This window comes from Artemia franciscana, chromosome 12, assembly GCF_032884065.1.
Source record: "Artemia franciscana chromosome 12, ASM3288406v1, whole genome shotgun sequence".
Taxonomy (NCBI): domain Eukaryota; kingdom Metazoa; phylum Arthropoda; class Branchiopoda; order Anostraca; family Artemiidae; genus Artemia; species Artemia franciscana.
The window spans coordinates 19,964,346-20,244,640 of NC_088874.1; the positions used below are offsets into that span (position 1 = coordinate 19,964,346).

The following is a 280,295-nucleotide window of genomic DNA, read 5'->3' on the forward strand; positions in this document are numbered from 1 at the left end:
AGAGCGAGGTATTAACGAGGGTACAAACCCCCTCGTACACATAATAAAAATATAAGAATATAAAAGTTTGTTACGTAAGTTAATTCTTAAGTTACGTATATTTTTTACTAATAAAAACGTTCGTTGAATATTAAAAGTTCTAGTAGCCTTTTTAAGTAACCGAAAAATTGGAGGGCAGCTAGGCCTCCTTCCCCACCCCGTATTTCTCAAAATCGTCTGATCAAAACTAAGAGAAAGCCATTTAGCCAAAAAAAAAAATTAATATACTAATTTCATTTCAATAATTTATGTGCGAAATCAAACATGCATTAATTCAAAAACGTTCAGAAATTAAATAAAAAAAACTAGTTTTTTTAACTGAAAGTAAGGAGCGACATTAAAACTTAAAACGAACAGAAATTACTCCGTATATGAAATGGGTTGTCTCCTCCGCAGTCCCACGCTCTTTACGCTAAAGTTTTTAGTTGCTTTAAAAAGTAGAATTGTGGCAAAGAGTCAAACTTTAGCGTAAAGAGCGAGGGATTGCGGAGGGAACAATCCATTTCATATACGGAGTAATTTCTGTTCGTTTTAAGTTTTAATGTCGCTCCTTACTTTCAGTTAAAAAAACTAGTTGTTTTTATTTAATTTTCAGCAAAAAGCGGGAAACACCCTCTAAAAGTCAATAAATCTTAATGAAAAGCACACCATGAGATTCAGCGTATTAGAGGCCTCTATTTTATAGGTTGAGGAAGGAAGTTTAACTCGGAGTGAGGAAGGAAAACTTGTTGCCCTCCAATTTTTTTTCGCTGAAATATAGGAATAAAACTTTTGATTTCTGTTTGAATGAAGCCTGAAACGATATTCTAGGACCACTAGAATTAGTACCAGAGTTCACCCCTTTATCACCAGTCGAATCACAGAGTTTTCAAACTTCGGAATAGGCTAACTTCTAGACAAAAAAAAGCCGTAGGGTAGTTCTCTGGGGAAGTCTCTTTGATATTTGCAATTCGTAAACCAAATTTCAGCTAAAATTTAAACAGATAATTCGTATAGAAAATAGGTATGCTCTAAATCTTCCAAAAATCCCTCCTTTTAGTTTTCTTGGTCCAAGTTGGAGAAGGGGTGCACGACTCTGAAAATAAATATCCTTCTTTTCCATAGATCCAACTCAATTGACCCATAAATTCCATGCTTGTAGTAACAAAAAAAAAACAGGTATATCTTTCATATGAAATTTTGATGGTGTAGGTGGTGTTGGAGACCCCATAAAACCCACTTTGCTCTGGCAAAGAAGTCACCTTGTACTTACTATTGCACTAAAAGTTGGCACTGGCGGGGGGGGGGGGAGGTTTTTGAGAGATTATGGGTGAGGTTTAGAAGTGTGATCTCATAGATTTCAAGTCAAAGTATGATTCCAGTTCAAACGAGGCACAATTTGACTTCCTCTCCGCTAAAATATTGGAAGTGGAATAGAAGCCTAGGGTTCTACTTTTGTTCTCAAATCATACATTAAAATTCAAAATCAAAATTTATTAAATATATTAAAATATATCAAAATATATTAAAAGTAAAATCAAAGTATTAGAGAACTCTGTTCCACAGGTTGAGGAAGGAAGGACAACTAGGGATTCTCTAATTACTAATATAGCTTGAATTATCATAATTTCGAATATTGTTCTCTAATTATTATATAGCTTGAATTATTATAATTTCGAAAATATATGGGCTTGTAAAACAAGGAAAGTTACTATTTTAGCATGGGGGACACTTTGTTTCTCACTCCCAAATATTACTTTTGGCAATGCTTCTGCCCCCAGAGACAGGTGTACTCCCAGTTAGAAGCCGCTTGTGATAATGAAATGGAAAATAATGAATAATAAAATATTAAGTAGTAAATGATAAAACAATAAAAAGGTAATTCATAGTGAAAAAATAATACGATCATGGAAGAAAAGACAAAAGATTGAAAAAAAGATTATGATGGGAAAATAATGAAAAGAAAATTTAATATAAAAGAAAATTGAAAAGTAAAGAAAGAATAGACAAAAGTTTAAATGAAGATAAAAGGAAAATAATCAATAGGAAATTTACCCTCAGAGCATCAGGATCTCTTCTCAATAGCTCGTGGATGAAAATACGAAGGGCATTATTCCTGGCTCCAAAAGAAGAGGGTTGTACAAAGTGACCAGCACCGTTAGAGGTATTAGTCTGAAATGCAAATAAATCATACAATGGAACCTAATAACTTTCTTAAAGAACTAACTCCATAACATAGTAACCGAAAATTTCAAAACAAGTTTTGAAAAAAAAACTACCAAGGGAGGAAGAATCACCATTTGAAGCCGATTGAGTAAAGGGTAACTGCTATTAATATTTATTGCATAAGTAAATATATAGAGTGTCGAATTGTAGCCCAAAAATCGTCAAAAATAGACGAGGTGAGCCAAATTCAAACTTGCATTAGTTAAACTTAAAACTCGTTTTTTTTTATTTAATTTTAAATTGAGACATAGAGATTGGCATATCTTACAATATAATTCGGTCCATTAAATTCAATTTACCGATACAGCAATAATTTGACCGTTCTGCTTCTCTTAGAGCCATCCAATGATGTATAGAAAGGTAAGGCTAGATTAGGTTATCTTATGTACCTGTAATTCAATTGATGACTGAGTCTTATAATCCACCAGGTTTCGACAAAAACCCTGAATATTTGATCAGATCAATGGTTTTAATTTTGACATTACTTACTTTCATACGACTATACATGAATACCAGCCAAAGTGTGCCCAATAAAATTTGAGGGAATTCCTCCCAAAAAGTTATTTCCACAGTCTAATATTAACCCTCCTCCATCAAAAGCATAAGGATAACATCACTTCAAAGCAAGCTCTCACAAAAGACTGCAAATTACTAAAAGTGAAAAGAAGATGTTTAAATTTGTTTCTTATTTGGGACATGACTTACAGCCCTTTCCCTCGTGACTGTGGGTGGAGGTTGTCATCCTCATACATATTTTCTCGACCTTTCGACTACCCTTAATAAAATAACTATCTCAGAATTTTGATTGGAAGTGTTTAGAAAATGATGGACGTGGAGAGAGGGATGGCTGCTCTCCGATCACTCCTGAAATCTGAAAATGGACTAGAACTTTCAATTTTAATTTCCAACCGAATGAGCCCATTTCAAAGTTTCCACTAAAATTCCTTGTTTACAAAGTTCCCTGGTCTAAAAAATAAGAAATAAATGCAAAAAAAAACATTTTGCCCTCATCCCTCTTGGCTGAGACAGTGTTATTGTCCTATCTATGATACTGGTGAAACTTATCTATGCTACGTTTATATTGAACTCATTAATTTGAATCGTTTTTATTTTTGTTCGCCAAATCATATTTTGAAACCTAATAGGATTATTGATAATAATAAAACTTTTTATGGGGGATGTTTTCCTGATACATCATCGGGGAAGGGTAAGGGGGGGAGGGGTAATTACTAGTAGGACTAGAAAAATAATCTGAAAACAAAAACATAACGTTTTTTCAACTGAAAATAAGGAGCAGCATTAAAACTAGCAACGAACAAAAATTATTTCTTATAAGAGGTGGGCTTTCCCCATGTCTATCCCTCACTCATTTCAGTAGTCTTTTGTGCTTGAAGTAAGGTTCTCATTCCAATTCAAAGGATTTTGCGTTTCAGTATTCGTTCTTAAAACTTTTTAGAAAGCTAAACTTTAGCAGAACGAGCGAGGTGTAGAGACGAATAAATCCTCCTTTCTTATACAGATTATTTTCTGTTTGTCTTAAGTTTTAAAATTGTCCCTAACTCTCATTTTAGATTTTCACCGGCTGGCAGCTTTCAAATGGTATAGTTAGAGACTTAATACATCCATTTAGAATCCGTGAAAAAAGGTAATATTTTTACCATATTTATAGTTATCCTAATTCTGTTTTTTAGAATATCGATTAACATTTGGCAGTCTTTATTTAGTTACATTTCGTAAATTCTTTGCAATAAAACACAGTAAATGTTGATTAAAAATTTTTTTCTCCAACTCGGTGAGTTTTGAGGATTGTTGCAGCACTAGGAAAGGGATTGACTAATTTATTCAAGTGTGGCACCAAGCTATGCTTTATATACATCAGTATTTCTTTTCTTCCAGTAACATTTGAATTCCCACTCTCGTTGCTTTTCATCTTTTTTAAAGAGAACACTATCAATAACAAAAGAGTTGGGGATTGTTAAATGATCTGATACCAAAATTCTAAAGTCAAAATGACTTGAGCCATTCGCATTCACTCCATTCGGGCAGAGCATGAAATTAAGCAAATTCGTCGCTCCAGAGTTATGGATATATGACCATACAACCTAAATGATCATACGAATAGTCATTTAGGACAACATACAGATTGGATAGGGCAGACAGAAGTATTTAAAATCTTGACTGATCTGACACTGAGAGGTGGCAGTTCACGTCCCCGGCAAGGATAACACGATGAAATGCATAGGCACACTGATGCAAAGATTTAGAATGCTTTATTTTGCACGGGAGAACTTTTCTTCGTAAGCCAAGTTCTTGTAATCAGTTGGTAAGTAAGCGGCAAAATACTATCAGATTTACAACTTCTATGTCAAGGAAACACTCGTTCTTGACAAATGCTGATGCAGAAAGGTGAGAGCTGATTATTATTACCAATCCACCGGAAGGTCTTTTTATGCCCGAATTCTTAGCTGGCAACGCGAAAAAGCAAATTTTGCCATTCCATTCTAACAGGGAAAGCAAGTCAGCTGAAGGAAAAATTCTTGTAGACACAAAACGTCGTTGCAAGACATCAAGCTTTCAATCAGTGGGAGTTTATTGACTACACCACCATTCAGATCCCACGAAGACACTCTTAGTTAAAAGTTGGTCATGGCTTCATCATGAGCTTTCTTACTACGGGACACTTAACACTGTAGCACGGATGGTATGTTTGATTACAGAGAGCACACTTCAGTGCAGCATTGCAGGGTTTATTTTTATTGTTCGCATGATTACCACTGCAACGAGAACAGCGAGTAGGGTTTTTACAGTCCTTAGAAGCCTAACCATCCTCTTGGAACTGAAAAAACCTCATCGGCAAAAACCAATACATGTTTATTATAAAGTGCTCAAAGCCCAGAGTTATAGGGTTGTTCATTGCTACTTTTAAATTGTCCTTTATTTCAAAGACAGGATTGGTTGAATGAATTTTTCGAATTATCTCGTCTTTAATGCAATTCCTAATTATTGAAGATATATCGTTCGGCGAGACTTCATCAGAAACATGTCTTATAATATCACAATGAGAGGGGTATTTTAGCCGAGCATCAGTGTCAGTGATCAATCAGTGTCAAATTTTGTTCAATATATGTTGACCGAAATTTCACTAATTTTTAATAATAAAGGAAATTATTCACTTATGCTATGATATTTGTAGCCTACATGCACATTATGTTTTGATTTAGGCCAACTTCACCGTCAATATTCCTGGATATTTTCATATTTGGTATCCCAAGTTTTAATTGTAGTAGTCGTTGCAGTAGCAGTAAGAGTTGCAATACTTGTAGCAGCAGTAGTACTAGAAGTAGTAGTAGCAGTAGTACTAGTAATAGTAGTGGTAGTATTACTAGTAGCAGAAGCATTATGGAAATATTGCCTTTTTGTCACTTGAATATCTCCCTCATCATGCCCTGAAAGTTTTAATTTAATGCTCTAAGCAGTTCTTAAATTATTGCTCGTATGCCCTTTTGTTAACCTGTATGCATATTTTGTGTAGATCTAGTTCAACTTTCCTCTCAACACTCCTGAAAGTTTCACCTTAATACCCTTAGGCTTAGTAGCAGTCCCATTACAATTATTAATTGTAGTAGTAATAGTATTAGTAGTAGTAGTCGTAGTATTAAGAGTAGTAGTAGTAGTAGTAGTAGTAGTAGTAGCAGAGTGTGCGTATTGCCTTTTGATCAACCGATCACCCTTACATTCTTCCCTGAAAGTTTCGACTTAACACCCTAAGCCACTTCTGACATAAGCTCTTTTTACAACCTGCTTCCACTTATTGGGGTTTGATTTATTTTCCTCTTCTCAACAGTCTCTGAAAGCTCCACCTTAGTACCCTTGGCCGTTTTACATACCAAGGATAAAAAAAAACCATGCCCCCAGTAACAAAGCTATACGAAAAGGACAGACCAATTGTACAACTTAGAACCCTCGGCCAAGGGCTGTGTGAGGAGCTTGTCATCCCCGGGGGCACAGCAATCAGACCTTTCAAATATCCTGACCATAATGCTTATCTCAAAATTTTTATTGGCTGCCTTTAAAGGAATAAGACACGTAGAAGGGGGACTTCTTGTCCTTCAATCACTTATAATTCTTAAAAAGCCACCAGAACTTAAAAATTTCAATTGCCTAAAACCCTAAGAAGTTTTCACGACAACTCCTCCAGTGCAAAGTGCCTTGGATAAAGAATTTTAAAAATCTAAGTTTCAAAGACATTACATCAACTTGGCTCTTTGCTTGGACAGTACTATTGTATTGCCAGTAATGATTCCTTATAGGCTGTCCAATGTAACCTTGTATTTGGTATTATCTCTTGAAATGAGTAAATTTTCTAAAAAAATATCTAAATTTCTATAAAATGTCACACACACGTGCATCCTCTGAGAGGGGGATATTTAACGGGTAGAGAGGAAAACATTAATTTACAAGCTCTATTTTTAACTACGAATTGAATTTCTGGCTTTGAGATCCATTTGGGTTTGTCTTTGATATCTATTGAAATTTAACTTACCTTGGAGATGAAGACTCCGACTGATTGTTCATCAAAGTTGAAGATGTTTTGGCTTTTTTGAAGCATGAAAAATATACTATCACTGCAATAATGATAAGAGATGCAATAGGTACAACTATTACTATAGGTAGAAACCACAGCTCACACGTTACCTCGTTACAGGAAGGCTCAGGGGGTACGTCTGTAGTGAAACCACTGGTGGGTTCTTGAGTTGAGGTTATCGTAGTCTCTTCTGTGGGAATAGCTGACGCTGATGATTCATCGCCTGGTGATGATGTTATTTCTGTTTTCGACTCTTCGGTAGTTCCCTGTAAAATGAAAAGCATAAATAATATCACAAAGAGCTAAAAAACACACATAAAGAGCCATGACCACTCGTATGAGACCATTATGTATAACTGTTTATCAGTATTTATGAAATGTAACTGGAGAAGGAAAGTAATTTACTTATATCATAGTAATTATTATAAAAAGTAATTATTATCCTGATTTGTGTCCGGGTGTCCCAGTCTGTAATTTCTCTTTAAAAGTAATTTACTTATATTATAGTAATTATTATAAAAAGTAATTATTATATATATATATACATATATGTATATATATATATATATATATATATATATATATATATATATATATATATATATATATATATATATATATATGTATATATATGCCTACCGTCACCGGTACCAGGAACCAAGCGAAGGTCAGTCCCATGATAAGAAATTAATAAAACATTTACAATAAATTAATCTATAAAATTAATCTAAGCATCAGTATATATATTCGTTCTGTATATAAGTTTCTCTCATATTATCTTTAAATAATGGTGATTTCGAAGTCTGCACAATTGCAAGAATATTACTAACCCTAAAAACAATTACAAGCCAAACTCTAAGCAGCAGGCAGTTTTTTTTTTACAGATGATAGATGTTTTGATGTGTGGGGTAATTGTATAAGCAGGTAGAAAAAAACGACAGTGGAAGGTTTTTTTTATCTCCAGTCCCTTTTCTCAGCATTCTTTAAAAATTTCATTTTAACATCTTATCTTTATCCTGGGGGTATCTTTAGCCAACACCCTTTTCATTACTTTAGCATACAACATAATTTTTTTTGTTGGTTTTAAGTTTAAAATGCTATCGTTATTTTATAGTAGGGTGAAATTTTTCCCGAAAGATTGTCGGAAGATCGGGAAGTTCCTTTGGGGGGTTTCCACCTATCAAAATAAATTTTTTTTGAACCTATTATTCCGGCATATGCAATCACAATGAATTTATTGATTAATTAAAATAAAATGCAGATCAATACATTTTACTCAGTGTGGGATTAACTCTATTGTGTAAAGCGCATACCGTTTAAATGAAAAAAACAACAACTGATGTTCGTGTTTATTGATTTAGCGCATTATTGAGTGTTTGATGTATGGACCTGGTTCTCCGATGCTGGTAAATTGTTGCCAGAAAAAGAGTTACCGATGTAGAGGAGTTTACCGAAGGGTAGTTTCTCTTGAATTTCCCTTATTTTTAGATTGCAGCAGCAAATTATAGGCAAACTAGTAATAAACAAAAAATACATTAAATTGATTGTCATTGTGTTCATTGCTCATTTGCTCACTGTCTTCTATTCGTTGGATTTGCCTTTCATTTTTTAAATTAAATTTGGATAATTTTGACTTTTTATTGATTTTTTTAAAGTATTTTTAAATTCAATTCTAAATTTACGTATTTTTTTATACCCGTAAAGTAAAAACTAGTTTTTTTTTTTAGGTTAAGGTTGATTCTAAGAAAGTGAAATCCGTGATTCCGTAAAAAGGAGCACAAGAACACAATTATCCACTCTCCACTCTATTCGTTTTTTACTACGCGTAATACTAGAGCGTTGTCACTGAAAAGTGTTATATGCCTAAAATATACATGCTTCCTGAATATCCATTTTAAAAGTTTACTATTTGCAAAAATAGTTTTTTATTCATTTAATAGTAATTTTCTATTTAATTGTCTAGAATAATAAAGATTATATATAATTTTTTTCCAGCAATAAGCTTAATAGTTATGATTTACAACTGCAGTGAATAATTTGAACTAATACTAGAGAAGGATATTGTCTTGGGTATGTGACTCCCCTCATTTGCTCCCTGCTTAACATTACATTTTTTAGAAATTTCTTTTATAATAAAAATCAAACAAGTTTTTTCAACTGAAACATAAAACGAACAGAAATTATTGCGTATATGAGGGGGATCGCGCCCTCGTCAAAACCTCGGTCTATACGCTAAAGTTCAACTTAGTTCTAACTATTTAAGAATAACTGCTGAATTATAAAGGCCGTTAAATTAGAATTAATAATTTATTTGAAAGTAATAAAAACAAACGTCAGTGCAAAGAATGAGGTAATGACAAGGGGGCAAACCCCTCATATACGCAATAATTTCAGTTCATTTTAATTTTCAATAGAAAAACTTTTTTTTTTCAATTTAATTTCTGATAGTTTTTCAAGTAATGCTTGGAAATCCAGCTCCCCTTTTATGAAAAATTCCCTTCACCCATGACAGTTTTCTCCACGGAAAGATTGTCCCACTTAACAACCTCCCCACACCAGAAAAAAATCGCCTCTGAAAACGTATGTATACTTCCCAGTAACCAATACTGTATGTAAATAATGGGCAAAGTTCATAACTTGTAGTCCTTCCCCCAGGGACTGAGGGGTTAAGCCATCCTCAAAGACATAGTTATCAGATTTTTCGACTATGCTGAACAAAATGCCCTCCTCAAAATTTTGACCGGATGATTTCGGGAAAAACTGAGCGTGGGAGGGGGCCTAGTTGCCCTTCAATTTTTGTTCACTTAAAAGGACATAAGAACTTTTAATTTCCTTTTGAATGAGCCCCCTCCTGATGCTTTAGGACCACTGGGTCGATAAGATCACCCCTGGAAATAAAAAAAAACAAACAAATAAACATGTATCAGTGATCTTTCTTCTGGAAGAAAAGTGCAAAATTCCACATTTTTTCAGATAGGAGCATTAAACCTCTACGGTGGAATTCTTAGATAAGCTGAATCTGATGGTGTGATTTTCATTAAAGTTCTATGACAATTAGTCATCTTTAGGCATTAGAATCCAATTATTTTTATATATATATTAAATAAAATAAAACAAGTTTTTTTTAACTGAAAGTAAGGAGCGACATTAAAACTTAAAACGAACAGCAATTACTTCGTATATGAAAGGGGCTACTTCCTCACCAACGCCCCGCTCTTTTCGCTAAAGTTTGACTCTTCCTCTCAACTCTTCTTTTTAAAACATTAAAAAACTTTAGCGTACGTTATTTGTCATTGCTCCCACCCGAAAATATATGCATGCATCCCAATAACAAATACTATGCCTAAACAATGGACAAATTTTATAGCTTAACGACCTTTTGCCTGGGGCTTTGACGGGTTCGTATTATATCCAAAGGTATAGTTATTGGGCCGTTCAGCTACTATGAACAAAATGGTTGTCTTGAAATTTCGATCAGACTATTTTGGGAAAAAAGGGGCGAATGAGGGGCCTTATTGCCCTCCCATTGTTTGCTCACTTTCAAAGGGTACTATAACTTTTAGTGTCCGTTCGAATGAGCACTTAAAAAAACAAATAATTAAACACCCGTGTTGGTTCAATCTTCTGGCAAAAAATACAAAATTCCACATTTTTGCAGATATGAGCTGGAAACCTATACAGTAGGATTCTCTGATAAGGTGATTGATCTGATCTGATGGTATGAAAATCACCTGAATTTTAGGGGTTGGTTCCTTCTTTTTTTTAAAATCAGGAAACTTTTCTTAGGCTCGCAACCTTTAATGGATAAAGCTACATTTAATTAAACTATATGTTAGATATCAACATAAAAATCCAATTCTTTTGAAATGTCTATTGGTATCAAAGTTCTGTTTTTTTTAGAGTTTTGGTTACTATTGAACTGGGTCGTTTCATACTTACAGTTCAGTATTACGAACCTTTGGATATAACACGAACCCGTCAAAGCCACAGGCAAAAGGTCGTTAAGCTATAAAATGTGTCCATTGTTTAGGCATAGTATTTGTTATTTGGATGCATGCATATATTTTCGGGTGGGAGCAATGACAAATTTTCTACTATTTTAGGGGAAAACTCGTTAGGGGAAATTATACACTGCTGGAATTTGCCAGAATTCTTATACACAATTCTTTTATATGTCTTGCTTTTTCTTTTCCGTTTCAATTTTACGCACGGAGATGTTCAAAGTAATTGTCTGGCGTAAATTTTCACAGGGATTGAATTGTCAAGAGGATATTTTCATAGGGAGGGGGTTTTTCCGTGCACATGGGGCCAGATTTCCTGGAATTATTTCAAAAACAGTCATAAATTAAGAGCAACATTTAAATTGAAAGTAAGAAGTAACATTAAAACTTAAAACAAACAAAAATTATTATATATATGCAGGGGGTTCCTCCTCAACATCTCATTCTTTACACTAAAGTTTGAATTTTTCCCAACTCTTTAAAAATTACTTCTGAAACACAAGAGCCATTCAATTAGAGAAATAAGGCGCTTTTTTGAAAGTACTACAATGTTTAGCGAAAAGATTGAGGTGTTGAGGAGGGGGTACACCAACCACAAGACATGGAGGGATAGAAGAAGCTAGAAAAGAATATTATAGGACAGAACTGATCACTTGCCAAGTCTTTCGAGCTTCCTTCCCACAATCCAAGAACCTTTTGGAATAATACAGGACTTGGGCCTTCCGGCACAAGGAGTAGAAAAGATTCCTGTAGAGTTTGAATTGCTGAAGACGTGCAGAATCAAAGATGGCTTTGCTCACTTAGAATTTTTCCAAAGGGAGTTTTTTCTACTCCAACTCTTTAAAGACCAAGGGTCATCCATGGGGTAAGAAGAATAGATCTTTTTGATCTTGAAGTAGAGGGGGACAGAGCGCACACGTCAAAAATAGACTCTTTCACTGACTCATAAAAGGAATCAAACTTTGAACCAGAACCATTGTTCTAACCAAATTTCCCATGTCTTTTCAGCTAAATGGGATCTGAGGCGGATCAATTCAATCAGACCAAACCTAAAAGAAGCTGAAGCAGATGCTGGAGTACTCCTACACAACGTTTTTTCATTGCTAAAGCTGGAGAGTACAGGAAAATAGTCTGAATTATCACTCACTATAACAGGGTTGCAAACCAAATTAAGAGATTGGATGCAAACCAAAAAATATTATTAATTAAAGACGCTGAAGTATCAGTTAACGTGTCGGAATTTCTCAAGGAACCTTTTCGGGACCACTCTTATTTCTAGTTATGATTACCGATATTGATCAGTAATTCCTCTAAAGGTGAATGTATGTAGATAAGTTGTGATTAAGGTCAATTACTGCTCTCTAGCAGTATTTTGGCATTGTCCCGGCTCGGTGTCATCTCAGCGTATCAATTCTTTAAAGTAAAGTAATACTTTCAGGAAAAAGAGTTAAAGGAGATTTTAATATAGATAAATAAATAGCCAAAAATACTTACCCGGTAGTCTATACAGCTATCGCATCCACACCAAGGCGTACCCAATCCGCACCAGCCATAGGAGGAACAGCATGGGGCGCTGCCGGCAGGATTACATTGTGCAATCACAGTAGGATCATCAATTAGGTAAAAGTAAATGATTTTCTCATCCCTTTTGTCACTTCCACAGCGCTCGTCGTCTCTCCACATCTTTGAGGGACTTAGAGCGAAGCTATCTAAAAAGTAAAAAGAAAAACAATGGCGCTAAGAAAACGTGCTTGGCCTATTCACCATCTCCACGTGGCAAAAGATTAAAGGGTTTCTTAGCGTTTAATCTGATAAAAACACTTTAATTTTGTAAGCAAAGTTTTTTCAACTGAAAATAAAGAGTAGCATTAAAACTAGCAACGAACAAAATCATTTCGTATAAGAGATGGGCTGCCCCCATCTTTATCCCTCAATCATTACAGTAAAGTCTTTTGTGCTTGAAATAAGGTTCTCATTCCAATTCAAAGGATTTTGCGTTTCAGGATTCGTTCTTAAAACTTTTTAGAAAGCTAAACTTTAGCAGAAAGAGCGAGGTGTAGAGACAAATAAAGCCTCTTTTACTGTACACATTATTTTCTGTTTTGATAACCATTTGATAACCATATTTATAGTTATCCTAATTCTGTTTTTTAGAATATCGAATAACATTTGGCAGTCTTTCTTTAGTTACATTTCGTAACTGTTCTTTGCAATAAAAGAACAAACAATACGATTTTGGAAAAAACATGGTTCTAATATAAATATTTTAGGTATTCGTCACCTAGTTTCCATTTAAAACCTTTGAGGTCCAAAATGTTTTCATTTAAATTTCGTTCTTATAAGTACCATATTTCATAAACATTCTGAAATGATAAAAGGAAACTTGAGTAATAGCACATTTAATCACTGTTACTGACCGTAAAATTTTAGCAACGGAATTAAAATGAACAATTTTTTCCAAATAGAAGAGAATGAAATTTGGGTAATATCGGGGCAAGCGTAATCTATAAATTTGAGAAGAATAATCTTATCTTGTCCTTACTCCGTGACTGAGGAAGGAGTTTGTCGGTATTTTAATGATAGAAATGATTCTAAGAGTTAACTCCTCCCCAAAAAATAATCCCCAGAAAACAGGCTCCGCTGAAAATACCCCCCACCCCTCTCTACAAAAAACAACAACAAACTGTTAAAGAAACTTTAAAACGTTTCAAAACTGTCCAATTATTTTCTAATTGCTAATGCTTTACGGGAAAGCAGTTATTTCGGGTTTAAGCAGTTATTATGACAGTAAAAAGTAACAATAAACCCCAAAATGATCAGAATTTATTCCATAGAAGAGGGGAGCTGCCCTTTCTCCATCCACCCCATCTCCTCATGGTTGCAGAAACTTTGGAGGGTGCTTATTACATCAAAAACCAAGAGTTCAAGCCGTTTTTTATAAGTTAAAAGGGATTGTAGACGAACCAATCTTTTCATTAAACAGGTGATATGAGTGAGTGTGGTAATTACAGAGGCATTAGCTTGGTTTCTGTAGGGAGCAAACTATTAAGTATGATGACACTTTATGCTTGAGGAACGGTTGAAGGTATTAAGTTGAAACTTTCATCGTGTATTATGGGGACGTTAAAAACAACCCAAAGATGTTATTTGCAAACTGCTACTAATGCTACTACTGCTAATACAACTATTGTTACTATACAAATTACTCAAGGATGACTGTGTTTATTAATCTTAACTTTCGGGAAATACCTTTATGATAATTGTTACCATACAAGCTAAGGGTATTAAGGTGAAGCTTTAGAGGGATATTTATGCTGATGTTGAACTTGCTGAACAAAATAAAAGCAAACTATATCATGTAGATTGTCAAAAGGGTTGCAAAACAATATCACTGTAACAGCTTACATTATAAAGTTAGACCTTTCTGGGTAAGTTGTGGCGAAATTTGAAATAGCCAGAAGACACTATTTGTATACTTTTAATAATGTCTCTACGTTTACTGTAACTAATGCAATTAAAAACATTAAAATGAAACTTTTAGGGAACGTTTAGGGGAAGTTTCAGTTGAACGAAAAAAATTATATGCATGCAAGTATTAAAAGGGCATATAAGCAATATCATAGGCAGAACTGCTCTATCATAGCTAGTAATATCATTGATATTTTATAGGAGCTAATTGGATCAGAAATTAAAAGTTCTAGTGCACATTTTAAGAGTCAAAAGTTATTGGAGGACAAACAGCTCTCCTGTTTAGCCCATAATTTTCCAAACACTTTCAATCAAAATTTTAAGACAGGCATTTTGTTCAACTTGACTGAACAGTCTATTATACATACATCTCTAGGGTTATTGGGTAGGTCGACTCCCTAAAAATTTACCCATTATGCTTAAAAACTAAATATGATTTTAAAATTAAATCAAAACCCACAGTTTTTATGCTAGTTGCCAATAAGACATCTCAGCAATATCCCAAGAACGACTGAGGGCATTAAGTTAAATTTTTTGGAGCTACTTCTATTACTACTTTTGCTCATTAAATTTGATTAAATCAAAAGAGTGTAACTGTAGGGTTGTCAAAGAGCATAGATAGAATTTTTAGGGGATGCTATTAAATTTTATTTTCAGATCAACTAGAAGAGGTACAAAACTAACTTAAGGGTGAATGCTGTTAAAAAATTTTGAAAAAGTTTTGTGGTAGATAAAAGCTAAAAATGTGACACGTTTTTTTGTACAATGCTTTGTTCTTAGAATTTGGTAATTCAAACAGTTCGTGGTAATAAACTTTAAGTAAGCAGTGGCGTGGGCTAGCAGTAACCGAAACTCGAAAGATAAAAGATCAAATGGTAAGCTTTAATCAAGTTTAATGTTAACGAACAAAAGCTTCAAGCCTGAGAAAAGTTGCCGGGTATTTTAAAAAGCAAAATAATACCCCTCAAGGGGGCAGTGGCATGAAAATTAGACCGTCAAATTTGGCATATCAGAGAGCGCTATTGTAGAGGTTTCAGTCTTACATCTACGAAAATGTGAAATTTTGCATTTTTTTTCAAGGAGGAAGGTCACGGATATGTGTTTTTTTCAGGGTTTATAGTATCGAACATAAGCCCTCCCCCCACTTAACGTTAAAAAGTCCCCCTGAAAACATCTGTACAATTCTCAATAACCTTTACTATATGTAAACAATGGTCAAAGTTCGTAACTTGCAGTCCCTCCCCCGGGGACTGTAGGGAATTAAGTCGTTTCAAAAGACATAATTATTATGTTTTCGAACTATGCTGAACAAAATGACTATTTTAAAACTTTTATCCAGTGACATTGGGAATAAAATGAGCGTGAGAAAGGGCCTTTGTGCCCTCCAATTGTTCTTGTCACTTAAAAAGGGCACTAGAACTTATAATTTACGTTAAAATGAGCCCTCTCGCGACATTCTAGGACCACTGGGTCGATACGATCATCTCTGGGAAAAAAATTAATAAACACGCATCCGTGATCTGTCTTCAGGCAAACAAAATGCCAAATTCCACGTTTTTGTAGACAGGAGGTTGAAACTTCTATGGTAAGGTTCTTTGATACGGTCAATCTGATGGTGTGATTTTCGTTAATATTCTATGACTTTTAGGGGCTGTTTCCCCCTATTTTATAAAATAAGGTAAATTTTGATAGGCTCGTAACCTTTGATGGGAACAAAACTTTAGGAAACCTATATATTTAGAATCAGCATTAAAATGGGACTAAATTTGAACAAACCAATATATTTAGAATCAGCATAAAAAAGCGATTCTTTTAATGTAACTATTGGTATCAAAATTCCATTTTTTAGAGTCTTGGTTACTATTGAGCCGAGTTGCTCCTTACTGCACTTCGTTACCACGAACTGTTTGACAAAAAAAATGTATAACAAAGGAAGCAAATATGATAGTTTGATTAATGGAAACATTCTGCATATTACAAAGTAGCTTAAGAATTTTATTAAATAATTATTTTAACAGAATAACCAGATAGCAAAGAAACACAATTACCCCTAGAATTATATTTTCCTCTTGAATCCAAATATGGCATTCACTTCCGTTGTAAATTCAATTTTAACATAATCTATCTTTTCTAACCTTACCCAAATATAGGCTCTAGCCTATATTATATATTTCCTATTTATTTATTGATTCTCAATTTTGCCAGAGTCAATTTCTATGGTTAAACCTGTTTTAACAAGATTTACACTAACACAGTTTATATGCCATATCTAAAATAAGAGAAAATAGTATTATATTTGAGGGTCTGTAAAGAGCTTAAAATTGAATTTTTAATGCTAACAAATATCATATTGAATTTAGGAGGAAATTCTGTTTCTAGAGGCCTGAGCGTATGTGTCTGCCTTTGACTAAACCTTTTAGTTGAAACTTGAAGTTTCTGATCACTTTAACTATAAAGTCAAAATTTTCGAACTTCACGATCTCCACTTTTTTTAGCTTATTCCCTCCTCTCCCTGTAAAAAAGGATACGTGTATTTCCACGGTGAGTAAAAACCTTTATTTTTAATGATCCTTAAGCTCGATAGATTCGCAGGTTAAGATTCCAAGAATAATCTGTTCATGTTTTTATTGGACGACTCAATTTAATGCTTAAAACAGTTGTTCCTGTTACTGTTATCAAACGTGTTTTTGTTTAAAAGCTGCAAGAAGCTGTTGCTTTGGGTGTCTTAGATAAAAAAGTATTGTATTTCTTATGAGAAAGAAAATTTTACTTTTAAGTATCATAAAAATCATACTTGATGCTGCTTAATAAATCCACAAGGTCAAGTATCTTTTTTACCGCAGTTATAATTCACCTGTGAGGGCTTCAAATATTTAAATATACCTACGCAGAAGGTCGTATCAAAACAAAAACAAAACCAGGTTTTTTGTCTTTTTTGTGCCAATTTTCAGCTATTTTTATGGCCTTTTTCAGGGTCCTTTTTCCATCAAAAATAATTTTGAAACAACACTAGAGAGATTATAGAAAATTGCGTTTTTCAGATATGAATCGACGTAAAATGATTTCAAGGTGGGGGGCAAATGTTTTTATTTTGTTGTTCTTGACATTTCTAGGTTTGTGTTTCATGTACAAGTTCAAATATTACTTTTCTGCCGTCCTACCTTTTTGATGTTTTAACGTGAGACAATATTTTTGCATTCATTTAATAGCAGAAATTTAGTTTTTTTCCATCTACCGAATCGGTTATTTGAAATTTGTTTTTATTTCGTTTTAGATTCAACAATACCTGAAAAAGACTACAAATTATGTGAGAATAGAAAAAAAAAATCCTACTTTCCATGCAAACTTAGATCGTTTTCTAAGATTAAGTCTAAGTAAAATCGTAATTCTGGCTCAAAGTGTCTATTTATCTGGAACTAGTAAGTCTTATAAAATATAAGTGTTTTTTCCTACCATTGCAAGTTACAGACGTAGGCTTGCAGCAAAATTGCATATTCTAAGAAGAACATCAGCCCTTAAATATTTGAACTGTTGAACTGTTGAACTGTCCCAAATGTATTCCCCATTTACAACAAGAGCTCCATACTTGTGTAAGAAACTAATAAAAGGGGACTTTGATTTAGATAATGATATCTGAATATGGCACTTAAGCGGTATAGTGACCACAACCAAGAAGTGAAGTTAGGTTAATCCTAATGAAATATACCAAAATATGATAAAATATAATATTTTAGTAGAATGGTTGTGTAAAATACAACAGAGGAATAGGGAAAGCACGCCGCCCAGAACAAACTATGTTAAATACCAAACCTAACCACGTCTATATATCAAATATAACCACGTCTATATAACCACGTCTATGTATAGAAAAGCGGCGAGAAGATTAACTATAAGCTGTGACTATAACTAAAATACTATTTGACGAAAATTTTCTTAAACTAAATTTTAGCGATACGAGACGAGTGTGACAGCGAAACATCCTCCCAAAACCTCATTTACGATAAATTAAATCATTGATTAATAAAGCTGATCGCCACAATACTTTTGCCAACAAGAATTCGCACGACATAAGTCACGAAGGTATTTTTCGTTAGTCAGTTTTATAGTTTCGTCTTCTTTTAACAGAAAGTGACGCTAAATGCTATTTGACAAGAATTCTCTTACCAAAAGACGGTCAGAAATGGATACAGAAATGGAAGGGTCACTTTTAGTGCTTTTTTGACAATATTTAACTCTGGGTGACCTCGCGCCACTATTGGGTAAAAAAGGCAGCTTTTTGAAAAATGGACACTTTTCGGCATTTTTTCAAAATCAGTACCATACTTTTTTATTTTCAGTATTTTTTAACTGCGACTGCTTTGTGCTTTACGTTTTCTGCTTCGTTTTCGGGTTAGGTATTTTTTCCCGTATCCACACTACTTTCTTTTCAAAACCACGACAAACATGTGGTTTCCGAGTGGTTTCTTGTTTGAAATTAAATATATAAAAAACAAGTTTTTTTTTAACTGAAAGTAAGAAGCAACATTAAAACTTAAAACGAATAGAAATTACTTCGTATACGAAAGGGGCTGCTTCCTCATCAACGCCCCGCTCTTTACGCAAAAGTTTGACTCTTTCTCTCAACTCTCCTTTTTAAAACAGTAAAAAACTTTAGCGTAAAGAGCAAATTTATCTGGATGAAGCAGCAAATTTATCTGGATGAAGCAGTTGATGAAGAAGCAACCCCTTTCAAATACGAAGTAATTTCTGTTCGTTTTAAGTTTTAATGTCGCTTCTTACTTTCGGTTAAAAAAAACTAGTTTTTTTCTCTAAAAAGAATTCAAAACCATTTTTCGGGTTCCTTCGAAATTTTGGTTGTATTAGTTAGTCTTCTTCCGAAAACTCCGTAAAACCCTATCTTTATTATGGAGTTTTCCGACAATTGAGCTGGCTTAGCCTTTTTTTCGACGACAGTAACTTTTCATTTTCTGAATTATTTGTGCCGCGTTTGCGGTGTTTCAGGAAGGTGAAGAAAAGTTTTAGTACAAATATAAATGAATGAAAAAATGTGTTGTTTTCTGCCAAAATGTCTACTCTGAAACGGCGGGAAAACGGAAACGGCGATAAAACCCTTCTTCACTATGAGCCGCCTCAGCTGTCTCTGCCGGAAAACGCCATAATGATGACAGTGCTTACAAGTTTCGCGCCAAAGATCACCTCTTGCCAGAGAAATTTCTAGTGGGTTAGAGTGTTCAAGGCACGGCTAATGTATGACGCATGTGGACCTAAACTGTATTTACCAAAAGCCGAATGTCTTAATTCGGGAAATCAACCAACTTCCAAAAATGATAAAGCAGCAGCAAACCAGATCAGGATCAGATAGGCCTAACCTCTGCATACTTATGTAGGCTATAAGTCATAAAACACCTTAAGCTTCTACTTAACAGCTGTTAGTTATATACCTACTTAGTTTTTTTCAAACAGTTCGTGATAACGAACTGTAGTAAGGAGCGATCCGGCTCAATAGTAACCAAAACTCCAAAAAATGGAATTTTGATACGAATAGCTACTTCAATAGAATCACATTTTAATGCTGATTTTAAATATAAGTTTTTTTATCAAGTCTAGTCTTACCCATCAAAAGTTACGAGCCTGAGGAAATTTGCCTTATTTTAGAAAATAGGGGGAAACGCCCCCTAAACGTCATAGAATCTTAACAAAAATCACACCATCAGATTCAGCGTATAAGAGAACACTATTGTAGAAGTTTCAATCTCTTATCTACAAAAATGTGGAATTTTGATCCTAGAATGTTGCAAGAGGGCTCATTCTAACGGAAATAAAAATTTCTAGTGCCCTTTTTAAATGACCTCTTTAAGTGAATTCTTTGCGTTTTAGGATATTTGAGGTTTTACATGTGATTTTCCTTATTTGAAGTCTCAAAAAGTTTTGGCATCCCTGGATTAATAGTAAGTCGATGTTTCGGTTACTTACTATTAATAGTAAGTGTTTAAGTTTCGGTTACTATTGAGCCGGGTCGCTCCTTACTACAGTTCGTTACCACGAAGTTTCTGCTGTGTTAATCATTACCCAGTAACTGCAATAGTTCACGGGGCCATGACACGGCAAGTCCAGTGATTGCTTTTGTAGAATCAGTGTTTTTCCCACTTCTAGAAGAAGTGGGAAAATACGATAATTCGTTTGTTTCTATACGATAATTCGTATAGAAAATAGGTGTGCTCCTAATGTCAGACTCGGAAATTTCCGTCTTTCTCATCATCTGAAACCATAGAGTGTTCTTAATAGCTTGGAAAATTATTTTGATTTATTTACTGATAAGTGGTGTAAGAAAGAGAATAAAAATAAAGAGAATTTTCAAAGTTGGAAGAATTTAATTATTAGTAGAATACGAAATAAAATGTATTCTAACTTAAAAAATAATAACACTAAATCATTATTTCATAATGATTTTTTATATAAAACAAGCAATTGCTAATCTACAGAATGAATTTGTAATTGTGCCGGTGGATAAAGCTAATAATAATTTTGCCATAATTTGTCAGAAGCTGTATTGTGATGTTTTAAAAAGGGATTTATGCACAACTAATGTTTACGAAAAGGTAAATTTAGAGGATGAGAATTTAATTGAAAAGACTGAAGAAATACTTTTTAAAAATTTTTATATGAAAATAAATGACAATGATAAAAAGTTCCCTTTCCTATATTGGACTGTAAAATTTCATAAGAATCCCCCTAAACCAGGGTTTATTGCTGGAGCAGCTAAATTTCCAACCCGCATTGCTGCTACTGACCTCTCTTTAATTTTAAAGGAAATTATAAATAAACTTAAAACCTATTGTTCTGGTATTAAAAAAATTTCGAATTTTAATCCATATTTGAGTGTTAATAATTTACTGCAGGTGATAGATTCTTTAACAATGGTTTCAGCTAAAAGAATTGAGTCTTTCGAATTTGCGACAATGTATACTAATTTATCACTTAATGTAGTGTTAGATAATTTAAAAACGGTTATCAAGAAATCTTTCCTCTTATCTAATAAGAGGTTCCTAAAAATAGACACTTATAATAAAAAAAGCTATATGGACAAATTACTTTAAGACTACAGTTAACTTGAGATGTTACAGCTTGGATATGATTTTTGATTTATTAGAATTTGTTTTATATAATACTTATATAAGATTTAATGGTAATTTGTACAAGAAAATTGTGGGAATTCCCATGGGGGGGAATGCCAGCTCATTTATAGCTGACTTGTTTTTAAGTCAACTAGACTATAAATATATGATGGATAAGAATAATCCAAATAATTTAAAACATGTTTTGTCAAATAATAAAAGATATTTAGATGATATTTTGGTCTGAAATTGTAAGGATTTTATTGATAATTCTAAAAACATATATCCATCAGAGCTTATTCTTGAACCTAGTCATGGCGCTGGTCTTGAAGATCATTTCTTAGATTTAAATATTAATATTTCTGATAATAATAAATTAAGTTTTAAAATGTATAATAAAACGGATGATGTCGATTTTGAAGTGATCAATTTCCCATTCCCTGAAAGTAATAGACACTCAAATATCACATATTCGGCGTTTTTCTCACAGTTACTTCGATATGCAAGGATCTGTAGTAATTATATTGATTTTAAAAACAGATGTAAAATCTTGAGCAGAAAATTGATATTAAGAGGTTTTTCTGCATATAAATTAACTTGGCAATTTAAAAAATTTAGTTTTCATTATAACAAACTTTTAAATAAATACCAAAAGAATTATCTGGAAATACTTAGGGAAATTTTTGGTTAATTTGGTAGGTTCGCGAAAAGTTAATGTAGCGCCATCTATTTTGTGAATTGTTTATCTAAATGAGCGAATTTTTCAAAAATAGCTACATGGTACTGGTGAAATCTGTAATTTTTTTAGTTCATTCAGGTTTTTCGCAAAGAGTTAGTATTTGTGATTTGGTAAAATTTATCACATTTAGTTTACCTACTGCTGCTAAACAGAGGAATATATTAACAGGATGAGCTTGTTTTGGTGTTACTTGGTTGTTCTACATTTACTGGTTTTTTTTTTTGTTTTTTTTTCATAGGCATATATTTTGGGGGTGATACCTGACACGGGGATACCATGGGTATTCTGTGGGAGGCACAACACTTGACTGGGTAGAGAATTTAAAGTGCCGAAACCCTATAGGCAAGTGTATTCTCCTGATGAGCCCTTGTGTTGGGTTATTGCCTCTGAATTATTTGTCTTTATTGTTTTTATTGTTTGGTAAATGACGACTTATGCTTATTGACGACATGACTGCCTGTCCATGGATTATTCTTTATGGTTGATTGTGTATGGCTATGCTGTTTGACCTATGTGATTGTATGAATGAGTAGGGTTAAGGCCTCATTCATGTGCTGGTCTATATTAATCACTAATTTAGGAAATCAGTCTTCCTTTTCTCCTTCTGTCTCCCTTTTTTTCTTTTTCTTTTTTTTTAATGTGTTTGTGCTGTTGCATTGGTGATTTCTCTTTTCGTTATAACTATAATCTAGATCTTAATTTTTTTTAATTAGACGCTGCTACCCTAACCGATTTACTAGGTTGCAGATACCAACCACTACAATAACAATCCATCAGAGGAGAACGACTTGTGAAACGCTATGTTTGTTTAATTGGACCAAAAAGAAGTTTTTTTTAAAGTACCAAATAGGATACACTAAAAATATTTCTACAGCCATGAATTTCCAAAGCATATGTTTTTATTTAGACAGAGGGCGTATTTGTATAGACTTGTGTGGATATACTAGAGCATATGTTAAAGAAAATCTATCGTTCAACTGTCAAACAGTTCGTGGTAACCAACTGTGTGTAAGGAGCGACGCGGTTCAATAGTAACCGAAACTGTAAAAAACAGATTTTTGAAGGTATCAGTAGATATGTAAAAAGAATTGGCTTGTTATGATGATTCTAATTATATGAGATTCATCAAGTTTAGTGTCACCCATTTCAAGCTATAAGCCAGAGAAAATTTGCCTGATTTTAGAAAAAGAAGAACACCCATAAGGAAAATAATATCATCAGATTCAGCGTATCTGAGAACCCTATTGTAGCAGTTTCAATCTCCTATCCGCAAAAAAGTCAAAATTTGTATTTTGCCCGAAGAAAGATCACGGATGTGTGTTCACTTATTTGAGAATATCTGGAGAGGCCTTATTTGAACGGAATTAAAGTTCTAGTGCCCTTTTTAAGTGACCAAAATTATTGGATGGCAAACTAGCCCCCCTTCTACTGCCCATTTTTCCTCAAAGTCACTCAATCAAAATTTTGAGACAACCATTTTGTGTAGCATAGTTGAAAGGGCCGATGAAAATGGAAGATAAAGCAAATGGCTTTGGCATTAAATTCACAGTGGGTGAAAATCAACAGCCTGGACCATCAAATGAGACAAGACCCAAAAAACAAAACTTACAAGTAATAAAAATGATAATTTGTTGGAAGAAAAAGTACTTTTTGTTGCACAGCCTGAACAATTAACAAATCTACAACCCATACCATCAAGTCAGACTAGACCAGTAAAGCCAGCTAAACCAAAGGGCTTTGGCAAATTGTTACAAGTAAAGAAAATCCAAAATGAAGAAGAAAGAAAAATGGGATTAGAAGATATTCGACAGATAGAATCAAAACTTATCAAAATTGAAAATGACAGCTATGAGAAGAAAAATGATGATTCCTGGGAGCAACTTGAACCATCAAACGTGATAAAACCGAGAAAACATCCCATAATTAACAACCTGGACTATCAGATGAAACAAGACCCAAAAAACAAAATTTACTAATGTTAAAAATGATAATTTGTTGGAAGAAAAAGAAGTTTTTGTCCCACCACCTGAACAACTAACAAATCTACAACCCGGACCATCATATAAGACCAGACCAATAAGGGCAGCTAAAGAAAACGGCATTGACAAATTGTCTGAAGTAACAAAATTCAAAATGAAGAAGAAAGATAGATTGTGTAAGAATATAAGCAACCGCAAGAATCAAAACTTGTCAAAATTGGAAATGATAGTTATGAAAATTGGGTTTGATATTTTGAAATGGATAAGGTCATCAATGCTCGCCATGTCTTTGTAAAAAAAAAAGATTTGGAGATCTCAGAGATTTTGAAATTCAGCACTTTTACATTACTTACTTTCTTACGACCTTATATGAATACCATCCAAACCGTTCCAAGTGAAATTTCAGGGAATTCCCCCAAAATTTTTTATTTCACAGAGCTAGTCTAAAATCAAGCCTCCTCCATCAGAGGCACAAGCATAATCAAACAGTTCATGGTAACGAACTGTAGTAAGGAGCGACCCAGTTCAATAGTAACCAAAGCTCTAAAAAATGGAATTTTGATACCAATAGTTGAAACAAAAGAATTGCGCTTCGATGCTGATTTTAAATATATAAGTTTCATCAAGTCTAGTCTTACCCACCAAAAGCAATGAGCCTGAGAACATTTGCCTTATTATATAGATGAACATCTAAAATCAAGCCTCCTCCATCAGAGGCACAAGCATAATCAAACAGTTCATGGTAACGAACTGTAGTAAGGAGCGACCCAGTTCAATAGTAGCCAAAGCTCTAAAGAATAGAATTTTGATACTAATAGTTGAAACAAAAGAATTGCGCTTCAATGCTGATTTGAAATATATAAGTGTCATCAAGTCTAGTCTTACCCGCCAAAAGTAATGAGCCTGAGAACATTTGCCTTATTTTAGAAAATAGGGAGAAACAACCCCTAAAAGACATTGAATATTAGCGAAAATCAAACCATCGGATGCAGCGTCTGAGAAAACCCTAATGTAGAAGTTTCAAGCTCCTATCTACAAAAACGTGGAATTTCGCAATTTCCGCCAGAAGACGGATCATGGATGCGTGTTTTTTTTTTGTTTTGTTTTTTCCAGGGGTGATCGTATCGACTCAGTGGTCCTAGAATGTCAATAGGGTCAAAATGCTCATTCTAACGGAAATTAAAAGTTCTAGTACCCTTTTTAAGCGAACAAAAATTGGAGGGCACCTAGGTGCCCTATATTACGCCCTTATATTGCCCTTATATTACGCATATAAGAGTTCATCGCCTCGTAATACCTCGCTCTTTACGCTAAAGTGTTTTTAGTAATTTCAGCTTTTTATTTTACGAACTTTGTGATTCAGGGGTCATACTTAGGGAAAAGGGACAAAATTTAAGCTTTAGTGTAAAGAGCGAGGTATTGACGAGGGGGTGAACCCCCTCATATACGCAATAAAAATATACGAATATAGAAGTTCGTTACGTAAGTTAATTCGTAAGTTACGTATACTTTTTACGAATGAAAACGTTCATAAGAAATTAAAAGTTCTAGCTACCTTTTTAAGTAATCGAAAAATTGGAGGACAACTAGGCCTCCTCCCCCGCTTTTTTCTCAAAATCTTCCAATTGGGATTTTTATGCTTATGTTAAAGGGGGGCACATTTAACACTGGACGAGATTTCCACAGAGGAGTTTTTTGTGAAGAGGAGGGGAATTTTTCATATAGGATGAGCAAGGTATTATTTGAAAAATAAACAGATATTATTCCATATGGGAAGGGTTCCCCCCTCCTCAATACTTCCTTCTTTATGCTACAATTTGACAATTTATTAGAATTTAAACTTTGTAACTAGAATAGTAACCTTTTTTAAAAGTCCTAACAGATTTAGCATAAAAAGTAAGGTAATGGGGAAGGGGTCACCCTTCATATATTTCAATTTTCTTGTAAGGTGAGCCGAATTCAAACCAGCATTAGTTGAAAAACGTTCAGAAATTAGATAAGAAAAATAACTGAAAGTAAGGAGCGAACTTAAAGCCTAAAACGAACAGAAATCATTCCGAATATGAAAGTGACTATCCTCTCCTCATCGCCTCATCGCCATCTAATGATACATACAAAGGTCAAGCTAGATTGGGTTTTGCTGTGTACCTGTAGTTCATTTGATGACTGAATTTTGTAATCCATAAGGTTTTGATGAAAACCCTAGATATTTTATCAGATCAATGGTTTTACTTTTGACATAGCGTACTTTCTTTCGACAATATATGAATACCAGGCAAACCGTGCCCTATAAAATTTAAGGGAATCCCCCCAAAAGTTAATTCTACAGAGCTAGTCTAAAAACTAAAATGAAAGTCAAAAATGAAAGGTAAGCTCTCATAAAAGACTGTAAATTACTTAAAACAAAAAGCCGAGTATTTAAATTTGTTTTCACAATTAAAATATTTACCTTGTGAGCGTAGTTTAAGTGGTTTGAGCCTACCCTTTCCACAATTCAGCAAGAAAATTTAGATTTAGTTACTTCTTTCGTATTGTTAAGGATGCTGATAATTTATCCTTGAAAAAATTTATAAACTACCACGAAAATACCGAGTTTAGATTCTATACGAAAAAAAAGAAGAAAAAATAATGCTAGACCTAGCGCTGTTTTTTAATTATCAAACATTAAATTATAAAACCGATTTTTTATTCTAAATCAAAATATATTTAATAGAAGTAGTTTACAAAATAATTTTGGAGCTTAGCACACGATCATTAGTTCTATTTTGACGTTGCTTCACAGTAAAATATAGATATATGTGGATCTCTTTAGCATTGTGAAGCAGTGCTAAGGGGGGGGGGCTGGAGATCCCAGCTTAGACATAGTTAATATCAGACTAAAAATGATCCAGCTCTGCTTTCTAGACAGTCTTACAAATCCACACGACTCCTCAAAATCTAACATCAATGCCTGTTCTGACATAAAATTTTAGAATTAATACAAGGATAAGACCTAATAGAAATAAAAAATTAGGTAAAAGCTTGGGAATATTGAAATATTCCCTCACACGCCTACCGATTTCCATCATCCTAGCACGTCCAGAAGCACCGATCTCGCTAAAGCACTGGAAATCCCCCCAACTCACCCGAAGAGAGCGGATCCGTTCCAAATATGTCAATCACATATCTAGAATTTGTGCTTATTCTTCCCATCGAGTCTCATCCCGATCTCTCCACTCTAATCGTTTTCCAAGATTTCCGGTCCCCCTAAACTCCCCCCAATGACACTGAATCCGATCGGGATTTAAAATAAGATATCTGAGTTACGAGGTCCTTCATCACTCCTTCGTAAGTTAAAAATAACTCATTTTTTCTAGTTTTTCAGAATTAACCCTTCCCCCAACTTCCTCAAAGACAGTGCATCTGTTCCGGTTATGTCAATCACGTATCTAGGATTTGTGCTTCTTTTTCCCACCAAGTTTCATCCCGATCTCTCCACTCTAATTGTTTTCCAAGATTTTAGGTTTCCCCCTTCAGCTCCCCTCCAATGTCACCAGATCCTGTCGGGGTTTAGCTCTGAGATATAATATCCTTCTAAATGTCAAATTTTTTAAAGATCCGATTACCCGTTCGTAAGTTAAAAATACCTCATTTTTTCTAATTTTTCCGAGTTAACCGTCCCCCCACTCTCCCCCCCTCCCCCCCAGATGATCGAATCGGGAAAACGACGAATTCTAACATAATCTGGTTTAGTCGCTGATACGCCTGCCAGATTTTATCGTTCTAGTTTATCTGGAAGTGCCTGAACTAGCAAAACCGGGACAGACCGACAGACCGACATAATTTGCGATCGCTATATGTCACTTGGCAAATACCAAGTGCCATAAAAAGCAATTCAGACGACCGTGCTCAACTAAAAATACCCTAATTTTTTTCCCATCACAGACATATAATTGATGGCTGTTTACAGGATGGCTGTAGGTTGTCCAAACACTAAGCGACAAAGGACTTAGATATTTCAAACTTATTTATCCCCCCCCCAATCCCCTCCCTATTTGTAAGTAAACCCACGGGTACACAGACAATTCTCAGGGGAGAGAGACACAAATACTATTCACGACATATATGTGACTTAAAAGGAAAGCTTTACCTGTAACCTCCTCATTTTATCCATCTCTTGATCCAAAAATACTAACTCTTGCTTATATTGGACACTCATTTTCGTTAATTTACTCTCACAATAATCATGATCATCATCATGGCTCTGAATTCGTGTGGAATTAAAAGGCTTTGAATTAAAATAGAATAGTTGTGGGCATCAAGCCATGGCTAATTGTAGAAAAAGCCATGGAATCAATGTAATCAAATCCTCTAGACAATTCAATCTTGGTGATAATTATAATAATAACGTTGTATAATAACCTTGGCAAATTCCTGCAGTGTATTATTTCCTCTCATAAGAAAGACCTTTCCCCTGGGGATTTGGGCGGGGGGTGTCATGTTATACCTAAAGGCATAGTTATTGGGGCTTTCAATAATAATAAAAAAATGGCTATCTAAAAATTTTGGTAGAACAATTGTGGGAAAAAGTGACGGGGGAGGTGGCTTAGTTGCCCTCCTATTTTTTCGGTCACTTAATAAGGGCACTATAACTTTTAATTTCCGTTCAAATAAGCCTACTTCTGATATTCTAGGGCTACTGGCTTGATTCAATTACCCTTTGGGAAAAAACACAAAAAAAAGATGCATGGATGACATGGATGCGTGACCTATCTCCTGGCTAAAAATATAAAATTCTACATTTTTGCAGACAAGAGCTTGAAACCTATGCAGTAGGATTCTCTTACACACTGAATCTGATGGTGTGATTTTCATTAAGATCTCTTGACTTTTAGGGGGGTTTTCCCCATAGTTTCAAAAATCAGGAACATTATCTCAGGTTCGTAACCTTTGATGGGTAAGAATAAACCTAAAGAAATGTATATATTTGAAATCAGCATAAAAGCCAATTCTTATAATATATCTATTGGTATCAGAATCTTTTTTTTAAAACAGTTTCTTAGAGTTTCAGTTACTATTGAGCCGGGTCGCTCCTTATTTACAGTTTGTTACCACGAGCTGTTTGAACCAGAATTTTCTCAGATTTTTCTTTTAGTTGATATTACGTATATGAGGGAGTTGCCTCCTCCTCAATACCTCGCTCATTACGCTAAAATGTTCGTGAATTTGTGAAAAGCATATTGTTCTAATTAAACGGTCCTTGTGTGTCAGGAGTCATTCTTAAATAACTGGAACAAAAAGTCAGACATTAGCGTAAAGAGTAAGGTACTGGGAAGGGGGCAACCCCCTCGTGAACGTAATAATTTACGTAGGTTTTAAGTTTAAATATTGTTCCTTACTTTCAGTTGGAAAAAACTTGTTTTCTTATTTAATACTCACCACAAGTGAAAATATACAATATCTATGGTTTGTTATCATATAAAAATCATAGTACTAAATTTATTTTAAATTTAATTGAACTTTTAAACGGTAAAAACCACCTGCTTTGCAAATAAAAGCAAACCCAAATTTTATGAAAGCGAAAAAAGTAATGATATCAGTTTTCGTTTTTCTTTGAAAATAGTGAGTTTCAATCTAATGAAGTTCCAACTGGAAGTGGTATATTATTTTGAATAAAATTTGGTTCGGTAGGTAAATTTGGTTCGGTAGGTAAACTCTATTCTCACACACTGGCTCCCTTTCAATTATATATTGTGAGGCCACAGGAAATTTCTTCGATATTGGGCCACTATCAAGTTGTCATGGCATCAGTAAGGGAATCAGTTCTTTCCCTGAATCAGATAAGACATGAGAATACAGAACTAGCCAACTAAATACAGCATATATAGTTTGAGAAGAGGAGCTTTAAATCTAAGTTTAACCCAAAAAATATAACATTAGGTCCTTTGAAGTAACTCTGCAAATATTTACCTGTGCTGGAGGGTAGCCTTGTGGTGGAACTGGGCCAGCCTGAGGATATCCTGATAACCAAAAATTGATAGCCACTGGTGGATAGCTTGGATATGCGGCTGCGTATGGCGCCCACTCTGGGCACCTGTCGGGGCTAAAATATGAAAAAGTGAAAAATAACATTAGGTGTACTAAATTTATTTTAAATTTGATTGAACTTTTAAACGGTAAATAATTGACATACTGTATATTTTTATTCTTTGAGCAATACATTTTACATAACTTAAAAGGGAGATTAATACAACTAGAAGAACCAAAACCCAGTGAAAATGAGTGAAAGAGAGACGAAGCGAAAGAGAGAGAGAGAGAGGAAAGAAAGAGAGCGAGCAAAGACAGACAAATCTGCCAAAAACAACGATGTTGTAAAAACCACCCTGCTTTGCAAATAAAAGCAAACCCAAAGTTTATGAAAGCGAAAAAAGTAATGATATCAGTTTTTTCGCCTCTGTGCCATAGCAAGACTCGAAAATAAATCTTTCACAATTAAACAAAAATATAATATTAAGTTTTTCCGAACCGTTGTGACAGAAAAATCCTGAAATACCATTTCGTCAGCCTAAGGAAGTAAATAATAAATCTATATTTAATTAAATCCATTTAGGCGGTATGCGTCAGCAGTAAAATCTAACAGAAACTACACAAAGTAACTGCAATTTCATTTCGAACTTTTTTGGAAAAAGAAACGCTCTTAACAATTAATGACCAATTTATAGCTCAACTAACAAAAGCCAGTTACAAGAAATTACTTTAAAGTGATACATCGTCCCATTCTCAACCAGATCAAGCAGTCCCAACCCCAACCCCAAATCGGCCACTACTTTAAGGGGCCCCCCCCAACCAGATCCATCGCAGCCTATTTTGAGTCATCATCAGTTTTAGTATGCCTCAACAACTAGAAGACCACAAAACTAACTACTCTCTCAAATAATTACTCCCTTTGCTTGAGTAGGCACAAAGAAACGTGAATAACTAATTGCCTGATATGATTTAAAAACGTAGATAATAATATTAATTAGTTTGAGTAAGCCTCAAATGCTACAAGATCACAAAACTAACTTGAATCAAATAATTATTCCCTCGCTTTAGTAGGCACAAAGAAATGTGAATAATTAATTACTTGATATGATTTAGAAACGTAAATAATAATAAAAGGTAGAATATGTGTAAGAAAATGAGATACCAGTCTTTTGTGTTAATTTTGAAGTAACTTTGTACTTTTTTTGTGACAGTATGGCATGACTGGAATGTACTACGTGAACCCAAATTTTACATCTTTTGATATTTATTCGCCACCTTCTTTTTATCTTTCGTTGAATGTCACTATTTATAAGCAATACAAATAATTTTTCAGAATGTTTAATTTCCTAATTAAATAGCAAACACCAAAAACAAGAAGAACAATAGGGAAATTCTCAAGACAGTGGGACTGTCTTTTCACACTGTCTTGAGAAATTCCCTATTGTTCATGTTGTTTTTGGTGTTTGTGATGGAAAGGCAGTGTGGTCTTCGTCGCTATTTAATTAAATAGAGCCAAAAGGAACGCGTGCCTGGGACCAAACAGTTACCAGCTTATTCAAATTCTGATAAAAAAAAACATAAAACAATTTGTTCCATACAAGCCAATCAGATTATCAAATTGTGAAGATTAGAATATCAGACTATGTTCATCATATTGGAACGATCCAGTGTTTATTTCTTTGAGGTTGGCGATCCCCCCCCCATAGGCCCCAGGGCTGAAACGGTGGGAAAACGGAAACGCCAATAAATGTTTTCTTCACTATGAGCCGCCTCAGCTGTATTGGCCGGAAAACGCCATAATGATGACAGGACTTAAAAGTTTTGTGCCAGAGGATCACCTCTTACCGGAGAAATTTCTAGTGGGTTAGAGTGTTCAAGGCACAGCTAATGTATGACGCATGTGGACCTAAACTGTATTAACCAAAAGTCTAATGTCTTAATTTGGGAAATCAACTGAATTAGGCTCACCAACTTCCAAAAATGATAAGAAGCAGCAAACCAGATCAGGATCAGATAGGTCTAACCTCTGAATACTCATGTAGGCCGTAAGTCATAAAACACCTTAAGCTTCTACTTAACAGCTGTTAGTTATATACCTACTTAGTTTTTTTCAAACAGTTCGTGGTTACGAACTGTAGTAAGGAGCGACCCAGCTCAATAGTAACCAAAATTCCAAAAAATGGAATTTTGATAGCAATAACTACATCAAAAGAATCGCATTTTAATGCTGATTTTAAATATACAAGTTTTTTTATCAAGTCTAGTCTTACCCATCAAAAGTTACGAGCCTGAGAAAATTTAGAAAAATAGGTCTGAGCCTTATTTTAGAAAATAGGCAGAAACGCCCCCTAAAAGTCATAGAATCTTAACAAAAATCACACCATCAGATTCAGCGTATAAGCGAACCCTATTGTAGAAGTTTCAAGCTCTTATCTACAAAATTGTGGAATTTTGTATTTTTTACCAGAAGGCACATCAAGGATGCGTGTTTATTTGTTTGTTTTTTGTTTTGTTTTTTCCAGAGGTGATCGTATCGACTCAGTGGTCCTAGAATGTTGCAACAGGGCTCATTCTAACGGAAATGAAAATTTCTAGTGCCCTTTTTAAGTGACCATTTTAATTGAATTTTTCGTGTTTAGGATATTTGAGGTTTTACATTTGATTTTCCTTATTTGAACTCTCAGAAAGTTTTGGCAGCCCTGGATAAATAGTAAGTCGATGAAGTAAATTCAATTTTTTAAATATAATTATTGCTATCAAAATTCCCTTTTTAAAGTTTCGGTTACTATTGAGCCGCGTCACTCCTAACGAAAGTTCGATACCACGAATTGTTTGATAGCCTATCCATGCTAGGGTCCTTGGCCAGAGTTCCAGTTTCTGCTGTGTTAACTATTACCCAGCAACTGCAATAGTTCACGGGGCCGTGACACGGCAAGTCTAGTTATTTCTTTCGTAGAATCAGTGTTTTTCCAACTTATAGAAGAAATTAATCATTTTCCATGTCTGATTTCTACCTTCGTTTGTTTTTCTATCGTCACATGAATGTCACATTAATACAAATTCTCGTATATGCTCTTTTTTCAAATCCTTAAAAAATGCTTTGATTTCCACAAGAAAAAAGCTATTCTTTCCATGTAAAAATTTCGGTTTAATTACCATATGACATCATGCAACGGGCGCCTTTATCAAATTTTTCTTCCTTCCAAGACGAAATATGAAACTTAACTTCCAAGGTAATTCCAAACAATGTGCATTTTATTACTGGCTATTCTGTCACTTCTAAGAAATTTGTTTTGCTCAAATGATTTATTCTAGAACTCATTTTAACTAGAATTGCTTAGGCTATTGTCATAGTTAGAAATGTGAAAATGTGAAATGTGAGGTCGGAAGAGCCAAGAGCTCATGTGGCATGAGCTCTAGCCAAATTCTAAGCATCAATGGATTGATTTAAAAGGAAAATCAGAGCCTTAATGCAGGTCGAGATTTAAAATAAAAAACTTTGAGACACGAAGTCCTTCTAAATATCAAAATTCAAGATCCGAAATAACAAAATTAACACAATAAAATAACAAAATTGAAGATCCAAGTTAAAAATACCTGATATTTTCTAATTTTTCCTCTCCCTTCAGTCCCCCAGATGGTCGAACCAGGGAAAACAACTTAATCAAGTCAATTTCTGCAGGCTCCTGACACGCCAACCAATTTTTATCATCCTAGCAGGTCCAGAAGCACCGAACACGCCAAAGCATTGGAACTCCCCTAACTCCTCCAAAGAGAGTAGATCCAGTCCGGTTACGTCAATAACTTATCTACGACATTTGCTTATTCTACCCACCAGGTTTCATCCTGATCTCTCCGCTTTAAGCATTTTTCAAGATTTTCGGTTTCCCCCTAGCTCCCCCCAATGTCACCAGATCTTGTCGGGATTTAAAATAAGAGCTCTAAGACACGAGTTTCTTCTAAATATCAAATTTCATTAAGATCCGGTAACCCGTTCGTAAGTTCAATTACCTCAATTTTTCTAATTTTCCCCTAACTCTCCCAAAGACAGTTGATGCAGTCCAGTTATGTCAATAACGTATCTAGGACTTCTGCTTATTTTGCCCACCAAGTTTCATTCTGATCTCTCCCCTCTAAGCAGTTTCCATGATTTCAAGTTTCCCTCTCCAACCCCCCCCCCCCCCAATATCAACGGATGCATTCGGGATCAAAAATAAGAGCTTTGAGACAGGAGGTCCTTCTAAATGTCAAATTTCGGTAAGATCTGATCACCTGTTCGTAAATTAAAAATGCCTCATTTTTTCAGATTGTTTCGAATTATCCCCCCTCCCAACTCCTCCAAAGAGAGCCAATCCATCTGGTTGTGTCAATCCCGTATCTAGGACTTTTGCTTATTCTTCCCACGAAGTTTCATCCCGATCTCTGCCATCTAAGCGTTTTCCATGGTTTCCTGATTCCATCTCCAACTTTCTCAATATGACCAGATACGGTCGGGATTCAAAATAAAAGCTTTGAGACACGAGGTCCTTCTAAATATCAAATTTCATTAAGATCCTATCACCCATTCGTAAGTTAATAATACCTCTTTTTTCAATTTTTCTCTCTATCCAGCATCCCAGAAGGTCGAATCGAAGAAACGACTGATATCAAGTTAATTTGTGCGGGTCCCTGACACGCCCAACAATTGTCATTGTCCTAGCATGTTCAGAAGCACCATTCGCCAAACCACTGGAAATCGGCCCTCCAACCCCCCAAAGAGAGTGGTTCCAGTCTAATTATTCCAATCAAGTATCTAGAACTTGTGCTTCTTCTTCCCATCAAGGTTCCTCCCGATTCTCCACTCTATGCGTTTTCCAAGATTATCGGTTTCCAGAATTTTTGTTTCCCCCCTCCAACCCCCTGTGCTCTGGATCCGATTCGAGTTGAAAATAGAGAATCTGAGACATCAGATCTTTCTATATATACAGTTTTATTAAGGTCCGATCACTTAATCGTAAGAGAAAGATACCTCATTTTTCACTTTTTCCAAGATTTCTAGTTTCCCCGTCAAATTCCCCCTAATTTCAGGGGATCTAGTAGGGATTTAAAATGAAATCTTTGAAGCACAAGATCCTGTTAAATATCAAATTTCATTAAGATCTCATAACCCATTTGTAAATTACAAATACCTCATTTTTTCAGATTTTCTCGAACTATACCCTCCCCCCTCCAACTCCCCCAAAGAGAGCTAATCCAGTCTGGTTATGTCATTGACGTATCTGGAATATGTGCTTATTTTTCCACCAAATATCATCACGATCTCTCCACTCTAATCGCTGTCCAAGATTTCCGGTTTTCTCTTCCAACTTCCTCAAGTGTCGCCAGATCCAATCAGAATTTAAAACAAGAGCTCTGAGACACGAGGTCCTTCTAAGTGTTAAATTTCATTAGGATTCAATCACCCATTGGTAAGTTAAAAATCCCTAATTTTTTCTAATTTTTATGAATTACCGAAATAAGCCCCCCCCCTACTCTCCCAAAGAGAGCGAATCCGCTCTGATTATGTCAATCACGTATTTAGGACTTGTGCTTATTCTTCCCACCAAGTTTCATCCTGATCACTCCATTCTAAGCGTTTTCCAAGATTTTTGACTCCCCCCAACTCCTTCCAATGACACTGTATCCGGTCAGAATTTAAAATGAGACATCTGAGTTACGAGGTCCTTCTAAAGATCAAATTTCATTAAGATTCGATCACTCCTTCATAAGCTAAAAATCCCTCATTTTTTCTAATTTTTCAGACTAATTTTCCCCCAACTCCCCCAATGAGAGTAGATCCTTTCCGGTTATGTCAGTCACGTATCTAAGACTTTTGCTTATTCTATCCATCAAGTTTCATCCCGATTCCTCCACTCTAAGTGTTTTCCAAGATTTCCGGTTTCCCTCCAGCTCCCCCCAATGTCACCAGATCCAGTCGGGATTTAAAATAAGAGCTCTGAGAAACAATATTCTTCTAAATATTGAATTTCATTAATATCCGATTGTCCGTTCGCAAGTTAAAAATACCTGTTTTTTGTACTTTTTCCGAATTAACCGCCCCCACCCCTCCCCAAATGGTCAAATTGGGGAAAACAATCCTTCTAATTTAATCTGGCTTGGTCCCTGATAAACTTGCCAAGTTTCATCGTCCTAGCTTACCTGGAAAAGCCCAAACTAGCAAAACCGAGACAGACCGAAAGACCGACAGAATTTTTGACCACTATATATCACTTGGTAATACTAAGTTCCATAAAACACACAAAAAATAAAGAAAATGCATAAGAACTTAGGACAGTATTGATGGCGCAACGTTGCAATCTCCTAAAGAAATATTCAGTTTACCTGTTCATTAGGAATCATATTACCTGTTCATTATGAATCTGATGGAAATCTTCTTAAAAATACATACTAAAAAAACTATTGTTCTCCCAATAAAAGGAATGCATCTAATTATGATATAGTATAAATTGTACCAGCCATTAGGTTTATTAATAGAAATTACAATTGCTTTTTGTGAAGCATCTGATTATGAAGCACAGCTCATTTTAAAAACCAGTTTTTTTTTAACCCTGTGAACTGAAGCAAGTGGCTTGAATTATATTGTTTCTAAAAGAACGAAAACAAATCTGAAATAAACTATGAAAATTGGCTTAAACTTATTAAAAACATAGATAATACCAAGAGCAGAATCTTGGAGAATGGGTCACAAAAAAGCACGCGCGAAAAAAAAGAAAGAAAATGCACAAGAAAGTTGGATTATCTAAATTGAGAGAATAATTTTGCATCCACCCGATAAAAACTCCAAATTTAATGGATTACCTATCCATGAGAAATCTGATAAATATCTTCTAACATAATTTAAAAAAAAGTGGCACTGTGAAAAATAAGATTAAAAAAAATGAGAACTCTATAAATTTTGTTATAAAACAATTTTACCTAATTATGAAATACGATACATTACACATACACATCAGATTCACTTATACAAATAACAACAGTTTTTCATGAGGCATTCCATTATTAAGCTGTTATTCAACTAACACAAATGATGAAGAAACGCTAATTGTTCAAGGCTCGTGAACCAAAAAAGTCATTTAAAAAGTTCTTACGGATCTTCTACGAACGCAAACAAGGAGCTTGCACTCGTTGTAAAAATAGAGATAAAAGGAAGTGTACAAACTTGAACAATTTGTCTATATTACAAAAAAATTCAATGGCCCTAAAAAATAAAATGCATAAGAAAGATGCAACTTAGTTAATATTCAGTCTAGCTTCCATCCAACAAAATTTAGTTTCAATAAATCAACGATCAAATCGGAACTCAAAGAAGATACTTTTGAAATTTTCTTTATAATGTCATGAAAAAGGGTTAAAACACCATGAATTCCACCACAGATTAATTACGTAAACTTATTTTGTAATCTTCGAATATTAAATACAAATTGCATGGCTTATTCATAAAATTGTGTCTAATTTAAACTTGAATCAAATAATTCGCGGTAACGACCTGTATATAAGGAGCGACGCGACTTAATACTAACCGAAACCCTAAACAAGAGCTCATATGGCCCTTGTGACGAGGTCGGAAGAGTTAAGAGCCAAGAGCTCATATGGAATGAGCTCTAGTAAAATTCTATGAAACAATAGAATGATTTAACCTCAAAACCAGAGACTTAATGCAGGTCGGGATTTTAAATAAGAGCTCTGAGACACGAGGTCCTTCTAAATATCAAAATTCATTAAGATCCGATCACCCACTCGTAAGTTAAAAATACCTCATTTTTGTATTTCTTCTATCTCTTCAGCCCCCTAGATGGTCGAATCAGGGAAAACGACTTTATTAAGTCAATTTGTGCAGGTCACTGACACACCTACCAATTTTTATCGTCGTAGCACTTCTAGAAGCACCAAATTTGCCAAAGCACTGGACCTCCCTCCCCTAACTCCCCCAAGAGAGCATATCCAGCCCGTTTACGTCAATCACGTATCTACGACATTTGCTTTTTCTACCCACCAAGTTTTATCCCGATCTCTCCCCTTTAAACGTTTTCCAAGATTTCCGGTTTCTCCCTCCAACTCCCCCAATCTCACCAGATCTGGTCGGGATTTAAAATGAGAGTTTTGAGACATGAGGTCCTTCTAAATATCTAATTTCATTAAGATCCGGTCACCCGTTCTTACGTTAAAAATACCTCAATTTTTGTAATGTTTTCGAATTAATACCGCTAAAGTTTTTTTAGTTAAAGTTTGGTAGCGTAAAGAGCGGGGCGTTGAGGAGGGAACAGCCCCTTTCATATACAGATTAGTTTCTATTCGTTTCAAGTTTAAATGTCGCTCCTTACTTTCAGTTAAAAAAAAAACTTTTTTTCATTTAATCAAACAAGTAATTATAAAAAAAAATATTTTTCAAGAGCTTACCCGAGGCCACGAGCATAAGAAGCAGAAGGCAAAACCAGGCAAATATTCTCTTTGTCAACTTTATTCAAACTGAGAATTATCTTGCAATAATACTACACTTTTTCGAATAAAGCTCTTTTTGGCACCTTGTCTTGCATTCTTAGAAAGTCTTTTACCATGCGTAACTCGTCAAATTTCCACAAACAGAAGAACTTAGTAACTAAAACATAACTTGTACTCTTGTTAATCATTTTAGTATGTAAATTTATTTTTATTGAGTTTTTACATGCTTTCATACTGAACACAAATTTACAGATTTTTTTTCCACGTAAAAAAGTGACATATCCACAGAACCAGGTGAGATTTAGTACCTATTTTTAGTAACGACCTGACTGACAAACAACCAGTCATCCATATTGTTCCCTCTGGCGACCGCTAAGGCCCAAGCCCAAGGGCACCATTTCGTAACGATCAAAGAGGGAAAGAATTTTCTTTCAAATTATTTTATTTAAAAACAAGAATATGTTCTCAGAAATGTACTGGAGGGGAGTTGGTCAAATTAGTTGTTCCTTTGATTATTTTAAATAAAAGTTTTCTTTTCAAAGCCTAGCTAGGGAAAAAAAATCAAGGATGGTGGGGAGAGGCAAAACAAATTTATGAGGAATGGTTGCTACCTTTCCTTGCTGCATACAACGGCATTCCTGAAATTTCGATCCTTGGTTCCTGATTTTAAATAACCTAAAACAAGCAAAATTAAACATGAATAGGGTTAACAGCCCCTATGTCTTCTCAATCTTAAATAAAAAAAATATATTTTTTTAAACTGCAAGTAATTAGCGATACCAAACTTAAAACGAACAGAAATTACTCGGTATATGAAAGGGGATGTCTCCTCCGTAACACCTCGCCCTTTGCACTAAAGTTTGACTCTGTCACAACTCTACTTTTTTAAAGAACAAAAAAACTTTGGCGTAAAAAGCGAGGCGTTGCGGAGGGGACAACCCCTTTCATATATCGAGTAATTTCTGTTCTTTTTAAGTTTTAATGTCGTTCCTTACTTGCAGTTTAAAAAAAAACTTGTTTTTTCTATTTAATTTCAGAGCGTTTTTGAATTAATGCATATTTTAATTTTTAATTTTGGCTCACGAAACATGACTAATTAAAACAAAATTTGCATTTTTTTTTTTTTGCTAAATGGTTTTTTTATAGTTTTGATCGGATAATTTTGATAAAAAAAGATGGGGGAGGAGGCCTAGTTGACCTCCAATTTTCGGTTACGTAAAAATGCAACTATTTTTTTTTTTTTTTTGTACGAACGTTTTTGTTAGTAATAACATACTTACCTTGCGAATTAGCTTACGTAACGAACTTATATATTCAGTCTGTCTATATTCTGTATTCTGTCTGTCTATTTTCACAAATTGAATTAGGGTGCATGAATATGTTACTAGTCTGTCTATTTTCACAGATTAAATTAGGATACATGAATATGCTACTAGCCATGCTGTCTGTCTATTTTCACAGATTAAATTAGGATGCATGAATATGTTACTAGCCATGCTGTCTGTCTATTTTCACAGATTCAATTAAGGTGCATGAATATGTTACTAGCCATGCTGTGTGTCTATTCTTTAAGATTGAATTAGGTTGCACGAATATGTTATTAGCCATGCTGTATTGATGGAAGGATTCTGTCAGGGCCATACAAAGCCTCTGTTTTTATTTCTTGAGTTCAAAACTCTGGATGCATTATCTTTTCCTTAAAACAGACTTATTTCATCCCTGTAATGTGGGAGTTTCTTGAGTCTGGAGAGCTTATAGTTAAACAAATTTTGACAAATAATATGAAACTAAATACCAGGTGAAGTCGAAAACTCCTGGTCCTGGTGTAAGTGCAAAAACAAGTAAGTACTACAATGAGAATAGTTAACTAAACCATAAGGAAAGAAATTTGCATTTTAGTCGGGAAGTGGGTACTATTAATCTCTTTTAGATTTAATGCTGCTTGTTTCTGTCTTATAGAATTAGTCAGAATTAAAACTCTTACAAAAGACTGTTACAAAACAAAACTCTTAACTTTTCTACTGTCCCACACTGCATTCTTTTGCATTCACTAAATTCTTTTCATCATAAGGTCAGTTCCAGTTTTTTTAAATTGAAAACTGACGGTAAAACTAAACTGATGGTAAAACTTGAAGGTAGGACTCGAAGTTTCACGATTGTAAAGGGAGGAAGGAAAATCTACGAATTTTCACGGGAAATTTATAACGAATTTGGTAAAATGCTACTGCAGGTTTTCAACTGCCATAACTCCATATTTTCCTGAACATGAAGTTGTAATATGGTATGACATTTATTAATATCTAAAGCTTTTACCGGGCCATGGTTAATACAAAAATATAACACTGTACAAATCGTAGACAAATACACGCCAATCAAGAACAAAAATAGCAGACCAGTTATTACTTCACAAAAACCCAAAAATTATTTAAGTCATCCTACTCATCCCGAAACATCGGGTAAGAGTAAGGGCCTAACTCTTAACTCGCCCTTTCCAGATACTTTCTCCTATCACCAAACTGTAAAATGTCCCTATTACTGACATTATCCACTTTATTTCTTCCATATTAAGCCCAACCTCAAAGTTCCTTTTCCCCACACTTCCTTAATCCTAGCTTTAAGAGAGAGATGAGGACGCTAATATATAACATTAGCATTTTTGGATTTCATAGTTCTCTAAAATAAATGCTTACCTGTTTGGAGATCACCCCCCTTTCTAGCCCTAATCCTTACCCGTTATTCCATTGCCTAGCTACTCTACAACTTCCTAAAATATATCTTACTTGGCTAGCTCAAGTACCTTTTACTTCTGTAACTCAAACATTCTTGGTATGTTGCCTTTAATAGCCTATTATCACGTAAAGATCCCCGTTTCTCCAATACCTAACCATACTAACTAATCGTTTTACTCGTACATTAGTCAGTCCCATATCACCTTTTAAAGTAATCCATTAAACTTATCACTTAGACTTAACAATTTTTTAAAGAAACTTAACTGAATCCTCTCTAACTTATTCCTATTCTGGAATCCCTAAATTTCATAACAATAACTAAATACTTGCAATTGAAAATCCTCTTTACTAACTTATTGTCAGTTAGGTCTATATTTTTTAAACTACTTCTTAATACACTTCACATCACCATAACTTCGCTTTACATTGTAATATAGTTATCAGCTAAATTGTCTACATAAATAAGTTTAACGCTCCCAGAAAACTGAAAATAAACCTATGTAGACGATGATCTTTCTAACGACGAATTCTGGCGTAGCCTTGTATCTTTCCAAATAAGTAGCTTCAATTTAACATCAAGTAAAAATTATCCACTAAAATTGTGTCAAAGAAATGTTTAGAAAACTACACTTTAATGTAATTTATGATTTTGAACAAAAATAAATATATAATAAGTGTAAAATTTTAGAGCGCTTAAGAAAAAATAAGTTAGACTTTGAAGTGAAAAAATAAGTTAAAGCAAATTTAAACCAAATCTCCAACAAATTCAGTTCCAACATGCACTGGTAGTCCATAAAGTTTAAAGTTATTACCAACTTTCGTGAAGTCAGCTGTTGATAAAGTTTTCCATGACAGTTCAAGTTTCCCTTTTGCGAAGGACGTTATGCATCCACTGTCTTCAGAGTTTAAGGGGGAATTGCTCATAGGTCTGGAGTCATCAAGTATATTGCCACTATCAATAGACGATTCGTCAAGTTGAAGTCCGTCAATGCTGTCACGTTCATTTGAACTGTCAGGGGATATAAGCTGTTGTTTTTCAATTCCACTTAAATTGAGACGAAGAGCCTGACGAATATCTTGGACAATATAACTGTCTGGACTCTCAGCGTGGAAGCGCAGTTGTGATTGATGAGAGGATTCTGATTCCTCGTCAACTTGTTCAACGTCAAACATTGGTTGATTTACAGAATCCGATTGATATTGAAAATCAGGAATGATGCCAGAGTCTTCCGTAGATATTCTTGAAGGGGCAATTGACATTTCAGTTTTTTGTGGCAGCAAATCGGAGTCATAAAGCTCAGGAGGAGGTGGAGGGAGAAACAGTTCAGTTGTTTTATCTTTGGTAGACGATGCCTCGTCAGAACTTGTCACAATTGTAGGTTCTGATGAATTCAATTCTTCCAAGTAGTCTTCGAGGTTTTCTCTGCTTCCAGATTGATCATTCCGAAATCCGACAGCGGAATTCTAAAAAGAAGGAAAAACTAGCCAAAAACCCGTTAGATCAGTTTAATCCTTCAGCAAAAGAAATTAAAAATTAAACTAGGTTTTTTCTTACAGAAGATAAGATATCAAACACAAAATACCAAGAGACATGGTACTTGGCAAAAAAATACTGACCAAATTTACCACACAGTTTGCAGAAGGACTTGTTGAATGAAAATTTCGTAAATAATTGCAAGCAGTGTTAGTAAGTAGGGTATTAAATATTACAGCTTAGGGATATAAGAAGAGTAGTTCTTCTTCAAAAAACAAATTTCAAGTATCTTTGAAATGTGCACCCATAATTCCTATTTGATAGTCAAAAGAAATTATTGATATTATCATTCATAATTTGTCAAAAGATTAGGTTTCTAAAAATTATAAGGGTTGCATTTATATCCTCATGCTTTGCTCTTTATTTTGTCACCACTGTAAATACACCAGGTTTTTATCTTTAAACTTTAAAACTAACCAAACGGTTTAAAAGTTTAAGTCTCTCGTAAATTTCAAACTTATTCCCAAGTGCTCAATCTCTATTTAATTTATCAATGGTAGTGGTGGGTTGCAAAATAGCATTGCTATAAGAAAAACAATAATACCAACTTGAATTCAGAAATTCATCTTACCCGTCTAACTTTCAAATTCAGACGAAACTACGCATTAAAATATAGCTACAGACTTTGTCCTTAAGGTCTTAAGTTTACCTAAAAATATCAATATATCTATATGATTAGTTTGATAGCGTGATATATGAGAACAACATTTTAATTTTTTCTTGTTCTTTTGCCCTCAAATATTGTTTCCAAAAAACTGATATGAAAAAACAAAATAATTGATATCCAGACGTCGTGTACTATCATAAAAATACCAAAAAAATACCGTAACTTTAGATCTGGGAGTGGATAAAATTCAGTTATTATTTTTATGTTGCATTGTTCAACGTTGTTAGCCCATGTCAGATCCAAGATTTTGACCAATTACTTTGAAGATTCAGAGACTTTGGTACTCGGTCCAGGGCTGAGTCCAGCATCTGATCGTAGCTTTAGGCAACTTAACCAATAGATTTTCTCTAGATTCTGGTCTTCCACTTTTAAGGAGGCTGTCTTATTTCTGACAAAATCGCTTCTTTCAAGGACACTTATTCTAAACCTAAGGACTCGGGGGAATCTGGGATAAAATAATAATCTTTAGGGAAATTTGGATATTATTTTCAAACGAAGGTTGGAAACTCATGGACTGCATATTTTCAGTTGCCTTGAAAAAACTTATGTCACACCAAGAACTTACTTTGTGAAGATAAGCAAAAATAAAAAAAAAAGCTAAAGCATGGAATATTATAACGTTTATTATCTATTTGGTAATTTAGGTAGACGAGTATTTAGTTTATTTTTAAGCATTGCCTTTTAATGGAGTATAATGCCAAAACAGTGGGGAATTGGCTAGGCTATATAGCAGTTGTAGATTAAAAACCTTTAACCTATATACTTAGAGATTCTTTCAATCGGCTTGTGACCTTGTTTCTCTTAGTCACCCGCAAATCCAAAGGAGAATATTTAAATAGACCGTCAACTGCCTTTGTAGATCACGGCTGCCGTAACCCATTTACTGATGATCTGAGTGGGGTTTTGTGTTGACCTGAGACATTTTGGCTGTAACTGAATGAGCAAACTCTACAATGTCACTTGTCTTATCAAGTTACATTTTTGGACAGGGTTGTAAAGCAAAATAATACGCACTCGACTCGGAAAAATATCTCTAGTTAATAAGAGGATACGAGCCAGAAAAGCTTGAATTCATTTTTTTTTTTTTTGAAAAAAAATGCATAACTGGTGAGGGTTTGATCTGAACAGAAAGAATATGTGAAAGTGTTCAAGAAGGCAAAAAGTGGTCTTTTTAGTAAAATTTTTCGGTTTCACCTAAGGTGCAAGAAAAAAAAAATCCGAACATAACTGGAAATCCTGGGAAACACTTAAAGTGAGGAGATCGGTTTGAAACTTGGTGGGAAAAATAAGCATATGTCCTAGATACATTATTAACATAACTGGATCGGAACCGCTCTCTTTGGGTGAGTTAGGGGGCACCTAATTCGGTAATCCGGAAAAATTAGAAAGATTGAGGTATTTTTAACTTACGAACGGGTGATTGGATCTTAATGAAGCTTAATATTTAGAAATACCTTGTGTCTCAGAGCTCTCATTTTAATTCAGAAAAATTTGAAAAAATCATATATTTCTAACTTACGAACGGGTGATCAAATCTTAATTATATTCGAAATTTAGAAGGCTCTTGCGTCTCAAAGCTCTTATTTTAAGTCTCGACCGGATCCGCTGACATTTAGGGGAGTTGGAGGAGGGGGGAAACCGGAAATCTTGGAAAACGTTTAGAGAGTAGAGATCGGGATGATGCCTAGTGGGAAGAATAAGCACATGTCCTAAATACGTTATTGACATAACTGGACCGAATCCGCTCTCTTTGGGAGAGCTGGGGCGGAGTGTGTACTAGTTTAGACACTTCCAAATAAGCTAGGACGACGAAATTTGGCAGGCGTATCAGGGACCAGACTAGATTAAATAAGAAATAGTCACTTCATCGATTCGACCTTCTGGGGGGGGGGAGGAGCGTGCGAACAAGATGGCGGAGAAGAATTTTATTCGTCGATAAAACAAATGATTATTCTTCTTAAGTATGGCTTGTGGTCTTGGGGTATGATTGTGGCTTAGGGTACGAAAAGTCTCAGGTTTGAATCTCGGATCACCCCAAGTGCTACTAAAGTGTTGCATCGTCCCTTTCCTAACCAGATCAACCGTAGCATAAAATAATGTTATGATCTGTGGCAGAGAGTCAGAATGAACTAACGCCAAAGTGGAATTGGCAACCAAAGTAGGTTTTCGAATAAAAAAATGAATAATTTCTACGAATAGACCTTGACTAACGTACCCCTAGCTAATGAGGGGGCGAGAGAGTTTGGAGATATTTTTAATATTCATACTGTAAGACCGTAATATTCCTATCGTAAGACTTGATGCTAGTAGATGAAAGCTCGTCTATGACGATTCTTCATTAGCTTTTATGAGTTTGAGCTCAGTAATGGAAACTAAAGAGATTCAGAGGGAAATAAAATGTTAGAAACGATGCCATTCTTTTGTCTTAAGAGCAGGGCTGTTGAGGCCAAAAATGTGATACATCATTCATACTAGCTGCTGTATGAGCAGCCACATTGTCCGTCTTTCTGTTTTAGTAATGGAAGTCCACTTTACAGAACATGAGTTCGAAATTACAGCCAATTATAAATGTTTCCACACAAATAAATTTTGATATATTTTTTTAAACGGCTGTAACTGAAATGACAAACAAAACACAACAGTGATAGACACACGAAAAACCAAGAAGTCAAGCATGCAATGCCAAATTGCTTGAAATTGAGGCTCATTTGCTAGCAACGTTTAGCAATTTTAGAGGCACCATTCCACAAAAACTAAAGGTGGAAAACAAGAATGAATCTTTTTTTTTCAAAAAAAAGAGCGGGGGTGGGGGTCATGTTTTGTTTTATGAAAATAATAAAAAAGCAGTTTTCCAATGAAAAGGCCAATAATATGTATTTCTGAAAATTTAGCCCCAGTCCCCAACTGACGCAACTAAGCAAGATTTGTAGTAAAATTTTGTTATTAAAGATTGTTTCTGTAAGTAGGATTGTTTCGTATATAACTGTTCTGCCGTTTTAATGTGGTTGTTTTCTCGTTCCCAAGGAAAAATCTCATACTCTTGTAAAATTTTCGCAGTACAGTATTTAGAATATCATTACTGATCGGTGAAAATAAAAACCGAAACTTTTCATAACATATACTGAAAAAAAGGCAAATCCTAGTCCATTCTCACAGCACATTTGTCTTCTCGTATTTAATAGGAGAAATATTTTGACAGAAAAAAAGTAAGGGAATATTGTCAGAAATGCTCAGGAAAAACCAAGGAACGTCTGAGAACTTTAATAGGTCTTTTCTTCATAGAAACTGTGATAAAACAGAAAACTTCACAACTTACCAACAGGAGCAGGATAGCCTCTAGCCCAGGAGTCCAGTCCAGGATACTGAGGCACGCTAGCCCCGTATGGCGCAGGATTAGATGCGTGACCCGTAGTGGCTGTGGGCCCCGTTCCTGGTGCAGAGGCTGCTGGTGGGTAACCCTGCAAAGAAAAGAGTAATATTCACTTCAAAAGATTGCAACAATAGCATGTTGCCATCATAAAACCTCAATTGAAAAACATATCATCATTACATTCTAGTTCTTTTTAACTAGCAATTTTGTTTCGCTTCAATGGATCATAATCGCATCAAAGAGCTACTTAGACAGATTTTACAGAAGTTAAACCTGGATAAATCTATGAAAAATAATAATCTAGACTTTTTTTCAATTTTAGTAAGACAGAAAAGATTGCATTCTTAACAATAGTGATTAAACTATAGAATTACATTAAAAGGTCAACAAATGCAGAACTGTTTCTAGGGATGGTAGTGCACGGGGCAAAAATAATTATTTCATCCTCTCCCGGCTGAAAAAAAAAATAATTTCCAGACACGACGCCTCTCATCCGAAGCCCTCCTTAGTCACGGCACCAAGGGAAACTTGTCCCGGTCTCCCCTTAAAAGATCCGCGATATGTTACACATTCGAAAAAAATTTGCGCTGTTCTGTCAAAATATTGTTATATATTCCAAAAGTATTGCATAGAAATAGAGTTTCTAACATGGCAACCATCAGACACAAAGAAATGTTTTAATTTTCAGAGAAATATTGGTTCACATTGCAATATTCGTTTCGAATGAAAACGTATAAGTAGGAGCTTAAAAAGTGAAAGATAAAAATAAATTGGCGATCCAAGCAGAATTACAATCAACACAAATTCACAAATTACCACGTGGAGTCATAGGGTTATAATGGTGCATGCCGAAAAATGCAGGGTTATGTTTGCTACTTGAAGGAATATAAAAAATTCGTTGATTTTTACGAATAAATTCACCTCTGTGACAATTTGTCTATGACAATAAACCGCTTTCTTTAAAACTATATGCGACCTCTGAAGCAACCAAATTTGGTTTTTGGTTTTGTCAATAAGCCTTTTACAAATTATAACAGATATATGCAACACTAAGTAGTATAAATGCATGAAAAATGATACAGCAGTATTAAGTATCATGTGTGAAAGAGAATGGTTCTCTGTATAAATTAAGTATACGCTGATTGATGAGAATATTGTAAAAATCAGATTACCAGCTATATCGTATACCTTAATTTTAATGCTATTACCAAAAATTCTACGCCAAGTATCATTGCTTCTTCGGATTACAAACAAAGCAGAAATTACAGATGTTGCAATAAACATGGTTGAAACGATATACCTTAACAAATTTAAAGCATCAGTAACGTAATAGACATAAAAGTTTTCGGCCCAATAAAAAAAAAGGACAATAAAAACAAAATAGAACGAACGAATAGATCTTATAAATCCACGCGGTTACTTTCACTAACAGATAAAACCCGAATATTTTAAGTACAAATAATGAAAGTAGTTTTGCCATTAGGTTCAAGTACTAATTTTTCACCAGGGAAAGAGTCCATAAAAAGGAATATTTATTTCGAAAAATTCGCCAGATTCCTTGAAATCATGTTCCTTAGCTGAAATAAAACTAAAATAGTCACAGATTTAACACCAAACTTTTAAAAATTCAACTTCCGTTTAGCCAAAATCCACTGAAAATGAGATTTCCCACTTAACTGTAAACTTTTTCTTAATAACAAGCGGTAATATGTCAGTAGCTCTCTCAAAATATGAACACAATTGTCTAGCCAATTAGAAGTAATTTTCACGTGAAAATGTTTATCTTTATTCAAAAAAGCTTGTTTCCAGATCAGAAAATTGACTTGAGCAGGATTTATCCAAATGTCGTTTCTTCCTTAGACTTATGTTGCAAACTTGAAATTGGATCACCTTGAACATTTATTTAGCTCTGGTAAATCGAAAAAAAAATTGTTATTTTTTTTACAAATTTGAAACCTACCTTCTTTAACGGTGCAAAATTTAGACATGTAAGTGTCTAAAGGATTAAACATTAATCTTTTATATTTATTTGCTTTATTCGGTTCGGAATGGAATTTTGACGAAAGAGGAGAACACGCTATGTTTAGTGCATGCATATGGGTTTTATATAATGGGTTTTTTCATTTACAAGAGCTGTATTCTTAAACTATGTTTAATAGCCAGTTAGTTTTGTCGTTTCTTTTACTTTAGTCAAGGGTATTTACTTACGACAGGAGTTGCACTCTTGCTGTGCACAATAAATCCAAGAAAAGAAGAATTATGTAAAGCTAAAGGCACCGTTAAACACCCAAAATTTCTTTTATTGCCATTTGTTGCTTCGCTTATCCCTTTCTTATTTCTTAATTAGCTTTGCTTCACAATAGCCTTATTATCACTTTCACTTAATTACTTTTATAAATAAATAGTGAAACGCTCCAACGGTGGTAAAATTTAGACCTTTCAACACGGTTATGAAGGCGTCTGAGCTACTAAGCTAAGTCTAATATGGTGAAACTTTTAAGACCTGCTGAGTCTAATGACTATTCCCTTGTCTAAATTAAAATTCCATTTTTGGAAGTGTTTACTAAGGGAACAAGTCCACACAGAGAAGATCATTATATAAAGTAATTTGTTATGTGTTATCTTTTGTAAATGGAGTATGGGAGGATTATTTGCTTCACGAATTGAAACAACTTTTACTGATTAGTCAAGCAATTTGTAAAAATAATTAAAAACGGAAAAGACAAGGAAATAGGAACAAAACATACACATTTTTTTGTACATATGATTTTTTTCAGATGAAATAATTTTTTCTCATATAAAGTAATTTGCTAAATATTATCATTTGTTAATAGAACTTGGGTAAAATATTTGCTTCATACAATACAGATTTCTATTATTGAATACTTGATTAAGATAAAATGACAGAGAAAATGGAAAAGAACTGCAACCTGTTGTCCTTTTTTTCTTTTTTTTTTTTGTTAGTTTTTTTCTTTTTTAGCTTTTATTACTTTTTTTTAGTTTTTTTTTATTTTTCATTTTTTCTATTTAACTTTTTTTCTTATTATTATAGTAACTCTCATTTCTCTAGCATAAACTTATAGAAAATAAAAGAAAATATCTTTTTAAAAACAGCTCAGAAAATTGCTTGGTTATCACTTTGATTTTCCACTGTTTCTTGCAAGGCAGTGTTATTCCTTTGGCAAATAGTAACTGAAAGTTCTTGCGATCCTTCACATTATGCCCAATAATTTATACGAATATCAAATAGACTGGCGTTTCTTACCAAGAAGGATCATATCCTAAGAAATTGTCAGAAGGAGCAAGATATACCCTGACTCCATTATAATGGAATGTGACTACTCCATTATAAGCTGTGCGAGGAACTCCACTCTTAAAATCTCTCATTAATTCAAATAATCTGGCAATCCTAATAAAGTCAGCTTTTGAGCGATAAAGCAGACGAAGAGATATTTTATTCTTTGAATATTTATTGGCGCGTAAATGCTCTGGTGCAACAACCGGTGCACTATCAACTTTATCTTGAAAATCCCTGTCATAGGTCTCCTTCAACAAGTAAGAGAGATCTAAGGAGCCGAACGCAACAGCCTTTTCGTTCAACTTGATATGCTTCAAATAATCCTCGAAAAAGAGACCGTTACTGACACCTACTTTTCCGAATGTCTTTGTTCTGGATATTTCTGGCCTTAAACAAGCACGTTCTTTACGTTGATTTGGTAGTCTCATCCAGTCATCCCAGAAAGTATTAGGCCATTTGCTATCAAGTTCATTCCAGATGGCTTGTGTCATCATCCATCCTAAACCAGGGAAAAAATCACTTCTATAGAGTGCATCTTGATTCGTCTCGTCAATCAATCCAGGCTTGCCGTTGTCATTCCATGCAGAAACACACCACAGTATCGGGTCTTCGACCAATATTGGATAGGTAGATGAAAAATAACTAAAGAAATCTGGAGACACTTCAAGGTCATCTTCAACAACTATAACAGCTTTGTATTTTTCTTCATTAAAAATGTAGCTTAAGCCGAATTTGTAGTGACGAGAAATTTTGTAGTATCCTTCAAAACCCTTTCCTGACATTGGAACTTGGACATCACTTAAATCAGGATGCTTGATATATATAATTTCATCTTTATACCGCTGTAAAACTTCGGCGGTTTTAGCATGCCAACAATCTTGACTAACAATTATGGGATGCTTTTCCTTATCTGGTCGATACTTCAACAGCAAATCAATAGCTCTTTGAACAGACGGACGATTGCAGGAAAACAACAGAACAGGCAGCACAACATCCTGTAACGTGCTTTCTCCTTTTTCTAAAAATACATCTTCACCTACCAAGGTATTTCCAACTAGCTTTTCGTTCTCATTCCATACAAGATAAGAAGAGATCATCCAAACACAAATACACAGAAATACTAAACTAATGATTACATTCCTTCTCATGCTTTCATTAAGACAAAATATGAAAACTTCAAAAGACTTCAAAAGACAAAGACTTCTCTATTTTACGACAAGGACGTTCATATTCTTGACGGGCTTGCTGTTCCTTGATGAGCCTGAAAATAAATAAATTTTAACAACATCATCGTTTTCGATAGCAGCAACTGCCAATTGCCAACTGCAGATAGCAGAAGCACTGTCAATTTTCTGCTTGACCTACTCCCCACACTACTCTTTTGGCAATACCCCGCCCAAGTTATTTCAAGAAGCGAGTAATGAACCTCTTACACTTTATTAAACATTCTCCAAAAACTTTCCTGCAATTAAAAAGATAAAAATCTGTTGAGTAAACTTACTATTTATTTACATGTTATGGGAATAAAACCAATTGAAAGCACAATTTTCATTAACAAATCTTCCTGTCTAGTTTTGTCCTACTTATTTAGCAAATTTTGGGCTAGCATAGGGTGACTTTTAGACAAAAGGCTTTTCCAAGATTTGAATCACTACCATAGGGTGACACTACTTCCTGGTCTTTAAAGTTCTCAAGTTGAGTTTAATACTTTTTTTGCAAAATAATTAGAAAGTGAATAATATTTCGAGGAGAAGATAAAAATGTGATATAAGCTGAATTATAAATATAATTCCGCACATAATTATACCTATAGAATAAAAGATAAAATCTGACAATAGAGATTTTCAGAAAAAAAAACCATCCGTTAGCAAGGGAAATACAAATTTAGAAGAAGAAGAACGCAAAAAAATTCATATTAAATATGTGACAGGTTTATATTAGGAGTCATGTCAACTCTCCAACATTCCAGTTACGTGAATTCAGGAACATTTGGTGGTGGGGGGGGGACAAAACACATTTTTATGTTTCTACAAGGAGGAGATATGTGTCTTTTCTGTCATTTTTTTAAAATAAGATACCAAAAATGGCATTTTTTCGATGAAAATACCCAAAAAGTTTCCTTTTAATCTGTTTGTGTACGTATGGAGGGGGGGGGAGAAAAAAACTAGAGCTTTCCCTCCCCAAATGGACACCACTATAATGTTAATAGTTACTGCGTACACCACTTTGTCATTTTTGACCTATGGACCGACACAAGCCACCACTATGAATGTTATTGTTTATAATAACATTATTATTGGTGTTTATTATTGCTATTATAAACAGTCAGTCTTGCTAGTATAAACAAAATATCATTACAAAAACAGATAAAAAAACAAGTAAATTAGATACTGTACAAATACAACAAAAGGGTATGAAAACCTGGCAAAACCGGAAAATAAAGTTCATGGACAAAATTTGACAAATTCATGTAAATAATAGCCATTTGATGTCAACCGGCAAAATATTAAGGGTATTGATAATAACAACAAGAGCCAAGAGCTCGTATGGTACTTATGACGAGGTCGGAAGAGCCAAGAGCTTCTTCCCACAAAGTTTCATTACGATGCTTATTTTTCTCAGTAAGTTTCATTCCGATCACTCCATTCTAAGCGTTTTCCAAGATTTCAGTTTCCCCCTCCAACTCTCCCCTCCCCATGTCACCGGATCCGATTGGAATTTAAATAAGAGCTCTGAGATACAAGGTCCTTCTAAATATCCAATTTCATTAATATCCGATAACCCGTTCGTAAGTTTAAAATGCCTCATTTTTTTCTAATTTTTCTTAATTAATCGTCCTTCCACTCCCCCCCCCCAGATGGTCGAATCGGGGAAGCGATTATTTCTAATTTAATCTGGCTGGGTCTCTGATACGCCTGCCAACTTTCAGCAATCGCTATCTTGATCACGTATCTAGTCTTCTTCATGTAAAAATTGGGGTGGTCCAGATTCGAGCCTGAGACCTCTCGCACCGCAAGCAAGAATTATACCCGTAAACCATAAGTCATACTTAAGAAGAAAAATCATTTATTACATTGGCAAATAAAATTCTCCTGAACTATCTTGTTCACTCGCTTCCCCATATGTTCGAATCGAAAAAGAAAGTGTTTCTAATTTAATTTCGTCTGGTTCCTGATACGCCTGCCAATTTTCATCATCCTAGCTTATCTGGAAGTGCCCAAACTAGCAAAAGCGGGAATACTTTTTTTATTTCTTGCAAAATAGTTAGAAAGCAAACAATATTTTGATCAGAATACAAAAAAGTAATATATGAAGTGAAAAAAAGTGATCTAAGACTGATGTGATTACCAATTCTATAGGTTTTTCTTTCAAAAGATTGAATCCTCAGAGGACCTTGCTCTATTGACTCCCGCACATTATTATGCCTCAAGAACAATAGAATTGAAATTTTCAGAAAAAGAAACTATCCACTAGGTTAGCAAGGGAAACATAAAGAAAAAGAAAAAAGAAAAAAAAAAGATCAATGTTCAAAAACAGTCAAAGTAGACGGGATTCCTATACCCCAAAAAAAGATGTTCTTGTCCTAATACAAAAAAAAAGAAAAAAAAAATACAGAAAAGTGGATTCCAGGTTTCCCAAACTATAATCAGTAAAACCTTGCTGGTGATGCGGTTCAATCACCTTCAGTATGTGTGCAACGATTGAGGATCGTTGTTCCCCTGGATGACTCGATTGAAATTCTAGGTGGGTGGAAAAATCAGAAGCTTAAAACAGAGCGGTGAGAATATGTTAGACAGTGTCTCGGTCTCAGACACATTAAATTAGCGACAAGTTTATATTAGCAGTCCAGACAATTTTCAAAAATTACAGTTCGGTGAATTTGCAATACATTTAGGGTGGGGGGGGGGACAAAATGTATTTTTCAGTATCTAGTGGGAGGAGATAGGTGTCGTTTTTGTCATTGTTCCAATGCTAAATACCAAATTGGCATTTTTTCGGTGAAAGTGCCCCTAAAAAGTAACTGCCAATTCATTCGAACATAGTGTTTAAATGATGGAAAAACTATAGAACACTGATTAAAAAAAAAAAACAAGTCTTTTTAACTGAAAGTAAGGAGCGACATTAAAACTTAAACTAACAGAGATTACTTTGTATATGAAAGAGGCTGCTTCTTCATTAACGTCACGCTCTTTATGCTAAAGTTTGACTCTTTCTCTCAACTCTTCTTTTTAAAACAGTAAAAAACTTTAGCGTAAAGAGCGGTACGTTGATTAGGATACGTTCCCCCATAACATATTCCTCCAAGGGAAGATCCTCCAACATAGCTCCCTCCCCTCAACCCCACCCCCAAACCAAAAAAATCCCACTGAAAACGTCTGTACACTTCCCAATAGTCATTACTGTATGTAAACACTGGTCAAAGTTTGTAACTTGCAGCTTCTCCCCCAGGGATTGTGGGGGAGTAACTCATTCCCAAAGACATAGTTACTATGGGTTTCGACTATGCGGAACAAAATGGCTATCTCAAAATTTTGATTCGTTGACTTTGGGGAAAAAATGAGCGTGGGAAGGGGACTAGTATCCCTCCAATTTTTATGGTCACTTGATAAGGGCATTAGAACTTTTCATTTCCGTTAGAACGAGCCCTCTTGCGATATTCTAGGACCCCTTGGTCAATACGATGACCCCTGGAAAAAAAACAAAAAAAACAACAAATAATCACGCACCCGTGATTCGTCTTTAATAAAATTAAATAAAGTGGATTTACGTAAAGCGACATTAAAACTTAAAACGAACAGGAATTACTTCGTATATGAAAGGGGCTGCTTCCTCATCATCGTCCTACTCTTTACGCTAAAGTTTGGCTCTTACTCTCAACTCTACTTTTTAAAACAGTAAAAAACTTTAGTGTAAAGAGCGGTACGTTGATGAGCATACGTTCCCCCATAACATATTCCTCCAAGGGAAGATCCTCCAACATAGCCCCCTCCCCTCAACCCCACCCCCCAAACCAAAAAATCCCCCTGATAAACGTCTGTACACTTCCCAATAGCCATTACTGTATGTAAATACTGGTCAAAGTTTGTAACTTGCAGCACCTCCCCCAAGGATTGTGGGGGAATTACTCATTCCCAAAGACATAGTTACTATGGGTTTCGACTATGCGGAACAAAATGGCTATCTCAAAATTTTGATCCGTTGACTTTGGGGAAAAAATAAGCGTGGGAGGGGGACTAGTTGCCCTCCAATTTTATGGTCACTTGATAAGGGCACTAGAACTTTTCATTTCCGTTAGAAAGAGCCCTCTAGTGATATTCTAGGGCCCCTTGGTCAATACGATGACCCCTGGAAAAAAAAAACAAAAAAACGACAAACAAACACGCACCCGTGATTCGTCTTTAATAAAATTAAATAAAGTGGATTTACGTAAAGCGACATTAAAACTTAAAACGAACAGAAATTACTTCGTATATGAAAGGGGCTGCTTCCTCATCATCGTCCTATTCTTTACGCTAAAGTTTGGCTCTTTCTCTCAACTCTACTTTTTAAAACAGCAAAAAACTTTAGCGTAAAGAGCAGGACGTTGATGAGGAAGCAGCCCCTTTCATATACGAATTGATTTCCGTTCGTTTTAAGTTTTAATGTCGCTCCTTACTTGAAGTTAAAAAAACTTGTTTTTTTTTATTTAATTTCTGAACGTTTTTGAATCACTGCATGTTTTGATTTTGGCTCTCAGCAGAGGAATAATCAAAACCAAATTTGTATTTTTTTTTTTTTTTTTGCTAAATTGCTTTCTCATAGTTTTGATCGAATGATTTTAAGAAAAAAAGAGTGGGGGGAGGAAGCTTAGTTGCTCTCCGATTTTTTAACTTAAAAAGCAAACTAGAACTTTTATTTTTTTGCGAATGTTTTTGTTAGTAAAAGATATAGGTAACTTATAAATTAGCTTACGTAACGAACTTTTGTATTCTCATGTTTTATTACATATATGAGGGGGTTCACCCCCTCGTCAGTACCTCGCTCTTTACACTAAAGCTCAATTTTTGTCCCAATTCAGTAAGAATGACCCCTGAATCACAAAAGCCGTAGAATAAATAGTTGAAATTGCTAGAAATACTTTAGCGTAAAAAGCGAAGTATTAGGAGGAGGTGTTCTGTTCGTTTTAAGTTTTAAAGCTGCTCCTTACTTCCAGTTGAAAAGACTTTTTCGTAATTATTTTTTCATTGTGTGTTTTTTTTAAATAATACTAGAAAGTCCTTTGCTCCCTTCATGGAAATTTTCTTCCCCATGACAAATTCCTCGATGAAAAGTTCCCCAAACATATCCCTCTCTTCTCAACCCCTTCCCCCAAACAAAAAAAAGACCTGAAAACGTCTGTACACTGCCCAATAACCATTACTATATGTAAGCACTGGTCAAAGTCTTGTAACTTGTAGCCCCTCCCAAGGGGACTGTGGGGGAGTAAGTGGTCCCCAAAGACACAGTTATAAGGTTTTTTGACTACGTTGAATAAAATGGCTATCTCAGAATTTTGATCCGTTGACTTTGGAAAAAAAATTGCGTGGGAGGGGGCCTAGCTACCCTCCAATTTTTTTGGTCACTTAAAAAGGACACTAGAATTTTCCATTTTCGTTAGAATGAGCCCTGTCGCAACATTCTAGGACCACTGGATCGATACGATCACCCCTTGGAAAAAAAAACAAAAACAAACAAACAAACAATCGAATAAATACACATCCGTGATCTGCTTTCTGGCAAAAAAATACAAAATTCCACATTTTTGTAAATAGGAGCTTAAAACTTCTACTAAAGGGTTTTCTGATACGCTGAATCTGATGGTTTGATTTTCGTTAAGTTTCTATTACTTTTAGGGGGTGTTTAGCCCTATTTTCTAAAATAAGGCAAATTTTCTCAGGCTCGTAACTTTTGATGGGTGAGACTAAACTTGATGAATCTTATATATTTAAAATCAGCATTAAAATATGATTCTTTTGATATAGCTATTGGTATCAAAATTCCATGTTTTAGAGTTTTCGTTACTATTGAGCCGGGTCGCTCCGGGTAGCAACCCGGCTATAGCTGTTTTAAAAAGTTGAGTGGAGAGAAAGAGCCAAACTTTAGCGTAAAGAATCCGGTCAACCGTTCTTATGTTAAAAATACCTCAATTTTTGTAATGTTTTCGAATTAACACCTCCCCCCAACTCCCTCAAAGAGAGCAGATCCTTCTCAATTATGTCAGTCACGTATCTACAACTTGTAGTTATTCTTCCCATCAAGTTTCATCCCGATCTCTACACTCTAAGCGTTTTCCAAAATTTCCGGTTTCCAAGATTTCTGTTTCCCCTTTCAACCCTTTATATCCCTAGATCCAATTCGAATGGAAAATGGAGTATCTGAGACATAAGATCTGTCTATATATCAAGTTTCATTAAGATTTGATCACCCAATCGTAAGATAAGAATACCTCAATTTTCACGTTTTCCAAGATTTCTGGTTTCCCCTCCAGCTCCCCCAAATATCTCCGGATCTGGTCAGAATTCAATATAAGAGCTTTGAAGCACAAGATCCTTATAAACATCAAATTTAATTGAGATTTGATCACCGTCACAAATACCTCATTTTTATAATTTTTTCAAATTACTGCATACAATTAAATGGTTAATTCTACTGTCAGTTTTGATCCTTATTTTGGTAGAATGGAAATGGGAAGATCGGGAAATGTTATGCATGGTGTTAAATATTTATTAACTTATTTGCCAGAAGATATTCTGATTATAGGTATTGAAGTGAGGTATGGCGATTCACAGAAGAGGAACCTGAGAGACGAGTTGACCCAATGGCCAAAGTATTCCCAAAGATCACCAAGTGCACTTTCCATAAGTATGGTGCGTCAGGAACTGTCCAGCGCTTCCACGGTCTCTGCGTTCTTCCTTTGAATATAGTCAATGAGAAGATCTACGTGTTTCTTTGGTTTTGGCTTATTATCACTGCTACTATGTCCGGGCTGGCATTAGTTTACATAATTGGTGTTGCCTGTAGCGGGGACGTTCGGCGTCATTTACTCAGAGCCCAAGCGAGATTAGCAAATACAGCAGATGTAGACGTGATTAATGAACAATGTATGATTGGGGATTGTTTTGTTTTGGTGTTGCTAGGGAAAAATATGGAGTTATTGGAGACTTAGCTGAAAGACTCCAACAGAAAACTCCCGTGTAAACAGAAAATTATAACATTTTGTAGATCTTAAAACGAAGTGCACATTTCTTTATTCTATTCACCTTTTTCTTATTGGAAAAAAGTTCCCGAAGGAAATCATTTTTTCAGTTTTTTCTGTATTTTGAACCCATTGGTTAAAAATTAGTTTTGATATTGTGTTGACCAATAAGTCTTTTGCTTTTTAAACTGCAATTGTATTCTAAAGTGTACGATGAATTGATTACGAAGACATTGTCAAACCCATTGTTTGTAGTGTATTCACTTTTATTTGTAGATGTTGAGAACGCCCAACCATAGCATATAGAAGTAACTTATGAGATATGAGGTTATGAGTACGAGGCTGCTTCTGAGGAAGATTTTCCCTATTTTGAAAAATGCCCCATTTTTCATCCAAGTTGTATTGATTTATCAAATTTATTGAACAAGTTAAAATTATTATGAGAGTTGAGTGTGTCCAGACTGCACCCTCCTTTCTCAGTTATCCTCGGATTCTCCGGTCTTACGCTTTTAGAAAAAGTGTCTTTTATCTCTAGTACCCAGTACCTACTCTAGTACCTACTAGGTATTTGGTACCTAGTAGATACTAGACTACCTAGTAGGTACTGTCATATCTTTTCTAAATCCAATATACTCATCCATTTTCCTCGCTCTCGAAATGATGGCCTGACAGGCTTTCATATTTATTTGTGATTTTCTATTTTTCTGAAGTTTTGTCTCTTGGCCAAACGCTCTTATCCTTCATATCCTCTTGTTGTTAATATTTCACTTCTTCTTCTGAAGTTGATAAAATTGATCTTTCTTGAGGTAAAATTGTCTTGGTGAGGGTAACCGTATTACTTTTGATATCTCCTTTTCCATTCAAATTGGAAGACACTCCATCTTTGACAGGGTGCAAACGAGAAATTTCAAAATAAAATAAATATTATTATGAAAAGGATGTTAGAGCTTCATGCTTTGAAGCAAGGATCGTTTTACAAATGTAAGTGAATGTAAATATACAAACTAAACATTAAATATTTAAATTAAATCTCATCCTGCATTTTAACGCCAAGTTTCCTTATACATATCCAAGTGCACATACATGAATACACAATTTGAACATTTAATATAAATATATACTGTGTATATAAAATTAAATATATGAGTTACTACTGAATGTATAAAATGAATTTCATTCCTCTTCTACATGTAAGGATCGATACAGGCACACCCTTTACAGGCGCACTAACATAAAAATGTATAAACTAAACATTGAATATGATTATGTAATATAATACACATTGAATGATACATATATAACAATTGATTTTCATGACACTTTTGAACTTCATGCTACAATACATGACAATTGAACTTTATGCTACCATCCTAGACATTTATTACATAAAAAAAAAACTACTTTTTTTAACTGAAAGTAAGGAGCGACATTAAAACTTAAAACGAACAGAAATTACTCTGTATATGAAATGGGTTGTCCCCTCCGCAATCCCTCGCTCTTTACGCTAAAGCTTTTAATTGTTTTAAAAAGCAGAATTATGGCAAAGAGTCAAACTTTAGCGTAAAGAGCGAGGGATTGCGGAGGGGACAACCCATTTCATATACAGAGTAATTTCTGTTCGTTTTAAGTTTTAATGTCGCTCCTTACTTTCAGTTAAAAAAAAGTAGTTTTTTATGTATTTTCTGAACGTTTTTGATTTAATGCATGTTTGATTTTGGCTCTCCACAAATAAATTATTAAAATCAAATTTGCATATTAATTCCTTTTTTGGCTAAATGACTTTCTCTTAGTTTAGATCACACAATTTTGAGAAATAAGGGATGGGGAAGGAGGCCTAGTTGCCATGCAATTTTTCGGTTACAGAAAAAGGCAGCTATAAATTTTAATTTTTAACGAATTTTTTTATTAGTAAAAAATATACGTAACTTAGGAATTAACTTACGTAACAAACTTTTATATTCTTTAATTTTTATTATGTATATGAGGGGGTTTATACCGTCGATAATACCTCGTTCTTTACACTAAATCGTAAATTTTGTCCCAATTCTTTAAGAATGACCCCTGAATCAGAAAGGCCGTTGAATAAATAGTTGAAATTACTAAAAATACTATAGCATAAAGAACGAGGTATTTATCTCCTCCTAAATACCTCGCTCTTTATGCTAAAGTATTTTTAGAACCCCTCATATGCGTAATAATCTCTGGTTTTTTTTAAGTTTCAATGCTACTCTTTACTTTCAATTGAAAAGACTTTTCCATGTTTATTTTTTCATGTTTTTTTATAGTAATTTTTGAAAATCCTGCACCCTTTTCATTGAATTTCTGTTCCCCCTTGAAATATTACTCCAAGGAAATATCTTCTCACATAGCCCCCTCCCCTCAACCCCACCCCCAAAACCAAAAAAAAATCCCCTGAAAACGACTGTACACTTCCCAATAACCATTATTATATATAAAACACTGGTCGAAGTTTGTAACTTGCAGCCCCTCCCCCAAGGACTTTGGGGGAGTAAGTCATTCCCAAAGACATAAATATTATGGTTTTTGACAATGCGGAACAAAATGGCTATCTCAAAATTTTGATCTGTTGACTTTGGAGAAAAAATGAGTGTGGGAGGGGGCCTAGATACCCTCCAATTTTTTGGGTTACTTAAAAAGGGCACTATAACTTTTCATTTCCGTTCGAATGATCCCTCTTGCAACATTCTAGGACCACTTGGTCGATACGATGACCCCTGGGGAAAAGAAAAAAATAAAATAAACACGCACTCGTGATTTGTCTTCTGACAAAAAATACGAAATTCCAAATTTTTGTAGATAGGAGCTTGAAAATTTTGCTATAGAGTTTTCTGATACGCCAAATGCGATGGTGTGATTTTCGTTAAGATTCTGTGACTTTTAGGGTGTGTTTTCCCCTATTTTCTAAAATAAGGCAAATTTTTTCAGGCTCGTAACTTTTGATGACAAAGACTAACTTCGATGAAACTTATATATTTAAAATCAGCATGAAAATTTGATTCTTTTGATGTATACTTTAGCATCAAAATTCCGTTTTTTAGAGTTTCGTTTACTATTGAGCCGGGTTGCTCCTTACTACAGTTCGTTACAACGGAATAGCAGTCGATTACTCAGAAGTTTGAGTTCTTGGACCCGGAATAACTTCTATTATAGAAAAAATAAAATGGGCGAAAAACATAATATTGGGGCGTAAAATGTTCATTGGAATTAAATCTGTGACTAAATAAAAAAAAAATACAGTGATTCCTGGCTGTCAAGTTGCTGAAACTAGTACTTGTGATTCTGTTGCATGTTCAATAGAAATCCATTTTTTTATTGATTGGTGTTAAGGTATATTGATGCTAACACTTAATTGATGAGTAAACCTCCCAATATTAAAAGTTTCTTTAAAAAATTATAGAAAGGTGATCCTTTTTGAAAAAACTAAATAAAAAAAGTAAGTTTTTTAACAGAAAGCAAGGAGCAACATTAAAGCTTAAAACTAACTGAAATTAATCCGTATATGAAAGGGGCTACTCGCTCCTCAACGCTCCACTCTTTTCACTAGAGTTTTTTGAGTTAAAGTTTGATAGCGTAAAGAGCGTGGCGTTGAGGAGAGAACAGCCCCTTTCATATACGGATTAATTTCTGTTCGTTTCAAGTTTTAATGTCGTTCCTTACTTTCAGTTTAAAAAAAAAACTTTTTTTATTTAATCAAACAAGTAATTACAAAAAAAATATTTTTCAAGAGCTTACCCAAAGCCATGAGCATAAGAAGCAGAAGGCAAAACCAGGCAAACATTTCCATTGTCAACTTAATTCAAACTGAGAAATATCTTGCAATAATACGACACGTTTTCGAATAAAGCTCCTTTTGGCACCTTGTCCTGCATTCTTAGAAATCAAGGGTATATAAGCGTTTAAGAAATATGATAAGTCTTTAACCAAGCGTAACTCGTCAAATTTCTACAAACAGAAGCACTTAGTAACTAAAACATAACTTGTACTCTTGTTAATCATTTTAGTGTGTAAATTTATTTTTATTGAGTTGTTACATGCTTTCATACTAAACACAAATTTACAGATTTTTTTTTCCACGTAAAAAAGTGACATGTCCACAGAACCAGGTGAGGGTACATTGGATCACAAACTCGTAGATTTAGTACCTATTTTTAGTAACGACCTGACTGAAAAACAACCAGTCATCCATATTGTTCCCTCTTGCGACCGCTAAGGCCCAAGCCCAAGGGCACCATTTCATAACGATCAAAGAGGGAAAGAATTTTCTTTCAAATTTTTTTATTTAAAAACAAGAATATGTTCTCGGAGATGTACTGGAGGGGAGTTGGTCAAATTAGTTGTTCCTTTGATTATTTTAAATAAAAGTTTTCTTTTCAAAGCCTAGATAGGGGAAAAAAAAATCAAGGATGGTGGGGAGAGGCGAAACAAATTTATGATGAATGGTTGCTACCTATCCTTGCTGCATACTACGGCATTCCTGAAATTTCGATCCTTGATTCCTGATTTTAAATGTCAAAATTGGCATTTTTATCTGATTGACTAAGAACGGTAGCGTTCTAAACTAAATTCATCCTATATTTATTGATCCAAGAAAAGTGTTAGTTCACATCATGGGATACATAAAAGGGTGGGAAACTAATGTTTTAAACAATGGTTGCCTTCTTAGGGGTAACCTAGTGAAGAATAAAGTCTAGCCCTTAGTAACCAAATTAAAAAATTGTGTTGAAGGAAAAAGTTAATAGTTTGTTGCAGGAACAAATTTCTGTAGACTTTGAAAGTGCTCTCAAACGCCATAAAATGTTTTCAAATCCAAATCTAAGTGCACCACTGAAATACTGAAATTACCGTTGCAGAAAATCTCAATTACGAGAATTACTATCCCCAATCTTAGCCAACAAGTAAATTCACTTTTCCAGATGGGAAGCAGTGCCTCCTCGTCTCCATTTTATTCCTTTTTTTATCCTCATTATTTGGGTTTTAAACGTCACAGAGAAACGTTTAACGACTCATTTAAGGGATATGCAATTCCCTCTGTCCTTTTGTATGATTGTTTTTTGTTTTGTTTTTTTTGGTGGGATTAAGTTTTTTAACGAAAAGTAAGAGCTCAATTAAACCAAAAATGAGCGAAAATAGATTCAAATAATCTTTCAAGCTTAAAACTATCAAAATCAACATCAATAAATAAATAAAACCAAAAACGACAAAAATCACAATAAATAACTGATTCGAAGTCTGTCTATATTCTGTCTGTCTTTTTTTACAAATTGAATTAGGATGCATGTTACTAGCCATGCTGTCTGTCTATTTTCACAGATTAAATTAGGGTGCATTAGTATGTTACTAGCCATGCTGTCTGTCTATTCTTTAAGATTGAATTAGGATGCACGAATATGTTATTAGCCATGCTGTATTGATGGATGGATTCCGTCAGGGCCATACAAAGCCTCCGTTTTCATTTCTTGAGTTCAAAACTCTGGATGCATTACCTTTCCCTTAAAACCGACTTATTTCATCCCTGTAATGTGGGAGTTTCTTGAGTCTGGAGAGCTTATAGTTAAACAAATTTCTACAAATAATGTGAGACTAAATACCAGGTGAAGAGGAAAACTCCCGGTCCTGGTGTAAATACAAAAACAAGTAAGTACTGCAATGAGAATAGTTAACTAAAGCATAAGGAAAAAAATTTGCATTTTAGTCGGGAAGTGGGTACTATTAATCTCTTTTAGATTTAATGCTGCTTGTTTCTGTCTTATAGAATTAGTCAGAATTAAAACTCTTACAAAAGACTCTTACAAAACAAAACTCTTAACTTTTCTTCTGTCCCACACTGCATTCTTTTGCATTCACTAAATTCTTTTCATCATAAGGTCAGTTCCAGTTTTTTTAAATTGAAAACTGACGGTAAAACTAAACTGATGGTAAAACTTGAAGGTAGGACTCGAAGTTTCACGATTGTAAAGGGAGGAAGGAAAATCTACGAATTTTCACGGGAAATTTATAACGAATTTGGTAAAATGCTACTGCAGGTTTTCAACTGCCATAACTCCATATTTTCCTGAACATGAAGTTGTAATATGGTATGACATTTATTAATTTCAAAGCTTTTACCGGGCCATGGTTAATACAAAAATATAACACTGTACAAATCGGTTAGGTTATTTATTAATACCTAAAGCTTTTACCGCGCCATGGTTAATTAAATAAAAAAAAAACAAGTTTTTTGAAATGAAAGTAAGGAGCGACATTAAAACTTAAAACGAACAGAAATTACTCCGTATATGAAAGGGGCTTTTCCTCCTCGACACCCCGCTCCTTACGCTAAAGTTTTTTATTGTTTTAAAAAGTAGAGTTGCGAGAAAGAATCAAACTTTAGCGCAAGGAGCGGGGTGTCGAGGAGGAATAGCCCCTCTCATATACGGAGTAATTTCTGTTCGTTTTAAGTTTTAATGTCGCTCCTTACTTTCATTTCAAAAAACTTGTTTTTTTATTTAATTTCTGAAAGTTTTTGAATCAATGCATGTCTGATTTTGGCTCTCCGAACATAAATTATTAAAATGAAATTTGCATATTAATTCTTTTTTTGGCTAAATGGCTTTCTCTTAGTTTTAATCAGACGATATTGAGAAATAAGGGGTGGGGAAGGAGGCCTAGTTGCCCTCCAAATTTTCGGTTACTTAAAAAGGCAACTAGATCTTTTAATTTTTAACGAACGTTTTTATTGGTAAAAAAAAATACATAACTAAAGAATTAACTTACGTAACAAACTTTATATTCTTATATTTTTGATTATATATATGAGAGGGTTGGTCCCCTCGTTAAAACCTTGCTCTTCACACTAAATCTTGTTTTATCCCAATCCTTTAAGAATGACCCCTGAATCAGAAAGGCCGTAGAATAAATAGTTGAAATTACTTTAAAAATTTTTAGCATAAAGAGGGATGTATTTATCTCCTCCTAAATACCTCGCTCTTTATGCTAAAGTATTTTTAGAACCCCTCATATGCGTAATAATCTCTGTTCGTTTTAAGTTTTAATGCTTCTCCTTACTTTCAATTGAAAAAACTTTTTCATGTTTATATTTTCATTGTTTTTTTTTATAGTAATGCTAGAAAGTCTTGCGCCCTTTTCATTGAATTTCTCTTCCCCCATTAAATATTCCTCCAAGGAAAGATCCTCCCACATAGTGCCCTCCCCTGAACCCCACACTCAAACCAAAAAAATCCCCCTGATAACGTCGGTACACTTCCCAGTAACTATTACTGTATGTAAACATTGGTCAAAGTTTGTAACTTGCAGCCCCTCCCCCAGGGACTGTGGGGGGTAAGTCATCCCCAAAGACATAATGGCTATCTCAAAATTTTGATCCGTTGACTTTGGGAAAAAATGAGCGTGGGAGGGGGCCTAGGTGCCCTCCAATTTTTTTTGGTCACTTAAAAAGGGCACTAGAACTTTTTATTTCCGTTAGAATGAGCCCTCTTGCAACACTCTAGGACCACTTGGTCGATACGATAACCCCTGGGGAAAAAAAACCAAACAAACAAATAAACACGCACCCGTGATTTGTCTTCTGGCAAAAAATACAAAATTCCTCATTTTCGTAGATTGGACCTTGAAATTTTTTCTATAGGGTTCTCTGATACGCTGAATGCGATGGTGCGATTTTCGTTAAGATCCTATGACTTTAAGGGGGTGTTACCTCCTATTTTCCAATATAAGGCAAATTTTCTCAGGCTCGTAACTTTTGATGACAAAGACTAAATTTGATGAAACTTATATATAAATAATCAGCATAAAAATTCGATTCTTTTGATATATCTTTTAGCATCGAAGTTCCGTTTTTAAGCGTTTCGTTTACTATTGAGTCGGGTCGCTCCTCACTACAGTTCGTTACCACGAACTGTTTGATACAAAAATATAACACTGTACAAATCGTAGACAAATACACGCCAATCAAGAACAAAAATAGCAGACCAGTTATTACTTCACAAAAACCCAAAAATTATTTATGTCATCCTCTTCATCCCCAAATATCGGGCAAGAGTAAGGGCCTAACTCTTAACTCGCCCTTTCCAGATATTTTCTCCTATCACCAAACTGTACAATGTCCCTATTACTGACATTATCCACTTTATTTCTTCCATATTAAGGAGAACCTCAAAGTTCCTTTTCCCCACACTTCCTTAATCCTAGCTTTAAGAGAGAGATGAGGACGCTAATATATAATATTAGCATTTTTGGATTTCATAGTTCTCTAAAATAAATGCTTACCTGTTTGGAAATCACCCCCCTTTCTAGCCCTAATCCGTATCCGTTATTCCATTGCCTAGCTACTCTACAACTTCCTAGAATATACCTTACTTGGCTAGCTCAAGTACCATTTTCTTCCGTAACTCAAACATTCTTGGTATGTTGCCTTTAATAGCCTATTATCATGTAAAGATCCCCGTTTCTCCAATACCTAACCATACTAACTAATCGTTTTACTCGTACATTAGTCAGCCCCAAATCACCTTTTAAAGTAGTCCATTAAACTTATCAATTAGACTTAACAATTTTTTAAAGAAACTCAACTGAATCCTCTCTAACTTATTCCTATTCTGGAATCCCTAAATTTCATAACAATACCTAAACACTAGCAATTGAAAATCCTCTTTACTAACTTATTGTCAGTTAGGTCTATATTTCTTAAACTACTTCTTAATACACTTCACATCACCACAACTTCGCTTTACATTGTAATATAGTTATCAGCTAAATTGTCTGCATAAATAAGTTTAACGCTCCCAGAAAACTGAAAATAAACCTATTTAGACTATGATCTTTCTAACGACGAATTCTGGAGTATCCTTGTGTCTTTCCGAATAAGTAGATTCAATTTAAGATCAAGTAGAAATTATCCACTAAAATTGTGTCAAAGAAATGTTTAGAAAACTACACTTTAATGTAATTTATGATTTTGAACAAAAATAAATATATAATCAGTATAAAATTTTAGAGCACTTAAGAAAAAATAAGTTAGACTTTGAAGTGAAAAAATAAGTTAAAGCAAATTTAAACCAAATCTCCAACAAATTCAGTTCCAACATGCACTGGCAGTCCATAAAGTTTAAAGTTATTACCAACTTTCGTGAAGTCAGCTGTTGATAAAGTTTTCCATGACAGTTCAAGTTTCCCTTTTGCGAAGGACGTTATGCATCCACTGTCTTCAGAGTTTAAGGGGGAATTACTCATAGGTCTGGAGTCATCAAGTATATTGCCACTATCAATAGACGATTCATCAAGTTGAAGTCCATCAATGCTGTCACGTTCATTTGAACTGTCAGGGGATGTAAGCTGTTGTTTTTCAATTCCACTTAAATTGAGACGAAGAGCCTGACGAATATCTGGCACAATATAACTGTCTGGACTCTCAGCGTGGAAGCTCAGTTGTGATCGATGAGAGGATTCTGATTCCTCGTCAACTTGTTCAACGTCAAACTTTGGTTGATTTACAGAATCCGATTGATACTCAAAATCAGGAATGATGCCAGAGTCTTCCGTAGATATTCTTGAAGGGGCAATGGATATTTCAGTTTCTTGTGGCAGCGAATCGGAGTCATAAAGCTCAGGAGGAGGTGGAGGGAGAAACAGTTCAGTTGTTTCATTTTTGGTAGACGATGACTCGTCAGAACTTGTCACAATTGCAGGTTCTGATGAATTTGAATCTTCCAAGTAGTCTTCGAGGTTTTCTCTGCTTCCAGATTGATCATTCAGAAATCCGACAGCGGAATTCTAAAAAGAAGGAAAAATTAGCCAAAAGCCCGTTAGATCAGTTTAATCCTTCAGCAAAAGAAATCAAAAATTAAACTAGGTTTTTTCTTACAGAAGATAAGATATCAAACACAAAATACCAAAGAGACATGGTACTTGGCAAAAAAATACTGACCAAATTCACCACAGAGTTTGCAGTAGGGCTTGTTGAATGAAAATTTCGTAAATAATTGCAAGCAGTGTTAGTAAGTAGGGTAGTAAATATTACAACTTAGGGATATAAGAAGAGTAGTTTTTCTTCAAAAAACAACTTTCAAGTATCTTTGAAATGTGAACCCATAATTCCTATTTGATAGTCAAAAGAAATTATTCATATTATTATTCATAACTTGTCAAAAGATTAGGTCTCTAAAAATTATTAGGGTTGCATTTATTTCCTCATGCTTTGCTCTTTATTTTGTCACCACTGTAAATACACCAGGTTTTTATCTTTAAACTTTAAAACTAACCAAATGGTTTAAAAGTTTAAGCCTTTCTTGTAAATTTCAAACTTATTCCCAAGCGCTCAATCTCTATTTAACTTATCAATGGTAGTGGCAAGACACAATAGCATTGCTATAAGAAAAACAATAATACCAACTTGAATTCAGAAATTCATCGTACCCGTCTAGCTTGCAAATTCAGACAAAACTACGCATTAAAACATAGCTACAGACTTTGTCCTTAAGGTCTTAAGGAAACCTAAAAATATCAGCATATCTATATGATTAGTTTGAAAGCGTGATATATGAGAACAACCCCTTGGAGGGAGTTTATCACACACCTCCCTTGTACGCTTACAGCACCAGGCTTTAAATACATCACATTGGGTGACAGAGCTATAATATAAAAAAAATTAACATTTGGATATTTGTTTCCCTCCCTGTGTAAGCTCATGCAGTGAACTAAGATGTATAATTTTGTTTTGTAAATTATTTTTTTGGGCATCCTAAGCAGCCAGAATAGTGTGTTTTTTCTTGGTTTTATCTAAATGTAGCCATTTTGATTTTTCTTGTTCTTTTACCCTCAAATATTGTTTCCAAAAACTGATATGAAAAAACAAAATAATTGATATCCAGACGTCGTGCACTATCATCAAAAAACTACAATAAAATGCTGTAACGTAACTTTAGATCTAGGAGTGGATAAAATTCAGTTATTATTTTTATCTTGGTCACTGAGCTATTTCAAAGTTAAAAATTTACATTTTTTTTTTTAATTATAACTGATGACGTACAGTATTAACTAGGTAAAAAATATTCGTGACTGATTTACCTTTGGACCACGAAGAGCTTCAATTGACTTTTTGAACTTGTCAGTACCTCTCGAATTTTCTAAAAACTGAAGAATCGCGGCATCCAGCTCCTGAGCTTGATCTGATAAAAGCTGAATTCGAAATGTTATTGCTTCAGCAGCTGGGCGATTTTCCGGATAGGGATTCTCTCTGGAAAAAAATGTAGCTCATTATGCATAGTAATTCCTTCTAAACACGGTTTGAAAAAGCAAAGCTAAGAGTTTTCCACATATGCACTTTGGAGAAGTGGGCATCAAATCCAAAGTGATTCCCCTCTAAGAACTGTCTAAGCCAAATTATTCTTGATTGCAAAAATTTTAAAACAAGCAAAGTGAATAGGAAAAACTAATCAAACTCCCATCCAAATGACATTATCTGCTTTCGATGTATGGCATGATCATTTCTTTAGGACTGAAAGTCTGAGCTTTTCACAGAGTAAAGAGGCACATTTACAAGGACCGAAGCCCAGACCTACTTGCGATCAGTTTTTCAATATCTTTTGCAAAACAACTTCAATTTCATTCTATTTTATTCCGGGAACCTTTTTACGTAGTTGTATCGACAAACTAAATCAAATCAAATCGCCGAAGCTGTGATCTGTGTAGAATCACAAACAAATTATAGTGCCATTTTTGAGAAAAGTATTTAGAGATAAATAAATAAATATGTATATATACAATGATTGTTCGTTTAATTGTTCGTTTAATAAGGTAATATATAAATATACATCTACTCGCTTTAGGTGAATAACAACTATATTATATATATTTTATATATATATATATATATATATATATATATATATATATATATATATATATATATATATATATATATATATATATATGTATATATATATATATATATATATATATATATATATATATATATATATATATATATATATATATATATATATATATATATATATATATATATATATATATATATATATATATATATATATATATATGGTTGATTGTGTGTGGCTATGCTGTTTGACCTATGTGATTGTATGGATGAGTAGGGCTAAAGGCCTCATTCAAGTGCTGGTCTATATTAATCACTAATTTAGGAAAACAGTCTTTCTTTTCTCCTTCTGTCAATCTTTTTTTTTTTGTGTTTGTGCTGTTGCATTGGTGATTTCTCTTTCCATGATATACTAGCTGTTGGGGTGGTGCTTCGCACCACCCCAACACCTAGTTGGTGGGGGTGCTTCGTGCCCCCCCCCCCCAAGCCCCCCCGCGCGCGTAAGTCGTTACGCGCCATATTAGCTACGCGCCATTGTAGTCGTGTCCCTGTGTCCCACCTGTGAATATAGATAAAAGAGAAAAGATTTCTCTTTTCGTTATAGATATATATATATATATGATTTTAACTACGTAAAACTTGCGAATATACAACATTCTTCGATGTCCCATTGTCTGTGCATATAAATAGATTGGCAGGTTTACCGACTCTTGAACATGCAACATAAAATTGTCCATAGGAAAAACAATCCGTATTCAGATCTATACCTCATTATTCTAATGATTGCCCTTGAGCTTTGTTGATGGTGATTGCTAATCGAACATTCCCTGTGTCCCGGTCGTCATTTATATTCCCGGTATCCCGGTATCCCGGTCGTCATTTGTCCTAGTGTCCCAGTCTGTAATTTCTCTTTGAGCGTCCCGTTCGTCATTTATATTCCCTGTGTCCCGGTCGTCATTTGTGTCCCGGTGTCCAGGTCTGTAATTTATCTTTGAGTGTCCCGGTCGTCATTTATATCTCCCGGCCGTTATTTGTGTCCCAGTGTCCCAGTCTGTAATTTCTCTTTGAGTGTCCCGGTCATCATTTATATTCCCTGTGTCCCGTCTTTTAGTTTTCTTTTTCTCCTTTATTTTTCAGTTTTTTTCCTTTTTTTAGTTTTTCTTTCTTTTACAGTTTTTATTTTTTTTTTAGTATTTTTATTAGTTTTTAGGTTTTTTCTTTTTAGTTTTTTTGGGAGTTTTTACCTTTTTTTTAAGTTTTTTTAGTTTTTTTCTTTTTTAGTTTTTTACTTTTTTTGTTTTTTTTTTTTGTTTTTTAGCTTTTATAGTTTTTTTAGTATTTTCCTTTTAGTTTTTTTTTGTAGTTTTTACCTTTTTTAGTTTTTTTCTTCTTTTGTGTTAATGCTAAAGCCAAGGATCAAACCTGGAGCCTCTCGGACCTAGAACCTGAAAAATAACGCTTTACCAACTCAGCTACTTAGGCTTGAATACATTCGTTTTGAGCAGCTTCCTCGGGTGTTGCCATTGTAGGTTCTTCAGTCATTTTACAATTAGAAATTTCTCTTTCAACTATCTTCTTACAATTAAAAATTTGTCTTTGAACGATATTCTTAAATACCTGTGTCCTGGTCGTCATTTATATTACCTGTGCCCCGGTCGTCATTTGTGTCCCGGTATCCCAGTCTGTAATTCCTCTTTGAGTGTCCCGGTCGTCATTTATATTCCCTCTGTCCCGGTCGTCATTTGTGTCCCGGTCTGTAATTTCTCTTTGAGTGTTTTTTCTTTTTAGTTTTTTTTTTAGTTTTTTACCTTTTTTCTTTTTTCAGTTTTCTTTTTCTTCTTTATTTTTCAGCGTCACTATGAAATACATATTACCGAACCTTTGTTTTTTTTTAACTAAAATCCGGTAGGCATTGGTGACCTTATCCAAGTCAAAATCCCAAACCCAATCATCATCGCTATCATTTTCAGTTTTGATATGTTTTGACTCTCGCTGTCCAGGTGGATTTTCATCTAACTGCGCGGTTTTGCGTTCTTTAGCCGCAAGCCTGTTTTCTTGCTGTTCTTGTGATTCCTCGGCACACTTTCTTTTCTTACTTTCTCTATCAGCCGCAAGTTTTTTGGCATAGACTCTTTGAGCAGCTTCCTCGGCTGTTGCCATTGTAGGTTCTTCAGTCATTTTACAATTAAATATTTTTCCGTCCACGATCTTCTTACAATTAAAAATTTGTCTTTGAACGATTTTCTTAAATACTTTTAATGGCGTCATCGTCATAACAAACATGACGACAACTAACTTCATGACGACATGACGTCCCTCGAAAGACCCACAGACAAACAACTTATTTTCATATATATATATATATATATATATATATATATATATATATATATATATATATATATATATATATATATGTATATATATATATATATATATATATATATAACCGCAAATCAGCGATTATTCACGTTGCAAGCTTGTATGAATTTTATTCTCTAATTGTTATTAGTATAACTTAAGAAATGCTCGCGTGAATTCCATTCTTCCTTCCGTTAATGCATCAAGGAATCATCCATTTTATAAGATTTGTGTCCTTTGACTCGCTGTGATCCTCACAGTTGCTTCTCTTCTAACTAAAGATTTCATTTACGATTTGATGATCATCTCTGTCGCTTTATAGCCGCAGATTTTGTTTTCCATTATTTTCATTTGAGACTCGTAGTGATGCTTGATGTTTGCCTGTTTTCTAGCCGCAGATCTCGTTTGCGCTTCATTTTCGTGTATCACTACATCAAATACTGTCTTTTGCTTTGGATGTTTGTGTTCCTTCTAAACCGCCTTGAAGAAAAAAATATGCATACATACATACATAAATAAATACATAGTTTTTCGTTTAAAGGGAATATCTATATATATAAAAATAATTTGTTTGTCTGTCTGTTGACTGACGTCATGTTTGTGTCTCGACTGACGGCATGTTTGTCGACTGATTATAAGGATTGAGCTGTATGTCGTCATGAAGTTGTTTGTCGACTGAAGAAAGTAGAGACCGGGACACCAGGACACAAATGACGACCGGGACACTCAAAGAGAAATTACAGACTGGGACACCGGGACACAAATAACGACCGGGACACAGGGAATATAAAGGACGACCGGGACACAGGGACACAACTACAACGGGGACGCCGGGGGGCACAGGGGGGATCTATAAATGACGACCGGGACACAAGGATTGTTCGATTAGCAATCACCATCAACAAAGCTCAAGGGCAATCATTAGAATAATGAGGTATAGATCTGAATACGGATTGTTTTTCCCATGGACAATTATATGTTTCATGTTCAAGAGGTGGTAAACCTGACAATCTATTTATATGCACAGACAATGGGACAGCGAAGAATGTTGTATACTCGCAAGTTTTACGTAGTTAAAAACATATATATATCTATCTATATTCACAGGTGGGACACAGGGACACAACTACAATGGCGCGTAACTAACATGGCACGTAACAACTTACGCGAGCAGGGGAGATTGGTGGGGCGCGCAAAGCCCCGCCCCCGCGAAGCTAGTATATATATATATATATATATATATATATATATATATATATATATATATATATATATATATATATATATATATATATATATATATATATATATAATTCCCCTTCCTTTTAATACAGCAACGACTTATCCATTTTGTAGGATGTATTTTCTTTGGGGACTCGTTGTAATTCTAACTGTTGCTTCTCTTCTAACCGCAGATTCCTTTTACGATTCGACAAATTCGTTTCAATGCTGGTTTTCACATATCTTCTAGCCGTCTATCTTGTTTACACTTGGTTTTCCTGCATTACCTCCTACTTTTTCCATACCTTTTCCTTTATCTGCTCATTCAAAATAATGATTCATTCAAAATAATGTGTAAATTCGCAGTATGTCATAAATACAAAAGAAACCTCTTCCCAGCTTTTCCCCGGTCGTCATCTTCTTTTTATAACTGTTTTCATTGCAATTCAATGTGATTTTTACTGTTCCTTGTTCCCTTCTTTTTATTTAGCTGTTCGGATGTATCTGTTACCTTTTTTAATTTTGCAATCGTCATAGATGCTAAAAACGATACGACCGCTCCTGAGAGAAAAATGATGTAATCTATTGTCTTGATATTTATGTAAATATGACTTCGATCTCATGATTGTTTTTCCAAAATTAAGGCTCTAAATGATTTTTCTCAGACTCGCGACCTACCTAGATCATTTTTTCAGGCCAAAATATCACATTACGCATAATATCACAATACACAATATTACTAGCATGTATAAAAGAAAAACTAAAAAAAAGGATGCACGCAGCTTACCCATCTCCCGTCAGTAGGGACTCTAATATTCTCATTCTCAGCAACTTTCCCAGTCTGATCGTTCTTCCTAAGGACTTTAGAAGAGCTTCTCTCATTTCAACACATCTGTTCATTCGCTCTTCCATTTCTTTTTTAAATTGTTCATTATCAATATTTGAGGGTCGATCCAAATTCATTATTTCATTATCAAGAAGATCATAACTGTTATGACGACGTAGAATAGGATGTAACTTCTTTTCATAACATAAGACATCATAGCCTTTCTGGTCTTGGGCTGATTCCCGCTTCGCAGCATTTCCCAAACGTCTCTCGACGTTACTTCTTCTTTTCTCGAATATTTCGCGCCGCCGTTCGAAAATATCATCATTATCACTTCGACGTGAAAAGCAGTTTTGAGTATTTGGCCGACGTTCTATTACATCCACTGTGTTTTCTCGACGAAGTTTCCCTATCGCTGGCTTTGTGTAGCCCCATGATTGTTCCACTGCATCTTTTGGGACTTGCGAGTCAGGTGAATCTCTGAAATTTGTAAGTTTATTTTCCTCATTCTTTGCTTTAGAATCATGAACGTCAACGCTTTCTGCAAAAGTTACACGACGTTCGAAAATTTCCGCATTACTTTTTCGTCGATCTGCTCTTTCCAGAACCTTTTCAACAACTGAATGTGAACACAACCGCATCACTGATCGCCTTACAGTTTCAAGTAATTCTTTAAGGGTGCGCTCGTGCTAAAAAAGAAGAAACTAAGGTGTAAAACATGAAAAAAGGTGGGAAGTTTCAAAGCTAAGGTTCAACATGCAAAGCAAAAAAAAATGTTTGAAGCATCGTGTGTTAAGTATAAAAGAAGGAGCAAAGTGAAGATATATTGGCAAAATCAAATCAATATTATTCGTTGCATACTAAATAAACCAACAAATAAATTTGAAGCAGGACAGAAATAAAACTTGTCCAAGCTGTCATCAATACTTTAAAATTAGAATAAGGAGGTTTTTACCAAGTTTTAGTAAATAAATGACGGAAGAGGGGTCTCATACAGAATAGACAATAGCCTTACGCTGAAGACTATCAAGACTTAGAATTTTAAAATGGCTGGAACAAAATATGCAAGGTTGATGGTAAATTAACTGGCACTAACACTCTAGAAAGGTCATACTTACTATCAATCGAAAAATGTTTTTAGTTTTTCTGTTCAGCAATAATAGTTTGATAAATTTGATCCTAAGATATAAAAAACTTTATTATTTACACTTATACCCTAGTAGCTCAGCCAGGGGCTGGCTCTAGTTCTGACCCTCCCCCCTCCTCCATTGAAGTCTGAGAATCAAAATTAGAAAACACAGGAAATTTAGATGTCATTAAGCCGCAACATGCAAAAATTAGTATACATTTCTAATGTCCAAACGCTTGAATATTTTTAAGTTCGTAAGAGATAAAATTTTTTATATTCCTAACTAATATTTATTCTCAAACTGATTAATTAAGTGAGTCACTTAGAGCAGTTATTAAAGCTTCAGAAATGGTTTGGTAATACCTGAGACATGTCTCTGTGGAAAATTCCAGCAACACGGAGTCTTGTCAGCTGTTCTCGACTTGCCGCTAAGAGATGTGTCCATATTCGTCCCATTTGTGCAGCCATTTGCCTGTTGCTTTCTGTTGGAAGACGAGCAGAACGTCTTAAAAACAAAGCGGCCGCAAGGAGTCCTGCTCCATATTCATAGGTACTCTAGAAAAGAACAATTTTTTCAGTCCTAAATTTCAAGTCGTCAGTGTTCTTATACAAAAAGGACCACAAAAAAATTGTTGAACAATATTTTATTTCAGTATTGAAGGAGATGTATGACGTTAAATCTTTTTAAAACAATTTTTATTTGAAACTTTTATGTCTCTAGAGTGGATCATACGTAACTGGTCAAAGATAATCAATATTGTTTGTTTCGGCATACATTTAAGACCACTCGTCGTTTCGTCTTGTTTTTTACTTTATTTAGAGAGTCTATTTATAAGAACAAAATGTTATTAAAAGTTCAGCTTGCCTTTGACTTCTTATCAGATTGTAAGAAAGGACCTAGCAACTAGAAGAAAAGACTATAAGAACCTTCAGAGACAACTGGAGCCATTGAAGGCTTCTCTAATTAGGGCAACTTTGGGACAAAGTCTCACAAACAATGTTTGGAAAAGCCTTCTATCGATTATTACCCGTAGAGGGATATTCGAGCAAATTCTGTTCTCAGATTACTTTTTCATACAACTAATTATTACACCTTCTCAAGTATTGCAGGAAATGAGTTTATTATTGAATTCTTACTAAATTTATTTCGGATCCAACAGGTTCTTCAAGGCCAAACAAACGAGCAATTTAATCCTTCCTTCTTAGAGGCCTTATCGAGCACAGCCACAAGAGACAATAATATTATCTAATAAACAGGTTTTATAACACCTGTTATACCTAGTAATTGGGCTGATGAAAATAGATTTCGATACTTCTATCACCCCTTCACCAACAGAGATCAGACCTAAAACAGGCCACCAAAAGGCATAACTATGAGGCTAGTGCTTACTCGTCACTAAACGTGATTGCTATATAACGTCTCTTTCTAGTAGATGTACTGATAGTAAGAATTTAGGTACTTTTCCTTCCTTCTCTTCCACAAAAGTTGATGCTAATCCAGTCTCTAAAAGGTCATAATATGAACATGGAACTGGGGCTTTCGACTTATCTCGATTGAGATCCAGCAACTCTTTTGAATAGATACCCTAATGACAAGAATAAGGTTTCTCCTTGTCTACCCCCCCCCACCCACACTTGTAACGCTGATACTTAGCGTCTGAAAAGCAAAACTAGGACACTGGTTGTTAGCTTTCATTAATTTGGTTGAGAATAAACCACGTTTTCTGGTGGATATCCTAATTACTATACTTTAGGGAGTTGCTACAAATGCTGGATGTTATTTAAACACCCAAAAAGCAAAAGGAAACTAGCTCTGATTTTCCACCGCCAAAGTTTGTTGAAAGAGAAAACCCAGTCTAGTAAATGTCCAAATTACAACTAGCCCCTTCCCTTCTTTATTACCCAGTGAGGTAGGATCCTTCTGAAGGCCCAAAAACGAGAAAGTAGGATCTGGCTCTTACTTTCCGTCAAGATATATTTACATGCGGCTTTACGTCATGTTACTTGTAATGAAAGTACCAACAGAGGGATCCTCTACTCTCCATGAATATGAGGTAATTTACAGTTCCTCAAGCAGTGATACTAGGCCAATTTTCCAACTCTTACCTTCCACGAGGTTTTATTGGTATCTGATAGCCAATTCGGGTACAATTCCTGATGACATAGATTTCCCTCCGCATTGCCTCCAGAGACCAAAAGGCGCTGCTAGAACGCTAAATCATACCTTCCGCAAAGTTTGTTTGTGATCGAGTATCCTCCGCTCGTAAATGTGCAGCTACTAAGAATTTAGGAGCCCTTGCTCTTCCTACCCCAGTGGTAGGCACAGGCCTAAGCTCTCAGAAGGCTTAGTTAAGATTGTAATCTTTATTTTCTCCCCCTTTTAATTGTGGCTGAGATCTGTCGATCCGTTTTTAAATTTATCTTGACAACAAGACATTAAGATTTCCCTTCACCTTCTCTTTGAGATATTTTTTTTTGGTTCATAAATTCAAAAAATCTTGAAAGAGCACATCAAGCGTTACTTCTGACTAAGTTTGGTTGACATCTGACAAACTCTTCCGGCTATTGGTATGATGAAATGAACTTAAGGACCCCTCTTTTCCTCCGACGTACACTTCCAAAGAGTTGTTGGCCCCCAAAAAGCATAACTCCGACATTCGCTCTTACTTCTCACCAATGTGCTAAAATCCAAAAACCCCTTTTAGTAAGTCTGTTGATGAATAAAATTTGGGGTCCGTTTCCCTACATAGCTGGGATCCGGTATGAATTCATAAAAAGTGGAACTTGAGCCATTACTCTTACTTCCCACTAAGTGGTTGGAAGTAAGTGGCAAGTAAATGTATCAGAAAAAGACCTCCAAATATTGCTACTAGGACACTTACTCATATATTTTGCAAGTTTGGTTGAGATCTGAGAACATCTTCTATAAGAGAACATCTTCAATTGGAAATTGGAAAGCTGCCTTACGCTTCAAAATCAAAGCTAATACACCCATTTCTTCTTCACATTAAGTGCTATTGCGGTCTAAAAACTCCTTTGGTTAGATGTTAGAATTATAAAATTTTCGAAAAACTTTGTTGTTCCCTTCGATTAATGAGTCTAGGGTTTGTTAGCTGTTTTGTGCGTTTAAACTTTATTCTGCATGCCACATTTCAAGAAATTCGATGAAAATCGAACATATCAGTTAAAAAATTAGGAATCGAGATTTCCTGATCGATCTGTCAAGAATTACGTCTTGGAAATCTAGATGAAATGTTGAATTCCAATTCTAAGCATCAGCGAGAAAATTCTACGAATACACAAGTTCAAAATTTGAAGGGTGAGGCTGCCTCCTCTTGAACACCCTAACTAGGAGGTTTGCAATCAAAGCTAGGACACTTACGTATTTCTTCTTATTTACATCATTTAGTTAGCTAGAACCAAATTTCCATTCTCCATCCAAAACTACTGAAAATCTGCCAGTCTTAGAAAGGATTCCTTCTCTATTTGACAGTTCCTATACCAGAAATTTTCTATCTTATACTATTACCGAGCTCCAGACCGCTCATCAAAAAAAATCTGTATCAGTGCTCAGCAACACAGCAAAAAAAGTAAAAGCATAAATTGAAATTAGACATTGCGGGCTCATAAAATAAAACTGAAATCATCATTTTCTGAAAAGATAAGAGCTTAAATCAATATAATTGTAATTAGGTGCAATTACTTCATATGGCAATTAGACTAAATATAGAAAAATAAAAACTAAAAATTAAAGGTGAAAGAAGATGAGTCATACTTTGGCAGTGTCATGAAGTTTTTGTTGTTGATCCTTGAGGTTTTGCACTTCAATCAAAGAAGATCCGACTTTGCAGTTTGAAGTACGAAGAACAGTTTCCAACTCCTTTAGCCAATCCAAAGCCTGAAATTAAAAATTTATAATATATTACAAATGTGTGGCAAGTCAAATTCAACAGTTAGCCTGATGAAAAGAAAAAAAGATTATAAGAAATTTGTATCTTTGGCTCTTGAATAATTTAACATTTTTTCTAGGCACTAGAACTACTAGTTCTACACGGAGTACAGCTGTACAAAATAAAATTAGAAAATCATAGGTAACTTTGAGAATCTTACTATGAAATTTTAGATGGCGTTAACGCTTTATTACAGCAACGAAACTGAGCTTACAGCCTAAATAAGACTTTCAAATTTAACAATATCCTTGAAAAGAACATGAAGTTGCATTTGAACGACAAAAGACACAACATTAAAGGATTTTTTATGAAGTCTAGACTTCATAATGTATGCTACTGTTTTTTGTTTAAACCGGTTGCTTGATTTTCATTATTTTAAATTCTCTAAACACAAATCAAAAAGAAATTGGTTGTTCTACATCAAAATACCGATTCCAGTTGCCAGCCCTAATTCCACTAAGTTTTGATTTTTTCTGAGAACACAAAAAAAAGAGAAAATAAAAATTTCCGTAAAATTTAGATTACTTCAAAATTTGATAATTTTTGATAACTTCAGTTCATGTACTCATTGCCTCCTTTTGTATTCTGAATTTGAAGGTTAAATCGTTTAGACGCTTCAAATTCGGAATACAAAAAGACACAATGAGTACATGAACTCAAGTTATCAAAAATTGTCAAATTTTAAAGTTATCAAAAATTCAGAAATTATCACTTTTCTCTTTTTCTCAGAAAATGAAAAAGTGAAAATTTCGGAATTCGAAACTTGATAATTTTTGATAATTTAAGTTCATATACTCATTGTCTCCCTTCGTATTCTGAATTTGAAATTAAATCGTTTAGAGGCTGCAACTCTTTAGTTTTAAAGACTATGAAGTTAATGTTGTTTAAATTTGAACAGCCAAAGTAGCCAAAAGACGAAATTCGGTAAGAGTTAATAAAAAAAAAAGGTTAAAATGAATTCCCACGACGAATAGAAGCACTTTGAGATGTCTAGTCACTTTTTCTTTATTTTTTTTTATAATAATCCAAATATGTATTGCACGATCTTAATGACATTAAAGAATGTAGCTTTTTTAAAGAGCAGCTTGGCATAAACCGAAGACAATAACGTTTATCAAATGATAGATTATCCTGAATTTCTGAATTTGAAGCCAGCCAATTGCCAGAGAAAGGAAAAAGTAAAAGTTTCTGAATTTTTGATAACTTCAATATTGGAAAATGTTTATAACTTAAGTTCATGTACTCGTTTTCTCCTATCGTATTCTGAATTATAATATGTTTAATTTGAATTTCTAAATCCTCAATATTTCAGAAATATTGGAAAAAATACAACTGACTCATAAAACTTCCAATTTAATATAAGTAAGCGGACGTTATAGATGGGGGACATTTTTGTTGTTTATTTATCTTTATATTACGCATGGTTCTATCATTCATTGAAATTTCATCACTTAGGTTAGAATTACAGTCCTATTTTTGGCCCATTACACGCATAGCTTCTTGGGCCTATTAACTGATTTACTTTTGTAATAGTTTACTTTAGTATTAATAAATTGATTGATTGATTGATTGATTTAGATGTCACTGCAACACATAAAATTTGGTATAATATGAAACATCCTGATAAAAAAAAATTTCATGTTTCTTCTTGGTTTCTGTGTGAACCATCTTTAAAACTGGTATTCCATAGAATCATTTGATCTGTATTTCTCTGTTTACATTAGCCTAAATGTCTCTCAAAACCATTGTTGAATTTAGTTTTCCATAGCTCAGATAGCAGTTAAAACGAACATTGGATCAAATAAATGAAACCGAAATTCGCCCGACACGTATGAATTTGTAGATACAAAGTCAATTTTATGCGGCTTTTGTTGTTTTTTTTCTGTCTTTTTTATATTTTTATCTTTCTTTAAAATATATAATACCAATTTCAATTCTCTTTACTGCTTATATATTTGCATTTGCCTTTTTAAAGCCTTTTTTTAAATTCTATTTGCATAGTTTAGAAACTACTCAATATTGATATTAAAGCAAGACATCAATAAAAAGAGGCATAGCATTCGTCAATTACTGACTAAAAAGTCATATCATCTTTTAAGAGTAGAGCAGTTTGGCCATATTTGAAAATATTTAGCAAAACTCTCATCTTACCTGATTAGCATCTTTTTCACATGAAAAAATCTGCACAATGCGTTGCAAGCGAAGCCTCTCAAGTGAAATTGCTTGAAGAGCAGCCTGATGACTGCTTTTACAATTCTCAAGAAGCTGCAGAGCGAATTGAGACTCCCTTGCAGAACTCGAGTCATTTAACTGCCGTCCAACTTGGTCCATCTGAATAGGGGATAGCAGCTCAATGAGACGCTTACACTCAATTTCAACTTCAATGAAAAGGGGATCTAGAAGATTTATTTTATTCATTGTCATTATTTATGCAAAATTAAAAATGGATAAAATGAAATGGCCTTCAGATTATCTAAAAATAATTTAATAACTTATGAAATGCAGTGGAGTAACAAGAACTTTACAGTGAGCAACGCTTGTGTCGTCCACATTTAGTTTATTTAGGAAATGAAATATACCCAATAAAACAGATTTTATTCTTACTTTCAGCTTAAATTTTGAAATATTAGGGAACTATCTAGGTCAAAGCAGGTATATTTATAGGAATATTTCTTATTGTTGGAAAGGATTAAAACTTATTAAAGCAGCCCACCAACAATAGGAGAATTTTATGAAAACATGTGATATTATATAATGATAAAATCTTGAGATTGTTTCGGTGGAGGGTGCTTCACAGCTTTTTTTCCATGTATACCACTCATGGAATTTTACTTTATTCTTTTAAAAGGTTAATTTTAACATTAAAATAACTATTTATTAGAAATTTAATGATTTAGTATCAAAAAGTGGTTCCAACCAATTTTTTGTACAGTATTTCCAAAGTGCTAATAAAATAGCTGAAAGTTATTTTACTTTCAGCTATATTATAGCTGATTTGCTATATTATATGCATCCATTGGAACATTTCAGCAGTTGATGGAAAGAAATGAAAATATATAATTATATCTTATATCGAAAACTAGTAAAATTTGCCTGAGTTTCTATTAGTTTTATCTTCTTTTCTTTAACAGAAAAGCCAACATACTTATACTAGCACATTGGCCTTTTATTTTTTTTTATAGTTCTAAGCAATTACAACAAAATGTAAGAGCTTCATTTGTAGTTATTTAACCATGTTAACCATACAACTAAAAGTTATTTTGTGAACTTGATCCAAATCAAACCTTCCATTTATGCTTCATTTTCTTCCCAGAGAAATTCAAAACCTTGCGCAATCAGTAGGAATCAATATCTTCGTTTTACCTTGAACGATGTTCGTGAGTTCCTAATTCAGTAGTTCTTGGCAAAGGAGCTACAACAAAGGTTATGATTGTTTATTTGAGACATTAAAAACTTTCGTAACAATGACTGAATTTATTTGGCATAAAAAAAAATTAGCCAATTGAAGCAAACTGGAGGGGAAACCGCCCAAGACAAACCTAGTTTTACTTGTCTTTTGTGTCTTAAAGAAGAATTTTTATTCCCTTAATGACGAATAATACCTCTGAAAAATTTTGAAAAGTCATTTACATATAATTATATTTGTATTCGAAGAAAATTCATCAATTATTAGTGAAAATCTGCTAGCTCTTTAAAAGATTGCTTGTAATAGCAACATGTCAATAGCTCTGAAAGTATTTCTAAATGTAATTTTCACTGAATCTGCATATTCTTAGAGTTAATTCAGTAAAAACGATTCCTCGTCAATTATCCTTTAGTTGAGTGTATTTTAATAATTTAGTAAAAATTACACAAACGAACAAAACTTTTTTCTTTTAGCCACATAGTACATTCATAAGGAGATATTTTCTTGACAAGACAACTACATTTCTTTCAAATTTGGGATAAAACCTAATGAAATTTTAATGTTGCATTTAATTTGTGTACGCATCATATATTTGATTTCTACCATGCATGGTACACCCAATGTCGTCTTTCTATAGCGTTTCTTCCGATTAAAAAAAAGACTCCCCAAAAACAACAATTCAGATTTAATGACCTTAATATTTGTATTTTTTCAGGGTGTGAGTTGGCGTCAAATTTATGCAATACATACCAATTAGCGACTGCCTGTCATCAAGATCTTGAAGAGCAGATTCTGCTTTACTGAGATCTTCTTCAGCAGCTGAAGATCCAACACCTTCAATTACTTCCTCTGCTTTTCCAAGACACTATAAAATAAAACAGTGTATTCATAATGAAAAATGAAGTTGCATAGATTAGGGTACAAACTTGCTTTAAGAAGAAACTTCCGTCAGGTAAATGACACCCGCCAGCATTTTTAGGAATATATATCCGAGTGAATTCCTTAAATATCAGTCCCCTGGATCGATTAGTCTCTTTAAAATGTCAAAGAAAGTCTACCTGGAAAGTTATTACTTACTCTATCATTTATTATGGAAAAAAAAGCAGAGAACGTGAATACCCGGTTATAATGAATGTTCTCTAGGAAAATCCTGATATATGCCTAGTGGACGCGTTCTCGATCGCAAGGGATGAACTGATATTATGTACTATAAGTATCGGTGCCAAACCACGCCCACGGGAATTACTTTCTTGTGCATCTCAGTCTCAGCCTGTTCTTTGTACATTTCCATGATATGACAACCCTTCTACAGTTGCCACTTATTTCATATTTTCAAATCTTTTTCTTTCACCTTTATATTACCCTATAGTAAGATATGGTAACTCGTGGTATGGTAACGGTAACGCTACGGTAACATTATCCCCAAAACACAAATGAAACAATTAAAAGAAATAACAGTATACCAAGAAATTCTTAAAAAGAAAGCAAAACAAATGCTAAAAAGAAAGCATTAAAATATGAATTAAAAAGCTGTGAAGTGCAGGTCATCGATAAAATTGTTAAAGATCTGGGAGATGCAGCCAGAAGGCATAGTAGTAAAATATTGTACTGTTATGTTGAAAAATTGAAAGGGAATAGTCAATCTTGACTCATCCCAGTTAAAGGTAAGATTGGGGCCACAATTAGTGATAAAGAAACTGTTTAAGAAATTTGAGCGTTTGAAAGTGATAAAGGAATTCTCAAAACATTTTGAGAATGACCTAAACCGCAAAAGAGATACAGGAAAATATAAAGAAAAGAATGGAAAAGACTGTGACTTTTTGGAAGAGAAGGTAGGTTTATTTTGTGAGGAAGAATTAGTGACAGTACTCGTAGGATTAAGAAATAGTAAGGCACCAGGCTCTGATACTGTGGCAAATGATTTTTTATGGCACTTGGTATTAACCAAGTGACATATAGCAATTGCAAATTCTGTCGGTCTGTCGGTCTGTCGGTCCCAGTTTTGCTACTTTAGGCACTTCCAGGTAAGCTAGGACGATGAAATTTGGCAGGAGTATGAGGGATCAGACCAAATTAAATTAGAAATAGTCGTTTATCCGATTTGACCATCTGGGGGGGGGGGGAGTGGGAAGCCCGTTAATTCGGAAAAAATAGAAACAATGAAGTATTTTTAACTTACGAAAAGTTGATCAGATCTTAATGAAACTTGATGTTTGGAAGGACATCGTGTCTCAGAGCTGTTATTTCAAATCCCGGCGGGATCTGGTGAAATTGGGGGGGAGTTGGGAGGGGGAAACCTAAAATCTTGGAAAACACTTAGAGTGGAGGGATCGGGATGAAACTTGGTGGAAAAATAAGCACAAGTCGTAGATACACAATTGACATAACCGGAACGGATCTGCTCTCTTTGGGGTAGTTGGGGGGGGGGGGTTGATTCTGAAAAATTAGAAAAAATGACGTATTTTTGACTTACGAAGGAGTGATCGGATCTTCATGAAACTTCAAATTTAGAAGAACCTCGTAACTCAGATCTCTTATTTTAAACCTCAACCGGATCCAGCGTCATTGGGGGGGGGGGGGCAGTGGGGGGGAATCTTAGAAAATATTTAAGGCGGTGAGATCAGGATTCAACTGGATGGGAAGAATAAAAACCTGTCTAAGATACGTGACTGACATAACCAGACCGGATCTGCTCTCTTTGGTGGATTTGGGAGGGGGGCGATAATTTGGAAAAATGAGGTACTTGTAACTTATGAAAGGGTGACCAGATCTTAATGAAATTTGATATTTAGAAGGATCTTGTGCTTTAAAGCTCCAATTTTAAATTCCGATCAGATCCTGTGACATTGGGGGAAGTTGGAGGGGGAAACCAGAATTCTTGGAAAACGTGAAAATTGGGGTATTTTTATCTTACGAAAAGGTGATCAGATCTTAATGAAATTTAATATTTAGAAGGAATTCATATCTCAAAGCTCTTATTTCAAATCCCGACCAGATCTTTTGACGTTGAGGGGAGTTGGAGGGTGAAATCTTTTAAAAACGCGAATCGGAATGAAGCTTGGTGGATAGAATAAGCAAATGTCCTTGATACGTGATTGACATAACTGTACTGGACTCGCTCTCTTTGGGGGAGTTGGAAGGAGGTGTTCAGTGATTTGGCCAGTTTGGTGCTTCTGGACGTGCTAGGACGATGAAAATTGGTAGGCATGTCACGGACCTGCACTAATTGACTTGATAAAGTCGTTTTCCCAGATTCGACCATCTGGGGGGCTAAAGGGTGGGTGATCGGATCTTAATGAATTTTGATATTTAGAAGGACATCGTAACTCAGAGCTCTTATTTCAAATCCTGACCGGCATTAAGCCTCTGATTTTCCTTTTAAATCAATCTATTGATTCTTAGAATTTTGTTAGAGCTCATACCATATGAGCTCTTGGCTCTTAGCTCTTCTTGCCTCGTCACAAGTGCCATATGAGCTCTTAGCTCTTGTTTTATATGGTGGTTAATAAAGTTAGAGATAAATTACTGAAGCTTATCAATATTTTTTCTTTAAAAGGGAAGTGCCTAGCCATTTTAGGAGAACTTTGAGCAAACCCTTCTATAAGAAAGTTGATAGTGTAGAAATTACAGAGACATTAGCTTGGTTTCGGTAGGAGGCAAATAAATTAGTATGATGATACTTTATAGACTTAGAGTTGCCTTAGATAAAGTTTTAAAAGAAGAACAGTGTGGTTTCAGGAAGGGGAGGGAATGTGTTGATCAAATTCTTAATCTTAGATCAATAGTTGAGAAGTGTCTGAGATATTAAACCCCTTCATTCATCGGTTTTATACAAAATGAGCAAGTGATTTATTCAACTCATGGAAGAGCTTTAGCGAAGGCCCTGTCATTGTATGGTACACTAGATAAATACATAGAAATGATTAGTGCAAAGGGTATACCAGGGTGCTCTTATGGCTCTTTTTGCATTAACATCCCATGATTCCTTCCTATGTTAAAAATAAACTTGTTTAGAGGAATATTACCCCCTCCTAGAATTAAGTTCAAGTGAGTTTGCTCAAATGTAGGCAAAAAGTCGCAACGGAAATATAAAGTAAATAACTGTCAGAAAAAAAAATATCCTGATATATCAGTAGATTACTTCAATCCAGATATTCTAATTCAGGTAAATAATTTATAGGAGATTCAATTAAATTTATTTCAGAAAACTTTTTACTTTGGCTGCAAAAATATTCCCACGTACAATACCTGTTAATATCAGCTAAGTAAGAACAATTTTCATCTAAATAAAGAGTGGTTTAAGGCACCGAAGTCAACAGTACACTGAGCCTCACGCCTAGTGCATAAAGCTTTGTTTAAAAGGATGTAAAAACATTTGATCTCTGACATAAGGATTTGCAACTACCCATTTTCTAATTTGGTAGGTTCTCGTTAAGGTTAATGAACTAAGACAGAATGAATTTTCAAACCATAATATGGGACATAAAATCTGTCACAACTGAGACTATACTGAAGTTCTCGAGAGGGGCGGGTCCAGGATTTTCTTTAGGGGGGGGCGCATAATAGGTTACTTGGATAAACTTGCGAATAAAGCAATACCCGCAATTTAAAGGAAACCTCAACAATTATGTGTTGTAGGTAGGTAGTGGAAATGGTCTAAAATCTGGTGAGGGTTAAAGTTCTACTAAATCTGTTAAAATTAAAATGGTATAAAATATTTATACAAAAAATAGCAGGTTATAAAAACCACCCCGCCATAAAAAAAATAAATAAAAATCTGTTCACCATATATAAAAAAAAATTATATTTTATATTTTGTGCATAATTTTTTACCTTTGCACTTCTGACCACTATAGCAAGTGATTTAACTTTTTACTGTCAAAAAAAGGTCTTGAACCATCTTTTGGGGTCATGCACTCATTGTGACAATTTATATAGGTTAAATCATTTAGCATGTCACCTAACTTTATGGCCTCGCCTAGTAACTATAATAGTGATAAAAAGTAGGAAATGAGGATGAAGATACAACTTGTATATTCGAAAAGATATATTATATATTAAATACTAGTTCTTTCAGGGGTGTAACAAGAAAAACAGAACAAAGAGATAGAAATGCATAGAAGACATTTAAAACAAGGGTCTTAAGTATAGGCAATAAAGCATTTAATAATCACTGTTTCTTTTTTTTAAATAGTGTATTAATAAACAGTGTCAACTTCGATGAAATCTCAAAAAATTTACTCATTAAAATTTTACTTTTCATAACAACGTTGTGTATCTTTCCACTTTTTAAAGTTCGATATATTTCGTTTAAATTACAGAACTCACAATTTTATAAGAAAAAGTCCAATTCTCTATTTCAACGCCCACCATATTTATCGTCGGTCGATGTCTACCTCAATATTTTGGTGAAGGTTTATAACGACTAGTCTTGTCAGTCTAGAGTCATGTCAGTTTAGAGTTCTTCATTAGTATTTTCCTTTCTATTCATCCTAAAATATTCGAATAAAGACCAAAATCGTCAGAAAAATAGGAACTCAAATAAAGATTAAATAAAAAAAACAAGTTTTTTTTAACTGAAAGTAAGGAACGACATTAAAACTTAAAACGAACAGAAATTGCTCTGTATATGAAAGGGGCTATTACCTCCTCAACGCCCCACTCTTTACGCTAAGGTTCGACTCTTTCTTTCAGCTCTACTTTTTAAAACAGTAAAAAACTTTGTCATGGGGGCAAAAAAAAAAATTATTTAATTTTTGAACGTTTTTGAATTAATGCATTTTTTTACTTTAGCTCTCTGCACATGAATAATTAAAAGGAAATTTGCAGATTAATTTATTTTTTTGGCTAAATGGCTTTCTCATACTTTTGATTTGACGATGTTGAGAAAAAAAGGAGCGGGGGAGTAGGCCTAGTTACCCTCCAATTTTTTGGTTGGTTACTTAAAAAGGAAACTATAACTTTTAATTTTACGAACGTTTTTATTAGTAAAAATACACGTAACTTACGAACTACCTTACGTAACGAACTTCTAAATTCGTATGTTTTTATTACGTATATGAGGGGGTTCGCCCCCTCGTCAATACCTCGCTCTTTACACTAAAGCTTAAATTTTGTCCCAATTCGTTAAGAATGACCCCTGAATCACAAAGGCCGTAGAATATATAGTTGAAATCAATAAAATTACTTTAGCGTAAAGAGTGAAGTATTAGGAGGAGGTGAACCCCATAATGTGCGTAATAATTTCTGTTCGTTTCAGATTTTAATGCTGCTCCTTACTTTCAGTTGAAGAAACTTTTTTATATTTATTTTTTCATTGCTCTTTAAAAAAATGCTAAAAAAAAATCCTGTGCCCCCTTCACGGAAATTTTCTTCCCCCATGACAAATTTTTCCATGGAAAATTCCCCCCGTATAACCCCCTCAACCCATCGCCTCCAACCAAAAAAATCTCCCTGAAAGTGTCTGTACACTTCCCAATAACCATTGCTCTGTGTAAACACTGGTCAAAGTTTGTAACTTGCAGCCGCTCTCACGGGGACTGTGTGGGAGTAGGTCGTCCCCAAAGACAAAGTTATCAGGTTTTTCGACTATGCTGAATAAAATGGCTATCTCAGAATTTTGATCCGGTGACTTTTGGAAAAAAATGAGCGTGGGAAGGGGCCTAGGTGCCCTCCAATTTTTTTGGTCACTTAAAAGGGCACTAGAACTTTAAATTTCCGTTAGAATGACCCCTCACACGACATTCTAGGACCACTGAGTCGATACGATCACCCCTGGAAAAAAAAAAAAATAAACACGCATCCGTGATCTGTCTTGTGGCAAAAAATGTAAAATTCCCATTTTTGTAGATAGGAGCTTGAAACTTCTACTGTATGGTTTTCTGATACGCTGAATCTGATGGTGTGGTTTTCGTTAAGATTCTGTGACTTTTAAGGGGTGTTTTCCCCTATTTTCGAAAATAAGGCAAATTTTCTCAGGCTCGTAACTTTTGATGGGTAAGTCTAAACTTAATGAGACTTATATATTTAAAATCAGCATGAAAATGCAATTCTTTTGATGTAACTATTGTTATAAAAATTCCGTTTTTTAGAGTTTTGGTTACTATTGAACCGGGTCGGTCCTTCCTACAATTCGTTACCACGAACTGTTTGATACCTACAGGTATGTACTTCAAACTAAGTATATGAGTCGAAATACTCCTCAAAAATCAAATAATTATGTTTTCTTATTTTTTTATTTGATATGACTAGTTGGCATTGAGAAGGTACGAAATTCTGTAGTAATATTGTAGTTGCATTCTGTTTCCGTGGTTAGTTAATCCAAGTTGTTTGAATCCTCACTTTTTATCAATATTTTATTAGTAAATGTTTGACGGAGATACTAGTGACTCAGATTAATTTTACTTACAGTTGCAGGAGCAAATAGACTAGGTACCAGGTCGAAATAAGGGGTTTTTACAAGATTTTAATGTCCAGGTTGGTAGAAATAGGGATAGATGGTATCCTAGCCTAGGTAAATTTAGTGTAAGAAAAGAACACAGTCATTAGAGAACACAGTCTGTAATGGCTACATACTATTGTAATTTTGTAGGCATAACAACCTAGTTATAACCAATACGGTGTGTGGTCCTAAAATGGCCCCTAAGTTGGCATGATATTCTTGTGATGGTAAGACAGCAAACCTTATTGATTATGTTATTATACACCGAAGACTAACAGGAACAATACAAGATACTACGGTATATAGGAGTGCTGTTATTGATGTTAAAAGTAAATATCACCATCAAGTAGTGTCCAAGTCTAATTTAAAACTGAAATTTTGGAAGGGTAACTACCTCCTAGGAATTTATGATATTGGTAGACTCCAGGATCGAAATTTGAGAGAAACTTTCCAGGAACAGGTGAATACTAAACTTGAGAGTTTAAAATTTGACAATGTGGAAGATTGATGGAATAATTTTAGAAAAAGAGCTTGTGGAGCTGCCGATGGTATCTTAGGGAAGAAAGCTAAGACTGCAGCTACGAATACTAGTGAAAAAGCTTTATGTTTAATATAGAGTAGAAGGGGTTTGTGCAAAAATTATCTGAGTGATAGATCAGACCATAACAAAAGGAATGTAAAGAAAGTGGAGAAAGCAATAAAATATGAACTAAGGAGGTGTGAAGTGGAGGCCATGGAAAAAATTACTGAGGATCTGGAAGATGCAGCTAGACGGCATAATAATAAAATATTATACTGGCACGTTTATGAATTCAAAGGGAGTAGTCAATTCAAGATAGGAATGCGGCCACAATTAGTGATAAAGAAAGAGTTAAAGAGAGATGGTGCTAAAGCGAGATACAGTTGCAGGAAAAGATACAGATGAAAATGAAAAAGTATGTGATACTTTGGATGTGAAGGAACATTTGTTTAGTGAGGAAGAATTAGCGACAGTACTAAAAGGATTATAAAATAATAAGGCTCCAGGTGCTGATAGTTTGATAAATGAGTTTCTTAAATATGGTGGCTCTGAGGTTAGAAATAAGTTACTGAAAATTTTGAATATGATTCTTGAAAAGGGGGATTACCTATTGATTTTAATAAAACCTTAATTGAACCACTGCATAAGAAAGGTGACAAGAGTGAGTATCATAATTATCGAGGCATTAGCCTGATCTCTGTAGGTAGCAAATTACTTAGTAATATGATACTTTTTTGACTGAGAGATGCCGTAGACAAGGTCTTAAGAGAAGAACGGCGCGGTTTAGAAAAGGTAGAGGATGTGCCGACCAAATTTTCACTTAGCTTAACAATTGAGAAATGTCTTCGTTGTCAAACACCTTTGGTCCTCAGTTTTATAGATTATAAGCAAGCGTTCGATTATATTATCCTTATATGGTATACCAGATAAATACATTAAGGTGATTTTTGCTATGTACGAGAATAATACTGCTGCGGTTAAGGTAGGAAATGAGGTTAGCAGCTGGTCTTGTATTAAATCAGGAGTTAAGCAGGGTTGTGTTCTATCCCCCTTTATATGGATCATTTTGATGGACTTTGTCTTAAGGAGCACATGAGAGGCAATTGGAGATCACGGAATCAAATGGGGAGTAAAGATTCTCCTGGACTTAGATTATGCTCATGATTTCAGAATATTAGATGAAAGTGTGAGCAAAATCAAAGATTTTTAGGGGGTTTTGCGAGTTCCGGGTGCTAGAAAAGGTTTGAGAATTAATTTTAAGAAGACAAAGTCACTAAGGCTAAGAATAAGTGAAGACGAAAAGATTTCGTTGGGTGACGAAACGATTGACCAGGTGGGTAGCTTCACTTACCTTGGTAGTATTATTAGTAAAGACGGTGGGAGCAGTGAAGATGTTAAAGGTAGAATAGTCAAGGCTCAGGTTGTTTTTTTCACAGTTAAAAAAAAATTTTGGAAGAATAGAAAGATAAATCTAAAAACCAAGATTAGAATTTTGGAATCTATGGTGATGATATGTGGCCAAATGGGCTCTGAAGCATGGGCACTCCGAAAAGCGGATGACAATTTACTAGATGTTTTTCAGAGACTTTGCCTACGGATTGTTCTGGGTGCCCAGCTGAGTGACCGTATCTCAAACAGTAGGTTGTACGAAGAATGAGTTTCATTCCCACTTTCTAGGGCTATAATGAAGGAAAGGTTGAGATGGATACGCCACGTTCTGCGGATAAAGGATGACAGATTTCCAAAGATTGCCCTTTTTGGCCAACCGTCTGGGCTAAACAGAAAGCAGGTCGTCCTCGTCTAGGGTAAGAGGATGTCATAAACAAGGATTTAAGGGAAATGGGAACTTCATGGGAGGAGGTAAAGAGGGGGGGCCTTGAATATATTGGGTTGGAGGATGAGCGTTTTTAGCTGTGTTGGCCTCAGGCGGCTTGGTGCTGCAGTGAATTATTATTATTAGTAGTAGTAGTAGTATACTTAGTTTTAAGTATATATTTATACGAACCTTTTTTAAAGTTCTACATAATTTGGCATTTATTTTAATGTTTTAGGATGAACAGAGGAAGTGTTCATCCTAAAATGCGTTCATAAAATGTGGAGCTTTAATTAGATGAAAATAGGTATTAAAGTGGCCACCATTTCCTCACCAAAATCCAAAACTTATCTTAATAATTTTTGCACTTCTCATACATTTACTTTCTATTATACAAATCCCCTAAAAAACAGCAATGTTGCAAAAAAAAGCAAACCCAAAAAACCAAAACAGACAGCCAAAAAAAGTAATGATATCAATTTCTTCGCCTCAGTGCCATAGCAACACTCGAAAACAAATTTTTGACAGTAAAATTAAGTAGACATTTTGCTTTTCATTTCCGTTGTGACAGCACAATCTTGAAATATCATTTCGACAGCCTAAAGAGGTTAGGATTTTAAATTTCCTCTCCTTGTTATTACGAAAAGAAGATTTTTGCCTCCCACTTTTATGGTATTACGGACGAATTCCCTTGATAAACCTAAATTTAATTACATACTTTTCGGAGGTATGTGTCACTAGTAAAATCTAACAGAGACCGCACCAAGTAACTGAAATCTTATTTCAAACTTGTTTGCAAAAAGAAACAGTCTTAATAATCAAAAACTTATTAAAAACTAAACTATTAAAAACCAATGAATGAAAAAAAAACTTTCATCACAACCCAAATAAGAGCCAGCTGTCCCAGCCACAAATCCACCACTACGTCAGGGGGGTGGCACGTCCCTTAGTTCCGCCACTGGTTCTCGATATTAAAAAGGTGAAAAGGTCTGACTACATTTGCTGCAAGACATATGAGACCTCAAAGGCTGATGGAAGAGTTATGTTTGTAGATAATCTACTACAAATTTAAGATTGTGGTGAAAAGAAAAATGGGAAACACAAAAAAGATAAACAAAAAGAGAAAATCACATAAAATATGTTAACATTTCCAGTAATGCTCTGTTTTTGCAAGTAAAGTAATATTACCAAGCTTAGTGAAAAAGACTAATCTCAATGCGCGTTTCTTTTTCTCCTTTAAATTGAAAAGGCACATACGTTTGGATCGAAGGGGGATAGGACTCACACCTTCCCCTAAGTCTGAAGATGTTGATGGTTCCTCCTATACTTTGTCTACTTTTCCGTATAATTTACGGATTTTATTTTCCAAATTATACCCTCCCCCCCAGAAAAATGTGTGACTCTAGCTGCGAAAATGAAAGATTTGTCAATATAAAAGAGCAAATTTTCTTGTTCCTGCATGGAAAAACCTACCGTCGGCAGAATCAATCAAAATGCTAATAGAATAAACAAGATTAATAAACAGCTAACAAGATATATCATAGGTAGCTACATTGGTAATTTGGTATATTAGCCTTACAATAAAAAAAACAAACTTTCTAACCAAAATGGGATGTAATAAAATTCACAATTAATCAGGGGTTTGTCAAGTTGTCCTTTGATAACGTTGCATCGTGTAAGAAACTATAAAAAGGTGCATTGAATTGCTCTGTGAAACCTCTCTGAGCAATTAAGAATTTAAGAAACTTTCACTTTTGCTTCATCTTTGCATATGAGATGGCCAATAAATATCTTCAAAATGAAATGCACACTTTTTTGAAAGTTGAAGTAACATCTTGCCGCTAGTCAAGCCTTGAATGTGTTCAAGCCCACGTACACCTCTAACTCAACTATTGATTTAGTATCCATGTCTCCAGACCTGCCCTCGTGCTCTTGATGTACACTGGCAACTTAGTGAATAGCCCCTTGGATTCCTCACAACTTGATAATAGGCTATTTATAGTTTGAAATGATGAAAAGGCTCAACGTTTTGACTGTCAAAATTTTGAATAGCTTTTGCGCTCTAAGATTTTCAACATTCAATATATGATAAATGATGAATAGCATAAACGCCAGAGCCATCTAAAGTATTGTGTGCATGGTTTCCCCGTTGACGATTTACTATTTACGAGACTTTGGCAAGAAAATTGCAAGACAGAGTTTCGTTTCACTAGATCTTGCTAAATGCCGCGAAAAACAAGAGGCAGTCAGAAAAGAAATAAGCTATCTTCGTATGTATAGACTGATTTTCACTTTTCTAGAGTACAATGCTGAAACATGAGATTTATGTCCTATATATTGATGTATATTGACGAATATGACTTGAATGAGGCAGCGGGTAACGGGAGGGAGGATAGGTATTTTGATATTAACAATTGCCCATTTAACCAAATAATCGTCTGAAAAAAAAGCCACCAAATACTAGGTAAAAAAAATGTTAAGTATGGCAAATCACGACAAGGCAAGATTTCTGTTTGTTTGTTTTTTAAATCGTTTTTTCTGTGCAGATTGATTTCCATTAAAAGCGGCTGATTTATTAAAAAAAATTAACGAATATGTCGGACCCTTGTTCCTTTTTTTTCCTCACTCTTCCTATGAGTCAAGTTTCAGCATTTTATTTTCTAACTTGGATACAATACAAATAACAAAATTAAAAATAATAACTCTGAAAATCTACAACTTGATACACAAAGTGAGTAGCGGGCAAAAAGTATCACTGAAGCTGAAAACTTCTAGCCTTTTAACAGTCCATTATCAATTACACGCACGTTTCCATCTTCCAATTCACGCTAAGTCAAACCCTTCTATTTCCTAGACATATCAACGGGAGTTGGGCGGACAGACAATTCCAAAGCCCACTTAGAGTCTTAAAGGTGAAATTGTTTTCAACGCAATAGACTGAAACCTAATGTTCTGCGCTAGCTGAAGCATAGATCAAAGCATAGAGAGTCACCACGAATCTAGATTGAACCGAATTCTGTCTGACTTCCTCTTCACAGTATCTGTTAAGTATAATTTTGTATTTCCCTTATCTCCCGTGTTAGAGCTCAATAAAATTGTCAAGAATGCCAACAATAAGGGCAATAAAGTTGCCTTTCTTTTTTTTCCGGACGAAAGCATGGAAGATTAACACAGTAAAGTTCGTAGGTCCATTTCAAAAGACAGTAAATCCTTATCTCATTTACTGGACATCAAAGATGAACTTTTTTACCTTTACAAATACATATGAAAGAAAATATAAAAAATCGTTTCAATGAAAGAAAGTACAAGAAATCGTTTTTATGAAATAAAGTAACAGAAATCGTTATTAACACCCACATCCAGGGCACTTGAAAGTTTCTAAGCCTGGTCCCTGGATGAACTTTGGGAAGATCCCACAGAAAGGTTGGTGAATACAAACGCCAGGCTTGCCTCTGCCCTAGCAGATGAGTTCCAGCGATGTGACAACTATTGAGTACAGCTAATTTGGAGGAGTCTATCGCTAAAAATTTCACAGAATCCTTGGAAAGCTGATATAAATGACTTGACAGCTATTTATCGTTGTGCCTTGTTTTCATTCTCCAGAGACCGAGTTTTATAAATGCACTTAAAACAGGGGCCAATAGCAGTCTACCTTTTGGGTTTTCTAATGCAGATAAGGGATAGGCTAAAGGAAACTTGATGTCATCATGTGACATAGATAACTTCTTCTGTAAAAAATATGGTACAATACATTGCGTTGGTTATGGTAGAGCAGCTTGATGATAGCTAGTGAATAAGGTTGAAGTAAAAATTGAGCAGGCAATCAAATTAGTCTTTACAAACTCGAAAACAAATCGACTTCAATAAGGTTACTATTCCTTCATAAAATTTTATAGCTTTTAATTGGTTTTAGCATATTAGACATTTTTAGAAGATTTACAAATTATACTGGCTTTTCACTGGATATAGCAAAATTTTATAAGGGATGGCAACCATGATTGTAGGCTAGTCAAAGTAAGTAAGTAAGCAAGTAAGTCGGCATTAAACCCTTAAGGTCCAAACCGGCGGTGCTGATCTCCGTTTCATGGCCCTTCAGCCAGGAAAGTCAAAGCCATCCTAATTAAAAAAAAATACTAAAATAACATGGTGAGGGGGCCTGTCAATCATATAACAAAATTCCAATCAATGCATGCAGTGGTAAACATCTCAAGTCTTCGTTTGAATTTTACCCTGATAGCATGGATGTTGAAATCTGGATGATTTCTAAAATATTTGAAATTGCGAAGCAAAGAGTAGTAGAGCCGTAACTTTGATGAACTGAAAGTACCAGCTGTTATGATCAAAATTCCACTGTAATTTATCTGACAGTGTTATTTTGATAAAGCACATCTTTGGAAAAAAAACTACAAACAGTAAAGTAAATTTTGACCCATAAGAGTTGTAAAGGATCAAATGAATATTACTTTAATATAAGCAAAATATAGGCAAAACCAAAGTTTTTGGTTCTGCTTATATTGCATTTTTTTGTATCCCCCTTGTATTCCTGGTCATGGAGTCTTTTGAGGGGAACAAGAGAATTATGATCTTAAAATATATTTATTGGTAGTGAATAATAAATAAACCCTCTCTCCCTCTTTCTCTAATAAACTCTCCAATAAATAAACATTCCACCATGGTGGAAAGGGAGGAATATAGATATGAAATTAATTGGGAATGAAGTGAACAATATGTTTGAACAATCAAACAGTCTCAATCTACAGGGAAATTGCAGGAAAACCCATTAAAAACTTAAGATTTCACATGACACATATCCAAAGTCTTCCTAGTGTACGTGTCTCACAAGAAAATCGTCCATATTCAAATAGATCCAACACACTTCTTAAATTTTTCAGCTACTAATTGAGACCGGTAGAAACCTTAAAGAAAAAAAGAAACTGGGGTAATTGTTTCAAATTTGAAAAAAAAATGATGGACAATGCCACTAAATGTAATGTTCGATTTTCAAAAACTTCAGAAACATTAATCTTACAAGAAAGGATAAATGATTCTTTTCTAGAGTTAAATTGGAATGCGTTCAAACGGTACTCCATTTTCCTAAAAAAAAAAGCAAGGGGAGAGTTTGTTTAATAGGTTATTACTTACTATCCTATAACAAGCTTTAAGAGCAACTTTGATTAAACTCACCTCTTGTCGAAGTTGGTGGAAACGAAAAGCAACAAACAAGGCTCTCCTTCTTCGCTCTAGCAATCCAGCAAAAGTCCGACATACAGAATCCATCAAGTCCCGTTTTGACTTTAAATCTGGGGGCAAAAGAGCGTTACTCCTCAAGATTATACTTAGACGATGACGAACTTCTGCGTAGCGTCCATAATATTCCTAAGAAATACATGTTAAATCAAGTCTCATATTTTGTTGAAAGTGTAGTTTTGTGAGACCAGTCTCGTAAATTCGAAAGTGATTTAAATATTTGAAATGAGAATACAACATTTGGATGCAACTAACATGAAAGTTACAAAATAATATCTGTGTTCATGAGGTTTATTTTCATTTTTGCTTTTTACGGCATAGAAGGCGCAAATAAAAAATAAAAATAGTATCCAAAAACAATTAAAAAAAAAATTCTTATCTCTTAGTAATTTTGTATCAGAAACCTAGCACACCCAATAGAAATGAAAGCTAAAAAACAATTTTTTCGCTGAAGAAAAGAGCGACGCTTAAACAATAACAAACCAAAATTAGTCCATATATTAGAAGAAAAATTAGTCCGAATAAGAGAAGCTGGTTACCTCTGTTTTTACATTCTGGTTTCATATTTGTATAAAGATTTATCAAAAATAATTTGAATCCATCAAAAGCACACCCCTACAATAATTTCTCAAGAGGTCGAAATACCACATTTGGATTTAATTTAATTATTTTCATGGTTTTCAAGGACTTATTCCAAGTAGTAATTTTATAGAGATCTCCCCGTGGACCCTAGCAAGGGGTGAGGATTACGGGGTCAATGACAAGCCTCCCACTTAGAAACAAGAAAACATTACAAATGAATAAAAATAGTAAATAAGAAACATTTCCATTTTAATCCTGGTAAAAAAAAACTCTTCGTTGCACTTGGCCTTTCCACTCTCCGATATTCCCTGATGGCGTTCAGGATGCATCTATGCCTCCCTTTTTCCTGGTTAGCATATGAGTGCAATATTACAGTTAGAACATTTTTGACATATAAGGGCAACTGTTCTCCCACATTCCATTATTAAGACTCAGTCAAAAGCATTCCCCAAAATGTTTGACCAGATGCTTCTGAAGGATCTGGTCAAATGCTTTTGGAAGACCGGACTACATTTTGCACTTACTAAAAATAATCTTTATTTCGAGCTGAATTCTCCTATTTCTCATAATATCCAAGAAACAAAAATCATAACTAAGATTACCTGAACAAGAAAAAAAAACAAGTAAATGTGCATTGACATTTCAATATATATATACTGATATTTATTCCTCAATGTCTTAATAATTTTGTATTTGTTAAAATTAAAAAAGTAAAAACATTTAAAATATATTTTGTTTTCTGAAAAGTGCAAATTATGTTCTGATCTTCAGAAGGCGTGGGGAATGTAAGCCCCACTAATCTTAGTTTCTGCTCGTTTTGAGTTTGATTTTGTTATTTATATTAATTTTTGTTCGTTTTGGATTTCATTTATTTATTGATACTTATGTTTTGGTAGTTTTACACTTAGACAGTTATTTGACTTTATTTTTACTAATATATGGTTTAATATAGGTCTTTACTTTTCTTTGAAAAACTTATTACGTGGAAAAGTTTTTAAAAAAATAATATCTGTTGGTTTTTTATTGACAGTCTTTACATTGAAAAAAAAAAATCTGATTTTTTCAGTTTTTTTTTTCTTTTTGAATCCCTAGTTTGGCTTACTATGTATACGCTGGAGAAAATTTTTCGACAATTTTGAATAGCATACGTCCTTTTGAAAATCAAGAGATACATAGTACTGTTCAATTTAGTTTTACACATCTTCATACTTTCCTGAAAAATAAAACTTGGCATTCTTAGCAGAAAGTTATGTCAACAGCAGTCTTAGCAAAAACTAGTGTCTACACTATTTTGCCAACCCGGATGCACTTACACTATGTTTTGATTTAGCATCCCCCATACATCCCCCACAACTTTTCCTAGAAATTCCACATCAATGCCATAATCCTAGGTAATATTGGCGCCAACATCAGTAGTAGTACTATTGCTAGTAGTAGTAGTATTATGCACTTATACATACCCCTCACCATTCCCTGGCAGTTTTAATCTAATACTCTTAGCTGTTCTTGACATACTGATGATACGGCCATTTGACAGCCTATTATTTGAAAATGTCTCCTAAATACCTTTAGCCTTAATAGTAATAATATTAGTAGTAGTAGAAGTAGTAAAGGCGGTATGCATATAGTACCTTTTGGTTGGCTCAACATCTCCCACTGTTAAGACATTCCCGAAAGCTTCACCGTAATATCTTAGCTTCAGAAGTACCAGTAAAAGTAGTCGCAGTAGTAGTTGTAGCAGTAGCAGTCGTAGTAGTAGTAGCAGTTGTAGCATTAGTTGTAATAATAATAGTAGTAGTATTGTTAGTAGTTGTAGTAGTATGAACATTTTGCATTTTGCCTAGTTCAACAACCCCCTTTAACATGTCCTGAGAGTTTAAACTTAATATCCTTGACAATTCCTGGGATACTGTTGATACCCCCTTTTGAAGAGCAATATCTAAGAAACTGCAAAGGGCATGAAGTTGAAATCTTTTAGGGTATGTTTAGGGGGCCTTTCAATCATTCATGTGCAGATTCACTAAACGTCAAATAAAGGCCAAACTGGGCTACGCAACGTGGATCTGAAAGTTAATTCACGTAAATCGTTATAACCTATGTTCATATAAAGCTCTATAAGCCTATAAAAATTTATATGCAACTACAATATTACTTCAGAATTTCTCACCTGCTTAATGCCAACCAGTTACAAAATATAGTTGTGTTTATGTATAGGGGCTTCATGTATTTGTCCAAAAAATGGTATAAACTGCTATCTGAGAATTTTATGCTTATTTTGGTACCGTATATAACATTCTATTATATTTCCACGATTAGTTGTCTGTAAATCAAAATTTTACTCGACTATTCCCTTGCTTAATCCTAAATCTGAGCCAAATTTCAAATTTAGTTTTTGTGAAATATTGAGGTAGACATCGACCGTATAATAAATCGATGTTGCAGGAGTAGAAAGAAAAAAATAGAATTTTTCTTATAGAATTGTGAATTGTGTAATTTAAGCAAAATACATCAAACTTTAAACATTGGAAGGATAAGCTATATTGCTATGAAAAGTGAAACTTTGATTAGTAAATTTTTGAGATTTCGTCAAAGTTAACACTCCTTACTAAACACTATTTTTAAAAAGAAATAGTGACTAGTTAACGTTTTATTGCTTATGCTTCAAACCCTCGTTTTAAATGTTTTCTATGTATTTCTATATCTTTGTTCTATAATTCTTGTTAAATCCCTAAAAGAACTAGTATTTAATGTTTAATATATCTTTTAAGCATATACGATTGTATCTTAATCTTCATTTTCTACTCTTCATTACCATCATAATTACTAAACGATGCCATAAAGTTAGGTGACATGCTAAATGGTTAATACAAATAGTTACAAAGAATGCTTGACTCCAAAACATGGTTCAAGACATTTTTTTTTACAATACCAAGCTTAACTCACTCTCTATAATAGTCAATAGTGGAAAGGTTAAAAATCATGCAAAAAATATTAAATATAATTTTTTTGTAGATGGGAACAGCTCTTTATTCTTTTCACGGCAGGGTGGTTTTTATAACTTACTATTTTTGTATCAATATTTTTACATCATTTTGATTTCAAAAGATTTATTAGAACTTTAACCCTCACCAGATTTTAGATTAAATTTACGACCATTCTCATTACCAGCCTATGACGTATACTTGTTGAGGCTGCCTTTAAATTGCTGGTATTTCTTTGTTTGCAAGTTTATCAGAGCAACCTATTATACACTCTCCGCTAAAAAAAAAAAATCCTAGATCCTCCCCTGGTAGTGGTAATAGCAGTGTGCAAAGAGTGCCTTTTGGTTTATACAACGTCCCTCTCAACAGGCACAGAAAGTTTCCACTTAATACTCTAAGCTATTCCTGAGAAATTGCTCTTACATCCTTTGGAAACCTTATTGCCCACTGTTTGTTTTGATTTGCTTAAACACCCCTCCTCCCCTAAATCTTCCCTGGAGTTTCACCTTGGTATCCTTAACCTTAGTAAAAGTAGTAATTTTATTAGTCGTAAAAGTAGCAAAAGTGGCAACATCCATATATGCCTTTTGGTTGGTTCAACATCCCCCTCAACATTCCTTTGGTCAATTGATCAGCCCCCTCACCATTCCCTCAAAGTGCCAGCCAAATACCTTCAGTCATTCTTGAGCTTCCCCCTTTTGACAGTCAGTATGCCCTTAAAATATTTTGATTTAGTTTATCTTTCCCCTGAAAATACACTGACTTTTTGGATGTTTGGGATTTCAACCCCCCCCCCTCAAAGCCCAGCGAGTAAGGACTGCAAGTTATGCAATTTTTCTAATGTTTTTACATAGTGTTTGTTATTGGAAAAGAGAGCATATTTGACCTTTTGTGTCCAAAAGACCAAAAAAACCCTCTTTCCTAATAATAAATACTATTTAAGCAATGGTCAAGTTGCATAGTTTACAGACCTTACTCTGAGGACTGTTGGGGGATGACTGTCCCCGACATTCCAAGAGATATAGTTACTAAACATTTCAACTATGTGGAAAAAATGGCTATTCAAAATTTATCATTCTAAGTTTAGAGAAATTGAACGTTCCCCTAAGAAGATGTGGCAAATTATTAAAATCGTAGTTGGCGACTTCCAGGACAGTAAGTCTTGCGTTATTACAGATCGAAAAAATAATCTTTTGGTTGACCCGAAGCGGGTTTTTTTTTTCGAAAACTTTTCAAAATATTTCCGAAGTGTTTTGTGAGTATTTTCAAATATTGAGCCGAACCGCCGAACCTATCATCGAATATTCAGCCACCGGAGGATATGAATTTGGAGGGGTTTTTACCAGTAGGTTTTGGTGTTCCGCTTTATTTAAGGCCGACGAATTGTACTGAGGTGGATAACATTATTCGTAGCATGAAGTCAAGCTCAGCAGGAGGTAATTTTGAAGATCCAATACTTTTCAATTGTACAACAATCAACAATTTTGAAGATTTTGTTGGATTGGCTCTTTAAGTTCCCTTAAGTTCCAGCTTAATTCCCTAATCTATTCTAGAGATGCACCATTTCAACAATTTGCCTACACACCGTGTGTTTTGATTTAGTTCAATTCTTTCCCGTCGATTAAGCAATTTTTCTTCGTTTCGATTTCGATTTCTCCTGGGCAGCCACATCTTTTAAAATCGAAGCTACTCGGTGCCTTTTTAGGAAACAATTCTAATTAATGAGTACACGGAAACTAAAAGTATTTTTCCCGAAGTTGTTGAAATAAAAAAAGAGGTTAAACAATAATATATTCTTAATAAAGTATATGGTAATTACACATTTAATACTATGAGCACGATTTTAATAAAAAATGACTTCATGTAATATAAAATAAAATAAAAAAATAACTAATCAAAGTGAGCCTATATCCAAAAGACATACAAGTCTAGCTGCTAAGAAAGTGACCATTTCAATTAGAAATTGCTTTGCTTTTTAATAGAAAATGATATGCAATCTAAAATAATGATAAAACCCATAAAACAAGCCCTTGAACTTAAATGTAGAAGCAACACTAGGTTAGATGCCAAGAAACTTCCATTTTGATGAGATATTACATGAATGAGCAACAAACTTTTTTTTTAGTTTCGGCTGAACTTCCGTAGCTCGATGAAGCTATGACAATTTAATTTTTTGTTTTTAGTTTGTTTCTTTTTTTGACGAGTTTTCTGACCGTCGGTTGCATTTATTATTGGTTTCTTTTTGAGACGTTCTGCTATTTCGCCGAGGGTTTGTTGGTCATAAGGCCAAAATATTTGCTTGGGTTTTATTTTTTTTATTTCCTTCAAAAAAGATCCCCATAAATCAAATACCTTCTGGTATTAAGTGGTTAACAAACTTCTATTTTATTGTGTAAAGAGGAAATATAGTAATGAGCTCTTAGGCTTTATGCATTACTTTTCAAAATTAATCTTTAGCATTAACGTTAGGGATAAAGTGGGGCCTCCAGTTCCTCTAAATTTAGATTACACTTTTACGATATTTAACAAAACAGAAATCAAAAACTAAAAAGTAATATTTCAAATGAAAGTAAAGACCAACCATAAAACTCAAAATGTGCAGAAATTATATTACATATGAGGAAACTGTCTCCCCTAAATCTGCCCCCTTTATATACTAAAGCATTACTTATTTTCTTCTATGCTTCGAGAACTCCATCGAGAATGATATAGTTTATTTGTTCCCATTTACTTTAGATGTTGTGATTTTCAGTTAAAATATCTTAAAACGTAATCGGTATGTAAAACACTCGAAGTCACTAATTTGTTTGCCTTCTAAAAAGATTTTTTTGTTTTTTTTTAAGTTGCCTTCTAATATGTTTTCCGTTGCACTAGTCAAACAAAGTTGTGAGAAGTAACGGGGTTGCCTCACAACAACAAACTAATCCATAACGCTTTTCATAGTCTTACACGAGCTGTGATATCAGTAACCTCCAGTATACAATAAAACTTATTTTTAAAATTTAGGCATAAGAATACTAAGTTTAAAGTCGTTAAACAGCATAAAAGATAATGGATTGATTTATCACGTAATATCTTGATCTCACCTAGTATTACTCGAAATGAAAAACATATCCATAATATGCACCCTGGAAATCCAGTTACTTCTCTCTACAAAACGGAGAATTTCAATTCTTGATACAAATTTTAAAGCGAGTCTGTAGTATTAATACCAATAAGATTCCTTCACTTCGAACTTCTCCACAAAATAATCCCGAAATGCCCTTTTCATATCCAAAACGACAGCCAATCATTTAACTGAGCTCACTGTGCAGAAGTGATGCCAAATTAAACAAAAAATAATAATTAAAGCAACAATCTAAGAATACTTTACTTTTATTCTGTTAAAAGTGTCCTTAAATGGTTTACTTTTGCCGTACCGAAACTCCTTATTGTTCTGTGTTTTCTGTAAAGGGCTAGTTTTCTGTATTCCTACAAACAGGAAAATATCACCAGTTGATTTATTTGCATTAGTTTCATTGATATATATTAGATACTCTGTGAACTACTAATTGTTGTTCGTTTTAAGTTTAAACTTCGCTCTTTACTTCCCTCGGAAAAGCTTTGTATTTTTAAATTAATCATAAATCATAGATGATCTTGAAATGCGTTCCAGCAATTTCTTTAAGTGAAAGTAAAGAAAGAGTACTCTGGCACTGACCACTTTTATCCGATTTCTGGTTACAAAGCTTTTTAAAAAATAATTTTTGGCTAATTGTCAGTAACCGGTTTTAAGGATGGGTAAAAATTTGCATATGAATAAAATAATAGCGGTTTTGCAATGGCTGAAATTGCTTAAGTGTGTCAGTATTCTTACGCTCACTTATTACAATATTTAATGAGAAAATTATCTCTCAGTTATTGTAGCTTGGCTTGAATTCTTTAAGAAATCCAGGATTGTGTCTTGATACATGTAAATAAAATTTAAATAATGAAATATTACGAAGGGTAAGACTTTTAGCTAAGAGAAAGAATAAATCGTTTAATTCGAAATTCTTTCGCTTCACATCCGGAAACTCGTCTACAAAGAAGAAACAAAATTGGAAGAAAGAACGTTGAAAAATTCTAAATCTAAGGGGAAAAAACGATAAAACTCACAGGTCAAAAAGTAACCTTTCTTGACTGTTTGTACAATATTTTATCCAAACCTAAGCATTATAATTATTTGTAAGTTGATTGAAATGTCATTTTGAGCTTTAATTGTACACAGTGAATTATTATTAAGAGAAAAGCGGTGTTTAGCAGTTTAAAAAAAAAATAAAGATTATTTCACATATGGATAATCACATTTTTTTTTCATTGTTTGAAAGGTTTTCTTATATCTTTTGGCTTTTTATAAGTGCTGTTTTTTTTGTTTTTTTTTTCTAATAAAAGCTTTTGGGTTTTAAATGTACGGATTTTAATCTTCTTATTTTATATTTTTAGTCGAAAAAAATTCGTTACCAATAAGAAGGCTCACTGGCATTTTTATCGCTTCCTTAACTCGCTCGGCCCTTGTTCTCCAAAAAACGGACTCATGTCTTCGTCTTGCAAATGCAGCTTCGGTACACCCAATCCCTTGGTCCTATGACGTTCTTCATTGTGTTTAGGCATTACTTTTAGCTTTTAGCCTTGTTGTATGTGGCTTTTTTCAACTCTAGAGGGTTTATACAAATCTCCCAAAAAATCTCCGCAAAAATAGGCTTTTTAAATTGTGTGAATTAATTTTAATGGAACCTACTGTATAATGAGACAAACAGACTCACTTAGTGGGATATATTAAGGCACCCGGCGTTTGATGTAAAGATAAATATACAGATATAGACGATTATTATACAATTAACGAAGTATTATATTAATTTATAGGTGGTTAAGTGCGCAGAAGAATAGCTTAGTAATCAGGTTTCAGGCTATTGAACATGTTAAGGTAATAGGAAAATTGTATAGCCCATTCATATTAATGTCTTCAATGAAAAATTCGAGGCCCTGTGTCCCCTGCCACTCCTCCTGCGTTTCAAAAAAGTACCTAAGAATTTTCACTCCATCCCCTCATCCGCTACCGAGGTATTACACATAGAATCATTTCGAATCGACACAGGCATCATTTGATTTACTTAGGTACGCGTTAAAAAAAATACCCTTGGGAGACGATCCAAACAAACGATCCCTAAGAGTTCCTAGCTAGCTGATCGGACAACCAAGTCCAAGCGTGACCACCTTTACACTAAAGTCTATTTGTGAAGAACGTATACTTTAGATAATCTAGGGCTATTAACCCCTAGGCTTTGAGGGTAATTTAAACCCAAGGATAATATATATTAGACCTTTCGACATTTTTGAACAAACCGGTTGTCTTTAAATTTTGTTCTCAGAATACGAAAGGCTAGAGGCCAAGCAGGACTGCTACGTCCTAGAGGCTAGCAGAACATAGGACTTAATGGTGGCTAGTGGTTCTCTCATCACCTTCGCCCCTTACATATTGTTTTGAAACCCTAGATTTCCTTCTGAACGAGCCTCTTCCCAAATTTCTGCAAATCTCAATTCTATATAAATTGGCGGAAAAAACATATTTTTGACCCTTTGTCAGGCCCTGTTTCCTATGGCTCGATTTTTTCTCTATTTTTCCTTATGCTTTTGGGTCCCTTTATTTCAAGAACTTAAGGATTTAGGCTTCAAGCTGATCGAAAAAATTTGGCCCTTCATTAGGCCTCATCCTGTGGGGGCTCATGTTATCAAACAATTTATGTGTGTGTGCGTGCACTATGTTCTTTTTTGCCAAAGGGCTCACATCTGTAAGTTTCGGACTAGAAGGTATGAACAGTTTCTTGCACATTTCCGGGCACCCTAATGTGCTTCCACATTGCACGACAAGATCCTCAATCCACTTGACCCTGATAGCTGTTTTTTGACAGTTTTCAGCTGATCACACAGACAAAATGAAAAAACAAGAGCTAAAAGCTCATATGGCACTTCTGACGAGGCCAGAGGAGCTAAGAGCCAAGAGCTCATATGGTATGAGCTCTAAAAAAATTCTAAGAATCAATACATTGATTTAAAAGGAAAATCAGAGGCTTAATGCCGGTCGGGATTTGAAAAAAGAGCTGTGAGTCACGATGTCCTTCTAAATATTAAGATTCATTAAGATCTGATCACCCATTCGTAAGTTATATATACCTCATTTTTTCTAATTTTTCCTCTCCCTTTAACCCCCCGGATGGTTGAATCTGGGAAAACGACTTTATCAAGTCAATTTTTGCAGCTCCCTGACACGCCTACAGATTTTCATCGTCCTAGCACGTCCAGAAGCACCAAACTCGCCAAAGCACTGAACCCCTCCCCCCAGCTCCCCCAAAGAGAGCGAATCCAGTACGGTTACGTCAATCACGTATCTACGACATTTACTTATTCTTCCCATCAAGTTTCATCGCGACCTCTCCACTCTAAGCGTTTTCCAAGATTTCTGTTTCCCTCCTCAAACCCCTTATGTCCCCAGATCCAAGTCGAGCCGAACATGAAGCATCTGAGACATAAGATCCTTCTATATATCAAGTTTCATTAAGATCCGATCATTTATTCGTAAGATACGAAAAAAAATAATTGAAGAAAAAACGGGTTTAATTTCTTATAAAACAGTGACAACAAAATAAAATAAAAACTACACTTTAGCTAACCAAAAAATAAAAATACTCCGAATATTTCGGCCCCACGTCCGGGAGCCTTTCTCAACGGAAAAAAAAAACAACAAAAAAGAAGAAAATTACAAGAATTTAAGACTATTTTTAAGACATTATAAAAATGCCACGACAACTAAACCAACATAAAAAATATAAACAATCAAATATATAAGAAACAAAAACTCACATTTTAAAACAAACACTCCCGCAACTGACTGTAACTTTAGAAAAACTGAAGTAATTGTTTATATTGGCACTTTCCTCTGCCACAATCGATGTATAAATGGGAATATTTTAAAACAAACACTCCTGCAACTGACTGTAACTTTAGAAAAACTGAAGTAATTGTTTATATTGGCACTTTCCTCTGCCACAATCGATGTATAAATGGGAATATTTTAAAACAAACACTCCCGCAACTGACTGTAACTTTAGAAAAACTGAAGTAATTGTTTATATTGGCACTTTCCTCTGCCACAATCGATGTATAAAATCTATGTATATAAGATTTTATACATTAGATTTTATACATCGATTGTGGCAGAGGAAATCTAATTATACATTAGATTTTATACATCGATTGTGGCAGAGGAAAGTGCCAATATAAACAATTACTTCAGTTTTTCTAAAGTTACAGTCAGTTGCGGGAGTGTTTGTTTTAAAATGAGAGTTTTTGTTTCTTATATATTTGATTGTTTATATTTTTTATGTTGGTTTAGTTGTCGTGGCATTTTTATAATGTCTTAAAAATAGTCTTAAATTGTTGTAATTTTCTCCTTTTTTGTTTTTTTTTCGTTGAGAAAGGCTCCTGGACGTGGGGCCGAAATATTCAGAGTATTTTTATTTTTTGGTTAGCTAAAGTGTAGTTTTTATTTTATTTTGTTGTCACTGCTTTATAAGAAATTAAACCCGTTTTTTCTTCAATTATTTATTTTTTTCGTAAATGGAAAAGCAGTGTGGTCTAAGAAATTATTTATTCGTAAGATAAAAATACCCCAATTTTCACGTTTTCCAAGAATTCCAGTTTCCCCTCAAAATTCCCCCAATGTCACAAGATCTGGTTGGAATTTAGAATAAGAGCATTAAAGCACAAGATCCTTCTAAATATCAAATTTCATTAAGATCTGATCACCCGTTCGTAAGTTACAAATACCTCATTTTTCCGAATTACCCCCCCCCCCCCCCAACTCCACCAAAGAGAGTGGATTTGGTCCGGTTTTGTCAGTCACGTATCTTAGACTTGTTTTTATTCTTCCCATCCAGTTTCATCCTGACCTCTCCGCTTTAAGTATTGTCTAAGATTTCCAGTCCCTCCCCCAACTGCCTCCCCCCTAATGACGCTGGATCCGGTTGAGATTTAAAATATGAGACCTGTTTTACGAGGTCCTTCTAAATAGGAAGTTTCATGAAAATCTTATCACTCTTTCGTAAGTTAATACGTTATTTTTTCTAATTTTTCAGAATTAGCCCTCCCTCCCCACCAAATTCCCCCAAATAGAGCGGATCCGTTACACATATGTCAATCACGTATCTAAGACTTCTGCTTATTTTTCCCACAAAGTTTCATCCCGATTCCTCCACTCTAAGCGTTTTCCATGATTTTAGGTGCCCCCCAAACTCCCCCCAATGTCCCCAGATCCGGTCGAGATTTAAATTAAGAGCGTTGAGACACGATATCCTTCTAAATATCAAATTTCAATGAGATCTGATCACCTGTTCGTAAGTTAAAAATACCTCATTTTTTTCTAATTTTTCAGAATTAACCCTCCCCCTCCCAACTACCCCAAAGAGATCGGATCTGTTCCGGTTATTTCAATCATGTATCTAGGACTTATGCTTATTTTTCCCACCAAATTTCATCCCGATCCATCCACTCTAAGTGTTTTCCAAGATTTTAGGTTTCCCCCTCCCAACTTCCCCCCCCCCCCAATGTCATCAGATCCGGTCAACATTTAAAATACGAGCTCTGAGATACGATATCCTTCCAAACATCGAATTTCATTAAGATCTGATCAACCGTTCGTAGGCTAAAAATACTTCATTTTTCTATTTTTTCCGAATTAACCGAAATGGCGTCAGATCAAAATGAATAGTGCATCATCGGAGTCAGCATGGTCAAAACCCTTATATAGGAGAAGCACTGTATGCATACTTTTACATGTGTTTTTACATGGGTAGCACTGATGTGTCTCCTCTTTTATGGCACTTGGTACCTACCAAGTGACATATATCGATCACAAATTCTGTTGGTCGGTCTGTCGGTCTGTCTGTCCCAGTTTTGCTACTTTAGGCACTTCAAGTTAACCTAGGACGATGAAATTTGGCACGCGTATCAGGAACCAGACCAGATTAAATTAGAATTTGTCATTTCCCCGATTCGACCATCTGGGGGGGGGAGGTGTGGGGGGACGGTTAAATCGGAAAAATTAGAAAAAAGGAGGTATTTTTAACTTACGAACGAGTTATTGGATCTTAATGAAATTCGATTTTTGAAAGGATATCGTGTCTCAGAAATTTTATTTTAAATCCTGACCGGATCAGGTGATATCGGGGCGAGTTGGGGTGGGAAAACCTAAAATCTTGAAAACGCTTAGAGTAAAGGGATCGGGATGAAACTTGGTGAGAAAAACAAGCACAAGTCCTAGATACGTGATTGAAATAACCAGAACGGATTCGCTCTCTTTGGGGGAGTTGGGGAGAGGGTTAATTATGAAAAATTAGAAAAAATGAGGTATTTTTAACTTATGAAGAAGGGATCGGATCTTATTGAAATTTCATGTTTCGAAAAATATCGTGTCTCAGAGCTCTTATTTTAAATCCTGACCAGATCCGGTGACACTGGGGGGAACTGGGGCGAGGAGCCTAAGATTTGGAAAACGCTTAGAGCGGGGGGATCGGGATAAAACTTGGTGAGAAAAATAATCACAAGTCCTAAATACGTGATTGACATAACTAGAATGGATCCACTCTTTTTTGGGGGGATTGGGGTGTAGGGGGGGTTAATTCTGAAAAATTAGAAAAAAATGAGGTATTTTTAACTTACGAAGGAGTGATCGGATCTTAATGAAATTTGATGTTGGGAAGGATATCGTGTCTCAAAGCTATAATTTTAAATCACGACCAGATCCGATGATATTGGGGGGAGTTGGAGAGGGAAACCTAAAATCTTGGAAAACGCTTAGAGTGAGGGGATCGGGATAAAACTTGGTGGAAAAACTAAGCACAAGTCCTAGATACGTAATTGACAAAACTAGAACGGATGCGCTCTCTTTGGGGGAGTTGGGGGGAAGGGTTAATTCTAAAAAAATCAAAAAATGAGGTATTTTTAACTTACAAAGAAGTGATCAGACCTTAATGAAATTTCATATTTTGAAGGACATCGTAACTCAGATCTCTTATTTTAAATCCTGACTGGATACACTGTCAAGGGGGGGGGGGAAATCTTGGAAAACGCTTAAAGAGGAGAGATCAGGATGAAACTTGGTGGGAAGAATAAACACAAGTCCAAGATAAGTGACTGACATAACTGGACCGGCTCCGCTCCCTTTGGTGGTGTTAGGGAAGGAGAATTATTCGAAAAAAATAGAAAAAATGAGGTATTTGTAACTTACGAATGCGAGATCAGATCTTAATGAAATTTTATATTTAGAAGGATCTTGTGCTTTAGAACCCTCATTTTAAATCCCGACCAGATCCAGAGACAATGGGGGGAGTTAGAGGAGGAAACCAGAAATCTTCGAAACCGGAAATCTTGGAAAACACTTAAGAGTGGAGAGATCGGGATGAAACTTGGTGGAAAGAATAAGCACAAGTGTAAGATACGTGATTGACATAATTAGAACGTATCCGTTTTCTTTGGGGGAGCTGGGGGTTGTTAATTTGGAAAAATTAGAAAAATTAAGGTATTTTTAACTCAACAACGGGTAACCGGATCTTAATGAAATTTAATATTTAGAAGGAACTCATGTCTCTGAGCTCTTATTTCAAATTCCGCCCAGATCTGTTGACATTGGGGGGAGTTGGAGGGGAAAACGGAAAATCTTGGAAAACGCTTTATAAATGTCGTAGATACGTGATTGACGTAACCGGACTGGATCCGCTCTCTTTGGGGGAGTTAGGGGAGTGGGATTCAGTGCTTTGAGGAGTTTGGCGCTTCTGGACGTGCTAAGACGATGAAAATTGGTAGGTGTGTCAAGGAGTTGCACAAATTGACTTGATAAAGTCATGTTCCCCGATTCGACCATCTGGGGGGCTGAAGGAAGAGGGAAAATTAGAAAAATTGAGGTATTTTTAACTTACGAGTGGGTAATCGGATCTTAATGAATTTTGATATTTAAATCCCGACCGGCATTAAGCCTCTGATTTTCTTTTTAAATCAATCTATTGATTTTTAGAATTTTGCTAGAGCTCATACCATATGAGCTCTTGGCTCTTCCGACCTCGTCACAAGTGCCATAAAAGCTCTTAGCTCTTGTTTCTAAAAGGACTAGCTGGTTACCAAAAGATCCTAGAGAGATATTTAATCACTCATTTAAAACGTGTTGCTTATATCTAAGTGACTTTTATAAGTTCCACCATCTGCAACCACCTTATGTCTCTAAGAATGACACTTTTGGTGCTGGTAGCGCTATTGTTTTTTTCTACCAGACCCAGCGGGTTACCATAACATCATAGAGAAATGTTTAATGGCCCAGTTAGAGCTATTGCTTATATCTACGTACTTTTTTTAAATTAAATAAAAAAAAAAGTTTTTTCAACTGAAAGTAAGGAGCAGCCACGAAACTTAAAACGAACAGAAATTATTACATATACGAGGGTGGTTTCTCCCCCTCAACACCTCACTCTCTATGCTAAAGTTCTTAGTACTTTTGAAAAAAAGCTTCTTATTGAGAGAGAGAGAGACACACTTTTTATTATACATATCATCAATAAACCACATCAGCCACTTTAGAAAGTCAAAGACTTGTTAGTAGTGGCTGATAAACATTAATGAGCACCAATACCAACAACATTAACAAAAAAAATGAAACGAAATGAAACAAAAAAGTGGGAAAAAGAAAACAACAGGAAAATAAAGAATAAGAAAAAAACAAATCAATAAACCATCCCATTTAAATTATTTACTTATTTTCTACCCAAATACTTATTGGTAAAGAATTCCACACTACTGGTCCAGCAAACTCGGGACCAAAACTTCCCCTCTGAGAGCTACGACACTCATATACCAAATCATCCATATTTTTAGTCTCATAACTGTGGTATGAAGAATTCCTTATAAACATTTGACGAAAAATTTCAGGGGACAAACCATAAATACTCTGAAATACAAATATAGCAAGTTGATAATCATGAAGTTGGCTAAGATTAAAGATCATGAGTTTCCTATAACAATTAACTGTATCATTTTCACCATGGACATAATTTCCTAGTAGTCTAATAACTTTATTTTGTAAAACCTGAACACGTTTAAAATTTGTATAAAATCCACCAGCCCATATCACACAACCATAAGAAATATAAGGCATGACAATCGAATGATAAAGAGTTAAAAGGGCAGAACGAGGTAACTGATTTCTCAGACGCCGAATCAGTCCAAGCCCTCTAGATACCCTAGCTGCCACTTGATCACCATGTGCTTTCCACTTGAGATACCAAGGTATCTCACCACGGCTAATTGTTTCAATGGCCTATTACAAAGAAATATTTTTTCAATTTAAATCAACTGGACTTCCTTTCCTACTAAACAATATAAAATGAGTTTTTATTCATTGATAAATGGCTAATCTTTGTTAGAATTAAAAGATGACTTAAAGCTTGAAATTATTGTTCTAATTAAAAGAACATAGTGTTTCAGGAGTCATTTTCTGCAGTATATTTTCAGCTAGAATTGTCTGGAGGGAATGTTATTGGTAGTGGGGGGAGTATTTCACGGGGGAAGAACTTGCCATTAAGGAATTTTCCTTGAAGGGGGAGTCGGATATCCCAGCATTATTTAAAATGATTAGAAATTAAAAAAAAGAAGTCTTTCAATTAAAAGTAAAGAGCAATATCAAAATTTAAAATTAAAATAAATTATTACGCTTATGAGAGGGGGTTGCCCCCTCCTCAATGCCTCGCTCTTAAGCTAAAGTTTTGAATTTTTGTTCCTATTTTAAGAACAACTCCTGAAACACAAGGGCTGTTTAATTAGTATAAGCTTTTTTAAAAGTTCAAAAAAAACTTCAAAGTAGAGGAAGGGGTGACCCCCTATATATGTAATAAATCTTTGGTCGTTTTAAGTTTTGAAGTTGATCCTTACTTTCAGTAGAAAAAAACTTTCCTTTTTTTATTTAATCTCATGGCGAATCAGGGATTATGCGAAGTGTATATGACATTCTAGCCTTTCAGGGCTCCCGGCGAAAGTAAAACTACAATTGTTTGTAGTAAATATTTCAACATAAACATTCCAGAGAGTTGATTTATTTTTATTGTTTCAAGAAGGTTACTTTGCTTTGTCACAGGTTGTGTTAAAATCTATCATACATCCATCAAATCCTTCCATCACTTTCTTTCATGTCCATCCCTTTCTAACTTATAAAAAAGTCTAATTCATATCTTGACTTTCAATTTAACTAATATTAGGCAGGAAATATATGTTGCCTATTTTTTGTGCGTATATTGCATCTGCTTTGTTCACGGATGTTGACATAAAGCTATTAATTTATATTCCAGAATTATCATATTCATATTAATAATTTATATTCCTATAGCATTTATATTTCAGAAACTTCCACCAAAATATCCTCCAATAGTGTCACTTCTTCCTCCTAAAAATAAGACAATTGGCCTCGTAATGACAATTCAGTTAATATTAAATAAATTTGATCATCTTACCCTACATCGTAATTCTAAAGCCTCCAGTTGTCTTTGCAGCTCCTCTGTCTCAGTTTCATCGAGCCCAACCCCTCGCGCTGCCAACTGCCTATACAAGTCAGCACCATGTCCCAAAACCCAATTGACTACAACATCTATACCATTTTCTAAAAATTTGAGTTCACGAACGTGGTCCGTCAGGTATATTAACTCTGCATAAGACTGCTCGAGTGTTACCAATTTCGTGTGAATTAAGTCCAAAAGCTCTCGTATCTGAAAAATAATAAATTTTGTCACAATTTTAAGGGTGCACACTTCCCTACAAACCTGTACGAAAGGAACTGGGGGAAATAAAACGTTTTTACTATAGTTTTCAGCAAGAGATCAGCAAATTTTTCTATAATTAGCAAAGAAAAAGTCTAATAACAAACTGAATTTGAAACAAAATCTATTTTATGGTCTTTAGTTTACGATTTTAAATTTGGAGTCTGAAAAAAATTAAAATTATTTTAGGCCAGATATATCTTAGGCTCAGAATTTTCATAAAAACAATAACATTCAGGTTAAAATGCAGAACTAAAATTGGGAAAGAATTAGGTCATTTGATCTATTAACAACAATATCACTTAAGCCGCGTTTTATTTGAGACAAGATAGTTTCAGTTTGGGCTACCGTTTCCAGTCTTATTTTGCATAATTCCGTTTTATTTGAGCCTTTGTTTCGTTTTTTTGTTTTTTTGCTGTTTTTTTGTACTGCCTTTGACAAATAAAACACTGGAAAAGAAATAGGCAGCCTACTGGCAGAGGTTTGAAAATCGGCGAATGCTTATTGATTGTTACTAGCTTTTTTTGGCTAGATTAGGTCAAAAAGTGCTTAAATTTGAATTTGCAATAGAAGCAATTATTATATTCGTAAAGAGCATAAAAAAGGCATCGTTTGGCATAGGCTATTCACTTTATTGGTAAGTCAATAATATGAACTGCCATACGTTTACCCATCTGGGAATGTTGAAAGTGAAGTCTGTCCTTTTTTTAGGATTAAAAATGACACTAAGTAATGTAATTTGCTAGAGCCAAGGGTATACCTTACAGTAGGCCCAGAAAAACAGTGCCATACACATATCTGGAGAGATACTAACCTGGTTGGTCAACAAAATAAAAAAAAGTCTTCATCCACATCCACCAGGTAAATATTTTCTAACGCCGTTTTTATGAAACAAGGTGTGAAACTACCTGGACGGGATCGACGATTTTCGGGATCTAGTTACGGAAAATGGTACGGTCCCTTACGGGATATCGCAAATAAAACGGCTTTGAGCTTACTAAATACGTAAAAAAACGCTTTTAAGGAAACAGGTCCAAAGCTAGACTGAAACAAGAGCAAATAAGCATTAAACACAGCAAATACAATATTTATTATGGTCTATCAGACCAAATATCTACAAGAGTATTTAACAGAATCAACTATTCTCTTTTTCATTTACACTTTAGGAAGACACATCCTTCACTGATGTAACCACCGATCCTAGAAATTAATATTTAAAGCGGGCGTTCAAAACTAAACGTTTCTCTTGATGCAATGGAGATGCAAATGTAGGATAGACAATGTGCATGGTGTTTTCGTAGTTGAAAAAAGTTGGGAAGAATAAGAAAATAAAGAACAGAACTGCGGTTTTGATACTAGAAGCCAAACCAATGGTACTCGCCTTAGTAACAGCATATTAAACAATAGGTTCTACAAAAATTGTTTTGATCTTACTATCAAGGTTATTAATCGAAGAATGGTTAAGATATTGAGGTTAGAGTCTATGGATGACAGATCATAAGCTGCTTCAAATCATGCTTCTTGGTAATCTAATTGTGGCAGAAAAAAAGGACCGTCTGAAATAAGAGGTGATAAGGAGACATGATAAGGAAAGATTTAAATGAAGTAGGAAAGTGTAAATAGTAATGGGTACTTATCGGTTATATAAAAAACATTATACAATTTCGATCGCGAATGATGCGAGCATGACAAAAGAAACTGGTCAAGCAACTTCTTTATACCACACAATTAGCTTTGGTTTGGTTGCAAAATAAATTAAAGCTATATTTTATTTAAGTATTTAGTTTGTATTTTGGTTTGGTTTATGCAAACAAATTTAGGCTATAAATTTGCATATTAGGGGGTGGGGGTAAAGCATAGCATAAATTAAATACGGCAAGGGTTAGTTTACGTATTTAATATATGCTATGCTTTACCCCCACTCCCACCCCTAATGTGCAAATATATAGCCCAAATTTGTTTCTAAACAATTATATATTCATCATATTTTGTTTCATTTCATTAGCATCAATCGAACTTCCCTTCCTGAGTGTCCATTATATAACCGATAAGTAAACAGTAGAGTTCTGAGCAGAGATTCCCGCTACAAGGATGAATACAAATTTCAATCCCTCGGACAGTGACTAAACGACGTCCTCTAGGGAGAACCCATATCCGATGGACCGGTGTAATAAACCAGCATATCCTCAGCCGCAATATTAACTCAAACAACATCCCGTCTATATCCCAGAACAGTTACACTAGAGGAGAATGACGGCTCTGTCAACAAATTCCCTCTACGCTAGTGGCTCTGCTAACAAACACCATTAAGTCAAGCAAGTCATGGCAAGCCTGAGCAGAGTAGAATAGTTGAGGAGCATTCATACCTGTGTGGGCCTTGGGTGGAATGACGCTCTATTCTTGGCGTCCACTGAAGTTTATACCGAAAAAACAGCCTACATTTTTGGTTTCTCAAAGTCATTATCCTGCTATACCCTAGGTCCAAGAGAGTATTTTTTTCCAACCATAAATTTTTTGACATTTTCAGCTAAAGGAGAGAGTAATTGATAAAATCTTGAGAAGATAATGTCCCATACCCTCCCACCTGTATGAAGGTTTGTGTGTTCCAAAAGGTAGCACCTCTAACTCAGCTATTGATAAATAAGTTAAATGTGAACATACCTTTTTCTGCGACTGAATAACATAGTCTGTCTGTATGCCCATCTTGAAACCAGACTCGTCGTCCGTTTCCAAACGAGCGATAAGTTCACGTCCTTAAACAAAAACATACTAGATTTATATACATGCATAAAAATTCCAGTAGAAGCTACAGTAACAAGCATAGTTTTGAAAATCCAAGAAAGTCACACCTGGAAAATAACAGTTGAAGAAATTTTAGTGCTTCTAGTGCAACCTTCGTTCTGCGCTCGAAAATACAGTCAAATTGTATTCCAGCCTCAAAACATTTTGCATAGTAAGTTTTGAGTAATTTGGTGAGACACTAACCATGGTACAACTTAAACAAAGACTTTAAGCTTTAGACTAGAACTGGCCGTGTTTTAAAATTTTATGTGAAAAGCTGCGCAGCGCAAGATTCCTACATTTCAAAGTCAAAACACAATTTTCAAGAAAATATAATAAAAAAAAAATCGAAAAATTCATGAACAATAAAAAAAAACTATGTTAAGAGTTTTGCATAGTTTACCATAAGAACTTAAAAAAAAATTCCCAGAAGTAATCTCAAAAACAGTTACTCCTTCTCCATAATGAAAAATCAAAGACTAGAACAGGGATTTTTCAGAGAGGAGTTCAATCTCTTCTAGCAGTCTTCTTGCAAAAAAAGAAATTATTTTTCAAATGTTCTTTGAACATTTTCCCTTTTATTATATACTGAACGTAGCCTATACTTTAATTTTTCGCTGATGGCTGCCGTAAAATCAAAACATAAAAAATATAGGTTACTTTGCTATCGCTTGTTCGATTATATGTTATTTTTCAAAAATGTGGATTTTTACCCATTCTAAGTGAATGAGATTGAGCGGCCTAAACATAACTACTAATACTACTAACAACTCACTCAAGCACTAAGCCGCCTATGGTCAACACAGCTACATATGCTCCTCTTGACTCCCAATCAATTCAAACTCCTCTTTCTTCGCACACTCTCAAGAGGTTCCAATTTTCCCCAAATCTTTCATTACGACATCTCTCACCCCATTCAGGAGCGACCTGTTTTTCGCCCGGTTCCTAAATGTTTGCCTGGCAAGGACAATCTTGGGCATTCCATCATCCTCCATCCACAGAACGTGTCCTAGACATCTCAACGTTTTTCTCATTATAGCCCTTGAATGTGGGATTGCCCCACGTTTTTGGCAAAATCTACTGTTTTAGTTACGGCCAGACAGTCGGGTACCCAAAACGACCCGTAGTCAATTTTATTGGAAAATATTTAGCAAATCCTCCTCCGCTGTTTGGAGCACCCTCGCCTCAGAACCATACCTGACCACTTTCATCACTATAGCTTCCAATATTCTAATCTTGGTCCGTAGATTCATCTTCCTATTCTTCCTAAATTCTTTAAATTTAAAAAGCACCCTGGACCTTGGCTATTTTACTTTTAACATAATAGTAAGTGAAGCTGTCCACTTGATCGATAGTCTCGTTACCCAAAATAACCTCTTCACCTTCACCTAGTCCTAGTATTAGCAACTTAGTCTTCTTAACATTAATTTTCAAAATCTATTCTTGCACCCTAAACTCGTGTTCTCCTTCTGCCTTTGCTCTGCTCCTTAGGACAAAGTCCATCAAAATGGTTCATATAAATAGGGATAGAACGCAAACCTGCTTAACTCCTCACATAACGGGAAACCAGGTGCTAACCTTATATTCCACTTTAACCGCAGCAATGTTACTCTCGTATATGGCACTAATCATTTTAATGTATTTATCTTTTATACCATACATGAATAGTAAAGTTCTACAAAACTGAGTATCTGATGAATCAGACACTTCTTAATAATTAATCTAAGAATGAAAATTTGGCCGACACATCCTTTCCCCGTCCTAAAACCACACTGTTCTTCTGTTATAACTTTATCTACAGCATCTCTAAGTGTAAAAAGTATCATCATACTAAGTAATTTGCTTCCTACAGAAACCAAGCTAATACCTCTATAATCATAGAGGGGTATTAAGTAGAGTTTTCCTAAAATCACTAGGTACTTTCTCGTTTTAAAAAATCTTATTTTTAATGTTAGGTAACTTATCTCTAACTTAATAACCACCAAACTTAAAAAAAACCTTAACCCCAATATCAGCACATGGGGCATTACTATCTTTTTAGAACTATCATTAAATCTTCCTCTTATCTTTAACCAGGACAAGGCCAGATTGACAATTCCTTCTCAATTTATTAACATACCAGTACAATAATTTTACTATTATGCCGTATAGCTGCATTTTCCGGATCTTCAGCGATTTTATCTAAAAAATTAGAATTCCGTTTTAGTTTAGCATTCAAGCATGCACTAGAAAATCCCCCAAAACAATTAAATTCTACCTTTTCCTCTTTTCGTCCGTGTGTGTGCGTCTTAAACGCAAGTAAGCAGAAATTTACACATAGTATAAAGTTGGCTGAGGACAAAAGTCCTAATTTTTGGCTCAAAAACTGAAATAAATCATTTAAATAGGAACTTGACACTAAATTCAAAAATTTAGTCGTAACTAACTATTACAGAGATATATTTTGTCGAAGTTTTTCAAAAGCATTACAAGGAATTATCTCAAATTATTACAAGAAAAATATGGGGACTAGGGAAATCCCTATTACATTTTTAATGTAGGAAATTATATTTTTCTGAAGAATCAAATCACACTGATTTCTTAAACAAAATTAATAAATGTTACTGAAAATCATAGACGCTAATATAAATATCGTATTGAATATTGGAATCCAGTGTTGAAAGATAAATCAGGAACCGTCTTGATTGAATTCAGTGTTCCCCAGTGTGTTGATACCACTGTATACAAATCTAAATTTATATACAGTTAGATTTATATAAACTTGTGTACAGTGGTTAATACATAGTAAATGTCATTTAGAACCCGGTATTGGCAATTCAACTAATGAGCAAGTTTCCATTAAAAAACAATAAGAGCTTTAGTAAATAATCGATTAATATTTATTCCAAATTTCCTATCTGACAATAAGTAGCGTTCCTCGGATTCAGGCTGGAAATATTTTTCGAACTAAAATTATTATTCAAGTTTATGGTATGCTGATTTGTGACTGCTGTTTTAAGAAATCTGAGATTGCGTCTTGATACATGTAAATAAAACTTAAATAGTGAAATATTACAAAGGGTAAACAGTCAGTTGTTATTAAGAGGAAGGAAGCGTTTAGTAATTTTAACCAAAAAAAATTTCACATATGAATATTCACTTCTTTTTTTTGTCATTGTTTAAAAGGCTTTTTTGTTTGTTCTCTGATAAAATTTTCTGGGTTATAATTGTACAGATTTTAATCTTCTTATTTTGTTACATTAGTAGAAAAAAGCCCGCATTCCAATTCTTCTCGTTACCTAAAAAAGATTCACGGGCATTTTCATCGCTCGGCCCTTAACTCGTTCGGCCCCTTATTGTCTTTAGGCATTACTTTTCTGCTTTTATCTTTGTTGTTGTGGTCTTTTTCAACTCTAGAGGGTTTATACAAATCTCCCAAAATACTTGACATAAAATGGGTTTTTTAGATTGTATAAATTAATTTTAATGGAACTCACTGTATAATAAGACAAAAAGAATCACTTAGTAGGATACATTCAGGTACCCAGCGTCTGATGTAAAGCAAAATATACAGATATAGACGATTATTATAAATTAACGAAGTATTATTCTAACTTGTAGGGGGTTAAGTGTGCCGATAAATAGTTTAGTAATCAAGTGTCAAGCTTTTGAACATAGTGAGGTACTAGGAAAATTGTTTAGCCCCTTAATATTCACGTCTTGAAAGCAAAATTTGAGGCCTTGTGTCCCCGACCAATCCCTTTTCGTTTCAACAAAGCACCTGAGAATTTTCACTCCATCCCATCATCCGCTACCCAGTTATTACACATAGACTTTTATCACATTAACAAACTAATATCTACATAAGCATTATACGAGTTGGTGCCATTATAATAACGACCCAAAATTAGTATATGTCTTTGCATTAAGTCTTTATCTGATTTTGTTTTCCCTCTCCTTTATTCTCCATTGGAATTATAGTTCCCTGTTGTCTCTTTTACAAATGTTGTTTTACTCATTTTATATTTGACTGGTATCTGAACAGTGAATAGATGGTTTTATATATTGTGAACCAAAAAAATTTCGAAAGTCCAGGAAGTATAAGGAAAACAAAATGTATAAGGATATTTGTTCATGACTAAGCAATTACCTTACAAGTTTCACTTAGTGGTTTCATGGAACATGTGTACATTTAGACTTTTGATATGTTTGCTTCGTTTTCATACTTTCAAATTGAGCTTTAAAATGACATCTTTTGACAGTATTCAAATATAGGGAAGCAGCTTTAACAGTAAAGGCCGAGACACACTTTTGGCGTATTTTACCTTTTACCGTACGTTTTTATGGCACTTGGTATTAACCAAGTGACATATAGCAGTCGCCAATTCTGTCGGTCTGTCGGTCTGTCGGTCTGTCTGTCTGTCGGTCCCGGTTTTGCTACTTTAGGCACTTCCAGGTAAGCTAGGACGATGAAATTTGGCAAGCGTATCAGGGACCGGACCAGATTAAATTGGAAATAGTCGTTTTCCCGATTTGACCACCTGGGGGGGAGTGGGGGCCCGGTTAATTCGCAAAAAATAGAAAAAATGAAGTATTTTTAACTTATCAGCGGGTGATTGAATCTAAATGAAATTTGATGTTTGGAATGATATTGTGTCTCAGAGCTTTTAATTTAAATTCCGACTGGATCTGATGACATTGGGGGGAGTTGGAGGGGGAAAACCTAAAGTCCCGGTTTTGCTACTTTAGGCACTTCCAGGTAAGCTAGGACGATGAAATTTGGCAAGCGTATCAGGGACCAGACCAGATTAAATTAGAAATAGTCGTTTTCCCGATTTGACCATCTGGGGGGGGGGGCAGTAGGGGCCGGTTAATTCGGAAAATATAGAAAAAATGAAGTATTTTTAACTTATGAGCGGGTGATTGGATCTTAATGAAATTTGATGTTTGGAATGATATTGTGTCTCAGAGCTCTTATTTTAAATCCCGACTGGGTCTGATGACATTGGGGGGAGTTGGAGGGGGGAAACCTAAAATCTTGGAAAACACTTAGAGTGGAGGGATCGGGATGAAACTTGATGGGAAAAATAAGCGCAAGTCCCAGATACATGATTGACATAATCGGAACTGATTTGCTCTCTTTGGGGTAGTTGGGGGGGGGGGGGTAATTCTTAAAAATAAGAAAAATGAGGTATTTTCAACTTACGAACGGGTGATCGGATCTCAATGAAATTTGATGTTTAGAAGGATATCGTGTCTTAGAGCTCTTATTTTAAATCCCGACCAGATCTGGTGAGGGGGGCGGGGAGTTGGGAGGGGGAAACCTAAAACTTGGAAAACACTTAGAGCGGAGGGATCGGGATGAAACATGGTGGGAAAAATAAACACAAGTCCTAGATAGATGATTGACATAAACGGAACGGATCCGCTCTCTTTTGGGTAGTTGGGGGGGGGGGGGTATTTCTGAAAAAAAGAGGTATTTTTAACTTACGAACGGGTGATCGGATCTCAATGAAATTTGATATTTAGAAGGATATCGTGGCTCAGAGCTCTTATTTTAAACCCGACCGGATCTGGTGACATTGGGGGGGGGGGGGGGTTGTTGGGAGGGAGAAACCTAAAAATTGGAAAACACTTAGAGTGGAGGGATCGGGATGAAACTTGGTGAAAAAAACACGAGTCCTAGATACATGATTGACATAACCAGAACGCATCCGCTCTCTTTGGGGTAGTTGGGGGGGGGGGGTTAATTCTGAAAAATTAGAAAAAATGAGGTATTTTTAACTTATGAACGGGTGATTGGATCTCCATGAAATTTGATTTTTAGAAGGATATCGTGTCTCAAAGTTCTTATTTTAAATCCTGACCGGATCTGGTGACATTGGGGGAAGTTTGGGGTGGAGAAACCTAAAATGATGGGAAACGCATAGTTTGGAGGGATTGGGATGAAACTTGGTTGGAAAAATAAGCAGAAGTCTTGCATACGTGATTTACATAATTGGAACGGATCCGCTCAATTGCGGGGGGGGGGGGTAATTCTGAAAAATAAGAAAAATGACGTATTTTTAACTTACGAAGGATTGATCGGATCTTCATGAAACTTCATATTTAGAAGGACCTCGTAACTCCGATATCTTATTTTAAATCTCAACCGGATCAAGCGTAATTAGGGGGGGGGGCAGTTGGGGGGACCGGAAATCCTAGAAAATACTTAAAGCGGTGAGATCAGGATGAAACTGGATGGGAAGAATAGAAAGCTGTCTAAGATACGTGACTGACATAACTGGACCGGATCTGCTCTCTTTGGAGGAATTGCGGGGGGGGGGTAATTTTGAAAATTGAGGTATTTGTAACTTACGAAAGGGTGACCAGATCTTAATGAAATTTGATATTTAGAAGGATCTTGTGCTTTAAAGTTCTAATTTCAAATTCCGACCAGTTCCTGTGACATTCGGGGGAGTTGGAGGGGGGAACCGGAATTCTTGGAAAACATGAAAATTGGAGTATTTATATCTTACGAATAGATGATCGGATCGTAAAGAAATTTGATGTTTAGAAGGAATTCCTGTCTCAGATCTCTTATTTCAAATCCCGACCAGATCTTTTGACATTGTGGGGGATTTGGAGGGGGAAATCTTGGAAAAACACTTGGAGTGTAGGAATCGGGATGAAGCTTGGTGGATAGAATAAACAAATGTCCTTGATACGTGATTGACAGAATCGTACTGGATTCGCTCTCTTTGGGGGAGATGGGGGGAGGGGTTCAGTGATTTGGCGAGTTCGGTGCTTCTGGACATGCTAGGGCGATGAAAATTGGTAGGCGTGTCACGGAGCTGCACAATTTGACTTGATAAAGTCGTTTTCCCAGATTCGACCATCTGGGGGCAAAAGGGCGAGGGAAAATTAGAAAAAATTAGGTATTTATGACTTGCGAGTGGGTGATCGGATCTTAATGAATTTTGATATTTAGAAGGACTTTGTGACTCAGAGCTCTTATTTTAACGTTGGAGGGGGAAACCGGAATTCTTGGAAAACGTGAAAATTGGGGTATTTTTATCTTACGAATAGATGATCGGATCTTAATGAAATTTGATTTTTAGAAAGAATTCGTGTCTCAGAGCTCTCATTTCAAACCCCGACCAGAGCGTTTGACACTGGGGGGAGTTGGAGGGGGAAATCTTGGAAAAACACTTGGAGTGTAGGAATCGGGATGAAGCTTGGTGGATAGAATAAACAAATGTCCTTGATACGTGATTGACAGAATCGTACTGGATTCGCTCTCTTTGGGGGAGTTGGGGGGAGGAGTTCAGTAATTTGGCGAGTCTGGTGCTTCTGGACGTGCTAAGACGATTAAAATTGACAGGCGTGTCAGGGAGCTGCACAATTTAACTTGATAAAGTCGTTTTCCCAGATTCGACCATCTGGGGTATATATATATATATATATATATATATATATATATATATATATATATATATATATATATATATATATATATATATATATATATATATATATATATATATATATATATATATATATATATATATATATATATATATGTATATATACATATATATATATATATATATATATATATATATATATATATATATATATATATATATATATATATATATATATATATATAAAAATAAGTTGTCTGTGTGTGGATCTGTGGATCAGGTGACGTCATGCTTGTCCGCATATGACTTCTGAATTATTTCACACTAATACAAAATAAGAAAAAAAACTAAAAAAGGTAAAAACTACAAAAAAAACTAAAAAGAAAAAAAAAACTAAAAAAGCTAAAAAACTAAAAAAAACTAAAAAAAGGTAAAAAACTAAAAACTAAAAAAAAATGAAAAAACTAAAAAAAAGCAAAAACTACAAAAAAAACTAAAAACTAATAAAAAAACTAAAAAATCTAAAAAACTAAAAAAACTAAAAAAACTAAAAAAAGGTAAAAAACTAAAAAAAAACTAAAAAAGAAAAAAACTAAAAAAAGGAAAAGACTGAAAAATAAAAGAGAAAAAGAAAACTAAAAAAATATGAATAAAAATACAAAAAAATAAAAAAGATAAAAACTACAAAAAAACTAAAAAGAAAAAACGAAAAAAAACTAAAAAAGCTAAAAAAATAAAAGAAGCAAAAATCTAAAGAAGGTAAAAACTACAAAAAAAAAAGAAAACAAAATAAAAAAATCTAAAAAAGCTTAAAAACTAAAAAAAAACTAAAAAAAGATAAAAAACTAAAAAAAAACTAAAAAAAGGAAAAAACCATAAAATAAACTAAAAACTAATAAAAAAAAATAAAAAAAGCTAAAAAACTAAAAAAACTAAAAAAAAACTAAAAAAGGTAAAAACTAAAAGAACTAAAAAAGAAAAAAAACTAAAAAAAGGAAAAAACTGAAAAATAAAGGAGAAAAAGAAAACTAAAAAAATATAAATAAAAATAAAAAAACTAAAAAGATAAAAACTTCAAAAAAAACTAAAAAGAAAAAAGAAAAAAACTAAAAAACCTAAAAAAAGGTAAAAACCAATAAAAAAAAACTAAAAACAAAAAAAGGGAAAAAATTAAAAATTTATTTCATCATAAGTTTTCAACTGACGAAATTACAGACCGGGACATCGGGACACAAATGACGACCGGGACACCGGCACATAGGGAATATGAATGACGACACTCAAAGAGAAAGCGACCGGGACAAAAGGAATGTTCGATTAGCAATCAACAAAGCACCGGGACACAAATGACGACCGGGACACAGGGAGTATAAATGACGACCAGGATATAAGTAAAAAAAACTAAAAAAACTAAAAAAAGGTAAAAACTACAAAAAAACTAAAAAGAAAAAAAAAGAAAAACTAATAAAAAAACTAAAAAATCTAAAAATCTAAATAAACTAAAAAAGAAAAAAAATAAAAAAGGAAAAAAATAAAGGAGAAAAACAAAACTAAAAAACGAATGTATATACAGACCGGGACACCGGGATACAAATGACGACCGGGACACAGGGAATATAAATGACGACCGGGACACAGGGACACAACTACAACGGGGACGCCGGGGGGCAAAGGGGGATATAAATGACGACCGAGACACCGGGACACATGGAATATAAATGACGCCCGGGACACTCAAAGAGAAATCACAGACTGGGACACCGGGACACAAATGACGACCTGGACACAGGGACAAAACTACAAAGGGGATGCCGGGGGGCACAAGGGGATATATAAATGACGATGGCGACACAGGGAATGGTAGATTAGCAATCACCATCAACAAAGCTCAAGGGCAATCATTAGAATCATGAGGTATAGATCTGAATACGGATTGTTTTCCCATGGACCATTATATGTTGCATTTTCAAGAGTCGGTAAACAATCTATTTATATGCACAGACAATGGGACAGCAAAGAAAGTTGTATATTCGCAAGTTTTACGTAGTTAAAAACATATATATATATATCTATCTATATTCACAGGTGGGACATAGGGACACAACTACAATGGCGCGTAACTAATATGGCGCGTAACGACTTACGCGCGCGGGGGGGCTTGGGGGGGGCGCGAAGCGCCCCCACCAACTAGGTGTTGGGGTGGCGCGAAGCGCCACCCCAACAGCTAGTATGTATATATATATACATATATATATATATATATATATATATATATATATATATATATATATATATATATATATATATATATATATATATATATATATATATATATATATATATATATATATATATATATATATATATATATATATATATATATATATATATCTATATATATATATATATATCTATATATATAAAAATAAGTTGTCTGTCTGTCTGTGGATGGATCAGGTGACGTCACCTGAAAAAACTGGATCAGGTGACGTCAAAACTGAAAAAACTAAAAAAAGGCAAAAACTACAAAAAAATCTAAAAACTAATAAAAAAAAATAAAAAAGCTAAAAAACTAAAAAAACTAAAAAAGGCAAAAACTACAAAAAAAAACTAAAAACTAATAAAAAAGCTAAAAAACTAAAAAAACTAAAAAAAGGCAAAAACTACAAAAAAAAACTAAAAACTAATAAAAAAATAAAAAAGCTAAAAAACTAAAAAAACTAAAAAAACTAAAAAAACTAAAAACTAAAAAAGAAAAAAACTAAAAAAAAGGAAAAAACTGAAAAATAAAAGAGAAAAAGAAAACTAAAAAAATATGAATTTAATATATATAAAAATAAGTTGTTTGTGGGTTATATCTGTCTGTCTGTCTGTCGAGTGACGTCGTGTTTGTCCGCATATGACGTCTGAATTATTTCACACTAATACAAAAGAAGAAAAAAAACTAAAAAAGGTAAAAACTACAAAAAAAAACTAAAAAGAAAAAAAAACTAAAAAAGCTGAAAAACTAAAAAAAAACTAAAAAAAGGTAAAAAACTAAAAACTAAAAAAAACTGAAAAAACTAAAAAAAAGGCAAAAACTAAAAAAAAACTAAAAACTAATAAAAAAACTAAAAAAGCTAAAAAACTAAAAAAAAAAACTAAAAAAAGGTAAAAAACAAAAAAAAACTAAAAACTAAAAAAGAAAAAACTAAAAAAAAGGAAAAAACTGAAAAATAAGAGAAAAAGAAAACTAAAAAAATATTAATAAATATAAAAAATATAAATATAAATATAATATAAATTAGCAATCAACAAAGCACCGAGACACAAATGACGACCGGGACACAGGGAGTATAAATGACGACCAGGACATAAGTAAAAAAAAAAACTAAAAAAACTAAAAAAATGGTAAAAACTACAAAAAAACAAAAAACTAATAAAAAAACTAAAAAATCTAAAAATCTAAATAAACTAAAAAAGAAAAAAGGAAAAAAATAAAGGAGAAAAACAAAACTAAAAAACGAATGTATATACAGACCGGGACACCGGGATACAAATGACGACCGGGACACAGGGAATATAAATGACGACCGGGACACAGGGACACAACTACAATGGGGACGCCGGGGGGCACAGGGGGATATAAATGACGACCGGGACACCGGGACACAAGGAATATAAATGACGCCCGGGACACTCAAAGAGAAATCACAGACTGGAACACCGGGACACAAATGACGACCGGGACACAGGGAATATAAATGACGACCGGGACACAGGGACATAACTACAAAGGGGACGCCGGGGTGCACAGGGGGATATATAAATGACGATGGCGACTCAGGGAATGGTCGATTAGCAATCACCATCAACAAAGCTCAAGGGCAATCATTAGAATCATGAGGTATAGATCTGAATACGGATTGTTTTCCCATGGACCATTATATGTTGCATGTTCAAGAGTCGGTAAACCTGACAATCTATTTATATGCACAGACAATGGGACAGCAAAGAATGTTGTATATTCGCAAGTTTTACGTAGTTAAAAACATATATATATATATATATATATATATATATATATATATATATATATATATATATATATATATATATATCTATCTATATTCACAGGTGGGACATAGGGACACAACTACAATGGCGCGTAACTAATATGGCGCGTAACGACTTACGCGCGCGGGGGGGCTTGGGGGGGGGCGCGAAGCGCCCCCACCAACTAGGTGTTGGGGTGGCGCGAAGCGCCACCCCAACAGCTTGTATATATATATATATATATATATATATATATATATATATATATATATATATATATATATATGTATATATATATATATATATATATATATATATATATATATATATATATATATATATATATATATATATATATATATATATATATATATATATATATATAAATGTACTGTCCCTCTGTCCATTACACTATCTTCTATAAAAAAAGGGGAAAAAACTAAAAAAGAAAAAAGAAAAAGGAAACTAAAGAAAAAAAATACAAAGGTAAAAAAACTAAAAAACTCTAAAAAGAAAAAAAAACTGAAAAAAAAATCAAAACAAAACTAAAAAAAAATCTAAAAAAGAAAAAAAAAGAAAAAAACGAAAAAAAACTAAAAAATAAAAAAAAGAAAAACACTGAAAAATAAAAAACTAAAAAAATTAAAAACTAAAAAAATAAAGTAAAAAAAAAATTAAATTAAAAAACAAGGGATTACAAGAATTCAAAAACCTTTAAAAAAGAAAACTTTGAAGCTTAGTAGATATCATTGTTAGAAATTGGACTTGCTTTAATCATCAAATATCTTTGAAAAAACTGCAATATGAAAAGACAGCAAATTGTCTGAGGTTAGAACACAATGGACAATGAGAATCCATATATAGAAGCCTGCCGCGTACCGAGTGCTGGGGCCCCAGCTAGTAGATTATATTAATATAATAGATATACCATAGAGATCACAATAAATCAATTACAGACCATAACACTTTTTGATTTTTCATTGAAAATAATCATAAAACAACAAAAAACTCCCCTCCCCCCCACCATACACCGAAAAACACATTGATACTTACCTCTATATTCCCATGAATTTATTTCACGAACAAGTATTGTGAGGAGGAATCAAGTAAAAATTTTCTTTTTGTAAATAAATTACAATTTTGTTAAAACACAGTTTAGCTTGTTCGGGGGGGGGGGGGGTGAGGCATAACTTACAAGTCTACAAAGTTCGATGAAGAGTTTTTAACCTGTTTTTACGACAATTTAATTAATTTAGCACTGGCCCCAATTAATGCTAATCTTGAACTAAGGTGGAAAATTACAAATTTCGAAAAAAGCCTAGAAAAACAAGAAATCTAATATTACCCCGTTTGAGTATGGTCTTTGGTACATCTATTGATTTCCTGTAAAAATCGATTGTTGCATCAATGTTTTCGTCGGATTTCCTCATGCCTTCTAAAGTACTTAAGCCAGTGATAGCATTATCAAGATGAACTCTTAATTTATCCATATCTGCCAAGGATTCCTCACCTTCTCTAAAGAGAGCTTCGAACTCCTGCAAGAGGTAAAACTATTATTTCCACCAAGATGCCAAAATTTGTACCAAAACACAATTTTTAACATTCTAAGATAGAAATCTAAAATCATCAAAATGATTCAGCTATACATAGTAGAACTCGACGCGACGCCTTTTTATGGCACTTGGTATTAACCAAGTGACATTTAGCAATCGCCAATTCTGTCGGTCTGTCTGTCTGTTGGTCCCGGTTTTGCTACTTTAGGCACTTCCAGGTAAGCTAGGACGATGAAATTTAGCAGGCGTATCAGGGACGGGACCAGCTTAAATTAGAAATAGTCGTTTTCCCAATTTGAACATCTGGGGGGAGGAGTGGGGGGCCGGTTAATTCAGAAAAAATAGAAAAAATGAAGTATTTTTAACTTATGAATGGGTGATGGGATCTTAATGAAATTTGATGTTTGGAATGATATTGTGTCTCAGAAATCTTATTTTAAATCCCGACAGGATTTGATGACATTGGGGGAGTTGGAGGGGGGGAACCTAAAATCATGGAAAACACTTAGAGTGGAGGGATCGGGATGAAACTTGATGGGAAAAATATTCACAAGTCCCAGATACATGATTGACATAATCGGAACGGATCCGCTCTCTTTGGGGTAGTTGGGGGGGGGGGGTAATTCTGAAAAATTAGGAAAAAAGAGGTATTTTTAACTTACGAACGGGTGATCGGATCTCAATGAAATTTGATGTTTAGAAGGATATCGTGTCTTAGAGCTCTTATTTTATATCCCGACTGGATCTGGTGAGATTAGGGGTGAGTTGGGAGGGGGAAACCTAAAACTTGGAAAACACTTAGAGTGGAGGGATTGGGATGAAACTTGGTGGGAAAAATAAACACAAGTGGTAGATACATGGTTGACATAAACGGAACGGATCCGCTCTCTTTGGGATAGTTGGGGGGGGGGGGGTATTTCTGAAAATTAGAAAAATGAGGTATTTTTAACTTACGAACAGGTGATCGGATCTCAATGAAATATGATATTTAGAAGGATATCGTGGCTCAGAGCTCTTATTTTAAACCCGACCAGATCTGGTGACATTGGGGGGGGGGGACCTAAAACTTGAGAAATACTTAGAGTGGAGGGATCGGGATGAAACTTGGTGGAAAAAATAATCACGAGTCCTAGATACATGATTGGCATAACCGGAACGGATCCGCTCTCTTTGGGGTAGTTGGAGGAGGGGTTAATTCTGAAAAATTAGAAAAAAGAGGTATTTTTGACTTACGAACGGGAGATCGGATCTCAATGAAATTTGATATTTAGAAGGATATCGTGACTCAAAGCTCTTATTTTAAATCCTGACTGGATCTGGTGACGTTGGGGGAAGTTTGGGGTGTGGGAACCTAAAATCATGGAAAACGCTTAGATTGGAGGGATCGGGATGAAACTTGGTGGGAAAAATAAGCAGAAGTCTTACATACGTGATTAACATAATTGGAATGGATCCGATCTATTGGGGGGGGGGGGTAGTTCTGAAAAATAAGTAAAAATGACGTATTTTTAACTTACGAAGGAGTGATCGGATCTTCATGAAACTTCATATTTAGAAGGACCTCGTAACTCAGATCTCTTATTTTAAATCTTAACCGGATCAAGCGTAATTGGGGGGGGGGGCAGTTTTGGGGGAGCGGAAATCTTAGAAAATACTTAAAGCGGTGAGATCAGGATGAAACTGGATGGGAAGATTAAAAACCTGTCTAAGATACGTGACTGACATAACCGGACCGGATCTGCTCTCTTTGGTGGAATTGGAAGGGGGGGGGGGTAATTTTGAAAATTGAGGTATTTGTAACTTACGAAAGGATGACCAGATCTTAATGAAATTTGATATTTAGAAGGATCTTGTGCTTTAAAGTTCTTATTTTAAATTCCGACCAGATCCTGTGACGTTGGGAGGAGTTGGAGGGGGAAACCGGAATTCTTGGAAAACGTGAAAATTGGGGTATTTTTATCTTACGAATAGATGATCGGATCTTAATGAAATTTGATTTTTAGAAGGAATTCATGTCTCAGAGCTCTTATTTCAAATCCCGACCAGATCTTTTGACATTGTGGGGGATTTGGAGGGGGAAATCTTGGAAAAACACTTGGAGTGTAGGAATCGGGATGAAGCTTGGTGGATAGAATAAACAAATGTCCTTGATACGTGATTGACAGAATCGTACTGGATTCGCTCTCTTTGGGGGAGATGGGGGGAGGGGTTCAGTGATTTGGCGAGTTCGGTGCTTCTGGACATGCTAGGGCGATGAAAATTGGTAGGCGTGTCACGGAGCTGCACAATTTGACTTGATAAAGTCGTTTTCCCAGATTCGACCATCTGGGGGCAAAAGGGCGAGGGAAAATTAGAAAAAATTAGGTATTTATGACTTGCGAGTGGGTGATCGGATCTTAATGAATTTTGATATTTAGAAGGACTTTGTGACTCAGAGCTCTTATTTTAACGTTGGAGGGGGAAACCGGAATTCTTGGAAAACGTGAAAATTGGGGTATTTTTATCTTACGAATAGATGATCGGATCTTAATGAAATTTGATTTTTAGAAAGAATTCGTGTCTCAGAGCTCTCATTTCAAACCCCGACCAGAGCGTTTGACACTGGGGGGAGTTGGAGGGGGAAATCTTGGAAAAACACTTGGAGTGTAGGAATCGGGATGAAGCTTGGTGGATAGAATAAACAAATGTCCTTGATACGTGATTGACAGAATCGTACTGGATTCGCTCTCTTTGGGGGAGTTGGGGGGAGGAGTTCAGTAATTTGGCGAGTCTGGTGCTTCTGGACGTGCTTGGACGATTAAAATTGACAGGCGTGTCAGGGAGCTGCACAATTTAACTTGATAAAGTCGTTTTCCCAGATTCGACCATCTGGGGGGCTAAAGGGAGAGGAAAAATTAGAAAAAATTTAGGTATTTATAACTTACGAGTGGGTGATCAGATCTTAATGAATTTTGATATTTAGAAGGACATCGTGACTCAGAGCTCTTATTTTAAATCCTGACCGGCATTAAGCCTCTTATTGTCCTTTTTAAATCAATCTATTGATTCATAGAATTTTGTTAGAGCTCATACCATATGATCTCTTGGCTCTTAGCTCTTCTCGCCTCGTCACAAGTTCCATATGAGCTCTTAGCTCTTGTTATTAACGGAGCGCCGCCAATGAAAGACGCAAAAGCGTGGAGAAAATTTTGATGACGCTATAGCATGCCAGCAATACTATCAACACGGTGTTGAACCACCGGTCTGTCTATATTTAGCCTTATGTTTTTGTAGTGATTTGTTGATTTCGAAGTGGTAAGTAAGCTAGCGTGCTAAATAACTTTGCAAAAGTTTATCGATAATGATTTCTAACCAGGAAATGGTAATAAGAGCTTACAAAGAGTAGGCAATGGCAAATTCAAGGGGCGGGGGTTTAGGCCGGTCAGGAATTCCATAAGATTTTCTTAAAGAGCTTATTCTCTTACTTGTGACATTCCTCTTAATCTCTTGCAACATAATTTGATAATTTATTTAAAATGGCTCGAAGCAATACAAATTCGCGTGGACCTAGGAAAGAAGAGAGGAACAAGAGTTAAATCTTATGCGAAATTCAACCAAGTCCTCAAATTTTTTTTTCAAGTTTGTGGAACGATTTTGGATTTTGATTTGGCTTTAACTATATCTAATAATTAGACATATCACTCGTAGACTTCCTTTGCAGAATTTGTAAATTTTACTACATAATTTTTGGAATCATTACTCTCTGAGATTCTACTGTAACTACACCGTTTATTCGCAGATTCAGTATAATTTCAGACTTTTGGTCCAAATTTTACCGAATCTCAAGAATTTTGGAGTGCTGCCCCCTACCATTGCAACGGCTTTGCTTTCTAGAATTGAAATAGAAAGCAGCAACCATTTGCTTTTATATGCGGCATCCATTGTTCAAATTTTGTCGCAGTTAAGGACTCTGAACTGGGTCTTATTTAAATGCTATAACGTTTGCAAGACGTTGTTGCTTGCTATTTTTCTTTCTCTTCCCTAAACGAACTGATTCCTTAGCTTGTTCTGTTTTCTGCTTCACACGAAGAACAAAAGCTGCTTCACTACTGTAGCACACGCTTTGTTGAAAGATATGATAGTACGAAGCTGGGTTTCATTGAATACAGCAGCTGGCACCATCAAAACACACAGACAGGGAGAAGTGAGCTTTATTTGGGGTGTATTCACTCAGTGAATTTGAGTGTATAGTGAAATCAGGAAAATGAAGACAGACGTACGTCCTTTCCCAGGCGAAATCCCTGCAAAGCTCATACGTGAATTTGCTTTATTCCTATCCCTGCCACTCTCGATTCTTATAAACCAGTGCTTTGCATCCAGGACCCTCCCTAGATTGTGGAAAAAGGTCCATATGCGTGCAATTCTCAGTGAACCCACCCAGGTCGTGTGATGATTTAATACCAATCTCCCTAACGCCACGCCTAACAAAAGTGACAGAATCGTTCATCTTCCGACGGCTACTAGAGCAAGTAAGTGAGACTATCGACAAATACCAATATGGCGGACTACCAAAATTTGGGACGTCTATATAACTAATCAGAATGTACGATCAGATCCTGAAGTGGCTTAAATACCAAGGCTGTTTTGTCGACCTGGCAGCCATCGACTTTCGCAAAGCTTTTAATCTCCAGTCACCCCTAGTTGCCTACCAAAACCTGAGACGAATGGGTGCCAAACGCCAAACGCTAGCCATTGTGCTTGATTTTCTGTCTGAAAGACGGCAAAGAGTATTTGCTTTACACGAAGAGGACTGTGAGTCAGAGTGGACTAAAATAACATACGCTGCCCCACAAGGGATGAAACTGGCAGGAATAACGTTTCTTGCCATCATCAACTACATAATACAAATTTGTCGATGATTTGTCGCTCTTATTCGCATGTCTTCTTCACGGCAATGTCCCCACCAAGCAATTCCCCGAAATCCCTTTCGATCTACTAAGTTCATAGTGCTCTGATACAAAATTGACTATTAACTCTGTTGAGTCACATACTTAGACTGAACCCTCGTTCCCTCTGGAGTTACTTTCCCTGTTGTGAGTGAGGTGAAAATACTAGGTGTCATTTTCTCACATGATTGCACCTTTAATATCCATATTAATAGTGTGACCCGTAAAGCTAACGCAGATCTGCAAACCCTTTCAAAATGTGTCACTTCGGGTGCAACACTCAAAGTCTTCTTCTGGCATACCTGTGCTACGTAAGCCCCACACTCGAATGCGCCTGTCCCGTCTGGGACCCGTAAGTATTAAGAACCGCCTATCTAATGCAGGAACTAGAGTCAGTCCAAAAACGGGAAACCAGGATCATCCTAAGTAATAGAGACATTCCTACCACGATGATCAAACAACCCTTGAACTTCAAAGTTTAGAACTCCTTTTGGGTGACCTTATCCTGAGGTTTGGCAAAATGCTGCTGTCTAACCCTGCTGACCGTGACACCCCCAAAAGCCCCGACAGTCAGTCGTACGAGACAGAAGCTAAAACTTGTGCTTGTGCGTGCTCTGACAAACTGCTACCAAAACTATTTCTTCCCTTTTTTTACGTCATTATATAATAGTGCATAATAACATGTTTTGTAGATCAACATCAAATTAGCCATTTTAGCTACAATTGTTGTTTAAATAAACATTTCGACAATACTTCTTTTTCTGAATAATCCCCTGGGTGAACTTATGAAAGAAGTCCAATTATTACCAAGGTGAAGACTGTGTGAAACGATCTTCTACTCTTTTTTCTTTTTTTTATTTCTAAATTATAACTTTGAGTTTTGACTTTCTGGCTATGTTAAACATTAGATCTGATTAATTTGGGGTAAAGAGCAGGTAGATAGTTCCCCTCCGGTCCCTTTTGACCGAGGAATTTTCTTTTAGGAAAAGAAATTAGCAATGGCTATAGACTGTCACAATTTTGTAGCTAGTTATAGCCAATACGGTGTTTGGTCATAAAATGGCCCATAAGTTAACATGGTGTTCACGTGATAGTAAGACAGCAAACCTCACTGATTATGTTATTGTAAACCGAAGACCAGCAGGATCAATAAAAGATACTAGGGTATATAAAGGTGATGCTACTGATGTTAAAAGTAAAGATTACCATGCTCTGGTGTCTAGGGTTAATGTGAAGCTGAAATTTTGGAAGGGTAACTACCTTCCGAGAAGCTGTGATGTTGGATGACACCAGGATGAGAATTTGACAGAAATATTCCAGGAACTATCAAATACTAAACTGGAAAGTTCCAAGTTTGACAACGTGAAAGATGCATTAAAATATCTTTAGCAAAAACAATTTGTGAAGTTGCTGATGGTCTTAGGGAAGAAATTTAGGACCACAGCAAGGAATATTAGTAAAAAGCTTTATGTTTATCAGAGAGGAGAAGGGGCTTGTAAACGAATTACCTGAGTGGTTGATCATACGAAAACAAAAGGAATGTAAAGAAAGCGGAGAAAGCATTAAAATATGAGCTAAGAGGTGTGAGGTGGAGGCCATGGATAAAATTGCCGAGTATCCGGAAGATGCAGCTAGACAGTATAATAGTAGAATATTGTACTACAATGTTAATAAATTGAGAGGGAGTAGTCAATCTAGACTTGTCCCAGTTACAGATAGGAATGGGGCCACAATTAGTGATAAGGATGAAATGAAAGAGATGCGGGCAAAACATTTTGAGAATGCGCTAAATCGAAATAGAGTTGCAGGAAAAGATATAGTGGAAAATGAAAAAGTTTGTGATGCCTTGGATGTGAAGGAAGATTTGTTTTGCGAGGAAGAATTAGCGATGGTACTTAAAGGATTAAAAAATAATTAGGCTTCAGGTGCTGATAGTGAAGTAAATGAGATTCTTATATATGGCGGCTATAAGGTTAAAAATAAGTTGCTAAAGATTATGAATATGATTTTTGAAAAGGGGAAAGCATCTAATGATTTTAGGAGAACCTTAATTAAACCACTGTATAACAAAATGTGATAATAGTGATTGTGGTAATTATCAAGGCATTAGAGTGGCGTCTGTAGGTAGCAAATTACTTAGTAATATGAAACTTTATAGACTGAGAGTTGCTGTGGACAAAGTTTTAAGAGAAGAACAGTGTTGTTTTAAAAAAAGGCAGAGGATGTGTCGACAAAATTTTCACTCTTAGATCAATGATTGAAAAGTGCCTGAGTTATCAAATAACTTTGGTCCTCAGTTTTGTATATTATGAGCAAGCGGTCAATTCTTGTTGATAGAAGAGCTTTAGCAAAGGTTTTATCCTTGTATGGCATTCCAGACAAATACATTAAAGTGAATAGTGCTATATATGAGAATAAAACTATTGTGGTTAAGGTAAAAAATAGGGTTAACAGCTGTTTTCGTTTTAAGTCAGGATTTAAGCAGGATTGTGTTCTATCCCCCTTTATACGGATCATTTTGAAGGACTTAGTTTTAAAAAACACAGGAAAGACAATGGGAGACCACGGAATCAAATAGAGAGGAAAAACTCTCCTGGACTTAGATTATGCTGATGTTTTAAGCATGCTAGATGAAAGTGTGAGCAAAATTAATGAGCTTTTAGAGCTTTTGCCTGTTCAGGGGGATAGAATAGGTAACGAACAGATTGATCAGGTGGGATCACTGAAGATGTTAAAAGTAGAATAGCCAAGGCTAAGGTGTTTTAACAAAGTTAATAAAAGTTTGAAATAATAGGAAGATAAGTGTGCGAACCAAGATTAGAATATTAGAAGCCATGACAGTGATGACAGTAGTCAAATATGGCTCTGAAGCATGGGTGCTCTGAAAAGTGAATGAAGATTTGCAATATGTTTTCCAGAGAAATTGCCAACGGATTGTTCTAGGTACCTGGCCCTACTGACCGTATTGGAAAAAGTAGGCTGTAAAGTTTGGTTCAATCTCGCTTACTAGGGCTATAATGAGAGAAATGTTGAGAAGGCTAGGGCACGTTCTGCGGATGAAGGATGGCAGATTGCCAGAGATTGACCTTTTCTGCCAACCGTTTTGGGCTAAACAGAAAGCACGTTGTCCACGGATAGGGTGGGAGGATGTCATAAAGAAAGATTTAAAGGAAACAGGAACTTCCTGAGAAGGTGTAAAGAGGGAGGCTTTCAATAGAATACCATCGAGGAGCGTGTGTAGCTGTGTTTGCCTCAAGCGGTTTGGTGCTCCGATGAATTGTTGTTACTAAGTTAATTAATGATCTCTACAGCTTCTGGGGCAAACTTAGAAAAACTCCAAAAAACGAATTATATGATATATGAAAAATACAAAGATACAAAAAAAAACATTTATATACAAAAAGATATTTTTTAGGGGAAGGGGACAGATCTCCTAATTTACTGTCACAAAGTAGAAGAACAGGCAGCTTTTCCGAACTTTAAACAACTAATTATGATAAAATGATAGTAAGACACAAAGAGCAGAAAAGATAGAAGAGAGAGGGGAAGATAGACGAAAAATATAAGCATATTATTTTTTATTTTGCCCCACTATTTACACACTTCGTCTTTGGTGAGTCTATCCCTTGATAATAGATGAATTTGGTGAATTTAGCTACTATTTATCACTTTGGTAAATTCCACTTTCTTTGATGACTATATGTGGTACGTCAGTCAGAGGAGAGCTAGGAAAACATGTTTTCCTTAAGATTGTAATATCATAATACGTGATAAGAAAAAGTATAATTGTTCCTGCTAATGGATGGATAGAAATTTATTTTCTACACAGAGAAAGGTTATTTCCTTTTAAACCCTGCCCTCCACCCAAAAAAAATCTAGGACGCAGGGAGCCTCCAAACTCTGACTCGCACTTCATTGTGCGGTCTTTAATTTCACAAAAATTGCATGAGTAAAAATAAAGGTACGTAAAGACTACACCCCACTTCTACTGATATTGAAAAAAAAGGCATATTCTTTAATGAAACACAGAGGATGTAAGAAAACTTTTAGCGAAAACGAGAACTTCGCTGAAGTTCTTTTTCTTGTTTACAACAAAATATTACAATCCTAAAATACGTGGTTTTCGATTCGTCATATAGAAAAATGCTGATATTTATTATGCATATGAAAGAAGAGAGTAAATGCAAAATGTGGCACATTAGAAAAACAAAACGCTTACCAGTTGGTTTCGGACCCACTGATCATGTTTATATATCATGTTTCCACCAAGTTCTACAACTAGCTGATCCTGATCTATAATTCTGCTCAATTTACCAACAGTCGAATATGTCACTTTCAAATCTCTTTTTCCTTTCATGCAATCAACATTCTGAGAGTCCCATGCACTTTCGGGTCTAATTGCAACTAGGGTATGTATCAAGGGCCCCAGACTTGCTTGCACTTGGTCTACTGTACTATGAATCTGCTTCCATGTAGCCTTTCGTCCATCCAATATAACCATAGCCCCTTGCGCACTTATTGTCGAGCTAAAATATGTACGTACAAATATTAACATATATATATATATATATATATATATATATATATATATATATATATATATATATATATATATTTATACATACATATATATATATATATATATATATATATATATATATATATATATATATATATATATATATATATATATATATATATATATATATATATATATATATTCATATTGTGAATAAAATCACGTTGTGAATGAATGCTAAGAGACACTATAGAAGGTGTTGTTTTTCTTCCTTTGAAGGGAGGGGGGATAATATCGAGTTTTTGTCCTCGTTAGTTTTCCACACTCTCTAACCAAAATATTGCTCACAAACAATGTTCAAGTTCAATTATTTGTTTATGTAACGCTGGTGTAAACTTATTGCAGGAATTTGAAACCGAAATAACATATTTTATTAAATGCTGTATCTATGAAAAAATACCTATATGTACGTGCAATTCGTTATAAAAATACCACTATGATAACATAAATTATCTGAGTTATGTCTATTCCAAATCTAACAGACAAATCAGTTTTTTGAAGGAAATTAAATGAAAATACAAGTTTTTTAACAGAAAGTAAGGAGTGACATTAAAACTTAAAACGAACAGAAATTAATCCGTATATTAAAAGGGCTATTCCCTCCTCAACACCCCGCTCTTTACGCTAAACTTTGACTCTTTCCCTCAACTTTACTTTCTGAAACAGTTAAAAAAAAACTTTACCGTAAAGAGCGGGGCATTGAAGGGGGAAAAGCCTCTTTGATATACGGAGTAATTTCTGTTAGTTTTGAGTTTTAATGCCGCTCCTTATTTTCAGTTAAAAAACTTATCTTTTTCATTTAATTTCTGAACGTTTTTGAATTAATACAGTTTTCGATTTTGGCTGTCCGCACAAGAATAACTAAAACGCAATTTGCATTTTTTTTTTTTTTTTGCTAAATGGTTTTCTCTTAGTTTTGATCGGGAGAATTTGAGAAAAAAGGGATGGGGGAGGAGCCCTAGTTGCCCTCCAATTTTTTGGTTAGTTAAAAAGGCATCTAGAACATTTATTTTTTTATGAACGTTTTTATTAGTAGAAAATATACGCAACTTACGAGTTAACTTACATAACGAAATTCTATATTTGTATATTTTTATTACGTATGTGAGGGGTTTGGCCCTTCGTCAATACCCCACTCTTTACACTAAAGCTTAATTTTCGCCCCAATTCTTTAAGAATGACCTTTGAATCACAAAGGCCGTAGAATAAATAGTTGAAATTACTAAAAATACTTTAGCGTAAATAGCGAGGTATTTAGGAGAGATGAACCCCACATATGCGGAATAATTTCTGTTCGCTTTAAGTCTAATGCTGCTCCTTACTTCCAGTTGAAAAACTTTTCCATATTTATTTTTTCATTGTTTTTTTTAATAGTGCTAGAATATTATGCGATCCCTCCATGGAAATTATCTTCCCTCCTGACAAATTCCTCCATGGAAAGATCCCCCCGCTTACCCATCCCCTCAACCCCCCTTCCAACCAAAAAAAATCCCTTAAAAAGGTCTGTACACTTTCTTATAACCATTTCTATAGTTAAACACTGATCAAATTTTGTAACTTGCAGCCCCTCCCCCTTGGACTGTGGGGGAATAATTCGTCCCCAAAGACATTATTATTAGGTTTTTGGACTATGCTAAACAAAATGGCTATCGCAAAATTTTTATCCGATGACTTTGGGAAAAATTAAGCGTGGGAGGGGCCCCAGGTGCCTTCCAATTTTTTTGGTCACTTATCAGAATTTCATCTAGAGTGGGGTGGGCTCCTTACTTCCAGTTGAAAAACTTCTCCATATTTATTTTTTCATTGTTTTTTTTAATAGTGCTAGAATATTATGCGATCCCTCCATGGAAATTATCTTCCCTCCTGACAAATTCCTCCATGGAAAGATCCCCCCAGCTTACCCATCCCCTCAACCCCCCTTCCAACCAAAAAAAAATCCCTTAAAAAGGTCTGTACACTTTCTTATAACCATTTCTATAGTTAAACACTGATCAAATTTTGTAACTTGCGGCCCTTCCCCCTTGGACTGTGGGGGAATAATTCGTCCCCAAAGACATTATTATTAGGTTTTTGGACTATGCTAAACAAAATGGCTATCGCAAAATTTTTATCCGATGACTTTGGGAAAAATTAAGCGTGGGAGGGGCCCCAGGTGCCTTCCAATTTTTTTGGTCACTTAAAAATCACACTAAAACTTTTAGTTTCCGTTAGAATGAGTCCTCTCACGACATACTAGCACCACTGAGTCGATATGATCACCCCTGGAAAAAAAAACAAACAAACAAAAAAAAAAAAAAAACACAAATAAACACGCACCTGTGATCGTTCTTCTGGCAAAAAATACGAAATTCCACATTTTTGGAGATAGGAGCTTGAAACTTCTACAGTAGGGTTCTCTCATACACTGAATACAATGGTTTGATTTTCGTTAAGATACTATGACTTTCCTGGTGTTTTTCCCCCTTTTTTCCAAAATAAGGCAAATTTTCTCAGGCTCGTAACTTCTTATAGGTAAGAATAAATTTGATTAAACTTATATATCTAAAATCATCATAAAAATAATTTTTTTTTATGTATCTATTAGTATCAAAATTCCATTTTTTAGAGTTTTGTTTACTATTGGGCCGGGCCGCTCCTTACTACAGTTTGTTACCACGAACTGTTTGATTAAAGAGTGAATGAATTTTTAATTCACCAATTGCCTTAAAAAATAGGAAATCATCAGATTACTCTTCTATTAGAGCATTCGTTCAGAAATTCTAAATTGCAGGAAAAAAGTCCAATGTCAGCTAAGATTCAGGGGATGGTAGACCTCTTCATAATACATGACCACGGACCACATGAAAATTCTGAACGCAAAGGTTATCTTTTAGTTCAATATACCAAAGAAGACAACCAGACAAAAATATGCTACTATTACTTCGTCTAAACAACTACTTCTACTGAGGCTAAGGGTATTAAGGCAAAATTTTCAGGGGATATTTTGGGAATGATGAACTAAGTCAAAATCCATAATGTGCATTGAGGTTGCAAAAAGGATGTATTAGCATTTTCTCATGAGCAGCTTAGAGTACTAAGTGGAAACTTTCTGGGCGTGTTATGGGGGATGATAAATTAACCAAAAGACGCTCTGTGCATGGTAATGCAACTAGCAAGAAGTTCTGAATGAGATGTTAACTTAATTTTGAAACACGCTTTGTGTATGCAGACTGTCACAAGGACGAATCAGCAGCATATCAGAGCATGAGGAGGAAGCCTTGAACTAGACCAAAAAGGAAGAATGTGAATACTATTACTGCAGTACTAATGCCACACCTAACGCATCTATAACTACGTCTGCTGCTATGACTACTGCTATTACAAATACTAAGGGTATTAGTAAGACTTTCAGGGAATGGTGAGGGCAGTGTTGAACTAAATCAAAACACACTATCTATAATTGGGTTATGAAAGGCGTGTATTAGCGATATCTCAGCAACACCTTAGGGTATTAAGCTAAAACCTTAAGAGCTACCAATATTACTACCACTTTTACTGCTAATTCTGCTACTACTACTACTGTCAAAATTACCGGTACTATTGCATTAAATCAAAACAGTTTAAGTACATCCAGGTTGTCAAAATAGACCAGATTGGCAAGATATCTAGGTATTATATCCTATGGGATAGGGCATTAAGTAAAAAGTTTCATAGAAAGTTTGTGTTGCTTTAAAACTATATCAAAAGGCACTATGTACATGCTGGTTGTCAAAAAACCTTCTCAGCAGAACTCAAGAACGACTGTGGGTATCAAGTTGAAACTTTCAGGGCTACTAGGCTAATATTACTACTTCTACTCTCACTATAGAACTAAATTTAAAAGGGTGTAAGTACATCCAGGTTTTCAAATAGCTTAGATGCAATGTATTTAGGAACAGAATACAGTGTTAAAGTTTTATTTTTCACTAGAAGTTGAGGAGTGAAACTAAATCAATTCTATTTATTTATTTATTTATTGATAGTGATTCATGGTACTTTTAAGCTTGACAAATTACTTGACTTTATTTCTGCTCGTCTTTGGCTCAATGAAGTTCTTTACTTTTCTTTGAAAAACTTCTTTTGAAGAAAAAATATCTTTTTTTAATTAAACATTATTGGTAAATAGTCACCTGGCAAATAATGTGTCATCTGGTAAATAATGTGTCATTCATTTTTACTATATATAAAAAAAAACTGATGAGTAGGAGCAAAGATTATCAAACAGTTCGTGGTAACGAACTGTAGTAAGGAGCGACCCGACTCAATAGTAACCAAAACTCTAAAAAATGGAATTTAAAAATGGGAATTTTGATACCAATAGCTACATCAAAAGAATTGCATTTTATACTGATTTTAAATATATAAGTTTCATCAAGTTCAGTCTTACCCATCAAAAGTTACGAGCCTGAGAAAATTTGTGTTATTTTAGAAAATAGGGGGAAACACCCCCTAAAAGTCATAGAATCGTAATGAAAATCACATCATCAGATTCAGCGTATCAGAGAACCCTACTGTAGAAGTTTCAAGCTCCTATCTACAAAAACGTGGAATTTTGTATTTTTTGCCAGAAGGCAGATCACGGATGCGTGTTTATTTGTTTGTTTGTTTTTTTCCAGGGGTGATCGTATCAACCCAGTTGTCCTAGAATTTTGCGAGAGGGCTCATTCTAACGGAAATGAAAAGTTCTAGTGACCTTTTTAAGTGACCGAAAAAATTGGAGGGCACCTAGGCCCCAACCCACGCTAATGAGTTTCCCAAAGTCAACGGATCAAAATTCTGAGATAGCCATTTTATTCAGCGTAGTCGTAAAATCTTATAATTATTTCTTTGGGGACGACTTACTCCCCCAAAGTCTCCGTGGGAGGGGCTACAAGTTACAAACTTTGACCAGTGCTTACATATAGTAATGGTTATTGGGAAGTTTACAGGCGTTTTCAGGGGGATTGTTTGGTTGGGGGAGGGGTTGAGAAGAGGGGGATATTCTGGGGGAGCTTTCCATCGAGGAATTTGTCATGGAAGAAGAATATTTCCATGAAGGGAGCGCAGGATTTACTAGCATTATTTAAAAAAAAAAAAACAATGAAAAAATAATATGATTTTTTTTTCAGCTGGAAGTAAGGAGGAGCATTAAAACTTAAAACGAACAGAAACTATTACCCATATGAGGGGCTCACCTCCTCGAAATACCTCACTCTTTACGCTAAATTACTTTTTAAGAATTTCAATTATTTATTCTACAGCTTTTTTGATTCAGGGGTCATTCTTAATGAATTGGGACAAAATTTAAGCTTTAGTGTAAAGAGCGAGGTACTGTAGAGGGGGCGAACCCCCTCATATATGTAATAAAAACATAAAAATACAGAAGTTCTTTACGTAAGATAATTTATAAGTTACGTATATCTTTTACTAATAAAAAGATTCGTAAAAGATTAAAAAGTTCTAGTTGCCTTTTTAATTAGCCAAAAAATCGGAGATCAACTAGACTTCCTCCCTCGCACTTTTTTCTCAAAATTATTCGATCAAAATTATGAGAAAGCCATTTAGCAAAAATAAAATAAATATGCAAATTTCGTTTTAATTATTCCTCTGCGGAGAGCCAAAATCAAAACATGCATTGATTCAAAAACGTTCAGAAATTAAATAAAAAAAAACAAGTTTTTTTTAACTGAAAGTAAGGAGCGACATTAAAACTTAAAACGAACAGAAATTACTTCGTATATGAAAGGGGCTGCTTCCTCATCAACGCCCCACTCTTTACGCTAAAGTTTTGTACTGTTTAATAAAGTAGAATTGAGAGAAAGAGTCAAACTTTAGCGTAAAGAGCGGGGTGTTGATGAGGAAGCAGCCCCTTTCATATACGAAGTAATTTCTGTTCGTTTTAAGTTTTAATGTCGCTCCTTACTTTCAGTTAAAAAAACTTGTTTTTTTTTTATTTAATTGCGCACAAGAAGCTGGAGTGTAAAATTTCGGTAAATCTTTCAGTACGAATGCACTGAAATTACTCAAAAGGGTTCAAGGCTGAAAACAGGAATCCACATAATAAGGTAATATGACTGAATTTAGATGAGTTTTTAGTATGCCTATATAATTACCGCAGACTTGCCGTAAGGAAAGTCCTATAATTGATGTCTTTGCGTCTGCATACGTAAAATCAAAACACCTTGTTTGGGAAGCAATACCGTAGATAGGGTATATTTTAGATTTTGGTATTACTAAATTGGACTTTAATTTCTGAAGATAATAGTAATCCATGAAATGAAGATGAACAGAGTTTTAGGAAAGAACCTGCGAGAAATTATTATCTAATTTATTTCTTACAATAGACAGTGAAAATAGAATTTAACATTTTGATTGATGAATGCAGACAGAGGGATGAAATTTATCAAAAGAAATTTATCATGGAAAGATGAAAATATAGGTCATAAAATGCACGTAGTGACACTCGAGCGCCACCTTCCGTAAAAAAAAATATGAACTGACAGCCGCCTAATAATCTGTGCACAAGTGAAATGCTCTTGCCCTAGACCAAATGGTTATCCAAGGTTTTACCTTCGATAGCAATCTGACCTTGTCGGGGCAAAAGTGTTTTCTGAAGCCAAAAATGACGGAAATTGATACTCTGTTGTGTCACAGCCTCTTTTGCTACCTTAAAAAAGCTGGAAACTCTCTCTATTTTGACTGAGCCTTCTATGGACATTTATGACCACCGGCTCGACATGATGATGCAAAAAAGGAAAAAAAAAAAAAACATTTATCCGTCTCCATTCATCATAGGCAATTCTTGGTATGGGTGCAATGTATAATTGTTTTGTCGTTTTTTTTTATCGTGTCGCCTCCTATGGAAGGAATTGTCAAAGAAACGTCGGAAATATCGACGTTTTGATTAGAAATTGAAAGTATCGGGACCCTCTTTTACAATCTAAAGAGATTGGAAGGTAACCAGCTTCCCTCCCCCGCTCTCTTTAGGTACCCTCCCCCAAAGACAGCTGATCAAAATTCAAAAAGGATATTTTGTTCAAAATAGTCAGAAGCTCCAATTACTATGCCACCGGGGATGGCTTTGTTCCCATAGCCTCTGGAGTGAAGGTTGCAAGTGATACAAACTGCCACAGCTTATATTGTTTGCAAGTTTGATCCTGGGTCAAAGGCAACGCTCCAGCGTTGAGAACTTCCAATTTCCGTAGAGAAGTAACGAAGTAGCAAGTAGCGAAGAGAACTTCCAATTTCCAATTAGATGAGCTCCATCCGATGTTTATACGACCACCCATTCTGTAAAAACCTTATGTACCTCCTGGGCCTAACTTGCAACCCTTGCCCTAGGGCTCTGGTGGGTTGTGTCAACCTTGGAGGGATTTATTCGTTCTTTGGACTGTTTTGAACAAAATAGCTATCACCTAATTTCAATCAGATGCGTTTAAGGAAAAGGGCGTTGGGGGAGGGCTAGTAGACCTCCATGACTTTTGACTCTTAAAAGTGAATTAGAACTTTTGATTTCCAATTAAATGAGCTGTCTCTAAAGTTTATATGACCAGTCCTTCAATAAAAACCTTATATGCTCCCGGGGCATAACTTACAACCATTACCCCCAGGTTCCGAGGGGTTTTTCAACCAAGAAGGCCTTGGTATACGATCTTTGCACTATTTTGAACAAAATGGCTATCTCGAAATTACTATCGGATGCACGTGGGTAAAAGAGGTCGTGGGCGGGGTAGTTGTCCTTCGATCACTTTTGACTCTTGCAAAGGGCACTAAAACTTCTGGTTTCCAATTCAATGAGCCCCTCCAAAGTTTAAACGACCGCAATTTCCATAAACCCCTTCTATGGTAATACTGGGCAACTATTATAACTTACAGCCCTTGCCCTGAGAACTGTGGGGGAGGTTGTCACCCTCAAATACATAATTACTCTTTATTTCAACTACAATGAACAAAATGGCTCTCTCAAAATTTTGATTGGATGTGTTTGAGGACATGATGGGTGACGGTGGGCTAGTTGCCCTTCAACCACTCTTGACCATTAAAAAGGACAAGGGAACTTTCAATTTCCAATCGAATGAGTCCCTTTCGAAATTTCCATGACAATTTCTTAAATAAGAAGTGCTCTGGTCTGAAAAAAATTACACATTGTGCCCAAATCGCTCTTTACTTGGGCACTGCTATTGCGCTGCCTTTGATAAATTTTTTTCTTATTCCGTTTTAGGTCGCATGTAATCTTTTGAACATCTTCCCAGGAGGTTTTCTTCGAGTATATTATCTAAAATCACTATTGAATCAATATTTTAGTTCAAGAACTATCTTTAACCTTGATTTCAAACGGCGTATGTCAAATATCTCAAGAATGGCCTGGCCATTGAGTTTGGACTTTCGAGAATGCTCAGAGGAATGTTGAATTCAATCAAAAGACATGTTGTGTATCCAAGTTGACAAAAAAGGCATATTTTTAATATATCACCATCAGGAACTTCTAAGGGTATTAAGTTGAAACTTCAAGGGAAAGATGAGCCCAATATTGAATTAAATCATACGACAATAAGTACACCCAGGTTGCCTAAAGGGCATAACAACGATACTTCAGAAACTTCCAAAGGTATGAAGTTGAAATTTTCTCTTAATGGTGAGCAAATTGAACAAAATCAAAAGACACTATATGCATTCAAGTAGTCAAACGGGCGCATCTACAAAATAATAGGAATAGCTAAGGATGTTTAGTTAAAAATTTCATGGACTGCTTAGGGGGATATGGAACTAAATCAAAAGACACAAGGTTGTCAAAATGGTGTACCTACAATATTTCGATATTGGCTAAAGATAATAAGTTGAAACTTTCAGTATAATTCAAACTTTCAGGATAATTGAAAACACGCTATATACTTTCAGGTGTATCTCAAAATGGCATATTTGCAACATCTCAGGGACAGCTAAGTTAAGTAAATCTTTATTAATACAAACACTTAGCCAATGACGGAATTTCCACTCTAGCCAACAGAGAGCAGAACCTGATACTAAGTTGAAACTTTCAGGGAATGTCGAGGGGAATATTGAAATAAACAATATCACACTATGTGCAACAATGTTGTAAAAAGAGCAGATCTGCAACATCTTGGGAGCTTCTAAGGGTATTAAGATCAAGCTGTCAGGTAATGATTAAGAGAGTGCTAAAAAAAAAAATCAAGAGAAATTATGTGCACCAAGATTGCAAAAAAGGCACAATTACAATATCTCAGGAACTAAGAAGTTTATTAATTTGGAGTCTTCAAAGAATATAAGGAGGAATGTTGAACTAAATCAAAAGACAGTAAGTGCATCATGATTTTTGAAATAGCACATATACAATAACTGATGAGCAGGTAATGGTATTAAATTGAAACATTCAGTGAAACTTGAGGCAGCTATTGAACTAAATCATAGGACGCTATATTTATCCAGGTTGTCAAGAGAGCATATCTGCAATAAGTCATGGTTTTCTATGGTAATCAAGCTAAAACTTTTCGGGAATGGTCAAAAGGCTAGTGAAAAAATAAATGAAATATTAAATGCACCATGGTTGTCGAAATGGTATACATGCAGCAGCTCAGTAATATTTAAGGAAATTAAGATAAAACTTTCAAGGTAATGCTGGACTAAATCAAAAACACTCTCTGAATCAGGACATTTCAAAAGGACGTTTCTGCAATACCATAGTAACGCCTAAGATATTAAATGGAAACTTCCTGAAAATGTTGAATATGATGTTCAACTATATCAAACCACATTGTGTATCCAGAATGTCAAAAGAGCGTATGTGTAATGTCTTAGGTGAGGCTAAGGGTATAAATTAACAGCTTAGACGATCCAATTGAAGCTGTGAAGGAATATTCGAAGAGGAGCAATACAGTAGATTCTAAATTTTGCATTGGAGGGACCTCGTCAAGGACGAAAAATACGTTTTTTTTGCGCTGATCTGTTTAAAATGAAAGGTTATGAAGACACCAATAAAAGCTTGGCAACCAAGGAAACCTAACCTGGAAACAAATCTGGTTGCATTGTTTTTTTAACAATAAATCAGAACTTTTTCAAAAAATGAGCAAAATGCATTATTTTAAACAAACAAGCAGTTAAAACAAAATATAGTATATTAAAATCTTTGTAGTGAAATTATCAATCGGTGTTTGTCAATACACACGGTTGTAATTAAGTGGCCATCAGAATGGCTCCAGCCCTATGGAAGTCCAAAAATTATGCAGATTTTCAATCCATTTATTTGAACAGTATATCCCATATCCATCATCCAAAGTTCTACTGTAACACTATTATTAAACAAGGTTTCACAAATTTTGTGCAAAATATAAATAGCAAGCCAAAATCTTCTTCAAGGAGAGAAACCGAAAAAAGCTTTACAAATATTCCTCTTGATTTCTCCAGGTATCCATTTAGAGCTGGGTCGACTCTGGCTAAGTTTAAAAAGTCACGCCACTGACCCCCGTCCCAAACTGAACTGGGTACACTGGGATTCGAACCCGCGTCCTCTCAGACAAAGGATCCTGAATCCGGCGCACCAATCCACCCGGCCAGGACGGCCATAACGGGTTTAATATCTGTGCTCGATCAAAAACGGCACTTATTTTGGAGGAAAGACGTTTTTTGCATTATCTGAAGTTTCAGGAATAGTTTTTAAGTCGAAGATTTTGTTCTTGGAAAAATTCAAACAATGTCTAATTTATTCTTCACGCTGGGAGCCGAAAAATTTGAGGCTCTTATCGGGCTTGATACTCGTTGAAACTTAAATCGTATAAAAGCATCTTAGCATCCTACTTGGGATTATCCCAAATGTATTTAGCGAACTCCTATTGCTACTGAATGATGTAACAAATCTTTGATGATGATGACGGTGCTATTTTAATATTAATGAAGGTGTGAAAGCAGTCTTCCGACAACAATGAAAAACACCTAAGATAGAAACTTCTTGCTAGTCATTCTATCTTTTCCTTCGAAGAATTCTCATTTATCTTTTTAATAGCTTTGGACAAAATATCTGCAAAGGTTATTTCAAGAATGCATGTCTCTGAAAGATTTTTCAGAAAGATTTGACAATTGGAAAGAGAAAGTTAAGGAGGATAAGATTTTGACGTAACAATGCCTATTATTATGAACTAACTATACACAGCCATGGATCACAAGTAGCCTCATTACTGTCGTAAATATCCACTTTGTGTCAATGTCTATGCCTGACGTCATTGTTATTTGTTCTTGATTGCATACTGTCTTATGTACAGGGCTTTCTGACGGAAGCTTTGTTATTGGTTTTAGACTGTAAATTGTTTGCATATCCTTAGATAAAATAAATAAATACTCCCAGACTGACTTCTAGAGTCGATCTAGCTTCTGAATAAGGTCGAATGAGACTCCAAGAAGTCTAGGCACCTAACTCCAGCTCCTTCTTTTCAAGTACAGTTTGGTTTTACAACCACTGTGTTTTTTATTTATGTCATTTAAGGCAGATGGATGCCAACACTGATTTTGCGTGAAATCACAGGTGCTACTTTTTTCTAATTTATTTAATTTCATCTCAAATTTATTTCTAACTTTTCCGAAGTAGGCTTTTAGAAATTTTGCTTTTTTCTCACGGAACAGAACAAGCTTCGAAACGATATTATACAAAAAATTAGGGCACCAGAATAAGTTCGATAATACGTTTGGGTTGAAGTACAGAGCCGCGTCGCCAACGCTTTGAACTAAACTGAAATTGTACCGACTAAAATTGTACCGCAAGAGACTAATTTGTTATATCTGAACACCAGGTTAAAAATTCACTATAACAAGAATATTTTTGGGATAAACTAAAACTTGGTACAGATATCTGAGTCAAAAATTACCAACTAAAACCAAAATATACCGGAAAATTTGATGGTACGAAAAAATTTCCAAATATACCGCATTACACCTCTAAATGGGGCCAAAAAGTACATTTGTACCATGTTGGCAACGCTGGTACAGATTAGTGAAGAGTTAACAACTTATTAATGTCATCTTCATGAATGGACCAACAGTCCAAATTAAAGGCTCTGAGGAAAAGTTTCTAAGCTCCTATCCACACCTAACCTCTCCAGTAAAGCAACTTCTCATAACGCCTACTTTTATTCGGCTAGGTGAATCATTGGCAGTCTTTTTAGTTCAAAGAGCCAACGAGTCTAAAAACCAAACCAAGAGCAGGAATTAGGAAGTAAGATATTATCCATAAAATTTTAGGTATTGTCCAATTTGTCTATTGTAAACCGACAATATATCTTAAAGTTCTCTTTTACTGGCCTAATCGGGTTGAGGGTTAGTGGTAAAAACTCATGAAGATCATACACCGATAGAATTGAAATTTCATTAAGACGTCGAATATGGAACTCATTTCGCATTCGTTTATCTAGATTTCTAGATGAGTGGCCAATTGTTTCTCTTGATATAGAGAAGGCGCTGGACTCACTTCTCACCTACCTAACATCCTAAAACATACGATAGTCAATTCACATTATGAGTACACATACATAAGATAAAACAACGCAACATACCCACTTACAAGGCTTCCTCAGCCTCACAAGCAGAAATATGCTTTGGGTGTAAATATATTTTGGGTAGAGGGTGTAACACATTTAAAAACAAATAAATTAAATTGAAATCATATAATATTTTGAATATCTATAGGAATGCTTATGAAATCAGTGATTATTTAGGGCTGGTGATTACACCACGTACTCCTCACCTTGATGCATACCTGTGAGTAGTCAGGGATGTCATCCATAATAAAAAGTGGTCATCCATAGGATGATAACCTCTTGGAAAAGCGTTGTCAATGTCATGACGACGGAAAGGAAGAAGAAATAACCAGAAAACTTAAAGATCTTTGGCTAAATGAGCTAATATAATAATGGAATCATCATTTACCCATGAAATGTGATCTTTGTGTTTTTCCTTGATTTATTTCCTCCATTCAGGAACAAAAACAACGCTTAGCTGCGTTTAACATGTTCAGATTTGTAATACCGATGCCATGGCCAGGTTCATATTCCAGAAGAACTCTCGATTTATCAACACGACATAACTTGGTAAAGAGGGTTAGATGAGGGGTGAGGCAAGTATTTTTCATTTTTTTTCTTAACGAAGATAAAAAAGGTATTTTTCAAAATCTAGGGAGGGCGGCATCTTTTTTTTAGTTTTTTTTTTAGTTTTTCAGAGAAAATACAAAGAAATATATACTTAAGAATATACAAAAAGAACAAAATAATTTAAGTGGGCAGTTAAGCCCTTCGCCCTAGTCCCCACAAATCAGTACTTCTGTTTGCACATCCTTAAAATAAACATGTTTCTCTTCCGTGGTATTCTGGAGGGGTCCACAGTCATACCTTCCACATTTTAAAGCAGGTATATGATCGGGTTCTGGAGTTTAAGACTATTTAGCCTGAATTGACATGGCAGCACGTGCAAAGCCCAAACAAACACACTTACAACAAAATCTATGTAATTTGAAAGTATATTACCTTATTAAATGTCCAAAATAATGTAACAATCTGTCTAGATCTTGATATTTTTTACCACTACTTTCTGGTAGCCCGTCTGGGTTTGCAGGAACGATAATGATAGGCTGACCACTCCGGTCTTTACCACCAGGAAGATAAGCCACTTGCCGCGTAAGTTCACAAATCACCTGCCTTCCCTCGTGAACTTGGGAATTCATATCCTCGATTAACGCATTAGGGTTCTTTATTCAATAACAAATGTCTGTAAAATACAGGTTAAAACATGTTACCTTTGGAAAATGCTCTTCATTTCTATTTATTTCTAGTTCAAGCGATTTTGTCTAATTAACACTAATTTTCACAAAATTAATCAAACTAACTTATCCAAAAGTAAAAAAGTGCTGTTTTTACCTAGATCCATTACTGTCCATACTTACCGCTGCAATATATATTTCATACATAATAACAAGAGGTAAGAGCTCATATGGCATGTGTGACGAGGTCGGAAGAGCCAAGAGCTCATATGGCATGAGTTCTAGCAAAATTATAAGAATCAATCGAATGATTTAAAGGAAAATCAGAGGCTTAATACCGGTCGGGACTTAAAATAAGAGCTCTGAGACACGAGGTCCTTCTAAATATCAAAACTCATTAAGATCCGATCACCCCTTCGTAAGTTAAAAATACCTCATTTTTTTAATGATTCCTCTCCCCTGAGCCTCTAAGATGGCCGAATCGGGGAAAACGACTTTATCAAGTCAATTTGTGCAGGTCCCTAACATGCCTACCAATTTTCATCGTCCTAACACGTCCAGAAGCACTGAACTCATCAAAGCACTGGACCCCCCTAACTCCCCCAAAGATAGCGGATCCAGTCCGGTTACGTCAATCACGTATCTACGACATTTGCTTGTTCTACCCACAAAGTTTCATCCCGATCTCTCTACTCCAAGTTTTTTCCAAAATTTCCCATTTCCCCCTTCCAACTCCCCCAAATATCACCGGATACGGTCGGGATTTAGAATAAGAGCTCTGAGACGCGAGGTCTTTTTAATGTCAAATTTCATTAAGATCCGATCAACCATTTGTAAGTTAAAAATATCTCATTTTTTCAGTTTTTTTCTCTCCCTCCAGCCCCCCAGATGGTCGAATTGGAGAAACAACTGTTATCAAGGCAATTTTTGCATGTCCCTGACACGCCTACCAATATTCATCGTCCTAGCACGTCCAGAAGCACCAAACTCGCCAAAGCACTGGACCCCCCTAAACTCCGGTTGTGTCGGATCCGGTCCAGTTGTGTCAATCACGTATCTGGATCTTGTACTTATTCTTCCCATCGAGTTTCATCCTGAAACCTCCACTCTAAGCGTTTTCCAATATTTTTGGTTTCCAAGATTTCTGTTTTACCCTCCACCCGCCTATGTCCCTGGATCCGATTCGAATTAAAAATAGAGCACCTGAGACATAAGATAACCCACACCCTAAGCGTTTTCCAATATTTCCGGTTCCCTTATTTATGTTTCCCCCTCCACCCCCCCCCCTATGTCCCTGGATCCGATTCGAATTTAAAATAGAGCATCTGGAACCATTCAAGGGGATGATTCGCATCCTAGTGTGCCCAATTATTTAGTTTGGGACGGGGGTCAGTGGTGTGACTCTGTAAGCGCAGCCAGAGTCAACCCAGTTCTAAATGGGTACCTGGAGAAACCTGGGGAAGGTAAACACAAAGGGTGTGCGAAAGCATAGGATGGCTGGCCCCCAACCCCCCATTGCACTTCCTGGCTGAAGGGCCAAGAAACGGAGATCGGCACCGCCGGTAGGGACTGTAAAGTCTAATGCCGTATTCTTTACCTTTTACCATCTGAGACATAAGATCTTTCTATATATCAATTTTCATTAAGATCCAATCACCCAATCGTAAGATAAAGATACCTCAATTTTTAAGTTTTCCAAGATTTCCTATTTCCCCCTTCAACACCCCCAGTGTCACCGGATCTGGTCGGGATTTAAAATAAGAGCTCTGAAGCACAAGATCCTTCTAAATATCAATTTTCATTAAGATCTGATAACCCGTTCGTAAGTTAGAAAACCTCATTTTTCTAGTTTTTCGAATAAACCCCCCTCCCCAACTCCCCCAAAGAGAGCCAATCCGATCTGGATATGTCAATCAGGTATCTAGGACTTGTGCTTATTCTTCCCATCAGGTATCATCACGATCTCTCCACTCTAAGCGTTTCCAAGATTTCTGGTTACCTCTACAAACTCTCCCCAATGTGACCCGATCTGATCAGGATTTAAAATAAGAGCTCTGAGACACGTGGTCTTTCTAAGTATGAAATTTCATTAGGATCCAATCACCCCTTCGTAAGTTAAAAACACCTCATTTTTCTAATTTTTCTGAATTACCAAATTAGCCCCCCCCCCCCAACTCCCCCGAAGAGAGCGGATCCGGTCTGGTTATGTCAGTCACATACCTATGACTTGTGCTTATTCTTTCCACCAAGTTTCATCCTGATCTCTCCACTCTAAGCGTTTTCCAAGATATCCGGTCACTCCCCCAAATGACACTGGATCCGGTCGGGATTTAGAATAAGAGCTCCGAAGCATAAGATCCTTCTAAATATCAAATTTCATTAAGATCTGATCATCCGTTCGTAAGTTACAAATACCTCATTTTTTCAAATTTTTTCGAATTACCCCCACCCCCAGCTCCCCCATAGAAAGCTGATCCGTTCCGGTTATGTCAATCACGTATCTAGGACTTGTGCTTTCCCACCAAGTTTCATCCCGATCCCTCCACTCTAAACGTTTTCCAAGATTTCTGGTTTCCCCATCCAACATCCCCCCCAATAACACCGGATCCGGTTGGTATTTAACATAAGGGCTGTAAGACACGATATACTTCTAAATATCAAATTTCATTAAGATCCAATCACCCGTTCGTAAGTTAACATACCTCATTTTTTCTAACTTTTCCGAATTAACCGTCCCCCACTCCCCCCGCAGATGGTCGAATCGGGGAAACAACTATTTCTAATTTAATCTGGTCTAGTCCCTGATACGCCTGCCAAATTCCATCGTCCTAGCTTATCTGGAAGTGCCCAAACTAGCAAAACCAGGACAGGCTGACAGACAGACAGAAATTGCGATCCTTATGTGTCACTTGGTATATGCCAAGTGCCATAAAAACTAAAAATACCAATCTGGCATCAAACAGTTAGAAGAAACGCGTATCTATAGTAACAAGAATCTTAAAAAAAATCTACTTTTCATGACGATTCCTAATGCATTAAGGTTAAAGTTACCCATCACGATTTCCGAGCAAAAGCAAATTTACAGAATTCCAGAAAAAGCCGAACTTCCCTCTCATAATGGTGACAATACAATGAAACCAGTAAGTTCAGAAACTTGTGACTGGTGTTTCCGACACCTTTGCACAAAAACACAATTCCAAATTTTTCTACGAGGATTGTCATGGACCCTTTTTTTTAGGGTGATCCTATCGACACAGTGGCCATAAAATACCGGAAGAGGGCTCATTTGAACGAAAATTACAAATTTTATTTTTCATTTCACGTAAAAAAAGAGATCGCACTTCGACGAAGTAGCAATTGCTACTCTTGCAACATCTTGTAAGGATATGACTTTACCTAAAGTCTATGTGAATCCTATTTTATTACAATATGAGCTCAATTTGACAAAACGCGAAAGCAGGGGATGAGTCTAATTTAATTATAGATTCTAACCAAAATAATAGTAAGAATTTGGAATGAGTTGCTGACAAAATATCCAGTCACGACTGACATTCACTATTCATAAGGTATATGACGGACAATTCCGGTGACAGATAATCGAGTAACAGATAATAGTGAAAGTTGAATAAACCGCTTCGGGCCCAAGTACCCTTCTTCACAAGTATATAATTAAAGTAACATTTCTATGTTTACAATGGCGAAAAGTGTGCTTATAAAGAAGCAATAACCTACATACAATAAGCTGTTGGAAAGTTACAGTACAACATTCCACAAGCTAAAAACCACCATACACTGCTTGCAGCGGGATTATTAATGTATTATTATGGACACAACTATCCGTAGAGCATTTTTTTTCTCATTACATCTAGCAAGTAATTAAAGACTAGGGTAATTAGGCGTATAGGTGGACCTCGATTCTGAAGTGGTTTCAGGTGGGAACAGCATTACTATATGTCTTAAATCAAAACAGACTAAAGAGTAGAAAGTGATTCAATACAATGGTGGTAAGCTGGGTACTTGTCTATTATATAAAACACACTCGAAGTGAAGTGAAGTTTGGTGACAATAAAATATGATGATAATAGAATACTTTATTAGCAAAATTGTGAAGGTCATTTGTGAATTATTGAATTGGGAGCTTTGGTGTCGGCTGACCGTCTCAAAGACAAAGAAAAAGTTCATTATCAACGCAATTGTTGACCTAGTTCATTTAGTTCATTATTAACGCAAATCTTGAGGACACCAGCTAGTTTGCTTTTACTAGTGATAATATATAGTGTCTCACCATGGACGTTCAAATTAAGATTTAAGATTCGCCAAGGACCGAGAAACAGGCAATTATATTTTTCCAGGATAAGGGGTTGTTACCCCCAACAAAACAATGCGTCAATGGACACACCATGACTTTGTACTCTTACGAGAAGCAACATTTTTGGAAGTGTGACACTGCGTTCTGGGAGCATATTTCCAAGTTGCAGTTTTCACAATTTTGCTAATAAAGTATTCTATTTTCATCATATTTTGTTTTTTCATTAGCATTAACCAAACCTCACTTCTCGAGTGTGTTTTATATAAAAGAGAAGTACGGTAAAGTGTAACTTCCATAGGATTAGAACTTCTAAACGGCTTATTTTTTAGTACCAGCAATTTATTTAGCGCCAGCAGTTGGATTTCAACCAGCTTCGCCGAACTTTTATTTAGTAATGCTCACTGCAGCATTCAGCCTTTGTATCCTTGTTATCACGACGTCATACTTATGCCCCTACTCACGTGTATATGCATGTATATTTGAAAAATCATTTTCTTTCTATTTTCATTGAAAATGGCTTGTCTGGTAGTTTTGTAAGAAGAACATAAAATTGCCCACTATACTAGACTGGGGAAAATATACTTTTGCCCCCTACCCTATACTACCATTGATTGACACGACTGGGTGAAAAAAGGCAGAGTATACTAAGAATGTGGCTAAACGTGTTGCAGAATGTGCATTGCGGGGGCGTAACAACTTACATTCGAAGATCTACTCCAGGTGGCAAAGTGGGAACCACCTAAACAACAACTATTGGAGGAATAGGCGGAAATCTCTAGGCGAAAGGAGTACATAAATCCTCTAATAGAGCATTATTAGGAACAAAGTTTCTATCTTTTGATGAAAGGTCCTTCAGATCAATAGGCCATAAAGGTCTAGAGGTTGTTTTTTTAAAGCAGATATATTGAGACAGCAAAGTGTTGAATTATGGCATTTTTTGTCGCACAATAACAATTTTGACCCAAATGCTATGACAACAATTCGAAGATACGCAGTCTGTTTAAAATTACCAAAATGTTAATATAACCACCACCTCTTTTCAGGTGATATGGTGCCACGTGGAGATGCGTTTGTCACATAAAATATATATGGTCCATACAAAGTGAACAATTATTATACGCCATTGATTTAGTAATAATAAGGTATATACAGGTATACATATTTGGGTACATATATTGGGTACCCCCTTCATAAAATTATTCTAATATTTTTCTCTGACGCTCAATCCTAATGAAATGTAACCAAGTAGGATAAAAGAAAATAATACTTTAAAAACAAATTTGGCCTGTATATTCGCACATTAGGAGGGGGGGGGTAAAGTACAGCGGGTCTCCATGCCTAATGTTTTAAGTACAATTATTATACATATTCTATATTAAGAATTGTTTTCTAACTTCATACTGTCCAAATACTTTACCCCCACCCCCCTGATGTGCAAATATCTAGCCCAAATTATACATTTTTCCTCTATTCTGTCACTTCTCTTTGTCTTGTCTCACGCTAAGTGAAAGAAACTAAGAAAAAACCGGTTCTGCAATGCGTCAATGAATGAGCAGCTCGAGCGGTAGGGGGCTTATCATACAAGTACCCATAGTTGCGCACCAGCGATTATGGGAAGGTCATTCCATATTTATTGGAGCCACCTAAACCCTCAATAAGCACTATTTTAGTCAAATAATATCAGTTCCATTTAATAATATAGCCTGCCCTCTCTCTTTCCAGTACAGCCCCCCGTAAACTTTCGACTCCTAATCGATGCCCACCCAATCTCCCTTCAATTGGAGAAATGTTTGCGGACAAAGAATATATAGGTATCGAGAGGGGGAATACCAACTCCTCTATTATTGTGGAAACAGCATTTACAATTGGAAACATTATTAGTAAGAACAGATATCATCCGATACGCAAGTGGGACACCTTATCAACCCCCCCCCCATCCTTTACGCTATAGTGTTTCAGGAATGAGTGTTTCAGGAAACTCGTAACACAAGAGCAGAGCGATAAACGATTTGTTTTATGATGCCACATCGAGACTGAAAGGGATTTTATATTGCAAAGCAACAGGAAATAAACAATTATCAGCTGGATAAATCTATTGTGCTCTAAAATATTTTCAGTAAAGCATTCCGGTGGTGACAATTCACAAGAACTTGGGAGGATGGAGGGTGGGGGAGGCAAAAAAATATATTATTCAAAATCTAGGGGTGCCAAATTCGTTGTTTGTTTTAGTTTTTGACGAAAATCCTAAAAAGACATTTTTTAATGAATATAGCCCCTAAAAAGATATGTTCTAAAATATAGTAGGAGAAAAATATAGGGTGGCTTATGCCCTTCCCAAGGAGCCCCTACCCTTCAATCGACACCACTGCGTTGCCTTGACACCAAAGCATTGGTCAAACTTTGCCTTAAAAGTGGGATATTTAGGGGGGATATGACAGTGTTTGCTCATTTTTAATTTTAAGTTTTTCACTGTCATTTGATAAACAAAATGCGTTCAAATTTAATTTTACAAAAAATATAATGTTTGATGACATAGTTATTTATCCAACTCATGTCCGATTTTTCGGGTACACAACCTTTATGGCTATGTTATAACTAGGCTAGTATATGGACAGTAAAAGTAACACATCAAACAGTGTTGCCAGAAGGTGAAACAAAAAATACACCAGACCGTCTGAAAAACACGCAAAAAATACGCCAGAGCCTCTGAAAACCAAGACTACCAACACGGTCAGTTCCTGAAGTGCTAAAATTGCCCAAATTTGCGCATTTCACAAAAATTTGTGGTGCTAAAGTCAAAATTTTTGGCTCGTGTCGCCTGCTAAGTGTAGTTGGATTATATTTACGTCATTTTTTCAAAATCCTCAGTATTTCATCCATGACAAAAAGAGGAAATTGTATCACGAAAGTGCTACAAATTGTAGCACGTGTTACAGGGCTACATTTGATGAAATAGCGTTAACATAGCACTTTCGTGCTAAAACCTTACGAAGTTTTGCCCCTAATATGACTCTAATTTGACCTTGCTTGCTTAGCCTTGGTTCACCCTGCTCCCCTTTCACGGAAAAACAACCATTTCGCGCTCCGCCAAATTTCATCAATTTTTAGCTGCAGGTTTATGCGTCATAGTGGTTAAACAGCTGTGAAACCTTTTTATTAACTTCTAGAACTTAATATAGCTTATTCCTAAGGATACGCTGGTCTATACTAGTAACAACCACAAGCCGAAGGCATACAATATCAAATCAAAGATAAAATTGAATGCTAAGATTGGCCGAAAAATAACACAAACAAACTAATCAACCAAGAGAGATTACTGGCAATATTTTGGTAAAACCACTCAAAACAAAACGAAAAATTTTAAATCGTTATCAAAAAAAGATTTTTAGTTCCCACTTTATTATCTAGTACAGACTAGGCTAGACACTGAAATTTTCAAAATAGAAAAATAAGTTTAAAATTCGCCATAATGAGATTGTCCTGATAGTTGAAGCTCTTGGAAAGATTGTAAGTCAAGCCATTGGTTCAATATTTAACAAGGAAACTTACACTATTCTTACATTTTAGTAGCATCACGACGATAAAACAGCGGTAAATCTCAGACACTCTGATGACTCGAACACAGCCATCGTTCAGGATAGGCTACGCCGAATGCCAAAACCGGGTGGAGGGAGGGGGCTGCTGCAAAGTCTTGACTCTTAGAGCGTTTTCATAACTCAGTTGACAGTTCACACGGGAATCAGGGTTAACTTTATTCTGGGTACTATCAGCCCTAGGAACAAGCGTATATAACCTTTATTTTAGGTCAAAATGTGAGGCAGTTTGCCTGCGAGTTTTTTGAATTTGTGAATCATTAGTGCTGTTATTCAGCGGCACTTTAGAGTGCCTTTAAAGAGGACTTTAGAACACTTTAAAAGGGCTTTAAAGACATGTAATAAAAGAATAATTATATTTACTTAATTCAAATACAAGAAAAATGTTTTAAGTAATTATGCTTCCTCCAACAAATCAAAAAACATAAAGTTAAGCGTTCCCATCTTTTAAACATTACATAGAAGCTCCTCCCAAAGTAAAAGTTTTTCTGTTAGTGAAGGGAGAAATTTACACTTTGCAGGGATATTTTTTATTAGAAAAAAAAATAGCAGTTTAATTCAATAGAGTTTTTTCTGTAAAATTTTTAAACAAAACTTTCATAAGAGGGTGCCAATCGTTGAGGAATGCGCCAAACGATATGGAAAATATGCCACGTGGTAAAGGTTTAGAATTGGGCCTCTTCAAAGGGAGACATGCTAGAAAAAAGAGACATTTTTATATCGTAAATTTTACTCTCTATTTTTATGGTTTGGTTCGAATTTTCGCTACTTCATTCCCTGCCCCCCCCCCCCCCATCTAATGGTCTCATGTACTCTTAGGCTACGTAGAGGGAAGCAAAATAATAATTGATGAGAACTAATTCAAAAACAGATAAAAATGGGATAAAACAAGGAAATATGATTCATCGATGCTAGGTGCATATTATAAAGTATGAACCCTATATTTTTTGAGTTAGTGTCTTTGCATAGCCTAGAGCTATAGATAGCATTAGAAGGGAGAGGGGTTGAGATAAATTGTCAAAAACGCAAATGGATTCATGGGAGTAAGCAAAAAATTTGCAATATAAAAATGTGTATATTTTTGTTCAAACATGTCTGCTTCTAAAGAAGCCCGATTCTGGACCTTTACGCCATGCGCTGAAGAACAGCGTAAAGCGTGACAGAACCTTGCGACTCATGTGGCATTCCGAGGATGAACACTAGGCTTCATTAAGTGGGCAGCCGCTCGAGCTTGCTTTGTTTAAATTTATGGTTATTTATTTCTGGCCAACAGCTGGTTCACGATGCCAAATTACACCTACCTGAACAAAAATCAGGGCATAGTCTAGCGCTATATCTTTGAATTAGGGGAGGAGGCTTATACTTGATGCGACACTGAACACCCAACAAGTAGAAACTTTCTGAATGTAATGAAGTAAGATTTTGCTTCTTTTTTTTTACTATAGTGTTAAGTTCGGATAAGAAATCTTCCAACAAATTATCAAATTTAGCGATACCAGCCACTGACGAAAATAAAAGGGCAAAACAATCACAATAAGCACAAACAAGAGCTAAAAGCTCATATGGCACTTGTGACGAGGCGAGAAGAGCTAAGAGCCAAGAGATCATATGGTATGAGCTCTAACAAAATTCTATGAATCAATAGATTGGTTTAAAAAGGAAAATAAGAGGCTTAATGCCGGTCAAGATTTAAAATAAGAGCTCTGAGTCACAAAGTCCTTCTAAATATCAAAATTCATTAAGATCCGATCACCCACTCGTAAGTTATAAATACCTAATTTTTTCTAATTTTTCCACTCCCTTTTGCCCCCCAGATGGTCGAATCTGGAAAACGACTTTATCAAGTCAAATTGTGCAGCTCCCTGACACGCCCTACCAATTTTTCATCGCCCCTAGCACGTCCAGAAGCACCGAACTCGCTAAATCACTGAGCCCCTCCCCCCAACTCCCCCAAAGAGAGTGAATCCAATGCGATTCTGCCACTCACGTATCAAGGACATTTGTTTATTCTATCCACCAAGCTTCATCCCGATTCCTACACTCCAAGTGTTTTTCCAGATTTCCCCCTCCAAATCCCACAATGTCAAAAGATCTGGTCGGGATTTGAAATAAGAGCTCTGAGACATGAATTCCTTCTAAAATCAATTTCATTACGATCCGATCATCTATTCGTAAGATATACATACTCAATTTTCATGTTTTTCCAAGAATTCCGTTTCCCCCCTTCAACTCCCCCGAATGTCACAGAATCTGGTCGGAATTTGAAATTAGAACTTTAAAGCACAGATCCTCTAAATATCAAATTTCATTAAGATCTGGTCACCCTTTCGTAAGTTACAAATACCTCAATTTTCAAATTACCCCCCCCCCCCAATTCCACCAAAGAGAGCAGATCCGGTCCAGTTATGTCAGTCACGTATCTTAGACAGGTTTCTATTCTTCCCATCCAGTTTCATCCTGATCTCGCCGCTTTAAGTATTTTCTAAGATTTCCGGTCCCCCCAACTGCCCCCCCCCAATTACGCTTGATCCGGTTGAGATTTAAAATAAGATATCGGAGTTACGAGGGTCCTCTAAATATGAAGTTTCATGAAGATCCGATCACTCCTTCGTAAGTTAAAAATACGTCATTTTTCTTATTTTTCAGAATTTCCCCCCCCCCCGCAATTGAGCGGATCCGTTCCAATTATGTAAATCACGTATGCAAGACTTCTGCTTATTTTTCCAACCAAGTTTCATCCCAATCCCTCCAATCTAAGCGTTTCCCATCATTTTAGGTCTCCCCACCCCAAACTTCCCCCAATGTCACCAGATCCGGTCAGGATTTAAAATAAGAGCTTTGAGACACGATATCCTTCTAAAAATCAAGTTTCATGGAGATCCAATCACCCGTTCGTAAGTTAAAAATACCTCATTTTTTCTAATTTTTCAGAATTAACCCCCCCCCCAACTACCCCAAAGAGAGCGGATTCCGTTCTGGTTATGTCAATCATGTATCTAGGACTCGTGTTTTTTCCCCACCAAGTTTCATCCCGATCCCTCCACTCTAAGTGTTTTCCAATTTTTAGGTTTCTCCCTCCCAACTCCCCCCCCCCAATGTCACCAGATCCGTTCGGGTTTAAAATAAGAGCTCTGAGCCACGATATCCTTCTAAATATCAAACTTCATTGAGATCCGATCACCCGTTCGTAAGTTAAAAATACCTCATTTTTTTTCAGAAATACCCCCCCCAACTACCCAAAAGAGAGCGGATCCGTTCCGTTTATGTCAATTATCTATCTAGGACTTGTGTTTATTTTTCCCACCATGTTTCATCCCGATCCCTCCACTCTAAGTGTTTTCCAAGTTTTTAGGTTTCCCCCTCCCCGTCCCCATCACCAGATCCGGTCGGATTTAAAATAAGAGCTCTAAGACACGATATCCTTCTAAACATCAAATTTCATTGAGATCCGATCACCCGTTCGTAAGTTGAAAATACCTCATTTTTCTAATTTTTAAGAATTACCCCCCCCCCCAACTACCCAAAGAGAGCAAATCAGTTCCGATTATGTCAATCATGTATCTGGGACTTGCGCTTATTTTTCCCATCAAGTTTCATCCCGATCCCTCTACTCTAAGTGTTTTCCAAGATTTAGTTTTCCCCCCTCCAACTCCCCCAAATGTCATCAGACCCAGTGGGGATTTAAAATAAGAGCTCTGAGACACAATATCCTTCCAAACATCAAATTTCATTAGGATCCAATCACCTGCTCATAAGTTAAAAATACCTCATTTTTTGTATTTTTTCCTAATTAACCGGTCCCTACTCCCCCCAGATGGTCAAATCGGGAAAACGACTATTTCTAATTTATCTGGTCCGGTCCTTGATACGCTTGCCAAATTTCATCGTCCTAGCTTACCTGGAAGTGCCTAAAGTAGCAAAACCGGGACTTTAGGTTTTCCCCCTCCAACTCCCCCCAATGTCGTCAGATCCGGTCGGGATTTAAAATAAGAGCTTTGAGACACAATATCATTTCAAACATCAAATTTCATTAAGATCCAATCACCCGCTGATAAGTTAAAAATACTTCATTTTTTCTATTTTTTGCGAATTAACCGGGCCCCCACTCCCCCCCAGATGGTCAAATCAGGAAAACGACTATTTCTAATTTAATCTGGTCCGGTCCCTGATACGCTTGCGAAATTTCATCGTCCTAGCTTACCTGGAAGTGCCTAAAGTAGCAAAACCGGGACCGACAGACCGACAGACAGACCGACAGACCGACAGAATTGGCGACTGCTATATGTCACTTGGTTAATACCAAGTGCCATAAAAATCAAAATTTGGCTCTACCTTATAAGAAAACATAATAGGATGGTCTACGTAGACTCATAGGACAAAAACCAGATAGAAGAAAAAACAAATATACATTCCCTTTCCCCATTCAGCACTCTCTTTCCAAATATCTGTTTCATAATTTTTAAACAATATGTAAATTATTTTCCAACTCCCTCCACCCCTGATAATACCAGTTATGGCCATAGCCTTTATGCAAAGTCTATTGATTTTTTGATAAATCCATTACTTATTTGTTTCTATTTCTCACGCACAGTTGGCTCATAATATTCAGTAAAGCCAATAAAAAAAAAATTTTGCGCATACATATAGCTTTAGAGCCTATATGGCCTTATTGGTCCTAAATCTAGCCTATTCTCCAAAATCATACAAAAACTAATTGGAGGTGTTAGCTTATGCTGTGGTTTTTAGAGACTTTTTCTAAAGGTAGATAAATGTTTTGATAAAATAATTCATAGGATTGCAACAGAATTTTAAGCCACAGCCACACCAGCAATTTTTTTTCCCATTTAAGAAATAGAAATCTCAAGTCTTTAAAACTGTAAAAATCAGGATTTAGAGAAGGTTTGAGGCTCAAAACACTTTCCTTCTGCTCCAAATGAACTGTAGAAAAATTTTGAAAGTTTTACTTTAATACCATGAAGAATTTCTAAGATCATCAAAGGTCAGTGACATTCGGAGAGAAACAAGGTGGAAGTACATAATCGTGGAAAGCCACAAATCTGCACCTTTACCCTTTATATATCAATGCCCCAAATCTCCAGCAGAGGAGCTTATTTATATGCTTGCCGTAAATGATTTTATAGGTCTTTTTACCTTTCACAGCAAAGTAGGGATATCCTCAACCCCATAATAAAATCTGCACTAGCCTACGGTAAATTAGGCTAGCTATGCTTCATCTTTCAAAAGTAAAAAAAGTAGAAAACTTTAACTCACAACAGAATAAAGCTCCAGTTCATACTCAAGAACAAACCTTTTAATTTTTTCTAACTAAATAATGTCACGTATAGCGTCTGCATAACAGTGACTAATGGCATTGTGATACCTAGGTCATTTTCTTTTTCTTTTTCCTCTTTTCTTTTATTCACATCATACTCCGTTTTTCATGTGTATTATAACGTGTTATAAATAAACCGCGCCACCGCGGTTTTCCGCCGCCGTATGTTATCCACCACCCAGGAAATCTTGCATAATCAAGAGGATTAGTTGGGTCAGAAGAAAGGGTCAAACATTTTGGTAGTCTAGGTTGATCGCCACCGTATGTTTCCCGCCAACACAATAGTGCAGATAACGCAATTAGCTGGTTCATGTAATTCCAGACCTAAATCCTTAAATACGAAGAGGGTGTTCACCAATGCTAACTCTATGTTAATCCCAGATAATACGAAGACTGGACTTAATGTCTCAAATAATCATTTATTTCAAGTCCAACTAAAGCAACTCTACAGCTTCAACAACTCAAGGCCCCAAAACTATTCAAATTTGAAAAGGTGAGAAATCACCCACAGAAATACTTTTTTTGAAGACTTTCCTTCTCGATACGCAGTTTTAACTTTCAGTAGCCTCTCCTCCAGTTTTCTATATACTTTGCGACGTTTTGGAGCAGGGTTGGCCGTCTCAGTGCACAGGTGCGTTGAGTACGCAGTTGTCTCTTCTTCTTGGAAGAACATGAGTTTATAAACACTTGGGTTACATTCGGCTATACACTTGTTTAGACGATGGTGCCATCCTTCACCACTACTTGTTGTACGATGTGATACATCACTGCAGTTCCAGGCACTCAGAGGCAACTTCTCATTCTCTAGCCACTGATCGACAAAATAGTCGTTAAAGAGGACGGATGATTCTGGGGCTTGTTCCATGACGTCAAGCCATGCATCCCCTACTTCCGCAACTGGGATGCGTGTGAAGGCTGCCACATTTCTGACATGGGCTCGGTGAGTTTCGGATCGATACAGCGATACGAGGCCAAGAACTTCCGGGGGACGTAAGATTTCCTCCTCTTGGGAAGTATTTGGCAGAATAATTAAAAGGTGGCGGAAAACAACGGTGGCGCTAAAACACTGTTACCGTTCGTTAAACATCAAGAAATGATGCTCTTATAGTCTTAGGAGGGGAAAATGATTTTGGCATATGTCAAATTCCTTCCCTTGGTTTTCAATGGATTAATGGATATTAATAAAATTATTGTAAAAAGATTAATGGATATTAATAAAATTATTGTAAAAAAAAAGAATATGCTGATAGTGTTGGATGGAATACAAAGATACAGCTTCGTTCTATGACCAAAAGTAATTGGATCCAAAGGAGGAAAATGATTTCTTTCAGATAAAGCATTTCACGCCAAAAATACGCCGGATCAATTTAAATACGCCACAGATATGCCAATATGGCAACAGTGACATCAAATAATACTTGGCAAAGCCTGTGTGACACACTCCAAGACTTTAAAATATAAACAACGGTACATTTTATCTCTGTCTCTTCTTTGCGAGCACAACTGCAAAATACACCTTATGTATGACAATTCTCAACAGTAGTTCGAGCCTAGTAACAGGAAGACACCGCGATAAAGCTTAACAGTCCTGCCGGCCAGAAATCAATCACCCTGGGTTCCTCATTGTAATAAATGATTTCCTAGACAAGACTGCCTTTTCGCTTATAATTAAAATGAAATGAAAATACACAACATCGGGTAGAACTTATGATGCATTCTTTTAGTAGTATATATATTTTTCATCTGTCTCAATTGAAAATTTGCTTCTCGTGCAACTATACACCTCAAAGGAGGTACCCGAATACGTGACAACAGTGATTCTTTCGTCCTCGTTCCTGAAATTAAGCCTAACTTATTGAGTTTGTCCAGGAAAATAAGAAAAAAAATAATTGTTTTGCCTGGGAAAAAAGTAGGTACGAAAAAAATTTCAGCGTCTAATTAATTCTACATCCATATCTTCTTATACTGAAAATTTCCCATTCATATTGGCTTTGAAAAACGTTTCCTGGTTAATATTGTTATTCCTAGCTCAAGTTAATTGATCCTCATAACATTTTTCAGTTTAATTTTAATACCCATTCTAAAAGATTAAGTTAAACTGTTTATTTAAAGCTGATGCGAAAACTCCAACCATAGCTCAGGACATCTCGGTTTTCTTTTTCATTTTCTATCCCCAGCACTATTTTCTCTTTTTATGGCACTTGGTATCTACCAAATGACATATAGCTATCGCAAATTTTCGGTCTGTCTGTCTGTCTGTCCTGGATTTGCTACTTTAGGCACTTCCTGGTAAGATAGGACGATGAAATTTGTCAGGTGTATCAGGAACCAGACCAGATTAAATTAGAACTTGTCTTTTCCCCGATTCCACCATCGGGGGAGGTGGGGGGTCAGGGTACAGTTAAATCGGAAAAATTAGAAAAATAAGGTATTTTTAACTTACGAATGGGTGATCGGAACTTAATGAAATTTGATATTTGGAAGGATGTCATGCCTCAGAGCTCTTATTTTAAATCACGACCCGATCCAGTGACATTACGGGGAGTTGGGCGTGGGAACCTAAAATCTTGGAAAACGCTTAGAGTGGAGGCATCGGGATGAAACTTGGTGGTAAAAATAATCACAAGTCCTAGATACGTGATTGACGTAACCGGAACGGACCTGCTCTTTTAGGGGGAGTTGGGGGGAGGGTTAATTCTGAAAAATTAGAAAAAATGAGGTGTTAACTTACGAAGGAGTGACCGGATCTTAATGAAATATGATATTTGGAAGGATATCATGTCTCAGAGCTCTTATTTTAAATTTCGACCGGATCCGGTGACATTGGGGGGGGGGGAGTTTGAGGGAACCTAAAATCTTGGAAAACGCTTAGACTGGAGGGATCGGGATGAAACTTGGTGGAAAATAAGTATAAGTCCTAGATGCGTGATTGACATAACTGGAACAGATCCGCTCTCTTTGGGGGAGTTAGGGGGGAAGGTTAATTCTAAAAAATTAGAAAAAATAAGGTATTTTTAACTTACGAAGGAGAGATTGGGTTTTAATGAGATTTCATATTTAAAAGGACCTCGTAACTCAGATCTCTTATTTTAAATCCCGACCGGATCCAGCGTCATTTGGGGGGGGGGGGCGGAAATCAGGGAAAACGCTTAAAGCGGAGAGATCAGGATGAAACTTGATGGGAAGAATAAGCACAAGTCCAAGATTTGTGACGGAAATAACTGGACCGGATACGCTCTCTTTGGTGGAGTTGGGGGGGATGGTAATTCGGAAAAATTAGAAAAAATGAAGTATCTTAACTTACGAACGGGTGATCAGATCTTAATGAAATTTGATCTTTAGAAGGATCTTGTGCTTTAGAACTCTCATTTTAAATCCTGACCAGATCTGGTGACATTCTAGGGAGCTGGAGGGGGAAACCAGAGATCTTGGAAATCGCTTATAGTGGAGAGATCGGGATGAAACTTGATGGGAAGAATAAGCACAAGTTGTAGATATATAATTGACATAATTGGAACGGATCCGTTCTCTTTAGGGGAGCTGGGGGTTGTTAATTTGGAAAAATTAGAAAAATTGAGGTATTTTAACTTAAGAATGGGTGACCGAATCTTAATGAAAATAGATATTTAGAAGGAACTCATGTCTCAGAGCTCTTATTTCAAATCCCGACCAGATCTGTTGACATTGGAGGGAGTTGGAGCGGGAAAACAGAAATCTTGGAAAACGCTTATAAATGTTGTAGATACGTGATTGACGTAACCGGACTGGATCCGCTCTCTTGGGGGAGTTAGGGGGTGGGTTCAGTGCTTTGGCGAGTTTGGTGCTTCTGGACGTGCTAGGACGATGAAAATTGGTAGGTGTGTCAGGCAGCTGCACAAATTGACTTGATAAAGTCGTTTTCTCCGATTCGACCATGAAGGGATTCCGATTCGACCATGAAGGGGTATGAAGGGAGAGGAAAATTAGAAAAATCGATGTATTTTTAACTTACGAGTGGGTGATCGGATCTTAATAAATTTTGATATTTAGAAGGACCTCATGACTCAGAGCACTTGTTTTAAATCCCGACCGGCATTAAGCTTCTGATTTTCTTTTTAAAGCAATCTATTGATTCTTAGAATTTTGTCAGAGCTCATACCATATGAGCTCTTGGCTCTCGGCTCTTCCAACCTCGTCATAAGTGCCATATGAGCTCTTAGCTCTTGTTTTCAATGCATATTCAAATGTATACAAATGTCATGTTCTAGAGTTCCCAAAAAATGTACTTTTGCAAAGTGAAAAGCCTTGATATTTTAGATGCAGGTATACCGACCATATAGAATCAGGCTTTGAATAGTCTCATATGGCTCCCAATGAAAGAATTTTTTTTTAAACATTCATGGCACATATTTACAAATAATTTGGTTTCCATCCTAGCTTAAAATTTGTTGAATGCTTTTTGCGATGCTAAAAGGCCGTACAAGCAACACGAAGACCAGCAACAGACTAACTTAACCGTTCACAAGCCATCTAAATTGTCTCTACTTTTCTGATTTTATTTTGAAGATAAATGAATTATTCTTAGTTTGTTTTTGTTGGATGCTTTTTGCGAAGCTAAAAGGCTGTACAAGCAACACGAAGACCAGCAGCAGACTAACTTAACCGTTGACAAGCCATCTGAATTGTCTCTACTCTTCTAATCTTATTTTGAAGATAGTTGAATTATTCTTAGTTTGTTTTTGTTGGATGCTTTTTGCGAAGCTAAAAGGCTGTACAAGCAACACGAAGACCAGCAGCAGACTAACTTAACCGTTCACAAGCCATCTGAATTGTCTCTACTCTTCTAATTTTATTTTGAAGATAGTTGAATTATTCTTAGTCTGTTTTTGCAACTAATTTCCCTAAAAATTGAATTGAATTGAATTTATTTATAACCCGTTATAATACACATGAAAAACGGAGTATAATGTGAATAAAAGAAAAGATGAAAAGAAAAAGAAAATGACCTAAAAGACTAAACAAAAAACTTTGCAACACTTCACCTTACTTAAAAACACTTAAAACATACAAAAGCAAAACATTCATTGAATCAAAATAGCGCTCAATGGGTGCCGACCAATTGTACTATTATAAGCTTCTATGATTTTTTCTGATAGAAGCATTCGGGTCTATGATGCCGTATCTTTTATTGACCTAGGAGTTGCTTGACCATGGTGGAAGGGCAAGCAGGTATTCGGCATATCGGAAATAGATTCGCCGAAGCTCCTTCGTCTCGGTTATCGTAAACGTACGCCAAAAAGGTGCAAGGTATAGGAAATTCGGGAGTGCAGAAGCATTGTAAAGTTTCGCTAGCAATTTGCAGTTGAGTCGAAGTTTGTTTGCTACCAAGCTTCCGTATGCAGTTGCTGTTCGACGTTGGAAATGAACGATCAAGAACCATCTAGTTGCTTTAAGAGTGTCACCGATAGGAAGGCCTAAATACTTCATTTGTGATTTTGGGGAAACTGGCGCGCCGTCGAGATTAATAGTAAATCCTGCTCGAGTTTCAACCCAATTGAACAGAACCACGTCCGATTTTTCTCTATTGAATGTAAGGTTAATCTTAGCATATTCTTAGTTCAATTTTGGTGGCGTCTAGAGCTTCGCCATATGCAGATTCGATTAAGTTCTTTCGTTCCAGTGGTGTTTTCAAGGGTGGAGGTTTTTTACAACGACGGAATATGACAGCTTTTGCGGAGCGTAAAGTTCACTAGAGGGGCTGGTATGGGTAGAAACGTGGAACTCACCTTTGTTAATACGTTCCATAAAACCGTCAAAACGACGACACATGTCGTTTACTTTAGTAGTTATACATGAATTTATCTCCTCCATACAAGCCGGGACTTCTGTAGGTTCAAAAATAACGAAGGTAGGCAAAGCACTAGGTCCTTTGCTGACTTGACAAAGAATCTGGCTATATCCAAAACATTTTCATCGTCTTTCAGAGACTTGCGAAAGGGGTCCAGTAGACCAGATTTTAACAGCAACAGTTCTTTTGCACTTAGAATGTCATCTCTACTGAAGAATTCCACAGCACGGCTTACAATCAGCTGGTATTTTATTCCAGCGAGCATTGACCTCGACACAAAGTTCAATACCGCATTCCAAACGATATTATTTTTATCTATTTTCGCTGCTATTCAGGCCGCAGTAACCAGTCCGAAAATCAGTGCAGGGGCGAGCCAAGCTCGTAATCAAGCGTCAGTTAATTCAGAATAAATTATCTCACAATGATGATTCACAATGAATGAAGGACCCTAGGAACAAGGGAAGTGTAAGGACAGCCTCAACTATTCCCCGCAATTTACGGGTAACTCACTACCGGCCTCAAACTTTCCAACCCCCCATTGCATTTCCTGGCTAAAGGGCCAAGAAACGGAGATCAGCACCGCCGGTACGGACTGTAAAGTCTAATGCCGTATCTTTTACCTTTTTTTTTACACTACCGGCCGGTACAATACGTCGCTTGCGGGAGGCTCCTTCCCCTCTTCTGCTTGTTCCCAGCACGCTTCTTAATTATATGAAGTCAAAAATTATCTATGGTCACTGAAATAATCCGAGTTTAAATCACTGAATTAATGCAGGTTTAAAATAAAAAAGTATATCAAACAGTTCGTGGTAACGAACTGCAGTAGCCTAAGGAGCGACCCGGCTCAATAGTAACAAAAACTCTAAAAAATGGAATTTTGATACCAATACCTACAACAAAAAAATTGCATTTTAATGCTGATTTTAAATATATAAGGTTTCATCAAGTTTAGTCTTACCCATAAAAAGTTACGAGCCTGAGAAAATTTGCATTATTTTAGAAAATAGAGGAAAACACCCCCTAAAAGTCATAGAATCATAACGAAAATTACACCATCAGATTCAGTGTATCAGAGAACCCTATTGTAGAAGTTTCAAGCTCCTATCTACAAAAATGTGGAATTTTGTATTTTTTTTGCCAGAAGGCAGATCACGGATGCGTGTTTATTTGTTTGTTTGTTTTTTTTTTTGTTTTTTTTTGTTTTTTTTTTCCCAGGGGTGATCGTATCGACCCAATTGTCCTAGAATATTGCGAGAGGGCTCATTCTCACGGAAATGAAAAGTTCTAGTGCCCTTTTTAAGTGACCAAAAAATTGGAGGGCACCTAGGCCCCCTCTCACGCTAATTATTTTACCAAAGTCAACGGATCGAAATTCTGAGATAGCCATTTTATTCAACGTAGTCGAAAGACCTTAAAACTATGTCTTTGGGGACGACTTACTCCCCCACAGTCCCGTGGGAGGGGCTACAAGTTACAAACCTTGACCAGTGCTTACATATAGTAATGGTTATTGGGAAGTGTACAGGCGTTTTCAGGAGGATTTTTGGGTTGCGGGAGGGGTTGAGAAGAGGGGGATATGCTCGGGGAACTTTCCGTGGAGGAATTTGTCATTGGGGAAGAAAATTTCCATGAAGGGAGCGCAGGATTTACTAGCATTATTTAAAGAAAAATAATGAAAAAATAAATATGAAAAAGTTTTTTTCAGCTTCAAGGAAGGAGCAGCATTGAGATTTAAAACAAACAGAAATTATTACCCATATGAGGGGCTCACCTCCTCCTAATGCCTTGCTCTTTACGCTTAAGTATTTTTAGTAATGTCAACTATTTATTCTACGGCTTTTGCGATTCAGGCGTCATTCTCAATGAAATGGGACAAAATTTAAGATTTAATGTAAAGATGGAGGTATTGACGAGGGGGAAACCCTCTCATATATGTAATAAAAACATGAGAATAAAAAGTTCTTTACGTAAACTAGTTTATAAGTTACGTATATCTTTTACTAATAAAAAGATTCGTAAAAAATTAAAAGTTCTAGTTGCCTTTTTAATTAACCAAAAAATTGGAGGGCAACTAGGCTTCCTCCCCCGCTCTTTTTTCTAAAAATCGTTCGATCAAAATTAGAAGAAAGCCATTTAGCCTAAAAAAAAAATGCAAATTTCGTTTTAATTATTCCTCCTCTGCGGAGAGCCAAAATTAAAACATGGATTGATTCAAAAACGTTCAGACATTAAATAAAAAAAAACAAGTTTTTCAACTGAAAGTAATGAGCGACATTAAAACTTAAAACGAACAGAAATTACTTCGTATACGAAAGGGGCTGCTTCCTCATCAACGCCCCGCTCTTTACGCTAAAGTTTTTTACTGTTTTAAAAAGAAGAGTTGAGAGAAAGAGTCGAACTTTAGCGTAAAGAGCGGGGCGTTGATGAGGAAGCAGGCCCTTTCATATACGATGTAATTTCTGTTCGTTTAAAATCCAGTGAATCGAAACAGGTGTTCGCACTTGCAAGACTAAATGAAGACTGAAATAGTTTGTGGTTTTTCAGTTTTGCCACTCTTCCCCATCGAAATAAATAAATGTGAATTAATTTTTATTCTTTTGTTAATGTATCTCGTCCGTGACATGAACGGTAATTTATTTTGGAGTGACACAAACAAAGAATCAGCAAAAACTATTGGAAAATATAAAAAATACTACAAACTAAGATCAACTCGGAAGAAATTTTGAAACTAGAATGGGGAGCAGGTCTTCCAAGCCTCTCTGTGTATCTCCAGATTTGAATACTTAAAAAAGAATATTGAGAACAAACTGGTTTTCTATAAGCCAATTTAGATAAATTTATACTCCAATGTAATCAATAACCCGCACAAAATATCATCAAAACGTAAGCAAACCCAAAAAAGTAATATTTTCCCCTGCCTTGCAGTTAGTTGGCAAATACAAGCAAAAGTTTGGGTGCGTATTTTATGTCACTTTTCTCGGCTCTTATGGATTTGATTCGACTTGGTGGTCAACAACTCAATTTTCGGTACTTGTGTATTATCCAGAACACACAATAGAAGTTTGCTTTATTTGGTTTGAGTAAAACCGGTTTTTCTCTCGTATTTGGTTACAATTAGCTTATCCTTTTGGACAACAAACTATGAGGCAGGTATACTTTAATTAGATATTTAGTATACAGAGGTGGCTAGGTTAGGTATTTAACATAGTGTGTTCTGGTTGGCCTGCTTTCCATAATTCTTTGTTGTAGTTTCCTTAAAGTAGTTACTGAAGTATTATATTCCCATTATGTTTTGGTATATTTCATTAAGATTAACCCAATTTCACTTCTTGAATGTGTTCTGGAGAATATACAAGTACCCAATTTTCAAATGGTAAATAAAAAATAATAGAAAGAGTTCAACCAATGCTTCAAAATAATAGGAAATAAAGGCATATCCTCCGTCAGAAAAACAACAACAAACAAATTGTGCAAAACCAGTCAATAGTCATGAAAAAACAGCCAGATTCATCTTTCTTTTGAGCTGATTAAAAAAAAAGTTTTCCAACCGAAAGTAGAAACTAAAAGATGTTCGGAGGGGCAACACCCCTAATATATGTAATAATTTGTGTTCATTTTAAGTTTTAATGTTGCTCCTTACTTTCAGTTAAAAAACTTGTTTTTTTATTTAATTTCTGATTGTTTTAAAATAATGCAAGGAAATCTGACACTAGCTCTGCAGAAAAACCCTTCCACGCAAATATCCTCTAGACATTCAGTCCCAGTTAAGATTTACCCTGGACAATTACCCTTAACATCTCCACGCGTAAGATTGAGTCGGCAAAGAGAAAGCAAGACATAAAAAAAATTCATATAAGAATTCTGGCAAACTCCCTCAGTAAAAAATTTCCCCTGAGAACAGGGCCATATCCAGGATTTTTTTTGGGGGGAGACGGGGGCTACAAGAAGATTTTTTCCGAGGGGTTCTACCAAAAAAGGTTTAAAAACATCAAAGACATATTTATATTCATTTTGTTACGTTTTTATGAGTCGAACAAACATTTGGGGGGGGGGGTCCTCCCACACCTGGATACAGACTTACCTGAGAAGTTCAGCCCCTGGAAAGTTCCCTACCCATTTAAAATTAGTTCCTTGGAAAATCCCCCCCCCAGCAGAATATTCGCCTCTCCCCTCACCAGAAAAATATATGCATACTTCACAATAACAAATACTATACATAAACAATGGGGAAATTGTATAACTTAGACATCTACCCAGGGATAGTGGGGGTCATTTTATCTCCAAAGCCATAGTTATTGGATCTTTCAACTATTCGGAGCAAAATGGCTATTTCAAATTTTGATAGGGTAATTTTGGAAAAAATTGGCACAGGGGTCGCTCCAATATTTTTGGTCACTTAAAGAGGACACTATTAATTTTAATTGCTGTTTGAATAAACCCTCTCATAATATTCTATGACCACTGGGTGGATACGATCACATCTATGAAAAAAACAACAACAAAAGATAACGCATCCGTTATCTTTCTTCGGGCAAAATAGAAAATTCTACATTTTTGGAGATAGGAGCTTGAAACCTCTGCTGAGGGGTTTTCTGATATGTTAAATCCAGTGGTGTGATTTTCATTAAGATTCTTTGACTTTTAGGGGTTGTTTCCATCCTTTTCGAAAATCAGGCAAATTTTTTCAGGTTCATAGCCTTTGACGAGTAACACTAAATTTAATGAAACTTATATATTTGGAATCAGTATAATAAGCCGATTCTTTATATATCTATTTGGATCAATATCTCGTTTTTTAGAGTTTTGGTTACTCTTGATCCGCATCGCTCCTTACTTACAGTGCGTTACCAAGAACTGTTTTACACGTATGTCAGAGATTTTATAGGAACTAGCTTCGTCAGATTATAAAAAACGGATGTAGTAGCCTATTTAAAAATTGTCTAAAAACATAAATTTTAGAAATTTCAAGAGTAAAACATCACAGGGCCCTCCTCTGTCCTATACACTTCTACCTCTAATTGCATACGCATACGGTTTTCAACTAGATTTATATCATAAAATCCTTGACATTAAGTAGTCGAATAAATAAACTTTATTTTACGTAAAAAAACAAACACACACATTTAATTATAGTGATATAGCTGTTATATTGAACAACGTAATGTAGGCTCGTTAGCCTAACATAATTGTGCAATCCCATATTATGCGTCGAAAACCACAAAGAATATTAGATAATCTGCAGTTACTGTTAAAAGTGAGGAACAGAACATAAATATTATAAATATGTGTGTTGTGGTTAGGAATGACAGATTGGATGATATATACAGAAAACTGAGTATATTAGCAAAAAATTGCGACCACAAGAGGTAGTTGCAAGAGTTTTGAAGGTTCTTATTTGTCAGTGCAATTTTTATGATACAATTTGTTTGACGCAAGCTTTTGTTCAATTGTGTTTTTGCGTTATTCCATCTTAAAGAAGTCCATTTTGAGAACTTCCGGGCCATTTCAAATTCTCCTAAAATTGTGTGTGGAAATAGGTACTTAACGTAACATTGAAACTTGAAACGCTACTTTATGATCATTTTTCAAATCATACCCAGGCCTAACCAAGATTTAATGTCGGGCACTAACCCCATAGATCATTTAGATCTGGGTGTGATTTGAAAAACGATCATAAATAAAATAAACTAGTTTTTTTTTTCGACTGAAAGCAAGGAGCAATGTAAGACTTAAAACTACAAAAATCATTCGTATGTAACGGCTGTTTCCTCCTCAACCCCTCGTTCTTTACACTAAACTTTTACTCTTTGTCCTAATTCTTTAAATACAACTGCTGAAACAAGTCGGTCATTGAATTGGAATTAGAAGCTGTTTTAGATCACTGGAAAGCTTTAGCATACCGATCAATGGTTGAGGAGGAGACAGCCCTCCTCATATACCGAATAATTTCTGTTCGTTTTAAGTTTTAATGTTGCCCCTTACTTTCAATTGAAAAATGACTTTGTTTAGTTTGTTTAGTTTACTGAATAGCGTAATATACGACCAAATGAAGGTGCCAAGTCATCAATGGTGTAGCTAGGGGTCAAGGGGGGCGGTTGTCCTTGGGCCCAGTCTATGAAAGAATGGACACTGAGTTGTTTTTTTTTACTATTTTGTTTTCTTACGTTATCGTACTGATAGTGGGGGTGGGCAAAAGTGAAGTAGTTCTCGGGTGCTGAAAAACCTTGCTACGCCTTTGCAAGTCATAGCATTGGTTCGGTTACTGGAAGCACTTGGTTACTCTGGGCTGCGTTTCGCCAAAAGCAATTTTACCTTGGTTAAACATTCCTCGGGCTAAAATTTGTTGAACTAATTTTTTTAGGATTCAACCAGGCATGAAAGAATGGAAAAACAAATTGAAATAAATAGTCATTTGGAGAACATGGAATTTCAAGATTTTGGGGAGGACCCGGGCCTAAATGTTCTTTATGTAGTCATAAAGGTCTTTATATTGTCAGCCCTCCCCCCATCTATAAAATGACCCGCAAGCCCCGCCTTCATAATAGCTCCTACAGGCTTAGAGATAACTGTATATAATTTTTTAAAATATATAGTAATTTAGTTTAGTTAAATGAAGCTTTAAAATAATGTCGGATACATTTTTCTGCAATAAGAAGGAGGGTATCACCCCCAGCACGCTTATTCAGGTTTAGTCTAAACAAAGAGAGATGAGAAATTAATTCCCACTCTCCCCATCCCGTAACCTTTTCTATATTTATCTGAATGCTCATGGATAATTAAACAAATTAAGAATTACATTTCACCCTTTCTGGTAGGCTATCTAACGTACCCCTGCCCCGCCTCCATAATGACCCACCGCCCCTCCCTCATAATAACTGACGCTCAATTATACGTCACCATACATTAATTGATTAAACATACTTTAATTAAGAATCAAACAAATCAACCTAGTTAAATGAAGCATTAAGATATACGTTTATATTAACAATTTCTCTTGCATGGACTTCGTGACTTTCCAGAAACGTATACGCCACCGTAAGGCATTGTTGCCTCTGCAATTGGGAAGCTCAATTTATAGTATTCATACTTTTAAATTAATTGACTATCTCAGAATATTATACGATAACCCTTGGGGGAGAAAAGAATCAAATAAACACGCATTCGTGACCTTTCTTCTGAAAAAAGGCAAAATTCCACATTTTTGTAGATAGAAGCTTGAAGCCTCTGCAGTAAAGTTTTCTAATATTTTGAATCTAATGATATGATTTCAATTTTGAGGGTGTTTATCCCCTTTTTGAAAACCGGGCAAATTTTCTCAGTCTTATGGCATTTGACGACTAACGTTAAATTTAATTAATTCTTTACATTGGAATCAGAAATAAAAACCATTTCTTCTGGTAGGTTAATTGTTTTCAAAATAGATTTTTTTTAGAGTTTCGGTTGCTATTTGCCCAAGTCGCTCCTTACTTATAGTTCGTTACCACCAGTAGCGGATCCAAGGTGCGCCCCCCCCCTAACGTAGTGGTGGATTTGTGGTTGGGTTCGCTTGCTCTGGTTTGGGATAACAGTTATTTTTTGTAATTGGTTTTTAATAGTTTAGTTTTTAATAAGTTTTTAGTTATTAAGACTGTTTCTTTTTGCAAAGAAGCTTGAAACAAGGTTTTAGTTACTTCGTGCGGTCTGCCACACAAGACGACTTACTCCCCCAAAGTCCCCGTGGGAGGGGCTACAAGTTACAAACTTTGACCAGTGCTTGCATATAGTAATGGTTGTTGGGAAGTGTAGAGACGTTTTCAGGGGATTTTTTGGTTGGGAGGAGGGGTTGAGAAGAGAGTGATGTGTTGGGGGAACTTTCCATAGAGGAATTTGCCATGGAAGAAGAAAATTTCCATGAAGGGAGCGCAGGATATTCTAGCATTATTTGAAAAACAATGAAAAAATAAATATGAAAAAGATTTTTCAACTGGAAGTAAGGAGCAGCATTAAAACAAAAAACGAGCAGAAATTATTACACATATGAGGGGCTTACCTCCTCCCGATGCCTCGCTCTTTACGCTAAAGTATTTTTAGCAATTTCAACTATTTATTCTACGGCTTGTGTGATTCAGGGGTCATTTTTAATGAATTGGGACAAAATTTAAGGTTTAGTGCAAAGAGCGAAGTACTGACGAGGGGGTGAACCCCGTCATATATGTAATAAAAACATGAAAATACAAAAGTTCGTTACGTAAGTTAATTTATAAGTTACGTATATCTTTTGCTAATAAAAACATTTATAAAAAATTAAAAGTTCTAGTTGCCTTTTTAAGAAACCAAAAAATCGGAGGGCTACTAGGCTTCCTCCCCCGCTCTTTTTTTTCAAAATCATTCGATCAAAACTATGAGAAAGCCATTTAGCTAAAAAAAAAAACAAATATGCAAATTTCATTTTAATTATTCCTCTACGGAGAGCCAAAATCAAAACATGCATTGATTCAAAAACGTTCAGAAATTAAATAAAAAAAGAAGTGTTTTTTTTTATTTAATATATACTTAAAACTAAGTATATGAGGCAAAATACTCCTTCAAAGGTTGCAGTAATCATTTAAGAAGAATAGATTTTCGAGAAACTGTTTATTAAAGAAGGCAAATAATTATGTTTTTATTTATTTTTTATCTAGCTGGTATAGATCGGTCTTTGAATTCTCAGTTTGAATCAATGGAATGGTATTGATATTTTTCAAACATTTAAAAATAAAAAAATTGTAAAAAGATAAAATTCACACAACTTGAGTTAACCACGGAAACAGAATACAACTGCAATATTACTTCAGAATTTCTCACCTTCTCAATACCAATCAGTCACAAAATAAAGTTATGTTTCTTTATAGAGGTTGAATATGTTTGTCCATAAAATTGTCCAAACTGCTATATATACTGATAAGGATTTTTATACTTATTTTGATACATGTCGTCCAAACATTTTTCCACGATTAATTATTTATAAATCAAAATTTGTAAAGGACAATTCTCTTACTTAATGCTAAATCAAGTCAAATTTGTATTTTTGTGCTCAACAGACACATCAAGATTTAAACATTTGAATTGAATATCTGAAAATATCAAGATTAAAAAAAAATAATTAGTAATGTCCACAGCTTGAAACCCTGAGAATTTAAATCACCAATCTATTCCTATCAAATACAAAGATAACCAACACATAATTATCTGTATTTTGACTCATATACTTAGTTTGAAGCACATTCATATACGCATCTTTAATAGAGTTTCTATTTTTCTGACGATTTTGGTCTTTATTTGAATATTTTAGGATTAATAGAAGAGGAAATACTAACGAATAACTCTAAATTGACAGGACTCTATACTGACAAGACTAGCCGTTATAAATGTTCGCCGAAATATTGAGGGACATCGACCGTGTAATAAATAAATAAAACAGGAGTGGAAACAGAGAAATAGACTTTTTCTTATAAAATTGTAAATTCTGTAATTTTGGAAAGATACACTACCTTCTTATGAAAGTAAAATTTTGATTAGTAAATTTTTGAGATTTCGTCAAAGTTGCCAGTGTGATTATTTTTAAAAAGAACCAATGATTAATTAATGTTTTATAGCCTATACTTAAAACCCTCGTTTAAAATTTATTCTATACATTTCTATCTTTTCGTTCTGTTTTTTTGTTCCCCCCTAAAAGAACTAGTATTTAACGTTTAATATATCTTTTACGAATATACAAGTTGTATCTTTATCCTCATTTCCCACTCTTCATTACAATTATAGTTACTAAGCGATGCCACAAAGTTGGGCGACATGCTAAATGGTTTGACCTATACGAATTGTCACAAAGAGTGCATGACCCCAAAAGATGGCTCAAGACCAATTATTATTTTTTTTTTTTTTACAATAAAAAGCTTAACTCACTCGCTACAGTGATCAGAAGTGCAAAGGCAAAAATTTTGCAAAAAAAATTAAATTTTATATTTTTTATCGATAGTGAACAGCTTTTTATTTTATTTTTTTTTTCATGGCGGGGTGGTTTTTATAACTTACCATTTTTGTATCAATAGTTTTATATCACTTTGATTTCAACAGATTTATTTTAACTTTAACCCTCACCAGATTTTATATTAAATTTACGACCATTTCTACTACCAACCGACAACACAGAATTGTCGAGGTTCCCTTTTGATTGCGGGTATTTCTTTGTTCGCCAGTTTATTGAAGCAACCTATTATGCGCCCCCCCCCTAAGGAAAATCCTGGATCCACCCCTTGTTACCATGAAATATTTAATTCAGGAAAAAGAATAGGTAAGAAGCCCATGACCAAGTTTTCCATATGGCTGAGTGATCCCTCAATTCCTACTGCTCAAAAATAAAACTATGCAATTATGGGATTGCTGTCACACAATCTTGAGAAAATGTGCAACTTGACACCTGAATCGAGCTATTTTTTACTCATTTTTGTGAAAGGGGGATAGGCCGAATTCCTTATCACCTTGGCTAGCAAACCCTTAAGGAAAATTTGATAATTGTAGACTTATTAAAACACTCGTCCTATCCTGCAAACCATTCCCGCTGGAGTCCTGCCTTTTTCCAAAGAAGAGCGTGCGTGGCTGTGTTGGCCTCAGGCGCCTTGGTGCTGCAGTGAGTTATTAGTAGTAGTATTTGCCATCCAGATCATTGCATTAATAATAATTCATCGAAAAGAAATATGTACTTAATATAAATCTTAACTAGCCTTCATTATTTTACTACTATATTGCCTTAATGTTCACTTTTATAGGAATTTTGAAAATTTCAAGAACGGTCAGTACTATTCATGGTAGAATATGGTAGGATATGCATGGTAGAATAGGGAGTTTCCTTTCAATTCCCAATTTAAAACAATGAAATTTGTCATGAGCCCTTCCTGATATTCACGGTGCCTGAACTAAGCATAGCTGACATCTAATACGATCCAACCATGGAATAACTAAAAAAAGATATTTAAGATAAACATTATGTAGATAAACTACATAAAATTCAAGCTTTAATAGAGATCTACTCTATCTTGATCTATTGCTATATTCCTTATCTTAAACAATGCTCAATATCTTTCTCAGGAATTGGTATTTCTTTGTGAGAAATTACATGGCTATACTCCTAAACCTGACCAAAAATATGCATAAAGTATTTTTTTTTCCATAAATACCATTAAAAAAAAGGTAAAGGTTTTTTTCGCACTCTAATTTCTTAAAACCTCTATTTCAATATGGTAGAAATAAATGAAAATTTGAATGACACATAATTTGAAACAGCTTAGTTGTCTAAATTAAACGTACAAACCGGATTTTGTTTATGTCATTTGATTTTTTCAACAACTTCCTTTTTTAGTTTTTTCTTGAAAACGACCTCTGTTGACACCAACAGCTTTTTTGTTGGTCAAATTGCGGCTTATAAAGCCAACAATGCTCGGGGGGGATTAATAGTTTTTATATATTATTTTAAACGAGATAATGACTTTTTTACTACATAAGAAAGTGTTATGTCTCTCCTTTGGTTTTTGAATGGTTCCGTCAAATTTCTTCAAAATCCTTTATCTATCGCAACTTTGACAAACAGGCTGGTCGAATTTGACATACGGAAGTCGATGCCTAATGAGGTTGTTTTATTAAGGCTTGACTTGCTTCGTTGACGGCTATAGAGAAATATAAAGATGCTAATCTTCATAGAGATCTAATAGATCTAATAGAAGGGAGCCGACGGTTGCCTCAACTCAATAGCAACCAAAACTCAAAAAAAGAGAATTTTGATATTAATAGACACATCAAAAGAATTGTCTTATGATGCTAATTCCCAACATGTAAATTTATCAAGAATTCACTATTAATTATAAATCATAAAATTTATTTTTACTGTTACCCATCAAAAGTTAAGAGCAAGAGAAAATTTGCATGATTTTCGAAAAAGAAGTAAACATCCCCTATCCTGGAGAGATGTGTAATAGCTAATTTGAACGGAAAGTCAACTTGGTAATGCCCTTTTTAAGTGACAAAAATCAGAGGCAACTAGCCTCCCTTCCCTAAAGGCCCCCTCCCCCCAAAGTCATCCAATCAAAATTTTGAGACATCCATTTTGTTCAACTTAGTTCAAAGGTCTAATATATTTTGTTTTTGTCATGATATAGCCCTCCATAGTCCCAGGGGAAAGGGCTTCTCACTATGTCGGTATGGGCGTATTATTATTGGCCGTATTGGTATCGCAGGTTTCTTAGAAAGATTTTCAAAAGCTCATATCTATGACCTTATTATAAACTCCACCATCAGCAAGTTCGAAAGGGCACTAAAAACGGTGCCTTTGGCGCCATGTCTCAAATGGAAAAACTGGGACTATTGGGCTACCCAAAATTTTTATAAGGACGTTTAATAACTCATTTGAAAGCTATTGCTCATATCTACGTGATGTTTATCACTTTTGATATTACTTCTTAAGTAGAAAAACTATTCTTCTATTTAAAAGCTAATTTTTTTCTGATCGCTCCAGAAATCCCCCCTCCATAGAAATTTTTTCCTGGAAATCCAAATATGCTGAAAATAGAATTAAAAAACCCATTCCATACTCAAATATAATCAAAAAAGTTTAATAAAAGTAAAAATTTTGATCCAAGTGGGCAGCAGCCCCCCACCCCAGCTGTGGTGCCTGGGGCAGTTGCCCTGGTTGTACCCATATCATTTGAATGGTTTTGAATAAATGCAATAGGAACCAATAAACCTTTGGAAGCCAGTGCTTAACCCCCCCCTCCTCGGAAAACGCTCTGTTGGATACCACCTTCCCCCCACCGCGGCTGGTTGGTTTCTAATCACATCCAACTTATAAAGAAGGACTAGAAATCTCAATTTTTTGTCTAATGAGCACCCTCCAAAGTTTCTGTGACCATAAATGGGAGATGTCGATGAGGAAGGGGCAGTCTCTCTCAAAAACAGATTAAATTCTTCTCATTTTGAAGTTTAGTGTTACTCTTTACTTCCATTAATTAAAAAAAAAGTTTTTGAGGGAAGTAAAGAGCTAAGTTGAAATTTAAAACAAACAAAATTTTTGTTTCACAGTCTATCTTTCATATGTCAATGAAGGTATTACAAACAAAACAAATAATCATATTTCCCTATGTTTCTAGGATTATGAAAAACTATGGCTTTACTGAAAACACAGAAACCAAGTACAAAAATCAAGAATGTTGATCTATTAGTTGAAAGTGAGTACGTGGTCTGACAACAACCAACTAATCTATAAAGCTTTTCATAGTCTTACACCAGCTGTGATATCAATAAACTTCAGTATACAATTAAAACTATCTTAAAAACATAAGCATAAAAATAAATACTTTTTTTATAATTGCAAATTCACTGAACAGCACATAGAAATACTGGACTGATTTATCAGGTAACATTTTGGTCTCACCAGCTATAATACCAATAGTGAGTAATAAACAACCTTAAATTGTAAGAAATGCACTTGAGTATTACTAAAAAAATGCTTTATTTGTATGCTGTAAAAAGTGGCCGTAAAAATCGCTGTGCAGTAAAAAACGGTTTCTCCTATATTATTTTGTGTTTTCAGTAAAGCGCTAGTTTTCTATAATCCTACAAACAAAGGGAAGTATGATTATTCGGTTTATTTGTACTAGCTTTATTGATATATGTCAGATAGACTATGAAGCAATAATTTTTGTTCGTTTTAAGTTTCAACTTCACTCTTTACTTCCCTCAAATAATTTTGTTATTTTAAATTAATCCTTTCCTGTTTTTAATTTAAATTTAATGCAGAAGCTGCACTATAATGGCCTTTTAATTTTTTTTAGGGGGGGAGCACCCTCATATACGGATTAATTTCTGTTCGTTTTAAGTTTTAATGTCGCTTCTTACTTTCAGTTGAAAAGAAAAATTATTTAATTTCTGATCGTTTTCCAAATAATTCCGAGAAATCCATGCTACACAAAATGGTGCACACGATTTTTGAAGTTGGGAAACATCGACAGCTAGGAAAGATTAACTATTTTTCTAAAGAAGATTTTTAAGGTTTTCAAAGTCTAAGCAAAATTTTGGTATGTCTAACTTATTTCACTAAACACCCCCCCCCCCCCTTCACCCTAATAAACACCAAAAACATCAGACATACAGGTGTTGAATAGCAGTAAATAAGAAAAAGTTTGGAAGTAACCTGACAACCAGAAAATATCACAGAAAAAAATGCTAATAGGTTCTTAGTGCTATGATTTTTCTATCTACATTACAAATAGTTTTATTCTGTCTATTAAATAGTAAAAAAAGGAAATAATATGAATAAATAAATATAACAATAAGTAATCCTTCTTTGAAGATGCAACTTTGAGTGGTTCCTGAACCATATGCCTACACTTCTCCAGCCCCTAAGTGGCAAGGGGTTGGGGTCTGGGCGGAATTTGTTCCAAAAATAGTGTATGAAACATTTCACAATTCACAAAAAAAATAAAAAAAATAGTGAATTAGCTGAAAAATAATCATATATAAGGCAGAAAACCATGATTGAAATAAAAATGCCTGATTAAGGAAATGAACCCTTGCCATTCTGATTCAAAGTCTAACGCGCTAGGTACTGAACTACGGCGGCTGATGATCGAATGTAATCTATTTGTTATTGTGGGACCAATTTGTGTAGCTTACAAAACTTTTCCCAAAGACTATGGAGAGCTATATCATCATCAAAAGCATAGTTATTGAACCTTATTCAGTAAATAAATTTGCAATTTGCTATTATAAAACATTGAGTTAATAAAAGCTTCTATTACAAAGAGTGAAAGCATTAAACTATATTTGACGAAGCTCAACTATTGCGAAAAGCAGGAGGGGAGGGGTACGTCAAAGAATAGTCATTTGTAATTTTGTAATTCAATTATTTATTTCTCTATGAATTTCTTCCTCATAAGAACATTCGATATTTAAAAATCATTTTGCGAGCCCCAATGTCGGCTGACCGTCTTAAAGATTTCACAGTGAATTCTCCCAACGGACTGATGAAACATACCAAGGGGGCTGGGAGGGGGAGTATACGAGAGGGGTTCTTGTGAATCTCCAGTTAACGGTTTTGGACCATAACTATTACAATGGTTCCCCTTTATACTTCCACACTTTTCAACTTAAGAAGTGGCACCAAAAGTATTGTTTTTAGCGCTATATGGCACTTACGGATAGTAGAACTGATAAAAGCACGTAGATATGAGGAACAGTTTTCAAATGAGCCATTAAACATCTCTCTAAGAACTTCTGGATACCCACTAGCCCCAGCTATTCCACTTGAGACATGGGACCAATAGTGCCATTTGGAACTTGCAGATGGTAGATTTTATACGGAAAACAAACGTAAGAGCTATATCTTTTATAGGAGCTATATAAAATCTGTATATGATGTTATGGTTGCCCGCTAGCCCAACCCTTCAAAGATGACACAAAAAGTGTCATTTTAGCGCCTTATGGCACTTGCAGATGGCGGAATTTATAAAAAGCATGTAGATATGAAAAATAGCTTTTGAAAGAGCTATTAAGCATATCTCTATGATGTTGTGGTAGCCCGCTGAAAAAAAAAGAATAAAAAAGGGAGACATAAGTGCTACCGATACAAAAGTGATTTTTGATGTTCAAAGAGGGGGAGTGTAATTTCACTGTAAAAAGTTATCGATCATGTTAATTCCAATGGTACATATTTTATTTTGATATGACACCATTTTCGAGGGGTTTCAGACTTTTTTTTCGGAATCACCATAAATTTCTTTTCGCAATAAACTTTTACTTTTAAGACGAACCGAAATAATAGTTACCATTGCTAAGTCAGTGTCAAATGGAATTTTTTCACTAGACAGTTTTTTTTCAAAACGTATTTTTTTTAACTTTTCGTTATTATGGGTTGTGGTTCGCTCTTTACTAGGTTGTAGCTTCCGCTCCAACCATGATACTAATAGTGCACACCTGAAATATTTCCAAAATTTTAGATTTTTGATGCATTTTAAAGGTTTGTTGTCCAAAGATGGGTAGATTTTCAAGTAATTTTCTACTATATAAAACACACTCGAGAAGTAAAGTTTGATTAATGCTAATGAAAAAAACACAAAAAAAATATGATGAAAATAGAGTACTTTATTAGCAGAATGATGAAAACTACAACTTGGAAATGTGCTCCCAGAACGCAGTGTCACACTTCCAAAAATGTTGCTCCTCGTAAGAGTACAAAGTCATGGTGTGTCTTTTGACGCAGTGTTTTATTTTAAGCAACAACCCCTTATCCTGTAAAAGTGTAATTGCCTGTTCTTCAGTCCTTGGCAAATCCCAAATCTTAATTTGAACATTCATGGTAATAAAAATATTATTTAGTTTTCTTTACATACAAAACCAAAACACATCTTCTACAAAATGTTGCCGCGCTAAAAAAAAAAACTTGACAGTTTTGTAGACGTACGACAGTAACAAGTAATAATATATGTGAGAATATATGTACTATATTCTATCACTAGTCAAAGAAAACTAACCGGTGTTCTCGAGAATCACGTTAATAATGGACTTTTCTTTGTCTTTGAGACGATCAGCCGACGCTCCCAATTTAATAATTTACAAATGACCTTTACAATTTTGGTAATAAAGTATTCTTTTTTCATCATATTTTGTTGTCACGAAACTTAACTTCTCGAGTGTGTTTCGTATAATAGACAAGTACCGATTTTCATTGAATAGTTTCATTTGCAGAGTTCCTTCAGAATTTTGTATTCTAGACCTTATTTATTAGGGAATTATATATATGATGATTTATTACTTTTTAGCTAGTAAAATTACCATAATTGAAAAATAAATGAATAAAATGACACAAATTTAATTTTAAAAATAATAAAAAATGTTGAACTAGTGCGGTTTTGCGGCCTCGTGGTCTTGCAATACAGAGAGGCGCCATCGAATTTTTGTTTTATCATTGATATTTGTATCCAAGTATAATTAATTATTATCGGATGCATATTGTTCAACACGCACATGATGAATTTGATTTCCTAATTTTGGGGTTGCGTGTGTCAAGCAATAAGCTGTCCCAACTGTAAATCCTATTTTCATGAGGTCAAAAAGAATTTTATTTCATTACATGCAACTGCTGTCAATGCCCTAATTTTTTTTATTTGAGAATTTTCAGTAAGGTGATTAATTGCTGACCGCGTTTCCGAGCATTTCACATATATTTACGTCCCTTATTAATGCTTGTTTTAAGCAAGGGAAGTTCCCAATGGTCTTAAAATCGCAAGGATAGCTCCTGTGTTTAAGGGTGGTAACAAGAGTGATTTGGGGAATTATAGACCAATTTTACATTGGTCTATAACAATTTTAATTTTACAATTTTACATTATTACCTGTTGTTTCACGAGTTTTAGAAAAATGTATTAATATTAGAATTTATGAGAATTTGGAGCGTCATAAACTTCTACATCCAAATCAGTTTGGTTTCAGGAAGGGTAGAACAACAGAAATGGCGATTTCATTTATTACTACTACAATTAATGATGCTCTTGATAAAAAGCTTAGGGTAGCTGGTATATTTTTGGACTTAATTAAGGCGTTTGACACTATTGACCATCCAATATTATTTAAAAAATGTGGGGATTCAGGCTATGGAGGGTGGGCCAAGGTTCAGCCCAAATGATTTTTGGAATAAAATATCGTTTGTGTTGAATTAAAAAAAAGGGAATAGTTGTGGGAAAAGTCAAAGTCATGGCCGCCAATTGTAGAAAAAAGCCAAGACAGATGGTTCAATTATATGGGCAGGCCGGTCAAGGTTAATTTTATCCCTTTGATTGCCGTTGTTACTGTCTCCCATTTATGCTACACCTCTACACGTGCATGCGTGTCCCTTCCCTTCACAAATCCCGAACTAGAGTTGTACCTGAGGGGGTGCACACCCTCATATACGTAGGCTAATAACATCTGTTCGTTTAAAGTTTTAATGTTGCTCCATACTTCCAGCTGAAAAAAATCGTTTTTTCATTTAAATTCTGATCGTTTTTTTAAATAGTTCTGGGAAACTCGGTGCACCCTTTATGGAAAATTCTCTTCCCCCATGAAAAATTCCACCATGGAAAGATCCTCCCACGTAAACCTTTCCCCAACCCTCCTCCCATGACAAAATCTCCTCTGAAAACGTCTGCATGATTCCCAATAATCTATACTGTATGTAAACCATGGGCAAAAATCATAACTTTTAGCCCTTCCCTCTGGGACTGTGGGGGATTAAGTCATCCTGCTAGATATAGCTGCATGATTTTTCGACTATACTGAACAAAACGGCAATCTCAAAATTTTGATCGGGTGACTTTGAAAAAAAATATGATCGATGGAGGGAGCCTAGTTGCGCTCCAATTTTTGGTCACTTAAAAAGGGCACTAGAGCTTTTAATTTCCGTTCCAATGAGCCCTCTCGCAACATTCTAGGACCATTTGGTCGATACGATCACCCCTGGAAAAATCCAAAATAGGTGAGATGTCTTTTGTAAATAGATAAAAAAAAAACTCTGCTTATACCGTTCCTTGTGTTCAGACTGAGTTAGTAAATACCTCTTTTTACAGTGCTGTATATTGTCAACAATAAGTTTACCATTAATTTTCGTTAAATATTCTAGCAGTTGCCAGTTTTTTTATTTTCATGTTGTATGCTATCCCTACAAGCTTTTTAGCTTACAAGCTATCGGATGAATAAATAAATGAGGCAAAATTTATCAGGCTCGTAACTTTCGATGAGTAAGACTAAACTTGATGAAACTTATATATTTAAAATCAGAATAAAAATCCAATTCTTTTAATTTACCTAATGCTATCAAAATTCTGCTTTTTAGAGTTACGGTCGCTTTTGAGCCGGGTCGCTCCTTATTTAAACTTCCTTACCAAGAACTGTTTGATTAGCTTATAACATCATATAAGGTTGTGGTATGTCTTAATTTTGGTTCGAATGAAATTTTTTTCAGCATTTTCAACGCACAGTTTCAGTGATGTGATTATGATTCAAAACCATATTCAGATTTTTTATTTTTAACACATTTCGCTTAATATGATAAAACCGTATAAATCAGAATTTAACAAATTTGTAAGACTCGAATCACTTTCTTTGGGCATCATTTGGGTAAGTACCGTCCATATTATCGACTTACCAATATAGTGACCATACCACTCGATGCCTTTTTTTTGCTCTTTACGAATATAATAATTGCTTATGTCGCAGATTCAAATTTAAGCCCCTTTTGACCTTACCTAACCTTACTTAATCTAACCTTACTATAAATTAAATAAACAAAACAAGTTTTTTTTTAACTGAAAGTAAGGAGCGACATTAAAACTTAAAACGAACAGAAATTACTTCGTATATGAAAGGGGCTGCTTCTTCGTAAACGCACCGCTCTTTACGCTAAAGTTTGACTCTTTCTCTCTACTCTTCTTTTTAAAATAGTAAAAAAAAACTTTAGCGTAAAGAGCGGCATTAAAACTTAAAACGAACAGAAATTACTTCGTATATGAAAGGGGCTGCTTCCTCATAAACGCACCGCTCTTTACGCTAAAGTTTGACTCTTTCTCTCTACTCTTCTTTTTAAAACAGTAAAAAACTTTAGCGTAAAGAGCGGGGCGTTTATGAGGAAGCAACCCCTTTCATATACGAATTAATTTGTGTTCGTTTTAAGTTTTAATGTCGCTCCTTACTTTCAGTTAAAAAAAACTTATTTTTTTTTTAAATTTAATTTCTGAACGTTTTTGAATCAATGCGTTTTGATTTTGGCTCTCCGCAGAGGAATAATTAAAACGAAATTTGCATATTTTTTTTTGGCTAAATGGCTTTCTCATAATTTTGATCGAATGATTTTGAGAAAAAAAGAGCGGGGGAGGAAGCCTAGTTACCTCCGATTTTTTGGTAATTAAAAAGGCAACTAGAACTTTTAATTTTTTACGAAACTTTTTATTAGTAAAAGATATACGTAACTTATAAATTAGCTTACGTAAAGAACTTTTGTATTCTCATGTTTTTATTACATATATGATGGGGTTCACCCCCTCTTCAGTACCCCGCTCTTTACACTAAAGCTTAAATTTTGTCCCAATTCATTAAGAATGACCCCTGAATCACAAAAGCCGTAGAATAATAGTTGAAATTACTAAAAATACTTTAGCGTAAAGAGCGAGGTATTAGGAGAAGGTGAGCCCCTCATATGGGTAATAATTTCTGTTCGTTTTAAGTTTTAATGCTGCTCCTTAATTCCAGCTGAAAGAAACTTTTTCATATCTATTTTTTCATTTTTTTTTTTTTAAATAATGCTAGTAAATCCTGCACTCTCTTCATGGAAATTTTCTTCCCTCATGACAAATTCCTCGATGGAAAGTTCCCCCAGCATATCCCCCTCTTCCCAACCCCTCCCCCAACCAAAAAATCCCCCTGAAAACGCCTGTACACTTCCCAATAACCATTACTATATTTAAGCACTGGTCAAAGTTTGTAACTTGTAGCCCCTCCCACGGGGACTGTGGGGGAGTAAGTCGTCCCCAAAGACATATTTATAAGGTTTTTCGACTACGCTGAATAAAATGGCTATCTCAGAATTTTGATCTAGGTGCCCTCCAATTTTTTGGTCCCTTAAAAAGGGCACTAGAACTTTTCATTTCCGTTAGAATAAGCTCTCTCTCGCAACATTCTAGTACAACTGGGTCGATACGATCACCCCTGGGAAACAAAAAAACAAAAAAACAAACAAATAAATAAACACGCATCCGTGATCTGCCTTCTGGCAAAAAATACGAAATTCCACATTTTTTGTTGATAGGAGCTTGAAACTTCTACAATAGGGTTCTCTGATACGCTGAAATCGATAGTGTGATTTTCGTTAAGAGTCTATGACTTTTAGGGGGTGTTTTCCCCTATTTTCTAAAATTTTCTCGGGGTCGTAACTGTTGATGGGTAAAACTAAACTTGATGAAACTTATATATTTAAAATCAGCATTAAAATGCAATTCTTTTTATGTAGCTATTGGTATCAAAATTCCATTTTTAGAGTTTTGGTTACTATTGAGTCGGGTCGCTCCTTATATTTACCCTTATATTTATAGCCGGACAGTCATATATTTACCCTCCTTTGTTCTGTGGATCTATTTCTGAAGGTTTGAGCTTTACACGACTTTATCAAACCTCAGAAAAGATTAGTGCCTATTGGAAGGTAGATCATTAAAAAGGTTTTCTGGGGTATAATTTAGGCTCTTAATCCATTCATGAATGTTTCATTCACGTAATTGCTTTTCAAATTAGCAGAAAGTTCCCCGTATGTAATTTTACCAATCTTTGCTTTTTATTTTTACTGGTGCATTATCATTCATAAGTTTTTCAACCGTAAATAAAATCAAAAGAATAAACAGATATATGGTGAGTATATAAAACCAAATACCTGAGAAAATCAGCATGTTAATCAGAGTAATCCAGGTTTTTAATTAACCAATCTAACTATCTCGGAACAAAGCACATCTTACATCCACTGAAAACCTTCAACAATTCGGTTTGCCGGGCTGGCTAAAACTGCTTCCAAAGAGAGGATAAGAGGACCCGTTAAAACCATTGCCTGGAATGCAAGAAAGTGGCTTTCTCGCAGCAAAGGCTGTTCCCAAATCTGTTGCGTCAAATCAAGAATTACACAAAACGAAGCAAATTCAGCAATCCTAAATTACATATATATATATATATATATATATATATATATATCTCTTCCTTTTCTCCTTCTGTCTTTTTTTTTTTTTTTCTTTTTTTTTTTTTTAATGCGATTTTGCTGTTGCATTGGTGATGTCTCTTTTCATGATATATATATATATATATATATATATATATATATATATATATATATATATATATATATATATATATATATATATATATATATATATATCACTAACAACAAAAACAAGAAGAACAATAGAGAATTTTTTAAGAAAGTGGGAAACAAATTAGAATGAAATTTCAACCCTATGTCCAAGGGCCGTCCTCAGCAATACAAATAAGAAAAAAAAAAGAAAAAACAACTTACAAGAGGATAAAATCAATAAAACTAAAACGAACAGTTTTTCAAAACTGTCCCAGCATCCTTACCACAGCGAAGTTCAACCAGGACTGATAAATAAATCGTTATGAAACGAGCCAATTCATTGAAATGAAAGAAAATGATTTAAAAACAGGTTTTTAATGCCAGCCTAGGTTTTTTCGCTGTTGACCTTATAGGTCTATTTGTGACAGGTTCTGTATCAATATCTATTGGTTTTTTATAATATTTCGTTAGGTCATTTTTAATTAAATTTGTGTATAAAGCATTTGCGTGAATATTCTCCTAAATCCCTATTTAAGGAAGTATTATTATTAATCTTAAGTCTGATTTCAATTGCTTCTCGAACTACTTGCTTTATGCCTAGATCATTGCTAATAATTAAATTAAAAAAACAAGTTTTTTTAACGAAAAGTAAGGAGCGACATTAAAACTTAAAACGAACAGAAATTACTTCGTATATGAAAGGGGCTGCTTCCTCATCAACGCCCAGCTCTTTACGCAAAAGTTCGACTCTTTCTCTTAGCTCTACTTTTTAAAACAGTAAAAACTTTAGCGTAAAGGGCGTTGATGAGGAAGCTGCCCCTTTCATATACGAAGAAATTTCTGTTCGTTTTAAGTTTTAATGCCGCTCCTTACTTTCCGTTAAAAAAACTTGTTTTTTTATTTAATTTCTGAACGTTTTTGAATCAATGCATGTTTTGATTTTGGCTCTCCGCAGATGAATAATTAAAACGAAATTTGCATATTTATTTTTTTGGCTGAATGGCTTTCTCATAGTTTTGATCGAATGATTTTGAGAAAAAAGGAGCGGGGGAGGAGGCCTAGTTGCCCTCCGATTTTTTGGTTACTTAAAAAGGCAACTAGAACTTATTTTTAACAAATGTTTTTATTAGTAAAAGATTTACGTAACTTACAAATTAGCTTACGTAACGAACTTCTGTATTCTCATGTTTTTATTATGTATATGAAGGGGGTCATCCCCTCGTCAGTACCTCGCTCTTTACACTAAAGCTTAATTTTTTCCCAGTTTCTTAAAAATGACCCCTGAATCAAAAAAGCCGTAGAATAAATAGTTGAAATTACTAAAAATAATTTAGCGCAAAGAGCGAGATATTAGGAGGAGGTGAGCCCGTCATATGCGTAATAATTTCTGTTCGTTTTAAGTTTTAATGCTGCTCCTTACTTTCAGTTGAAAAAACTTTTTCATATTTATTTTTTCATTGCTTTTTTTTAAATAATGCTAGAAAATCCTGCGCTCCCTTCATGAAAATTTTCTTCCCCTATGACAAATTCCTCCAAGAGAAGTTCCCCTAACATATCCCCCTCTTATGAACCCCCCCCCCCCCCGCAACCTAAAAATCCCCCTGAAATCATCTGTACACTTCCAAATAACCATTACTATATGTAAGCACTGGTCAAAGTTTGTAACTTGCGGCCCCTCCCAAGGGGACTGTGGGGGAGTAAGTCGTCCCCAAAGACATAGTTATAAGGTTTTGATAGAACAGGTCAATTGAATTTCAAAGAAGATATTAGCAAGATGTTCGACTTGCCAAACAATCTTTTTCAACAAGTTCTTGCTCTTTCAATCTGTTGACAGAGTTTTAGTAAAAAATTTTGTTTTTTCTTTTTATGGTTGAGGGGAACAAATTCAAAAATTAGCTAGGTAGAAAAGTTTGTTTCTCCATAAGGGCACAATTCAGCTTGCACAAAAGACCCTATATATATATATATATATATATATATATATATATATATATATATATATATATATATATATATATATATATATATATATATATATATATATATATATATATATATATATATATATATATATATATATATATATATATATATATATGTATATATATATATATATATATATATATATATATATATATATATATATATATATATATATATATATAAATAATATATATATATATATATATATATATATATATATATATATATATATATATATATATAAATATATATATATATATATATATATATATATATATATATATATATATATATATATATATATATATATATATATATATATATATATATATATATATATATATATATATATATATATATATATATATATATATATATATATATATATATATATATATATATATATATATATATATATATGGAAGCATTCTTATTAACTAGCTATAACTAGTGACATGTTTAACTAGCTATAACCTATAAAATAGTGACAGTGACAAAGCCACCGGAAAATATAAGGCAGCATAAACAGGATTAAAATGATTTTTAAAGTTAAGTGATTCCACCTTCGCGCTAGGAAATTTAAGATGGAGGATATATTTCCTTTCTCTAGGATATATATTTTTTAAATAAGGCACCGAGAATTAGGTTCAATCACAAAGTTAAGGGGGGATCTGACATCTCTTTCTTGTAGATTATCTGATGACAAAATTTTCCAACCACCCTTCTCCCGCACCATACAAAGGCTGTATGGGGACAGAGCATACAAAATGCACAATCAATACTTATTCCTCATTGAGACTGGTAGATATCCCTAGATCCCTTCCAAAAGATGTAAGAGCGATAAAATATCAGGTTCAACCATTTCCTTCACAGAGGTTTCTAACTACATGGTTGGGAATAAAGAAAACTGTTTGATACGAAAGCTGTTGTAAATACGAATTTAAGATCCTGACGACATGATCTTATGAATTTCTTCCCCCTGTAGTGTTTTTATTAGGTCCTCATCTTAAAAAAAAAATCAGATAATATTTCTTAATTCAATACACTTTAGTTAAAATCCGAAAACTTCTTCCGTGGAACGGCCGGATAGAAAAATTTGGAGAGCCCTCTCCCACACTGGCTGGATGGAGTAGAAACTGCTAAAGGCACAATTAAAACACTTATTCTTACTCTTCATCAAGTTTGGCATATATATCTCGCAACCCTACTGATAAACGTTTCAATATCAAGAACTTACGGAACCCCTCCCCAAACGTCATCCTAATAGGCATATACTCTTACTTCTGTCAAAGTTTGGCTGAAATCCAATAGACTCTTTCACTAGATGTCCTGATGATATGTATTTAACCGCCCCCCCCCCTCGTTTTTATTGAGTAGCAGTTGTTTCTGGACGTAAAAGAAGACAAATAGGACACTTAGTCATACTTTACACAAAATTCTATCGATATAGTATTACACTAAATAAATATGTTGTGATGACAAGATATGAGGTTCCCCCTATATATTGGGTCAGTAATGTGAATTAGACATTCACCATCACTTTGGTACCTGTTTGGCTAGGATATGACAGTGTCTTGTGTTAGGGGTGATAAGAACATATCCCTTAGAAAGCATAATCTCATCTGGCAAAAGTCCTGAAGACAAAAATTCAGCCTGACCTCCTCAGGGAGATTACATCAAATACATAACTAGAACACTAGCCATTAGTTCCTGTCAAGTTTGGTTAGGATTTGAAAAACCCTCCTAGTGGATATGTAAACAAGATTCAAGAATATCCTCTTCCTTAACAGTGGGCCCAATTATAGCTTGACTCTTTCATTCTATACTTAGCTTTATAGGCAAATACAGTATAAGAAATTCTATAAACCGAAAATTTTATAAGAGTTTTTCTAAGTGGAGCCGGTTATGTAAACTGAGGGTTTGGGCATTTGCCCCCTCTAATTTTCATCCCCTCCTTGATTTTGGAAACGCCTGTTTTGGTAACTTCAGTGATAAAATTGAAATAAGAGTAACAGCAAAATTGCCCCACTCGATATCTCCCCTTCCCTTTATTTCCACGAAGAACTTGCTAATCACTTACCAATGACTGGGACAGTTTTATTTTGCTTCTTGATCATATCACCCAGCAGCCTATAAAAAAAATATGTGTTTTCATGAAAATTACAGGAAATTTTCAAAAATTCAGAAGAATATCTTTTTTCCATTTGACGTTCGCCATAGATGAATTGGATTATTTCCATGTCTTACCCTTATTAAGTAAAATAAACAAACAACAAATCTTTATAACTGAAGGTAAGAAGCAATACTAAAATTTAAAACGGAAAGGAATTGTACCATATATGAGATGAGTTGCCTCTTCCTCAACTCCTCGCTCGTTACGGAGAAGCTTCTTAGTCTGTAATAAAGCTTATATTCCAATTGAACGGCCCTTGTATTTCAGTAGTCGCTGTTTAAGAATTGATACAAGAAATCAAGTCTTTTTTTTATTGTTTTCAAGTTAAATCCAGGCCTAATTTTGGGTACCGGTCCCATAAACCCCCGATATACTGTAGTTAAATTTCAAAATTTATTAAAAAATGGGCCACTCAGCGCGTCCCCAGGTTGTGGATAGATAACATCTTTGTGTATGGAACCAAGAGCGACAATGTCCCTGGGGTCCGTAATAGAAACTTGGGCACCCTCGCCCGGGAACCGTAAATACAGACAGAGGAGGAAAACACTAACTAAACCCCTGTATAAGGAAGGTGATAAAAGTGGGTGTGGTAGTTATAGAGGCATTATCCTTGTCTCTGTAGATAGAAAATTACTTAGTATGATGATACTTTTTAGACTTTTTAGAAATGCTCTAGACCAAGTTTTAAGAGAAGAACAGTGTGGTTTTACTAGGGTTAGAGGATGTGCCGACCAAATTTTCACTCTTAGGTTTAATAATTGAGAAGTGCCAGATTCACGAAACACGTTTAGTACCCCGTTTTATAGATTATGAACAGGCGTTCGGTTCCGTTGATAGAAGAGCTTTAGGGAAGGTCGTATCCTTGAATGGTATACCAGACAAATATATGTGATTAGCGCTATGTACGAGAATAACACAGCTGCGGTTAAGGTAGGAAATGAGGTTAGCAGCTGGTCTTGTATTAAATCAGGAGTTAAGCAGGGTTGTGTTCTATCCCCCTTTATATGGATCATTTTGATGGACTTTGTCTTAAGGAGCACATGAGAGGCAATTGGCAATTTAAACAAAATGACAATTTAGTTTACCTTGCAAGAATTGTAAAGTTTGCAGTTGCAAAATAAGCATTAAAACTACAAGTTAAAAGTGGAGCGATAAGAGCGAAGGGTTAGTAATTTAAAATTTAAAATATGTGAAGGATGAACGTTCTTCTATATATTTCAGTGGAAACTCTTATTTGGGCAAGAAGGGGGATTTTTGTTGAATTAGAACGTGGGGCAGTGGCGAATGCAGGGGGCACCCTCTCCCTGACATAGCAGTAGATTTGTGGTTGGGACCGCTTGCTCTGGTTCTTGTTAGGGACGAATTTTTTTTTATTTGGTTTTTAATAGTCGAGTTTTTAGTAAGTTTTTAGTTATTAAGGCTGTTTCTTTTTGCAAACAAGTTTGAAACAAGGTTTCAGTTACTTTTTGCAGTCTCTATTAGATTTTTATTAATGACACATGTCCCAAAAAGTATTTAATTAAATTTAAGTTTATCAAGGGGATCTGTCCGTATTACCACAAATGCCAACTGGGAAGCGAAAATCTTCATTCGTAAGAAGGGGAGATTTAAAATTCTGACTTAATCCGCTGCTAATAGCAACAATAAGAAAGCATTATATTTCTATTTCTTTGTTCTATTTTTCCTGCTACACCATCAAACGAACTATTACTTAATGTTTAATCAACAATTAGTTCCAAAGAATGTATGATACCAAAATATGGTACTAATTTTTTTTTTTTTGACAATACAAAGTTTAAGTAACTCGCTATAGTCGCCAGAAGTGCAAATGCTAAAAATTATGCAGAAAAGATTAAATATATTATTTTTTTGTAGAGGATGAACAACCTTTCATTTGTGTTTTATGGCGAGGTGGTTCTTATAAACTTACTTTTTTTGTATCAATATTTCTAATTGACTTTAATTTCAATAGAACTCATCAGATTTTATATTAAATTAAAGCCCATGTCCACTACCTACCCACGACTTAGAAATTGTTGCAGTTCCCTTTAAATTGCTGGTATTACTTGTCCACAAGTTTATCGGAGTAACCTTTCATGTACACCCCCCCCCAAAAAAAAATCCTAGGTCCGCCCCTGACGTGGCGGGTGGGTAAATATTCACTAGGGAAAAGAGAAGTAGTACAAGGGTTATGCACGATATTGTTGGCAAAATAATAAGGAAATTTGTACTCTCATTTCCTTAAGGGTGACTAGATTTGCTCTCCGAAGAAGGGAAATGTAAGGCCCTTTACCCTGTTTGAAAATAATTCTTAGACACGTTTTTTGAACTGCCTCTATTCTGTCCCACAATTCATTGGACATGCCAGAATGGCAAACAGAGAAACAGAAAAAAAAAACACAAAAAAAAAATGTATTAATCCAAAAACGTTCAGAAATAAAATGAAAAAAAAAAGTTTTTTAACTGAAAGTAAGGAGCGACATTAAAACTTAAAACAAGCAGAAATTACTCTGTATATTAAAAGGTTTTCTCCCTTCTCAACACTCTGCTCCTTACGCTAAAGTTTTTTACTGTTTTAAAAAGTAAACTTGAGAAAAAGAGTCAAACTTTAGCGTAAAGAGCAAGGTGTTGAGGGAGGAAAAGCCCCTTTGATATACGGAGTAATTACTGTTCGTTAATTTTGCCCCTTACTTTCAGTTAAAAAACTTCTTTTTATCATTTTATTTCCAACATAGAGCGAACTTACCAGTAGAGATAATTTCGAACAGTTCGTGGTAACGAACTGTAGTAAGGAGCGACCCGGCTCAATAGTAACCAAAGCTCTAAAAAACAGAATTTTGATATCAAGAGTTACATCTCAAGAATCGCACTTTTATGCCAATTTTAAATATGTGAGTTTCATCATCAAGTTTTGTCTTACCCATCAAAAGTTATAAGCCTGAGAAAATTTACCTTATTTTCGAAAATGGGGGAACCCCCCTAAAAGTCATTTAATCTTAAAGAAAGTATAACCATCAGATTCAGCGTATCACAGAACCTTATTGTACAAGTTTCAAGCTCCTATCTACAAGAATGTAGAATTTTGTATATTTTGCCAAAACACAAATCCCAGATACGTGTTTATTTATTTAATTCTTTTTTCCAAGGGTGATTGTACCGACCCAGTGGTCTTAAAATTTTGCGAGAGGGCTCATTCAAATGGAAATGAAAAGTTCTAGCGCTCTTTCTAAGTGACCAAACAAATTGGAGGGCACCTAGGCCCCCTCCCACGCTCATTTTTTCCAAACGTCGTCCGATCAAAATCCTGATATAGCCATTTTATTCAGCATAGTTGAAAAACCTTATAACTATGTCTTTCAGGACGACTTACTCCCCCAAAGTCCCCATGGGAGAAGCTGCAAGTTAAAAACTTTGACCAGTGTTTGCACATAGTAATGATTATTGGGAAGTGTACAGACGTTTTCAGTGGGATTTTTTGGTTGGAAGGAGGGGTTAAGAAGAGGAGGTTATGTTGGGGAAACTTTCCATGGAGTAATTTGTCATGGGGAGGAAAATTTTCCATGAATGGGAGGGGGCAGGATTTTCTAGCATGATTAAAAAAAAACAATGAAAAAATAAATATGAAAAAGTGTTTTCAACTGAAAGTAAGGACCAGCGGTAAAACTTAAAACGAACAAAAAACATTACACATATAAGGGGTTCATTTCCTCCTAATCTCTCACTCTTTACGCTAAAGTATTTTTTAGTAATTTCAATTATTTATTCTACGAACTTTGTGATTCAGGGGTCATTCTTAAGGATTTAGGACAAAATTTAAGCTTTAGTGTAATGAGCGAGGTATTGACAATTGGGCGAGCCCCCCTTATATACGTAATAGATACCTGCGAATATAGAAGTTCGTTAGGTAAGCTAATTCGTAAGTTACGTATATTTTTACTAATGAAAACCATCGTAAAAAACTAAAAGCTATAGTTGCCTTTTTAAGTAGCAAAAAATTGGAGAGCAGCTGGGGCTCCTTCCCCGCTCATTTTTTTCAAAATCGTTTGATCAAAATTATGAGAAAGCCGTTTAGCCAAAAAAATAAAAATTCAAATTTCGTTTTAATTATTCATCTGCGCAGAGCCGGAATCAAAACATGGATTAACTAAAAAACGTTCAGAAATTAAATAAAAAACGAATTTTTTTAAATGAAAGGAAGGAGTAACATTAAAACTTAAAACGAACAGAAATTACCCAGTATATGAAAGGGGCTGTTCCCTCCTCAACGCCCCGCTCTTTACGCTAAAGTTTTTACAGTATTAAACAGTAGAGTTGAGAGAAAGAGTCAAACTTTAGGGTAAAGAGTGGGGCGTTGAGGAGGAAACCACCTCTTTCATATACGGGATAATTTCTGTTCGTTCTAAGTTTTAATGTTGCTCCTTACTTTCATTTAAAATACTTGTCTTTTTATCTAATCATTAAAAAGTACGGATAAAGGTTCTGAAAGAATGTCTGCAAAGGCTTTAAAGGATTTGAGAAATAAACTAGCTAATTTGATCCTCCTAACTCATAAAAGCATATTGGTATTTTTAATCGTACTAATAAGAACTTTGTGAATTACTCGAATACAAATTTAAATGATAGTTGAGATGCAACTGAATTTGGGGCACGGATTTTTACTTTGAATTTGATTTTAGGGAGTCAAGTGAGACTTAATTTTTCTTGGAATTTGGTTAGTAATTTCCGTTGGAATTTGGTAAATCGACACAGGTCTGTTTAGAGGGCTTTTCCTGTCATGCCCCAAAGGATTTTGTAAAGTTTTGAAATACTTGGCTTTCCTGATTGGTAGTTCCAGGACAGTTTTTGGCTTGGTTACATACATAAATAAAATTGGGTGGTTTAATCTGACAATGAAAAACAACAAACTTTCGGTTAGATCGTATAATTTCCACTTCTCGCCCATTTCTAGCTATATTTTATATTTTATTTCATATTTTAATTACCCTACATCGCTCACTACTCTACATACTACCTATCCTTTTTGAAGCTATAGCACTTTCCTTTCTACCAAAACAATAAAATCGCTACTTTACTATTTTACTTCCTCACAACCAATTAGCATTTTATTTACAGGTGCCAAGACATCAATTTGGTTTCAAATATGATGTTTTCTAAAGAACATAGAGCTGGATTGCGCTCAAGACTCGTCTTCAAATGCGAATCATGTCATGAGGAAGCCACAATTCACACAGAAAAACCCCTTGCTCCTAGAAGGCTTAAAAAAAAGACTCAACGAAAAGCGTAGTCAAAAAACGGAAAAGGACTGATTTTGATAGTGTGAATACTATCAGAAAGAAACACAAAACAGAAACAGGAACAGTAAGTGTCAACAAAGAGGTAGTGGTTGGTGCAATAAATGGTGGAATGACTCACGCCCAGGTTCAAGAACTTTTCTCTACCATTGGAATAAATACCCCGTCTCAAAAAGTCTTTACGAAACTTGAGAAAGAAATTTGCGTAGAATTGGAAAAAGTTCTCTATGACTATCTTATCGAAAATGGGAAAACCGAGCGAAGGATGGCACTGGAAGCAGGTGAGAAAATTCACCCAAATGGAGCTGTAGAGACATGTGTTATAGTTGATGGAAGATGGTGTACACCAAGTTAGGGGAATAGATATCGTGCACTCTTAGGCTGTGAAGTGGTGATAGGTTTCTATTCGAAGAAACTCTTAAATCTAGGAATTAGGAACAAATATTGCTGTACTTGCGTGAAATACAGGCATCAAGTAAATAGATCTGTTCCTGAACATACATGTTTTATGAACTGGCAGGGGCCCAGTACAGGTATGGAGTCAGATATATTAGTTGACGCATTCCGAATAGCAACATCCATGCACAATCTAAGATATACTCGATTTGTTGCCGACGACGATTCGAGTACCCATTCTGAAATTATAGCAAGGGTACCATATGGCAGAAATGTAGAAAAAATTGAGTGTGCTAATCATGCGTGCAAATGCTTGAAAAACAGATTATATAAGAAGCAGCATGGAAATGCCGAATGCAGAAGATTTCTTAGTGCCGTGCAATAATAAAGGAAATGTGTGATTTTGCAAGAAATGCAATTGTATGTGCCACCATAGAGAAGAAAAGCGTGAAGGATCTCATCAGTGCGCTGAAGGCAATTCCTCTACATTTTTTCCGTGGCGACCATAGATTTTGTCCTACACGCTGCTCGTTCTCCGGGAAAGTTCTACAGGTCAATCCTGAAGACACCCCTAGCAACATCTTTCTCAGCCATAGGTATTCAGCCTTTGATACGCTGACCAGAAGGCCTCGTCTACTGATAGGAAATCACACGAGCAACCTGGCATAATATTTTATGAGCATAGTTGCAAGGCTTATAGGTGGCAAAAACATCATGGTTAGCCAAAGTGCGCGATATACCACCCGTGTTAAAGCAGCGGGAATCCGATTTACGAAAGGTCACTCAGCTCGCCTTGAAATATTTCGAAGAACTGTAGGATCTACACCAAGTAGGCAGTTGAAAAAACTTGCACAACAGCGGGCCATGACTACTGCTCGACGTAAAAAACTGTCTGCTAGAAAGTGCCTTTTCATTAATGTTTCCACAAAACTCCCTTCAAAAGAAATCAGGGAGCCAACCGGAGCAGACAAAAACTACGGCTCGAATGCAACTGCTCCGGATCTTGATTGCAGTGCGCTCGAAATCGCAAAAACAGATTTTTTGACTCGTCTCCAATGTACTGCAACAGAAATCCTCAGTATCGAAAAAGCCACTAGGCTTCAGAGAAATTCTATCGATAATAGCTGGATAGAATACAGAAAAAACAGAATTACAGCTTCCGTGGCTGGTGCTGTTTGTAAAAGGCGGTTGAAGACTGTGGGTTCATTAGTTCGGCAGCTGCTGTATCCCAGAAACCGCCAAACAAAGGCAATGGAGCATGGTCAGATGTATGAGCCTGTAGCTATTGCAGCTTTTGTAAAGAAAATGGGTTGCATTGTGAACTCTGCTGGGCTTTTCATTCACAAGGAATATGGGTTTCTAGGGGCCAGTCCGGACGGGATAGCAATTTTTCCTTCGGGTGAGAAGGCTCTTTTGGAGGTGAAGTGCCCTTTGACAGCAAAAGGGCTTACATTGGAAGAGTGGATAGTGCTTAAAAAAAAATACATGTCTAGAAAAGAAAGTTAATAGTGAAATAAAGCTGAAAAGAACACATGACTACTATTACCAAATTCAAATGCAATTGGAATGTTGTGACATTGATTTTGTATACTTTGTAATATTTTTAGGTGAAGAGGAATTATATTATGAAAAGATTGGTCGTGACCGTGAATTCTGGTCTAACAAAATGCTGCCAAATCTACAAAAATTTTATTTTGAGGCACTGTTACCAGAAATTGTCGACGGAAGGTTGCCAAGAAGTATGGAGATACGAGAACCGTTTATCTAAATCCAACTGTGCTAGGTATGGGTAGTTATCATTGTGTCATTACAGTCTCATCCGAATACAAATTCAGATATACAAATACTCAAGCAACAATCGAACTTTAGAATATTTTTTAATGAACCCGTATGGATAAGCTAAATAAAAAGAACAAGTTTTTTTTAACTGAAAGTAAGGAGCGACATTAAAACTTAAACGATCAGAAATCACTTCGTATATGAAAGGGGCTGCTCCCTCCTCAACGCCCCGCTCTTTACGCTAAAGTTTTTTACTGTTTTAAAAAGTAGAATTGAGAGAAAGAGTTAAACTTTAGCGTAAAGAGCGGGGCGTTGAGGAGGGAGCAGCCCCTTTCACATACGAAGTAATTTATATTCGTTTTAAGTTTTAATGTTGCTCCCTGCTTTCAGTTAAAAACATGTCTTTTTTTATTTAATATCTGAACGTTTTTGAACTAATGCATGTTTTGATTTTGGCTCTCCACAGATGAATAATTAAAACGAAATTTCATATTTATATGGCTTTCTCATAATTTTGATAGAATCACTTTGAGAAAAAAGGAGCAGGGGAGGAGGCTTAGTTGCCCTCCAATGTTTTGGTTACTTAAAAAGGCAACTAGAACTTTTAATATTTTACGAACGTTTTTGCTAGTAAAAGATCTACGTAACTTACGAGTTAGCTTACGTAACGAACTTCTGTATTCTGTTAGTGTTAAATTTTAATGCTGCTCCTAACTTTCAGTTGAAAAAACTGTTTCATATTTATTTTTGTATTGTTCTATTTTGAAATAAGGCTAGAAAATCCTGCGCTCCCTTCATGGAAATTTTCTTCCCCATGACAAATTCCTCCATGGAAAGTTCCCCCAACATAACCCCCTGTTCTCAACCCCCCCCCCCAACCAAAAATCCTCCTGATAACGTCACTGATAACGATAAACACTGATCAAAGTTTGTAACTTGTAGCCCCTTCCACGGGGATTCTGGTGGAATAAGTCGTCCCCAAAGACACAGTTATAAGGTTTTTCGACTATGCTGAATAAAATGGCTATCTCACAATTTTAATCGGGTGACTGTGGGAAAATAATTAGCGTGGGAGGAGGCCTAGGTGCCCTCCAATTTTTTAGATCACTTAAAACGGGTACTATATACTTCATTTTTTTATATATAATTCACTTGTATATAACTTCATTTCCGTTGGAATGAGCCCGCTCGCAACATTCATGACAACTGGTTCGATATAATCACCCCTGAAAAAAAAATCCATATTTTTGCTGATAGAAGCTTAACACTTCCACGGTAGGGTTCCCTGATAGGCTGATTCGGATGGGTGTAATTTTGGTTTTATTACTTTTATCGGGTGTTTCCCTCTATTTTCTAAAATAAGGCAATTTTTCTTAGACTCGTAATTTTAGATAGGTATCTCATATATTTATAGTCAGCATTAAAATGCGATTTTGTTCATGTAGCTATTGGTATCAAAAATCCGTTTTTTAGAGTTTTGGTTACTATTGAGCCGGGTCGCTCCTTAGTACAGTTCGTTACCACGAACTTTTTGATAAAATGAAATAAATTTGTCACTTCGCTGCGAGCAATTATTTAAATTATATTTTTCTAAATAGGTCTGCATGAAGTAAAAACCCGAAAATATGTACTTTTTATTTGTAATTTCCACAATTTTATACCGCGTCTCCTGGCAAATAATGATGACCAGACCACAGGCACACACGCAGGCGAGGGATTCACCCACCTTAAATTTGTATAATGCTTAATTTTCTCAGCGAAATGTTTAATTTTCCTGTGTTTTCCCGGTATTTCTTTCGTAAGAGTTGAACCCCCCTCCTCCAAAAAAAAATCTCGAATAATAATTTCTCTAATTTTCTCCTCGAATAATAGTTCTTTTCCAAATATTTATTCCTATTTACTTGTCGAATTACGAAGAATGAATATACATTAATCGTAATTTTCAGTGAGAAACACCTTGAGTTTAATGACGGCAGTGAAATCTGATATTCCTATTTACTTGTCGAATTACGAAGAATGAATATACATTAATCGTAATTTTCAGTGAGAAACACCTTGAGTTTAATGACGGCAGTGAAATCTGATAACCTTGAGTATTTGTGTGATTTGCCGCGATTGAAAAAGAATTGAATAGGCAGTATAATTTCTGGAGGAGCGTCCGGCCTTAAATCAGCAGTTAAGCAGGGTTGTGTTTTATCCTCAATTATATGGATCATTTTGACGGACTTCGTCTTAAGAAGTACAAGAAAGGCAATGGGAGAACATGGAATCAAATGGGAAAGAACGTTCTTGGATTTAGATTATGCTGATGATTTAAGCATCCTAGATGAAAGTGTGAGCACAATGAATGAGCTTTTATAAGTTTTGCGAGTTCAGGGTGCTAGAATATGTTTCAAAATTAATGTTAAGCTGACTAAGTCAGTACGGCTAGGTATAAGTGAAGATTAAAATGTGATATTGAGTAACAAAAAACATCCAACAAGTGGATGACTTCACTTACCTTGATAGTATTATAAATAAAGATGGTGGGAGCAGTGAAGATGTTAAAATTAGAATAGCCAAGGCCCAGGGTGTTTTTTCACAGGTGAAAAAGTTTGGAAGAATAAGAAGATAAGCTTACGAACCAAGACCAGAATAATGGAATCTACAGTGATGACAGTGGTCAAAGATGGTTCTGAAGCATAGGCACTCCAAAAAAACCGAAGAACATTTGCTAGATGATTTATAGAGAAATTACCAACAGATTGTTATGGGTACCCGGATGACTCACCGTATTTCAAACAAAAGGCTGTACGAAAGTTTTGTTCAATCCCGCTTTCTAGGGCTATAATGGGTGAAAGGCTGAGACGGCTAGGGCATATTCTGTGGATGAAAGATGACAGATTGTCGAAGATTTTCTTTTTCGACTAACCGTGTAGGGCTAAACAGAAAACAGGTCCTCCGCGGTTGGGGTGGGAGGGTGCTGTAAAGAAATGTTTAGGGGAAATAGGAACTTCCTGGGAGGGTGAAAAGAGGGAGGCTATGATTAGATTAGGATGGATGAGTAGCTTGTGTACCTGTGTTGGCGTCAGGTGGCTTTGTGCTGCACAGAATTATAAGTAATAGCAGTACAGTAAAATCCCTGATAATAAAGCTCCTGGTGGCACTTACCGACTACCCCTGGTGAAGACAAGGAAAAACATAAGAAAATCACGCATCCGCGGGCTTGAAACCTCTACAGTTTTAACAATAAAAACATTTAAAGTTCAACATTTGAAACCTGTCTCTAATATGCTGGATCTGATGGTGCAATTTCCAATAAGATGCTTGCCTTCTTTTTCGTGTTTCCTCCTTTTTTGAATATCAGGAAAATTTTCTCAGGCTTGTAGTTTTTGGTCGGTAGTATTAAACTTAACGAATTTTATGTATTTGGAATCTACATAAATTCTTTTAATAAAATGATTGAAGGAAAAACTTCCCGAATTTTCCCGAATTTCCCGAATTTTTCAAAAATGAAGAGAATTGTATTAAACTTAAGACCAGCATAATTTAGTTCCTATAACAATTCAGACTCTAATTGACCAGAAATTACTATTGAATAATAAACATAAATCGAAATGAACAGTTATTAACAAACAAACATACAGCAGGTAGTAAATCTTAAAAGGAGTAAAACTTAAAGCCTACCAAAAACTAAAAACAAGTAAAGACAGCCCTTGGTAAAAACTACATAAAGCAAGCTGAATATTTAATGATATTAATGCTGGAACATAACCAATTCAATATTTTGTTTCACAATAATTTTTGCTTTTACTTTCTATTTTGTAAGTACAAAGCACCTCACACCTCAGAAAAGAGCAGCACAGGCTCCCACCTGGTAGGTCTTGCTCTGATCTTATTTTCATTCTAAGACTGATGGTGGAAGATTCAAGAGAATGGAATAAATGCTTTATTTGCTCTTCATTACTTTGAAAAGGTGTTCGATCCAATCAACCAAGATACCTTATGGAAAATTCTTAAATATTACGGAGTACCTGATAAACCAGTCAAAATGATAATAGCATTGAATGAAAAAAATGAATGCTGAATACGCACAGAAAATGGGGACACGTGTTTCTTCAGAATAAAGTCTGGAGTCAAACAAGAAGGTTTCTTGTCCCCTTCCCTGTTTCTCATTGTAATGGATTACATTTTGCGGGAGTCTTTAGGCTGTATAGTGAAGCTTAGCAGCCGGTAGATCTCTGATCTGGACTTCGCAGAAGACATTGTTCTTTTCGAAGAAGCCAAACAGCAACTGCAGCTGCTTTTCAACGCCATATATTTAAAGGCCGAGAAAGCGGAACTTGCGGTGATTGTCAGTAAGACAAAGAGCATGGCCATTTCTTACTCTCCTCTGATACTGAAATGCCAAGATAAAACAATTGAACAGGTCAAGGACTTTAAGTTACTTAGGAGGTGGATTGAATATGGTGGTGAAATAGCTAATAAAATCAAAAGGATAATTAGACAGGCGACATCAGCCTTCAACAAATTGAAACCACTCTAGTGCAGCAATCAATACTCTCTGTGCTTAAAGCTCCGACTCTTAAATAGCAATGTGATATCCATCCTCCTCTATGCTAGCGAATGCCTGATATTAAAAGTTCAATTGGAAAAGTATGTCCTAGCTTTTGAGAACATGTGCCTTAGAAGGATCTTGAACATATCGTGGTAGGAAAAGGTTACCAACATAGAAGTCCGCAGGTGAACCAGTCGGTCATTAGTTAGTGACCTCCTGATGCCTAGAACATTGACTTACCTTGGTCACGTCCTTCGTATTCCAGAGGATCGAATCCCGAAATCATTATTTGAGCGGTGCCCCGAGGGGAGATGCATAAGAAGTTGGCCAAGACACACCATACGACGGCGGTACGACCGGGATTTGAGAAGCACAGAGCTGTCACTGCAACAACAGTGGGAAGATGTCAAGGCTGCAGCTCATTTCCGAGATGTATGCCGAGGCTTCATAGACACCCTATGTGCTATTCCTGGCTTTGGCGGGTCTAAGGTCTAAGTTAAGGTAAGCACAAAGAAAATATTTGTAATATAATTTATTATAAATAAAGTGTGAATGACGCAATGGGCTTTAGAATTTCAAAGTTAGGGGAAGAAGAAGGGGGCAATCGCAAAACTCTTCTTTGTAGTGATTTTTATTCTTTTTAGTTTAGTTTCAATATTTAATGTAAGTTTTTAAGATTTATGTATTCATTTGTATTTTTACCTTTGGCAATTATTTGATTTTTGTTCGTTTGGGCTTTCATGTATTCTTTAATAGTAATTTCTAGTCATTTTTAGTTTGGAATTATTATAGGAATTATTTTTTGTTGGTCTTAAGTTTAATATGGGGCTTTATTTTTGTTTAAAAAATTTCTTTGTCGAAAAGCTTTTTTTTCAAATTAATCTCTGTTCTTTTTTTTTACCAATGTTTCAAGTTTCTCTGCATTCCCCATTTCATTAAAAAAGCCTTTTTACAACATCAAAGTTTTATCCAAGTATCAAAACATCAAAGTGAGGTTTTCTTCAACATTAAAGTTTCAAACTTCAACATCCCCCTCAACAATCCCTGAAAGTAGTTAAAAGTAAGATGTAATAGCAGTTGCAAACAGTAGCAGTTACAGTTGCAAATCGTCGCAGTTGGAAGTAGTCACAATTGCTGTCGCAAACAGTCTCATTTGCAGCCGTAGCAGTAGCAATAGCAGCAGTTGCCGTGAAAGTTTCAAGTTACTACCCTTACCTGTTCCTAAAATGTTCCAGATATGCCTTTTTCATAACTTGGATACAGATAGTTTCTTTTTTTTTGAAATTTAATAAATTTAATAATTACTTTTTTTGATAGTAATATTTTTTGAAATTTTCTCTCAATAAACTTGGTCTTTTTGGACACACACAGGATCAAACATTCCCCCACTTCCAAATGAAAAATCCTGATTGGAAAAAATGCACAAATTGCCTAATTCACATTCACTGCCCCGGTAGCTAAGGGGACATGCCATACCCAAAGACATAGCTACTAACCTTTGTGATTAGTTCGAATAAATTGGCTTTTTAAGATCTCTACCATGTTACGAGGAGCATCTAACAGGACAAGAGGGGGAGGGGGTGGTAGCACTTCTTTCCCTTTTCAGCACCCCTTTCAACATGCCTTTAAATTTTCAAATTAATGCCCTAAGACGCTCCTAGGTATTGATATTGTGTCCCTTTCACAACCCTCCTGTATATAGTATGTTTATTTTGTATGACACCCCCTCAACATTTTCTAAAAGTTTTAGGTTGTCCTCCAACCACTTTTAACCAGCGCCTCAACACCTCTTGAAAGTCTAAACTAATATTTTCACCTGTTCTTGTGATATTGGCAGATTTGGCAGATGCACCATTTTGATAAATAGGATGGATGCACATAATATGTTTAAATTTATTTGTTTGCATGTAGGAATACTTTTGAATGAAGAATTTTTTTTGTGTCAATACTATGGATTCCTTATAACTAACTGATCTGGATTTTAAGTGTGAAGGGCCAAGGCAGAACCTTAATCAATATTTTTATTTTTATACCTCAGAGATTTATCTATTGGAATCTTGTGTTCATGCAGTCATTCGCCTAGCTGTTGATGGGCCCTGCCAATGTAAAACTTCCCACAAGAACAAGGAACTCTGTAAATACTACCGCCCATAGGGTCAATTTTATTCTTACCAGAATTGAAAAAAATTTCAACCTTTAAGTATCTATTGAAAGAAACAGAGGTATTCTGTTTGTTTAAAGTTTGTCCATGTTTGTCACTGAGTCTTTGGATGTACGGTAAGATGGTAAAGGTTTTGTTTTCAGTTCCGAAATCACAAAGAAAGGGGCATGGGCTTATTATTTTTATGTTTCTTATTTTTTAATCTTCTAGAGAGAGAGAGAGAGAGAGAGAGATCGGTATATTTAAAAAGTATCGTAGCATAGAGCTAAATTCAGTTTTTTCACAAAAATCATACATTTAAACAAAAATCACACACTACAACTCAGCATTAAAAACTGATGTGAAAAAAGGCACAAATGAGTTTGCGGATCGATTGGTTCGTACTTTAGGGGGTACAAGTTTATTTCGTAATCGAGTTCGGCTATTGGGAGGGGCTGGTTCGGGTAGTAAAGATCGGTGGCTCTTATTGGCTAGGATGAATTTTCCAAATTGGTGAATAAGGTGTTCCAGCCGGACTTTAAGTGGAGATAAATTTAATTTAGCGAGGGCTTGATCGTAGGGTATGCTACGGTCTCGGAGTATAATCCTTGTTGCTCTTTTCTGGACGCACTCTATGTCGCGTAATAGGTACGCTGTGCGGATAGCAGATGGACCCCACACCGGGCATGCGTACTCGAGCAATGGGCGAACATAACACGTGTAGGCATGGAAAAGGCTTTTAGTATCACACCCAAAACGCCTCATTTTGGTAAGTGTCTGAAGGCTTGCATTAGCCTTGTGGACGGTTAAATTAATATGGGTACTGAAACTACAGTCACTAGTGAAAGTTACTCCTAAGATTTTTATTTCGTTCACAATCGGGAAAGGGACTAGAGGCATATCAATATCCCGCTTCAGAGGGTTGAAACGAATTATCTTCGACTTGGCTACGTTAATGGTAAGATCATGACTTGAGCATTCGGTCTTTAGCTGATCAAATAACTGGTCTGAAAACTGCTTTGTTATGATAGTGTTTTCGACCAGGTAAGCGAGCACTATGGACAGATCATCTACAAACTTGTAACGGTTGTCGTGATGGTTAAGCAGGGAATTAATTACAGCCAGGAAAATTATTCCAGCTAATTTCGTGCCTTGTGGGGCCCCGCAAGAAGTATCTGACCATGATGAATCCGAATCGTTTTCGTGGAGTGCAAAGACTTTTTGTTTTCGGCCAGTTAAGAAGTCAAGTACAAGGCCAAGGGTGCATCGTTTGGCCCCCATTTCCTGCAGATTCATGCCTGCAGTCCGGTGGCAGATTAGGTCAAAGGCCTTTCGGAAATCCACTGCGCAAATGTCGACGAAACAGCTACCTTTTTCAAGCCATTGGAGGACGCAGTCAAACATCCGTACTAGGTAGATTGTAGTACTACACTTGGGGAGTCCACCGTACTGGAATTTATTAATACGCCCATGAATTTGTTTCAGAAGAAACTTGAGTATAAAGGCCTCAGTTACTTTCGCCAAACAAGGTGTAAGTGAGATCGGGCGGAGATCGTCGCATGCACTAGGGGCGCACTTTTTTGGAATAATTCTAATATAGGCCCTTTTCCACTGTGACGGGAAAAAGCCAGAAGCAAAACACTCGTTAATGATGCTGGACAGTGGTAATTCTATGAAGGCTGCATATTCACGTAGCAGTTTGGCAGGTAATTCACCAGGGTATGAAGATGTATTCGGTTTGATCTTCCGTAATTCCGTGTAAACATCAAACTCACTGACTATTATGTTGTTCTCAGGCTCACACTTTTCAAGTATGGTGGACTTTTCATGAGCCGTAATAGTTGGATAGGTAGTACAGATCTTGGTGTAGAATTCACTCACTTCTTCTGCACTGATTAAGGACCCGCCATCATTGCTGATCTTTACACTGCTGTCAAAAGCTTGGCCGGCCACCCTTTTCACAGCGTTATGCCACTTTTTGGGGTCTGAAGTAAGTAATTGGGAGGGCATGGTTTCACGACCATACCGAGCTTTGGCTTTCTTTACCAAAGAGACTATTTGATTTCGCAATTTCTTACCGTTGATTATATCACCACGGGAGTAGAGGCGAGACCTCTCTTTTATTAGTGATTTCATAGCTAGAGATATCCATGGTTTGTCATATTCACTAACAACAAATGATTTTGTTGTAAAGATCTTTATCTATAATATTCTCAATAGTTTTAATTGGATAACCATTGCAGAAAAAAAAACATATTTAACGTAGATAGTTTCAGAGGCTACATGATGGTGTGAACATATTTTTAGAACTCGGTCTACTAAAGAGATTTTCACCCCTCTTTTCACAGAAGAAGGGCGGCGTGACGAGAAATGCAGGTAACAATCATTCTGGGTAGGTTTCCTATAAATGTATTGTTATCCTATTTTATCCCCATAGATATCTTGTTTTCTGCAGCATTTTCAGTTTTTTCTTCTTTTTGTTTTGTCAAAGATAAGCTCTTGCCAAAAAAAACTGAGGCACTTTCTTTCTCCCCGATATATACCCATTGCCATCTATCAATATAAATAATATTAATACAGATGCTATTGAAGATTGCCCCAAAATTGAAAGAAAAAAGAATCAATTAAATACAATATTCCGAAAGAAAGAACGATGTTGCAAAAATATCCCAAAAAGAGGGGCTCAACGGGCTAGTGCTCGATAAGGCAAGGGTACGGCTTAGTTACTTAACAGAAGAAACTGAAAAAACAAATAAAGTTACTTTATATCATTTACCTAACTCCTGTTAATGTTGGTAAAAAACCGCTTTGTAATTGATTCATACTTTAGTCGGCTACGGCCAGTGGAGTTACTTCACGAATATGAAGCGATGGTGGGGAACTAAGAATTTTTTTTTTGTATTTTTTAATAAAGTTATATAAAGGTTTGTGTTTAAAATTTATGGGTAGCATTGGCCAGCACCTTCTCAATTGGCACAACTGGTTGTGGGTATATAAGTCAGGTATTTCCCTTTTTCTATTGATGTTCCTATCTGACAAAACACCATCTACGCGTTTATTTATTATTGAAAAATCCAATGCGAAAAACTCGTGAAATCTAATTAAAATTTTGTTTAGTGGGCCTTTACCTATCTTGGACAGGGATCAAGCTACTGTATGAAACTTGCGAGAAGGGATCAAGAGCATTTCTTTTCTTCTTCTTTTTGTAAATCTGCCATCTTTATAATTTCCACTAGTACGTCAGAAAATTATTATTATTATTATTAGTAACACAACCATTAGTTGATATTCATTGAGATTAGAGGCAAGAAAAACTATTCCTTACAATAAATACATTTTTGACGTTCAATTTAGTTGTACTATTTAAAATTACGTTCTTAAGTTGTCCATACCTTTTTTGTTATTCCGTTTTGTTCCAAAGTATAAACTGTTGATACTTGAATAAAACTATCAATAGTGTCAATTCACCGACATTTAGGAGGGTAGGGGGGATGTATTTTTCACAATCTATTGGGGCAAAAAACATCAAGAGGTTTGATGTCTGGTAAGAATCAAGAATTTACTTATTAGGTAAATACAGCATCTACAAGATAGGAAACACATCATAAAAAAAAAAAAAAACCTGAGCCGAGAACTAAACAAACCGTAGCCTGTCACTACTTCAGTATAAACAAAAATTATATGGCAGTATATTATTTTTCATGTCCTCTGTAATATTTTCTTATTTTTTTTCTCTTTTTTTCTAAAAGGAAGATGTTCTTGCCAAAAAGCGTGACTCTTTCAATATTCTCTTTGAAATATTTTTGCCATCTAATAAATTTTAATGTTGTTAAGTAGGCCTAGATGGCATACCTCAATATTTCAAAAAAAAGCAATACAATAATCCACAACAAAGAAGGATATCGGAATATTAGCCAAAAAGAAGAACTTAATGTGCCGGTGTTATAGAGGGCAAGGGGGTAACCTCGCTACTTAACAAAAAAAATAAAATAAAAAACAAATATTGCTAGTTTACATCGTTTACCTAATTCCATTTAATTTCGGTCTAAAACCGCTTCGAAACTGATCCAAGCTTTAATTAACTGCAACCAGTGGAGGCAATTAACTAATATGAAGTGGTTGAAGGGGTAAAGATTTTCTTTACAGTTGTTCAATGAAGATACTCAAAATCATGAATCTAGACCTAGAGGGTGTAGGGCTGTTTTTTCTTAGGGATTTTTTTTATGAAGATATAAAAAAGTTATTCTAAGAATCTCTTGGGAACATTGTCTAGCTTCTCCCCCTACTCAAGAGACGTAACTGGATGTGGCTAAGTTATTGTGATTTTCAAATTTTTCTTTGAAAATTTTAGTCTGAGAATTTGCCATCTACATATTATTTATTATAGAAAAATCCAAGATGAAAAACTTCTAAAAGCACGGTAAAAGTTTGTATGGAGGGCTTTTATCTATGTTGGAGAATGACCAAGATACTGAACAAAACTTCCACAAATGGATCCAAAACCTTTCTTTTCTTTATTTTTGGGTAAATCTGCTTTTTTTTATAATTTTGCATAGGTCGTAAGAGAAATGTTATCATTGCCATCTACTAATTATTAGTGCTCAACAGATTAGACAAGAAAAGAACTATTTTCTACAATAAATACATTTTTGACTTTCAATTTAGTTCTACTATTTAAAATGGCGTTCTATTGTTGTCCATACCTTTCCTTTTGATTCTGTTTTATTCCAAAGTATTCCAATACTGAGATTCTGAGTCGCATCAAGTCTCGAAAATTTTGATAAGAGAATTCTATTGTTCAGTATAATTATTTTTTCAGTGGGGGTAGGGCAAGTGACAAAAACAAGTCATTTTTCAATGAAAATACGAACAAAAAGAACTTTTCAAAATCCAGAGGGAGGTGGAGGGGCAGAAAAGTGAGGGGTGCAACGGCTTCCTCCCCCTTAATTAACTTAAATTAAGTCTTAAATTAACATTGGTATTTCCTTACTCTGTCTGTTTCGTTTGTCGAAGCAACTTTTTTATTGGCGAATCTTCAAACGATTCACCGAAAAATATTTTTCAGATCCGAAATGAATGTTTTCACAATGAATAAAATATAGACGAAGCTGCTGTACTTCAGTATAAATACACTAAATCGTTTGATCAAAATATCATAACATACATGAATTCCCAGAAGTTAAAGCAGCTTTCAATTTAGATAACTTCGAAGACCACACTGCCTTTCCATGACGAAAGTATAACAGTTCAAAATAGGAATGGAACCTTTTAATCGACAGGGAACAGATATAAAAATTTTAATGGGACTTAATGTCTTCTTGAAAGAAAGATATTAAGAAATTTGAACTTAATTAGTGGTGAAACAGCTTTGGAAGTTGGTGTAACTATGAATTTATTTAGGTTGTGCAGCACGTTCTCTTATTTTTTCCAATTCAGAGGGTTTTTTTCGAACAAGTAAATGGTTTACCCATAGGGGCCCCCTTAAGTCCTTTATTAGCAAATTGTTTTGTAGAAAATATTGAAACAATAGCGTTAGATTCATATTTATTAAAGCACGAATTTTGGGAGAGATATATGGATGACATAGTTTAAGCATGGAATTATGGGGAGGAGGTATTAAAAGGTTTTTTAGAACGTCTTAATTTTTGGGGAGGTAATTTAAAACTTGCAATAGAATTAGAAGAGGATAAGAAACTTCCTTTTCTGGATGTTTTTCTTTTAAAAAATAAAATAGTCTGGATTTTAAGATTTACAGAAAACCTACTAACAATAATAGATTTTTGTCGTTCTTCTCCGGTCATGCTCGCCAAGTAAAAATTGGTTTAATCCACTGACCGCATTTTTAGAATCTACTCTCCAAAATTGATTGAGGAGGGATTATTGTTGCTAAAAGAAATTTTAATAAGTAACCAGTATCCGGGTTGGTTAATTGCCCAGACTTTTTCGAAAAGAAGAAACAATTTCTAGAATTTTCTAATGATATACTGGAAACAACAGAAGAGAAAGATGTTTTTTGTTCTTTACCATATGTTCCAGGGCTGAGTGAAAAACTTAAAAGAATCTTACAAATAATGGTTTAAAGGTAGCTTTAAGAGATAGTAATACTTTGGCTACTTTTTTAAATTCTGGAAAGGATCGAACTTCCGTAGAGCAACAAAGTGGGGCTTATAAAATCCCATGTACTTGTGGAAGCTCTTATGTGGGACGTACTAATCAGAATTTAAAAATGAGAATGCTACAACATCATAATTCTATTTCATCCTCTTTAAAGTGAAATGCCAAACCTGAAGATTTCACACCGGCTCTTTCGGCACATATTTATAATTATCCAAATCATTTTATTTTCTTTGAAATATTTCTTTGATTTCTAGGGACCAAGGTTTAAAGCAAAATTTCAGGGAAACAGTCGAAATTAAAAAAAAAAGTTTGTTCAAGAATTATTCCATAAATAGAGACACAGGTGAATTTGGATTGAACTCAATTTATGATAATTTACTAAGGTCAAATAAAGTAAACATCATCTCACCTAAGAGCTATGACCTCTGTCCACCTGATATGTCAGATAAATCTAATGAACCGGAGCCGGAAAGGTCACAGAGATTTGCTTCCGCTATTGCATTTGAAAAAAGTAATAGCAATTAACTATATTTAATTAGTTTATTAGGTATTTGAACATTGAACATTTCCAATTGATATAACCAAAAACTAGCCTTCAATATTTTTGGTCTTTAATGGGACCATTTTGTCCTTGTCTACTAGGTCTATAAGTTTAAGCCGTTCAAGGATATACCGAACAAGTTTTGGTGCAATTTGTGGCATCATGAAACGACACAGCCAACATTTAGTTTCAAATAGTGTTTTCTGCATTGGGGTCCTCTTGGCACAAGTGTTTACGGATGTAATTTTCAAATCAACTGGAGAGAAAACTTTATTTATTTTTGAGCGTGACAAACTTTTTGGTCTTTGAGTCTGAACTGATTAAAATAGTGTCCCAGTCCAACAACCACTTTTAGTATGGGCTGATCAATAATATATCCGACAAACGAAAAGAAAACTTTTGACATATCTTCAGGCGAATGAATTTATCCTGAATTTTGTATGCATTAGGGCCCCCTGCCCTAGTGCTTACTGCTTTGAGTTTTTAGCTGTTATAAACAAAGTTCTGGCCTCATCCTCGGACTAACAGTTATATTTTTTCATTTCTTTTCTTATACATTGGGCTCACCATGGCCCAAAGGCTTTAAATTTGACTTCCAATTAGACGAAAAAAATTGGCCCAATTTTAGTCCCAAGTTTTGGACGATTCCTTCAATTTCAAAATTTGCTTGTATATTAGGTCCCATTGACCCAGTGACTTAGGGTTGTAAGTTTCAATTCGTCCAGGGAAAACACTTTTTTGCCTTTATTCCCGCTCATTTTTCAAGAGAAGAAAATTTGTCATAATTTTTTTCTATTTCAAAAATTTCAAATTTATTCTTTATTCTGAAAGTTTTATTCAAAGACTTACTGATTGAAGTTCCAAGCCATTAAACAAGTTTTTAGGTTTGTTTAAAGGCCCTTCTTTTATTCGAGTCAATTTTTTTGTCCAATCAGATACCCTTGGCCCAAGGAATTAAGAATATAATCTTCACATCAATCAGGAACGCAAAGTTTTTTGGTTTAGCTTCCGGTCCCCTAATGCCCTTCCCTTCAAAAAATTAACGTACACTTAGCCCAGGGAACCGTCTACAGATATTTAGAATCGATCGGCAAGTCATGATAGGCATAACCTTTTTTTTGTACCATAGAGCCTGCCGTTGAAAAATGGGCAATTTACATTGTATAAAATCCTTGTCTCTGAGACTCTGTTGGATATAGAATATCCAGAGGAACAGGCATTGGACCTTTTGACTATTCTAAGCAAGATTGATACGTAAAAATCCATTCCGATACCAAAAGGCTCCAGGGAAAGGGTGGTTTACCCTCTAATAACTTTCGGTCCTTAATAAGGGTACTAAAACCTTCAATGTCCAATCGAATGTGCCTCTCTAAAATTTTCATGACAACTTCTTCTGAACTAAAGTGGCTAGGGGAAAAGGTATGGGAGACAGGCCGTTCTTTGCTATGTCTACATATTACGTAGACTAAGATTAAATTGACTGAAGCCAATTGCCATTTGCACCCCGATTCAATCTGCGGTCTAAATTTGCATTCGTATGAAAATTTTTAGACGGTCATTTTAATATGTGCCTCCAGAGTCAATAGAGTAAATGCAGTCCCTCGGGCAAGAGGCAGCGCAATAATTTCATAGATAAAATTTGATAGAAATGTATCTTTTTACGTTACGTAGAAATCGAGGTCATGCAAGAGATTGATTTACATTGTTAAAGGGTGTAAAGCAGTGGTTCTCAACCGGGGTCCACATGGACCCCTAGGGGTCCATGTAACATTTCCGGGAGTCCACAGGCAAAACACAACAAATTGGGGGTCCATAATGATATTTTGGGTGTCCATGAAGAAAACCAACTCAGAACACTCTTTATTTTTGAAAATTTAATTTCTACTGTAATTTACTGTTCACTTTATATTGTGTTCACTGCCTGATACACCGTCAACACTTAGTTGCAAAGAAAATGAGTGCAAGTCTGCATGATGCCCTTACTGTTATAATAAAAGTAGTTATCCATATTAAATCAAATTCTCTCCGAGACCACCTTTTTCGTGAAATCTGTAAGCAAAATTGAGAAAAGTTTGGGCGGCTTGTATCAAACAGTTCGTGGTACTACTGTAGTTAGGAGCGACCCGGCTCAATAATAACCAAAATTCTAAAAATTGAAAAATTGAACTCTAAAAAATTTTTGATAGGAGTAGCTACATCAAAAGAATTGCATTTCAATGCTGATTTTAAATACATAAGTTTCATCAAGTTTAGTCCTACCCATGAAAAGTTACGAGCCTGAGAAAATTTGTGTTATTTTAGAAAATAGGGGGAAACACCCCTTAAAAGTCATAGAATCTTCACGAAAATCACACCATCAGATTCAGCACATCGGAGAACCCTACTGTAGAAGTTTCAAGCTCCTATCTACAAAAATGTGGAATTTAGTATTTTGCCAGAAGGCAGATCACGGATGTGTGTCTATTTGTTTGGTTTTTTTTTCCAGGGGTAATCGTATCGACCCAGTTGTCCAAGAATGTTGCGAGAGGGCTCACTCTAACGGAAATGAAAAGTTCTAGTGCCCTTTTTTAGTGACCAAAAAAATTGGAGGGCACCTAGGCCCCCTCCTACGCTAATTATTTTCCCAAAGTCAATGGATCAAAATTCTGAGATAGCCATTTTATTCAGCGTAGTCGAAAAACCTTATAACTCTGTCTTTGGGGACGACTTACTCCCCCACAGTCTCCATGGGAGGGGCTACAAGTTACAAACTTTGACCAGGGCTTACATATAGTAATGGTTATTGGAAAGTGTACAGGCGTTTTCAGGAGGATTTTGTGGTTGTGGGAGGGGTCGAGAAGAGTGGGATATGCTGGTGGAACTTTCCATCGAGGAATTTGTCATGGGGGATGAAAATTTCCACGAAGGGAGCGCAGGATTTACTAGCATTATTTAAAAAAGAACAATGAAAAAATAAATATGAAAATGCTTTTTTCAGCTGGAAGTAAGGAGCAGCATTAAAACTTAAAACGAACAGAAATTTTTGCCCATATGAGAGGCTCACCTCCTCCTAATACCTCGCTCTTTACGCTAAAGTATTTTTTTTAATTTCAACTATTTATTCTACGGCTTTTTTGATTCAGGGGTCAAAAAAATATATTTTTTTGATTAATGAATAGGGACAAAATTTAAGCTTTAGCGTAAAGAGCAAGATACTGACGAGGGGGCAAACCCCCTCATATATGTAATGAAAACATGAGAATACAAAAGTTCTTTACGTAAGTTAATTTATAAGTTACGTATATCTTTTACTAATAAAATGATTCGTAAAAAATGTAAAAGGTCTAGTTGCCTTTTTAATTAACCAAAAAATCGTAGGGCAACTAGGCTTCCTCCCCCGTTCTTTTTTTCTCAAAATCATTCGATCAAAATTAAGAGAAAGCCACTTAGCCAAAAAAAAAAAAAATATGCAAATTTCGTTTTAATTTTTCCTCTGTGTTTTTAATTCTGCCAAAATCAAAATATACATTGATTCAAAAACGTTCAGAAATTAAATAAAAAAACAAGTTTTTTTTTAACTGAAAGTAAGGAGCGACATTAAAACTTAAAACGAACAGAAATTACTTCGTATATGAAAGGGGCCTCTTCCTCATCAACGCCCCGCTCTTTACGCTAAAGTTTTTTACTGTTTTAAAAAGAAGAGTTGAAAGAAGAGTTTGAAAGAGAAAGAGTCAAACTTTAGCGTAAAGAGCGGGGCGTTACGAGCCTGAGAAAATTTGCCTTATTTTGGAAAATAGGGGGAAACACCCCCTAAAAGTCATAGGATCCTAACGAAAATCACACCATCGCATTCAGCGTATAAGAGAACCCTAAAGAAAAAATTTCAAGGTCCAATCTAAAAAAATGTGGGATTTTGTGTTTTTTTGCCAGAAGACAAATCACGGGTGCGTGTTCATTTGTTGTTTTTTTTTTTGTTTTTTTTTTTTTTTCCCAGGGGTCATCGTATCGACCAAGTGGTTCTAAAGTGTTGCAAGAGGGCTCATTATAACGGAAATGAAAAGTTCTAGTGCCCTTTTTAAGTGACCAAAAAATTGGAGGGCACCTAGGCCCCCTCCCACGCTCATTTTTTCCCCAAAGTCAACAGATCAAAATTTTGAGATAGCCATTTTTTCCGCATAGTTGAAAACCATAGTAACTATGTATTTGGAGATGACTTACCCCACCACAGTCCCTGGGGGAGGGACTGCAAGTTACAAACTTTGACCAATGTTTACATACAGTAATGGGAAGTGTACCGACATTTTCAAGAGAATTTTTTTGGTTTGGGCGTGGGGTTCAGGGGAGGGGGCTATATGGGAGGATCTTTCCTTGGAGGAATATTTCATGGGAGAAGAAAAATTCAATGAAAAAAGCGCAGGATTTTCTAGCTTTACTATTAAAAAAAATAACAATAAAAATATAAACATGAAAAAGTTTTTTCAATTGAAAGTAAGGAGAAGCATTAAATCTTAAAACGAACAGAGATTATTACGCATATGAGGGGTTCTAAAAATACTTTAGCATAAAGAGCGAGGTATTTAGGAGGAGATAAATACTTCGCTCTTTATGCTAAATTATTTTTAGTAATTTCAACTATTTATTCTACGGCCTTTCTGATTCAGGGGTCATTCTTAAAGAATTGGGATAAAACTTAAGATTTAGTGTGAAGAGCGAGGTAATAACGAGGGGACAAACCCCCTCATATATATAATCAAAAACATAAGAATATAAAAGTTTGTTACGTAAGTTAATTTTTAAGTTACGTATATTGTTTTACTAATAAAAACGTTCGTTAAAAATTAAAAGTTCTAGGCTGATAAAAACTAAGAGAAAGCCATTTAGCCAAAAAAATAAATTAATATGCAAATTTCATTTTCATAATTTATGTATGGAGAGCCAAAATCAGACATGCATCAATTCAAAAACTTTCAGAAATTAAATAAAAAAATAAGTTTTTTGAAATGAAAGTAAGGAGCGACATTAAAACTTAAAAGGAACAGAAATTACTCCGTATATGAAAGGGGCTTTTTCTCCTCGACACCCCACTCCTTGCGCTAAAGTTTGATTCTTTCTCGCAACTCTACTTTTTAAAACAATAAAAAACTTTAGCGTAAAGAGCGGGGCGTCGAGGAGGAAAAGCCCCTTTCATATACGGAGTAATTTCTGTTCGTTTTAAGTTTTAATGTCGCTCCTTACTTTCATTTCAAAAAACTTGTTTTTTATTTATTTATTACATACAGAGGTGAGATGGCTATCAAAGGGGAATTGTCTTAAGCGTTTCATTGCACTTTGGGATTCTATTGTTTCCTTTTTTGCTGACACACAACTTGGAGCAAAACTGCTTTCAAATAAATGTGATGTGATTTACTTATCGGATATATTTGAAAAATTTAATTCACTTAATAAACAGCTCCAAGAAAACAATTCTGATCTGATATCTAGTAAAAGTGCTGCTTTTCTAGGGAAACTACAGCTGTATAAGAATAATATCAGGCGTCGTGCATTTGAACAGTTTCCTTGTTTGGCCTGTATTAACAGTGATTTGCAAAATGAATATCTTGCATTATATGGCGAATATTTGGAGAATATACATGAAGATGTGCAAACTCAGGTTGGCGACCTACTCGGGATGGATATACCGATTTGGGTTTCAATTCCTTTCGAAGTTAATGTTGCCGAAATAGATATATCTTTGTAAGAGTCCCTCAACGAAATACAAAGTGATGAAATAATGCATGCAAAATTCAAAGATCACCAAGTACAATATATGGAAAACAAATGATGTTGCTACAAAGTACCCTTTGCTCTGGCATAAACTACGTTATTGCTTTTCCTGCACCTTATCTTGTTGAAGCGGGATTTAGTCGTCTTTCTTAAATGTTATCAAAAGATCGCAATAGACTTGACATTATGAAAAGGGGTGATCTTCGACTATCATTAACATCAATAGAACCAAATATAAATAAACTCGCCGAGAAGAATCAACCACAGGGATCTCATTGAATAAACATGCCTTTTCTTTTTTTTTTAATCACACACTTAATTTCAACTCCTTTTTTTATCCAGTTTACATAATGTTGGAGTGAATTAAACTGCCTGAGGAGCCCTACTCTCCGTGAGCTTGTGTTGCTTGCCCATGGAAGAAACATTGTAATATTGTAGTTATTGTCACAATAATAGTAATAATAAAAATATTAATAATACTTATTATTATTATTATTATAGTAGAATATTTTATTTGTATTAAATTAGTTTTCATTTAAAAATAAAGCTTAATCGTATACTATTTCTTTGATAATTAAAACCCTAAAATTTATATTAGTGAAGAATAGAAAACTGTTCTTATGTCCAATAGCTATGAAGGGGTCCACCAAGATAAAAAGAAGGGAAAAGGGGTCCATGGGTAAAAAAAGGTTGAGAACCACTGGTCTAAAGGAAAGCACTATGCACCCTCTTCACCTTATAAAATGATTTACGTTGATGTACATTATTAAAGGTTCTAAAAGAAAGCACTATGGATGGACCCTCTAAACCTTATAAATATTAAAAAAAAAAGTTTTTCTACTGAAAGTAAGGAGTAGGCCTAACATTAAAAGTTAAATCTGTCCCCTCCTCAACGCATCGCTCGATTGTTTTATTAAAACAATAAAAGTTTTTTATTGTTTTAATAAAATAGAGCTGTGAGAAAGAGTCAAACTTTAGCGTAAAGAGCGAGGCGTTGAGGAGGGGACAGCCCCTGTCATAAACGGCGTAATTTCTGTTTGTTTCAAGTTTTAATGTTGCTCCTTACTATCAGTAGAAAAAAAAATGTTTTTTTAACTTAATTTCTGATCATTTTCTAAATAATGCCTGGAAATCTGACCCCACTACCACGGAGAAACCCCCTCACCTATAGAATTATCCTCAAGACAATTCAATCCCGGTGAGAATTTACCCCGAACAATTACTCTTAACCCCTCCACACGTGAAATTGAGACGGAAAAGAGAAAGCAAGATATATAAAAATAATTATGTATAAGAATTCTGGCAAATTCCCCCAGTAAACATTTCCCCTGACAAGTTCATTCAATTTCATTATATAAAATGATATAAAAATGTATGCATGCATCCCAATAATAAATACTATGCGTAAACAATGGGCAAATTTTATAACTTGAAGACCTTTCCCCTGGGGTTGTGGGGGGTCACAATATACCCAAAGGTATAGTTATTGGGTCTTTCGACCAAAATGGCCATCTCAAAAGTTTGATCAGACGGTTTTGAGAAAAAATGACGGGGGAGGTGGCCTAGTTGCCCTCCAATTTCTTGGTCACTTAAAAGGGTGCTAAAACTTTTTATTTTCGCTCGAATATTCTGATATTCTAGGACCACTGGGTTGATACGATCACCCCTGAGAAAAAACAAAAACAAATTAGCCCACATCCGTGATCTTCCTTCTGGAAAAAAAATTCCACTTTGTTGCAGATAGGGCCTTGAAACCTATACAGTAGGGTTTTCTAATATGCTGAATCTGACAGTTTGATTTTCATTAAGATTGAAAAAACTTGTTTTTTTTAGTTTAATTTCTTATAGATTTTTTAAATAATGCTGGGAAATCCAGCACAACCTTTATGGAAATTTCATAGCCCCATGAAAAATTCCTCCAAGGAAAGATTCTTCCTTGTAACCCTCTCCCCAACCCCCCAATCAAAAAATGCCCCGAAAAATTTCTGTATGCTTCCCATAGCCAATACTATATGTAAATAATGGACAAAGTTCATAGCTTGCAGCCCTTCCTTCGGGGACTGTGGGGGATTAAGTCGTTCTCAAAGACGTAGTTATTAGATTTTTCGGCTATGTTGAAGAAAATGGCTGTCTCAAAATTTTGATCTGGCGACCTTAGGAAAAAATGAGCGTCCAGCCTAGTTGCCCTCCAATTTGCTGGTCACTTAAAAACGGGACTTGAACTTTTTATTTCCTTTCAAATGAGCCCTCTCGCAACATTGTAGGACCACTGGGTCAATACGATCACCCCTGTGATAAAAAAAACAAACAAAACAAACAAAACGCATCTATGATTTTTCTTCTGGCAAAAAACATAAATTTCCACATTTTTGCAGATATGAGCTTGAAACCTCTATAGTAGGATTTTCTGATATGCTGAATCTGATGGTGTGATTTTCATTAAGATTCTATGACTTTTAGGGGGCGTTTTCCCTTTTTCGAAAATGAAGGACATTTTTCAGGCTCGTAACTTTTGATGAGCTGGACTAAACTTAATGAAAACTTATATGTTTAAAATTAGCATCGAAATATAATTCTTTTGACGTACCTAATTGTATTAAAATTCCGCTTTTAGAGTTTCTGTTGCATTGAGCCGGGTCGTTCCTTACTTATAGTTCGTTACCATGAACTGCTTGATCAACTTATTGCAGTACTTTCAATGGATGATTGATGAAGAATCATTTAGGGCAATGCCCTTAGCTGATCATAATGTGGCTTTCATAAATTAAAACAGGATAATTATATGTTCCAAAATGTTTGGTTTATGCATGTATTTGTTTATATTTGGTCAATGGATCCATTTATATAGAAATCTAGGAAAACAACGGAACTTAGAGTTTTCTTGAAGCCTTTAAATACAAATCTGGTCAAAATTGCAACTTAGGCTGCATATTTTCCTGAAACCTCCTTGGAGAGGTGCACAAATTCTCAAATTTGCTTCATATCAAAGCTTTGTATATGAATTTTAGTACCAGAGTAGGCATACTATAACTTATTGAAATCAAGATTGTGCTCAACTTTCAGTTACATGATTTCAGGGGCCTCGGTTCCACCCACCTCCTAATTATAGATTTATTACACCTCTTTTGACTCTGAATCGTTCAGAAATTATTTTTTGAATAACCTTAAATGATCAGAAGAATGCCATGTTCGCATCCCTAGTTGGAAATTCGTTCCTCCATGTATGAAATTTGGAAAATGATCTGATAGTAATAACTTTTATATAAATATTTACTATTAAAAATTCTACATATTTTGAATGAGCATAAAAAGCAGGTCATTTTTATTTAAATAATAATGTGACAGTTCTTGAATTTCTTCGAGTTTTCGTTTGTATTAACAAAGGTTTCTTTTTACTTACTGTTAATTATTATTTACGGTTTGACTCTACCGTCCCGGGATTAATTTTTGACTCCTTCTTGGAGATTCAACCTTGGAATTAAAATGAATTATTTTTAAATATTTTGTAGAAATACTTTAATCCTAGAGCCTTACGTTATTTATCCATAACAACAAACAGTTATGATTCTTTTTATTGCACTTCCCCACAAAACAAAACGAAAAAAAAACATTTCTTTTAAACACTCGACAAATTAGAAATTTTTTGTTCATAGTACGATAAACCTTTATGAAAAAACGAAAGTTTTTACTGTTAATAAGTTACAGCTATTTATAACGAGAAATTGTTTTGAAATTCCTTATTTAAATCAAACACAACTTATTAAATAATGTGCCCAAGAAACAGAGCTCATCCATGGGGCAGAAAATACTTAATTGGCATAACTTAAAAAGAGAAGAGAGAAAAAACAAGAGAAAGAGAGAGATAGCCCCTTACTGCAGTCCAGGTGAGAAACCAAATCTTAAATAGACAAAAAAAACTAATAAACCTCCAAGAAACTCAATAACTAAAATTCATAATTTGAATATATTAAATCTCTAATCTTTTTCCAAAATAAGCCAAATTAATAGAATCTTTGATTTCATCATCTACACTGAAAACCAAAAAATTAAAAACCATTAAAACCAAAAGAAGACAAATATTATCTTTTAGATTTCATAAATGAGTTCGTTGTAGGATTGGACCAAACAGATCGGAAGTTGCTAAGACCTACCGCATTGATATCAGATGCACAGAAGTGACAACAGAGAGTTTGTACAACAAGTTATTCTAGAAACACGATCCAACAAAAGTCGGATTTACCGATCTCCTATCCTTAGAGTCTGTGGATATTTTACTTAGGGGGTGGTCCCCGCAGAGCTTTCTTCCGCTTAACACACTTTACATGCCATTACAGCGAAAAGCAGACAGTAAATTATTTAAACTAAGACATTGGCGGGGAACCGTAGAAGAAATCTAAACTTTGTTTTTTTTTGCCAATGGACGAGTAGAATAAAATTAGGCTCCTTCATATATTTTTGCGTTAAGTTATTTTTGGTAAAATAGCTTACTAGAAGATCATTTTCCTCAGTCTTGCTTGTATTTTCTCAATTCAGAAAATTAAAGTTTTTCAAAATTTTCTGGCAATATATTTGGATACAGCCCCCTCCCCTAAAAAGAAATATAATCATACATAATATTTAGTGCAGTATGCTTGACTTAGAAAATAACGATGGGTCTCCCAGATATGTTTTACTGTGTATGTTTTACACAGTATGTTTTGACTGTGCGTTCGAAGAAACATAGGACAGATGTAACCCGAACCCGTTCTGCTGCTGCTTAGGGACTTACGGCGATTGGAGAGCACCCAATTTCCTCTCGGACTGATCAAATCTCGTTGACCAAATAAAAGTTGAGACTTCTGTTTCACTAAAAAAAACAAACAAATGTCCGAAGATGTACTCATAGGCACATGGTCCAGGGAGCCCCAGGGATAATGACCCCAAATTATCACAACGCCTATCCTTCAGAGATAAATTTTAGCGAATAAGGTAGGAATGTCATGCCTTATTAGAACCGTAATCTTGAAAGGGATTAGATATGCAAGATAAAGAAGCAAAACTTAAGCGTGTGACATCGTTTCCGAAATTTCCAACACATTCTATGCCTACAGGTCATCTTGTAATTGAAATAGAAGTTTTGGACATCCGTTGCGCTCAAAACAGTCAAAAGTCCAATATATATGTCTTTGAGGATGACATGACCCATGCAGTTTGTGGACCAAGGACACTAGCTTATATAAATTGCCTTTTTTTCGTGGATAGGTTTAAGTAGAAAAGGTGGCCCTGTTGCAGCTGGTTGCAACCGGAAATCTGAAAGAATCTAGATATGTAGACACTCTTTCTGAGCTATCCAGCCTAGGTGGTAGGTTCAGTTCGTGCTGATAACTATAATTAAAGAATAGATTGTGCTAATCTTAACTAAAATATTTAAAACTGAGTTTTGATAACCATTTGTACACAAAAGGTATTGACTTATATGGGAATTCCGAATGTGTAAATTACTTTGAGTTTTATATTATCTTAAGTCCTTAAAAAAAAAAAAAAAAAAAATGGTCACTTGTACGTGTTTATTCGTTTTTTCTTTTTCCAAGGGTAATCGTATCAGGTGAAAGGTCCTAGAATGCCGAGAAAGGGCTCAATCAAATGAAACTGAAAGTTCTGTTGCACTTTTTAGGCCTGAAGAGAGCCAAAACTAGACCAACGTTGCCCGGGAAACGTGAAGTGAAACCCCTCATTGCCGAAGATAATTTTGAGCTAACAGCCGTTTCTCGACCAAAGTGAACCGATTCTTACTTATAAGTCCCTCTCCCGTGATAGGCATCAAGTTCACTGGAAACAAATAAATGGGTGCACCAGCTGGCATAGTTGCAAACCCCTCATCGCTGAATTTGACTGTAGCCTAACAGCAGATTATTACTTACAAGTCCCTTACAGGCATTACCCACTGGAACCAAATTGGTTTTACCATCACATAAACTGGAAACAAATAATAGATACACCAACTAGCAACAGTTGCTAATCCCTCATTGCCGTGGTGATTATTACCTAACAGCCGACTGTTGCTTACAAGTCCTCTATATGTCTCACAATTTTTATCGGCCTAGATTTCGTTTCAGTGTGTACCTTACTAGTGAAGTTGTCAACCCCTTGAAACTTTCAAATTGGTATAGCTCATGAGGGAATTTTTGTACCAAAAAATAGATGTTATATACTTTGATCAGCTCATCAAGAGCTATCGATTGCCGTCAAAAAAAATTTTATCTGTCTTAGTTCAAAAAATGATTTTTTTGCCGTAGGCCAACTTTCTAACGTCACCACTTAGAAAGGAGCAAAGGATAAGCTCCGATTTCCTTAGCAATGAGAGAAATTTTCAAGTTTATTAGGCACATCTGATACTATTTAACCGAATGATAAACTCAGCTGAAATCACGAACAGAAATGGGTACAAACAATAGATGGCAGCACTTTCGGACCCATGGGAAAATGCCACATTTTTGCTTCTGTAAATTTTTCTATTTATCACTCAAAGAAGATATATTGGCTGTGGGACCGGGTAACTGCTGCATATATTTAACACTTACAGATTTTAGTCCATCTTCAATTTGGAAGTGGTGCCTGCCTGCTTGCCTACTAGAACGAAGCTTTCCACTCGAAAGCAGAAAAATAGTTTGATGAAACGAAAGCTTGGCTGCACAACTTCAGATACACCTCTCTGACATAGGCTATATAACTCCACTTCACTTCGCACACCATAGGCTCTGGCTCGTGGACAAGCAAAAACCATTCTTTTTGGCCCCAGGCAAGAGTTCTGCGGAGCTTTCCAAAATGTAATGTTATATTCATCAATCCAGCCTGTGGTCCACACTTTCCGTAAAAACCGCACAGATTAGACCCTTACGGTTTCCAGGAATAAGCTGAGATCGAAGGCATAGGAAAAACAAAACAAAACAAAACAAAAAAAAACGGGACAAAACCAAATTGTTGCTCTCGCAAAACAATACCATTGGGTTAAAACTATAAGATATCCCAGTAATTTGAAATCATCAAAAACCTATACATCTGTTTTTTCGGTTATATATATATATATATATATATATATATATATATATATATATATATATATATATATATATATATATATATATATATATATATATATATGTCAATATATACATGTCAAACAAGCAATAATAAATGAGTTAAGACAGTCTGGCATGAATTCAATTCCTCCTTCCAGTTAATACTTGAAAGAATCATCCATTTTATAGGCTTTGTTTTCTTCTGGAACTCATAAATATGACGCCACTCATATGATTTTTTTCTAAAATTACGACTCTAAACAAATTTGGCATAATTATCGCGTTATTCTTTAGTTTTAAGTCATTAGGTATCAAATTAGCAATTCCAATTAGAGAAAATTTCCCAATAGAGAAAATTTGTTGGAATTATATAAGCGAAGTAATATTTATGAGCACATTTCAAGAACATAACTACGTCATTGCCTCAGAACTGGTGGTATCATTTTAGTATGTATGACGAATGCAAAATTACACCAGAAACATAGCTAAATATGAAATACCGTGTAATTAGTTTACTTACGAAAGGCCTTTTTTTGCAGTTTCATAATACCTAGAGGAAAAAACATATAACAATTTGTCAAATTAACAATTGGTCAGAATGAACAGACTGGACCAACAAATGACTTAGGACGATTTGGGAAATGTAAATTCATAATGGGTAAAATGAAGAACCTAGACCAAACTAAAAAATGAACAGCCAATCGAAGCCGTTAAGACAAAGGGCATTGAAAAAATATATGAACTAGTGACAAACAACAATGAAGAACAAAGAAATATTCAACCAAGACCATCAACCGTGACAAGACCAATCCGAGCGGTTAAGGTAAAGGGTATTGAAAAAATGTCTGAAGTAATGATGAACGAAAATGAAAAACAAATAAATATGGAGTTAGAATACTTGAAAAAAGAAACATAATTACAAAAAGCATAAATTGAAGAACAAAGAAATAAGCGGTTAAAAGATAATCAGCAGTGAGAATTACAATGAATCAAAAACGAAAGTGGAGACAAAAAAATTGCAGTTACAAGGCATGTAACAACGAGGATCAGAACGACTCAAAATTAAAATGAAGTACAAAGAAATGAGTAGTTAGAAGGTAAGTAGCGACGAGAATTACAAACGACAGTGAGAATAAGAACGTGTCAAAAATGAAAGTGATGAACAAAAAATTGTGCGATTAACAGACAAGCGTCCTAAGATGTGTGAGAGCGATAAACAAGAAATATATGGTTAGAAGGTAAGCAGTAGTCTGAATTTCGAGCGACAGAGAGAATAAGAACGTGTTAAACATGAAAGTGAAAAACAAAGAATTATGTGGTTAGGAGACACGCGAAAGCGAGGATCAGAAGGTGGGAAAACGAAATTGAAAAATAAAGAATTATGCTTTCAGAAGACAAGCGACAGCGAGAATCAGAACGAGTCAAAAATAAAAGTGGAGAAGAAAGAAATATCACGTCAGAAGAGCAACACCATAACAATTTTCGACCCCGACAAACTGTGGTGCAAAACCCAGTACATACCCTATAAAGATGCAGTAAACCACGCAAGTGTTAATTACAAGTCATTGGGACCCTTCACCGTTGTAAGGGGTCCCAATGACTTGAATAAAAAGGAAAGACCCTTTTTTGGATGGGAAGCACTAATTCGTCTTCTTTTTGTCTTTTTTCCTTCTTCAGTACCGGTGGGGTACTGGAACATCAGAGAGAGCAGTTTAAGGGCTCATTTGAGAGAAAATTGCTATTGCTAGTGGCTTTTTTGATTAACAAAACATGTGAAAGCTGGAGTGCACAAAAGAAAAAAAAATTGACACCGCTAAATTTTTCTATCCTTAAATTTCCGTACTTTGTTGTTGTCATCTCAACAAATTTTATTATCAAAATTACCATGATTTTTTTTTGTAAGTGACGAAATTGCAATAAGGGTAAATATTTCATGCTAGAAATAGCTATTAAAAGCAAGAGCGCATGCTTAATAATGGAAAATCCAGGAGTCAAAGGCAGAATAACAATTTCAAAAATTGAAGTCAAAGTCAGCACTCAAGTTTACCAACTGAAAATTCCTGTTACAAAAGACTATATTTGAAAATTCACCACTATTCCGAAGATCAATGCATGTTACTTCCCCTTTTCTTCACCTTTTCGAAATGTTAAGAATATGCAATTCAGTCATTGAAGCAAATACTAATTTTAGGTTTAAAACTTCTAGAATTGATCAAACTTTCAACACATTGAATTTTTTCAGTACTTTAAAAAGAAACAAAAATGCACAATTTTGCAACGGTCATTAAAAATATGACACCTACCTGGGAAAACATTTTCTCCAACCTCTGCTCCCTCCTACTTCTAGTAAAAAGGCTTTGGGAGCCCTCGTGGGGATCTAATTTGCTGAATGGATTTAAATGCTGTCTTATTTTGAAAGGGCTTAATGCAACACTATTCTAGAATATTATCCCAGATTAGGTTAATCATCTGGTAATAATAACAAATAAGTTGGTAGCATCACTACGCATTTTGAAACCTGAAAATAGTAGTAGGAAGCTTATGTACCAGAACTACCCCTTGTCTGGGGCCAAAATATTTTAGGAATAGGTCTAATTATAAACAAGTTGATAGTCCCTCAGATTTACGACTCCCGTTTTTCGAGATATCTGGATTCCTTTAATCGTTTTCATAGCCATTTCCCGGCGAGTAATGGCCCAAGCGTTCCGTTCTCCGCTCTTAGCATCTTGCAAAGACCTCACAAGGAAAATAAACAAACAAGAAACCTTTCTTGATCTCGTGTGCCAACGATCTCTTGTTTCTGTCATTTAGCAAGTTGGACAGTTAATCATTATTATTCAATCTGTCGAATTTGCCTTAGTGACACCTGTAGAAATTCCTGGCTTGTTCTTGTTGGCACTTTTGATAAAAAAATAGAGGTTTTGTATATTCTGGAAAATTGTCTCTCATTATTTCAATTTATTTTCACCAGGGCCCAGGACAAATGTACAATCCCGAGTGACTTATTACTAGTTTTTGTGATTTTACTTTCTCCCTAGGGATTTCCTCTGCATTGCTCCTCTATATTGATTGGGATTTCTGACATTTGCAAACCACCTACTCAGACATTACCAGGAATTTCTCAAACCCAAGTGGTAGCATGCAGTACTCCAAAGTAAAAGTTGAAATCATGATATCATTCCAAGTTCGCTGTTCTGAAGCTTTTCTTTTTGAGAGATAATATTCAAAATTCAAAGATTATGCTCCCTTCTTGAATATTTCAAGGCAACATTGGAGTTGGTAGCCATACAAGGCAGAGAAGCCTTGCGTTAAATTTAGATATAAAACACTCTGATTTAGAGTAAATAAAAAAGTCAAAACGAGTCAAAATATGCTACACATATCCGCAATATTAATTCAAATATACTAACTCATAGTATTTTCCTATATTCTGAAAAACTACAACTTTACAAAAAGCATAAAATTGACGCATCACAACATGATTAGGAGTAGAAAAGTCGTTAAGTGTCCTGTAGCAAATAAATACTAATTTCTAAGGCTCTCAATAATCTTCCACCCGCAATGAAATCAGTAATTTCAGAATACAATTTTAATTCTCTTAAAATCTCAATTAAGATCAGTTTTCAGTAAAGCGCGAGCTCTCCAGAATTCTACAAATCTAGGGAAATGTTACGAATCAGTTTATTTGAACCATTATTGCAGATTTATGTTATTTAGACTGCGGAGTAATCGTTTTTGTTCGTTTCATGTTTCATCTCCCTTTTTTACTTCCATTAGAACAGCCTTTTTTTAGGTTCAAGAATAGACATTTACCTTACACAAAGATTTTTGTTTCAAGCCTAAGAAACTTAAGAAGTCACAGTTTTTTTCTTTAATAGGGCATTATGTATAAATAGGTTTAATTTTACATTCATCTTAATCTTTTGCTTAAAAAATCTGGAATTTTGTCAAACAAAAAGTCCAAGAGTTATGTTATCCTCGGTATCCTTGAGAAGTTGAAGATAAGAAATACCGTTGTTTAGGAAATGTTACCTAAAAAGTAATATATTGAGATTTTAGAAAACTGATTCACATAAAACCAGTTTCAGATGTTTAGATAAAATTATTTGACAAAATTTATGTCTAAGATTGCGGTTTTAGAATTTGGTTTTGGTTTAAAATGACTGAAAATTTGAGATGACTAGTTCGGGTTCTGTAAAAGAGGAATGAAAAATTGCTAAAGATCATCTTTGTCAACCATCTAGGGCCAAACAAAAAGCGGGTCGTCACTGAGTGAGGTGGGAGGATTTTAGGCTGTCGAAGGGCATATCTGCACGATATAAGGCGCGGGTCAGCCGATTAAGTTGAAATTTTAAGTGAATTTTGAGGGGACTTTAACCAATCAAACGATACAATGCGCATCAAGTTCTCTAAAAGGCGTATCTGCAATATCTCAGGGACAGAAAAGGGTATTAAGTCAATGGTGGATCTAGGGGGCGCGGGGGGGGGGGGCACTGACGTAGCAAAGGATTTTTGGTTGGGACCACTTGCTCTGGTTTGGGTTAACACGAAAGGTTTTTTTTTAATTGTTTTTAAATAGTTTAATTTTTAACAAGTATATAATTATTAGCCTGTTTCGTCTTGCAAACAAGTTTGAAACAAGGTTTCAGTTACTTTGTGCAATATCTGTTAGATTTTACTAATGACGCATACCGCCAAAAAATATTTAATTAAATTTTGATTTATCAAGGGAATCTGTCCGCATTATAACAAAAGCCAACTTTGAGGTGAAAATCTTCACTTCGTAATAACAAGGAGGGGAAACATAAAATCCTAACGTCTTTAGTCTCGAAATGATATTTCAACATTGTGCATTTATAACTGGGTTGAAGAGCAAAATATTCAGTTGTTTTTAATGTCAAAAATTTGTTTTCGAGTCTTGCTTTGGCACTGACGCGAATAAATTGATGTTATGACTTTTTTTGGCTGTCTGTTTTGGTTTTTCGGGTTTGCTTTTTTGCAAAGCAGGGTGGTTTTTACAACATTTTTTTTTTGGGGGGGGGGCTTCGTATTGTAATTTGTATAATAGAAAGTAAATGTACGAGATTTGCAAAATTTTAAATTTAAGTTTTGGATTTTGTTGAGCTAATGGTGGCCACTTTACTGCCTTTTACCATCTAATTAAAGCTATGACATATCACCTCCTCTGTTTGTCCTAAAACATTAAAATACTGTCCAAACTCTTTGGAATTTTAATAAAGGTTTGTATAAGTATATATTTAAAACTAAGTATATAAGTCGAAATACTCCTTCAAAGGTCGGAGTAATCATTTACGAAGAATAAATTTTCGGAAATTTGTTTATAAAAGAAGGCAAATAATTATGTGTTTATTTTATTTTTATCTAGCTGGTATAGATGTGTCTCTGAATTCTCAGTTTGAATCAGTGGAATGGCATTAATTTTTTTCCAAACGTTTACTTATAACATGTTGATAAAAAGTGGAAATTCACACAACTTGATTTAACCACAGAAACGGAATGCAACTGCAATATTACTTCAGAATTTCTCACCTTCTCAATACCAACCAGTCACAAAATATAGTAATGTTTTGTATAGGGCTTCTTGCCATCAAATCATATTTCCACGCTTAGTTTTATAAATCAAAATATTTACGGAAATATTACGGAAATCTGAGCTAAATTTCAAATTTAATTTTTGTGCTCAACCGACATATCGGTATTTAAAGTTTGAATTTAATACAAGAAAATCTCAAGATTAAAAAAAAAAATAATTAGAAATCTACCACAGTTAGAAAACCCTGAGAATTTATATCACCAATCTATACCCATCCAATACAAAAAAAAAATGCATAATTATTTGTTTTTTAAGGAGTATTTCGACTCATATGCTTAGTTTGAAGCACATATCTACATGCATCTTTATTATTTTTAATGTTTTTCTGACGATTTTGGTCTTTATTCGAATACTTTAAGATGAATAGAAGAGGACATACTAACGAAGAGCTCTAAACTGACTGGACTCCAGACTGACAGGACTAGCCATTATAAACATTCACCAAAATATTGAGGTTGACACTGACCGTGTAATAAATAGCTATGGTGGTTGTGGAAATACAGAAATAGAATTTTCTTATAAAATTATGAATTCTGTAACTTAAGTAAAATATATAGAACTTTAAAAAGTGGTAAGATACGCTACATTGTTATGATAAGTAAAATTTTTATTTTACTTATCATAAAAAAGTTTTACTTATAAAAAAGTTGACACAGCTTAATTAAAACAATATTTCAAAAAAACAACAGTGACTATTCAATGCCTTATTGCCTATACTTTAAACCCTCGTATTAAATTTCATATATGCATTTCCATCTCTTCGTTTTCTTTTTCTTGTGTTACACCCCTTAAAGAATTAGTATTTAATGTTTGATATACATTTTACGAATAAACAAGTTAAATCTTTATCCTCATTTCCTACTCTTCATTACTATCGTAGTTACTAAGCGATGTCATAAAGTTAAGCGACATGCTAAATAGCTTGACCTATACAAATTGTCACAAAGAGTGCATGACCAAAGAAGATGGTTCAAGAACAACCTTTTTTTGACAATAAAAAGCTTATCTCACTCGCTATTGTGGTCCGAAGTGCAAAGGCAAAAAATTATACAGAAAATATTGAATATCATATTTTTTTATAGATGGTGAACAGATCTATTAGAAGCTTAACCCGCACCAGATTTTAGATTAAATTTACGACCATTTCCACTACCTACCTACGACACATAATTGTCGAGGTTCCCTTTAAATTGCAGGTATCTCTTTGTTCGCAAGTTTATCGAAGTAACCTATCATGTGACCCCCCCCCCCCCTAAAGAAAATGCTGGTTCCGCCCCTGTATTAAGGTGAAGACCTCAGGAAATATTTAGAGGTATGTCAACTAAATCGAAAGGCACTACGTTTAGCCAGTTTGCAAAAGGGCGTATTTGCAGTATCACAGGAAAGGCTAAGAGTTTTAAGTGAAACATAGTATCTCAGGAGCCTCAGGCGTATCTTCAGTGTCTCAGAAACGGCCAAGGGCATTAAGTTGAAGCTTTCTGGGATTGTTGAGGAAACTTTTGAATTAAGTCAAAAGGCATTATGGCTATCTAGGTTGCCAGAAGTATGTCTCTATGATATCTCAGGAACAGCTAAGGTTATTAAGCTGAAACGTTAAAAATTTTTTGCTGGGGATGTTCTTCAAATCAAAAGACACTACATGCAGACAGTTATAAAAACGTAAAATATTCACCATATCATCAGACCCCGTCCAGGACAGTTTGTGATCCCGTTACACTCATCAGGTTAAGTTGACCCTTTTGTAAGGCTTGAGAGGGAAGGGGTCATGTCTGTTCCGGTTATGGCAGATATAGTTGCCTTATGAATTTTTTTTTCTTACGGAATTTTGGGATACTATGACAGACACCGGAACAGACATGCGGTTTCGAAGGCATAACAGCCAATGAAGCACAAAGCTCACTAAGAGTCATGCCATGGGCCGCAGAGCCTTTTGCGAATAAATACTACATCGTGGTTTGTGATAAATGTTAAAACATATGCTGCAAAACTTTAGAAATGGAATATATTGTACTTACGCTATTGTTCACAGAGGTATAAACAGAGAAAGAAGCATAATTTAAATGCTTATGAATAAACAGTAGCCTACCTATCGGTTAAATAGTAAACACAATACAATTTCAATCGTGGATGATGCGAACATGACAAAGAAATTGGTCAAGCAACTTCTTTATGCCACACAATTAGCTTTGGCTTGGCTGGAAAATAAATTGTAGCTATACTTTTTTTATGTCTTTAGTAGGTATTTTGGTTTGGTTAAGTAAGATTAGGTTACGTAGCTATGCTTTACCAACCCCCCCCCCCCTAACGTGCAAAAATATAGCCCAAATTTGTTTCTAAACTATTATATTTACATCATATTTTGTTTGATTTCATTAGCAGTAATCGAATTTTCACTTCCCGAATGTTTATTATATAGCCGATAAGCACTACATAGACTGTTAAACACGACTTGTTGATAAAGCTTTTATCCATAGAAAAAATCAAAGGTTTGAGTAACAGCTGATTAAGTTTTTTGTCAGTAAAAATTGATAATATTAAAAAAAAAATTAATTATGCACAAGCTATTATCCTGTTTTCTGTGGCACGCAATTGTTTTCCTTAATGTAGTTAACACTCCCAGATAGGTTGTAGTTTCGACTCCATGACTTTGCTAAAAAGAATTATGTTATCAACAAGAAAAATGTCATACTCGTATTGTAAAGGTTATTTTCGTCTTTATCTTCTACTATCATCGTTTCAAAAGAAGTTCCTATGTTTGTCACTACAGCCTATCCTTCAATTTTGCGCAATATTTCATAGTTGCTCGTCACCAACTCATGTGCGAAAACATCTCTGTTCTTCCTCTGGTAATCTTCTGTCAACAGGAAGTAGCGGGAATTATCCCCACTCGGTCTGGGTTGAAATTTTTCCAGATATATGCGTTATAACCGTATCTTTCGCACCTATCACCTTGTATCTGGATAAGATCACCACGGCCATTCTGAAGTCCAGGAATAGGCTTTAATTTAGGTGAAGTTTTACCTTAGCTTTTATTTTTTTTTGTCCCTTCAGTTTTATTTAGTAAAAAAAAAATCGTTGAAAAAGGTGGAATTTGGTTTTTAGTTGTTAAATAACCAAGTTAATAGCTTGTCATATGTTAATAAATACTAAGGAAGGTTTTTTTCTAAATAATGGTTTAAGTTATGTTCCGTAAGAGAGTAAAAAGCATTTCATATATAATGTTTTTCAAATCAGAAACAGAAAAAAGAATCAGATCACAGACTTCTATATTTCGGAAAGAAAGAAAATCAGCTCTCAGTTATGATGAAGTTGGCGCAGTTGTTGCCCCCTACTCTCGTCAGTTGTATGTGTATAATATAACCTATCATTATACTACGCAGGGAATGCAGTTTGATTCGGGATGCTCGATTTGGACTACACACAGAATGATGCGAAAGCTAAAAATCGAACCATTTTATGAAAAATGCTCTGAATAAAAGGATTTGCTAGTAGGCAAGAGTTTCCCTAGACTACGGAGAAAATCGTTAGATTTTGTAAACCTATCTGGAGACTGTTCAATTGAAATTATAAAAATATAAAAAAAAATAATAATTATAATAACAACAGATTTGTTTAAAAAATTCGTAATAGGGGATCTTAAATGTGTCAATAGTTTGATAGTTAAAAGCTAACGAAAGCTTTATATCACCTTTAGCTAATTTTTATGCAAATCACATTTTAATCAAGATATCTGCAATTAAAAAAAAAAAAATCTCCATTACAGTACAACTAAATACAGGAAGTAGCTCAAAAGCATGAAAAATAAATCCATAATCTCTTTTTTTTTGAAAACAGAAAATACTTCAAAGAAAAGGAATATACAAAAAGTCGTAGTCCCTACTCTGGCTACAGTCGTGTTTCTAATTTAAGTACACTGGGCTTCTTATGCTAGTCCAATTTGTAGCACTGGAGTGTGTTTTAATGTTTTTTTTCCTTGCTGTCAACAATACTGTGCATTTTGAAATTTTGATCTAGTTTACGGAATTTTCTTCTGCCATGGACAATAAAGTCTATATAAAACACCTTGACACACCTTCCTAGTGGCTGTCTTGGTCTACAGGTGGACAATTCTATCGATTACTAAACGCTGTTAGATTCAGCCCGTCACCGACAGCCTGTTTTTTATCATTTCCTTTAAATTAATAAATTTGACAAATTACGCAAGCTCGTTTGCGACAATTTTTCTCACATGGCTAAAGGAAAGAAAATAAGAAATAAAAACTAGAGAAAATATAACCAACACAAACGACAATATTTTACATTTAGCTACTCAAAATTTTTATTTTTTATTTTTATAGCTTTGAAGCACCTGAGCCTAGACTTCCTCTGGTGTGGTTCAATATATTTTTTCATATGAGGTTTGGGGGCTGATGAGAGAGCTTAAAGTGGCTAGGCTAAGTTTTAGGGATGATGGATGACTGATTACCAAAGGTGGTGCTTTTCGGCCATCCATTTGATGCCAAACGAAACACAGGGTGTCCTCGAATGGGACATGAAGAGATTGTAATTGAAAATATAAGAAAATAGAACTACGTGGAAATAGATAAACAGTGAAGCTTTAGATCAATAATTAGCAGTGGTAGTAGGTGATCAAGTTGCGTTGATATTGCAAGAGTAGCATAATATATAGTTTATTTTTTCTGTAGCCAACAGAAAGTAAAAATATGGATAATCTGTTACAAATCGAGGAGGATAAGCCTCAAATCCTTACTTCCAGTTACACATATATTCATGGGTGTATTCAATAGATCTTTTTAGCATGTTTAAGTCAAGCTCACGTTAACTGTAATAGACAATTGGTTTTCTTAGAAGCATCAGACCTCGTCAATAATTTATGGTTAAAGACTAAGTTCTTACACTCCTTTCATGGATCTCTTCGTAGTTATACAATTTACAATTAAAATTATTTCAATCTTGAACAAGCTGCAATAGATCCAGGTGGAATAATTTCAAAATAGGGAGGGGGAATACCTAGAATTGTTGTTGGACTCTTTATCATAGGTAGTGAAATAGCACTGCCTGAGTGAAGAGCAATATCGAAACAATGTATTAATTTTTTCGGTTTTTTGGCTTTTTATTATTTTTTTTTTGGATTATGGCACTTCGTATAGAAGGAGCTGTCGTAAAAACTTTAAAAGGGTTTCATTTGAATGGAAATTGGAAGAGTTAGTACCCTTTTTAACAGTTGAAAGTGATCAAAGGGTATCCACTCCCCATACGCCCATGGTTTCTCCAAACACATCCAGTCAAAGTTTTGATATAGAAATTTTGTTCAGTGTAATTGAAAGGTCCGAAAATTATTTGAGGATGAAACCCCCCACAGCCCCCCACAGTGTTGCAAGTTATGTCCTAGGGGCATATTTGGTTTTTTATAGAAAGGGTGTTCGCATAAACCTCGGAGGTAGCTAATTTGATTGGTAATCAGAAGTTCGAGTTTAGTCAAAGAGTCTAGACTCCAAGAGTCAAAGTGATTGGGGGTAGCTGCCCTCACGCGTCGTATTTTGTAAATGTATCTGATAGAAGTTTTGAGACAGTCATTTGTTCAAAAAATTGTTCAAAGATCATAGGGAGCACAGTTGCGCTGCCTAAGTAAAGAGCGATGTGGGCACAACGTATTTTTTTTCCACCAGGGCACTTTGTATAGAAGGAGTTATCGCAAAAACTTCGAAAGGGGCTCATCCGATTGGAAACTGCAAGTTCTATTGCTCTTCCTGATAGTCAAAAGTGACTGAAGGGCAACAATCTTCTCAACGCACACAATTTTCCCAAATACATCGAATCAAAATTTTGACATAGCCATTTTGTTCAGCGAAGCTGAAAGGTCCAGTAACTATGTTTTTGAAGATTAAAATCCCCCAGTGTCCTCAGGGCAAGGGTTGTAAGTTATGCCCCGGGAGCATATAGGCTAAGGTTGTTATGGAAAGGGTAGTCACATAAACTTTGGAGGGGACTCATTGGATTAGAAATTAAAAGCCATAGTGTTTTTTAATAGCCAAAAGTGATTGGAGGGCAACAAGCCCACCCCCTCGCCCATCATTTCCTCAACTCTGTAAAGCATATTTGGAAGGTCCAGTAATTATGTCTTTGGGGATGGCAACTCCCCCAATGGTCTTTAGGGCAAGGGCTATAAGTTATATTAGTTGCCCATGTTAACATTTAACATTTTTATAGGAAGGGTGGTCGTATAAACTTCGGATGCACTAATTCGATTGAAAATCAGAATTCCTAGTGTCTTTTTTAATAGTCAAACTTGATAGGAGGGGAACTAGCCCCACCCCGTGTCTTTTTTCCCCAAATGCATCCTATGCATCAGCCTAATTTGAAATAGCCATTTTGCTCAAAATAGTCTGAAGATCATATAAAAAGGCATTTGGGGTTGAAATAGCCCCTCTGAACCTGGGACCAAGAGTTTTAAGTTGTGCCGCGAAGAAATATAAGTTTTTTTGTGGAATGAGTGGTTGATCTGATTGGAAATCGGAAGTTATAGTGGGTTTATTTTAAGAGTCAAAAGTCAGGGCAACCAGCCCATCTGCTCCCACCACCACCATTTTCTAAACCAACATCCAATCACAATTTTGAGATGTCTATTTTCCTCAGCATTGTTGAAAGATGCTATAAATATGCCTTTGGGGATGTCAACCCCCTCGAAACCAATAGAACAAGAGCTGTAAGTTAGGCAATTCGTTTACTGTTTACGTATAGTATAGATTATTGAGAATAAAATACATGTTTGACCTTACTTTCCTAAAAGACAAGGACATTTCGGCGAATATTTCAGAGAAAGTTGAAGGGAGCATTGAAGTCAAAATAAGTTATGTGTATACGGGCTGTAAAAAGGGTATAGCTCAGGAATGATTGAGTATGTTAATTTAGAACTTTTAGGAAATGATAAGAGAGATGATCAATTGACCAAAAAGGTAATATTTGTACGCTACGACTACTACAACAACTACCACCACTACTACTGCTTCCACTGCTACTACTACAACCGTAATACTACATTTAAAGTATTGAGGATAAAGGTGAACTAAATCAAAAGACACTATGTACATAGACGTTGTCTAAAGAGCGTACCTTAAGAATGGATTTGAGTATTAAGTCAGTATTTTCAGAAAATACTTAAAGGGGAAGAACAAGTGAACCAAAGTCAGTATGTGCATGCTACTACTAATGTTACTTTTGCGGCCACCTGCTACATTTACTACTACTGCTACTAATGCTACTTCAACCACTATCTCTATTGCAACTACCTGTAAGGCTAAGAGAATTAAGATGAGAATCGCAAAATACAGGTTATCAAAAGAATACATCAGCAATTCCATAGCTACGGCTATTTGTATTGAGTTGAAACTTCCAGGACGATGGAATCACGTTAAATTCGCCATAAGGTAATGCATATACTATTAATGCTACCATTACAGTTACTGTAAATAATGGCAATCAAACAGTTCGTGGTAACGAACTGTAGTAAGGAGCGACCCGGCTCAATAGTAAACGAAACTCTAAAAGACGGAATTTTGATGCTAAAAGATACATCAAAAGAATCGGATTTTCATGTTGATTTTAAATATATAAGTTTCATCAAATTTAGTCTCTGTCATTTCCCTTATTTTGGAAAATTTCCCTTATTTTGGAAAATAGGGGGAAAAACCCCCTAAGAGTCATAGAATCATAACGAAAATCACACCATCGCATTCAGTGTATCAGAGAACACTATAGCGAAAATTTTAAGCTCCTATCTACAAAAATGTGGAATTTCGTATTTTTTGCCAGAAGACAGACACGGGTGCGTGTTTATTTTTTTTTTTTTTTTTTTTTTTTTTTTTTTTTTTTTTTTTTTTTTTTTTTTTCCTAGGGGTCATCGTATCGACCAAGTGGTCCTAGAATATTGCAAGAGGGCTTATTCTAACGGAAATGGAAAGTTCTAGTGCCCTTTTTAAGTGACCAAAAAAATTGGAGGGCACCTAGGCCCCCTCCACGCTCTTTTTTTCCCAAAGTCAACGAATCAAAATTTTGAGATATACATTTTGTTCCGCATAGTCAAAAACCATAATAACTATGTCTTTGGGGATGACTTACTTCCCCACAGTTCCTGGGGGAGGTGCTGCAAGTTACAAACTTTGACCAGTGTTTACATACAGTAATGGTTATTGGGAAGTGTACAGACGTTTTCAGGGGGATTTTTTTGGTTTGGGGTGGGGTTGAGGGGAGGGGGCTAGGTGGGAGGATCTTTCCTTGGAGGAATATGTCATGGGGGAAGAGAAATTCAATGAAAAGGGCGCGGAATTTTTTAGTATTACTATACAAAAAACAATGAAAAAAAACATGAAAAAAGTTTTTCAATTGAAAGTAAGGAGTAGCATTCAAACTTAAAACGAACAGAGATTATTACGCATATGAGGGGTTCTAAAAATACTTTAGCACAAAGAGCTAGGTATTTAGGAGATAAATACCTCACTCTTTATGCTAAAGTATTTTTAGTAATTTCAACTATTTATTCTACGGCCTTTCTGATTCAGGGGTCATTCTTAAAGAATTGGGACAAAACTTAAGATTTAGCGTAAAGGGCGAGGTAGTAAAATAACGGATCAAAATTTTGAGATATACATTTTGTTCCGCATAGTCAAAAACCATAATAACTATGTCTTTGGGGATGACTTACTTCCCCACAGTTCCTGGGGGAGGGGCTGCAAGTTACAAACTTTGACCAGTGTTTACATACAGTAATGGTTATTGGGAAGTGTACAGACGTTTTCAGGGGGATTTTTTGGTTTGGGGTGGGGTTGAGGGGAGGGGGATAGGTGGGAGGATCTCTCCTTGGAGGAATATGTCATGGGGGAAGAGAAATTCAATGAAAAGGGCGCGGGATTTTCTAGCATTACTATACAAAAAACAATGAAAAAAAAACATGAACAAGTTTTTTTCAATTGAAAGTAAGGAGTAGCATTCAAACTTAAAACGAACAGAGATTATTACGCATATGAGGGGTTCTAAAAATACTTTAGCACAAAGAGCTAGGTATTTAGGAGATAAATTCTTCACTCTTTATGCTAAAGTATTTTTAGTAATTTCAACTATTTATTCTACGGCCTTTCTGATTCAGGGGTCATTCTTAAAGAATTGGGACAAAACTTAAGATTTAGCGTAAAGAGCGAGGTAGTAAAATAACGGATCAATAACGGATAGTAATTTCAACTATTTATTCTACGGCCTTTCTGATTCAGGGGTAATTCTTAAAGAATTGGGACAAAACTTAAGATTTAGCGTAAACAGCGAGGTATTAACAAGGGGACAAACCCCCTCATATATATGATCAAAAATATAAGAATATAAAAGTTTGTTACGTAAGTTACGTACATTTTTTACTAATAAAAACGTTCGTTAAAAATTAAAAGTTCTAGTGGCCTTTTTAAGTAACCGAAAAATTGGAGGGCATCTAGGCCTCCTTCCCCACACCTTATTTCTCAAAATCGTCTGATCAAAACATTTAGCCAAAAAAAGAATTAATATGCAAATTTCACTTTAATAATTTTTGTGCGGAGAGGCAAAATCAACATGCATTAATTCAAAAACGTTCAGAAATTAAATTTTAAAAAACTAGTTTTTTTTAACTGAAAGTAAGGAGCGACATTAAAACTTAAAACGAACAGAAATTACTCCGTATATAAAATGGGTTGTCCCATCCGCAATCCCTCGCTCTAAACGCTAAAGTTTGACTCTTTGCCACAGTTCTACTTTTTAAAACAATTAAAAACTTTAGTGTAAAGAGCGAGGCGTTGAGGAGGGGACAACCCATTTCATATACGGAGTAATTTCTGTTCGTTTTAAGTTTTAATGTCGCTCCTTACTTTCAGTTAAAAAAACTAGTGTTTTTTTTATTTAATAAGGGTATTAAGGTAAAACTATTAGGTAACGTTTAGGGAATTTCAATTAAACGAAAAACTATATTCTTCATGTTTTCAAAAGGGCATATAAGAAATATCATAGGCAGTGCCGCTCTATAATAGCTAGAAATATACTGGGAACTTTTAAAGGAACTAATTTGATTCAAGATTAAAAGTGTTAGTGCCCCTTTTAAGAGTAAAAAGAGATTGGAGGGTAAATACCTCTTCTCCCAAGCCCATTCATTCAAGCCCATACCTTCCAAAGACATTCATTCAAAATGTTGATGCAGCCGTTTTGTTCAGCCTAGTAGAACAGTCCAGCAATTTTGTCCATAGGGATATTGGGTATATCCCCCCCGACAATTATACAATTTGCCCTGTATGTTTTAAAGTAAATTTTGATTTAAAACTAAATCAAGATGCACTGTGTCAATGATTGCCAATAGGAAACCTCAACACTATATCTAGAACGACTGGGGGTTACTAATTTGAAATTTTCGGGACTACTACTATAACTACTTCTGCTCTTACCAGTGGCGTAATTTCGTCAAAATCCTAGGGAGGGGGGGACAAAGTTAGAGCCAACTTTTTCCACAAAACAAGTTTTTCAAAGAAAAGTGAAAAGCTCCGCCAAGCCAAAAATGAGCAGAAGAGCAAACAACCTTCCAAGCGTAAAACTACAACACATCTCCATAAATAAATAAACGAGACTCAAAAAGAAGAGAAATCACAATAAATAACTGAGTCAAACTCAAATCAAACAAAAATTAACTTGAGTAGGACTGACAACCCCCAACCTTCTCAAGACTGGAACATGATTTGTACTTTACTGAAATAAAATTCATTTAAAATGTTTTCCCTTTTTACATTAATAAATATAAAAATATGAAAACTTTAAGCACACTTATTTGACAGAAAAGCAAGCAATATGGCTTTAAATTTTAAAAAAGAAGATTTTTGTTTAGGAAAAAAAGCCTCGGATTTAAACAGAGCCTTGTCCATTCATTTTCCCTAATGACTAGGCCAAGAATTATGTATACAATAAATAAGAGAAAGACAAGGAGGCTTAAGTAAATCGAAGAGGTGGTACTCATTTCATACAAATTTATAAAGCGAAAACATAAATAATAAATAAAAAAAAGTTGATTACGTGAATACACGTTTTGAAACAGAAAGATGGAGATTCCTAAAATATTTTCTTAGCAAAAAATTTTGAATAGAAAATTTGACGCATCAAGATCATATGGTATCTAGAAAACATTTTTCAAGGCAAAACATTTTTCAAGAAGCCTAACAGTGATTCTAAGTATTTTCCTCTCTATAGGAACGTATATATATATATATATATATATATATATATATATATATATATATATATATATATATATATATATATATTTACATAGATATTTTCGTAGTGTACAGTCACAACTATTTTTGTGACACTGGGGAAAACAAAGGAAAAACGAGGAAAAAACAAGAGCTTTCTCCCAAATACAAAAAATTGCTGGAAATTTGTCTAAAAACGGATGTATTTCAAGCTAAAATATAGGCCCCCACATTTACCCAATAAAACTGTGTTTAATTAGTATTTTTGCCGATTAGCTCTTTAGCTTTCCGTGCAAACTGAGATTAAGGTAGCATTTTCTGGAAAATCTTCACTCTAGGTTGAGATATTTCCAGTAGGGAGGGACATATTTCCCGTTTCCAGATGTTCAACAACCAATAAGGCCAATCTCCGCCTTGCATCTTTAAGAATTTGTAAGATATCCTCCAAAGTCTTACAGCATTGTTTTGGAAATCATGAAATCCCAAAGTTTCGGTGGTCGTGAGTGTTTGAACTATGAAGAAGGAATAAACATGGATAATTTCAACAGACAATCAAATAATGGATTAAATAGTGGAGGCATTCTTTCAGTTTCTAGAGGGTCAGAGATCGAAATAAATGAACCTGAAGATGGCACTGTGGCAAGCGATGTGAAGACAAAAAAAAACTCTGGCGTTCGACGTCAAGAAAAGCCACCCTATTCATATATTGCTTTGATTGTCATGGCAATTCAGAATTCACCGTCAAAGAGATTGACTCTAAGTGAGATTTATCAGTTTTTACAACAACGGTTCCCGTTTTTTCGTGGTTCTTATCAGGGGTGGAAAAATTCTGTCAGGCATAATTTAAGTTTAAATGAATGTTTTATTAAGCTACCGAAAGGTCTTGGGAGACCAGGAAAAGGCCATTATTGGACAATTGACCCGGCCAGTGAGTTTATGTTTGAAGAGGGTAGTTTTCGAAGACGACCAAGAGGCTTCAGAAGGAAGTGTCAGTCTCTAAAATCCTTTGACTATTACCAGCCCAATCCACCTGATTCCCTCCCACCCTTACCACCAGTAGCCACAATGACTGGATATGATGTACATTCTGTATTACCACCCGCTGACTATGCTATTGTGTCCTCACAACCTCCCTGCTATGTGTCTCAGCAGCCTCAATATACCTCTTTTCCTGCTTATACAAACTGTCCTGAATACGCTACTCAAGGTGACCAAGGAAATATATACTCGTCGGGTTCGCCCCAGCAAGAAAAAGTGGAATATAACTGGAGCGGATATTCGTACGAATATCCAAAAATTACAGGTGACCTTCCACCTAACGAAATCCTACCTTACGAAACATCTGAAGGAATAGCCACCACCGCAGAGAGATTGGATGCGATGTCATTAGGTAAGCAAAATATGGATTAGTACAAATAAGATGCAATTATAATTGCCGAGGAGGGTTGAATTACAACTTCCCGAAAACGAGGCAAAGCATATATAGTAGCAATAGATTGTTACATTTCTATGCAAAAAAAGATATCAATAGCTTTGTTCACATATCTTGAAGGTCAGGGAAGGCCCAAGGCTCCCATGACCTTTTACCAAAATAACCGTCCTTTTTGAATTTAAGGTGTTGAAGAATTAACAATTTATATAAGATTTTGCGTTTCAGGCGAGGAATATATGAGCCCCCAGATCCTTCTTCAGGGCTATGCCAATAAAAGTGGCGTAATGTGAAGGAGGGGTACCACTCTCTCATTTGAACCCCGTTTTTTACATTCAAGTGTATCGGCAAAGCAATGCTTCAAGAATAACAGCCATTCTTGAGAAAAAATGCGTCCCCTCATGTATTGATTGCCACTGAAAATTTGCCAATTAATTGTCGGGTGATCTTTTTCCTAGCTTTCAAAGTAAATTCTTCGAACAATTTTTTTGGGATACTCTAAAAGACGCCAGTAGAAGACATAGAGGACATTGTATATAAATAGGAAAATCATAAACGTTACCATTTAAATCTTTGTGAAAACAAAGCTTCTGGGAGTGTTTGCCAACCAGCCTCCCTTCCGAAAAGTTTCATGGTGGCACACATGATGCCCCCACCCCTATGCTGGTTGGCGGATGAATGTAATTTTCTATGTTACATGGAAAAATAGTCTACAACTATAAGAGGGGTGCTATCACCCAGTCCAGCAATGACAAAAGCATAGTGTAAAAAGATTTCCAGGAGTCAAGAGAAATTGGACATTTATTCTTATTCCTTCCCTCACCCCGAAAAATCTTCAATATGCATATGAAGATTCTGAATCTATAGGGCTTATATTAGGAAGCACACTTTTTGATGCCTTAAGCACGCTTTTCCTACCGACAGAAAGAAAACAACCGCTCCTCCTCCATAATTACTGATACACAATTATTTACCACTATACATCATTTTATTGGCCTTAAATAAGTTAAATTGGTTAAAGGAAGATGTTACCGTCTGAAGCGTTACCGGCTGAAACTGAAAAAATCAATATAGTATTTTGATAATTTTAAATGGATTCACTCTCTCAGGATTTCCCCTCTATTGCTTTTTGGCCCTTTTGGGCCAAAATTGTTGCTTTGTACTACAAAACTACTGTGACAGTAGTTTGACATATACTAACAGTTTAATGTATACCAAAATTTTTGTGTTCTGTGACACAATATTTTTTGTGCTTAAAAAATCAGTAGAGCTTACAATTTGATTAGTAATGACCCTCCTCCAGATATTCAAGGACAATTGTTTTGATACAATAGCCCCTGGTGAAAAAACAACAAAAAACAATTAAACTAGCATCCGGGATATTTTTTCTCGGAATAAATTTGAATTTCACACTTTTGTAAGATGGCAGCTTAAAACCTCTCAATGAAGATTTCGGACATGCTGAATTAAATTACGTAGTTTTTATCAAAATTGATCACCTTTTTGTGGTTTCCTCCCTCTTTTTTAAATTGGAAAATTTTCTCAGGGTCGTTACTTTTGGCTTAAAACTTTAATCTTAATATTCATCTACTTCAGTATCTGTTGTCTTTATGTTTGATGTGATCATTTATTTTTTATTTCAGTTCGTTTTGGTTTTCATTTATTTTTTAATAGTTGTTTCTGGTCGTTATGAGTTTGAATTCTCATAAGACTTTATTTCTGCTGGTCTTTGGCATTTCTGCTGGGATTATTTTGGAAACCTTAGACTAATTTCAGCTTTAGCGCTGCGTTTTAGTCTTATTTGATGAAAAATTTCTATTCCCAATTTTGGCCCGTTTTTACGGCACTTGTCCGTCGGCCAAGTGCCATATAGCGATTGCAATTTCTGTGTGTCGTACGGTCTGTCGGTCCCGATTTTGCTAGTTTGTGCGCTTCCAGAAAAGCTAGGACGACGAAAGTTGGCAGGCATATAAGGGAACGGACCATATTAAGTTAGAAAATTAGAAAAATGAGGTATTTGTAACTTACGAACGGGTGATGGGATCGTAATGAAATTTGATATTTAGATGAACCTCAATTCTTAGAACTCTTATTTTGAATCTCGACCAGATCCAATGACACTGGGGGGAGTTGAAGGGGAAAACCGAAAATCTTGGAAAACGCTTAGAGTGGAGAAATCAGGATGAAACTTGGTGGGAAGAATAATGCATAGATCGTAGGTGCGTGACTGACATAACCGGACCGAGTCCGCTTTCTTTGCGGGAATTGGGGGCGATTTCCGGTGCTTTGGAAAACGCTAATAGTGGAGAGATCGACAAGAAACTTGATGAGAAGAATAAGCACAAGTCCTAGACACGTAATTGACATAACCGGATCGAATCCGCTCTCTTTGGGGGATTTGGAGGGATTGTCACTGCTTTGGCGAGTTGGGTGCTTCTGGACGTGCAAGGACGATGAAATTGGAAGGCGTATCAGGGACCTGCGCAAATTGACTTGATAACAGTCGTTTCCCCGATTCGACCATCCTGAGGGGGGCTGGAGGGAGAGGAAATCATGAAAATTGAGGTATGTTTATCTTAGTAATGGGTTATCGGATCTTAATGAAACTTGATATATAGAAATTATATTCTTTACAGGTAGAATACCGAACAAGAAGAGACTACAGGAACGTTGTATTTGCAAGTTTATCTTTGTAATAATTGCCAATAAACAAAGAACAACAAAATTAAAAATTCTAGTACCGTGTCTAATTTTAGGCTCCGGCCTCATCACAAATGCCATATTAGCTCTTGGTTCTTGTTTTTTCGTTTGAAACAAGTATTTCATTGATTACATAAAATTGAAACGTTGAGGCTGCATGCCCTCTTTCTCAGCTGAAAGATCTCTGGATATATTCTCCTCTGCCAGCCTTAGAAGCTGAAAGGAAACTGTGCAACAATTATCATAAATGAATGTTTTCTTAGAACTTGATAGAAATTTTTACTAAATCCTATTAGTAAAAACCGCTCAGATAGTTCAACCAGGTAAAAAAGAACGTCCATTTTCCAAGAACAACTTACGTTCAAGTCATTATACTAGCCGTAAAACCTTTAAATTATTATCCGTAATACTCCCTTGTTTTTTATTAACGCTTTAACCATTTACCGACGGAAGGTACTGCACACTGTCGTAGGCTTTCAAAAGCTATAGGTGGCACGCAACTGATGCAAGGGTTATCTTTGTTTTAAGCTGAATTTCTATGTAAGCATTTTTACTCACGAGTATTTGACCCAGCTTTGGTCAAAACTGTGGTTCTCTGGCACAAAAGGCCCAAAACAAAATTTTGCTTTAGCGCGGATTTTCTTTTGTCCTTGGTTAAATAAAAAACGAGATTTTTCCAATTATGGTTGAAGCATCAGATACAACACGGTAAAGAGTCCAGCACATACTAACTGAAAATTTAAAAACGGGTTTTCAAAAAAAAAGAAAAGAAAAACCAACTAACGAATATGGAAGAATCACCATTTGCAGCTGGTTCAGGAATGATAACTGTTATTTCAATTAATCGTAAAAGTTTAACCCCTCAAAAATGGTGTCGGACCGAAATGAAAATTGCTTTATGGGAAGTAGTAAGCAACAAAAGATAATGTCAAAATGAAAGGTGCTTTTTGACAAAACTGCATCTTTCTATGCATGATGATATAACACATATTTTCTGACAAGAAAGGGTGTAATACATATTCTTTGAATTAAAGTAAGGAGCGGAACAAAACGAACAAAATAATTCCGTTTAAGAGAGTGGCTGCCCCCTGCTCACCCCTCCCCCTTTATTTAACTGTGGACTTTTGGTTCTAATTTTTAAGAAATATGACGATACGACGGCCATTAAATTGTAGTAAGAAAACGCTAAACGCTATAAAATTTTAGCGTGAAGAGCGGAAGATGAGGAGGCAGGCAGCGCCCTCATATACGTATTACTTTCTGTTTGTTTTGAGCTTTAACGTCACTCCTTATTTTTATTTGAATATTTTACTCCGGCAAATCCAAGAAAGGATAAGGGGCTATCGTCCCCATAAACGCTCTACTCCATGCTGCTAAATTGTATATATCAATAGTTGTAATTGGATTGGGAGTGTTGGATTGGGAGTGTAATTGGATAGAGTAGAAATTTGCCTGAGGATCAACATGATTTCTTTGGCACTTAAGGTTCCCAATGCAGGAGTAAGTAACTAACCCGTAAGAATGCAGTTGAAAAAAAAAGATTGAATGGCAGAATTTGAATTTGAAACTGAGGTCAGTTTGGAAATAAAAGAGCGTAGTTCCAAAAGTGTTTTCTCTTTTTAAGTAAATGAAGTAAATTTATTTCAGGGTCGTAAATTTTTGGGGATACCTTCAAACTTAACGAAATTTTATTTCGTAAATTAAGAGGAAATTCAATTCTTTTAACGTAACTATTTCTATCATTTTATTTAAATTCTGGTCACCGCAAGTACGAGTCGCTCCTTACTTATAGTTTGAGCTGGGGAAATTATTGACGGCGCTCCAGATGATCCCCCGCCTATCCACCTATTTTACCGGTGAGCATGTCAATGGAACCTTTATATGATAAATAAAATTAATAATGCAACAAGAAGGCCGCTATTGCCCCGTAGCACCTATATTAAGGCTTAATCGAAATGAAGGAGGCTTAAAGATCAAGTTATAAACCCCCCCCCTCCTAGACGCTCTTTTACATTTATCTGATCACTTGTGGAAATTTTGAAAATTGAAATTGAAATAGGTACCTTTTGAGGCATCAGGTATCATAATATAATAGCCCACGAGCCGTCCGCCATGTTAGCTGTTGCGAAATTGTACATAACTTTACGTAGTTTTATCAAACATCAAGTGAATCAACTTGATTAAATAAAGCTTTACAATAGGCGCATATATTAACTGTTTCTTTTGTACAAACGAAGTGACTCTTTGGGAACGTGCCACCATGCCACTCTTAGTGCCATCATGCGGTATACTGCCTCTGAAGCTGTGAAGCATAATATATAGTTTTATATAATATATATAGTTTTTCAATGAGGATACCTCAGAATTTTGATGGATAGCTAGGGTGAAAATTGTGTTTCAGTTCACAAAATGGCAGAAAACGCCACTTTACCTAGACAAAATCCTTTTGACTAGTTCAAAAGAGTACCAAAACTTTTCATATCTGTTCAAATGAGCCGTCCGCCGGTTTTCTAGGACCATTGGTTTGACGTGATAATCCCTGGGAGAAAACAAGAAAAAAACAAACAAACAAAACAACAAGCAAACAAACAAACACGCATCCTTATGAGATAGTCAATTTACATTTATTTGTTCTACATTTGCATTTGACACGACGACTTTACACTAGATACGATATAAAGAAAGTGACGTCATTGTCGAAGTTTAGGAATTGATTTCTACTAAACGAATGAATAATCAGAATGTATAGCCATATTTTAATATTTTTAAGAAGTGCTGGAAACTCAGAAAAAAAGAATGGCTGCAAAATACTGCATGTCGAAATATCTGCCCTAAGATAGAGAAGGAAAACCCTCAGATTCTTGTAATATGAAAATTTCAACATGATACAATATTTTTAGCCAACATCTTCTTCAAGCATTCCCTACAACTAAAAACAAAGCCTATCCAAATCTATACCCCATTTTCTTACGAGAGGGGGCAAGGACACCCTTGAAAATGGTCATATTCAGAGACAAAACTAAAACGAAGGGTATTTTTGATTCCAACTTTACAAAATTAGTAATAATAACATAGAAAAACAATTGTTATGTATACATTTGTATATACTTTATTTTTTTATATTTTTCAGAAAACTGCTATAATAACTACCCAACCTACTATAAAAGAGAATCGTCAGTGCCTACGCCAGCTAGCTACGTTTTGTAAGCCTGTGATGCAAATTTATCGTCAATTCGTTAGTGGTAAGTTTGAGTTTCGTTTACCGACATAATTTCCAAATTTATATAGCTAGGCAGTGAAAACCTTAAGAATAGAATTTGGGGCTGACAGGGGATGGTTTCTAGCAGAGTTGCTCAAAAAAGAAATTAAATTTAAATAATTAGCCTTGTCCTAGCTGAAAAAATAGATCAAACAGTTCCTGGTAACAAACTATAGTTAGGAACGACCCGGCTCAATAGTGTTTGAAACTCTAAAAAATGCAATTTTGATTTCAATAGTTACATCAAAAGAATTGCATTTTTATGCTGATTCTAAATGTCAACTTACTAGTCTTACGCATCAAAAGTTGAGAGCCTGAGAAAACTTGCCTCATTTTAGAAAATAGGGAGAAACACCCCAGAAAAGTCATAGAATCTTAACGAAAATCACACCACCAAATTCAACGTGTCAGAAAACCCTGCCGTGGAAGCATAAAGCTCATATCTACAAAAATGTGGTATTTTACATTTTTTGGCAGAAGACAGATCACGGATGCGTTTTTATTTGTTTATTTGTTTTTTTCCCAGGGGTGATCGTGTCGACCCAGTGGTCCTAGAATATTGCAAAAGGGCTCATTCTAACGGAAATTAAAATTTCTAATTTCCTTTATAAGTGAACAAAAACATTGGAGGACACCTAGGCCCCCTCCCACACTCATTTGTACCAAATGTCACTGGATCAAAATTTTGAGATACCCATTTTGTTCAATATAGTCGAAAAACCTAATAATTATGTCTTTAGGGACCACTTAATCCCCCACAGTCCCCGGGGTAGGGGCTGCAAGTTACAAATTTTGACCATTGTTTACATATAGTAATGGTTATTGGGAAGTGTATAGATGTTTTCAGGGGGACTTTTTCCGTTAAAGGGGGGAGGGGGTTACGTGGAATGATCTTTCCATGGAGGGATTTCTCATAAGGGAAGAATATTTCCGTGAAGGGGGCGCATGATTTTCTAGCATTATTTAAAAAAAATGAGATAATAATAAAAAAACAAATTCTGCTGGAAGTAGGGAGCAGCATTAAAACCTAAAACGAACAGAAATCATTACGTATATAAGGCGGTTCGTCTCCTCCACAATACCTCACTCTTTGCGCTAAAGTAATTTTAGTAATTTGAACAATCTATTCTACGGCCGTCGTGATTCAGGGGATATTCTTAAAGAGTTGGGACACACATTAAGCACTAGTGTAAAGAGCGAGGTATTGACGAGGGTTAGAACTCCCTCATATAAGTAATAAAAAATATTTAAATACAGAAGATCGTTATGTAAGTTAAATCGTAAGTTACGTGTATTTATTACTAATAAAAACGGTCCTAAAAAAAATAAAAAGTTCTAGTTGCCCTTTTAAGTAACCGATAATTGGAGTGCAACTAGGCCTCCTCCCGCGTTTTTTTTTTATTAAAATTGTTTGATCAATACTATAAGACAGCCATTTAGCAAAAAAAAAAAAATATATGCAAATTCCGTTTTAATTATTCATGTGCAGTGAACCAAAATCAAAACATGCATTAACTAAAAAAGTTTAGAAATTAAATTAAAAATTAAGTTTTTTAACTAAATTTAAAGAGTGACATTAAAACTTAAAACAAACAGAAATTATTCCGTATATGCAAGGGATTGTCCCCTACTCAACGGCTCGCTCTTGACGCTAGAGTTTTTTATTGTTTTAAAAAAGTAGAACTGTGGCAAAGAGGCAAACTTTAGCGTAAAGAGCGAGGCGTTGAGGAGGGGACACGTCCATTCATATACGGAATAACTTCTGTTCGTTTTAAGTTTTAATGTCACTCCTTACTTGCAGTTAAAAAAAACTAGCATTTTTTTTATTTAACAAAATTTCACGTGATGTTGTTTATTACTTGTTTCCTAATCTTGTCGTTGTGGCAGTGCATAGCTATGTACCTCAAAATGACCCAATTGAACCATAATTTAAATTTGGTTTTCGTTTTTGTTTATGCGCATGGGAAACAATTATAAGCTTGTATGGGCAAGGGTGAAGCCAGGCCTTGTCACCTTATATTTTATAAACTCAATGCGATACTAGTGAAGATTAACGACAAATTAGGTCAGAATTTTACACTTCACTTTTTTTCAATTCAGAATATTTACAAACAGAAGAACATCAAATGAGATAAAAATCAAAATGTTGGTTCTTTCCCATCAAATTTTGGTAGTGTTAACTGTAATTAAGCATTGGCTTCTTGCTAATAGTAACTGGAACTCTAGAAAATGAGTTTTGAAAACAATATATATATATATATATATATATATATATATATATATATATATATATATATATATATATATATATATATATATATATACATATATATATATATATATATATATATATATATATATATATATATATAATCGGATATGTATTTATTTATGTATTAGTTTTTTTCTCGAAAACGGCTCCATATTTTAGAGGAGGAAAATTTGTATTCTGAATTTTTCTACCGTGAAAAAACGTTCTATACACGTCACAAGTTTGAGAAAATTTGTAAAGAGCCTTAATTTTGGAAAAAAAATCCATGAGTGATGTTATATTTATGAGAAAACTTCAAGAGAAATGGGCATTTTTACCTCAGGAGTGGCTGTATCGCTTTTAATGTGTATTACGCCGGCAAAATTATACAAGAAACATAGAAGTATAAAATACCAAATATAATGAGTTTACTTAGAAAAGGCGTGTTCAGCAGCTCATGATACTATGAGAACAAAAACGTAGATTAGCGATATGAACAAACAGGACCATCAACAGACAAGGACCATCAACTGAGAAATGCAAATTCACAATGGGTGAAAATGAACAACCGAGAAAATCAAATGTGAGAGGAATAATCATAGCAGCTAGAGCAAAGAGCATTAGAAACATCTGAAGTAATGATAAACGAAAATGAAAAGCAAAGAACTATGCCGTTAAAAGATAAGCGGCAGTGAAAATTGTAACGAGTCAAAAACAAAAGTGAGGAACAAAGAAATATGTGGTTACAAGACATGGGGCAATGAAGATTAGAACAAATTAAAAACGAAATTGAAGAACAAAGAAGACGTTTTAAGCAGTTTTAAATACCTAGAGAACAAAAACAAGAATTAACAATTGTTCAGAATGAACAAACGGATTAAATAAGACAAGGTTAAGAGGACGACTTTAAAAGTGTAAAATCATGGGTGAAAATAAACAGCCAAGAGCATTAAGTGCGACAAGACCAATCCGAGCAGCTAAGGTAAAGAGCATTAAAAGATGTCTGAACTAGTGATAAACAAAAATAAAGAACAAAGAAATGTGTGGTTAGAGTACTTGTAAAAAGGACAATTACAACGGGCCAAAAATTGAAGAAAAAAGAAATATGCGATTAAAAGATAAGTGGCAGCGACAATTACAACGATTCAAAAACGAAAAGGAAGAGCTATAAAATATGTGGTTACAAGACAGGTAACAACGAGGATCAGAACAAATCAAAAATGAAAATGTAGAACAAAGAAATATGTGGTTAGAAGATATGAGACAGTGAGGACAGAAATTTTTGACTAGAAGATAAGCGGCATCGAAAATTGTAAACGAGAGCAAGAATCAGAATGTGTCAAAATGAAAGCGTAGAGAAAAAACTATGCGGTTAGCAGACACGCTAAAAGCAAGGATCAGAGTGTGTCAAATAAAAGTGAAGAACAAAGAATTGTGATTTTAGAAGACAAGCGATAGTAAAAATCAGAACGAATCAAAAATGAAAGTGAAGTAGAAAGGAATGCTACGTCAAAAGAACAACGTCTTCACAATGTTCGACACAAGCAAATTGTGGTAAAAAAAAACCTATAAAAACCTCTAAAGATCCAGTAAACTACCCAAGTATTAATTAAGAGTCATTGGGACCCTTAAGGGTTGCATGTTTTCACTATGGACTCCTCCATTTTTCCGATGAAAGAGTAGCCAACAATGGTGATTCGTTTGGAGATTGCTGCTTGCTTGGTTTAATTGCATTACCACCTCCACAATTTACAAATGAATAGGTTTGAACTTATAGAACGTTACTTGCACGCTAAGGAATGCCAGAAACAAATCTGAACTCATGTTTCATTTCAGCTTCATTCAATATAAGCGATGATTGCACCACAACTGTCGTAATACTCTCAGCTTCAATGTAGCCGGACAGATTTATCACAAAATGAAATTGGCAGCACATCCATCACAATCCTGAAGATGAGTTTCAACCACCTTCATATAGATAAATGTACTTTTTGGACCCGATAAAGCTTTTGAAGAAAGCCTTGCACACCGTTGAAATTATGGGATTTCTCGTAGCCTAGGGATATCTTGGAAGATTACGCGAACCAAACGACTATGCCGAAGGTTACATGAAATTGTGGAAAGTTGAGCATGATGTAAGTCAATCTGCTGATTCACTAGGACAACAGTCTCGGTTAGAAGACAAGCGACAATGAAAATAATTATATAAAAGTTGGTCGCGTAGCCCAGCTGAATACCGGTGGTGAAGTTGCCGGTCTCCCGGTACTAAATATATAATACCACTCACTAGTACTACTGCTACTACTACACCAAAGAATTGACTGCAGAACCAAGCCACCTGGAGCCAACAGAGTAGCGCCCTTTCTTCCTTCATCTCAATATATTCCCTTGTTATACCCTCCGAGGAAGTTCGCGTTTTCTTTAATACTTTCTTTACGTAATCTTCTCACCCCGATCGTGGAGTACCTGCTTGTCACTTGGCCTTAGACGGTTGGCTGACAAGGACAATATTTGGCAATCTGTCATCCTTAGTCAGCAGAACATGTCCTAGTCATCTCAACGTTTTATAATTATAGCCCTAGAAAGTGGAATTGAACCTCATTTTTCCAACAGCTTTTTGTTGAAGATACGGTCATTAAGTTGGGTACCCAAAACAATCCTGAGGTGATTTCTCTGGAAAACATCTAGCAAATCCACCTCAGTTTTTCGGAGCGTCCATGCTTCAGGGTCATACTAGACCACTGTCATCACTCTATCATCTTCTAATGGTCTAATGTTTCTTTGCAGACTTACCTTCCTAGTCTTCCGAACTTTTTTCGATTGGTAAAAAACACCTTGAGCGTTGACTATTTTACTTTTAACATCTTCGTTGCACCCACCGTCTTTACTAATAATACTACCTAGATTACTAAAGCTGTCCACTTGATCGATTTTTTCTTTATTCAACATCACCTTTTCACCTTCACTTATTCCTAGCCTTAGTGACCTAACCTTCTTAGCATTGACTGTCAAACTTGTTCTAGCACCCTGAAGTTGCAAAACCTCTTAAAATTGATTCATGTTGCTTACATTTTCATCAAAGATGCTTAAATCAATAACTAAATCTAAGTCTAGAAGAGTTTTACTTCCCCTTTTGATTCCGTGTCCTCCCATTGCCTTTGCTGTCTTCTTTAGGAAGAAGTCCATCAAATAAATCCATATAAATGGGGGTAGAATACAACTATACTTAACTTCTGTTTTAATATGAAACTAGCTACTAACCTCATTTCCTACCTTAATCGCGATAAAAGTATTCGCGTATATAGTACTAATCACTTTAATATGTTTTACCTAATACATCATACATGTATATGACTTTCGCTTAAGCTGCTTTATCAGCTAAACCAAACAGTTGCGCATAATCTGTAAAAGTGAGGACTAAAGGCGTTTGATGACTCACGCATTTGTCAATTATTAAGCTAACAGTGACAGTTCTTATAGTGGTAAATTCTCCAAAGTTAATTATTCCATTTACAAATGTAAGCTCTTGTCACCTTTCATAGACAGATTTAATTTTTTTAAGTCGCTAGGTACTTATCGTTTTTCAAAAATCGTGTTCATAATCTTCGGTAATTTATCTCTATGCAAATAACCACCATATTTAAAAAACTTATTTACCACATAATCAGCACCTGAGGATTATAATCTGCTTAGTACTGTTACTAATTCTAATTCTTTCTCATAAAATAAAGCTTCCTTCAATCCAAAGTGTCACAAAAATTTTATTCTTTTCTATATCTTTGCTTATAACTCTTTCACGGTTAGCACATTCTCAAAATATTCTCCCCATCTCTCTCTAACTCTTTCCTTATCGCTAATTGTGGCCCCATTCCAATGTCTAACTGGGACATGTCTATGGCTTGTCTAACTGGCTCTTCCCTCTCAATTTATTAAAATGCCAGTGCAATATTTTGCTAGTATGCCGTCTGGCTTCATCTTCCAGATCTTCAGCAATTTTATCCATGGCCTCCACTTCTGAGCTCCAAAATTCATATTTTAATGCTTTCTTCATTTTTTTTTTATATTATTGTTATTTTCCTATGATCTATCGCTCGAATAACTCTTGTTCAAGCTCCTCCTCTTCTGTGCTAAAATATAAAAAGTTTTCAATCGCATTCGAAATGAGATGCTTACGCTGGATAGCAAAGATTAATTGCAGTGACCAGGTCAAAACAAAAAAAAAGTCTCGAGAAGACTAAAATCACCAAAAAAGATCCTTAACCCACTTAAATCAAATACGGGGGGTCGGACCATCAGACACGTCAAGAGAATGGACCCTATTTGACTACCCTCTCGAAAGGACTGTTGAAAAGTGTCGACAGCAGGGAAGACCTCGTGAGAGGCGGATTGATAACTTTAATCAGCATCTTCTAACCCAACAATCCAGAACTACGTCTGATAGAACAGCATATTGAGCACTGGTCCATAAAACTTCAATAGGAGCGGCTCCAAAACGTCCCATGAAGATAAAAGGGACTTAAGTAAGTCTTTTAACTAATACTCCTAGCAGTATTTCTAACATTTTCTCCAGAGACACAATCAGCGACTTCACAAACTATTTTTTTCTAAAATTATTCCTTCCATCTTCTGTACCGTAAAGTTTTAAACTTTTCAGTTTAGTATACAACTGTTCCGGGAAAGTCTCTCTCAAATTTTCCTCCTGGACTCTACCGACATCATAGCTTCACAAAAGGTAGTCACCCTTCCTAAACTTCAGTTTTAAATCAAGCCAAGACACTACTAGATGGTAAACTTTACTTTTAACATCAATAACAACACTCCTACATGCTCTAGTATTTTGAAATAATCGTGGGAGTATTCAGTTTGCAGTAACATAGTAAGGTTGGCTTTTTTACCACCATATGAATATCATGCTAACTTTGGGCCATTTTATGACCAAATACTGCATTGGTCATACCTAGATTGTTATACCTACGAAATTGCAGTAGTCAGTAACCATTACTGTTTCTTTTTATTATATCATACTTACCTAGGCCATGATACCATCTATCCCTATTTCTACCACCTCGATATTAAAATCCCTAGTAAAATGTCATATTTGTACCTAGAACCCTGTCTATTTGTTCATGTAGCTGTAAGTAAAATTCATCTGAGTCAGTACTATCTTCGTCAGTCGGTTCTACTGGAGCATACACTAATATGACTGATACCCCGTACTTTTTTGTCATAAAATGAGTGACTAGCATTCTCTTAGCAATATCTTCCCCACCTAAACTAGCAGCTTTCTTATTCATCCTGAACCCAACTCCCTGCCTACGTACCCCATTTTGTCAAAATTTTCCAACTTTAAGTGAGAATCCAGATAGATATAGAAAAAAAGCAGAGAGGATGTTAGAATTGATAGTCCCTAATCTCCCCTCGTTCCGGAAATATCTTTGAAATAAGCCTGTAATATGGTAGCTGTGGGGGGATAGATCCCCTCTTATTACAGAAACATTTTAAGTTTAATATTAAAGATTATGTGCATGCTTCCGCACAAAAAAGGAAGATATGTGGGGATATCATGGATACCACTAGGAAATTGGCCGAGGAGGGGGAGGATTGTCATCAGGAGTTTTATTTTTCTCATTTTCTTAGTCATAGGGTTTCTGGGAATATTTCTTATTTTACTTATACAAAATGATTTGTCGGATCACTCCACAGTACCTCCTCTCCCAAGTAGTAAGTTAATTTTTTTTTATTATAGATGATAGTTCATTATGTTAATAGTCGTGGCTCTAAAAAGAAAACAGTATATTTTTTCAGTGAAAGTTCTTAGAAGATTAAAATGTCTTATTACTAAATGAATCAGCAACAGTTTGCTAAGTCGGTGTGAAAGATATCAATCACATGAGAGAAAGATTGTCCAATACTCTTCCGAAATCTCATGAGATTAGATACTCTAATCTGTCCCTGTGTGTTCCCCCTCTTTCTTTGGCACTTTGAACAATCTCAGAAATGGGAATTTGTCATCACACTGTCAAAACCGATAATTGGTATAGACATCAGCTAAGTAGATACTGTGAATCACCTGCCCAGCGAAAAATGAATCTGGGAAACAAGAAGAATAATGCAGAATCTTTGAGCAAACTGCCGTTTCATAAGGGATTTCAAGAGGGGTGGGTTGAAGAGAGGCAACTCCCTTCATCGTGTACGATAATTTGTGTTAATTTTAAGCTTTAACATCACTCTTTATTTATATCTGAAAAGGATTTTATTTTCTTATTATTCAATAAACTCTAGGATGGCAGAATGAAAGATAGAGTTAACACACAATTCTGCAAGACCTATCAAAAGAGATGGAGTCAACTAGAAAAAAAAACTATTTCATCTCCAGTGCATAGCACGAGAAACAGATATTTGGAAAACCAAATTAATTCGTGAAAAAGTTTCAGTTAATCACTAGTTTATGTTTCATGTAGCGAGATGGGGTTTGAGGAGGGTTGTAATACCCCTCAAACGCAGGATGATTTTTTTCATTTTGAGTTTTAATGTCGCTCTGTACTTTCATTTATCCGTCGTTCTTAACCGTAAAACTGTTATGATTTCAAAACGTGAGTACGTATTTCGATAGAAAGAGTTAGTGCTTTAGTTTTTTTTTGCGGTCCTGGGTTAATTCTACTTTTTTGGGTAATGCAGGAGGGGGAGAGGTTAAAGTTCTTGTATTCAGGACATTTACAAGACAGGTTGTCAGATTATTATATAATTTTGTGCAAAATGAATGCTTTTTCAAATTTATTAGATTTAGGAGTCCAAACACAATCTCTACACGGGGAGGAGATTCCTAATTTTGGCATCATGGCATTTTCCAGAACGGTCGGTTTGATATAAACCAGACTTAATGAGGGGTAGCATCTAACTTCCTAGTTTTTCTTTTCAGGGTACGGGACCGAACGGATGTCTTTGAGTGTGGGGAGGGGCGTTAATAATCTCTTGTCATCATTAAAACTACTGAAGGAGGCTTTTCAATCTCAAGTTAAATTTAATTTCAAAGCTAGATTTCAGTTAAATTTGTTAGATTTTACCATTAAGCCTTTTGTTGCAGTTTCACAAAATTTAAGTTCAATTACGTAGACATTTCAACTCTTCACAAAGACTTGACAACGGAAACCTAGCTATTAGTGCTGCTGTATCATCTAGGCTCAAACTCAATTTTCTTTTTCCCATTAAACAGACATATTAGTGTAGTCTAGTGTTTTTTCTCTAGGGAGTGTCTATTCAATCCTTTAAGGAAATGGAATTACTGCCTTGTGTCCAAATCTAGCCTTGCTTACGTTTTTTAGTTTTTCTAGGGTGACGTAAGCTATTATGGTCACCCCACTCCCCTCCGAACATATTTTTTCTTATTGAGCTTTGTAGGCTATACGTATGAAAATGCGTTTGTTTTACACCAAAAACGTGCTATTTTTCAATGAACAAGACCTCTTAATCTCCTAGTTTGTAAAAACCAAAATTTTTCCTGTGCAAGGTTTTCTGCTCTCTAGACCTGCAACCAGAGCCGTTCCTGGGGTTGATGGCACCCTGGACTAAATTAATTACGGTCTCCCCTCAGAACTCAGACATTAATAAAAAACCCAGGGCCCCAAGGCACGGCACCCCAGCCGATGCGCCCTCCATCCAAAGCGCCCAGGACAGCCTCTCGTATTCTTTAATCTGGAAAACTGATTTAAATCTAAGAAAAGTTTCCTTGTATCTACGCCAGAGACTCAAAGAAAAAAAGTAGAATTTAATAACAACCTTTAGAATATTTTTGTACTGAATCATACTTGTTTCTCTTATTCTTTAATCCGGAAAACTGATTTAAAACTAAAAAAAAGTATTCTTGTATCTACGTCAGAGACTCAAAGAAAAAAGTAGAATTTAATAACAACCTGTATCTCGCCTTATCTGTCGATTTCACACACAAACTTCAGAATCACTTTCAAAGCAGATCCTTTGTCATTCATGTGCATGTCTGTCACCCATTTGGTAACGAGCTGCGACATCCCTGAGAAACGATTCCACACGCCATTGCTAATTCACCATAAACGGCTGGAAACATGGCTGTTAATTTGGCATCAACAAGGCGGCACCTTAATTGAAATAGAATCCTCTGGGTCTTTGCTTGAAAAATGATATTTTAAAAATCGAATGTGCATTCACAAATTTGACCAAACAACACTATCCCATCAAGTGCATTGGTTGCTAGTGGATATATTGACATCCATGAGGACAGACATAGGAGACTATGGGTCATTTCTACGATATTCAACAAAAGGGTTGCAATAAATTTAGAAGTTCAAGTGGTTTAGTCGTAAATTGGTTTCTTGTTTTCATTTTCATACAACCGATGACTGGGAATAATAGTAGGAAAAAAGACAAATGTCTATCCATATATCACTAACTAAACCAATGCTTACAAAAGAAGCTTTTTATTTGTAATCCGCAGTTGTTGTTTTGCATGAAATATTTAATTTTTTGATTCTTCTGCACATAAAGAAAAAACACTGTGATAAAACATAAGAAAGTTATAGTTCGGTGGGGAAGTATAAACACGTATTTTATAGGGATATCCTAAAATTCTGTCGCAAAGGATTTCAATTATTTTTTTTCTTGGCAGGGTACTAAATTTTACTCTTCATGATGATACTATCAACTGTCAAGTCCATAACACACTAATATAGTTGTTCCTAACTTTGTAGTGGCTATAGGGAGTAAGTTTAGCGATTTTGTACCTCTGTAACTCAAAGTTTCATTTGGCTTACCTCTATAACTCAATACCTTAATGAGGGAAAGTTTACGTACAATGACCTCTAGAGCTCGGACTATGCATAAGTGGAACTATTAGTATCTCGAAGAAAAATTTTGGTCCTGCAAATTCGAGTTAGTGAGAGTCGACTCCTTTGTGTTCACATAATTTTTTGAGGAATAGCTTGGTGAAATTTACAGAATAATAAGTAATACTTCAATTTTAGAGTTAATAATAGTGCTGACAAAATCTAATGCAGCTAAATTCTGTTATGATAAAAGACCAAACATAAAATGAACCAATTTTAGCATCAAAAGTGCAAATACATCATTCCAACAACTTTTTATGCCTGACGTAAGAGTTTACTTGAATCAAGCCTTCGTAAATCGCGTTTTTTTTTTAACTCAGTCGAAAGATGTAAACGCTCACATCGGGTTTCAATTGCTCTTGACTCGATTATTTAAAGAAATATCCTCCTTCGTAAAGTTTTGTATAATTTAATGATTTACTTTAATTATAAAGGAATTGGGTTAAATACCATCTTTTTGCGGGTTATGGGTCAAACAGCCAGGAGGTTTCGGGAGTGGAGGGCTTCCTAATGCTTAGATATTTTAGCCTCCCGTTTCTAACACCATACTTCAGCGTAAATTAGCTCAAATGCTCTTGAGCTCCAAAGCTCCAATCAACTGTTCTCTGCGTCTGTTCATTCCAGGCGTTATTTGAGTTCCTAAAAAAAAAAATCTAAGTCGCCTTTGGCTTGGTTTGAATGAACATTAGGGCTGCTAAATTCACTGGGCTGAAGTTTTGAGTCGTAAAGATATTTTAACTTATATTGTAGAAGAATAAGTTAAACTAAGTCCGAGTAAAGGATTAAAAATTAAATCAAGTTCTCCACTTGCCACTAATCATCCTGTTTAGGGTCTGCCTAATTGAAAGGGCATGTAAAGTATAAATTAATTGATAAAAAAACACGCATCTGTTCTGGGAATAATAATCTTTTTTCCGGCATTAAATACAAAATGCCACATTTTTATTGATAGGAGCTTGGAATTTCTACTCTATGGTTCTGCGATATTTTTAATCTGATGGTGTGGTTCTTATTGTGATTGCTCTTATTTTTGGGGATCGCTTTTATTTTTCATTTTTGTGATCGCTATTTTTTTACGAAAATCAGGCCAGTTGTCTTTGGCTTGTAGCTTTAGATGAATGAAATTAAACTCAATGAATTTTGAATATTTAGAATCAGCATGAAAAGTCAATCCTTTTGATGCAGTAATTGATATGTAATAATTGAACTAATTTAAATTTCTTTTTTAGTGTGTCGGTCGCTATTATGCTGAATCACTCCTTACTCACAGTTCGTTACCAAGAACTGACATATATATATATATATATATATATATATATATATATATATATATATATATATATATATATATATATATATATATATATATATATATATATATATATATATATATATATATATATATATATATATATATATATATATATATATATATATATATATATATATATATATATATATATATATATATATATATATATATATTGTTCACAAACCTTGTGTATTATTGTTAGGGTTACTGTTGGCAAAAGCCACTCTTTACCTACAGTTTGCTATGATAGCTGTAGATTCCCTCGTAGGCCACTCTCAAGCATGAACGTATTTATGAACATTTTTCAATCGATAAGTTAAAATAACCTATGCATATATTCTATTTATTTATTTCTAATTGTCAAGAAATTGATAAGTAATAAAGTGACTTTTTTTTATAAAAAACTTTGCTGCCAACGAATGTCCATCAAAATAAGTAAAAATTGTATAAATTATGTCCTTTTATTATGTGATTGCTATTTAAGCTAAATTCTGTGGGACTCTTATAAAAGTCAGTTCTCAGCATTTTCCAGTGCTTTTATTTCTGAGAATAAATATTTCTATGATTCTAAGGTGTATCAGCAGGAACTGCAATTAACTTTCTGATAAAAGATTTTGATAATTTGCTGGAGTTAGTCTGAAGGTACCCTGTATTTTTCATATGAACTCGAGCATTAATTATTGGAGCATAGTTTCAATTTAATTCATGTTACAGTTGTAATAGGCTAAATAGAATAATTAATTAAGAAAGTTCTATAATTATTTTTCTTTTTTCAGTTTTTGAACTTTGTGCTTAGAAGCGTCAGCGAGAGCAATAGGACATCTAGTCACTTTCAAATTTCATTTTTGTGCCTTCATTATTGGTGCCTTTTATCGTTAAAATATTGTATTTATGAAATTAAATTAGCTGCTTAGAATTTCTTTTGTGCACATAGAAACACAGATTTACAACACAGAAAAGTTATCGACGTAGCTGAATTAAAGTATATAAGAATTTTTTGTTGTTTAAGGTTTTATAATCCTGTAAGTTACAAAAGAACGCATCTCCCACGCGAATCGAATGCCATGTATTGTGGAGCAAAACTACCACTTTCCCAGCTGTCTTTCTCTCGTACTCAGATGTATGTAGCTCTGAAGTGGTAATAGGTGAGAACTCAAATTTTTCCTGTGTATAGAAATTGTGAAACAGGGCAGAAAATCTTCCGTAAAGTTTGTAAAATTTCCAGTAGATTTCAAAAAAAAGATTTTGTCCTTCATGTTGTACATGGTGCCAAAACAAAACTATCCTAACCAAACTTTTTCAGAACGATTTCTTGTCGTGCCCCTCCAGAACATTATATTATGCCTTTGAGAACTGTTTAACGTCTCCAGTTCCCTCCCTCTTATACATTTCTTGGAGATAATTTTGGAAAAGTCAATCTCTAATGCCAAAATTTGAATTTTCATTTATTTTTCTGAAATCTTTGGTTTGATACCCACTTTTATATTTTTTTTTTAATACTAGGAAAAGGACGCAAGATGCATAAACTTTCTAATGCATAAAATACTTTGTTCCCTTAGAAACAATTTCTAAGGTTGTCACGGCACAGCACTTTCGTTTTTATATTCTAGAAGTAACCTTCATTTTATCAAATCCCCTCTGAAAACGTCTGTTTACTTCCCAACAACCAATACTTTATGTAAAAGGTAGGCAAAGTTAATAGCTTACAGCCCTTCCCCCAGGGACATTGGACGATTAAGTCCTCTTCAAAGCCATAGCTGTTAGATTTTTTGACTATGTAGAACAAAATAGCTATCTCAAACTTTTGCTCCGGTGACTTTGGGATAAATAAGCGTGGGAGGGGGCCCAGTTGCCCTCCATTTTTTTAGTCACTTAAAAAGGGCTCTATAACTTTTAATATCAGTTTGAATGAGCCCTCTAGCGACACTCTAGGACCACTGGGTCGATACAATCACCCCTGGGATAAAATAAAATAAATGACAAAAAAAACAACAAAAAAACACGCTTCCGTGATCTTTTTTCGGGCAAAACATAGAAAATTCCTCATTATTGCATATAGGAGCTTGAAACCTGAACATTTGGGCTCTCTGATACCCTAAAACTCATGGTGTAATTTTCATTATGTTCTGTGACTTTTAAGGGGGGAAGGGGTTTCCCCCTTTTTCGAAAATGAGGCGAATTTTCTCAGTCTAGTAACTTTTGATGGGTAAAACCAAACTTGACGAAACATATATATCTAAAATCAGCATAACAATCCAATTCTTTTGATGTGTCAAAATTCCGTATCAAAATTCCGTTTTTTAGAGTTTCGGTTACTTTTGAGCCGGGTCGCTCCTTACTTACAGTTCGTTACCACGAACTGTTTGACTGAGAAATATCTGAAATATGAAACCCCTTTAGTCCTCAGTCTTAGAGATTATGAACAGACATTTCATTCAGCCAATCCTTGTATGGTTTTAAATAAAAAAAAAGAAGTTTTTTTTAACTTAAAGTATAGAGTAGCATTAAAACCTGAAATAGACATAAATTATTCCGTATTTGAAGAGGGCTACTCCCTATAACTTGCTTGTTACGCATTTGAGGAGTCGTTCTTAAATAATTGTGAAAAAAGCCAAACTTTAGCGTAAAGAGCGAGGGGTAGAGGAGGAGATCCCCTCATAAACGGAGTAATTTATGATCGTTTAAGATTAATTGTTGCTTCTTACTTTCATTTAAAAACACTTTTTTTGCTCATTTCTGATCGTTTTTCAAATCAAATAGGGATATCAACCTACCCCTCCTTGAAAAATCTCCCCTGCAAAATTCCCCCCATAAGAAACTTATCCTGCAGAAAATTTCTCCCGCACGAAATTCCCCTCCTAGAAAAATTATTCCCAGATAGTTTCCTTCCGAGAATTCTCCTAACTTTTCTTTGATTTTTATTTAATTTCTAGTCGTTTTTCAAATCATACCTGAAATTCCTCTCCGTGAAACATTTTCAAATCAAAATCTCCTCCCTTAGGAGCGTTCCTGCCACAGAAAACTCTCCAACAAAAATATATCCACGGAAAACAATCTTCCGATGGAAAAATCCCCATGGAAAATTTTCCTCCGTTGAAAATTTCCCCCCGACAATCCCCCCAGAAAATTCCTCCTCATGTAAAATTGAGCAGCCGAAGAGAAAGCAAAACATATATCAAGAATCCAATATGTTAAAAATGGGCAAATTGCATAACTTGCAGCCGTTTCCCCAGGGGCTGTGGGGCGAAGGCTGTGTAATCCCAAAGCATAATTCCTTATTTAGAGTTCGATGCGATATGAACTGTTTGATGACAAACCGGTAAGTAAAGTTCGGTCCAAAAGTAACCATAACCCTAAATAAAGGAATCTTGATAGCAATGAATATATCAGAATAATTTACTCTTTCCATATAACTAAATTCATCAAGTTTATTGTTACCTATCAAAATTTGCAAGCGTGAGAAAATTTGCCTGATTGCTGATCGAGAAAGGGCTCATTCAGACGAAAATTGAAAGTTCTAGTGCCCTTGACCGCAAAGATTTGGGGGGAAACTAGCCCTTCTCCCACGACACTTACCCCTCAAGTACATCCAATCAAAATTTTGAGATAGTCATTTTATTCAGTATTGTTGAAAGATTCAAAAGCTATCTCTATGGAGATAACATGACCGCCATAGCATCTGGACTGCAAGTTATGCAATTTCCTCGTTGTTTTACACATAGTATTTGTTATACGTACATATGCGTACACTTTTCGGGGAGCGAGAAATTTCAGCAGCAGGGGAACTTTCAGTAGTGGGAGAGTTTTCTGCAGCCGGTTGAACTTTCTACGGAGGGGCCGAGGTATCTCCTGGCATGATTAGACAAAATTGTCTGAAATTAAATAAAAAAAAATGTTTTTTTTTTCAACAGGAAGTAAGGAGCAAATTTAAAATTTAAAACAAATTTAAATGTTCATTTCGAGTTTTAATGCTGTCCCTTACTTTCCGTTGAAAAACCTGTTTTTGTATTTAATCATAGTAGAAGTGATTAGATAAGTGTGCAAACCAAGATTAGAATATTGGAAGCTACTGCAATGACAATGGTCAAGCATTGTTCTGAGCCTTGGGGGCTTCAAAAGGCAGAATAACATTTGTTAATTTCTATCCAGGAGAATTGTCTAGAGACAGTGCTAGGTCTCTACTTGGACTGACCGTATCTCAAAGAACAAACCGAACGAAAAACGTGGATCCATCCCCCTTTCTAGGGTTTTAATGAAGTAGAGCTTCAGATAATTAGAACACATTTTACGGATGAACTGATGTCATCTGGTTCACAGAGGGCCAAACGTAAAGCAAGTCATCCCAAATGGGGAGGGAAGATGTCACAAGGAAGGACACAAAGAAAATCAGATCTTCGTGGGATGGGGTAAAGAAAAGCCTTTGATAGATTGGGGCAGATGCGGAGCGTGCACATCAGTGTTGGCCTCAAGCGATTTAGTGTTACAGTAAGTTGTTAGCAATGGTAGTCGTAGAAGAATTCGAGAAATCAGAGATTAAGAAAAAGAACAGTCACAGGATAAGTCCAGTAATACCTAAAGAAGTGGCAGACATGAAACCAACAGTTAAAGGACAAGACTTAAACCAACACCTAAAACAATGTCTCTTAAAAAGAGTTGTTGTGGAATATCCCATGGAATGGCTATAGTCGGAAAAACCAATCGTCGAATTTGTACTTCTAATTTACGAACTATATCTCTCTAACTTTTGAGACTAATCGGTACTTTAGAGAGATTGTAACCAACTCGATTTATAATAAGTTTCCTAAAATAAAATTAATTGTACTTGTAATTTGTAATGAGCTCAAATAGAAAGGTCAAATAGAAAGGATGCAGACATAGGCACATGAAAAATAAAATCGCAAATGTAATGGTTTAGATCCATTTGATTAAGTTTCCTTTTGGAATCTGATACTTTCATAAGTTGGCTGAACAGCATTTTTGTCTTCTTGGAATTTCCTTTTTTTGGTGCTGAAAACGGAGCGCGAAAGTCAGTTCGAAACAGCTGCTTAATTTTTTGGCCATTCCTTGCCCTACCCACAGACTTCATTTTGCCGTCCTCAGGTAAGGCAATTGATCGCCCCCTAGGTTAAGAAAAAATAGCTTTTAGTTAGTATTTTTATCAAAAAACAACCTTTTCGTGCACTTTCATTGAAAAAAAATTTCGCTCTCTTGATTTTGAAAATACATTTTCTACCCTGTGCATTTTTATGAATTGACACCCCCGGCCCTACCCATTTTTAATATATTTTCATTGATCTTAAGAATGACTACTGTCCTTGGAGGTCCTATTTTCTTCCTTTTGATTATTTCATTTGTTTTCGTGATTTTACAAGGCAGTAAATCAATCAAGTACCAATTCTCTTAAAAATTTAGCATACCTAAAAAGTGTCAATCAAGAAAAAGCAAAAATACTCATACAAAAGGGGTAGCTTAAAGGACCTCATCAATATAATCGATGTCTTTTGGTCCTCTTTTATCCCTTGCATTTGAGACACTTTTAAGTTAATCAACTCAGAAAATACATTTAGAGGGGAAAATGTCCCTATAATAAGATTTATATCTAGATTTACGTGTGAGGGTCACCAAGACAAAGAAGAGTGACAGAAAGGCTCCTTTCTGTCCTTGGCTGTTGTAGTTTTATATTAGCCTGTTAAAAAGAGTAAACGGAACAAAGTTTTGAATCTGTATTTCAAATCGTCATTAACTCTGAAAATGGATGGAGATTTTCAGCTTACCACGAATAAATAAAACCTAAATGAACTAAAATTATAATAGACATTCAGGTAAAACTTAAATCGAGCAGGAACTATCGTGCATGAATAATTCAAATTAGAAAATACCAAAAATTAAATAAGAATAGATCTGTCGGCCCGCCAACCCATACTGGGACATCCTTTATTCTGCACGGAGCGAGGGTTTAGGTTGTTTATGCCTGGATTATGCAATCCTTTATTCTGCACGGAGCGAGGGTTTAGGTCGTTTATGCCCCATGAGAGGACTTAGCTTTTTTTGTACCAATAAACCTAAACTCTTAAGGTGGACTTACTTTGTTTGTCTGCCTTAGCTAGTCTGTGCAAAGTCTTTACTACGATCAGTCCTTATTTTGTGTCGGCACTGAATAAGGACTTTGGATAAAATAGCTCGCATTTGAACCGAGACAGTCTCCAGCTTGACGATGCTTGCACTTGGCTTTTCTTATTTCTACAGCCTTAATTCTATACCTTAGTTAGGTTATAGTAATTGGGCCTTTATATGTTCAAACCAATTTGTTTCTAAAATACACCAGCCAAAATCTTTGTCGCCATTGCTGGCTTATGAAAAAGTGTAAGCTAGTAGCACTAGGAAATAAAATTGAGAATTAAGTAACATATCTAAGTGAATCAAAATAGAATTTCTTTTTTATTTCCAGCTTAGCCAAATCCAATGTGCTTCCTTTTGTTCTCAAACCAAGTTTCAGTTTTTGTGGTAGAAGAGAAACTATAAAAATTGCTGTACAAATCCGAAGATATATGACTTCGTATCAGAGTAACAGTGACCCAAATCCTTCCGGCTTTGAATAGGTTTGTTCTTCTCGATTTTCCCAGAAAGTTACAATTGTTTTTAATGAAAGTTGTCAAACAAAACCAAACTGTCAGTATAAAATCAATGGAACCCTCAAGAAAGGATTTGAATAATCTATAATTTCTACCAGTGCACAAGACTAATGCCTAAATTCGATTACCGAGCCCCGACGTCCATTTAAGATAAGAGAAATCCATTTTTTCCGCTATAAATCATAAGTAGGGGTTTGGGATTGAGGGACCCCCAGGATGTCATCCTCGATTAGCCAGTCAAATAACGATAGCAGATGTGTTTTAGCGGCTTAGACAAAGAAAAACCGACGGGGGTAAAATAATACAAGACCATCTGTCATCACTTGTTAAATGGCCAAACCCTCAATGAATATATAAAATACAATGTCTATTTAGCTCTTATGTGAAAATAATACACATGCTTCAACCAACTAAGGGTAAGGAGGGGGAGGAGGGTGTAGAATATAATTTGTATAAAATATTTGATCTTAGAGCAAAGGCCCTGCTGTTGACGTCTATATCATCGAAAAACAAGTGTGCATGGTTTTTCAGAGAAAAACCACATTATCTTTTTAAGCCCAGCTGGTGTATCCTAGATTCCCAAAATTTTAAAGGTTATTTATATCACATCATAAAAATATCAACTGACCTATAGAGTAGTGATATGTCAGAAATAAATGTCATAAAATTAAAAAGAAACGGGGTAATTTTTATTTCCATCTCATGTACACTAATTTAATGGAATATGTTTTCGATTAAAAGTGCTTTAAATAAGATTAACCCCCAACGAGTAGGTATAATTTCCTTTAATAAATTGGACTGTAAAAGGAGCAAGAATCACGATGGGTTAATATGTGGAATCTAAAACAAACAAAACTGTAAACGAATCACTTTGTCAAACGTAAAACAAACTTAGAAATTACACCGAACTAGAATAAGGCTATTACAAGCTTAAACCTTCTATTATTGTATGTTGTAACTGCTATTGGGTCTTACCAAATTCATATCTAAGTCATTTACAAAAAGCCCTGTTATGTTGTCATAAAAAAATCTTAATAAATGCATAAATAGTCTTTTGTAAAAACGGCTCTGCTTTCTTATCTTTAAACAAGCACACCCATACGAATTGTATGTATTACAGAAACATAAATTGGATGTCACAAATCAATAGAAGCAATTTTTTCTGTTTTCTTTATCTTTATTTGTGTTTCTTTGGATCGGATGTTTCAAAATAAAATAAGCAATTTCTTTTTCCTTTTTTTAATCTTCATTGATGTTCCTTTGGATTTTGTCTCGAATCGACAAAAAAAAAATCTACTTAAAATGTTTTATCCTTCTTGAGATCCGTATGGTCCAGTAAATATGTTGAAGGTTTCAAGCTAGTCGGAAAAATACAATTTTTTGCCCATTTTGGGACGTCATATTTTGGTAAAACCAAATTTCCTCCCAAATACCTTGTCCTCGTAAGATCAATAGAATGGCTGTAACCCAAAAAAGAAAAGACCAGAACGGATCTTCATTGTGTATCTGACATTTAGTTTGCGGATGAAGTTGAGGGTTCGTTTTGCATTGTCTACTTGCCCAATAAGTTGCAAGCCAATCCAAGACAACCTAAAATTTGACCTATTTCGGATATCACGAATCAATTTAAATAAGTTTATGTTTTCCTTGGTGTTCCTTTACACCATTCTACGTATCCTATATGTGTCAAGCCAATCGACGAAGAAACTGCTAAGATACTTTTTTCGCCATGAACTGGTGCAACAATTTTTCCTATTTTTATTCCCAAGAATACGAAGAACTTCGTTGGTCCATTTTACATGGCTTGTAAATTTAAGGGAATTGATTTAAAGGAACTTGTTTGTCCAAGTTTTCACCATCACAAGTCGATTTAACCAAAGTGTTTTCAAAATGTCTGTATGCCCTGCAATTTTTCAGCCGATCAGAGATGATAAAGCTCCGGTTTTTTTCTGTATTGGTGTTTACTTACTCAAGAAATAGCCTATAGATGTAACTTTTAAGCCTGTTCGAGACGCAAAATTTGGTGACCAGGTTTAGGTCTGGGATGATCAACAACATTTCAATAATCCTTTTGTCTGGACTGATTGAAAATATTAGTCCTGTGACTTATGAGTGGTTAAAAAGTCATGACAGACCTGACATTGAACAATGCTTTCAGCTTAAAAAAGGATGACTGGGCAACCGGAATATCTTCGATCTCAAGTGACCAGTTTTACACATTACTTGAATTAGGGGTATTGATGTCTGAGTAGAATTATTGCTAAAGCTAGCCAGTGTCAGCTCATACGTTGTTGAAAATAACCGTCTGGAGTAGATGAACAGCCCTCTTTTAAAGAGAACCAGTGTTTTTTCACATTTTGCTCACTGGAACTATCTTTGGCCCAAAAAATTAAAGATATGTTTCATACCGATTGGAAAACATAACGCTTATTGGCAAAATTTCCAGTCCCATTTTTGGGGAGGAGTGAGGGCTCCCCTCCAGCCTAATTTCTTATATCATTGGGGTTCCTTGGCCCAGGGGCTTGTGGTCTTACGTTCAAATTGATTAAAGGAAAAATTGGTCTATTTTGGGCGGAATTGGGCAACTGAATTTGGAACCACCTTCTGGGTTCGCTTTTGGGCAAGCCAATTAGTGTTTTTTTTTTCAATTTTTGTTCTGTTTTTTTCTTGGCCTAAGGACTGAAGAATGTAAGTGTCAATTCGTACAGATAAAACTAAATGTTTGATCCAATCCCAGAAAAACCAGTTTTTTCAGGTCTTTTTGATAAATTTGGGCTCTACCCCGGGTCTGATGGATGTAATTTCAAGAAAAAAGGTCCATTTGACCCAGGCACTTACAGATGTATGGTATAAGTTGTTCGGGAAAAAGCATTTTTACTATTTGTATGCCCCATATTAGAGAAAACGGATTTTCAATTGGATTGGGATCTCCTAAGGCCTTAGAATTTTCAAACACAAGTTTCAAAATGAACGAAAACTTTGGCTTGTTTTTGTCCCCCTCCTTGAGACCGAACTTAGGCTTGTGTAGTTTTAACTTGTAAAAGTGAGTTTTAATTCTTTGTGTATTACGGTTCACATGACCCGCAATCTTTTGGATATAATTTTCAAGCTGATCGAGGACACGAAATTTGTGGGGATATTTTTTGGGTCGACTTTTTTCAGAAAAAAAAATTTAGTAACTTCTCTCAGTCCAGATTCATCGAAGACATCAGGTTTGTGTTTCTGATTGACTAAAAAACCCATGACAAACCTGTCATTAATCGGTAACTTATAGAAAGGGTGACCGAGCAGCCAGAATAACTTACATTTTAAAGACCAATTATTGCAGAGTATCTAATTATTAATACCGTATTATTCATTTCACAGCGTTATTACCAGAGCAAGCCAGAGTTAAGGGTTATTAAACATCAGGGTTTTATAGTAGCTGTAAAAATATAATTGTAGAAACTGGATAAAGTGGCCCTTTTTCGGACACCGTTTTCACATGAAATTTTTTTTATTTATTTATTTTTTTTTTTTTTTTTTTGGTTCATCAGGGCTCTCCTTGGTCGAGTTATTTGCAAATGTAAGCTTCAAGCCAATGAAAAAAAAATCATGTCCCATCTTCCAGTCTCTCCTTTTTTTGCGGGGGGAGGAGCTTGATTCGAGTCTAATCAAAAGTTTCAAATTAAAAAAG

The 280,295-nt window shown here is 35.2% G+C and overlaps 4 protein-coding genes across 8 annotated transcripts in view; 1 reads left to right on the plus strand and 3 right to left on the minus strand.

Moving 5' to 3' along the window:
* LOC136033820 (uncharacterized) overlaps window positions 1–38,718 on the minus strand; it is a 45,576-nt gene extending 6,858 nt beyond the window's left edge. The window contains exons 1-5 of one of the 3 annotated variants that reach the window (XM_065714747.1): window positions 38,574–38,718; window positions 30,081–30,213; window positions 12,325–12,539; window positions 6,940–7,095; window positions 2,074–2,190 (exon numbers count right to left, since the gene is read on the minus strand). In XM_065714747.1, the coding sequence (XP_065570819.1) occupies window positions 2,074–2,190; window positions 6,940–7,095; window positions 12,325–12,513 (462 nt within the window). In that variant the 5' untranslated portion in view covers window positions 12,514–12,539; window positions 30,081–30,213; window positions 38,574–38,718. Of the gene's footprint in view, window positions 1–1,797; window positions 2,191–6,787; window positions 7,096–12,324; window positions 12,540–30,080; window positions 30,214–38,573 lie in introns of those variants that run through there. The other 2 variants (XM_065714746.1, XM_065714745.1) reach the window with 2 other exon arrangements.
* A 3,241-nt stretch (window positions 38,719–41,959) lies between these two features.
* On the minus strand, window positions 41,960–62,312 carry LOC136033819 (alpha-1,3-mannosyl-glycoprotein 2-beta-N-acetylglucosaminyltransferase-like). The gene is made up of 4 exons (XM_065714744.1): window positions 62,182–62,312; window positions 50,181–51,474; window positions 46,862–47,003; window positions 41,960–42,808 (listed from the first exon to the last, which is right to left on the minus strand). Exons 2-4 carry the CDS (start codon window positions 51,359–51,361, stop codon window positions 42,089–42,091), a joined length of 2,043 nt encoding a protein of 680 aa, XP_065570816.1. The 5' UTR covers window positions 51,362–51,474; window positions 62,182–62,312; the 3' UTR covers window positions 41,960–42,088.
* A 5,056-nt stretch (window positions 62,313–67,368) lies between these two features.
* On the minus strand, window positions 67,369–195,869 carry LOC136033822 (SEC14 domain and spectrin repeat-containing protein 1-B-like). 3 transcript variants are annotated; one of them, XM_065714749.1, is made up of 14 exons: window positions 195,781–195,869; window positions 154,403–154,643; window positions 140,523–140,829; window positions 131,171–131,360; window positions 118,286–118,377; window positions 115,322–115,573; window positions 98,131–98,322; window positions 83,923–84,037; window positions 81,918–82,162; window positions 79,592–79,714; window positions 76,180–76,371; window positions 74,649–75,376; window positions 69,511–69,679; window positions 67,369–68,217 (listed from the first exon to the last, which is right to left on the minus strand). In XM_065714749.1, exons 2-14 carry the CDS (start codon window positions 154,597–154,599, stop codon window positions 67,498–67,500), a joined length of 3,522 nt encoding a protein of 1,173 aa, XP_065570821.1. In that variant the 5' UTR covers window positions 154,600–154,643; window positions 195,781–195,869; the 3' UTR covers window positions 67,369–67,497. The 3 variants fall into 3 exon arrangements, with proteins under 3 accessions (XP_065570821.1, XP_065570820.1, XP_065570822.1); XM_065714748.1 differs by lacking the exon at window positions 195,781–195,869 and adding an exon at window positions 195,151–195,338; XM_065714750.1 differs by lacking the exons at window positions 154,403–154,643; window positions 195,781–195,869 and adding an exon at window positions 195,151–195,338.
* A 54,792-nt stretch (window positions 195,870–250,661) lies between these two features.
* Window positions 250,662–270,903, plus strand: LOC136034198 (forkhead box protein E3-like). Its single transcript, XM_065715371.1, has 3 exons — window positions 250,662–251,571; window positions 257,441–257,552; window positions 270,764–270,903. Exons 1-2 carry the CDS (start codon window positions 250,713–250,715, stop codon window positions 257,515–257,517), a joined length of 936 nt encoding a protein of 311 aa, XP_065571443.1. The 5' UTR covers window positions 250,662–250,712; the 3' UTR covers window positions 257,518–257,552; window positions 270,764–270,903.
* Window positions 270,904–280,295: the final 9,392 nt, after the last annotated feature.

Excerpts from the sequence above, each read along its gene's own strand:
- LOC136033819 (XM_065714744.1), bottom strand. The coding sequence starts at position 51,361 with ATGAGAAGGAATGTAATCATTAGTTTAGTATTTCTGTGTATTTGTGTT. Across the intron at positions 47,004-50,180 it reads TTAGGATATGATCCTTCTTG|GGTTACCCACCAGCAGCCTC; the intron begins GTAAGAAACGCC and ends TTTTCTTTGCAG. Across the intron at positions 42,809-46,861 it reads AGGCTATCCTGCTCCTGTTG|AATTCCGCTGTCGGATTTCG; the intron begins GTAAGTTGTGAA and ends CCTTCTTTTTAG.
- LOC136033822 (XM_065714749.1), bottom strand. The coding sequence starts at position 154,599 with ATGAATTCCCAAGTTCACGAGGGAAGGCAGGTGATTTGTGAACTTACG. Across the intron at positions 140,830-154,402 it reads TATTTTGGACATTTAATAAG|CTCGACAATAAGTGCGCAAG; the intron begins GTAATATACTTT and ends TACATATTTTAG. Across the intron at positions 118,378-131,170 it reads AAAGACCATACTCAAACGGG|GACGTGAACTTATCGCTCGT; the intron begins GTAATATTAGAT and ends TTTTTGTTTAAG.
- LOC136034198 (XM_065715371.1), top strand. The coding sequence starts at position 250,713 with ATGGATAATTTCAACAGACAATCAAATAATGGATTAAATAGTGGAGGC. Across the intron at positions 251,572-257,440 it reads ATTGGATGCGATGTCATTAG|AAAACTGCTATAATAACTAC; the intron begins GTAAGCAAAATA and ends TATATTTTTCAG.